General features: G+C 47.7%; 4 protein-coding genes and 4 long non-coding RNA genes across 13 annotated transcripts; 3 read left to right on the top strand and 5 right to left on the bottom strand.

Annotated features, from left to right (window-relative positions):
* Positions 1–21002: 21002 nt before the first annotated feature.
* Positions 21003–22055, bottom strand: LOC149992046 (leucine-rich repeat-containing protein 37B-like). The gene has a single exon (XM_090263633.1). The coding sequence runs from the start codon at positions 21982–21984 to the stop codon at positions 21049–21051; it is 936 nt and encodes a 311-aa protein (XP_090119759.1). The 5' UTR covers positions 21985–22055; the 3' UTR covers positions 21003–21048.
* Positions 22056–23653: 1598 nt separating this feature from the next.
* On the bottom strand, positions 23654–42754 carry FAM174B (family with sequence similarity 174 member B). The gene is made up of 3 exons (XM_090263701.1): positions 42405–42754; positions 32966–33097; positions 23654–24535 (listed from the first exon to the last, which is right to left on the bottom strand). Exons 1-3 carry the CDS (start codon positions 42737–42739, stop codon positions 24532–24534), a joined length of 471 nt encoding a protein of 156 aa, XP_090119827.1. The 5' UTR covers positions 42740–42754; the 3' UTR covers positions 23654–24531.
* A 72-nt stretch (positions 42755–42826) lies between these two features.
* On the top strand, positions 42827–49985 carry LOC149992044 (uncharacterized). Its single transcript, XR_016508455.1, has 3 exons — positions 42827–43092; positions 46079–46141; positions 49791–49985. It is a non-coding gene; the product is annotated as an uncharacterized LOC149992044 (long non-coding RNA).
* Positions 49986–51824: 1839 nt separating this feature from the next.
* Positions 51825–55645, bottom strand: LOC149992043 (uncharacterized). Its single transcript, XR_016508454.1, has 3 exons — positions 55464–55645; positions 54987–55047; positions 51825–52551 (listed from the first exon to the last, which is right to left on the bottom strand). It is a non-coding gene; the product is annotated as an uncharacterized LOC149992043 (long non-coding RNA).
* A 41523-nt stretch (positions 55646–97168) lies between these two features.
* LOC149992042 (uncharacterized) lies at positions 97169–113069 on the bottom strand. Its single transcript, XR_016508478.1, has 3 exons — positions 112965–113069; positions 104830–104922; positions 97169–97247 (listed from the first exon to the last, which is right to left on the bottom strand). It is a non-coding gene; the product is annotated as an uncharacterized LOC149992042 (long non-coding RNA).
* A 3349-nt stretch (positions 113070–116418) lies between these two features.
* Positions 116419–129991, top strand: LOC149992041 (uncharacterized). 3 transcript variants are annotated; one of them, XR_016508452.1, is made up of 5 exons: positions 116419–116916; positions 117474–117512; positions 119228–119296; positions 125052–125120; positions 129633–129991. It is a non-coding gene; the product is annotated as an uncharacterized LOC149992041 (long non-coding RNA). The 3 variants fall into 3 exon arrangements; XR_016508451.1 differs by lacking the exon at positions 117474–117512 and having other exon boundaries at positions 116427–116916; XR_016508453.1 differs by lacking the exons at positions 116419–116916; positions 117474–117512 and adding an exon at positions 117063–117251.
* Positions 129992–132204: 2213 nt separating this feature from the next.
* On the top strand, positions 132205–214550 carry CHD2 (chromodomain helicase DNA binding protein 2). 3 transcript variants are annotated; one of them, XM_090263770.1, is made up of 39 exons: positions 132205–132736; positions 133075–133205; positions 148465–148696; positions 152586–152672; positions 154325–154386; positions 159001–159108; positions 161147–161287; positions 162525–162658; positions 163540–163765; positions 164473–164573; positions 165488–165532; positions 165651–165829; positions 167574–167698; positions 169125–169341; positions 171128–171217; positions 172070–172260; positions 175958–176146; positions 177651–177813; positions 178357–178509; positions 180606–180677; positions 183505–183654; positions 184391–184539; positions 185576–185672; positions 186118–186210; positions 189194–189364; positions 190233–190408; positions 191543–191584; positions 192540–192679; positions 195180–195318; positions 195500–195650; positions 196782–196904; positions 198539–198667; positions 199501–199641; positions 201163–201297; positions 204700–204878; positions 206818–206917; positions 209011–209224; positions 211860–212106; positions 213749–214550. In XM_090263770.1, the coding sequence occupies exons 2-39, from the start codon at positions 133144–133146 to the stop codon at positions 214080–214082; spliced, it is 5487 nt and encodes a 1828-aa protein (XP_090119896.1). In that variant the 5' UTR covers positions 132205–132736; positions 133075–133143; the 3' UTR covers positions 214083–214550. The 3 variants fall into 3 exon arrangements, with proteins under 3 accessions (XP_090119896.1, XP_090119897.1, XP_090119898.1); XM_090263771.1 differs by lacking the exon at positions 159001–159108; XM_090263772.1 differs by lacking the exons at positions 132205–132736; positions 133075–133205 and adding an exon at positions 136794–136914.
* A 9812-nt stretch (positions 214551–224362) lies between these two features.
* RGMA (repulsive guidance molecule BMP co-receptor a) lies at positions 224363–251052 on the bottom strand. 2 transcript variants are annotated; one of them, XM_090263844.1, is made up of 4 exons: positions 250713–251052; positions 241056–241171; positions 229929–230446; positions 224363–225096 (listed from the first exon to the last, which is right to left on the bottom strand). In XM_090263844.1, the coding sequence occupies exons 1-4, from the start codon at positions 250724–250726 to the stop codon at positions 224377–224379; spliced, it is 1368 nt and encodes a 455-aa protein (XP_090119970.1). In that variant the 5' UTR covers positions 250727–251052; the 3' UTR covers positions 224363–224376. The 2 variants fall into 2 exon arrangements, with proteins under 2 accessions (XP_090119970.1, XP_090119969.1); XM_090263843.1 differs by lacking the exon at positions 250713–251052 and adding an exon at positions 241813–243326.
* Between the last annotated feature and the right edge of the window lie 34355 nt (positions 251053–285407).

Raw genomic sequence — 285407 nt, 5'->3', positions numbered from 1 at the left:
ATGCACTTGGCTTCCAATTTTGAACAAATCTGTTGCGGGTCTTGTGAGATAAAAGAGGACGAAGGAAAAGAGCGTGAACTGCTTGGTGGTCGGAAAGCTTCATGTCAGGGATCGACGGAGCACTAAGCTGCCCCACAACGTGAGACCTCAAGATGCACAGACAGGCCCCCCAGCTACCCCACAGACAGAATCAATACATGCACAGGACATCCACATTTTGCTTTAAAAAGGGATCCTTTGGAAATGCTTAACTTAGAGATTTTTAAAATTAGATATTTACCTCTTGTAATTCTTCCACATGTCTCTCCGAGTTCATACACCAACAGCTGAGAAACGTCTCCTAGAGCAGCTGACAGGCACCATGACTTCGACTTTGCAAAGTTTCAAAGGGGTGTATTTGGGGTAGCTTTTTGTAGGTTGGCTTGTTCTGGGAAAACGTTCCTGCCAGCCTGCACATGCTATCTGAATGCCGAGCGCTTTCAGCCTCGATGGCATTGTCAGCTTTCCCAGCAGATCGCAATCCTACTCCAGCTGTGCATCCTTCACGGCACCTACCCAGCGCCACAGCGGGGCCGCACTCCTGGGATTCATCAGGAACCACGTACAGCTGAGAAAATCACGGGGCCATCCTGAAATACAGGCCGCCGTGTTCCCTTAGCACTCCAGACAGCATTGTTGAAGCTTTTTAAACCCAGTCTTCATTTTGGTTAAGGCTTAAAATCACATGCTGTCCTTTAAGGTTATTTAAAATTTCAAAATAAATTCAACCCATAATTTGGAAATTGAGCCCTCGAGGCAAACAGGACAACATGCCAACTTGTACTCAAGCTCTACAATAGCTATATATCTGTTAGAAAGGAGACAAAATGTTTATCTGTAGACTATAATATGATTATGCAGCAAGATAATAATCAGAGCAACAATTGGGATATTCTTATTCTAAGACATTAAGGAAGTGGTAAGATACAAGATTAATATATGAAAATTTGCCAGATCAATACCTTTCCTATACTGCACCAATAAGCAGAAAACACAGGGGGGAATTTCATTCATAAGAGTACTGAAAAATTTTAGAAACAACACTAATGAGTAATGTCCAGACGTATACTAAAAACAAACTTTTTACAGAGATTAATAAAAAAGAAAAGTTAATGGAAAGACATAACATTGGATTGAAATAGTAGATAAATTAATGCTGTTAATCCTTGCCCAAGTTATTTTTAGGTGAAATGCAACCCTCATTAAATCCCAGAGAGAGTTTTTTCTTAATTTGATGAAAGATTCTATATTTCATCTAGAAAAGAAAAATGAGAATAGCTAAAAGCTGTTTAAAGAATATCAAGAAGGTGATTTTGTTAAGAGATAATTCAACTCTGTTATTGTTGATACAGTAATTAAAATAGCGTGGTGCCCATGCAAGACTCTGCAGACCAAAAAATGAAGTAGAACCAGACAGTCCTGAAATCTGTTGTACAGATTTTTAAAGCTTAAATCTGATAAAGAAATTGCCAGAAAGCAATGGCTGAATTCTCTAAAAGTGAAATTGGGAAATGAGCCTGCTTGAGATGGGGAAAAAATCAAACTTGATCCCTCCCTCATACTACACACCAAAATAAAACTCAGTATATTAACTGTAAAAAAAAAAAGATGACTCCAAAAATATCCAGGAAAATATTGGTGGATATTTAATGTCTCTATGAGTAAAAGCTTTGTGAGCATGAAGCAAATGAGGGATGGTAACAGAAGAGTGAGTTACTTAAAATCACCCTACATAAAATAGAAAGGGAAATGATAAATTGGTTAAAATATTGAAGGAAATGAATATAGCAAATACTTTTATGCATCAGTAAGAAAAGAAATCAGGATTAGAACTATTGTAACAATACAATCAATAAAATATACTTACAAAGAAAAAGAAAAGTAATCAGGGGTGATCAGAGAAGAAACACATGTCTATAACAAAGTTCATGAGAAATGGTTGATCTCAAGGTTCATCCATTAGAAAAAGGCAAATGAGCAAAATGAGACCATTTCGACTGCGTGTTTTATGCTCGTGGCTGGTCAGTTGAAGTGGGGTGGCCACAGGTCAGGGAGGGCTGCTGGGCCGCTCCGGTTTCCTTCAAGGGTCCTTGTCCCAGGGAAGCAATTGATTGGTAGCTCCAGCTGCCAGCCCCCACCCCATATCACACCAGCCCGTTCCTGCCTGTCTGGGAATTCCCCCTTCCAGGAATTTTGGGTGGGGGCTCTTATCCAATGCTTTCCTCTCTTGCCCTCACAAACGTCTGAAGCTTTCTCGGACACCAGAGTCACACAGGCAGTCTCAGACACTGCCACGGGGAGTGTGAATGCACACCTTTTTGGAAACTCTGAATAACTGAATTGTGACTCTCCCTCATTCAATAGGATGGTTATGGTCAGTATTTGGGAAGAAGCTTCACAGGTGAAATACTTGTGTTACAACCTGAACCGTGTAAACTGAGAACCTACATTGGCAACACTGTATCAATTTTATAAATCATCACCAAAAAAGGTGCCAAACCCACCAAGATAAACAAGGTGGCTATCTGTGGGGATGGAACTACAAATGATTTTTTCTTATACTCTTCTGCATTTTTCATGCCTTCTGTAAACAATAAAAACTATAATCAGAAGCCGTCACTTTAATAAACAAGATTCAAACCTAAGCCAAGATGAGAGGTAGTGACAGAACCGAGCCAAAGGTAACGCACAGAAACCTCCAGGATGGACTGGGGAAGGCAGAAGGGCCCCTGGCTGGGCCGCGTGGGAAGGGGGACATTCAATGACTGGAGTGGCCGTGGCCACAGGGAGGAAATGGACAGGAACGGGGCATGACCTCACCCACCCATGGGAAGGGAAGCTCGCGAAGGTCGTGTCGTAGGCACTACTGAGAGAGGTTCAAGGTAAAACAGCCTTCAAGAGTCTGAAGTGAAGCGTCTCCGAGGCTGACTGACCAGGCAGTGGAAACCACGGAAGGCCTTTTGGCACTGCCAGCCGAGTAACGCTGTTCTCTCTCCTCTGAATCCCCAGACTAAGCTGTTCACCCAGAGAAAGCACTCACACCCCTATGCCGCTAGAAGCCGGTTGGGTTCTAACGGCCGGGTGTGCTTCTACCTCACTCGATGGCACCCACCTGCAAGCCAGTGTTGGCAGACACAGGCCCTGGCGCGAAAGGAAACAGGATCACAGCACTGTCCCCAGGGTCCAGTCCAGGGAAGACGGGCTTCCTTTGCAGAAGGTTATTCCTTGGGATTGGTTTTGCTTCTCTTTTGCTTAACGAGTTTCAGTTGTGAAAGTGTTTGGGAAAGATGATGTTCGCATGGATTATGTGGTGGTCACGCATTTCAAAAATGCGACTCTGAACCGTCCATCCAGTTAGGGATGTGTTACATGTTGTTACTTTCTGGGAGGTGTACTACCCTATAAATATTTTTAAGAGGGGCGGCATGATAAACAGAGCACACAGAGGTGCACACCTGGATGTGACTCTTCGAGATTTCCTTCCAGAGCAAGCACCCCTCCCTCTGCCTCACATGCACAAGTGGGACAGGAACCCCTCTCTCCCAGTCAGGTCTCCCCACTGCAACCTAGGAGGACATCTCAGAGGAAGGTGGCTAAGGACATCTTCCCTCTTCCCATCTTTTTATAAATATTGGGCCTGAAGTGACCTCTTAAAGCTCAAAAGTGAGTAAACGGAGGGAAAAAAAGGGGGGGTGGGGAACAGAGAGTGCACTTCCAACCCCAAACTTGAAGACGTGGAGGAAGAACATAACTTGTGGAAATTACCTCAAGCAATGTTTCTTAGTCATGTTTTAGCCTGTCGCCTGGGAAAATTATGGCAACTGATCTTCTAAAGGTGCTTCCGGTTGGAAAAATCATAACAAAGCCGTTGTTCCCATCAGAATGCCTATGCTAAGAAAACCTCCTTTGAGGGTTAGGCCTCTCTCATTGCTCTTATGACCCCTGGGGAACCCACAAAGCCCTCCTCCCCTGAGGACTCACCGCTGTCCACTCTTCCTTTTTACTTCTGTATATTGTAGCAAAGCCCCAGCTATCACAAAGCTCCCATCCTGGAGGACCCCTCCTGCCCCAAACACTATTTTCTTCTCTCACAGGTCTTTTGACGCCACTGTGAATCTGCCCTGACGGAAAAATGGGCCCAGATGCACCCCCGAAGGCTGCCTGTTTCAATCTCCCACCCCCTGCAGGAACGGGGTGCTCAAGCCCAGGGGCAGGAGTGGGAGCAGGGCAACCTCACCTCCTTCCTTTCTTCCGACCTCAGCAGGTTCTCTTCTTCCAGTCTGTGCATCCAGAAGCCCACAGGGGACGCAGGGGTGAAGAAAAGCCCCACACATGTCATTTACACGTTCACTGCTGAACCCCTTTAAATTCCCAAAGGGCAGCTCCTCCCCCCCAGGCTCTCTTGGAAAGTTGCTTTCCAAGAAGTGATGTGGGCCAGAGGCTCGTGGTGGTCCCCCAGGCCCAGAAAGGCTGGGTGCAGGGACCCTAGCCCCTCAAGGATCAGAGGAAGCGTTCCCAGGAAGCAGATAAAAAGGCTCTGCTCCTCCTCTGGGGCCTCCCCACTACCCGTTCTAGGTTTCACTCTCACTCTGCATCACTCCAGGACCAGTAGGGATCCGCTGAGACACTCTAGGAGGGTCATTCAGGTATTTTTTTTTAACCAGGACCACAGTAAGAAATACATCGCAGGCGGGCACCCATTATACGCACTGGTGTTCTCACAAAGCAGTTACCCTGCTACGTGCCGTGCATTCTGATGTTTTCTATTATTATTTCAACCTTGTTCAAGACCCCCTGGGTTGTATCACCACTCACCGTTGGGTGCTCTCGGAGAATGGGCGGTATCCCTTGGGGCTCTGGACATCCCAGATCCCTCCTCTTAGGTTTTAGAGGGAAACCATCAAATTTGGATGAGCTGGTGACAGGCCTCCCTTCCTTCCGCCCCGCTGGGGCCAGGAGAAGCCCTGTCCAAGACGGGAGCTCCTGGTTTACATCCAAAGTGACAGGTGTGGCTTTGCTACAATATACAGGAGCGAAAGAGGGAAAAGCAACACAGAGCCAGAGCTGCGGGGGAAGGGGCCCAGACACTGGCAATTTTCCTGCTGGAAGTGGGACCACAGGAAAGGCACAGGATGAACGGCCTCAGCAGAGTCCATTCTATGGCTGTCATTCCAGAATCTCGTGTTTCTCCAACCCTCACCCCTGCATACTTCCTGTCACTTTTTAGGTTGAGGGGGGCAAAGGTCACAATCCCTGGGTGGAGGTAGAGAGCCAGTGTCTGTAGAAAAGAAAATTGGAAGAAAGGAAATTTTTGAGAAAAACCTGCTTTGAGATACATCCCATAACCAGATCCCAAGTCAATCTGCGCAGCAGCACCATGGGCACCTGTGTTCCTAAGCCTTTCCCAGGTGACATGTTCGCTCCCTCCCTTCTCTCTGCTGAAGCAGTGCTGTTTTCCCTGCGGGACCAGTGCTCGGGAACCCGAGGCTCTTGGACCCAGAGTCTCAGATAGAGTCCAGCTTGTCACCCACTTCCTAGATAGCTGGGTTTAGGAGCAGCTGGGACTCCATAACACTCCCATTTGAAGAGGGTGAGACTACAGTCATGGGACACCCTTTCACTCTGGAGACAAGAAAGAAATGATTCCGCATCCCTGCCCGGCCCTCTGCCCTCTCAGGGGCAAGAAGCACCATGAGAAAAGCCCCTGGGGGCACAAAGCAGGAAAGGTGGGAGACGTGGCCCAGCGTCTGCCCTCTGCCCTGCCTCCCTGGCTGCGGTCCATTCTCATCAGCCTGCCCTCCCCCATTGGTTGGGAAGCCGCTGTCCTCTCCACTGAGCTGGGAGTTTCACCCCTCAGAGCATCAGCTGCCTGGCACTGCCCACACAGCCCCAAGCCCCAGGACGCTGCCACTAGGACCTGACCCTGCTAGAGTCAAGTTCACTGTTGCTGAGTGAAATTGGGAGCCCTTTCTTTTTTTCTCTCCTCTGGCCAAGTCTCTTCTTCTGCTCCTAGTCACCAGGAACTAGCCCAGTAGACTTTATCAACCCCTGCCACCCAAGGGTTACATTCCCCTATGTCTCCAGCTCAGGTCACTGCGGTCTCCCAAGTCCTCCCACACCCGCCATCAGGCGCAAGCATTTACGGAATACTCACTACACTGCCCTGAATGACCCTCCTAGAGTGTCTCAGCGGATCCCTACTGGTCCTGGAGTGATGCAGAGTGAGAATATTCCACCCAAGGCACTTACAATGTCAACTCAGAAGACAATGTTGAAGAAACTTACGCCACAATCCAAGCCACATACAAGTGGCCAAGATAGGCATCCATGGAGCGAGAGTCGGGCCGGGTGACTGAGGAGGTCCATACAGGGCAGTGGACTGTGAGCTCAAGGAGAGTGGGAGGAAGACACGTGTCCAAGAACAACTGAAGACTCCGCTAGGTCAGAACTGCAGCATTTGTGTAAAAAAGTGAATGGGATGGTGGAGGGGGGTGAGGGGAGAAGAAACCTGAGCAAATGAGGTCAGTTGAGCTAAAGAAAAAGACTATTCACGAGGCAGGCTAACAGGATGCAAGAAAGCCTTCTAAAATCATGCCTGGGTTGATGTTGCTGCCTCTTCTCCAAGATCTCAAAAACTAGTTATCCTTCTGGTAACACAACCGCAGACAGCTGGAAGCAGCAGTTACAATTGAAGTCACTGCAGTTTCCAGGGGTCCTGTGGCATCCTCAGTGACATGGCACAGTGAGCCCTGGGTGACGGAGGCACGGGAAGGGCACACTCCCAGTCTCCCAGGGCCACGAAGAAGGGGTTCCCCCATGCGAGCAGCCTCTCTGGGTTTATTTTCTTCTTTGTGGCCATTTTCATTAAGTGACTAAGAATGTGTTTGAAGGAAGAGGACCTTCCTGTTTCCCTCCAATGGACTGACGCTTAGTATTCCTCCAGGCCCTAGATTAGGCAGTCAGCTTAGACACATAGTGGGGGCATGGAGCACTTTGAGCAGAGAGATTAGTGTTTGGACTGAGCTGGTGACTGGAAAAGCAGACGTCGAAGATCTCTTCCAAATCCAAAGTCTTGGATCTCTACTCCCACCCAATTCATCCCATGTTTTCAAGGTTGCTAGGTGCATGACTGACCACCTAGTTACGACCTGGTGACGCAGTCATGCTGGTTGCAGTTGTGTGCTTTCCCATGTGAGTGTACGGGATATGTGCCCCTTCCAGGTAGCCCGTAAAACCTCGGAGGTGTCCTCCTCCATGTTTCCCATGTTCCATGACCTGGAAGGGTGATGATAATAACCTTGGACGCCACTTAAAATATGGCAGAGCCGCTATCAGCCTGGGTCCCTGAGAAACCCATACAGCAGAACTACCTTCCCCAATTTCAACCACCTGGAACATCCGCTCTGGACTTTTAGGTGAAAAAGAAACTTCTGTTGTGTTGGAGCCTTATATTTTGGGTCTATTTATTATAGCAGTTTGGCCTGCCCTAACATAATCTCAAAGACTTGAGTTTTCCTTTATCAGTCAACTAAATGACTAGATACTCGATTACTCACAATTCTGGGTATTGACAACCTAGGGAAAGAGAAAACTAGGGGGTGACTTAAAGGAAGGGTTACACAGTCATGAACGTCCTCGAATTCCTTTGAGGGTGTCAACCTCAGTTCTTGTGTTCCTGCATTTGAATGTAAAGGCAGACTCAGAAATTGGTCCTAAGAAGGCATCTAATTGAGAATTGTTTTTCAATTGAGCAAACACCTCCTGAGAGTCTCACAGGTAGACCAGCTCCGGGAAAGGGACCTGGATACAAAACAGAGGAAGCAGCCTGCCCTTGTCCCAGGGAGTTTGCCATGTAATAGATAAGTATCAACAGTTTATTGTAGGGCTCTGCGCCTTCTTGCTGCTTGGCTCAGCTGCTTCTTGGCTCTGGGCACAGCTTGTGTGATTTGGACGGCAGCTGTTCACAGAACGCTGCTGAGCTCGGGGATCCAGGGGCCACCGCAGGGCCCCAGCATGCCCAGCCTCACCCTAGTCCCGACATCGTGGTAATTGGTGACCCCCTGGAAACAGTAGTATCTTTTATTGAGACCCAAGAAAGCAATCACATACAGCATGACCCAACAGGCTCTTGCCTGCCAGGCTCCTTCGGGCCCTGCGGAATACGGATCAACGGGAACGTGTGTGGAAAAGAAAACCCGGGGAGTTCTGGAAGGAGGAATGGCACTTTGTCTTTGGCCCAGAGCTCTTCCTAGAGGAGACCTGGGCCTTAGGAACAAAAGCGCCGCTGTCAGCGCAAGCACAGCACCACCCACCACCAGGAGGAACACAAGGGGAAGAGAAACACGTCCCCCTGGTGAGCTGCTCACGTGGCCTTGTGAACACTATGGGATGCTTTCAGGGCTCACATCTCAAATACACATAAAGCCCGTGTCGCCATGCTGCACGGCTGCAGAATCTGAGATATACTCTCTCCCTGGTCCCTATTAAAATACCCTGAAATGGGCCTCCCCCCGGGAAAACCCTCTAACTGCTTTATGCCCGTTGCCAGACAAGTGTGTCCCTTGAGATGCACCAACTGCCCTCTTATTTAGATGAAGGCATCCAGACTTGAGGAAGGCATGAAACTGCCCCTGCCTTACCCGTCTGCCCCTAATTCTGGGACACAGGAGCTTCACCAGACCTGAGGCGGCCCCTCCACTCTCCCCAGAAACTGTCTTCTGAGGGGGGAGAGGACGGTTCCTGGCCATGACCTCAACAGAGCCATGCTTCCTTGTCAATTTGAGGAGTCAGCTGCTGATGGGCTCACGGCTGCCTCAGCAGGACCAGGCTCAGGGGGACGCACCCTGGGAAAGGCATTCCAGACACAAGCACCCTGGCGGCCTTCTCCCTTCACTTCCCCGGAAGTTCTAACCATCACCTCCGTTACCTCCTCGGGAGGGGGGCGGGGGGGATCAGATGGGTAAATGGAAAGCCCTTTACTTCAAAGCACGCCATTAGTGGTTCACGTATACAAGGTTAGACCTACAGAGAGGCACATTCGCCTCCTACCAGGATGGGAGTTGGGAGAAGAGCGGTCATGACACCGTGTGGGCCTCGACGTGACCCCCCCTCTTAGAAGCAGCCAAGTTTACGGAAGAGACCAGAAATGGCTGGTGGGACTTGCTTGTCTGGGGAAAACAGTGAAGGGGATGTGTTTCACATTTGTGAACAGGGGCATCATGATTTCAAACAGAAGCCTGAGGCCAGAGGACAGTAAGAAGGCCCTTTCTGGAAGCTGGGAGGAAAACATGGGTGTACTTAGAACCGCGACCTGGAACACTGGTGATAAATTGATCCCGTGGGCTGCAGATGGTGTAGTGGCTGATGCCCCACCTGCACTGCAGCCTGGCCGACGACAGGCACATCTTCACAGAGCTCAGTCACTTGCAGATTTTAAGGAGTGCTAAATTGCAATCATGCAAATATGTTGTACATCCCATTTCTTAATCCACGTGACAGAAAGAAAATGCAAATGAATGCATCCGTAAGATACTGTGACTGGATCAAGTCTTTTCAATCACTGCAGTCCTTTGAAGATACATATCTAAAGGCCCACAGTGTCACTACCACAGGTCCTCACATTCAAGCTAAGTGAACTATAACTCCCTGCACTTACATCCGTATTGCCTGGGCAACATGCAATGTGCTGCCTCGGACCAGCTTGCAGCCCACCCTCTCATGCCCCACAGCCCTGTCCTCCTCCCCTGATGGAAGCCTGCTGGTGAAGACACTGAGCTCTGGTTTACATTGCCACTTGCCCTGCCTGCACGTATAAACCTAACTGAGGGACCTGCCCAGCCTCCATTCACCTGGGGCGGCGGGCAAAACAAGTCCTGGAGGGAACTACCCTTGTTCAGAAACAAGTAAGCCTTGGTGGAGGTAGAAGAAGTGGTGGGAGTAGGGGGGAAATGCCTACTCTGATGACCTAGAAGAGTGAAAGGTTCCTAAACATACCCTCATGCAGAAAAACTTCCCCAAAAGAATGTGAGACCTACGCAGGGAGGGCTTTTTCTGTCTGTTTTGTAGGCTGATGGGTCCCTAGGGCCCAAGATAGGACTTGGCATATAGTAGGTGCTCAGTGTTTGTGAAATGAATGAATGAATTCATTGATCAAGACTGGTTCCTTACAAATTGAAAGCCAATCTGTGAAATGATGAAGTTAAAGAGGGCCCATGACAGCCAAGCTGCCCAGGGCAGGTACTGAAAAGGGCCGCCGGCTCACTAACAAAGGGCATTTTTCTCCCTAGAGGCCACAGAGGACGAAAGGAGGCCTCAGGACCTCCACTCAGCGTGTGCAAACTCAGAAGCATGGTTCTATTTGGTATAAAAAAACCAATCAACTCCAAGGCCAAGGCAGTCATTAGAAAAAAGTGAAGGACTTCTGTCCCAGGGGCCATCAGCATGGCGTCCAAGCATATGTCCGTGGTATCTGCCCTTTCTCTCAGATCCTGAGGGCCTCTCTGCCAGTCCTGATTTTTTCCTTCTCCTGGGCTGTCTCCAGGACACACCTAAGCTGGGCTCAGTATGGAGATGGGACAAGGCGCATTCACAGGGGCACTTGGCGAGGCTCACGTGCTCACATGTGGGTTCCCAGAATGCAAACTCGTATGAACTCTAGAATATGTGCAGTTCAGCTTTGTGTCTGGGCGATTCCTTTCGTCCTCTGTGGCCTCTAGGGAGAAAAAGAGCTGTGGTTGTGTCTTCCGAGAACTTTTTCCCCTACGATCCCATTTTCAGGAATTTATTTAGCAAAAAAGAGAAGGCCCATCACCGGATGTCTGCAAAATGATGTTTTTCAAAGTCTTAATACTAATAGTGAAAACGTGGAAGCCACACGAACGTCCCGGGATAGAAGGGGTTAGACACAGGAGCGCGTGTTCCTCAGCAAGCCACCGGGCACTGCGCAATGTGGCAGGAGTCTCACGTTCACACCACGCCCACGAAGGATTCTGTACATTTGCGGGAAGTGTAGGGGTTTATGAAGGTGCTGTACTTTGCAGTGTGCACAGTATTTTGCTCAAAACAGAAAAAAAAAAAAAAAAAGAAGAATGTCTGGACTCAGCTCGTGTCCCAGGGTCTGTCTCCCTGGGCTCCTCCCCAGTCTCCTGAGCACCCACGCAGCTGTCATCTGGACCCTCTAGGTTTGGCACCCCCGTGACTTCTCTTTTCCTTCTTAAGAGATTTATAAAAAGAGAGACTTAATACAGTGCGTCCCAAGCCAAATAAGGGGTCACTGGCACAGAAACCCCTGAAACATGGCAGAAGCAGACCACAGATCCAAAGGCACAAGCCGACCCTAATGCCATAAACATATATGTAAATATAAAAAAAGAACTGGAATGAATTTGAAGAAATGTAAAGGTAATTTGATTTATACTTGAGCCCCTTCTTCTATAATATTGCCTGGGCTCGGAAAAAATTAAAAATAAAAAATTAATAAATAAATGAGCAAAGAAACAGAATGCCCTACCCACAGGCTTAGGTGAGAGTCCTCCAGAAATATGTCAGCTCCTGCTGTCTGCGGGGACTTGAGCCCTCCTCACTGGCCATCCAAGCTCTGCAGGCCTCTCCTGCAATTCTCTCTGTGCTCGTCTCTTAAGTTGGCCCCTTCCCCAAAGTCCCTTAGAAAAATACGGACTTGGCAGCTAGTGACTGAAGACATCAGGTCTGGAAGATCCCTTGGGTGGCCCATATATTGGACCCTCCAAACCTTCCTGGGAAGGCGGGCAGGTCTCTGATTTGAGACTGTACATCTGAGCAACTCCTGCCCCAAATGTCCAAATGTGCCTGCCTCTGCCCCCATCCCAGGGCCCAGTCAGCCCCCCTCTTCCCTCCCCATCCCACACACTCTGCTGGACTCCACTTCCCTAGGGTGGGCATCTCTGAAGCTGGTGAGAAGCCCCATGGTAAGGTGGGGGGCTGGGGGGGGGCGACAGAGTGAACCAAGGCTTCTGCTTCTAGAAATGGCCCACTGGGCCGTTGAAACCATCCCTGAAGACAATTTTTTTTGAAGGTAGGATGTTATAAAATGAACAATCTCCTTAAAGGAATCAAAGAGATAACGACATAGTGAGGAATTACTGGGTAGTTGTAGAGAAGAGAACCAAGAACAGTAAACACAGCTCTCAAAGCTGCTTTTGCCTTGAGAGCACTGGTGGACGCTGATGGATCTGCTTAGAAATTGAGCTAAGCTTCCAAAAGCCCCCCAAAGCTGGGGACCCTAACAAGCCCTCCTCCACCTCCTTCACACTAACCCTGAAGAGTTACGTACACTCTCAGAGTAAAGGTGAAGGAGGACTTAGCCAACTTAGGATATGTGCAGTTCAGCTTTGTGTCTGGGCGATTCCGGATCCTGCAACTGTGAACTTGGACCATGGTGATCCCAGCCTGGTATGGCCAGCAGGCATTTGTCAAAAGCAGAGAAAAGTCTTCTCTGGAACAAGATAACGTCATCTTAGGCCTCAAATTATTCCTGCAAAGAAAGAGCCACCCCTTACATCCTTTTTTACCAGGAACCCCTGGCAGGTTTCTCTCCCTAAAACATTTCATGGGAGTCACCTTTCAAGGGTGCTGAAACATCTGAGTCATGCGGCAGGAACAAGCTGACCCCCCTTAGGCTGTCATGAGCCCTCACTGTGCCCTTTTCTGGGATGAACCTGGACCCAGATGCAGGTTCTCTACGAAAGCAGCTGTGTCCCTGCTGGAGGCATCCTCTTGTTAAGTGAAATTAAAGATGCAATTTTTTTTAGAGCCATTAGAATGCATCACCCTCTTTCCCCACATCCTTCTTTGCAAGGACCCATGATGATCACTCAGCTGGCAGCCCTGGCCCGGAGAGGGAGTGTGACCCGAGAAACCGGCTCCCGCATGTAGCACAAAGGAACCATCGGCTGATGCTGGTCCGAAACCTCAGCGTCTCCTATGAAGCCTGGGGACCCCAAACAGCCTGTTCTGGGGCTCCCTCACTCCTTTTGCACCAGTGACGGGCTCCCTCTTCCTTCAGGAATACTGAGAGCCTCCTCTTTATCGCACTTCATTTTCCCCTTTCTGCCTCCTTTTGTACATCCCTTTTCGGGTGCCTCGGTCATCGGGCACTTATAGAGTGCTGGTCGACTCTTATTTTTCATTCCCCAAAACACTCCCAATGTCACCTCTTGGCAAGTCCTCACACTACGGGTCACTGTCACTGTCAAAAGTGATCACTTTCGACAAGGGCAAAAACCCCAGACTCGGCATGAAAAGAGTTAGCGGTCCAGGCCCGCCCTCCCGAGTGACCCTTGTATACTCTGAGGCACCGCAGGGAGGCTGGAGCAGTGGGTGCAGAAATGGGCATCCGGGGGACCTGCGGACAGTTGACAGAGTCTGGGAGACACAATGATGCAGTCCAGGAGCCTGGTCCGGAGCACGCCAAGGCTCAGGGAAGAGGGTGAACTAGCTGTGACAAGCAGGGGAATCTGAAAAAAAATTTTTTTTTAAATCTTTTTGGCTGGGGGAAGGGATGGAAAGGAGTAAGCAGAGTGAGGTAAGAGAGAGGGGGCAAAAAGAGGAGTGGGCAAGAGTGGGACGCTGGACACGGCTTTGGGGCCAGGGGGACACCCCAGCAGCGAGGAGGCAGAAACGGTGTTTGAAAGCAGGAATCTCTAAGGCACCCTTGGAAAAGTGTGTGTGTTTGTAGTACACAGCTTAGGCCTTCCCGGTATCTCCCCATGTTCTCCAGAAAGTCAAAAGACTGCCCCCAAATAGTCTTAGTGCTAGGTTTTTGCTCGGATTCCACCCAGGGTGACTTGATAAACAGAGCAGATGAGCAGAGGCACAACCAGGGGGACAAGATGACCCCACGGCCACGCCCCCAGGCCTCCAAAGAAACCACAGAGTGGAACGGCATCTGAACTCCCCTGACCTCAAACCTCCATCGGCTTGGCAGCCTCGAAGGCGGCCGCCACAATGAAGTGGAACCTGCAGTGCATCTTGCCTGGAAAGGGAGGGTGTGTGGCATCTTCAGAAACAATTGAGCAGACGAGCTAGATACAGACAAAAGGGCTGTGCAGGCACCTCATGGAGGAAGTGACAGGAGGAACCAGGGACCCGCTGCAGAGGGCCTCCTAGGCTAAGTTAAAGGGTCTGGACTTTTAATCTGTTGGCAATGGGGAGCCACTGAGGAGTTGCTGACCGAAGGAGCGCCGGGGTCAGAGCGTGCTGGAGACAGCCTCCCCTGGGGGTGGTGTTTGATAGGCCCGGCCGGGCAGCAGCAGGGCTCAGGAAACAGGAGACGTGCGGGGAGACTCTGAAGAGGCTCAAGCTCGCAGGAGGAGGACCTGGGCAGGCACAGGGGCTGTGGGTGGGAAGACTGAGACTCACCGTGGCTGGGGAAGTGACGAGAACAAGGGAGCAGCTGTTTGGAGAAAGGGAGGGGCGAGGAGGACAGACACTGAATCAAAGACGACGTGGGTGATGTTGGTGGTGCCTAAGAGAAGGTGAGGAAACCCGGAGGGCCCTGGAAAGAGGCAGGTGGGCCTGGGGCATGGTAGCTGGGAAATGGGCCACTGAGCTCATTTCAGGGAGAGAAGTGGGAGGACTTTTCGATTTTCGGGCCGCTTTTCTCAAGTGCAAGTTTCCTCTGTCTTCCTAAGGGTACAGAGGTGTCACATCATCTTGCCTTTCACTAAGCGCTACGTCTCGCTGGATGGAGACATGTGGCGCCCCCAAATGCCCGCTCGGCAGCCACTCACACAACCCTGGGTGCAGAACGTATACGGGAGCCTGAGCAAGGCCCCAGGCCCTCGGTGCCCTCCAAACACTCCTGTCCTCTCAGCCCCACTCCGAAGCCACGCAGTTGCCTGCCGACCCACTTACTTGTCCTCTTACACCATCTAGACCCATGCTTACAAAAAAGCCCTTTACCCGCTTGTCCCGGGAGCAAAGAGCTGAACTTCCCGAGGTTATTTAGAAGACCCCACCTTTGTGTTCATACCGTTGCACGGGTTTCCTGCTTTTTCATCGCTGCCAGTGCAGTAGGAGCTTGCAAATGCTGAAAGGTTCCAGGGTGCTCCCACTCTCTCATTCTCTCTCTGTATCTACATCTTTCAACAGCCCTATTGGGCCAGCTGGGCCCTTCCTTGACATCAGAACTATCTTCCTGGCATCCTCCGTCCCAGGGTGGTTCTCCTGGTCATAGGGGAGAAACTGTCACCCCACCCAAGGCCCCACTCCGCACTCTCCTCCAGGCACGAGTGATGTTCTCCTCCCGACCTTCTAGCCTCGGGTATCTGAGGTGGTCTGTGAGGTCCCCATACGTGACCCGCAGGCCAGGACATCCAAGAAGCATCATAGCCCTTGAGGACTGTGGCAGAAGTGGGGACGGGTCAGCAGTGATCATGGGACTGTGACCTAACCTCCAGGGCTAGGGTTCAGAAAGTCAAGGAGCGGTGATGAAGCAGGATATAGGAAAAAGCCAACTAAAGGTCCTGGTCTTTAAGATGGGGTCCCCTGGACTAGTAGCACTGTCCTCACCTGGGAGCTTGTTGGAAACGCAGAGTCTTAGGCCACAGGCCTCCTGAATCTACCTGGGCTTTTGTGGCAAGTTCTCATGCATCTTCACATGGCATGCGGCCTTGGGCTCAGTGGACCTCACAATGGGCCCCAAGCAGGCCTTCTGGGGGGACCAGTGGGCTGGCTGTTGGCATTCCAAGGCATGGGTGCTGCTTCCTCCCACCAGGCCCCGGCACCCCTCATAGAACACCCAACCTTGGCACCTTCTGTCCCAGCGCAGGAATGCTCTAACAGGCCCTCCAGACTGAGAAACACCAGTCAAAGCCCCTGTGGCAGAAGCTGGAGTTGGCCGAGGCCAAAAAGTGAGGGTCACCACTTGTCAGAAAGCTCCCTGTTCCTTCTTGGTGAAGTTCATGTCTTTCAGAATTGACTCAGTGACCTGAGTGCTTTGGTCACTGAGCTGACTGCTTTGGGAAATACGGGGCTCTCCTTTAGTAGAATCTGACTTTAATAGATGAGTCCAAATTCCTTCCCTGGCCCTCGTGTGGTGGTCACACCCTCTGCAGACGTGACGTGGATCAGGGGTGCCCCTGACACACCCCTCAGCATCCCCCCCTGATTAGGGCAGGAAAGCGCGAGAAGCAAGTGTAGAAGGAAGAACTGGAGGATTAGGAAGCCGGTGGCTCCCAGCTGAGGCTTGTCTGAGGGTCTGGGTGCAAATGGTCGGGTCTCAGAGGGAATCTACCCCCCTGCGGAGTAAAAAGCTGGAATTTCCATAAACTTTGTGGGCATGAGTTCTCAACCCTAGAATGAAGATACTGGGCTCCATGGTCCCCAAGGGCCCCTTCAGCTTGAACATGCACAAGGTAAATCCCACGTCACCCTACTTAGCAACACTCAGTCCTAGACTTCGTGTTGGACCTCTTCAGGCTTTAAACATAAAACTCTATATAGAGCTTAGTATATGGCAGAGATGGTGTCTCAAGTCAGTGCTGCTGGACACCTGGGTGGGCCTCTGAGAACAAACCAACCTGAATGTACGCTCTGGGGACAGGGCTCAGGGAGGCCAAGGGTTCTGAGGGCTCTCGGGGCTGTGATGCCTGCAGGGGCCAGGCGCAAGCTGGGTCCGGAAGGGGCGAGGAGCTCCAGGTCACTTTGCCCACTGAGGCCTCACTAGACAGGCTCCGCATGGGGCAGCTGCCTTTCGTGTGCTGCGCACAAGGACGAGCAGGTGGTCACTAAGCGGCCCTGCCAAGGAAGAGCCAGCCGAGGGTCAGAAGTGCACACAGGTGGGCTGTGGCGGCCGGGCCCAGCAGGGAGAGCAAGCTCCTTGGCCACGCAGAGAACGACGGATCACGGTGATCTGAGCTCTCCACCCAGGCAGGCTCATCTTTCTCCGGGTTTGAGAGAGAAATATTGAAAGGGGCGTAAGGGGGAGGAAAGAGGAGGCGTTAAGGACACTGATGACTATCTGGCCTCTTCTTGGGGGCCACTTCGGACCCTGGGGCCTCTCTCCTTGTCCTTCACCGTGGGACGTCTCATATCCATAGCTTTGGTCAATACAGGTTAAAGATAGGGCCACTCAGTGGGGCAATCCTACCAAATACAATTCTAAGGCTCTCTTTAAAAAAAATAAAAAAGTTTTTAAATATTATGGATGCTGGGAGATGCAAAACCAGGTTATGTAATCTAATTTTGTGAAGAAAAACACGGAAAAGGCAACCACACAAAGTAGGCAGAGAATTCTAGCGTGAGATCTGGAAAGTGAAGGGCATGGACCCCAGGAAGCACATCCCCTCTGCCTTGCCAATCCTTCTGCCCATCAAGAGACCACAGCCGGACAGGGGCCCTCTAGAGTGCGGGGTGCCAGTTAGGACATAGGACCTTCAGTGTCCTTGACCCAAAGTTGAGACACCTTGTGTCATCTTATGTCATCCTGCTCTCAGAAGGAAAAGCCCCTGCCTCCTCCCTTCAGGGGAAAGTGCTGAAGACGCAGGAGACTCTGGGTCCATGACCTGTTCCTCATAACCGGGTGACCCTGCATAGTGATGAAACCTTCCCAGTCCCGTTCTTTTAAGCACAAAATGAAGACAATCACCACCTGGTCACGTCGTTAGCTGAACTAAGAGGGTGTTAATGTGCTAGGCCCATGTGAAATTTGCTATCTTATGGGGAGCCCAGGAAGGCAATGCAGTTCTCAGTGGAAAAAGCCCTGGACCTGTGGAAATGATGGCAGAACTTCAAGCCAGTTCCAGCAAAGACACCTACCTGAAGGACTCTCCAAAGGACTGAGTAAGAAAGCAGATGCAAAAGCACCTGGCACACAGAAGAGACTCAAATGTTACCAGCGGTAGAAGTGACAGGGGTGACAATTTCCTGACACTGCGCCAGGCACGTGTGCCAGGCCCCCGGGGGGCAGCATTGCTACCAGTATCTAGGATGCACTTTGCTAGAGTAATCCCTCTGAGGATCACAGAAACCAAAAAGGTAAGCTTGCTCCCATATTACAGACGAGAAAAGTGAGGCCAAGCCCACAGCGCTCGTGAGCAGTGAGGCCAGGAGTCGCAGGGGCTCCGTCTGCATTCCGACTGCTCTTCCCGCCACACTCGGCAAACCGGAGGTAGCCCACGAAGAAGCCGAGCCCACCTCAGAGCACCCCCTGCAGGAGCAGCCAGCTAAATAGAGAAACCCGAGACGGGGGGCGGCCTGCTTCCGCCACAGACACACGAGGACGGCGGTCCCACCCCGGCCCGCTTTGGCCATCCGGAAACCCATCCCGGGAAGACAGAGCGTGCTCACCAGCCACGCAATCAAACCCGGAGACCGAGCACCGAACCTCAGCCCGTTCTGAGACACTCCCCAGGGCGCGCCCAGGTGTTCCGTGGAGCCGAGAACTCGGGCAGCGATGCTGGGAACGCTCATGACGACCACCTGGGGGGCTCGTGCCTACGTCGCTCCCAGCCACCGTGCAAACAAGCCCCGCTTTCGCACGCTGCGTGCTGTGTGTGCTCAGTTCTCACCAAGCGCTCGGGAATCGACCGACAAAAACCACCAGAAGTCTCAGGGCGGCGCCGCCAGGCCCAAAGCAGACGCGGGCTTCCAGCTGTCTCCCTACCCCCTGGGGGTCTCATTGGGGGGGCCCCCTTTTCCGCACTGGTTGGGCCGCAGCAGACACCTCCGGGCCGCCCCTGCCCCTCAAAGAATGGAGACATTTAATTACGTTTAGACATGACCTAACCCCGATGCCCTCAGGAGACCCAGGAACTGTCAGCGGGGAGAAAGGCAGGCCATACGGGGACGCGAATCCCTGACTCTGCCCCAGGAAGAGCTGTGCGGGGAGGGAGGGCGGCGGCGGCCGGCGCGGGAGAGCGTGGTAGCGATGCTGCCCGCCCCCCGGGGGTACCAAGTGGTAACCCTCTCTGCTGACGCTTTCCTCCCCTCCCCTCCTCTTCCCAGGCAACGTCTCGAGCTCTTGAAATGGCTGTGGTCGCTAAAACCTCACTAGCACGTCTGGGACAGATACACCACGTCCCCCGTATCCTGCTCTTCTTCTGGGTCATTTCCCCCCGATTCTGTTAAAATGGTATTCAAACAAAGGAGTCCCACCGAAGGGGGCAAGGCGGGGACACAGATCCCTTCTGGGGATAACGCGGCAATGTCTTTATAAGATGTCATTTGGCAACAACCTCCCCAATCTCTCCCCAGCCCCTCGCAGTGTGAGAAGAGCCATATAATACTTTATTGATAGAAAATGCAGAAGGGGTCAAGGTGACGGCCGTGTAAGAGGACGCTGCACCCGCCCCTCCCGTGCGCGACACGAAATAAACACACGCAGCCGTCGTTCCTGGGACACAACGGAGCCCTGAATAACCAGCTTCTGACGACGAACGAGAGGCAGAGACGGCACCGAGACGCCTGCGGGGCCCTCGGGCTCTGCGGGAACCCTCCGCGCCTGAGCGGGCGCTCACGTGCCCTCCGCTTGCCGCGGCGGCCGGACCCCCACCCCGGGGCTGGGCCTACCTGCCAGCTCGCCTCAGCGCCGTCCCAGCCACACTGCCCGGAGCCTTCGGCCTCGAACTGAGGGAGCACGAGTCACTGCAGGGCGTCAGCACAGCCGCTGGCTTCCCACCTAAGAGCGGCCCCTGCTGTCAGGCTCGTGCCCTGAGCGCCGAGAGCGAATGCTCGGCTCCGCGCGGTTTCCCACAACCACCCGCTCCTTCTGTCAGGTTCCTGCACCCGCACCCAAGTGCCGAGAGCGCATGCTCGGTTCCGCACGACTTCCCACAACCACCCGCTCCGGCACCTCCCCCCCAGGTACCGAGAGCGCATGCTCGGCTCCACCCAGCTTCCCATAACCACACGCGCCCCGTCAGACTTGTGCCACAGTTGCGGGGAGCACGTGCTCACTCAGGTCCACATGGCTTCCCAAGCCACCCGGAACATAGAGCCGCACAGGGGTCGCTTCTACACGGATCACTTCGTGTGCAGCAAACCAGTGCGTCTGCAGAGAGAAAACTGGGCTGCCGTGGGGGACCTTCCACAGTCATAGGGGCTGGTGATCTCCATGGTTTACATCCAGCAATAAAGTTCTTGGTCTACTTTTTAAAAAGAGGGCATATATAACGCAGCGAGGAAGCTTGCAGCCTAGAATAATTTATCAGACAAGCAAAACTAAAGGGCTTCATCATCACCATAAAACCAGCCGTCCAAGCAGAAAAGGAAAGGCCATAACCACACATAAGAAAACATGAGAAAAACTTCACAGATAAAGCGAGATTTTCAATAAATACAGCAAAGCAAATCACACATTTAAGAAACTACTATGAAGGTTAAAAGAAAACGTATCACACTCAACTCAAACTACATTAAGTAGCTAGGAGATCCACATCAGAAAGATCTAAAACAGGACACCAATAATACGAGGCATGTACAGAGGAGTAAAAATGTAGTCCTTAGAGAATACGCTGGAACTTACACATCAATGAGCTTAAAATAGACTGCTATAAAATATGACGCACATAAACCTCACGGTAACCACAAACCAAAAGCCTGCAACACAGAGAGAGAAAGGAACCTAAACAAAACACGATAAAGAGCAAAAACCACAAGAAAGGAGACCAGAGAAGAAAGGCACAGAGGACAGGTGTAAAGACCCAAGAAAAGACAGGGTGCCCCGGACAGCTGTAGAAGGCAGCGAACAGGAGGAGCTTCTCGGGAGAGCAAGGCAGACCCCACCCACGAGCCTGTCCGTAACCCCCAGGGACCTCATGGTAGAATGGAGGCCGGTGAGCTTTTCCTTCCCGAGGCTGCTCCCTGGCACACCAGCCCAGCCTGAACTCACCCCGTTCCCACTCTTAGAAAGCATAAGTCAAGCCAGGTGGGAGAGGCAGGAATAAGCCAGCAGTTTTTTTTTTTTTTTTGGTTTTTTTTTTTTTTAAGAGAAAAAAATTTATTGGTGACTGGTTCACTCTGGCAGGAATATCAGGTTTCACTTTCTATTGCAACTGAATCCAAGGCTGCAGAGCTGGAGGCTTCCTCCGTCTCCATGTTGTCTGAAAGCTCCTCCCCAGCAGAGGAACCCTTGGCATGCAGCTTCTGTGCCTCCTCTTTCTCAAAAGGGCCATATACATCCCTCAGCGGGCTCCAGAGATCACCCTCCTCCATCTTGCTTTCCGCCGATCGGGCCTTACGCAGCAGTCCTGAGAAAAAGCCCCGTGGCTTTCCTTCATTATTGTCCTCAGATGTTGTTCTCCAAGAAATCAAAATGAGACAGCAAATTAGAATATGTAATGTTACTACTACAGGAACAGGAATGGCCAAAAGGTGTTCCTTCTCGTAGCCATATCCTGGCACATTTTTGATGACCTCATGTGGCTCCTGCTCTTCCTCTTCACCCTGGGCTCCTCCCTTCTCAAGTTTCCATTCATTCATATTCCAATCTGCATTGGAGATGTTTGCTTTTTGTTGCTCAGTAAAAAACTCTTTCAACAGATCCAGAATGGCTGACAATTTCTTCTCCTTTTGGCCTGAGGAGGCCTTTCCCAGCTCAATTGTCAGCTCAGTGCTGGCGTTCTTATTTCGGTGTTGTAATGCTCTTATGATAGAGCCTTCTGCGTTTGTTAAATGTAGTTCATCACAAGCTGGGCGTGTCTGACAGTCAGCGGGGCAGTGCAATTTCACTCTCTGGCCGACGCGCTCAATGTTATCTCTGAATTTGCAGAGGCAGCAGGCCAGATCATGAGGGAGGACAAGTTTTTCCAAATTAATATTCATCATGAGGATGCTCTCAACTGTTGTAAGTGGCACATATGTTTTTCCCAGGTCTAGATGTTTTAATGCTGGCAATTTAAAAAGATAGGGATCGTCAAGACTTGTCAAAGGATTATCACTGAGGATTACTGTGTGTAAAAATTGCATTCCGTGCCAGGCCTTAAATGTTCCGGGGCTCAGTGACTCAATGGAATTGCCGCCAAGATTTATATATTCAACGAAAGGGAGTGCTTCAAATGTGTTCTTTTGAATAAAATTTATGTTATTTCCAGATAAATCTAAATACTTGAGGAATGAAAGACCTTCAAACAAATCTCTATGCAATTCTTTTAAGTTATTGTCACTGAGGATTAGTTTCTCAGTTGTATGGAAGGAGGTCCATGAATCCTTATCAAGGTGAGAAATATATTGCCTTCTAAATTTTGTGCTACTGCTTTAAGAATCCCTTGTAACTCATTATGTGCACGTTTTCCTTCAGGGGCAAACACAGTCCTCTCTCTGTCACGTATGCATAAGGAAATCTCAAAACCCAGAGGCCTTCTGGTGGGAGAATGATTTCTTGTTTTCCTGGGTAGAATACTGGATGTGGTGGTGGGCCTGGTTGTACCTGATAAAAGTCAGCTGCCTTGACATCAGAGGGCTCATCGCGAGGTGCTTGTCTCCTCCCGCAGGCACAGGCACCAGTGGGTCGAGCGCGGCCACCGTGACACAGCACAGGAGGGTTCCTTCCAGCCTCTGGTTTTCTCCCTAGGGCGCACTCGGAGGGCGAGCGTTGGCCGCAGCTCCGTCCTCCCGCTTCCGCTGCCGTTGGGGACCACCCCAGCAGTTTTTGACACAACTAGTTTTCTATTCTTTAGAGATACCCCAAGACTCTCCGAAAACAGTGAGGATTTAATATTTACTGATCAAAGAGGCAACTCCAAGAAAATGATTAGATGGGCCTAAGAATGTATATGTCTCCACTCTCCCACAAGGGCCATTTTATTTCTAAGTTTTTTCTTAAACTTCCAGGTCCAGGCACCTGCCACTGGGCCCCACCTCTCCCCCTCCAGCCTGTGCCCTCATCCCTGACCACCAAAAGGCACATTGCTGGCCTCCATCTCAAAAACATCCAAACCGATACACACATGGTTCACAGCAAAGGGTTTTTTTGTTGCTTTTTGTTGCTGTTGTTGTTTGTTTTATTTCAGAGCCTGTAGTGTTGAAGCTCCAGAAGGTGGAAGGTCACTCTCCGCTGCTTCTGCCAGGCCTGGCGATGAGCACATGGCGGCTGGAGCCGGTGTTTGTAAGGCAGAGGAACCCAACTTTCCTGCTGATCATTCCGACAGTTGTCGAAAAGGCAAGTGTGAGCTGCAGTTCCAGTTTAAAGGTTCAGAGGGCGCACAGCTGCTACGTGGTCAGTCCCATTTAGTCACCAGTCTGACCCACCAGGACACTGTGGAGGGGAGAGATAAAGTAGGCCCACCCTTTGGCAAACAAGACAGAGAAAAGGAAAGGAAAGTCAACAAAGGAAGTGAAACCAGGGAAGAGCAGGCATGCCATGTGCATTCCATGAAGCAAGCACTCTTCTCATAACTGTCTCCCCAAGGGTCCCCCTCTTTCCTGCAGAGGCCAACGTGCCATCTCTACAGGCCAGCACTGCAGAGCAGTGTGTCCAGGGGGCTTTGGGAACCAGGGGACCCTGTAGCTCTGGCAGCCCCTTCTCAGGAAACTGAAGAATCTGAAAAAGGGGTGAGCAGGGAAAGGCTAATTTTTTTTCATCCAAAGCAATGATGCAGACAATTAACAGGCAAACACACAAAGCCTGCAGAAAGCCAGAAAAGAAAAGATTTATTTAAAGTAGAAAACACCTTTCCATAGAGAACAGAGTCCCAGGGCCCCAAAGGCACTGCCAGTCTACGTTAGCAGAAGCACTGGCTCTGGGGAGACAGGGAAACGGGAGCCTCTGTCAATCTGAGAGGTCAACCCAAGTCCCTGCTTCCAGAAGCCACCTAACCCCTGACCCACCCTTGTGGTACCTCCTGAGTTCAGTCGGTTTCTAGTCCAGCCTGGCCGAGACCAACGTCAAGTACAGTCCCTGATAGTCAAAATTCTTTGTGAATTAGCTATGCCTAACTCTGATGAACCCTCTAAGAAAAGAAACGAAATGAAAAGAAGCCACAAATGTGTATACTTCTGCTATGGCCTGCCAGCCCTAAGCACTTTCACTGTGAACTTTCACACAGTCATTCCCAACGTAAGGCCAGAACTTGACCAAGCCCAAAAAACCACCAAAGGGTTAGACGTGTAGAATGTCACAGATCCAGGAAAGCAGGAAGTTAGAAGTCCTAAATACACAGATGAATATCCTGCAGGCTTTTGGCGGGGGAGGGTTCTTGATAATTTCTGATCTCTTTTACTTTAGTCAACAGTTGCATTCAAATTAATATTTTTTTAAGTCAACATATTCTACCCTTTGCCCTCTTGAGGAGGAAGAAGGGGTGACATTTTAAAGGGATGTCCAGAGGGTGGTGGAGGTGATTCTCCTGCGGTGATACTCTGAGCAGACGTTTGACACAAACAGACGTCCCGGAGTTTCATAAATAATGTTTGTTTTGGTTTCAACACCCCGAAGAAGATGGCTTCCAGATCTTTCACATTCAGGCTGCAGCTGATCAACTTTACACAGGATGTCAACATGCTGGCAAACAGGTTTTACCTAAAAGGAAAAGTAGAGTGAGTCAGTGCCTTCCTGCAGACCTCCATACACATTCTGACCCCTCCCTAACAGTCTCCATCCCATGGGCCACACTCCCCAACCACAGGACCTTTGAACATGCTGCTGTCTGGAAGGAGAGCTGCACTCCTCCAGGTAACTCCTTCCCTTCCCTCAGCTCCCAGCTCAGGATCCTTTCTTAGCTCCCTACACAGACCCCCTAACCCACAACCTCCTTTCCTTCTATTCCTCCATCCTAGCACTTCCACAGGTGTTTACACCAGGGTCCAGCACAAGTTTTATGTGCAAGTCCACAAAGTAAGTATTTTTTGCTCAACCCACTGCTGTGCGGCGAAAGCAGCCACAGACAGCACAAACATGTTTGGTTGTGACTGTGTTCCAATACAACATTAGTCTATGAACACAGAAATTTGAATTGCATGTAATTTTTACATGCAGTTTGCTGACTCCTCCTTTATGCAATTATCTGAGTCATGTCTGTCTCCTGCTTAGTCTGGAAGCTCCCTGCGGCAGACCCTTGTCTGACTTCACTTACCTTGAAAATCTATTCAAGACATCATCTAAAGGGACTTAGGAAAGGGAAAGGCTGAGAGGTCAGAGTCACCACCATCACCTACTGATGCGCCATCACGGGCATCAGATAGTCCCTCTGACTTCTTCCTGCGATACCCTCCCTCCTCCCTGCCCCCTAACCCATTCTGAGCTTGCTTCCTGGGCCTTCAAACCTTCCATAAGCTTCACCAACTATGAGAAGAGCTTCCTGCCCGGAGAGGCGCCGCTCCTGCCCGCAGCACCCTGTTCTTTCCTCCCGGTGGCGCTTAGCAGGCCATCCTGTAAGTGTCAGTGTCCCCGGTTGTCTCCCTGTCCAATAGCACAACCTCCCGGAGGGCAGGGCCAGGCTCACCCCTCCTGCACTTAGAGTGAATGGTAGGAGCAGGCTCATGAGCTGGACACAGGAGGAGGGTGACAAGCAGAGATGTCTAAGAGGACTCTCTCGGCCCCTTTCTTCCCCCTGGGACAGTCAAACTGCTAATGACATTCCCGCATCAGCGCTAAGGTCAACCAGAAAGGATGTCAAGGCTGCCCCTGCCCCTGCCCTCCCTGGGAACTCCGTGAGAAGTGAATGCGTATTTAGATGCCATGACTTACGCTTCTTCCTTTCAGATATCTGACTGTCCTGAACAACGACACTGGCTTATCACCATCCCAGGGAAGGAGAGGGACATGTCCCAGCCTGTTCTGCAAGAAGCCTGTCTGTCGGTGGACAGAGCCCTCCCCATGAAAGCATCTGCTGAGCGCCCTGGCAGCTGACCTCCTGCTGTAGCAAGCGAGGATGCGGCCGGAAGAGGGCACAGTGGCCACAGGAAAAAGGGGTGACAGAGAAGCCGAGGGAGGAAGCCAGGCCCCGTCTGTGAGCATGCCTGACATGGACAGACGTGAGGCCCACTGTGTGCCGTGGGGGCCCTCCACAGTCCTGCTGTTCTCACCCCAGGACACCAAACACGGAAAAAAGAAAACTAATAAATGTGGCCAGCTTCTACAAAAGCATTTCTAGTTAGGATTATTTGTGTTGTTTTCCTTTTTTCTCTCTTTTTTAAATAGGTTCTTGGGTAGCACTGCGTGTGCATAAGTCAGATTCACTTAGTAGTAAATTGTCGTTGCCACAAAAATTCCTGCTTCCAGAGGCTCACTCCTTACAGACGTAAAACTCAAATAGTTTTAACATGCACGATACCACAGCTGAGAACTGCGCCCCACATGCCAATATTGCTTTCCAAAAAAAGCAAAAATGCCTCATGAGATGCCCATTTTTAACGCACGAGCTCAGCATTCTGCAAGAAAGAGGCCAGGCAGAGCTTTATTCGAACTGTTTGGGGATAACCACTGGTGATGTTTCAGGCCCAGGTCGGAGGCTCCAGCACCTGCGGGGGAACCTACAGGTCCCCAGGTCCCCTCCATTTCCTTTCAGGCCTCAGAAGCTTACGATGGCCATCGCCCCTACACTGCCCACATGCTGATGCTCCAAAAAGCTTCGTTCTCCGTCCTCAGAAGATGAGGAGTTATGGGGTGGGCACAAGGGCCTTCGAGCCCAACCGCTCAAGAAGTCTCTGCACTAAGTGTGTTTAGCAATTGCCACCGGATTTCCTGGGGACCCAGAGCTCTGGGCCTCAGTCTAGGAATAAGCAAGTCGAGTCTGTTTTCTCCTGCTGCCAGTCTAGCCTGCAGGGTCCCCTTGCTGCAGACAGCCACCACATGCCCTTTGTTCCAAAGACAAGATGCCAGGCACGGCCTCCATGGTTGCAACAGAAATCTCATCGGTTTCTAATTAAATTCCCGCAGGAAGCTCTATCCCCAAGAGGGTGGGAGGCAGGCAATTCTAAAACAATTACCTGCACCCCCACAGGCCTCATTGTTTCCAAACCTAAGAGGGAAGGGCTTCCCGGTTGGGGTAGGCAGGGCTGGCAGGAGCAGTGTGTTCTCCCAGCACCATATCTTTGGGCAGCGTTTGTCACAGGTCCCGGTAGCACCTACTGGACAAAAGGGAGGAAGTGCCGCATCTGCTTTGCCTTAGGAGACGCCCAGAGGGTGTCACAGAAGTCACCTGTAATAAACCAGGGATGCAGAGAGGCCCAAAACATCAGCCTCAACTGCATGCGAGGCCAACCAAGCTCAAAACACATGCAACCAGGATTTAATCGCCTTTTGAGATATAAAACCATTTCAAAGTCCCAGGGTTCTCTATACTCGGTTTGGCCACCCTTTCCTCTCTTTTAATTAGCCTTTTTAAGTACAGAGTTGGAATCTTTTCCCCACAGGTCACCCCCGCCCCCACTTCTGGCCCCACGCATGAGAGGTCTTCTCTCATGGATTCTAACATCGCAGATGATGGAAGCCAGCCTCACCCTGCCCGCCTTCTCTCCATTTCCTGCCTGGCTGAGGCGTGCAGGATCTAAGTCACGAGATGTTATCAGAGCTACACACGTGTAATAATAGTAAAGGCCAGGTTACAGCCTGGCTGCTCTGGCGCCAGAAAGACATGATTTTCCTCTTTGTGTTCACTCATGAAATCACCCAAGGTCACGATCCAGCCACATCCGATTTAAATGTACTGTTTCCCAGAGGGAACCAAAAAGTTTAGTCGAGCTACATCTACATCTAAACAGGAAAGACAAATGATCACATGTAGTCAAAGAAGTCCTTAAAAACACAAAACATAAAATTATCCTTAAGATTCTTGTTCTTTTCAAACGTATTGACCTGAAAAGTTTGTGATATGCTGTTCAGGGGAAAAACGTTCCCAACAGCACATGTCGCGTGGTCCTATTTCTGTAAAAAAGAAAATTCCACATATGTACTTACACACACCCTAGTGGTTGTTATGAAGCAGTGAGATTAATTTTATTTCTTTTTCTTATCTGTATTTCTTTACCATGCACTACACCTGTAATTTAAAAAGCCTCTAAATGGTCTCTAAATGGCCAGTTGTTTTTGAGCCTGAGGACTACAGACAGCAGTCTTGGGTCTAGCGATTCACTGCAAGCTCACTCACATCCTTGTATTATTTCAGTTGTGAACAGAATAAACCTCTAACATGAGCTACCCGAAGTCCAGTTCTTCCCAACAAACGGGGAGGCAGGCTAGTGCCCACTGAAGATAAGGACAGCCTGTGGGAGGTAGCTGAAGTGAATCAAGTCACAGAATAAACACTTACTCCAGGAAAGAAGGCTGAAAATGAATGAGGTAAAGATTCAATAAAAGTTAGAAAAAAAGCAGGGAACACACCCAAAGAAAGCATAAGGAAGAGAAGCAGAAATCAACTGAAAATTATAATAGAGAGGATCAAAGAAACCGAAGTTTGTTCTCTGGACAGACGAATGAAAACTAAACTTCCAGCAAGCTGGACCAAGAAAAAGGAGAACAAACGTAACCAATATTAAGGATGAAAAGGGACGATGGCCACGCATGTTACGAAGATTAAAGAGATGACAGCAAAAGAATGGTGGGAACAACTTTAGGACATTACATTCGGAAACTTAGATGAAATGAGCAAAATTCCAAAAAAATACAACCCATCACAACTGATCCAAGAAAAAATAAAGACTAAATAGTCCTATAACTGTTCAGAGACTCGATCAATAGTTGTTTTAAATCTCGGCACAAAGCAAGCGTCAGGCTATCCCCAGCCAATTTTGGCAAGAGCTACTAAACATTCAGGAAACAAATAATTCTGATCTGATACAAACTATTTCAGAGAGAAGGAAAATAAGTCACACACCCCAACTTGTATTATGAGGCTAGTCAAACCCTTACCAAAGCCTGGACAAGGATATTAAAGGTAGGAAAACGACAAACCAATCTTAGTCACTAAGAGAAGCAAAGTCCTGAACAAAATATCAGCAAACTGAATATTGCTTTTATTTAGCAGACTGTAGACTCTAATAAAAATATAAATTGTGAAATATAAAAAATATCAGCAGACTTAAATACAGCAGTGTATAAAAAGATAACATGACCATGACCAAGCTTGTTTTATCTCAGGAATTCAAAGTTGTTTTAATGTTAACAAAATCAATGAATATAATTTCACCACCCAAATAGAGTAAAGGAAAAAGTACGATCTTTCCCATAGAGCCAGAAAAATCACTTAACAAAATTTGACATTAGTGAACTAAGAATAGAGGAAGACTTCCTGGTAGAAAAAGAAAGAAAAAAGAAGAAGAAGAAATGTTACAAAACCTTATAGCAAACACCATTCTTCTTGGTCAATATTAAAAGCATAACTATAAGATCAAGAACAAGAAAGGATGCCTATTATCATCACTTCAAATGAGTACAAGAAGAAGCTAAAAAAAAAGAGAGAGACAAAATGGACTGGGAGGGGGTTGCTACTAGTGTCAGATGATATATTTACACAGAAAACCCCCCAAAATCCCCACTGATACTACTAGAATTAATATGAATTTAGTGATTTGCTGGATTTTTTCAAACCAATATTTTACAAAACGAACTGCATTTTTATACATCATGAGCAAAAAGCGAAAATTGTTATTTTTAAAAGGATACCAGAGACAGGTTTCAGATCCTGTGATGATGGCTTCCCGAGAAACCTGTCTTTGAAGCTGTCCCCTAAGTGACAGCAGAGAAAAGCCGGCAGCCCTGGAAGCAGGAGCCCGGACATGAAGATCGATCCTACAGGACATGGGAGTTCATTAGGACAGATGATTTGGGGTCAAAGACTAATACATGTGGATTTGCTGGGTCCTGAGTCTCTGCCCAGAATGGAGAGGGAGGAGAGGATTCCTCTATCACAAATTACTGCGTGAGGGAGTGCCTGTTACAACGAAAACGCTCCAGAGCACGCTTTGAGACCTGGTTTCTTACCTGCCTTTACCCTTGCGACTAACCAGGGAGCAAAGTCGTTCTTTTAAAAACAGAAGTATTGTCTGTTACCTTAACACCCACCAAGTGGTTCAATTCGCTCATCTGCCTTTGGAAATGAAATCACTACGTCGAAGAAATACCTGCACCTCCATCTTCACTGCAGCATTATTTCCAATAGCCAAGACATGGAAACAACCTCAGTATCTATCAACAGATGAATGGATAAAGAAAAGGGATACAGATATAGTGCAATATTACTCAGCATAAAAAAGAAGGAAATCCTGCCATTTGCAAGAATGTGGATGAACCTTGAGGATATCATGCTAAGTGAAATAAGTCAGGCTGAAAAAAAACAAACACTGTATGATCTCACTTATATGTGGAATCTAAACCAACCAAATTCATAAAAAAAGAAATCAGATTTGTGGTTACCAGAGGTGGGGGTGTTGAGGATGAGGGGTCTAGGGGAGGTGGTCAAAAGTACAAACTTCCAGTTATGAAATAAGTACCGGGGTTATAATGTACAACACAATGACTATAGTTAACACTGTTGTATGGTGTGTTTTCAAGTCGTTAAGAGAATAGATCCTAAAAGTCCTCGTCACGAAGAAAAATAAAATTATAACTATATGAGGTGAGAGATGTTAACTTCCTGGGGTAATCATTTCACAATATATGTATGTGAAGTCTTTCTGTATACCTTAAACTGATATAGTAGTGCATGTCCGTTATACCTCAATAAAACTGAAAAAAATGAAAACTTTAAAAACTCAGTTGCCTTTGATGGTGAGTGTCATAGCCAGCAGCAATGTCAATCTGGCACTAACCGTGAGCCTGAAAGAGAAACTCACTCTCCTATTTGAAGAATTCAGGCAGTGGTGAGAAGTTTCTTCATCTGACTGTGGTTTTAATATGTACCTGATCTTCATTACGCCTGACACAGTCGTCTTTAGACAACAATGCTTGTATCCCTGTACTCAAGAAAGGGCCCCCTTTTCCAGCTTACACTCAAGAAGAGCCTACAGATAGAATTTCTGGACAGATGGTTATATTTCTGTGTTGAGGGCCTTTTCTTATTTTGTGAGATTTGAGGCCCAGTGTTTTGCAGCTCCCAAGGAGTTATTTCGGTCACCAAATACGGATAAAATTCTGTTCTGTGGCTCGGTACCCAAACAGCATGTTGATCCACTTAAGCCATTGAGGGCTCCCCTATTGTACAATAGCCCCGAGGCCTGTGGGGTGCAGCAAACCCTTTTTATTGTGAGTAATGATGAAGACAAAGTTTTCTTCACGTTATGTTTTATTTCTGTGCATTGAATGTGAGGCAGATGAAATCGCTTAGCAGTAAAATCAGTACAATCACTTTCGTATATGTATATTATTGTGCGGTATGGATAAATTAACTAACAGGATTCTTCTCAAAGGGTGCTGCTCTTCACCAGAAGTGTGAATTCTAGCTAATGATTTGTTCCCCAACTCTGCTATCTATAAGCAATCTGTCTTTTGTTTATATCTTCTAAGTGTGATTCATTAACAAATTAATTATAATATCAGTAATGCAGTATATGTAAATATGATAATACAACCATTTTTTAGACATGAGTATAAAAATGTTATTTTTAAATCATAAATGTATCAAAATATAAAATACATGAGAATATATCTAACAAAAATTTGTAAGAGATTTACGGAGGAACTTCTGAAAGTACTGAAGGACAGTTCTGAATATATCTAAAAAATGGCGAGTCATTTCACGTTCATGGATTGGCCAAATCAGCATAAAGAGGTCGAGTCTCCCTAAACTGATAGAAAGAGTCCATAGAGCTCTAATCGAAATCCCAAATATCGTTTTGCTGAATCGGACTACTGGCTTACATAGGAGGGCCAAGGGCTAAGAACAGCCAAGGCCGCGCTGGAGAGGGGAGGGTCAGGGAGGTACGGGAGGCTCCCCTTCGCAGGCGGGGAAAAGCTGTGCGTGATGGTCAATTCCATGTGTCAACTCAACTGGGTCACACGGTGCCCAGATATTTGGTCCAACATTACTCCGGTCAGGTCTCCGGGGTGAGATTAACAATTATACGGGTAGCCTGAGTGAAGCAGATTGCCCTCCCTGATGTTGATGGGCCTCATCTAATCCGTTGGAGGCCTGAATAGGATGAAAGGCTGAGCAAGGAGAATTGGCTCGACCTGACTGTTTTGAGGTGGGATATCGGTCTCTCTCATCCTGGGACTGGAACTTACACCTTCAGCTCTCCTGGTTCCCAGTCCTTCAGGCTTGAACCTTTAGAAATAAATCTCTTTGTATATAAAGATACAGGACTGCTGGTACTACTTCTCTGGCAAGCCTGGTAGGGAGAAACCTCAGGATTGGGTCTAGCCTGGATTTATGTCTCACCTTGGCCACTAATAACTGAGACCTTGAACAAGCGACATCCCCTCTCTGGACCCCTGAGCCCTCATCTCTACACTAGTTTCACCCCCAGCTATCACACTGAGAATCCCACACTTCTGAAGAACACCCCAAAAGGATCCAAGAACCACACTACACTCCTGAACTCAAAACATCATCCTGACCTTCCTACAGGCTACCTGGAGGGAACATACCTGGCTTTGGGGTTTACCGGTAAATTCCATTCTCACTCCCTGCTCTCAGGAATCAATGTAGGAGGCTGAGAGAGAAGTCTCCATTTGTGTGCACAAGTGTGTGGCAGATGGGGCTGCTCACACCAAGTCCCCCAGAGCAAGTGCACGACCGGCCCTCCCTGTCCTCCTGCAGAGCTGACTCTTCAGTGTCGGCATTTGGGAACAGCAGGGAATAACTGTTTCTCTATAAGGTTAGCCTGTTGGCTTTCTGGGTGCTGGGTGCTGCTGTAGGGATCAGAGCAGTTCCCCAAAAGCAACATATCCCCAGGTCAAACACTTGACTGGGGAACAAGAATACACACCCGGCCTTGGGCGGCTTTCAAAGGTGAACCATCCAACTGCCCCAAGCCTGGGAGCCCAGGAGGCAGCTGCTGTCCCCACCTGTACCTGTATTTGATGTCAAATACTGTGGAGTCCTCATCCTCGTCATCCTCTTCGTTCAGCGGGGCCATTTCTACGCGCTCGGCCGGGGTGGTGATGATGTCATACTTGCGGGTCTTCTTCAACCTCTTTCCTGACCTGGAGGAGAAGGGCATTGCTGAGAACACCACGGTCCCCACTGAGGCAAAGCCACACTGCTGTCCCTTGCCTGGGTCCCGGGAGACCTGGCAAATACCCCAGCTCCTGACTTCATAACCCTGGTGGTCCTCACCCACAGCACAGGGATGACTATTTCTGCCCTGAATACTGGAAAATCCAGTGCGAGAGCTCTTTGTCCTCAGCACACAGAAGCTCTGTGTGCTCACAAAACAAGGGAAACACAACTTCACTTTCAAAGCTTCCGAACAACATCAACTTGCTCGTCTTACCTACCTAGTATGACTTACCAACAGCACGCCATATTATATGTAAATGACACTTCCATAGGTCACCTGAGTTCTTTGGGTGGAGACTTGGGGGAACAGGAAGAAACCAGCTCTAAAGCCTGATGAACCCTAAGTGTCATCACAGAACAATTTGTCCTGCCTGCTTTCATCACTGCGTCACGGGGAATTGGGGGGAGGAGGGAGGGAGGGAGGGGAGAGATAGAGAGAGACGGTGTGGGACTGCTTGGATTTTGACCACGGGAGAAGCGCAGTGCCAATGCCAAGCCTGGTGGCAGGAGATAAGAGGGGCAGCACAGCCAGCCGCCTCCCCAGCGGCCCTGGGACAATGGCACTTTGGAAGCAGGCTTTGTGTAGGGGTATAAATGCTACCTTTATAAAAGCACCATTGGCCCCACATTCTCACCACCAAAGGTTCTTGATTTATCCCACCTCCCCGCAAAGGAGTAAAATAAATCTTTGCACCCTGCCCTAGATGACTTATAATCCCCGACCGATTCCATCTCCAGTACTGGATGGGGAACATTTAAGCCCAGAAATGACTCCAAATGTCACGGGCAACCCCAGACAAAGCCTCAAGGAAAGCCACCCATCCCCCGGGCCCTCAAGACTAGGGGCAAGGTCCCCATCTACACAGACCAGCACACCACACCTTTCTCAGGAAAACAGCCCATATCTGCGCCCGCATGATTCATGGCTGCTCGGGGGGGGCGGGGGGGGGGGCAGCTGGCCCCGCAAAGGAGCAGGACTGGCCCTTCTGCTGACCACGCCGGTGCCTGAGCCCCAACACACGAACCCAAAGCCTGGGAAGGCCCCTCGTGGATGCCCAGAGAGAGGCGGGCCAAGTTTCAAATCGCCTGTGAGGCCAGCTCTCCTTGATAACTACGAAGCTCCTCTCTTCTCCCCCAACTCCGGCCGGCCTGGGTTTCCTCCCACACACAACCTAAAGAAACCTACCTGCCGCGGGGTCGCCCAGAAATGAGGGCAGGCGCAGCACGAGCTGAAGCCACCACCGTAATGATAAACACCGTCTTGGGCATTTTCCACATTTTAGTAGTAAACCTCCCACACATCAGCACAGCTTTCCCGTTTTCTCAAACCTTCTAAAGCCCTCGGACTCTTCCCTGCTCTAGAAACAAAGAACCATACGTATAAAAGCGCCTCGGTGACAATACGAACATCTGTGCTTAGGGCTCCCTGGGAACAGGTTTTCCAAAAGGGACAAACATCCTGCGGCTCCTCCTCACAGGCTGTTCATGAGCATACCGGCCTGAGCACGAGGCAAAGGCCACACGGTCATCGGAGTCCCTCCAGGGGACAAGGGGGTGCGTCTTGTGGACAGAACCCTCGCCTCCCTCAGAGAAGCATGCAGCTTCAGGGAGAAGCACCTGGTTGCAGAAAGAGCCCAGGTGTAGAGTCAGACTTGGGTTCAAAACCCAGCAATTCTACGCACAGGCCTGTTTCCTGCGCTGTCCGGGGCCGTGGCGGGGGGACTGAGCAGAGCACCGGGCACACTGCTTCCTAAAGGAGGCGGCGGGGGAGACCGAGGAAACACACTGCGGCCCATGCTCAACAGCACGGCCCTGTGGTCGCAATTCTTCCTTCCTGGAACCAGGTCTCATTAAAGCTGGGGGCCTCAGCAAAGGGGTGGCGGGGCTGGATTTAAATGAACATCCACGCTGTCCTGCACAGGACCAGGCAAGACCAGGGACAGTCTACAAGAGACAAAGGAGCCTTCCTCTGGGGCCAAAATACACATTTCTAACAAGACAAAGGAGGAGCTCAAAATTCTTTTCCTCGGAAATGCAATCCTAAAGCCAGGGGGTTTGTTTATTCAGAGGCCCTCTCAACAGCTGGCCGGCAGCAGGTTCCCAGGGAACACTGGCAGGCCGCGTTTAGGCAAACACAGAGGCGGGGGGAGCGGGGCTCAGCTGACCAGCTTGGAGAGAGGCCTCCCTTCCTCGCCCTCCCCACCAAGAGAAACAAAACAAAACAAGCCCGTGAGGGCTGGCTTGTGATTGGGAGTTCAAGCTGGGGGTGCGGTGGTCAGGTCCATGGGCCCGCCCAGAGATCGGGGTTCAGATCTCAGCTCTGCAACTCCTTTGTCTCGGGGCCTGTGGGCAGGTCGCCCAGCCCCAACCTGTAACGGGGCTCCAGCCAAGCCTTAAGGAGTGCAGGTGTCTGAGAGCCTTCCAGGCGCACCCAGCAGCGTCACCACGCCTTCCCCAGGTCCTGGGGCTGCCCCCTCCCCACTGTGCTGGGGCCCCTCCGCCCAGCACCAGCACCCAGTCAAGTGAAAGGTCTCGAAACCCTACATCAAAGCGCAAGGGCCCCATCACCCCGTAAGCACAGAAAGCCAGTGAAGCGGGCCTGGTGTGACAAACATGAGACAGAACACGATGACGTCTGGCCATCTGGCAGCCAACCCTCTGTCCCTGAGTCCAGGAGCTGCAAAGGGTGGTGCTCACACAGCGCTGTCCCGTGGAACAGAGGCCCTGTGTTTCCAGATAGTCCCACTTGTCAAGAAAAGCAGGACACCTAGATTTCCATTAGAAGACTCCCAATTTTCAAGTGTTTTCATTGACCTCAGTTGTTGAAAAATAAAAAGCATTGTGCAGATCAAAACAACAAAAACTTATCTGTTGGCATCAGTTTGCAGCCTCTGACTAGTTTCCTGGCCATGGTGTATTTGATCACGAGTGCCAAGCATGAGTGACATTGAATAATTCAGCTAAAAACCATGAGCCCAGAGGTGGAATGATAGACAAGTTCGGCCAAGGTCTCCCATACATCTGTTCTCCAGCAGGTCAGTCATGATTGTAGGGTACCCACGGCTACCTACACAACCTGGCCGCGTCCCTCCCCTCAGGATTAACGAGGTGCTGCCTGTTAACTGACCCCAACAACGGCGCCAGGCACACAACAAGCAGCGTGTCTGGTGGGGCTGATGCTTCATACAGGATCACGCAACATGGGCCAGGCACTCCCGAAAAAATCAATCACCATTTCTAGGGCTCTTCTCCCTCACAGGACAGCATTTGGCCTCCAGCTGCTCCCCACCCTTGTTTCTCTTCCTCTCTCTCAACACCCGAGGGACAGACCCAACTCACATTCTCCTAAGACAAAGCAATCGCACCCTGGGTTTGCCCTATTTGAGGAACCACATGAAATATGGCAACACCAACGCCCCGAGACCTGTTCCTCCAGCTCTCAAGTGTGTTTGCAAAGGGCTGGGCCCACTTCGTTTTCATGTGAGGTGCCAGCTGAGGAAAGTGAGGCTACGAGCGAGGAAGGCAGCCCCTAGGGGCAGCTCCATGGGTTCAAGGGCAGTGGCCAGATGACCATGAAGGGCTCCTTGCTGCACCCAGGGGACCCAACACAGCCTGGAAACTCCGGTCTCACTGAGCTTTGGGACACACGTCGTAAGTGATCCTTCCAGCATCTACTTGTCCCTGCCACATGTCAGTTCTACTCCCACTTCTGGGGCAGTTACTTCTCGGCAGAAGCCTCCAAAATGTCCACCTCAAGCCCAGACGTCCAGCTGCATGACTGGCATTTCCATGAACAAATGTCACCTGTATGTCATTGTCTCACCTGCCTTCTATCCTGAATGGCCATTCTAACCCTCTCACCATGGACCCCGCTCCAGGCCCTTCTGGGCATCCCCACACGTTTCTCTTCCCCAAGTCAGCCCTCCAGCTCTCCCTGCTGGTGCTTCCAGCACCTTCCACAGGTCTCACCAGTCATCCTGTGTCAAAAGCCACCTTTTAATTATTTCACTCCCATATTCAAATGTCCCACCTGTTCCTCTCCCCGACCACACAGCCCTAAATCCTCCAGTTGGCATTCATGTCTTCCAAAATCCAGCTGCGACAGGTGAAGGGTGGGGAACCCTGGATCGGAAGCCAACTCCTGCCCTTCACCAGCGGCATGGCCTTGAGCAGGACACTTCATCCCTGCGCCTTAATTTACTCATCTGTAAAACGGGAGCTCCAGCAGTGCACCTGCCGTAAGAATGAGGAACCACCTAAACACGATACTTAGCAGGGAGACAGTACTAAGCATTTAGTACACAGCAGCAGCTAAATAAATAATAGGTGCTATTATTACTGACACCATCATGATTCTAAGTGATCATCTGCTCAAATCCTACCCACAGCAAAACCTGCTTGGCCCACTGGCTCCTGGAAGAACCGCTTCTTCGTCACACCCTCTCAAGTTCTGACCCTCCTCCTCCCTGCCTGCCTTCCGGGGCCATTCTGTACCCCCCAAAGCCCCTGGGCCCTTCCTCTGAGAGATTCCCTCTTTTGAACCGGATTGCTTCTTATCTGCCCAGCAACATCCAAGGCCATCACTCTCTCTCCCAAATTGAACTGGAAGCTCCCCGCCTTTGAGTGTTTCCTGTGGCAGGCCCTCCATTCACAGTAGGTCTCATTAAATACACTGGGAAGAAGTAGCCATTCAGCCACGTTTGCTCCTAGGTCCTTGGCTGGGTATTGGGGACACCCAGTTTGCCCAGTTCAAAACCCAGCCCACTACATCTGGAAGGCATAGCGCAATACTAGATGCAAATAGCATCCTCCTCCTCAAGACATAACAATAAAAAATGTCTTCACACACTGCCAACCGATCCCAAGGGGGAAAACCCTCCCCAGGTGAGAAAGAGCTGAGAGGCCTTGTACTTCCCATGAGACCTTTCTTTTTTTTTTTTTTTTTAACTTGGTAGAGAACTAAATCAAGGGCACACACTCTACCTCCTCCTTTAAAAAATATCTGGAGGATTTAACATACAATGTGATGACTACAGCTAATACTGCTACATGATATATTTAAATGTTGCTAGGTCACTGATTCGATTCCCAGTCAGGGCACATGCCCGGGTTGCAGGCCAGGTCCCCAGTTGGGGGTGTGCGAGAGGCAACTGATTGATGTATCTCTCACACATTGATGTCTCTTTCCCCTCTCTTTCTCCCTCTCTTCCCCTCTCTCTAAAAGTAAATAAATAAAATCTTTAAAAGTTTCTGAGAGTAAATCCCAAAAGTTTTCATTATAAAATTTTTTTTCTTTATCTGAGATGACAAATGTTAACTAAACTTACTCCACAATATATCTGTCAAATCATAATGCTTTACATCTTAAATTTATACAGTGCTGTGTCTCAATAAAACTGGGGAAAAAATTAACTAAAAATTTAAATTAAATTAAATTTGGATGAATATGTTTCACTTCTATAGCTTTTCCCCAAATTCAAACAACCAAAAATGACTCCCTGATGTCAAATGAACTCCACAGTCTCTCTCAAAGTCATAGATAAAAGGACCTGGCCTTCCAACCATGGCTCTGCCCAAAGCTCCAATTTATTAAAATAATACTGATATACTAATGAGCAATAACTAAAAACATTTCAGAATGGCAACATTCCCAAAATCCTAACAGAATTAAGCTTTTATATTTTCTCTTAACGTTCATTCTATTACAAATGTCAATACACAGATGATGGGAACTTTGGGGATTCCAGGCTAAGCAGGCAAGTTTTGGTTCCTTTCCAAAGACCTGGCTGAGTCAAATAACTAAGCTTCCACGCTTCCAGCATCTGCAGGGCACGGCGGCGAGCATCTCTGCCACTGATGTAGCACACGCGACAGCTGGGCGATGTCAGATCACCTAGAATTCTTCTTCCCCTCCATCCCACCAAAACAAACCTTCTTTCAGAGAAGAGGGTTTTAGGGAGCTTGTGAAATAAGAGGTGGCTGGGCATACGGCCAAACAGAGATCTGGGAGAAAGGCGGCCTGGGCAGGAGGGCGGAGAGACTCGCCAAGACGGGGAAAGGTTCCCCAAGAGGAAAGGTCAGTTGTGGTTTCAGGTGGTAGGTTCTGACTTGTCTCCGCCTGCTTTGTAAGACACCAGAGAGTAAGGTTCAGCCCCCCAAACCACAAAGGGCAAAGGGAGACCTAAGAGAGCACATGGGGCAAAGGTGCTGAGAACTGGCATGTGTGTGTTATCTCTATAGCCATGCTGCCCCAGCAGACGCTCCAACGGAAAAAACTGGGGCAATCAACTTTGTTTACCCCCTTCCAGCTCTCACGAGCATGTCAAGGACAGAGACAGCATCTAGTCACAGTGGACATTTTAAGAACCATCAGCAACATGAACTACTTAGAAGTTCGACATTCATTTGCCAAAATACCTTTATTAGATGCCAACCTGTGCCTGGAGCCACAGTAGGTGTTAGAGAGACACGGATGATTAAGGCCCAGCCCTGTTCTTGGGGGCCCTCAGCCTCCTATGGCAAAGAGACATGTTCAATAACACTACTGACTCCACGTAGAAAATTTAAAACCCCAGTGCACTATGGGAGCACTGGGCGGCCCTGGCAGCGGAGGCTTCTCACAAAAGACAAATGCAGGAGGACAAACAGCAAGGAGCTGGTAGTGGCAAGGGGAACTCCAGGCTGAGGGTCAGCGGGGGGCAGGACATGCAAGCCCAAGGCCGCAGGACACCTCTGGAGAGCCCCTGGAGGTCCAGGAGTGCTGGAGCAGCGGGCCAGGAATGGTCACTGCCTGCTAAGAAGCTGGGAGAGGGAGCAGGTAAGAAGGACGCCTAGCCAGTGCAGCAGGCCCTTGGGAACCTGATGGACTGAGCCTGCAGAGGACCACGGTCAGGGGGAAAGGTCCCAGTACAGACCACCGAGCAGCATGATGGGGTACTGGCACTGCTTCATCCACAGACTTGTAGAATCCTCTAGAATCAAACAGATGACTCATGCCACACCCTCAGATATAGCTTCCTCCTTTGCCAAGGAGCACATGGGGACTGTGTACCATCTGGGCTCTCCCCAGCTGTAAATGCTAGAAGTTCCTGTCTACATCAGCAGCTGTCCACCTGGAAACGCACCCCAACAAGACCACCTTCCCAGGAAAAGGAGGCAGATCACATCCATAACTGGCTTCTCTATGAAGTCAGAACCTTCTCTGCATCCAAGCCAACGAGGACCCCTCCCTGCCAGGCTTGAGTGCTGCTCAAACACGTGGCTCAGGGCCCTCACATCTGGTCACATGCTGCTTGCTTTTCTCCCCCACTCCTGGATAATAAAGAGCAGACTGGCAAAATAGTTCCAATACCTTCTTTAAAAATACACCGCCTTATAGGCTCGGTGGCCTATTTTAAGCTAGATGTTTCAAACCTGCAGGCTCCGAGTTGCTCTAGGCATCCACGTTCACTCCAACCGAACAATCAGGGAACCAGTAAAGGACAATGGAGTGTCCACGGAATGCCAAGCCAGTAAGGGGTATGGAGCCCCTGGGGTGGACTGGTCATCCCCGCCCTCTAGGGCTGTCTCTAAGTATGGGAGCTGGACGCTAAACCCAGCACGAGAAGGGCTGTATGGAAGATGAACAGGGCCAGGGCTGCCAGAGGCCAGAAAAGGAAGCCACGGCCTCACTCAGGCGCCCAGGAAAACTTACAAAGAGGCAGAAGCATGGGAGCTCGGCCTTGGTGGCTGCGCGCAGTTTTAGTTGGTGTAAAGCAGGAACGGCCCGACCCAGGAGCAGGAAAGCACAAGCCAGCACCATGGAGGGTAAGAAAAGGAACGAGTGACAGAGAGAAGGCTCTGAAGGACAGATGGCCGCAATGTGTGGCGCCGTCAGGTTATAAAGCCCCCGAATGCCATGCCCAGGTAATGGCTGCAGGGAGCCACTGAGGTTTGTAAGCAGAGAGGCATCGGCAGTGGGAAGGCCGGGATGAAGAGGGGGACAATTCAATTTCCACATGAAGGGGACCAGTGAAATGAGGAAAACATGGCTTAAGCTACGGCACGGGATGCAGGGGGCATGGGGGTGCACAGTTGCCCCTTCATCATTTTCTTAGGTCCACTGGCATTTAATCCTACAGGCCCACAAGAAAACACCTGGACTCAGTCACACCGCAACAACAGCAAGCCTACGGTTGATTCCCCATCCTGCCCTTCCAGGTCTGGTTTCTGCTCCTGCTGCTGAAAATGCTCTCACGGGGAGAGCAAGCCGCCGGCCCCCAACCTCCAACAGCTGATCAAACACCGGAGCACACTGGGTGCACTTGGAAGGGGAATGGGCAGTGCACAGTCTCACACACACACACACACACACACACACTCTCTCTCTCTCTCTCTCTCTCTCTCTCTCTCTCTCTAGCCGGACACATGGGGCTCATTTCCTACAAAGACAGGACTCCCCGGGCCTTAGGGGAAATGCCCCCCATGCATGCGCTGCAGCTCTCTCCACCTCACTACCCAGGGACCTGGGCATCCTTCCCGACCTCCCAGACACTTTCTCTCTGAACTTGAGCAACCCACAAAAGCTGCCCCAAGACCCGTTATGCCCATGAAATTTTCACTGGGCCAGCTCAGTCAGGCAGGAGCATAGTAGAATTGTCTCTGTGTCCCATTAACAGGAGGTACTGAGGCCACCAAGAGTCACCACCAAGCACCCAACATGCGTCCAGGGGACATCCCCATGTGCTAGACACTGCTGCTTCTGGCAGCAAAAGGGAGAAAAATTTAAAAAGTGAGGCTGGGGGTGACGGAGCCCCAGATGATGGAAGGGAGGGGTAGCAAGTGAGAAAGCCTACAGTCAGACGGACCTGCGTCCCAACTCTACTGCCACCTCTGCGTTTAGTTGGATAAACTACCTTGCCTTTGCGGAAAATATTTTCCTCATCTGTGAGGTGGGTATAAAAATAAATTCCGTGTAAGGTTATAAAAAATTCAAAGCGCTTTTGTGTTTGTTAGGCATTAACAGTGAATTCAAGGGGGACCAATGTTGATTTTCTATCTGTCTAGTTAAGAGGAGAAAATTCCCTGGGACGTTCCCAGGAAAACCTGGCGCGCGTGCCGCCGCGGGGCGACGGGAACGCGGTAGATGGAGCCCCGCAAGCCGCTCGGGTGGGTCAGAGCCCGCAGGCAGGGCATCTGTGCGCGGATGGGGTGCAGGGGGCCCGCGCGGGAAGGGGGGGCGGAAGGACCCACCTGAAGACGCGCAGGACCAGGCAGCCGATGAGGAAGGCGGTGAAGGCGCACGCCACGATCACGGCCGCCTTCAGGGTGGGCAGGTCGCGGAGCAGGCTGGAGAGGCGCGTCACCAGAGCGTCGCCGCTGCTGTTGGAGCTGCCGCCGCCGCCCGCCGCCGCCACCGCCTGCCCAGACCCGGTCCGGGTGGCGTTCGCAGGCCCCGAGGCGGGCGGCGGGCGCTCCGGCTGCGTTGCCGCTGCGGACGGGGCACGGCTGGTGCGGGCGGCGGGCGCGGCCAGGAGCACGAGCAGCAGCAGCAGCAGCGGCGGCGGCGGCGGTGGCGCCGCGCGCATCGTGCGGGCGGGCGGCGCGGAGCCGGACGGAGCGCGCGCGGCGGAGCCCGGACCCGGCACCCGCGCCGAGGCCTGCACCCGGGGCTCTTGCGGCCGAGGCGGCTGCGCGGTGCTTGGCAGGAAACTGCGGCGCCCGGAAGAGCCCGCGCCGCCGCCACAAACACGTTGCACCGAGTCATTCGACGGACCGCGGCCCCACGTGGGCGGGGCAGTTCATCGGGCCGGGTTGCGGGCTGCGCTCTGCTCCCCCGCAACCCCAACCCCCATGAAGAATAATGGCCAGGCTCCCTCTTGTGCAGGCTCTGTGCTGCGGAGTTTGTTCTATTTCATTTGGTCCTACAACCCTTTAGGAGGTAACTGTTTCTATTATTTTCATGTAATAGTTTATTTAGGATCCAGAGAGCCAGCTCATAGCAGCCCAGGTTGTGCCAGACTAAGAATCCAAGCCTCTGTGACCTGGAGGTAAACCCCCATTTTATTGATGGGGAAACAAATGTGCAGAGTGAAGTACATGGCGCCATGCCCTGTGCATTGCATATATTTCAATATCTCCCCAATTTCCCTCTTTCTGTCAAAAAGAACTTCCTATCTCATGGCTTCAATTATTCAGACATTTTGCACGTCCACTTATGAACTGGATTGGAACGTGCGTTTCTGCATTCATAACTTTGCTGTGGCCAGCAGTTGGGGGGACTAGTAATCAGTCTCCCTCCCGGGCTGAAGCTTCAGACCCCAGGGGGTAACTGCCTGGCTGCCTCTGATTTGCAAGCTAACTGATGCTTAAGTGAAGGTTCTAGTGTGAGGTCCAAAGACGGGATTTGACAGAGAGCCCAGAGTGCTTTCCTGGAGCACCAGAAATTATGTACACTGAGGGATTCCGGAGTCACCTTTCACCCTGGGGGTGGATTCTGACGGGAAACACCTCAGTGGTGGGTCAACAGGTAGCACTTACAACAAGAACTCAGAGACCTTCAACAGCTCACTCCTGGACCTCTTAGAGAAAGAGACAAAGAAAGTAGAATGTATTGGTTAGCTATTACTGCCTAACAAACTACCCTAAAACCTCACAGCTTAAAATAGCACACATGTAGTATCTGACAGTTGGTGTGGATCGGTTATCTGAGCACAGCTTAGCTGGGCCCTCTGCTTCAGGGTGTCTCACGTGGGTGCAGTCGAGGTGCCAGCAGGGGCTGGGGTCTCACCTGAAGACTAGTGTGGGGCAGGACCTGCTTCCAAGCCCAGTCAATGGTTGTTGGCCGGTCAGGTGTCCACAGGCCGTTGGACTGAGGGCCTCAGTTCCCCACTGACTGTTGGCCACCGGCCACCCTCTCAGTTCCTCACCATGTGGGTTTTTCTGACATGGCCACTTGCCTCATCAAAAGGCCCAAATCTAGAAGGCAAAAGAAAGAGTCTGCTAGCAAGACAGAAGCCATTATCTTATGAAACCCAATCACAGAAGAAGCATCCCAACACCTTTGCTATATATATTCTGTCAGAGACAAGTCACAGATCCTGTCCACACTCAAGGGAACGATTACACAAGGGTGTGACTTGTCAGGAAGAGGGGCTTCTTCAGGCCACCTAAGGAGATGGCTGCCACTGCATGCGCTACATTTTGATTTCCTGAAATGAACAATAATCAGGTTATCAGAAGCCATCACCCAGGACGTGTTACTTGAAATGCACATCCACTATTCCAGCATGCTCCAGTGGTGAGAAATTTGGACAGATCCCATGGGTCAAGTCTCTTCCAACTCAAAAATACCACTTCATGGCATGTCAAAAATGTTGCTTTAATACAGAGCCAGCAGTATCATGTCATCATGATATAACCTTGATCAGAAACTGGCATGTGGTAAAACAAAGAGCTACTGGGGTTTGGAGCCTCAGTCAAGATGAGAGGTTTGACCACTGAGTGGCCTTGGCCAAGGACTTAACTATCAAATTCAAGTTTGTTTGTTTGTTTGTTTGAATGTCTAAAATGAGGACAGTCATACCAAGTTCAAGAAGGTCGCAGCCATGAGCAGGGAGAAAATATTAGTGCCCTAACGCTTCTTTTGCTACAGTTCAAGGATCAGCATAGATCTGTGTGACTTGCATTGACTTAACAACACAAATGTAGAAAGCATAAAGGTTAGTTATTTTTATTAAAAATTTTATAATCTTGCCTTCTTCCTGATTATTTGCTGTGCATATCATCAATGACAAAGGACTTACTTACGAAATGCCCTAGAGTTCCTTACACATTTTGATTCAACCAACCATCCACATGGCATTTTTTTAACATGCAACATGGATGACAGGCAACAGAAACAGACTCTGGCTGATTTCAGAAAAACAGAGTTTTACTGGACACATGTTGGGTTGCTCTTAGAATCAACTATCGGACAGATCAGAAGTTCTAAAAGTGTGCTCTGTGGACTGCTGGGGTCTCTGAGACCCTTTCGGGAAACCTACAAAGTCAAAACCAATTCCATAATAACATAATAACACTAAGATGTGATTTGACATTTTCACTAACATATGCCCTGACAATGGCAAAGGCAATAGTGATGAAACCTGATGGTAGCCTACCATAAATCAGGACAAGCTATACTCATAGTAATTGTATTCTTCACGACCATGCAATAGGAAAAATAAAAGGCCATTTTCACTTTAGAATGTCATTGAACTATTCATGAAATTATTTAAATCTTGACCCTTGAGAACAGATCATTTGTACATTTTATGTGATGAAATGTTAAGTATGAATAAATCACTTCTGCTGCACAATGAAGCATGATAATTGTCTCAAGGAAAAGCACATGTGCAAACTCAACTTGTCACTTTTTTCAAAAATTAACAAGATGAGCCTGTCACTTCAAGGATAACGACTAACAGTGTTATAGCTGATGATAAAAATTCAAACTTTCAAGCAAAAAATTTGAATTTTTAGACAACTTGTCAATTCAGATGCTTTCTGTCAATACTTCAAGACTTTTGTGATGAGCATGGTGGGGATACTAAAAATGTGGGGTTTGGATATTGTATAATGAAATATGTCAGAATTTGGAAGGGCATAAATCAGCAAACCAATTTTTCCAAATGGCCAATGCACAGTGTTACAAAATCATGTATGAGTGAAAGATCCATTCGAAGTGCAAGGTAAACCAACGGATTTAGAGGGAACACAGTACAAAAGTTCATTGGTATGGTTCCAGATTTCACACTGCAACTAAATCTTTAAGGAACTACTGCTTTAAAGTTTTGGTGAGGCATCAAAGAACGCGCATACTATCTGAAAAGGCTCTTAAAATTCCCTCCCTTTTCTAAGTGCATATCTTTCTTCATATTCTTCAGCCAAAACAACAAATTGCCAGAGATTGAATGCAAAAGCAGATACGAGAATCCAGCTATCTTCTGGTAAGTGTGACATTAAAAAGATTTGTAAAAAATGTTAAACAATGCCACTCTTCTCATTTTCTGAGAAAATATCCTTTTAAATTATGTTACTGATGTTAACATGCTAATACATTTATTATTTTGTTTTTAAGTTATTTTAAAGTTATCTCCATTTAAAATTTTGGGTGCAGTAAATATCAATTCGGTAAAACAAACATAAACAAAAGCTCTTTGAGGTCCTTCTCCTTTCTTAAGACTGGAAATCAAAAAGAAACTGAAAAGTTCTTCAGACAAAAAATAAGTAGTTTGAAAAATGCTGAGTTTAGAGAATGAGGCTTGCAAAGAAAGGAGCAAATCAATTAGGACACTTTCTGCTCTGGGAAACAGAAAATCCAGCTTTAACTGACTTAAACAAAAGCAAATCTCTTCTCTCAAATAAAGGAAGTCCCAGATAGGGAGGCCGCAGGGTTGGTTCATTCAGGACCCTGGATCTCTCCATCTCTCTGCTCTGCTGTCCACAGCATTAGCTTCAGCCTTAGGAGGGTGGCCTCCTGGTCACGGGATTGCTGTAGTGGCAATCAGGGTGGCATGCCTTCTTGTTCACAAATAGCAGGGGAGAGAGAGAAAAAAAACCTTCCAACACGGAACGTAAGCCCACCTCTCACTCTGACTGGACCATCTTGAGTGACAGCCCACCAGGGGACTGTCATGCACTGATGTGACTGGACCTGCCGTGGAACTAGGGTGTGAGAAGCCCCCTGAAGAACATTAAAGGAGAGGAAAGGTTCTGTTACAGAGAGGAGGGGAAGACTCCCATGCCAATAGGCATGGAAAAGGTGGCTGTGTCTGGCTAGGCTTCTAGAACCAAAGCCAAAAGGAGGCCCAGGAAGCATTCTGTTAGGAAGCTATTAACCAACAGCACTGTCCATCAGATATTCTGCAGGCTCTGCCAGCACCAACGCCTCCTCTGTCACTGGACTGCCACTGCCATCGTCTGCGAAAGAGTCAACGTCTGAACTGCATCACTTAATCGCAATTCAGTCTCCAGCCGAGAAGAGAGGAAGAATTAAAGAGGGCAAAGTCAACCCAACCTAACTCAGGAGGGGGAGCAGCCCTCCAATGTGCCTCAGTCCGAGAGGCTCCCAGGACGCAGGACTGTCCTTCTGAAGACAAGGCTAGCCCCAGACAAACGAGGAAGTGTGTGTCACCTTACCCAACTTCTCCGTGCTCAGGTTTACGTAGCCTCAGGCTCTTGTCCCTCGTCAACCCATGTGCAGACCTCCTCACACCAGTTCCCCCACTGGTCCGCTTTCATAACAACTAAGGCTTACTGAGCATTCACTCAGTATCAGGTATTTTACATATTTGTTCCATTTAATCCTCCACACAGGCCTATGAAGAAAATGCAATTATCACTGTGAAGAAACTGAGACTTGGAGATGTTAAATAACTTGTATACAAATAGTTCCAGAAGACCAGCCCACACCAGTGTAGGAAGGGTCTCCCCACTCTGCTTTCTGAAGTCTGCCGGACAGAGACAGTGGGAAGGAGGAAGGGAGTTAAAAAGTTAGAAAAAAGAAAGCAGGGAGGGAGGATGAAAGAGGGAGGGATAAGAAAGAGTGGGCATGGCCCTGGCTGGTATGGCTCAGTGGATTGAGCTCCAGCCTGAGAACCAAAGGGTCGCTGGTTCGATTCCCAGTCAGGGCACAGGCCTGGGTTACAGGCCAGGTCCCCGGTTAGGGGCATGGGAGAGGCAACCACACATTGATGTTTCTCTCCCTCTCTCTCTCTCTCCCCTCCCCTCTCTCTAAAAATAAGTAAAACCTTTTTTAAAAAAAGAAGAGCAAGCGAGCATGAGTGGGAGAGGGGAGCCTTGGGCATCCTCTGAGAACATCCTGCATCTCAGCAGCAGCCCCTTCCAAAGGATGCAGCCCATCCTCAACCTGCTCCCACTCAGCTCTCCTGGGGAGCTGACAGGGCACCAGCTGCAGCTCATTTTACTCCCCACCAGAAATGAGGGCATTATCATATGAGATTCATGCCTATTTTTATAAATAATTCATCTTTCTTTGCACAGAAGTAAAACAGCCTGAAGCTAGAACATTTAAAAGGAACATCGGTGCCTGATTCATAAAATAATAATGTGCTGGTTTGCCAGGCAATTTGTGAAAGTCCCAAAGCTAAAATACATGGAGTTCTAGGTCTATTTTTAGCCTGGAAAAGGCTTCCCAATGTCTTTCTCAGTTCACACTTGATACAGGGCAGTGTTATGCTTTCTCTGAAACTGGGCTTTCCCAAATCAGTTACATTCAGACAGGGAACTCTAAAAGATTCCTTGGCAAATAAGCACATTTATAAGATCCAAGCCACCAGTACACAAATACTTTTCAACTCTACAAAAATAAATAATAAACAAAAGTAGAATGGAGTCTGATCAACCATGGCTGTGGGAAATGGGACCATAGGTTGTTAACATTTATGTGATTTTTCCCCAAACCTGACAGTGAGATTTCTTTTATAGAAGGAGAGCAATTCCAGAGCTGGAAAGGCTTAAAAACAGTTGTTAGATAAGATTTGGGCCTCGGTGTTAGATAAGATTTTGGCCTGTCCCCCCAATATTGTGCACTACTTGTTTTGAGATCTTTATTTCATCACCTGTGATGATTTTTAAGACGCTCTGATTGCTTTTGTCAGTTTATCTCCCAAAGTATGCACAGCAAACATAATGCTGGTTCCGTGTAACACAGGGGTGACTGCCGGTCTGGAGGGACTAAGGTTTCTTCCGGGACGCGGGACTTTCGGTGCTAAACCAGAAAGTCCCAGGAAAACCAGGACCCACTGGTCACCTTACCTCTGGGGAGCGGCTCTGGATAAGCAGGGCCAGGGGCGGGGCATAAAATAGTGACCGCACACTTTCACATATTTGGAGTATTGAACTATGTGAGTTTATTACCTCTTCAGAAAATGAGATTAAAAATATTCTGCCAATATCAGATGAGAAGACTCTTTACATCAGCAGATCTCTAAGAATGGCAAACAATAGTGTATTCAGCCTAAGCAAAAATAACATCATTACATTTAAGTTCTGCTTTACTATTTCATTTGTTTCTGAAATATATCTTCCAAAGGACTTGAGAATTATTCACCAAAATAACTAAAAATTTTGCCAAGTTCTTTAACACTCATTCTCACAACACCAGAAGGTAAATGGGACTCAGATTGTCCCAGATCGACGAGAAGGGAAGAGGAGACCTCAGATGTCACCCGACTTGCCCAGGGCTGGATGTGAGTGTGTGGTGGCCCCCTCTCTGCCGGACAGGCCTCTCCTGTGCTGGCCTCCTTCACAGCTGCTTAGTGCTGTCCAGCCATGGAAACGGCAGGCTGCTGCCAAAGAGAAATAGTTCTATCAAAGCTTCTCAAGTGTCCCCGAGGATAGCCCGCCAACAAGCAGGGATGACATAATATTGGCTGACGGAACCCTCCCAGCCAATCACACTGCAGCAAAATGTGCCACCCACAGAGCAACTTTAATGGTCCTTTAATAGGACACACAATCCTGAGGTGCATCATGGGATGAGGGCCCCAAACTCTGAGAGAGGGCTGGCGCATCTGCCAAGCTCCTTTTTTGTCTAACGCACATCAAAGTCACAGTCGTTCTTTTTCTTCTCAGAATGAAGGTCCTGAGAGGCAAAGACCAGATGGGCAGAACCGAGGGTGAGGACGGGGGCAGTCCACCCTCTGATGGCTGTTTGTAAAATAAATAGCAGTTGCGAGGCAGACCCCAGCCTGCCTGACGGAAACACGCCAGCTGTCATCTCCGAGTGTTGCCATGGGTGTCTGCATTTCCAGGAGTCGCCCCATGCCCAGACACTCTCCACGCCTGTCCTGCTGTGATGCCCACGACGCTGTCGCGGCCTCTCAGAGAAGGCCTGGGTGAGGTTTTGCATCTGCACAAGTTCATGTTTGACTCCCCAGGCAGGGCTTTCCGAAGGACTGAGGCGCAGACCTGCTAAGTTCTGAGGTGCCCCCAGGTGGCACCCTCTCGCCCTCCCCCAGTGTGAATGCCAAACCTTCCCCCCTCTGTGGAGACCCCGCTACCTCCACGTCACGCCCCAGCCTCTTTCCTTGCTCCCCTTCCATCTCAGGATGCCCCTCCCACTCAAGACCGTTTCCTGCACCTTACCCAGGGTGGTGTCTCTGCCCCCGCTAGGGCTTCGTCCCATAAATTGCCTCCACTTTCTCCTGTACCTTCAACCTCTGCTAGATACTTCCCATTCTGGTCTCTCGTCACTTTTTAAAAAAAAACCCTCAACTTTATGTGCCTCCCGCCTGGCCCCCAATATCTCTAGCTGTCCTTTCCAAGAATTTCTAGGCGCCTTCCTGCCTTGCAACTCTGCTCCCTGGAAGGACTGGATCTCTAACTCCCCAGGTTTTCCATCTTCCCCCGACCTCTGTCTCCCTCTCCATAGCTGCTCCCCTGCCTTTAGCGCAGTCTGCAGGGTTGCCACCTGAGACCTCTTCTCATTCTGCCCCCTCTCCCTAGGGCCTTGACCACGGCCCTGGCTTTAAATGACTTTCTCAGTTTGTCCCCCGACCATCCTAAGAGTGTCTGTCTCCAACATGTCTCCAAAACTGGGCTCTTGTCTTACCCCAAACCCGCTCTGCCTCCTGAGCTCCCTGGCTCTGCTGCCCCCCCCCCCCCACAGCAGCTGGCAGAGCCAGCAGGCCGGGGGTCAGAGCCCAAAGCCATCCACATTCATTCCCTTCTCTGGCTTCCCAACACACACACGGATGCAGACACCGATGTAATAGCCGTCAAGTCAGGGGTTCTGTCTGCTTTGTTCATCACTGCATCCTCGTCGGCCGGAAAGGCACCCGGCATAGTCAGTGCTCAATAAACGCTCTGATTGAATGAACAAATACGCAGTTCCTTAGTTTGTCAGGCAACACAGTGGTTAAGCATACATATTTAAAGTCAGAAGGCAAGAGTCTGAATTTTGGCCTTGCCGTTTTCTCTCTGTGTGAATTTTTTAACTGAATTAATTTAACCTAAGTCTGAATTTCCCCATCTGTAATATGGGCATAAAATAGCAGCCAACTCAGGAGTTCACACTGGTAGGATTAAATGGGAGAATACATGTAAAGAGCTCATCACAGTGCCTGGTACAGATCAAGTAATCAATAGGCATCAGATATTATTGATGTTGTCATCATTCTTCCCTGTCCTCAGGTCTCACCTGTATAACATCCGTCCCAACCGTTCCCTTAGGCTCTAGACTCCTCCCCTCAAGTAAATTCCCACCCTACTGTCCTACCCAGAGTTGCCTTTTCACCACAGCCCACATGCATTCCCCTGTGACAGCATGGCTGACCACCAGTCCCAGCTCCCCCAGAGCTGAAGAGTTGCCCAGAATGAGGGACTTCTACTGCTAAAACCAGAGAGTCCAGGGGGCACTGGGTCACCTAATGACATCGATCGCATTGTTGTGAAGTTAACTCTCTCTCTGGCAAGACTGGAGAGCAGAAATTTTGCCTTGCTCATGTTCACAATCCCTACGTCTAACCTAATGACAGGCACATATACGGTCCATTTTCAATAAATATTTGCTAAATGTGTTCATCGAGATAGCAATTAATTGAGGCAGCGAAAGAGCTAAAGGTCATGGTTCAAATCCTGTGCCCCTTCCTGCATGATCTTATTTGTTTGACCCTGACTTTCAGGCAAATTTCTTGGTCTCGCTGAGACTCTGTTTCCTCACTTGTAAAACGGAGATAATAATATCCACTTTATAGAGACACTGTGAAAAGTAAATGGGTGTAAAGTGGTTAACATAACAGCTGGCCTATAACAAGCTTTTAATAAATGTTAAATGTTACTGCTATTTATTATTTCAAGAGTTAGCACAGTGCATTCAGTAAGGATTGGTCCCTTCCCCCATGAAATAAATTAGTACATGTGGCCTTAAATATATAAGGCAGAAAAAGCTTCCCTTAAATCAGTGGTTGGCCACCTTGGTGACACATTAGAATCCCCCAGGGAGCTTTTACAAAGACTGATACCCAATCCCAGACCAATTAATTCAAACCTCCAGAGATGCCTCTGCATCAGCTCCGGAAAGGGCTCCCCTGGTGATTCTAATAGGCAACCAGGTTGAGAACCTTTGCCCTGGGGCACTGGGTTAGCAGCTCTTCAGCTCCTAATTGCTGCACTGGGTCTTTCCAAACAGTTATCCCTAATCTAGCTACTGTCAACACCAAGTGCTTCCCTTCGTCTCCCGGGCAACAGCGGGGGAATTCTCAGCCACCACAGGCGGGTACCTTCCTTCCTCACACAGGCTCCTGCTGCTCCCTTCCCTTCGGAATCTTCACGGCCTGATATTCTCTCAGAGATGTAAAGAGATGAAAAAGGGGTCACTTCATCCGTGTCTTCCCTAAGGGGACAGATGGTTCCATTTTAGAGCCAGTGTTTCTCAAACTGGGCTCCACAGACATTGTGAGGACCCAGCAGTTCTGCAGGAGAATTTTTTTATTTGTGTTTTCGATTTGCTGGTCATCTCAAATGTGACTATTCTGCATTTTCTGGTACCGTCTTTATAAGAGACCCACCGCCAGATCAGAGTGCCCAGTTTTGTGTTTTGTGACGTAAAGGCAGTGCACATACACATATTTTTGAAGCAGTCTGACTCAAGGGACCAAGGCGAGAAGCAAGGCAGGAGAAGCAAAACAGACACCAGATCACCAGCACGCAGCCACTAGAGCTAAATTAGCTGCTGAAATGGATGCAGTGTGCGGGTCCTGTCTTATTAACAGTTTGCAACAGTTCATCATTTCGTCAGCGGTGAATTGTAAGGCGCACTAACTATGTGAACATACAGATGATTTTTAGCCGCAAAGAACACACATAAGGTTTCATCTTTCTCATGTGAAGAAGTAGGCAGAGCTGGGTGACAGCTGGCACTGGTTCAGCAGCTTAAGGGTGTTGGGGACCGGGGTCTCTAGATGGGGATCATCCCAAGAAGGCCACTGCTGCTGTCTAGCTGTCACACTCAAATTCCTGGCCAGCAGGAGGAGGATGGGGCAAAAGGACTGCCTCACACTGAGTCGTCTAGCCCCGTGAAGCACATTCCCAGAAGCCCCGCAGTGTCTGCGTCTCCTCACGCCTCACCCTCCTCATCCTCTGCGTGGCTCTGCCCATCTAAGCTCTTCCTAAGCTTAGGCATGATGCTGCGTTGCTAAATTTAATGGACATTTTTCACTCCTCATCTCCCCTGACCTCTCACTCTCTCAGCAGAGTGGGAATTCTTTCTTAAAATACATTCTTCCTTTGGCCTCCATTTACAGGAAATACAGAAGTTAGAGAAACATGTTAACATCATAGGAATCCAACCAGCGAAATCTAAACTGTGGAAAACACCACGAAGAATGACCTGATCTTCAACAAAAAATGTTTTAGGAATGGAGAACAGACCCATAGTTATTTAAAAGAGATTCAGAAGACATATAAGCCAATCCCAGTGTATAAATCTTATTTAAATTTTGATACAAATAAAAAAGTTAAGACAATTTTGAAAATTTAAACACTAGCTGAATAGTTGATGATATTAAGTGATTATTTCTAAATTTTAGGAATGATAACAGAATATGATGATGTGTTTTAAACAGAGTACTAATATTTTAGAGGTGCATCCTAAGATATTTACTGGTGCAATAGGAGGATGCTGAGATCTACTCCAAAGTAATCTGTGAAGAGTGGGAATGGGTGGGGGGACAGAGGAAACTGCCCTTGCCTTTACACTAAAGGGATGGGTTCACTGGAGCTCATGAGACTATTCTATTTTTAAAATGCTCAAAATTTTGGCATACTAAAAAGTCTTAAAAATAATGGTGAGTGAAAAAAAGAATAAAAGAGGATATCTACCACAGCATTTATGTAAATTTAAAATATATAAACACATAAAAATACAAATAAGAGGACACACATCAAATATATCAGAGTGGTTGTTGTTAGGAAGATTGGGGAATGGACAAAGAGCATCAGATAACAGGGCATAAAAATCAGTGACACAAGAAGCAGGGCTATGAACTCAGTCCTCTGCCTGTGAGGTCAAAAAGAGAATTTCACACAGTTGGGAGAATTAAATGAGATGTGTCGGTACTAGTCCTGGCACAGCGCCTGGCACACCAGATTCTTTATAAATTTGACTTCCTTCCATTCCCTTTACTTCTCACCATTTCCCCGCCCTGCTAAGAAATAAAAGTGATCTGGTACGTTAATTCACTGTAAGACACTAGGAACCGACAACCTTACCTTACCTTCCTGTCTCCTCTGCAGAGGCTACTCAGAGAGGGCGATTCTTAAGAAGTGAATCTCTAATAAGTGAAATCCCTGAATTCTGGGAGCAATTTTTATTATTTCAGCACAGAGCCCTAAAGCGGAAAGGCCACCAGGGCGCACCGCAGGGCGATTGCTGGAGGGCTCGGGTCTGCCGGCCAGCCCGCAACTCTTCAGGGAGGCATTCTGAGTGCGTTTCCTTCTCCCTTCTTCTAACTAGAACACATCAACACCAAAAAGCATACCCCCTGCTAGCTCACCCCCAGAACCAGAGAGCTCCCCACTGCAGCTTGATCTTAGATGAGGATCAAAGTGAAATATTTATGTTCTGAGCTTTGCTCACCCACCTAGTTGGAAAGATTTCCATTTCATGCCCATCACCACCAGCAGAAGCCAACCTCTACCACTGCCCTCACCCGCCTCTATGGCTATACCCGCCACGTTCCTTCCAAGAAATACATGAGCTTTTAATTCAAAATCACGTTCTAGGTGACTGGTTCAGTGGGAAACATTCACAGGTTGCCAGTGACTCACCCAATAAACTTGACACCCAGCAATTGACTGGAGACAGTGGTGCGTGACAGCTGCTCAGTGGCTGAAGGTGACAAGAAGCAGAATTCAACATTGGTTTAGAATAGCTGCATGCTCCTGGTTCATCTCATAGGAGTGAAAAGCAATCAATTAGCAGTCTTCCTGACTGCAGCCTGGCTCTAACAGGTCAAAGTTAAGGTCAACTGTAAGCAGAGGAAAGGGCATTTCACCATCTGAATACAGAAAAACCCAACCAATCATGTACACGTCTCGATAGCATATTCTGCGTGTCCACCACCATGCTGAAGACATTGAAAGTCACTCTGAGACTTCTGCCTTCAAAATCTCAATAGTCTTGTGAGGAGTACAGAAAATTACACAGTACAACTAAGTAACCACATAACTATATGGCATTTGTCTCTGCCTGGAGAAACCCTCCCCTCCATTTTGGTAGGAATGCACTTAAATGCCAATACCCACAAAGAATCCTTCTGTTTGCTCAAGTCCAGAAATGGCAGGAAGAACCAGAAACTCGAGGCATATGGCTGGTTGGCCAGGCTGCATGGCAGGGGGCCGGGGGTGGCACATGGAGAGCACAGCACTCTCTGGACAGGTGACTGGTTTCCCCAGTGGTGTCTGCAATATGGTCCAGGATGTGGTTGGTGCCTTAAAAGAAAAAGAAAAGAGGCCATTGAGGGAATCTAAGATGTCACAGTCTGCGTGGATGCAGGGACGTAGCCAAAGAAGAGCTGTATTAAGAAGCATTAAGTTAGACTGAACATTTAAAAAGAAAGGAGACACATATTCCAGTATCAAAAATGAGAGAGGGACATAACTACAGAGCCTGCAGATACTAAAAAGGATACTTTATATGCAATAAGTAATTTTATGCCAAAAAATACAACTTAGGTGAAATGGCCAACTTCCTTGAAAGAAATGACTATCAAAACAACCACTTTGTAAGATGTATGTGTTTAATCGCTATGTTGTACACCTGAAACTAATCTAATATTGTAAGTTAACTACAATTAGAATATAAATTTTAAAAAATTACGAAGCTGCCGTGTTCCAAGGCTGTAGAACAAACCTGAAACATCAATTACAAACAGAGAAAATGCTAGTTTGCACGTCTACACACTTCCACTTCCTTGAGTTCTCAATAGCATTCAAGTCAGAGCATTCGTGAACCGACAAAGCCTCATCATTTAAAATCAAATAGCAAAGTTCTTTAACCAGGGTCTCGGCAGAGAGACTCAAACGGAAGCTTGCCTTCCTGGCTTAATGTGAACAGAGAAAGAGGGTTAAGGACACCGGTTGAGGGAGTGCAGTGGGGGAGACAAATCTGGAGGAGAATCTAAGAACATTAGAACCACACCCCACTGCTCCAAAAAGCTTAACCCAGAAAACCGCTGTGACGGCAGCTGGCTGCCGGCTCTTCTACAACAGACACGGACAACCCAGGCCCCCACAGGGGTCAGGCACCAGCTCAGGCACCAGGCAGCGAGAGGGGAAGCGGCTGGTGGGCCCTTGCAGCCTCGCGGCTCCGTCTGCTTCCGCAACAGTGCATACGCTCGGGATCCCCAGACCTTCTGGGTTGTTATCTGAAATCCCCCATTGGTGGCTCAAGTTTAAGAAAAAAAAAAATTCCGTGTGGGCCAAACAAAACACATCAGCAAGCCAGATACTGCCTGCCATCGACCAAGTTGGGGCCTTTCCTTTGTGGTTTGCTTGTAGAGGGTGGATGTGAAAAGGGGAGATGACAGGGAGGTGCGCTTGCTTGCTTGTTTGACTTTTTCCTGAGAGATCAAGCTCTGGACATTTTTATTTCTTTTTCATAAACTTTGGGGCATGGGGACTTCAAAACAGAGTTAATAGCCACCATCAGACATCCCGGCTCTTTCTCCATCCTGCCCCCAGGACCCAGCAGATAAGAAGCTAAACCCTAAGACTGGAAGAGGTTGGGTTTCTGCTCTCGCCTTCATGCTGCTGCCAACTCCCTGCCCCGTCTTCAGTTTTTGAAACGGTCTGGTGATTTTGTTTATGGCTGTTTCCATGCGGCTGAGCAACGACGGGTGGGGCGAGGAGGGGCAGACAGAGGTTTCACCTGACTGTGAAAAGATGTTATCCCATGTCAGGAAACGAGATGAAAGGCAAATAGGACTAGAGATCCCTGAAAAGAAAGCAGCTTCATTTCAGCCTCCAAGGCCAGGCAGCAGTGGGCCGAGCTCGCGTTGTCTCGAGTTTGCCTGTCACCGCCACCTGCTTGAGCCCCACTGAGCCAGCCCGAGGAGCTGCTTCAAACGGGCTCCGAGCACACGGCTGGGAATGTCGGGCCCTCATGAGCCCTCTCCCACCAGCACCCAGACCCCCGGCCGCACCCTGAAGCACGGTGCCTGCCATGCAGTCCCTGAGATGAAACCGCTCAGGAGAGCAAGGGCAGTAGGCGGCTGCCGCCTTCCCCGACCCGGCGGAGAGGAGTGAACGCTCAGAAGCTCAAGGGGCTAAGAGCAACAACAGGGAGACCACCAGCGTGCAGGCGGATGCTGAGAACATGTCCTCGAAGCCTCTCTCCCAGCGCACTTGGATCAGCTCCGCGAGATCCCCACGGAGCCAGCCCCACTTTCTAAGGAGCTGTGCCGAGCACTTCAGGCCCCAGTCGTCTGTCTCCTTTGCGGGTTCCCATCAAGGCCACTCAAGCCACAGTTTTCAGTAAGCTTGCAACGGAAGTGTCTCTCTTCGCACCAGCTCAAACAGAAAGTCGAGGGTTTCCGAGGCACCCCAATGCTCTCTGGGACGCCGGTGCCAGCTTCCTCTCCCCCAGGCCCACAGAGGGAGGCCGAATAGGCCTGTACCTGGAGGCGATGAGAGGGGCACGGCTCCACAGGAAAGGCCGGCAGGGAGTTAAGGGGTTTCTTTCAGGGACCTGGGGACTTCAGGACTTTGTGAACACTCCAAGTACTGAGAAAGGAAAGAACAAAAGATCCCGGCCTACAGCCTCTGCCCAGCCATGCAGGTGGGCCGACTGTCCTCTAAATTAGAAAGCCTCGAGCCCTGGCTGATATGGCTCCTGCCTGTGAACCAAAGGGTCGCTGGTTCGATTCCCAGTCAGGGCACATGCCTGAGTTGTGGGCCAGGTTCCCAGTCGGGGGTGTACAAGCGGCAACCACACACTGATGTTTCTCTTCCTTTCTCACTCCCATCCCCTCTCTCTAAAATCATAAGAAAGCCTCTGTTCCTGGAATGATCTCTAGAAAAAGAAGACAGGCCCTTCAGAGAATGAGCCACCTTAATGTTAATGTTCCTGGAAAGGAAAAATTCAAAGAGAAAACACGCACAGAAGTATCACTACTCTTCTAAAGGTCTTCCCAAATTCTGAAAGAATTGTAGAGATGAGTATTTATATCTCACACTTACTGAGTGTCAGGTGCTGTTCTAAGTCCTCTAGATGCACGAGATCTTTGTATCCCCAAAGCAATCCTACGTGGTAGGTGCTTCTACAGCTTTAACATGCTAATGAGAAGACTGGAGCACAGAGAGGTTAAGTGACTTGCCCATGGTCACACAGCCCATTAAGGGGAAGAGCTGGTATTTGAACCGAGACTATCTGAGTCTCTATGCACTACTGCCTCTTGCAATTTAATACTATAAGTAATTTTAAAAAGACATAAAGAGCATGTTGTAATGAACAAAGTACTCTTATTTTTTTAAATCGTTCCAAAAAATACTTTTGTTTGGCACCCACCAAACGCAGGCCCAACAGATACAGGGGTGAGCAAGTGACAGCCAGGACCTGGCCACACAGCCCTCCCCTCCAGCAGCAGCCAGACCGTGTCAACTGCTCCTAAAATCACATCTGTGAGGGCAGCGGTGCGGGCTATAAAACAAAGAGACACGGGGATCATCACTCTGCACAATAAATATTATTTTCCTCATTTTATATATAAAGAAACTGAGATTTCAAAGTAAAATGCAACCTAACAAAAAGAACACACAGAATTTCACATTTTATTTATTTTTGAGCAGCTACTGAATAGATCCACATTGTCTGACACTGAAAAAAGGCCAAGGGTGTATGGAAAAAAGTCTCCTCTGCACCCCTCAATCCCGGCCTCCCCGCTTCCCTCTCGGAGGCAATTGATGCTGGCCTCCCATTCTGGGGTCTCCTGTCACACACACGCGTGCACAAGTCATACAATACACACACATTTTCTTTCCCTACACACGCTCTCTGGGTGTTTTTCTCTAACAAAAAGATGCCCACTGAGCTTCCTCATTTCTCATGCCTATATTCAGGGCATGGATGTCTAACTGCTATTGTGGCCAGTCTCCTGCTGATGGTCATTCAGGCGATTTCCAAACGAGCACACACGATGCTGTAGGGACCCACTGAACAGACAAGCCACTTCATACATGTGCGCGTGTGTCTGCATGATAACCTCCCAGAAGTGGAATTACTGTGCATTTGTAATTCTGATAGATAACAACCATACGGGCCACCACTGAGATGTCCCCAGTTTGCACTCACCCAGCAGCGGTGGGCATGCCTGTTTCCCCAAACCCCGACACAGTGAATGCGCAGTGCTTGGAGAATGACCAGGGCCCTCCGTCCCTCACGCACTGTGGGCCAACTGCAGGCCTCTCACTCTCTGATTCCCGAGGGCCTCATGGGAAAAGTGCCCCCCACCACTGCGTTACTGAGACATCCAACACTCGGCCCTTTGGAGCCAAGGAGGGAGGCTCTAGAGCTCCCCCAGAGAGCAGCTCATAAGAGATCCCCAAGGCCCGCAGAGGGCCACCTGCACAGAACCAAGGGCTACACAGGCCCTCAAAGCAGACTCCAGTAAGATGGCTCAGGCTGTGCAGCCAGACAGACTGCTTACTATCTCCTGGGGAACCCCTAGAAGACCAGCTTCTAAAGCAGTGGTTCCCAACCTTCCCAATGCCGCGACCCTTTAATACAGCTCCTCATGCTGTGGTGACCCCCAACCATAAAATTATTTTCGTTGCTACTTCATAACTGTAATTTTGCTACTGCTATGAATCGTAATGTAAATATCCGATACGCAGGATGTATTTTCAAGGTTACAAATTGAATATAATTAAAGCAGTGATGAATCACAAAAACAATATGTAATTATATATGTGTTTTCCGATGGTCTTAGGCGACCCCTGTGAAAGGGTCGTTCTACCCCCAAAGGGGTCACGACCCACAGGTTGAAAACCACGGTTCTAAAGCATCAATGCAATCCTGCTCCCAGACTACATGCTGGTGGGCAGACGGAATGCGCAAGATCCACAGCAGCCAGTTTAGCATTCTAGCTCATTTCTGCAAGACATTTAAAGAAAACTAAATGTCACGGCCAGGGTGTGGTAGCACCTGAGGCAAATTAAGGGAGGACACAGAGCTTGGAACAGAATCTCAGTTGACAGCTGGCGGCTAGAGATGGGTTGGAAGTTTGTAAGATGAACTTTATACCAAGGCAGAGAGAAGAGAGGGAAAGGATAATGATAATGGTGTGGTGTGGTGGCTACTGTCCACGCCCTGCCCACACCCGGGGCCAGTGCTCTGGCTGACTGCAGAGAGGTCCGCACCCACCGGCTCTCCACCAACCGCTGACGGCCGCAGTATAAATGCCCCGGGCTCCCTCACCCCTTGGATGGGATAACTCTCTATCACAGTCCACGTTGCCCATGGGATCGAGCTCCAGCTGCCCAGGGTGGCAGCTGGCTTCATGGCACCCCTGGTTGCCTGCCTGCTCCTGCCTCATTTCCAGTGTGTCTCAAGAGCTGCTTTTGGAAGAACCTAAGAGTGAATAATTGGGCATTTCAGCGTGGCAGGCACTGAGCAAGAGGCTCGGTATACATTGCGCAGACGTGACAGAGCACCTGTCAAGAAAGGACTGCGCGTGCGTCCCGGGAAAGGCCAGGCCTCTGTGTATAAACAGAGGTCCATGATGACAAAGGGAAGAGTGATCCAACTCTGAGGCCAAGCCAGGTGGACAGAATGCGACAGCAGGTCTCTCTCGGGTCATGCATTCTCCGACAAGAAGACAAGCTCAGAAATGAAGGCCTGCTGTCTGGCGCTCTGTGCCCTTGAAGAGTACACACTCCCTGGGGAAATCATCTCCCCGAAGTGCATAGGGTTTAGTCCGCCCAACTTCTGCAAGTCTGCCCCTTGCTCCAGAGGTGGCCTGAATCCACCATCACAGATTAGGGGGAGAAAAAATTAAAAAGGCCTCTTCACCTCTTCCAGGAAAGGCAGAAGTGAACTCCAGTTAAGTTTGGGATCTTTAGCATCTCATTAATGACTCTCCTCTCTCACACACACACAGAAGGCACAGAAAACCACTGCCTAAGCCACGAGCTGTAATGGCCGCTGTCCTTCTAAGCAGGAGGAAAACAGGCCATGCTTTGTGGCTTCTTGCAACAAAAGCCCCATTCCTTAATGAGGTTTATTTAATTTAGGGCAGTAGAAAACTTTTGGGTTATTATTAGGCCACAAATTAAGGCTAGTGTTCATTTAATTGCCCCACTTAACAAAAGAAACTTGGCTTTTGTAAGTTAAAGAACTATTTTTAAGTGTTAGAGGCCCCTGGGTAACCTTGAGTAAGGTCTCAAACGTGCTCAAGTTTTGGTGCCCAGTCCGTAAACTTAACAGACTGGGGTGAACAATCCCAGAGGTTTTGTCTAGCTCTACCAATCTACATTTTATTTACCTCGCTCCCTTCCTTCCACAGAGGTTCCTTCCAAACCCACATTCCCAGGTAAATTAAGTGGAAAAAGCAAGATATAAAGCAGTGGGGGGAGGGGAAGGAGACACTCCCATCACTTGCCTCCTACACAGCACCCCATCCAGGGACCCGGCCCTCTATCCAGGCTTGTGCCCTGGCCGGGAATTGAACCAATGGCCTTTTGCTTTGTGAGATGACGCTCAACCAACTGAGCCATGCTGGCCCAGGCAGCAAATATTCTTTTAGTTTTAGAAACAAAGTGGGCATAAGAACATATCTCTAAATTTGTTTGTATATGCATCAGAGACTGTGAAGCGGGTATTCAGACCGTACTTACCTGCGAGAGGAGGTGACAGGTGCTGGGCAGTTGGGGTGACTTTTTGCTGCGTGTTTCTCTTTGGAGTGACTATATTACCTATTCAAATAATTCAACCAAGAGAAAATGAAACAAATTTAAAAATCCACATCTTAATTTTATCTGTTCTTTCTAACCCTCAGGGTCTTTGGATACTGTCGAGGACCATACATCTCCTGCCTACTCAGGACCCCATCCCCCCCCCCGCCCCGCGCCCCCTCCCCCCACCCTGCCAAGTTCTCCACAGAGGATCCCATCTATGGACTAAGAAGTTCCAAGAAGACAGCAAAATCTTCCCTCTGCTAGCCACGGGGGGGAAAAAAAGATAATCCCTTCTCTCAGTGAATGGGGTAAGGCACAGTGCATTATCCAAGGGCTTCTCCTGGCTAACACCAGTTGCCACCTTAGGAGGAAGTTCACAGTTACTGCAGAGGGCCAGTAAGGCTTTAAAACCCATATTCATGAAAATGTGATAGGAAAATTAATCTTTGAGTTTTATGGCCAACAAAATGTCTCTTTTATGGATGTTTCCGCGGTCTCTGCTGGGACCCTCTCGCACTCTTTCAGAGACTGTGTTGTAAGAGGCTATCCCTGTCCCCCTCCTAGGGCCTTTCTCCTGCCTGGAAGCACATGGGTCTCTGCTTCGGCTCTCTAGCGCCATCTCGTGCTATTTTGGAAACAGCCACACATTTTTAAAGAACATGGTTTTTGAAGTTTTACTGTAGAAGAATTTCTACAAAATTCTCTACTAATGTAATAATATTTAATTAATAACAATAATATTCTATAAGAAAAAGAAACTTAACCCATTGCTCTAGCAACGAGGAGTCTCGGCTTTTTCCTGAACATACCCAAAAATATTTCAAAAATAACCTTAAGTGTAGAAGTTGGTTTTATTCATCTTGCCTTTAGCATTGCCTTTGAGAGAGAAACTATCTGTGAGATAAAAGGGAAGATACTTTTTGTGTTTAAGGTTTTATCAGACCCAGAAAGAGGATCAGTGTAAGTGAAATATGTTATAGACCTGTTTTTATCTGCTGTCTTAACACCTAGCAAGTGGCCGTGACATACACAGATGGAAGCAGAATTGTCCTGTTAGTGTAAATGCGAATGTAGTCTAGTGACACCCCATGTTGCTAATGACGGAATCTATACCTACAGGCCAACAGGACTGCGAGGTGGGTTATGTTGCTAAAGCCAAAATTGTTCATCTCAAAGGGGAAAAAGAGGGACTACATTACACGTAAGTGTGAAGAGAAATCAATCCTTTGGCTAATCCAGTAAGTGCAGTATCAGGATTTTCAGCCCCAGACCCTTAGAAGTTGTCATCGAGCCTTTCATATTCCTGTGGAATCGCAAACAAACCTTCCCTCGCGCCACAGAGAAATGAAGAAATGGAAGATGCTCTTGGCGAGTTACACCTCAGGTCACGTGTGTCACTGAGAGGACTTTAAAATACCTGCTCTCCTCGCAGGAGGCCTTCAGGACTCAAACACCGGCACTGTTCTGGAAATCCAGTCCCTTTTTCTACTGACCTACTCCACATGGAGCCCAAGGGAGTTCAAACAAAACAGAGCCCAAGAGAGGAAAGGAAGCTGGGGCCTTCCACGTCTGCAGCCGACCTCTATGCCAGAGGATTAATTCATAAAAGCCAGTCCTTACAAATTGAAAGTCTCAGAAGGAAAACATAACACTTCTCTAGTGAGAAGCAAAGCAGGTGGAGGCCTCATTAAAATAAGTTTTTTTTTCTTTAAATATATACCACATTTCCCCAAAATACACATGGTGGCATTCATGAAATAAAGGAGTCAGGCTTGAGGTCAGAGAGCCCCGAGTTTGAAGCCTGCCTGGGCTGCCGCTTGCGTGATTCGTACGGTTTCATCAGCTGCTCTGGGCTCCCGCGTCCCCATCCTGACATCGAGGCTAGTGGTACCTATCTCAGGGGACTGCAGTGAGTACAGGTGATGCACCCCAGGACAGAGCCTGGCCCAGTCAGGTGTCCAGTCAATGGTGGTGCCTCTTCACGATGGTGACGACAACGACAGTCCTACTGTTAACACTCCTCCCAGACACAAACCTGCCCCTTCTTCTAACTGGCAGCCACATTCACTAGTAACAATAGCTGACACCCCATGAGCACTTACCATGTGCCAAGTATGTACAGTGAATCATTTTACTTAATTCCCAGGGTACCCAAAGGTAGCCATAGCTAATCCCCCCCTTCGTACGTAAGGAAACAGGTTCAGAGAGGCTGGGTAACGTACTAGTCAGGGAAGGTTAACTGCTATCACAGACAGCAGCAACGTCTCAGTGACCCAGCATGGTGAAGGCCCACCTGTCCACCACATCCCTGCTGACAGAGGACATCAGAGAAGGGACTCCCTCCGGCAGTCACGCGGGGACCCGGCAGTCACGCGGGGACCCAGGCTCCTTCCACACTGTGGCTCACCGCCTCCTGTGCTGGAGTCCACTGGGTCCTCTGCGGCTAAGCTGGCAGGTGAGGAGGACAGGGTGAGTCTATCCATGACTCTTGCCCCCTTCACCCCAAGGTGACATGTGGCACTTCCTTCTGCTCATACCCCAGTAGCTAAAACTAGTCTCTTGGCTCTGAGTGCAAGAGGCTGGGAAGTACTGGTGATCTCAGGAAGGAGGGGGTAACGGAGGTGGATATTGACAAGCAACAATACTTCTACCACAGTGAACTTGCCTGAGGTCACCTAGCCAGTGGGCATGGAGGTGAGATGTGAACCCAGGCAGTCTGCGTCCAGGCCCTGATTTAACTAGTCATCTGGAGAGGGACTCTGAAGATTTTAAAACAGAGCCACACAAAGTGTTCACCTTTCTCCCAGTCAAAAGGTGGGGTCAAGGTTGAATCTGGGCTCTGTTAATCCCGAACCAACAGACTACAGAAGAAATGACACTATGACCATATCCAGGCTCTTGAGTCACTAGCAGCTTGTCCTTCCTATTTCTTAAGATACTTACTTTGGAATCCAGCTCCCATGCTGTGAAGAAGCCCGAGCTAGTCTGCTCAGAGAGACCGCATGGCATAGCCATTGTTGGAGAGGTCCCAGGCATCATCCAGTATCACCCACCAGGCACAGGAGTGGAGATGCTTCCAGATGATTCCAGCCGCTGCCGTCAAGTCCTCCCCAACTTGTAGGCTTCCCAGCCGATGCCCAGACATCAAGGAGCAGAGACACTGTGACGACTATGCCCAGTCTGAATTTCTGATCCTCAGAATCTGTGAACAGAAGAAAACAGTTAGTTTATGCCATAAGTTTCAGGGTGGTTATGCAGCAGTAGCAAATAGAAAAGGAACTTTTTAAATAATTTCATGCCACTTACATCCTGTTACTTTGCGGGGGGGTGGGGGGTGTGCCTCCAAAGTCTCTTTATATCATTCTTTTTATTTTCTTTCTTGTGCTCTTTGATATTTTCCATTTTCCCACAATAAAAATATATAACTTTTACCATCAGGAAAAAACAAATTTTAAATGACTCACCCTCTGCTGGTCACTAAACCCCCCTGACTTCTGTATGACCTTGACCTCTGACTTTGCTAGAAAAAGGAGACTCTTCAGTCCATATGGTGAAGCCAGTGGCTCTGCAGATCCCAGAGGTTCTTGCCGCTTGTTCCAGAAAGGAGCAAGCCCAGGACACTGGCCACCACCCCTAACTGTCTTCTCTGAAGCACAGCCGGCTTCTGTACGAGGAGAGGACGAGCAGGAACCGGGATCTCTTACAAGGTTCCAGGGCTGGCTCAGCCCTAGGTGCACACAGAAGCATCGCTAGGAAGGGGGCTGAGCTTATAGGGAAACTGGGCCTTAGAGACAGCCTGTGCCTTTGGACTTCTGCTCATACAGTTCCCCCTACGTGCCACCCTTCCCGGGCACTGAAGTGTAATGTAGAAAGTTACATTTAAAATGAAGTTTTACTCAGAAAGAAAAAGGATTCACTTAAACCACACGAAACTGCCACCATTCAGTCATGTCCAATGTACAAAAAATAGCAATTTCACATGGTTCAAGCTAATCACAGGAAAGACATTTTTTGAGCCCTTACTACGTGCTGGGGACTATGCTAGACAAACATCATCCCATTTAATGCTCTGGACCTCCTCAGAAGGGAGTTTCCATGCCCGTTTCACAGAGGAGGAACGCACTGTAAGACGTTAGGGGGCACGATGAATGAGAACTTGAAGATCAGTCATCCAGCCACGAAACGGACAAATGTGGAGATGACCAAAGAGGTGGGGACAACAGCCTCCTCCCCTTACAGGCAAGGTGACCATCACCTTATTGGTGATGAGGATCAAGTGCACGGGGCAGTGTCACCAGGGAGTTCTCAACAGACCCCTGACTGTCCTGCCTCTCCCCGCATCAGTCAAGGATCAAGGGGGGCATTTCACTACCAGCCCCAGCACAGACACCAGAACTGCTCTCAGGATGCCTCCACCAGGGCCACCCTGCAGTGGGATCAAAGACCCATCGATTATAAGCAATAAATGCAGTGCTGCAAACGAGGTCCCAAGCCTGGCTGTTTGACGGCGAATGCATGAAACCTGGGCCTATAAACAGCGTCCTGCTGCATATTTTGTAACGAAATTACATAATGTTCGACTCCCCCACAGGTTAGTTATTCGGAGCTAGCCCAAGTACTGATATTTTTTTTTTATGAGGAAATACTGTCCCAATCCTAAAATCTGATGACATAAATGGACAAGCACCTTCTTAGGTTTCATGTGCTTACTCTCTACTAGTTTTTCAACCTTTATTTGTGAAGAATTAAAATAACTGTATTTCAAGTAAGAGGTTGATAATAGCAGTGTCCCAAGTTGAAAAAAAGTGTAACAGCGTAGCTTCTGTGGCTGAATGTGACGAGGCCAGAGACCAGCCTGTTCCAAGTCCTCCTTCCCTCCAGACTTCCTGGGATGCTCAGGGGATTCATTCTGGGGCCTCCATGGGACACAATGCTGTGTTCGAAATTAATCAGCATTTTCAAGATCCAACACTAGAGGGCACCAGGCTGAGCCTCCGCTGAACGCTAGATTCATTTTTCTATATGAACCCAGGATGACAGATTTCTGTTGTAAACTATATTTTTAAAGAGTCCATTTTCAGATCACAATGTTTAACTCTTTTGGAAATATAGGCCTCCAATACATTTTTTAAAGGTTTTATTTATTTATTTATTTTTAGAAAGTCAGGAGGGGGGGCAGGGGGTAGAAACATCACTGTGTGGTTGTCTCTTACGCGCCCCCAACTGGGGACCTGGCCCGCAACCCAGACACGTGCCCTGACCAGGAATCGAACCAGCAACCCCCTGGTTCCCAGGCCAGCACTCAATCTACTGAGAAACACCAGCCAGGGCTGCATTACATTTTTAATGTGTCCTGAAAAATTAAACAGTTTATGAACACCACACTTAAGTTAGATCAGGCTTCTGCAAAAACATCACACGAAAAAAAAGCTAAAAAAATATTTGACAAGAAGGCCATACATTTGGGCCTTAATGAGGACAAAGCATAAAGAAGCTTAGAAAACAATAAAAAAATAATAAAAATTAGATTACGTCTTTAAAAATAATGAAACCATCTCATTAAGGCTAAATTAATTTAAAGGTCATCAATGCATAATTTATGTAAGCTTATAAAACTGCATTACATAAATGATGATTAAACCAATATCCCCTTCTACCAATTAACTCTATGAACACTAGAGCACTGGTGTATTTTATGTGATACTAACAAGTTTAGAAGATACCATGTTGTTATGAAGCTAACTCTGATTAAAACTCAAACTTACTCTGGCTGGTGTGGCTCAGTGGATGAAGTGCTGGTCTGCAAACCAAAAGGTCACCAGTTCGATTCCCAGTCAGGGCACATACCTGGGTTGTGGGCCAGGACCCCAGTTGGGGGGCCTGTGAGAGGCAACCCATTGATGTATCTCACACATTGATGTTTCTCTCCCTTTTTCTCCGTCCCTTCGCCTCTAACAAATAAAGAAAATCTTTAACAAAGGTAACACCCCTCGCTGATAACCAGATCCTGCAAACGAACCCCAGACCAAGGGCAGGGGCCCCTCACTTTCTCCACACCCATTTCAGAGATGGAGGAACCAAGGCCCAGAGAAAATTCAATTCAATGCACTTCCATATGCTTTTTCCTTTCTTTCTTAGGCAGAGCTGGCATCTGAATGTAGACAGCCTGGCTCGAGAGCCCGTGCTCTTATCCATTATGCTATATTGTCAAACTTTAAGATAAATGACAAGTTGGAAGAAAAAATATTTGAAACTCATACCACAAAGTGCTACTCTTCCTACTATATTAAGAGCTGTCCCTAAGAGGAAGGCCAACAACCCAATAGAAAAAATAGGCAAAGCATATGAATAGCTAGTTCACTAAAATTAAATATGTACAAGAAAAATGCAGGTTTAACCTCACTGAGATACCATTTCTCACTTACCAGATTGGCAAAAACCCAAAAGTTTGACAAAAGACCCTTTGTGAGTCTGCAGGGAAACAGCCTCACATTCATTGTTGGGGGGATGCAAAGCAATATGAGATCTATGGATGGTGATTTAAAATGAGAAATCTATATAACCAGCAAGTCTACATCTAGAAATTATCCCGCACGTAACTCACACATGCAAAATGGCATTAATGTAAGGCTAGTCAATGCTACCTTTTTGACAGCAAAGTCCTGGAAACAACCTGAAAGGCCATCAATAGGAACTGGTTGAACACATTTGACACACCACATAATAAAATATGTTGCAGTTTAAAAAGATTAAGGAAGCACTTTATGGATGGATATAAGACAATATCAAGATACAGTGATACCTCATTTATTGCTGGTATTCCGTCCCAGACCCCCACCCCCGCGATAGGTGAAAATCCGCGAGGTAGGAACCTTACGTTTATTTTAGTATTTACTGTACAGTACCGCAACATCCCGCGATATAGCAAAAAATCCGCGATAAAGAAATATAATATTTTTAAAACTCCCACAATACAGTGAGGCTGTGATAAGCGAACCGCGATATAGAGAGTGACTGCTGTATAGTAAGGAAAAAAGCAAAGTGCATAACTGTGTATATTATTCTTTTGCCTGCGTTCTATATTCTTTTGTGTAAGAAAAAAGGAAAGATATATATCTTGGACAGGCATACAAAACACCTTTGGGGAAAAATAGGAAGTGAAAAAATGGGAGGAGGGAAGGGATAGGAAGGAGAATTTCCGCATAAATCTTTTGTATTTTTGAGGCTTGAACCACATATTTCTATTCCTTATTTTTTTAATTAACAAAGAATTTTTTAACAACCAGGAAAAAGGTCTTTTAGAAGAGGGGTCATTTTAGGACTCTCCGGCTTCAAGATGACAACTGTAACGAGACACACTTCACGAACCCATCAGGGCTAAGAAGACAAAAGGGATGTCAGAGCTCCCCGTGGGCACTGGGAGCTTCTTTCATGCAGACCCACTCACAGAGTTCCCGTTGCCTCTCCCCATTATGCTCCTGAGGCTCATTCAGAGCGAAGACTCAAGTGCCAGTGACATCTGGTAACATAGGTAACCGCGGGCAACGCGGCTTCTCACACGGTTGTCATAGCAACCGTGAGGCGCCTACGGTTGGGTTTTCATCCTGAAGTAATTATCAGGCCTTGTGATGGGCTCCTCCAAATCTGCAGTTATTTACAGCGCTGACCATTATGAATGGGCCTAAATCAGATGCAATTTCAACTGAACTGTTAAAGGGAGGCTGTGAATTGAGTCGGATTTACATATCCTTCCGTGAAGACTGGCAAACCTTTTGAGTTGTATGCCTGGTGAGTTCAGGGATGGGGTTACGCCTGCACGCAGCCATCAGAAGCCACCGGAGGGCCAAAGACCTGCCACGTTTCATCCCAAGACGGGCAGTCCCTTCTCCACCCGCCTATACACCGCTCCTGCAAGTGGTAGGAGCAGACCCAGACCCAGTGGTTTCTTGGTTTCAACCCAGGGGGTCCTCGAATAAGGCCATTTCATTCAACGTCATTTTGTTATATTGTTGATGAGATGCTGTAGGAACTCAACTCTTGTTTACATCAATTAGCCTCTGGGAAAAGTGATTTTGTCATCGTACACTATTTTGCTCAAAGCCGCAGAAACTACTGACAATGTTAAGTGAGGGCTTACACTCTATAATAAACAAAATTTTATGATTTCTCAGAACTTAGCATAACAGTCTTACACGATCAGCCCCACTTTACAGTGGAGAAACCTCAAGCCACCCAAAATCCCTCCACTGGAAAGTGACAGCACCAGGATTCATCACCCCGTCTCAGAGCCCCTTTCACTTCTACTACCTCACGCAAGGGCCATGGATGACATTTCCTCTGCATTTGGAAAGTCACACTGAGTTTCATGAAGTCCATGTAGCTTAGTGCCATGACATTAGGGCATCTCAGTGCCAAGACATCAGAAAGGACTCATAGAATCTGGGCTCGTATTAGGTGCATCTAGGCAGAATTCAAAGAAGCGGGGCTTTGCTCTGGATTACATGCCTGGACTTGAACAGCCTCTGAAAAGAACAGTGTATGAAATCCAGGTTTCATCCTTAAGTTAATTTGAGTGGGGCTTTTTCAGTCACTCTCTGAGGACTGCATAGATCTGATAACTATACTGCTGATAAGATTCAGTGATTTAAAAATCCCTCGGGTGGTCAAAGAATCTGACCCACGGTTAATCTTTATTGAGACTCAAGAGAATTAAGCAACCAAGTTTAACTTAATTTAGGTCTTCCTTACTTGTGCACTGACTCCCTTCTGGGCCAGGACAGGGAGAGATCACGCTGAGGGTCCGCACCGAGAATGGGCCCAGGGCTATAACAGCGTCGGCCGCCACTAGATGGCAATAACAGCGCTAAGTAATTGGTTATTAACACGGGCCCTTCTCAGAAATGAGCATTATTATCTGTTACTACGTATTTAGTCATTCATTCATTCAACAAATATTTATTCAGTGTCTGCTATGTGCCTTGGCACCACCGTTTGGATACAAAGAGCAACAAAGGAAGACACACAGTCCCTGTCCGTGGACCTTATGGTCTAGGTGATGAAATGGTCCAAGAATCGCACCAATGAAACGTATTTAGTGCTGTGAGAGTTAAGGGAGAATTCATCCCCTAGGGAGAGGGAAGCGTCCCTGAGAAAGAGGTGAGCACAGAATGAAGGGGTCAAGATCTGAGAAGTTGCAGGAGTTGGAAGGTGATGGGTGGGGAGGGGGAGCTCAGGCAAAGGCTCCCGGACAAGCGGGAAGGTTGCACATTCTCGCGTCTGGAGCCCAAGGAGGGACCGGTGGCTTCAGGAGCCTTCTTGTTCCTTTGGGGATTTGGGTCCAGACCCACAGGGCACTAGGAGGCCACTGAGGGTTTTTAACTCCTCCAGGGGAGAGAGCTGGTGGCTATAGAGTTGATTTGCAACTAATAAGGTCAGATTTGCATTTTGACAGGGTCCCCTGACTCTCCTCTGGGGGTTCCACTGATGGGAGCCGAATGGAGGCAGGGAGACTAGTTAGAGAACTGCCATTGGAGCCGGTGGAAGAAGAATGTGTCTGGGATCAGGGCAGGGGCGGTGGAGATGAGGGGACCGGACTGAGCTCCAGGGAAAAGTACCGGGACGCACTGGCTACAGGTGCGGCAGGCAAGAGGAGGGCGAGAGACGTCTCCCAAGTGTCTGCTGAGACAGCACAGCAGACGGAAGGGAAACTTAAGGGGGGGGGGGGGGGCTTTAAATGGTTATTGAGTTGCTGCGGAAGTCAAGAGTTCCCGTTTACACATGCTCACTTGGAAGGGTTCTGATATATCCAGGTGGGACTGTCCAGAAGGTAAAGGAACATTTGAGTCTATATTTAAAAACTGAACCACCCTGTGTGCTGTGGCTCAGTGGACTGAGCGCCGGCCTGCGAGCCAAGTGTCGCTGGTTCGATTCCCAGTCAGGGCACAGGCCTGGGTTGTATATCAGGATCCCAGTTGGGGGTGCGTGAGAGGCAACCACACACTAATGTTTCCCTCCCTCTCTTTCTCCTTTCCCCTCTCTGTAAAAATAAAATAAACAAACAAATTATTAAAAAAAAATAGAACCATGTCTGTCAGCTGGGCAGCGATGAGACCACCAGCCGGTGAAGGCAGGAGGAAGAAGCACGGCCACCAGGAGACGCCCGACAGATAGCCTGGGCTCCGGAACCCAGCCACGGATCCCCCCGAGACATGCTGAAGGAGGCATCGGGAGCCGGACGAGGGGCAGAGGTTAGAGCGAGAACGCGGAGAGATAGTAGGATGAGAAGCAGCCTGTGGTTAGGCTCCCTTCCCCCCGAGACTGCGTTCTTCCGTCGCTGCCTTTACCGGCGCCCTTACCTTCGGGGGCCGTTCCAACACCCGGGCCGCAGTGCCTGAGCGCCAGCACCCCGACTCCCGGGTCCGTTCTTGTTTCAAACAGTGAAGGCAAATTCGACCCATCCTTTTTTTTTTTTTTTTAATGGCGATAATAAGAGACACACAGACCTGGGTTCAAACCCTGGCTCCCTCCTTTATAAACTGAGCCCCTTGGGCATTAGTTACTCCTCTAAACCCTGGTTTCCCTGACTGGACAACAGGGTTGCTCTGCAACGCTCATATAAATACAGAAAAGTGATAGAAGCAAATGTGGCCGAACGTGAACAACTGGGGGAAGCTGAGCTAGGCAGGCCCCAGCACTCGCATCTGCAGCGAACCCCGTGATGCTGAGGGGCAGGGCCGTTCGAGAGCCTCGCGGCCGAGTGGGAAACCTGATGGCACTCGCGCACCTAATCCGGGCACCGGCTTCCTTGTAATAAACGCAACAACTTGCTGCGCAAAGGCTGTGGTGCAGGGGGGAGAAGTTCAACCACGGGCACGGGCCTTGGTCACGGCAGACACTCAGGAAATGCAACGTGACGCTGACGTGGGGGAAGGCGCGGGCGCGCCCTGGACCGCGTCCCACCCGGGAATGGCGGGGCAGCCACGTGCTCGGGGCAGGACGCCGAGGTGACGGGGTCCTGGCTCACGGACCTGACACACCGACCACCACGTACCAAGATCCCGCATGCAAGTGTGATGCGTTTACTGTTTAAAGTGCGCGTAAACATTAAGGTGACTCACACTGCACACACGAGAAAATGTCGGAGCGTCGGGCAGGGAGCCCCGCGCGGCGACGCCAGGGTTAAACAGCAGGGCGCTGCGCCGCAGCAGAGCGCAGACGTGCCGCAAGGCGGAACAGAAATGGCGGACGGGTGGGCGGGGCCGGAAACAGCCCGCCGCCAGGGGGCAGCCGCAGGTCTGCAGGCCGCGGCCGGCTGGAACTGGTCTGGCCGGAAGTTGGGGCGGGACCTGGGCTTCCGCAGCGGCGCGTCACGTGGCCAGCCGGGAAGTAAACAACAAGATGGCGGCTGCGGCGGCAAAGGGTGGGGTTCACTGGACGCCCTTGGGGCGCGGGTCCCTTAAAGGGTAGATATCCGAGAGCGAGGCCGAAAGATCTGAATAGTGCGTCCGACACACGTGTTCTGCTGCTCCTTTGCCCACTCTTGGAGGCTGCCCGGCCGCTCCAGGGCCAGGGAGCAGACAGCCGTACGTGCGGAACGGGCAGGTCCTAGACAACCCGACGGTCCCCGCGGTGCGTTGGCCAGGAGCCGCCGGCCTTTTTCTCGGTGCTAGTGTCTTTTGTCCCTACGTTTGCCGCTCCTTGTTAACCATAACCAGGGAGGCAGAAACGCCTTCCTCTGGGCGTTTTCTTGCTGACGGGTAGAGAGGAGCTGCTGCAGATAGTGCGGGGGAGGGGGGGGCGGCTAATAGGATTAGAATATAGTTTGTTCTCTTTTTGCAACAGTTTTATTTACTCTTCATTACCCTTGTTCAAACGGTTAGACCAGCCTCTGTTCAAATGGAAAAAAGCATCCCTGAATGATCTAGGCCTTTAAGTAGCTTCCTCGCCCTGCCCACGTGTTCTTGGGATTGATTTGACTTGTACCCAGGAGGTGCTCTGGGACAAAAGGCCTGACGAAGTCCCGAGTTCTGTCATTTTCTATCACCGCCTTGGTAGTTTTTTCAAAAAGTATAATGTAGCTGTTGGTGACACTGTGTTATGTAATGCAGAAAATAAAGGAAGCAAAGTCCCCTAGTGTGCATGGCATTTAGATCAAGTCCCAAAGCTCCCCCTTCAAAGGCCATGGACCTGGCCCTTCGGTCCCTGCCTGGACAACTGCCCTGGGTTAGTTTGCTGCATTCCTTCACTCCGTTTTATTTTACTGAGTTTGGGATGTAAAAGAGCCAGTGTGGGTAAAAATAGTACAAGCCACTCAGCTTGTGATGGTATATTTAGCATAAAGGAGACATCCGTCCTTGGTTTGTTTTATAAAATTGTCCCCTTAGAGTTAGGATTCAGATTTTCATTCTTATTTGTGAGTCTTCTCAAAAGCCCCTGAAATAATGTGACTTTCTCTTTGTAATAAAACTTGCTTCCTAAAGGTTTGCTGGTTTTAATTCATAAAAATTCCTGAATTTAATAATTGCTACCAATGACGGTATGCTACAGTGACAAAGCTCAGGAGAGACACTACGTTCTTTATGAAGGAGGCAGTCTCTATGGTTTCCTCAATCTGGGGGGGGATTTTAGCCCTTGTGCGCTGATAACATACTGCATTGCTACTCAGTGACATACCAGAAAGGGTATGTGATCGGGTCAAGGCTTTCATTTGAAGACTGAACTACGGATGTTTGATCCAAGCAGAGGTTTGAGAGAATCCCCCTTCCGCCGCTCCTTTTTGTATCCATGCCTTCGGAGGTCTCACTTTCAAGTCCATTTGGCAAAGAGAGGCTGGACTGTTTCAAACCCCTTCTTCCCTCAACCTGGGAAAAGAATTCCGTTTGCGTTCTCGCAATTCCTCAAAAGGAGCCTGCCTCATTTTGTCCTTATATTTTGCAATGATTATCCCCTTTTGTCTCCTTTTGCTCCCAGGATTCCCAGAGAGTCTTAGGCAACGTTCTCTGCAAATGCGCCTAAATGACAGAAACTCAAGAATTAGAGCGCATCCTCAGACCTTAAGTTGTTTGCCTCCAGAATTTCATTAACACTCCTTCCTGATAAAAGGAGGGAACGTATTTTAAATTTTGAAATATTTTATTTAGGAAATTTGATTTTTTTTTTAACTGTAATAACACTGAAAAAAGGAGCATGTACTCCAGTAATTCAGGTAGTTGTCCTTGCAGGCATATATTAAAGTATGTTTGGGGGAGATTATATTGCATATATAATTTGGTACATTTACTGACCTTTTAAAATATTGTTTTAGTTCATATTACATAAAGCAAGTTATTCTGAATCTAAAACATACAAAATCTGGAAAAATACAAAGAAAAAAGTCACCTGGAATGCCACTATCAGGAAATAACCAATATTAAGCAAATTGTTTGTATTTGTCTTAAAATAATTCTATACCTAGTTTTGCAACACACATTTTGTATTTAGACACAATTATATTTTCTTATGTCAAATAACAATCTTAATGATTTCTAGAGCCTGCATGATATTCTATCAGATGATTATTATATCAAAATTAACCATTAGTCATATTCCTACTGTTGGACACCAAATTTGTTTGCCACATTTTTGCTCTTATAAATAATGTTGGCATGAATACTTCTGTATGAAAAGCCTTCACATATTTATGTCAAGTAAGACTTACAATGAATCTCAACTTTTTAAGGTTCACTGATACATATCTGACTCCCCAAGTTGTTGGGTTAATGGTATCCCATCTGGAGTCTTCTAATTCCACCTGAGTTCAAATCTCATTTCTTCTATCTCATTTCCATCACCACTGAGATCCCCGTATACCCTCTTCCCCCTCCGCCCACCCCTCCTACCTTCACTCTTCTAAACTTATTCTTTTAAGTTATAAATAATATATATATACATATTTTAAAGACTTTATTTTTAGAGAGAGAGGGAGGGAGAAAGGGAGAGAAACATCCATTGGTTGCCTCTTGCACTCCTACTGGGGACCTGGCCCACAACCCAAGCATGTTCCCTTACTGGGGATCAATCCTGCGACCTTTAGATTCGCCCAATGAAGCCCAGCCCACTAAGCCACACCAGTCAGGGCTAAAGCATACAATCTTTGTTGTTTTTATACAGATGTGTGTCTAATAAGCACCTGACCTGGATGTCTAACTTCAATTAAAATATTTAAAAGGGATCCTTTCACTGTCAACCGATACAATACAGAAACCTCTTTTGAACTAGCTCATTTCTAGGTATAGATGTGATTCAAAAGAAAGTAATTGCTGGTTATCTTTCCAATGTCCAGCAAATACATACATTTTGTAATTCTCCAAAATTCCTTAATGTAAATGAATGTTGTTATTTATTTAGGCTAAAGACCTCTAAACATCATATATTAACATATTTTATTAGCTATTTTAAATCATTTTATTGTGAATGTGCTGCTGGATTCTTTCAGGAAACCATTGTATAGTCTGATCTAAAATTAAACTTTTTGCCACAATCCTTCCTTTGCTCTCTAAAAGTAATTTATAGAATATCAAGAGGGAAAGAGGAATAAAACAAATTCATGAATAATAGGAAAATATTAATCAGCAGCCACTATGCGATGGTCATAAAATCAGTTCAGAGAATGTGACCCTCTTTCCTGGGGTAGTATCAGTTCTGATTCCTCTGTCCCTATATTTTAAACAACTCTAGTTTCTCTTTAACTGAAGTCCTCTTATTATATTTTTAGAATAAGATGCGTTCCACTAGGATAGAGAACATAGTTTAAGAATAGTTATTCAAAAGGATTTGATGCATTAAAAGCTACCATTTTTGGCAATCATCATTATTCTCGACCAGTCTTCCTTTTGGAGACAATACCCAAGTGCAGAGGCCAGTTACTAACCAGTCTAATTCTGCAGATGCACAGCAATACACAACATAGGAAGATTTTTTTTTAGCTATGCTGTGCAGCTAAGATTAAAATCAGTTATTAGAGATTGATTCACTGTGACCTTTCAGAACAACTCTAGATTTTTCTGTTTGTTTTGTCATTCACATTTCAGAGCTGATACTCAAGACAGCAAATGATATTTTTAAAAATAGTTCTTTTAAGGGTCAATTGACCTTGAACAGTTTTTGGGAGTTACATAGCTCTTAGAAACCTGTCTCCTAGGAGCTGAATTGTAAAATCTGCTACCGATATAAATGAAGAAGGGGGTGAGGATGGGAGGAGGAGGAAGAAAAAATTTTTTCTCAGTACTTAAAAATTATTTAATCTTGAGAACATCCATATTCCACTCAGTACCTGCATGAAAGGAAAAGGTCTTGCAAGTTGTAGGCAGTCCCATCAGAGTCAGGACTCTCAGGGCCTCTGCCTCACTGCCTTCCAGTCTCCCCCAAATTTCCCTCTCTCCCCATGTCAAATAACCCCCAGGGTCTGCTGCTCATTCTTTCAAGACTCCATGGAGCAGAGGTTAAGAGCTGGGGCATAAGAGTCAGAAGAAGCCAGAGTCGGGTTCCAGTTCAGGTCATTTACAAACTGTGACCCAGGCAGGTTAACATCTCTGGGCCTCAGTTTCCTTCCTCCAACTTGGGTATATTTTTTTGTTATAAGGATAAAATAGACAGCATGTAGTACTTAGCAAAATGCCTGGCAAAAGTCAGCTCTCAGTTGATGGTAGTGATTATGAACCCCTCCACTTGCTCCACCCACCTTCCACCTGCACTTGGTTCCTCCTTCTCTTCTCTGGCCAGTTGCTTTCAAACAGGTGTCCAGCTCTCCAGCCTCACCTGAGCTGTTTGCTGTTCCTGGTACCACCTTCCCTTTAAACATGCTCTTTGCTCTCTTATCTGCCTGGGAAACTTCCTCATCCGAACAGCAACTCAAGCCTCACTATCATGACTATGAAAGTGTAAATTAATAGAAATCCTTTATGAAGGAGACGTTTCACAAAAACTATCAAGAATTAAACACAGCAACCTACTGATCTAGGAATTCTACTTCTAGGAATGTATCCTATCAATATCCTCACACGTGGGCAAAACTAGAATATATACAAAGATACTGTCTATAATAGCAAAATATTATAAAATCCTATAGGTCATATAAAGCACTAATGTAAAAAAGTTGATTTATCTCTACAGTGAAATATGATGGGACTATTAAAAACAAATGAGTAAGAAAAATAAATAATAAATTTAAAAAGTGATGGGGGGACTCAAAGGTTGGAAAACTTTAGTTTCAGGTAACAGCTAATAAGCTTGGTACTCAATGTATGTAAAAAGCTATTGTTTCAAGAACTGGAGGTATGACCCACCTTGACTCCAGGTAACCATGAGCAGTTCCATCTGTGTGCCTCAGGAGGCCTGCAAGCAAGCAGGATGGTATCTGAGCCATTGTGCTCCAGGGTGAGAGGACCACCGCCCAGGACACAGAAGAGAGAACGCTGCAGCTTTAACCTGATTAACTTTTTGCCTGAATTCCAAACCCCTTACCTAAACTTTTCTTCTCCCTATAAAAAGGGTCCATTTATAATGGAATTTAAGACGGTCTGTTAGGTTACAAACCCACAGATAGCCGACCATCTGAATAAAGCGCCCATAAAGATTGAATCCCTGTCTCTGTTTCTTGGGTCTGGTGGATGACAGGCAGCGCGAACACCGGCTTTTCTGGTTTCAAAACAAACGATTAGCTGTTTACATAGTGATTTCCAAAATATATTGTTAAATGAAAAAATCAAGACATGAAAAGATGAGTAGATGATGCCTTCATTTGTCTGAAAAGAAGAGAGAGGAGTGATACATTTGTATTATGTTAATGAAATGATGGTGGGTGCCTCTGAGGTCAGTCCAGGGTCTGGGTGAGAAAGTATTTCCTTTTCGCTGTATACTATTTTTGGAAAACGTCTAGCCATTTGCAAAAAAAAAAAAAAAGAAAAATTAAATTTCTTTAACAGAAAAAAAGACCCCACCTTTATTCCAAAATCTCTTCATTTGGGAAGCCTTGGCGGGCCCTCTCGCTCCTTTCCCAGGGAGCTCACCCCCTCAAACTCCCTGACCTACCCCAGCATTTACCTCTATTGTTTTACAGCTCTTGTCCCAGTGTATGGAGTGTTAACGACTGTCCACATAACTAGTTTCCCTAGAAAACTAAGAGCATCTAGAAGGTAGGATCAGTATTGTGTTCATTTTTATGTTCCAAGGATCCAGCACAAGATCCTACACACACACACACACACACACACACACACACACATACACTTTTTTTTTTTAAAGAAGGAATTGATAAGGTCTCTTATCACAGTCTCTATCACCACTGCCCTGATCCAATTCCGATTGCCCACAGGAGATTCTGAGCTTGGTAGACTCAGGTTTATAATCTGGCCCCACCCTATACTATCAGATAGTCTCATCAAATCCTCTTACAGCTCCTGCTACACCTGGCTTTTCAATGTTTTTGTAGTTGTTGGTTTGTCCTTGTTTGTTTGCTTTCTTAAAAAACCCACAGTGCCCTCATATTCCTTGCCTTTGCACATGCAGTTCCCTCTACTATTGTCCTTTCCGATTTCACCAGCTTAGTCTCCTTCATTAAAGGTCACTTCCTACTTGAAGCCTTCCTGTTTTTCCCCTGCCTTAGTCAGATAAACTTAACTTGATGTTCCCATTGCTCTCTGATCAAACTTGCAATCTATCATTTATTGCAATTATTATTTTACATGTTAGTCCACTTGATGAAAATAAGCACTTTTCACAGAAGGGGATTTTTACCTTGTTTATCTTACTCTTCCCAGAACTTATGCCTGGCACATAGAAGGCATTCGATAAATAATTGTTGCGTGAATGGATGAATGAACAGGTTAATAGTAAGTGCTCCTGATGTTTTGATGGACTGCACATAGTGGCCATCTATTACTTATTTGGGGCAACATACTTGTATGCTGGGTGTGTCACATTCATATCTCAGCCTGGCACCTTGAACCGGAAGCTTTTGGTGTGGTTTACTGCTGTCATGCAGATGGAAAAACCTAATTACATGTGCCCTCCATAAGGCCCTTAAAGTACGATTGTCATATTTAACAAATAAAAATATAGTTACATTTCTGATAATATTTTAGAGCAATTAAATAACTCAGTGTATTACTTATATGAAAAAATTATTCATTGTTTATCAGAAATTCTATTGTCTGAATGTCCTGTATTTTATCTGGCACCCCTACCTTGAAGGCTGAATTCTAAAACTCTGTCTTTCTGCACTGAGACCCAGGAATTCTTCTTGGAGAACTTAATGAACTATGGAATTTTATCATCTTTATTAAATAAATAAGCAACCCCAAATCTGCCAAGTCTGCTTACTCATATTTTTACACATATTTAAACACTTTGTTTTCTTCCAGAATTCTTTTTTATTATATTTTAACCACCAGAATTAGATATTAATTTACAATAACTTAGCCTCTTGGCCAATTAACAGTAGAACGGATCTCAGAGGGAAAATCCAGGTGACCCTTTCCATCTGAATTCTCTGTCCAGGGTGGGGCAAAAGTAGGTTTATAGTTGTTCATGTGGAAAAAATACGATAATTAATAAATAATAATACAAGAATAGACTGTTATGTATACAACTGTAAATCTGCTTTTTCCCCAAGCTGGATACAGTATTTTCTTTCCATCCCTTTTCTGCAGAGATTATCCCCAGGCACGGTAGGGCTCCTCGAGGCTCCTGAAACCCCGCAGAGCTATTTGGGCTGTAAAATGGAAGAAAGTGGGCAGCCACAGTTCCCAGGGCGGGCACCTGCATTGGCCTACCTCTGCAGCTATTATGGGTTATTACAGATTAGTCTTTCCACGACCAAGACTTTTAGAAGTTAGAAACATCATCTGATCTGAAAGATTTTCCTTTCTTAGCTCTGATAAATGATTTCGTAGGGCAGAAATGCAGGCACCAACCGCAGCTGCTCGTATTTTTGTTTCAAAAGCACAGTTCCCATGACATTAAATCAAGAGCTCCAAAGTGGATGACAACTCTACGCAGCATACCGTTTTGTTACTTGTAACTAGCTTTCTCTGTGGTTCTAGAAAGTAAAATAATATCACAAATGTCATCCCTTCTTTGGCATCTAAATTTGAAAATTACAGGCTGAACACTGTCCTAGGTGTCTAAATTCCTGTATAACATTTGCTTAGTTCTCAGGTATCACAGCTCTGCATTCTGAAAAACATGAAATGGGACATCAGAAATTATTAAGTGGCGATTGGAATGTGAGAGAATTTACGTTAGAGAAAAAAAGAGATGTTAAGAGAGGGTTGGCTTAAATATAGCTAGGAAGCGTGGTGAAAACGGCTCGGTCTGGGAGTGGAAAATCAGTTTGCCAGGACCATGGTAAGACTGGAGCCTCACCTCCGTATTTCGTGTCAATACATCCTGACACCGACGGGAATGTCTGCAGTCGGAGCCTGGGCACAGCAGGAGGGGGTGGCTGTGCCCAATTCCAGTGTACAAAAAACGAAGTGCCGCAGGGCAAACCATTAGAGGGGGAACGGGGAGGAGGAGGATCTTCTATCTTTTCAAATGGGCAGAAGAGATATTTAACGTGTTAAGAGCTTTATTTCCGGAAGACCGGTATATCTTTTACATCCAGCCGTTTGCAGGATGGCTTCTAGTAAATATTGCTAGGTAAGGGGAATAATTGCAGCGTGTAGAAGAGTATAGCCTAGATGTTTTGGTTGTAGAAACGAGAAGAATTATGTTATTTCTTCTTTCAGAAAAGTGAGAGAGCAATAAACTACTGCTTAACTTGCAAACCAGAAAAGCTTCTAACATGAAGAATTCTTTAACGACTAAGAAGCAAGAAAAAGCTCATATTCTACTGTATAAACTGATCTATAAGAGAAGACAAATCCGATGCAGCCTCTTAGACACATTTTTTTGATAATTTTTAGTATAATTTGTCAATTCATCTGTCAAAAATCAGTCTTCTTTGCTTCAGAGCCCAATCATTTAAAGTCTGTTGCATACTCAATGTGGCTTCATGAAGTCGTTTCTTTTGTCCCATTCCTGTGTGTTTAGAAGCTCTTTCTGCACCGTAGTCCGCATTTCAGGGTTTTAGTATTTTGTCTTCTTTTCTTATTAGGAAACCTGTTCATTCCGGCATACCCAATTACAGACTAGGCCTGCCTTGGGAACTGACTTCGAACCGAGTTTCATTTCCTCTCCTAAGTTGAAATGGAGACCCCCACGCCCCTTCCACAATTGTTTAATAAGGTGACCAGGGCAGGAGCTTCGGTCAGAAAATGCGCGGGCGCCTTTAAGAGCAACCCCTGTAATTTTCCATACCCACCCCTCTAGCTCCGCCCACATGGCTGGGGGCTGGCCTGGCGGAGTGCGGCTGCGCAGCAGGCTTGCGCATCTCGTTGCCTGGATACCACCTCCTCTTCCCCTGACGCAGGCGGCCCTTTTGTTTCCAAGATGGCTTCCGAGCCCTGTCTTTACACGCCGGGAACAAAGCAAAGCTAGCTGCACACCCCTGAGCTTAGCAGAAATCAAGAGTTGTATAGCTGACTTTTAGAGTATTAATGTCAATATTTATTTACTTTTCTAATCCTTTTAGTTTGTCTGGATGGGAGAAATATCAGGGAGTGTTTCAGGGTGTGTAAACTGTTGAGAGTGGGAAAGAGCTGACCAGCAAAGGGGGGCCCATGGAAGGGGAATAGAAAGTTGCAGAGGCAGGCGACTTGCACAACAGGACATAACGGAACTCGCAGTTAAGCAAAGATAACAGGATATGCTAAGATAGCAAGATGTGCTGCAAGCTAAGATTATCTCTGTGGTTCTAGAAAGTAAAATAATATCACAAATGTCATCCCTTCTTTGGCATCTAAATTTGAAAATTACAGGCTGAACACTGTCCTAGGTGTCTAAATTCCTGTATAACATTTGCTTAGTTCTCAGGTATCACAGCTCTGCATTCTGAAAAACATGAAATGGGACATCAGAAATTATTAAGTGGCGATTGGAATGTGAGAGAATTTACGTTAGAGAAAAAAAGAGATGTTAAGAGAGGGTTGGCTTAAATATAGCTAGGAAGCGTGGTGAAAACGGCTCGGTCTGGGAGTGGAAAATCAGTTTGCCAGGACCATGGTAAGACTGGAGCCTCACCTCCGTATTTCGTGTCAATACATCCTGACACCGACGGGAATGTCTGCAGTCGGAGCCTGGGCACAGCAGGAGGGGGTGGCTGTGCCCAATTCCAGTGTACAAAAAACGAAGTGCCGCAGGGCAAACCATTAGAGGGGGAACGGGGAGGAGGAGGATCTTCTATCTTTTCAAATGGGCAGAAGAGATATTTAACGTGTTAAGAGCTTTATTTCCGGAAGACCGGTATATCTTTTACATCCAGCCGTTTGCAGGATGGCTTCTAGTAAATATTGCTAGGTAAGGGGAATAATTGCAGCGTGTAGAAGAGTATAGCCTAGATGTTTTGGTTGTAGAAACGAGAAGAATTATGTTATTTCTTCTTTCAGAAAAGTGAGAGAGCAATAAACTACTGCTTAACTTGCAAACCAGAAAAGCTTCTAACATGAAGAATTCTTTAACGACTAAGAAGCAAGAAAAAGCTCATATTCTACTGTATAAACTGATCTATAAGAGAAGACAAATCCGATGCAGCCTCTTAGACACATTTTTTTGATAATTTTTAGTATAATTTGTCAATTCATCTGTCAAAAATCAGTCTTCTTTGCTTCAGAGCCCAATCATTTAAAGTCTGTTGCATACTCAATGTGGCTTCATGAAGTCGTTTCTTTTGTCCCATTCCTGTGTGTTTAGAAGCTCTTTCTGCACCGTAGTCCGCATTTCAGGGTTTTAGTATTTTGTCTTCTTTTCTTATTAGGAAACCTGTTCATTCCGGCATACCCAATTACAGACTAGGCCTGCCTTGGGAACTGACTTCGAACCGAGTTTCATTTCCTCTCCTAAGTTGAAATGGAGACCCCCACGCCCCTTCCACAATTGTTTAATAAGGTGACCAGGGCAGGAGCTTCGGTCAGAAAATGCGCGGGCGCCTTTAAGAGCAACCCCTGTAATTTTCCATACCCACCCCTCTAGCTCCGCCCACATGGCTGGGGGCTGGCCTGGCGGAGTGCGGCTGCGCAGCAGGCTTGCGCATCTCGTTGCCTGGATACCACCTCCTCTTCCCCTGACGCAGGCGGCCCTTTTGTTTCCAAGATGGCTTCCGAGCCCTGTCTTTACACGCCGGGAACAAAGCAAAGCTAGCTGCACACCCCTGAGCTTAGCAGAAATCAAGAGTTGTATAGCTGACTTTTAGAGTATTAATGTCAATATTTATTTACTTTTCTAATCCTTTTAGTTTGTCTGGATGGGAGAAATATCAGGGAGTGTTTCAGGGTGTGTAAACCATGGTCTCTTGGCTTTGCGTGGCAGGGCTTTTGGCTTCAAAGTTGATGATACATTCACCTCTTTTGATAAGAATTCTGTTTTTTCCTGTTAAAAATAGCTGAGGAAGAGGTCTTTCTAGAATTAAACTGGACTATTAGCCATGTAATTATGTCGAGCTCAATTAGGTAATAGCCTCTGGTAGTCTTCTCCCCTTAAGAAATACCTGTTGATTTTTCTATTTTTCTTTTTCTGTAAAGGTTGGTTTATGCCCAGATGAGTCTTATAGTACCCCTGTAATTAAACGATTGTGAATTCCTCCGAGCATAAAACCTATGTTTTATTCATCTTTGTATCCCAAAAGAGTTTCTGCCTATAAAAAATCTTCAAAAAAATGTCGCTGTATATTACAAATTAACTATTGAGGGTTTTACTCTGCCAAGCACAGTGCTGTGAGGCACATACCCCCACTCTACCTGCCATTTTACAGATGAAGAAACTGAGGCGCTGAGTGGTTAACTCAGTCCCAGGCTCACGGTGGGTAAATGGTGGCGCTGAGATTCGAACCACCGGGACTGGCCGGGCGGCCCGCGCTGAGCGGCCATTGTGCCAAAACCGCGTCTGTGGGTACTGCAGAGGACACGTGCTGACCTAATCGCAGCCCTTTCTGGGAGGGGTGCGACAGTCTCCCAGAAATAGGTTCCACTTTGTTATGAATATAGTTTTCACACTTGCATCAGTCCAGGCATTTATAGGCTGAAAAACTGAAACCGAGCCAAGCTTGGCGGCAGGTGTTAAGGAAATATAATTAAAAACAAAATCACCTGCCAACCCCCCAAAACTTCTCCACCAAAGTGGAAGAGGAAGAAAACCATTTTATTATTGAATCAGCATTAAACCAAAATATTATGTGCCACTGAGAGATGGCAAGGCCACTTCACCCTTACGCAGAGCCACACACACACACGCCCTGGTCATACCTGTTCTCACGGTAAACAGAAACGAACCCCTCGGGTAGGAGGACTTGGCAGCACCTTTTCTCACACACAGTTCTTCCTAAATTCACCTTGGTAATTGGTTGCTGGTATCTCTTAGCTAATTAGTTTGTCCGAAGGAAAAATAAACATTTTTATAACCTGAAACCAGGCACCTATCGAAGTTAGACTCCTGCTCTCCCACAGAAACTGGGAAATAGGGACGTTATCTCCCTTGGTGATTACATTTCAAAGAGATGGCTCCCAGCTCACTAAGAAAGATATCCCTGGCTTGTAAAGCTGGCAAGAGGCTTACTTAGCTTTTGAAAAGGTTTACATACTTCTCAAAAGGACAGAGAAAAAATTTACATCACAAACTCTCTAAAGTAAATGCTGAAAGACAGGGAGGGGGTGTGTCTCTTTCTCTTTTTGTACTGGGGAGTTTTGTTTATTTGTTTAGATTTGTATTTACCCTGACAAAGGATATAGAGACAACCCAGGCCACCACTTGCATTCAACTTTTCACATCACTGGCCCCCCCTTTCCAAGGCCGTACTAGCGAGCCAAAGAGCAGGAAGCCAAAAGTGTATTACCAAACGTGGAGGGTAAATTTTTCTACTCTGATTCAAATTCTTACTCCCTGGTTTCTTTGAAATTACATCTAATCCCTAACAGACACTGAGTGAATTTGCCTGCTGCACCGGACCGTGAGAACGTGTCTCAGAACTGCCTAACGCACGGCTGGCTTTGATGTTCGGTTGAGTTCAGTCTTCAATCTTCCTTCATCCCTCTTCATTGCACAGCCTTAGAGACGCCTGAGATGGAAGGCCTCTTCCCTCCCCTGATCTCCTGACTGTCAAACACCTACCTTAGCTACTTTGACAAAAGGCTTGGGCTGCTGGTGGCCACTGTGATTTAGCACGTACTGATATATTCAGCCTGGGCCACCTCCCTCTCGTTTCTGCTTGCTTGGCTCAACGAGCAAGACAGCTCCACTCTACTCTCCTTATGGACCCTCCCCTGACCCCCTCCACTAATCATTCACCTCATTCTGATTCGGTCTCTCCTGGGCTACCAGGGCACTCGGTCACTTCTCCTATTGGGACACACAAAGCTCGTCATTTTTAAAGTACTATTTCATAAATTTCTTGAGAGCAAAGATTCTTAAAAAACCTTTGCATTCCCAGCACCTTATAACAGGGTGCCTAGATGAGTAGATCTAAGATCTCAAACTGGTGATGAGTAGGCCTCATCCAGCTTACTAAACTGTTTTGTTTGGCTCCTGTAAATAATTTGTTTTAAAATTCAGCCTTGGCCAGCCAGCTCCATTACTTTGAGCATCGTCCTGACATGCCATGGTTGCAGGTTTGATTCCCGGGCAGGGCACATACAAGAAGCAGCCAATGAAAGCATAAATAAGTGGAACAGCAAACCAATGTCTCTGTCTCTTTGTCTCTATGTTTCTCTCTCTCTCATGAAAAAACATTTTTTAAATTCAGGTGACATTTTAAAATCTGGATTTACATAAAAGCCAGGGTCTTTGACTTCTCTTGAGTAAAATATGCCCCCAACCCTGGCCTATTTCCGCATGGCAGCAGGTGCCTGGTGCAGAGATGGACCACTCACATGGGACACAAGCTCTCCACTTTACTGCAGCCTCTGCCACTCCCTATTGTTCCCCACTGAGGATAAATGAGTTGTCATTTATATTGAGTGTACATTGATATCTGTGTTGGAGTAAATAGTTCTCAATACCAAAAGAAAGCAAGCAAGGTTAAAGCATTTTTCAAGAATAATGGGAGAGCCCATTTCTCAGTGGGAATGAAGAGTTGTCTCTGTGTTTTTTAGGCACATGAAATGTGTGTATTTCCATTTTTCTTAAATCCATGAGCTTTGCTTATTAGATTATCTTTCTGGCCACATGGCTATTTGAGTTTTTGATCCTTATGGTAGATATTCATAAGTTGTTTGAGGAAGGGAGGAAAGAAGAAAGGCAAGAAAAACAAGTTTAGCAAATGGTTAAGATTCCCAGCTCTCAAATCCAGCTACTTAAACAGACTTCCCAAATTATCACCTTTAAGCCAGTTCTTCAGTTTCACCCCATTTTCTAGATGTGGGTTGGATGTGCACATGATAATCAGATTCCTGTAATGATGATCTTATTAAAAACTAGTGAGATAAGTTCATATACTTGTATACTGACCTTGGTCCTTAATGACTCAGTAGGCATGGAAGACACACACAAAATCATTTCATTCAGATGGTTTTCTAGAGGATTATCTATAGCCTCTTATATATGATAGACAATGCTTGAATTATTTTGTGAAACTTATACACAAGAGGAAATCATCAGTCCTGTTGCTATCAATGCTTTCATAACAAAATGAGTGTCTACATAAATATGATCTCCCCCTGAAAACACCAGCAAGTATTGATGTGCATACAGAGTAGAAGGGTTCTGATGTTCTGTCTCACATAAAACTAACAAAGATAACAAAAGCATATTTAAGCCCTGACAGGTGTGGGTTAGTGGGTTGGGTATTGTTCCGCAAACCAAAAGGTCACTGGTTTTATTCCTGGTCAGGGTACATGCGTGGGTTGTGGGCCGGGACCCTGGCTGGGGGTATGCAAGAGGCAACCAATGGATGTTTCTCTCGTGCATTGATGTTTCTCTCCCTCTTTTCTCCCTCCCTGCCCCTCTCCCTCTAAAAAAATAAATAAAATCTTTATAAAAACATATTTAATATGTTACACAGTTTTTAATTCCAGAGATTTATTTAATACAACTTTTGTTCTCAAGGAAGGGTTTAAATTATTTCCTTCTAAAGTCTGATGGCTGAGAGCTATTCATACATTGTTTGAACAAGTGTCCTACCTGGTTTAGTGGAACAGAGAATCTTTCTAAACGTCTTGAGTGTTCACCTCCTCTGATGGCATTATTGAGTATGGAACGATACCACGGAGTCAAGGCACAGCGTTCCTTTCTGCTCCAGATATGCTGTGACAGCATGACATGTGACTCACATCATCTGTCCCCATCTCCTTGAGTGGGGTTTTAAAGTCATTAGATCTTGTTTTCCCTGGCTATATTAGTCCTTTCCAAAGTGTAGAACTGTCAGAGAAGTGATTGGGGTGGAATCAGTTAGAAAAAGCCTCACAGTTGATTCTGATCCTCCCTTCCATTAAGAACCAGCAGTTTTCCTTTCAGGCCCAGTGACACACAAGTGAAGGTATACAACAGGGTTACCAAGCGGAATGGTGTCAGAGAATTTTACATTTATTAATAAGCTCATGGTGGAAGAGGTCTATGCACTGAGAGAAAAGACTCTCAGCCATGCAAACTGCATTTCCTGTGGACTTGAGAAGAGCAGAATGAATCCACCAACCACCAGCAAGGCCCTAAAGCAGAGGTGAAGTCCTGAGACCTGTATTTTGATGAAAAGACTCAACAGGGACAAGGGGAAGGTGGCTGTTCTGATGAGAAAATGGAAAGACAGCGATCCCTCGCTTGTCGCAGGTATTACGTCCCAGACCACCACCACCACCCCCGCAATAAGTAAAAATCCGCGAAGTAGGAACCTTACGTTTATTTTAGTATTTACTGCACAGGACCGCAACATCCCGTGATATAGCAAAAACTCCGCGATAACTAAATATAATACACCTATTTAAAAAACTCCCGCGGTACAGTGAGGCCGTGATAAGTGAACCACGATATAGAGAGGGACTCCCGTAAGTCACTTCTTATTGGGGCGGCCTAGAAGCTGCCCTCAAACATACATTCTAGTCTCTGTTGGAAGACCCAAACCATACTGCACATAGCAGGGTCCTGCTTATTCTGCTTGTCCCCATCAGAGTGCTCCAAATACTTCAACAGCTCTGCCTGATGACGGTGTCGGGGGAAGGACAACAAAATCTTCAGTAGCTAAAGAAGCTCGCTGGCAAAGAGACTGTGTATGATGTAAAACGGACTCATTCAGAGCACGATGCATTTACTGGTGGTCAGATGGGAGAAACTGAATGTCTGACCGTTGCCATTTACCTAAGCATGCTGCAATATTTGTGTCCTGTCTACAAAAATGGAGAGGTAATCTTTGCAGGTTTTCAGTAGCATCAAAAAAACTAATGCACATATTTCGACATCCAACTTTAAGGATCCTAATGACCAAAGAAAGAGACTTAATCTGCTAAATTACAGCATAGGTTTGAAGGAAATGGACATGCCCTTTGTAATTTTGATTCTTTCTGATTCATAATCCACATGAACTTCCATCCACGGGACAGAGCCAGCCCATACATCTCATGAAACCAGCCAAACCCAGACCAATCTCCTATTCCTGAAGAAACTTAAAGGCCATGTGAATGGACTCATATTAATGAAAATAGAGGCATTATGCCATTTTATTAAGCACCCTATTTAACCTCCATACCCTGAGCATATTTCCTCTTCTCTTCTTTCAGTATCAAGAGCCCTCGTCTTTATTCCAAGTCACAGTGACTTGAAATCTATTCAGGGCTGTCACTTAATTTGATGAGAAGAACACTCTGCTGTCTGCTACCCTCCTCCATGATTCGAGTGAGAACCTCGGTCCTGAATCTACACAGGCCTTTTCCCCTTTCCTTTCTATATTTATTTTTCCACATCTTTCTTTTTCAATATTTCCCTTTAAACACCTGTAAATGTAGGTAAATAGAAGGAGGAGGCCAAAGAAACTTGAGTTGAAAATGTGTTGTATGAGACACATGTGCAGGCAGAAAAATTTGTTGCCTGGCTCTCAAGCTTTTGGACTGAGATCTATTTATGAAAAGCAAAGGATCCCACACCAAGCAAATCTCCCAGTCCCACTTCCAAGGAGTGAGCACTCACTAAGATCAAGGAAGGGCCCCAGACAGAAAAACTGAAGACGGGGCATGATTATTAATATGCTACTTGAGGAATAGGAGTGTGGAAGACATACACAAACTGCAATGCGTACACGTCCTACATTTACTATGGGAAGCCATCTGCTAACATTTCCATTTCTACCAATTTTGTGAGTCATATAAAATCTAGGATTGCATCCAGTCCGACCACGGATTTAAGCAGGTTAGAGGTTTCAACGAAGTTTGCTTCATTCTATAGGGCAGGCACACAAGCTATAAGTAAAAGGAGCCCTGGCTTTAGGCCTCTTTCTGTTTGTAGACAGTAAATTTAAACCCTTTGTCCCCGTAGACCATCTCCAAGCAGTAACCTTGGCTACGGTTGCCCCATAAGATTTCCAGTTCTATATTCAGTTTTCGAGAAGTGGTTACGTTGAAAGGGAAAAAACAATTTTACTTTGCCTCCATTACTGACACCGAGAAGCACTCCTCAGAGTGTTCGCAGGGGAAACAATGAGTCATTCATGCTGTCAGCCCAGGTGGTGCATGAATTCCAGGCAGAGGCTGCGGAGTTAACCCCTGAAGGCCGCCTCCTCTCTGAGCGGAGGCTCCCTGCAGCCTCTGGGGGAAGCCGGGCAGCAGCAGCGCAGGCCAGCGCTGGGGAGGAAGGTGAAATCCTGTAACCAAGGCAGTGCCTCGGCAGGGCCAGGCCCTAGGGGCCTCGGCGCTGTTTGTCACCAAGCGATTGGCTCCAGGAGAGGGGTGGAGAAGTGAAAACACGCTGCCCAGGATATATTTAGTTGAAGTGCAGCTGGGGAAGTGCTTAAACAAGGGAGCTTTTGTCCTCAGGCTGAAGTGTTTTTCCTAACTCCACAAGGGTGGAAACCCTAGGCCACGTTTGGATTTCCCCCCACTCTATTTTCTCCTGTTGGGGAAATTTAGAATTTTCTAGCACTTGTTCTATAAGAAGAAACTGAGCAACTCCGAGGCAGAGTTGTCACAAAAATTTAAAGCACATGTCCTTGCTGGAAGACGCACTTAAGACAGTCAGATCATTTCTTAACACATTGCATTCTTATAATTAATTTTCTGTCAGTTCATGCTGAAAATCGGGTATTTTCAAACAGTTTTAGTTGGACACATTCATGGAGTTAAAAACATAATTAAGTTTTATATGCCGACAGAACCCTGTTTCACTTGAGTTGATTCACATTTTCCAGTAATGAAAGATTTACTTCTGCTCTGCTGGGCACAGCTTCTTCGCAACAGATTACCGATGAGCCATGTAATGGTTCCTGCTCACATCCTCCTTGGGAAACTGCAGAGAATGGCCACCCTGCTCCAAGGCCTCCCAGCTGCTATGTAAATGCTGTATATCAGGGGCACGGTGTCTATTATTAAGAAGTATCACAGGAAATATTTTACATAAAATTCCCATTTGAAGGTATGAACCAAGAGCAAAAACTCCATGGCTTTGGGACTATGAGAAGACCAAGCTATGTTAGTTGGGGTCTCTAGAGAAACCAGTAGGATGGATGGAGGAATGGATGGATGGGTGGGTGGATAAATAGATTTATTTTAAGGAGTTTGCTCATGTGATTATGAAGGCTGTCAAGCCCAAAATCTGCCAAGTGAAATGACAGACTGTGCATGAATTCTGAAGGTTGCATGTGGCAGAATTCCCTCCTGCTCAGGGACGGTAGTCTTTGTACTATTTAGCTCTTCAACTGACTGGATGAGGCCCATACATACTATGGAGGGCAATCCACTTTACTCAGAGATCAATGATTTAAATGTTAATCTCATCCAAAAATACCCTCCCAGAACCTTCAGTGTAATGCTTGACCACAGAGCAAGGCGACACAGAAAATTAGCCATCACACAGGCTAACAAACCCGTTTTGGAAAACTCACTTGCTGAATGACAAGGTTGCTTATCAAGCTGAAGCTGTTGTGAGGGAATGAAAATGGATCTGATCCCTGCTTTCAGGGATCTCTCTCTCTCTCTCCCTACCTCTTCCTCCCCTTTCTCCCTCTGCTCTCTCGGAAGGCTTGCCCTGGGAACCCAGGCACAGTATTGTAAGGAAGCCGGGGCCACACGGAGAAGCCAGGTGCGAGGATTCCAGACAACAGCCCCCAGCCAACACCAAGATCATCTATTAGACATGTGAGCGAACCCCTCAGGAGCTCTCGTCCCCAAATTCAGTCTTCCAGCTGCGTTCAGATGAGGTGGAGCAAAATGTGCCATCTCAATTTCTGACCCATAGAAACCATGAGAGGTTAACAAATAAAGATTAATGCCACTAAATTTGGGGGTGATTTGTTCCGCGGTAATAGATAACTTGCATGGTAAGGTTCTAGTTAACTTTATAAGAAATGACCAAACTATTTTCCGAGGTGACCTAACCCTTCTGCACTCTGACCAGCAGTGCATGAGGGTTCCAGACGCCCCACCTTTACTAACACCTGATATCTATCATCAAGTCTTTCAAATGTTAGCCTTTCATGTGGGCGTGGAGTTGTTTCTCATTGTGGTGTTGATCTGCATTTTCCCGATGACACCACACCCACTTTTGATCAGAAATATTACTACCAAACTTAGAAAACAACCTTACTTACTGCCCCTGACATTTGAGAGCTTATGCTGACATTTCCCATTTGTTTTGAAAATAACTGCTACCAAAACGAATCTGTCTAGTTATAATTATCCACACTGGGAGTTCTCGCGTCAGCTTGCAAGCCCTGGAAGAGTGAGGAATAAAAGCTGTCTATCTGCAGATGCGGGATCCTACTACACCACCACCTATTACTAATTGGGATTACTATTACCGTTTACTGAGAAACACTAGGTGCCAGGTATCTTACACATAGAAGCTCACTTATCACAGCACCACTACAAGGTACACATTATTATCCTCAACCCAGTCCCAAAGAAGAGGAGGTTTCAAGAGCTGAAGAAACTTGGCTATGGTCACACAGCTGAATTTGAACTCAATATCATTTTATTTGATTCCAAACAGATTTTTGCTCACTTCTTTCTAATGCCATACCAGAACACAAGAGAACATTTCGGTCTAAAGTAAGCAGTGGAAAACATTGTAGAATGGGAGTTAGAAGACTCTGTCACTAATCAATAGTCTCCTCTTGGGCAACTCCCTCTCTGGGCCACAGTTCCTCATTATTAAAAAGAAAAAGTGGGGTGAAGACCTTACTCAGCTCAAATATTGATATATATAAGGCATTATTCTAAGAATTTTACATGTGTTAGCTTATTTATAGTTCATAAAAGCCCTATGACATAGGTATTATTATTATGCCCATGACAGAAATTAAATACTTTTCCCAGACTCACAGAACTACTAAATGATATAGCTATGATTTAAACCCAGGCAGTCTGACTCATGAATCCATGATCTTATGACACTAGGCAACATTTATTGAAAGTCTAATTTTTGGAATGACCTTATGACATCACTAGGAGCAGACTTCTCTCCCTATTCCCACCCTCCCTCCTACTTTTTCAATAAGAAAAAAACTAAGGCTTAGAGAATTTATCACATCCCAAGTCCCACAGCTAGTCAAAGGTGGAGCCAGGATGGGAAGCCCAGGCAACTTGTCATCAAAACCTAGGGTCAACTATCCCCATTGTCAAGAGTCCTGGGGAGTATGAAATCACAGCTTGCTAACCCCCCGAGAATCCCCCGAGAATCCTGCAAAAGCCCCCTCTGAAAACACCCACAACTGGCCTGACACTGGTCACACTTTCCACTCCAAACTCCAACCTGGCTGCATTTCCCCTGTTCTTTTCCTCCCCTCTTACTGCACCAGGTGCCTGGGAATCAGAAATTAGGGCCGTGAATGCCCCAGGGAACCCGCTCTGGGGCCCTGGTGGTGTGGCTTGCAGAACAGACACTGCAGAAGGCTGGTGGGATCTCCCCAGTGGGTCCTCAGTATCTGATATAAGCCATTCCCCAGCCCTCCAGGCCCAATGTTGAATTAATTACCTGGGACTCACAAGTCAGATAGAAAAGGGAGCTTGGGCAGCCTGCATACTGAGGTTCCGATGCTGTTGCTTTGAGAGTCTGGTTTCGTCTCTACTTTCTCTAGCTATAATTAAATTTTTAATAGAAATTACACACATGATAACAAGCCAAATAATACAGAAAGCATATTTTATCTAGTGATTGTGATTTTTCATCCCGCCCCTGCCCTGTCTCCATCCCCTGAGATGATCTCTTCCTTGTCCATCCAGCTAAAGATATTCCTGCATATATAACCGTAGAGGTGCATATTTTTAATGACACAAATGGGCACAGGCCACCCACACTGGTTTTATATTTCTTTTCATTCCTAATTAACAGTGTAGCCGGAACCTCCTCCTCGTCCAGGCCTAGCGCACGCTCTCGCTCTTGAAAGGGGCCGCGCGCTTCTGTCGCCGTCATTTATGTGACCAGTGCCCTGCGATGACCGGCAGCTCGGACAGGCCAGCACCCCGGCCCCGCGTGTTTTTGCTGCAGGGCTGTGTGGGCCCCTCTGGGATGTCTCACGCGCCCGGCGTGGGGCGGGCGGGCATGGCGCTTAGGGCAGGCGTCGCTTTTTGGGCCAGCAAGGCGAGCATCCCCGCCCGGTGTCCTCCCCAGGGCTGCGGTCAGAAGACAGCGCAGACGGCCTCGCGGAGGAACAGCTCGGGAGGAGCCTCCGGGCCGCAGCTGACGTCTGGGAGCAGCAGCAGCGACAGGAACACACCTCGAGCCTTTCCAAAGACGCCTGCGCGCCACTGTCGCCTCTGCCCGCGGGCCTGCAGTCCCCGGGGCTGAACGGGATCTGGGACTCATGCCGCCGGTGGCAGTGCTTGTAATTTAGGGCGACGTGGGCTCGCAGATCAGGAGCGGACGGGGGACGGGGTTCTCCAAGGTTTCCCACCTCTGGCCGCTTCTCTTGTGAAAAGACCTGGGCAACTTACTTTTCAGCTCAGTTCCCATATCCTCTGCCTTGAAATCAAAGCTCTCGGGGAAGCTAGGGGTTCCCCCGCGGGAAAGCCCACGGTTGCCTGTCTGCCTCTGCCCGGCTTGGTCTGAAAATGCCTCACCTGACTGGCAGCCCTGGCTGAGCCCCCCCAAAAGAGATGCCAACACTGAGACCCCAACCCCCAAATGCGCTCTGCCAGGATGAACAAGAAACCTTTTCTTTTATACTGAGTGCACTGTCCCAGGCTGCCTCCTAACAAAACTTAGTTGAAAGTAACAAATATCAAGCCATTGGTTCTCCCCCTGACATTTTATTGTGAAAACTCCCAAACACACAGAAAAGCTGAAAGAATTATGCATTGAACACTCCTCTATGTACCACTTAGATTCTACAATTAGCGTTTTCCTAGATTTCCTTGCCTTATCATATATTCTTTCATCTCTCCAAGCCACTCATGGCTGAGGCTTTTTCAAAGCCTGGCTTAAATATTCAATTCATTTGCTTTTAAAACTTCAGAACGTGGAAACTTAGCGCCTTCTTTAATGAACACAGAATAATTTAGGTCCATTCCAAATTAGGCGCCTGAGGAGGGGAGAGAGAAAGTTAGGGAACAATGAAGAGGGAGAATGTGGCTGCAGGAAGGCAGAGAGAAGAGGAGAGAGACAAGAGGGGGACAAGGGGGCGGTAAGGACAGGGAAAGAGTCTCAGGTTGGGTTTGCAAATGAGGCGGGTCAGGTTTGGTACCCAGGTGTCAGCTGCTGTGTGGTTGGGGACGCTGCTGGGACCCAGTCCCGCTCCTAGCGCTGAGCATCGCTTGTGGACCTCGCCCTGTCACTGTCAAGACAGCCACATGTAATCACCGCAGGACAGCGGAGCTTCCTGTCTGGGGAGGCCCAGCCCCACAGGCAGTCGGAGAGATACCAGCTTTGAACCGCCTCCCCGCCCCCATCCGCACTCCTGGCACACGAGACCGTGCGTGGTTGTGTGACTTCTCTGAGCCACTGTGTTCTCAGCCCTGAGTGGGTATATTGAGAACATACGCCTCCCGGGGCTGTCGGGCAGGTAAGCCGAGATGCATGCATAGGTGCAGTAATGAGTGGGATGTACTAAAGGCCAGCTGTCTGCCAGGCAGTGGGCCAGAGTCTGCATACTGTACCTCATTCCATCTCCATACCACGGCCTTAGGGAGGTGGACGTTATTACTGGCCTGATTCTGGAGATGTGGAAACTGAAACTCGGAATGGGGAGGTGACTTCTCCAGGCGGCCCAGCTGGTCGTGGTGGAGCCCGGCCCCCCGGATGCAGAGCCCACATGTCAGGATGCCCTCTGCACCAGACCTGGTACCAACCCTATAAAACGTGGCTACACGGGCCTGCTGCAGAGGGTTCCTGCAACGTCAACGTGAGACAACCCATGTGTGAGTGCTAGTACCCACCAGGGCCTTGAGAAGGTTTGCTGAATGACTGACCGAATGCTGATGAGCCCATCAAAGAATTGTCATATTCCTTGGCTGCGTATTCTAATCATTAGCCCAACAGAGGCGTCCCTCTGGCAGAAACTTTATGAGAAGTCTCAGTAAGCCTGAACCATAGAACACATGTCAGGTCTAACTAACAAACCACAAGGGACTCATTTGTGTTCTGGCCTCAGTTTTGTAGAGCAACATTGACCCTATCATGATTTTTCGCCTGTGATCAAACAACAGGGCAGCAGATCATAAATGTCAGGGTCTAGGGTAAGCCCTTCCTTCTCCTGCCTCCTCCATCCTGGCATAGACTGCGCCGGTGTGCCAGGGGCAACCCAGTACCCAGTCTACCCTAGAGAACCGAGCTGGGTGCCTCTGGACGCTCCTTACCTTTGATGAGGTCTCACCATGGACTGGTAGCAATGGCTTTGTGTGGTTGTTTCTCACCTTTTGGGACAGACTTCCCTTTCAAAACCTGTAAAAAAAAAAAAATAGCCCTATGAATTTATCCCTAACTGCAATAAAGAAGATACATAGGAGAGGTCATATACGGAAAAAGACTTTGAAACTTTCTTGAAAATGTAGGTACAAATGCAAGAGTTTAAAAATCAGTTCAGCCCTGGCTGGTGTGGCTCAGTGGGCTGAGCACTGGCCTGCAAACTTAAGGGACGTGGGTTCAATCCTCAGTCAGGGCCCATGCCTGGGTTGTGGGCCAGGTCTCCAGTTGGGGGCGTATGAGAGGCAGCCACACTTGGATGTTGCTCTCCCTCTTTTTCTTTCTCCCTCCCTGCTCCTCTAAAAATAACTAAATAAAAATTTTAAAAAAGCAGTTTAATTGCCAGAAGACCAAAGCAACCGAGTGTCACTGATGGATGAAAGGTTAACCAAATGTGGTCTGCACATGCAATGGAATATTATTCAGCCTATAAAAGGAAGGAGAGTTTGACACATGCTACAACATAGAGGAACCTTATGCTGAGTGAACCGAGCCAAGGGCAAGGACAAGTACCAAATGGTTGCACTTAATGGGAGTTGCCTTGAGTAGTCAAATTCAGCCCAATGGGGAGTTATTGTTTAAGGGATAGAGTTTCTGCAGTGAGAGATGATCTGGAGGAGGATGGTGGTAATGGTTGAGCCAAACTGCACATTCAAAACTGGTTAAGAATGGTAAGTTTTCTTTTGTGTATTTTACCACAGTTAAATATAATTAGTTTAAAAAAATCAGCTCTTTGCTCTATGATGATGGTTTGGTCTCGTTTTCACCTTAGCCAGTTAAGAGGACAATATTTTTCACTTTTAATAAGATCCAAGGATGGGAGCCAGGAAAGAGGCAGGCCACGACAAGGACAAAGTGCAGGGCTTGGAGCCGGAAGTTAGGGTGCTTAGACGCAGCTACGCTTTAAAGGTGATTTCCACGGAACCCCTGACTGGTCTTCCCTGAAGTGAGAAGACACAGCTGTTTTGGGGACCCAGTGAATGATGCCTCCCAGAGGATTCTATTAGGGCCGAAGAGACTTTGGAATGACAGGTGGAACCTGGGAGAGCTGGGGACTATGGTCCTGTCCTCTGCGAAACCAAGGACGCTTGCATTGGAAACTGTGTCCTTCCTGGCTCCTTCTAGTTCTAACTACTGCCAACACCAACAAAGAAGTAACTCGGCCCCTAACCTGTGCTTTTAGACAAGATCACATCAAGCCACTTCATCAGCTCTAAGGGACAGGTGATGTTTTGAGTCAGGGAAAGTTCCAAGTAGAGTGTTTATAATTCATCTCTGCAGTTGTAAACACACTGTGTTACCTTTTCTTTGTGATAGCAGCTAGTCCTTACAATATAATTTTTTAAAAAATCACAGAACACTATGCCTGTTTTCAGCTTTTCATTTCCAGGATAAACTAATCTTTTTTTAAAAAGGCCTATTCTTTAGCATGTCATTATGACTGGTTGTAAATTCCATTCTGATGTATTCAGGATTGATGTAAAGGAGTTTAAAGCTTTTCCATGCCCTTCGTTACCTCTTTCCCAAAGGTGAAATTTAACTCAATGTTACAGCGACAATTCTGAACGTAATGTCCCACACGCTGATTTCCCTTTACAAATTATACTGACTGACCGAACCATAGCCCGCAGATGTCCCCTCGGCTGACTTGAACATTCTCGTGTGCACCATGGAAAGGAGGGGCAATTACTGTGGTCCGGCTCTAGTCCAGCTCTATTGCTTCGTAGCTGCGTGGACCTGCACCCCCTTCATCAGGAAAATGGGGATAGAATGCCTCTTTGGGGTTGTAGAGAGGAGGACTGGAGATGACCTCTATAAGTGTTAACTTCCACCTCGTTCCTTTTCCTAGGCTCATTCTTCTTTTATTCTCTGTGAAATGAGAATTTCTTTATCTTTCGTCTTTTTCCGTTTCCTTTTCTCTTTCTCCTATTTTCTTCCTCTCAGAGAAGGAAAACTCTGACTCCAAAAAACCTCCGCTGCCTTGCGGCATACCTCTTCAGGGGAAAGGCTAAGGGAGTAAACCCCGACAGAAAATCCGGAGCCGGAGTCCCTAAGGCGGTTTGACGTTGTAGTCAACACCGGCAACTCCTGCGGCGCACCTGAAGCCAAGCTGTATTGACTCCGTCTTTCCCTTGGACCCTTCAGCTGAGAAGAGAGGGGGGGTCTGCTGCATGGGCAACAGCAGACCCTCCATATCACCCTGCCCAGGCTCTGTAGCTTCAGCTTCACTGGAGAGGACACTCCAGCGTCATCGCAAGATGTCGATTCAACACGGGAGGAGACAGATACCGTGTCACTCCCGAGTCGGACTGCACAGCCATTCTCGGCGGTGCAGATAGACTCTTAAGAAGCTACACCATCGTCTCTCGAGATGGACGGCTGCCTCCATTTTCTTTCTCTTTCCTCCTTTCTTGTTCTTTTGTCTTCCTCTTACTGAAGGAAACACTGCCTAGGCCACAACAAATACAGCACTCTGTCCCCCCTCCCTCAATGACAAGGCATACCCTCTAGACCTTACTGGGCCACCCTTTCTGGTTGCTGCCTCAGGCTAGCAATTGGCAATTGGTCATCTGTCCGTTATTGTACTGAGACCTCAGTCTATATTTTCTAGTTTAATAAAATCTCCACTTTCCCACCAGGTAGCCAAACTGCATTCCAGCAGGCCTGTGGGTTTCCTTTCATTACGGAATTTTGCAGCAAAATCCCCTAGAACCACCTGGGAGAACTCTGCTCACTGAATTGGTTCTTTTCACTCTCTGGGTAAAATAGACCTTATTTACACCTCTGTCTCCAAGCCTGGGCTTTCTCATGGAGGGGCCTTTTCTGTTCGCCATTTTACCAACAGGACTTCATTCAACGTCAGACCAATTCCACCTAGGAACTGCAGAAATGGAAACAGATCCTCTGTTCAATAGTGCCTTCCTTCTCTTCCTCAAGCATGTCCCTGCTTTGTATCGAACAGTGTTTGTACCTTCTGGAATAGCCCTCAACTGTCTGGTGTTATGCAATGCAGAGAATGCACTGTCTCATAATAGGAAGTTGCAGGCAGAGCAAAAAGGAACTAAAAACAAAAGCTGCCTTTTCAGGAACTTCATTTAGGGAAATACACTTCCTTGGGTAGTTTGCCAGCTAATTTATTCAGCCGCAATGAAAGTAAATGGGTATGGCCATGGTGTGTGTGTGTGTGTGTGTGTGTGAAGTCAGCGAAGGGAATCAATATACTAAATTGGGTCCCAGTTTCAACTGATGTTGTCATTCATTTATGAAGCTGTAGAAAAGGGATAAATTCACCGGTGAACCCAGCTTATCACCACGACAACTTTGTTCCTTGTTTCTCATGTAGAGAATAAAGAAGAAATAAAACTGTGTTTGATGACAAAGGAATTGCTTGCTGTAGATTACAGACGCCTAACATATAAAAAAACAAACCTAGCCTCTTACAAAGGCATAATCCCTATATTAAAATTTTTATTTTTTTATAATAATTAAAACCTTCAGATTGTCTCTATATTGTTTCCTTACTTGTTATTGAGGTCTTTAAGTCAACTTAACTATTAAGATTACAGGTTGATACCTAGGAATTAAAAGGGAATTTTGCATTTCTCTACATAGAATTTCACTAAAGAACGTCATCGATTATCTTGTTTTCCCCACTGCAGAGTAGCAAACTATGATATAAAATATAAGTGATATGCTTTAAAATATACAAGTCAACATTAAACCAATACTCAGAGTCAATTGATTTTAACTTCCACTCACAGGGCATTTGAGCACCGAATTACATTATTTTCTATTCAAGCACTTTTGAATGCCTATTATGTGTCAAAATTGTGCTAAACACTATGGGCGAATACAAAGAAATATAAAACAGTCTCTTTCCTTGAAGAGCTTTTCACATTCAGGAAGATGAGATACCCATGAAATCACTTGAAAACAACTCAAGACGTGTCTATGAAAAATAGATACACACTGTACTATTAAAACGCTAACAAAATCCATGTTCATGTTTAAAAAGTCAAGATGGTACAAAAGAGTACAATGAAAAGTAATTCTCCCTTCTACCCCTCACCACGTTATCTGTTATGAGTTCCTTGTATAGTCTTCCAGTCATATCATAAACGCATATCACATATACGCTTATGAATGATCATATACAGTCTTCCCTCACTTATCGCGGGTATTACATTCTAGACCCCCCCGCGATAGGTGAAAATCTGTAAAGTAGGAACCTTACATTTATTTTAGTACTTATATATATTTTAAGGCTTTATAAACCCTTCCCACACACTTATAAACCGTTCCCAGTCCCTTATTAACCTTTCCCACTCCCTTATTAACCTTTTCCACACCTCTATAAACACTAATTAAGTTCTTAAACATATTCTACACTCTTAAACCTACGTCACTTTAACAACATACGTATACAGTACCGCAAAATTCCACGATATAGCAAAAAATCTGCGATATATAATTAAATATAATTTTTAAAAAAATCCCGCGATACAGTGAGGCCACGATAAGTGAACCACGATGTAGGGAGGGATGACTGTACATCTATTTATTTATACAAATTCTACCCACACTCCCATATTTTAAAAGAAGATTCATCTAGAATAACTAGTCATTATTTAGCAGTCTCAGGAAATGATCCCATAGTAGGGACTCAATAATAGTTGAATAAATGAATGAACCAGTCCACTTTGGTAAGAAATGTCAATTTCGTGCTATTTTAAATAATGGTGAGTGAAACATTTTGGTTTTCAACCCTTGCTTAGGCAGATTCCCAGAGGAGGAAATTACTAAGTCAAGACTTTTAGGTATTGCCAAATTACTTTCCAATAAGCTACGTATTCCCATCAGTACCACCATAAGGGTCGTTTCATTTTTTTCTACCTTTGCTAGAAAAGTGCAATCTCAGTTGTTCCTTCAGTTTGTACTTCTTTGAATCGCATTGTACTTTTTTCCAAATGTCCGCAGTTATTCATATAACCTGTTTTGGAGAATTGTTGGGAGAATCCTTGGCACATTTATCTATTGGGATTTTCTTACTGAATGTTATGACCTCTTTAAAGATTAAGACTATTAGTTCTGTTCTGTCTTACTAATAAATAGTTCCCTTCCTCTAGTGTTTGCCTTCTGATTTTGATTTAATTAGCTTATTTTTGGCCTAGAAGACGTACATTTTTTATCTGCACAGTTCTCCCCTTGAGTCATCCATAATTCATTCCACTGCCTTTGAGGCTAGAATAACCTACTTATTGCATCTTTCCAAGAACTGAGTAGAAGCAGAAGTCCACCTTCTGCTTTTAGCCTGTTTACGGGGAAATTTCCCAAGCATGTGTTTGTGGAAATAGGCTGAGAATTCATCCCATTTTTGGATCTGAGGTACGTAGATTTACCAAATCTTCATACATCTTCTTGGAAGGACTTTGTCTTATTGGCAAACTTCCAAGTAGGAAGCAAGTTATCTGGAGTTGTCAAATGCCATTTTCTCTCTTTCTCTCTTTCCCTGCTACCCGGAGTGGACAATCACTAAATATTTGGTTTTGAGCCTCTCATTTCATCTCAAATCCTTTATTCACACAACTCATTAAGAATGAGTTCGATCATATCAGTCAGGTTTCTTCAGAAAAACAGGACCAATAGGATACATTCTCTCCCTCCTTCCCTCTCTCTCTCTTTCTCTCTCTCCTCTCAATTCCTTCTTTTCTTGGAAACTTCAATTTTTGCCCTTAAGAGCTTCCACTGACTTGTTGAGGCATTATTGAGAATAATCTTCTTTACTGAAAGTCAGCTGATTGTAAATGTTTATCACATCAACAACATACCTTCACAGCGACATCTAGACTAGTGTTTGACCAAACAAATGGCTACCATAACCCAGCTAAGTTGACACATGAAATTGACTTCACATTGATCTTCTCATGGGGTTGAATTTCTTTCCTATATCACATATCCAGGGAGGCACGTCACCTTCTTTTTATTTAAAGGTCCCTCTCAACCCATGTTCCCATGACCTGAGAGCTTGTCTATGAGTCTGCAGTCTACGTAAAGTTTTATTAAATATAGTATAAGATTTTCATAGTTTTTGTGTGAGCACAACATTGCCAGCATGTTCTAATGGCTGGTTCACTGGATACAGAAATCAACTGCTCCAAAAGTTAGACTGCAGTGAATTCCATTCTAGGAATTAGGAATATTTTATGTATAGCTTTGACAACATGGTGATTGGAGAGTTTCAGATCTGATAAGGGAAACTGTTGAGTGCACAGTTAAATACCCACTGTCTGCGTGTAATATGTAGGCCTGGGCTGAAATATAAGCTCTGTCCCTTTCTAGTCCTGGGAAAGTAAGGCAGGGCCTGGGAAAGGTAGGATGGAGGTGTTAGTTGGCCAGGGTGCCACTAAATCAGAGGAAGATGATGCAGCCAGATGTTGAGAACCTACAACGGCCACTGTTGCTCCTGTCCTGGGAGGAAGAGAAGAGGGAGTGACGCCATCCTGGCAAAGGGGATGGAACCACGTGGGGAGCTGCTGCTGAGCTGGTCATGAAGCAAAGCTCAAGTGCAAGGACTGCAGCGAGTGAGCACAAAGGTCTTTCCACCAGTGGCACCGATGGGAAAGTAAGGGGATAGTTCTGCTTCCAGGTGCTTGTCTGAACCGAAAAAGTAAAGCTGGACCTCTTTCCCTCTCAGCCTGTTCGGTAAGACAAGCCAATCCTTGGTCTCTTGGAGACCCACAGTCTTGGGAGCAAGAACAGTCACAATCACCCTTCCTAAGAGATGAAGACTCCAAGGTCCAGAGAAGGTAGATCTCTTACACAATGTCACATAGTTATTTGCTAAGATAAATGTCACGTGGGTTATGGCTTGAACTTTGTCCCTCCCTAAATTCATATGTTGAAATTCTAACCACAGTACCTCCGAATGTGGCCTTATTTGGAAACAGGGCTGCACAGATGTAATTAGTCAAAATGAGGCCATATCAGAGTAGGGTGGGCCTTCTAACTCAATATGATGGGTGTCCTTATAAAATGGGGAAACTTAGACATGCAGGGTGAACGCCATTTGAAGATGATGGCAGAGAGCAGGGTGATGCTTCTATAAGCCCAGAGACACCAAAGATTGCCAGCAACCACCACGAGTTAGGAGAGAAGCATGGGACAGACCCTTCCTCAGAATCCTTACAAGGAACCAGCCCTGCCAAAACCTTGACCTCAAACTTCTAACCCTCAGAATTACGAAAGAATAAATTTGTGTGGGTGAGTCCCCTGCCTATATGGTAGTTACCTTGTTACAGAAGCCTTGGGGGACTAACACAACGTGGAAGCATGTATCATATTTTTGTTTGTTTGTTTTTAATGAAGAAAAAAGTCTTGGAAATTGGTTCAACTTCTCATTTTGATTTTTTTGGCTTAGCAAGTACAGAAACAGACATTCTTGTAATTCAACAAAAATCATGGCCTGGAAACTCAGACATTAAAGATACACTTGTAAAGCAACCAGCGGGTTTCTCGGTGAGATCATTTGAAGATGCCCATTATGTTCTCGTTACCGACTCACCAAGGGAAGGTGTTTAGAATGCCCACAGCAACCGCGAGGGTCTCTCACTCAGAATCACAATCTAGGATTGGTCAGGAGTTTTGGAGACCTTTGCTGAAAGGGAAGCAGAAATCCAGCATTCAGTTTCTCCACATTTCACCCTCTGACAAAACTACAATAAGCTGGAGAGGTTCATTTTAATTAGGTTAAAAAAATAAAAAAATAAAAAAACACCAGGAATTTAACAGATTGAAAGAATTTTTGTCTTGCCATGTGTTCAGCAGTAGAAGGTGCCCAAGAAGACCTTTTTTTCTAGATCTCTGCATAGACATTTGAAAATGTCTTGTCACTCCACAGAATAATACCACAAACAGCTAAATGAAAGGAAGGGTTTCTTGGTGAAATCTAATGATGGAAAATTTGGAGTATCAAAGTAAAGATTGAAGTCCTGTTTTGGACCTGTTTTGTTTGTTTGTTGTTTTGCTTTTGAAATAGCAAATGGTCAATCATAAGTAGTTAGTCACAAGTATACAAGTGATTCCCATTCAAGGCTACTTTAGATACAAAACAAAATCTGCCAAAAGAAAAACGTGCCTGGGGTGAAGTCTGGAGAAACCAGGCACAGGCCTGCAAGTGTCCTCTCCAAGTACAGCCACACAGAACACATGTAGTTCCCCCCACAATGACTTGTGACATGTGTGAGATCTTGTCTACCACGGAAACTCATTATCAACTCCGCACCCAGGATTTTTACTGGGGGTCAGTCCCATAAGCTCCCCTATGCCTACTATGCACCCAAACTCCAGACTCCCAGAAGGAAAGCGTGAACTATATTTTTGTCCAGATAGTTTAGGCACAGTGAGCCATTGTTAGAAGTTCTGGGAATGGTTGGGACCCTCCTGAAATCTAAGTTCCCAGATGCTAGCCAAGGGTTAACCCTGCAAGCAGGCCTTTCTAAGGACTGCCCGTTGCCTCAGCCTTGTTCTGTGGACTCTCTGCTGCACACGCCCTCAAGCATTTATATACAGAATTGGAAGGAAATTACAAGACCTACAGCAACCCATTCTGTTTTTCTTTTCTGTACCTATTTGCTTTGCTAAGAATTCGGAGTGAGACCAATGTGAGTCCTTGTGACTGTCATTACTAGCTCAGAGTGCAAAGGGGCCAATGCTTGACCTTTCCAGATGCCCCTCCAAAGGGACTGTGTCATAGAGAGAAATCACTGCTACCCTGGCTTGGTTCCGTTTTGACCCCTCTCTCTTGTGCTGACTTGGCTCCATCTCTCTCAAGCCTGAACGTCAGAAACATCACCTTGGTTCCACCTACCACCTTTCTTCTTCCCTCCCTTCTCTCCAATAATAATAATAATAATAATAATAGCCCTTTCATAGCACTTAAGACATATCAAGTCCTGTTCTAAGGGTTTTTATATATTTACTCACGAACGCTCAGGGCAACTCAATAAGGTAGCTATTGTGACCTTCCATTTAAACAAGACAGGAGGTTAAGCAAACTTCTCAAGGTCACGCAGCCAGTAAGTCACACAGCCTCCATTCAGAACCCTGCATTCTGGCTCCGTGCTCTCAACTCCTCGGTGATCCTGCTTCTCAGGTGACAGACCCTGAGCTGTACACAGTCACGCTGCCATGGCCCAGCCCTGGGCTAACAGCCCCTACCAGGCCCAGGGAACAGCAGGAACACTAGAGTCACAGCCAGGAATCTGCTAACTAGAACTTCACTCCCAGGCGTTTCCCAGCCTCCTGACCAGCCATAAGTAATGTTCTCAATGACGACCAAATGCACCACAAAATCCGGAAGTGCTTCGTGAGCCCTTAAAAAGTGGTGACAGCACAGCACAGTACTACGAATGTACTGATTGTCATTGAACTGTACATTTAAAAATGGGTGAGGCAGTAAATTTTATTATGTGTACTCTGTCACAACTTTTAAAAAGCAAATACAATTTCACGCAAAGTGTTGCTGGTATACATGTATTTCAGTGTGTCACAGATATACCTGCCTTATCACCTAAGAAACCTTTGGGGGGAAGGGTTCTATTCTCATTTTCTTGACCCTTCATGCTTATCCTGGAAAAATGATCTATCTGTAGAGTCCAGGTACCACTTGAAGTGCGATCACGAAGGCCAGGTCACCCTTTGTATGATTCTGGCTTACAGACAGCCTCAATGCTCACAAAATAGCGCCATGGATGTTCAATTGCCCATCACACGTGGGAGCCAGTTTCTCCTGACTTTGAGCCTTTGGAGTGAGCCTAGGTTCTCCCCAGTCATGAAAGCGTCTTCCCCTTGCAGAGCCTGAGGGATCCACTTCCATCCTCAGCCCTGTGGTAAATCTCTCCAGTTGGTACGTACCCTTTTGACTTTCAGGAGTGGGAGCTTCTTCTAAAGCTTCTTTTTTTCTTATGCCGAGAGGCTGCTGATTCACAGCACCACAGTTTCAGTCCTTCTGGGAATCCGCTCAACTCCTTCCTCCTCGGGTATTTAAAATACTACCCTCTGCTCTCAGCCACCAACACCACACAGGTCCTTCTTATCTCCAGGGTTCTCTTCTGCTTCCTCTTTGGAGGGAAATTCAGCTGTAGATCATGTTCGTGACTACCACACTCACGGTCTGTATCTGTAATATAGCCAACTAAACCTTTAAACGAACAGAACATGAGACTTCCTCAATTGTTCTATAATGATACAGAAGAGAAAGAAGGGTTAAGGGGCTTCTCTAAGTAGCTTTCTTTCCTAAGCTTTATTTTTATATAATAGTGGGGTAGAAAGGTAACTGTGCTAAAGGAAATCCCTTTCCCATTATCATCAGTTTAAACAGAAAGACTGAACCGGAGACTTCTGGCGAAGAACAGGTTAACACTGCAGCCCTGTCACATTTCCCGACTGCAGTAAAACCTTGCCTGCTGAGTTTAATTCTAATCCAACCTTGCAGCTTTTTCTTCTAACCTTCAGGCTTCTGCTCACCTCTAGAGTCTTCGCCCTGAGCATCGATCTTTCTTGTAGCGCTGCCCGTACTTCCTGGGCTTTACTTATCTCCCCACTTCTAAGCACACTGGAAAATATTAGCTCTTAGAATCCCGCCTTTCTCTTTTTCCCCATACCTTTATACTGTGTCCAAAGGAGGAGCTAGCCAATGAAATCGACTTTACCCTTCAATGTGTTCTTGTCACACGTAATACTTTCTGACCTCCAGGCCTGAGGTTGCACGTGCTGGAAACCAATTTCCCTATGTGATCAGTGGTATTAATTTTTAAATGCATGCACTGCGCTCAGTATGAAGTATTGCTTGTCTCCCATAGCTTCTAAGCAAAGCAGATCATGTATTATATAGTTTGCTGGTTCTATCTACCTGTCTGAGGCTAGCTTTCCATTGCTGCTGCTTCTTTTTATTCGCGTATGAATAGCTGCTATATCGACATATAACTTTTAAAAGTATGACTTTTCAAAAGCAGGGCGTTGGGGGATGGATAACTAATCACCCTGCTATTCCCTACAGAGCATCTATCTGCCTCTGCTCATGCAGCTCCTCACAGCTCAGGGTAAGTCCTTTTCTCCAAGAAACTCTTGCAGGCAATTCTCACCCAGTCTGATCTTTTCCATTTCTGGACTTCACAGAGTCATTACTATTTAGCCCCTGATAGGATCCTTGTCCATATTCTGGTTTTTATCGGTCACATTCATTTCATAAACACCAATCCTGCCACCTGACTTAGCAACAGATCCTCAAAGACGAGGTGGTTAGTACCTATCTGTGTTGTATTCTCCGTGATCCTGCATAGCAGGGGGCTGCCTCGATGGCCAAGACAGGAATGCAGCAAGCGCTGAGGGGCCCTGAGACATCAAGGATGAAAGGACAGAACACCCCCTTGAAGTGTCCAAAGTCTAACGGGGAGGATAAACAAGAGAACCTAATCTTCAGTTGTAGGCTACATGAACCTGCTCTGGTTAGAACTCAGAAAAGGGCAGGCTTTTGGGCCAGATTCCAGAAAGAAAAGAACCCGGAGGCTTGGGGAGTTTGTGGAACATTATTTCTCCAACAATCCGGACACAGCTCTTCTCAATTTTCTGCTCAAGATTCAACTGAGAGGGAGTTCCATTCCCACTAGGGCAGAGCAAGTGCCTAACACACAGCAACTGCAAATGATACACAAAATGCAAAAGCAACTATGCCATGTCCCTGGACAGTGAACTAAAGGAGGCCAATTTTGAAGGACAGTCAAAATTTTGAGTAAGAAACTGACTCAAGGTGAGTTTCTTTTTTGGGGGGAGGAGGGTTCTGCCCGAGTAAAGGCTGTAGTCATTGTGTGGCCTAGGATGGCTTCAAGTCTAGCAGAATGGCTGCCATCTTTTTGGTCTAGGCAAGCAGGGGACATATGTCCCAGGGCCGCTATGGCCATCAGGAAATGAAAGCGGAATCTCAGAGCAGAGAGAACCTGAGACGGTGAGCCATATTTTTGTCCGTAGGGAAGGTTCGGAACCTGGCTGGGATCAGATACCAGGCAACGGTCAAGTGCAGGTTGGATTCCAAAGCTGATGCCAAGGCCCGTGGGCTTTGCTTGGGACTGTTCTGCCCCTACCCAGTCTCTTCCTAGTGTTTACAACTATTAAGGAGAAAAGACATGTACAGGCATCGTCCTACTGCACACTAAGGGCTCAAGTTAAATACCAAGGAGTTCTCAGGATAGAGATACTTCTGGCTGGCCGGTTAGGGGCAATTGCATAACATGCCAGCCTTCCAGACTCTCTCAAGAGTGCCAGGGGCAAGATCTATTTTTGACCACCAACATGCAGGGTGTGTCCTACTTTTAAAGAACTCTATCAAATAGAAACCTATATTTATATTAAAACTACATTAAGTTGTGATGAGTTACTTTGGCTAAATCATGTTGAAGCTCAGTCCATATCAAGTTATCCTAATCTGTTCAATGGAATTCGATTTACAGTTGGTGGGGATTTTGATGGTCTGTTGGGTAGTTTTAATACAGTACCAACCAGCTGTTATTTGAGCATCTACAGCTATGCAGTGATAAACAAAGTCTAAGTCAAAGCCTCTACTTCCAGTAAAGCCTCGTGGAGTCTAGTTAGGGACATGTGACCTGTATACCAACAGACAAATATTAACTCTGATAAGAGCCAACTGAATACTGAATAGCACAGCCATTAAGTCATAGAAATTCCGAGGAGGGAAAGCAATCACTTTAAAAGAGAGCAAACAGCAGTTTGCATGAGCTGGTTCTGCAGAATGGTCTCCTACTTGAAGATGTGGGCAGGTACTAAGAGCTACAAGAGGTGAGGAGTCCGTGTGAGAAAAACAGGAAATAGATGGTCATATTTTTAGAGGGGCAGGTGTCCTGAAAACATGGCTTTGGAAGGACTGAATCAGTCTGTCTGATACTGAACATGCCCTGATCCTGCAAACTTTGAGCCAACAGATGAAATACAAACACTCTATATTCATTTTAGTAGTGTGTTTCCTATAAGAAAACCTGGAATGTCTTTGGAAGTACACTTGGGAAACTACATACATTAACTGCTTTCAGAGTGAGCTTTGGGGTGGATGTCAGAGGCTTTTCACTGTATACCCTTTGAATTTTGAATGAAGTGTTAACTATTTAAAGAAACCTTTTATAAACCAAAGGATAAAATGTATGTGTGCTGAGAAAAATCAGTGAAACAGGAACAAATGTTTTCAGAGCACGACCACTGTCCCAGGATGCTGCATCACAAAATACGTGAACAAGAAAATTGATGCGATTGTTTTTCCAAATAATTTTATTTATTGTTAAGAGAGAGGGGAAGGGAGGGAGATGGAGAGGGAGACAAACACTGTTGTGTGAGAGACTGGTTGCCTCTCATTATACTCCCAGTCGGGGACCCAGCCCGCAAACCCAGGCATGTGCCCTGACTGGGAATCGAACCGGTTCACAGCCTGCTGCTCAGTCCACTAAGCCACACCAACCAGGGCAAATTCATGAAATTTTTAAAGGAACATGCTTATCAGACAGAATTGACACGTTAGGCTGCACATATTTAGTATGCAATCTGATAAGTTTTGAAATGCTAATTTATATGTGAAACCGTAGCACAATAAAGATAATGGACATAGTCATTACTTTTGAAAGGTTCCTCATGCCCTTTGAAATCACTGCCTCCCAACTCTCTCCACCCTCTTTCCCATTCTCAGACAACCAAATAATTCGTCCTTTTTTCTATTAGTTTGCATCTTCTAGAATTTAATTTTTGAATTATTTTTATAATTTTTTTACATTTTATTTATTCTTAGAGAGAGGGAAAGGGAGGGAGAAAGAGAGGGAAAGAAACATCATTAGGATGCCTTTTGCACACCCCCAGCTGAGGACCTGGCCTGCAACCCAGGCACGTGCCCTGACTGGGAATCGAACTGGCGACCTTTCGGTTTGCAGGCTGGCACTCTATCTCTACTGAGCCCCATCAGCCAGTGTAGAATTTTATACAAATGGAATCATATTGTCTGTCTTCTTTCACTCAAGCAAAATTATTTCTGAGATTCATTCATGTTGCATGTAGCAAGAGCTGTTCATTATAAATTGTTGAACAGTATTCCATTTTATAAATATACCACTTGGGTACATACCGAAGGGCAGAGTCATAGCGTAAGTATGTTTAACTGTACAAGAAACCACCAAACTTTTCCAAAGTTGCCTTACCATTTTGCATTTTCACCAACAAACTATGAATGAGATTTCCAGTTGTTCCATTCCCTCACCACCTAGCAGGTTTTTCTTAAATTCTCAACTTTCTATGTGTGTAGCGATACCTCACTATGGTTTTACTTAGTCCCCAATGACTAATAATATTGAGCATCTTTTCATGTGCTTATTTTCCATCTGTATATCTTCCTTGGTGAACTGTCTCTGAAATGTTTGCCCATTAAAAAAATTGGGTTGTTTATTTATTGTTATTGAATGTTAAAGAGTTCATTACATATTCTGGATACAAGTCCTGTGTCAGATGTGTGATTTGCAAATATTTTCTCCCAATCTGTGGCTTGTTTTCCCATTTTTAAAAACAGTTTCAAAGAGGAGACTTTTTAATATTTATGAAGTAAAGATCTTATTTTTTTCCCTTCTTCTAGGGCTCATGATCTCTTCCCTCTGGTACTCTGTCCTGGTAACTCTAGCCACCTTGCCTCCTCTGGATTCCCAGCTCCATCTCCTCAACTCAGGGAGATTGCTAGACTTTGCCCAAGTTACCCACCCCCGGAACTGAAGCCTGGAAACATAATCCAGGAAGTAAGCTTGCCTCATTTGTTTTCTGTACTCAAGAATCATGGTCCTTTGTTACCTGCCATTTCATGTCTTAAAGAAAAAAAAATCCTTGTTTCTTGTATTTGGTCTGTTTTTACTTTGTTTCATGTGGATGTGTACATCTTGGCTGGGAAAGCATAAGTTCCCTTATACTCCCTTCTGAAATTTCATAGTTTCTGAGTAAAAGAGAAACAGCATTTGCAATGAAAGATGTGCTAGTGGAAAACAGTCTGGCTTCAAGATGGAAATTAGAGTTCAGATGCTAAGTACGACATGAGATAAGATGCATGCCTACCTTGAAGTACTTGCATGGCTTGCGGGGGAGGGGGGGTGTCTGTGAACCTCCAAAACTATATGAAGGCTGTATATGTGGAATGTGCATTTTTCTGAGAGGCCTAAAGATTACGTTGGAACTCAAAGGCTTGGCCAATGCAAAAATAATTATTCATCAGTACTCTAAGAAAATCAAATTTCAAATTATGTAGGGACTTAAGTTAACATTTCTTTTTGAGCTTATGACTTAAAAAAAAAAAAGAACGTCTATGTTTAGTGCAGTTTGGGAGTGGAGCAAAATTAGTTGCATGCATACCATCTGCCATCTTCTCTTGGAACTCACATGCAGATATACACACACATAGCGACTTCCTTTGTGCCCTTTCTGTTTCAATTTAAAGGCCACCTCCTCAGAGAGGCCTTCCCTGACTACTCAACTGAAATTAGGCTCCCAACGTCATAACACTTACCACTACCTGGAATTTTCCGATGTGTGGACTCCCACCCCATTAGAATGTAAGTTCCATGAGAACAGGTTCCCCAGTCCATGCAGTATCTCCAGTTTCTAGAATAGTACCTGGTAAAGAGAAGAAGCTCCATAACTGTGCCTGGAGATCGTAACTTGAGTATCAAATGGGCTTCAATCCTGTGTGCGATGTGCCCTGGGAAAAAGAAAGAAAGATTGCCACCATGAAGGAGCAGGGTGTATCCAGAAATAAGACAGTCTGTGTGTAAGTCAAGCGGAGTATGAGCAGCAAGAGAAGCTGCAAAGAGCAGCAGAGCTGCAGGAAGCTGTAAAGGCCTATATTTGAAAACTGTGTCTCTGACATGAGTCAAGGTCATCCTGGATTTTCACTGAGCCTCTATAATGAGCTGGGCTGACTCTCTAAGGGAGACACCCTGGCCAAAGGTGGACAGAACGGACTGGAAACAGGAGAGAAGCAGACCCGCTGACATCTCTGCCTCTTCTTTAATCACTAGCGGAGGAGAGGCGGGCAGAAACGGGGGAGCAGACCTGGGGAACTGCAGGGAAGCACAGAGCATGGTGGAAAGCCCTGTTCTGCAGTATTGGAGGCCACGTGACATGGCGAACGGAAGCTGCTCCCCCATTTTATGCACCAGGAATCCTTTTCATCAACCAGGGACATTTCAGGGGCTGGTTATACTCCTGGAGGTACTGAGTGTTGTGGGACCTTTATTTCGTGAAGAAAAAAAAAGTTAAAGGTATTTATTGTGCAGTCAGCTTTCAGTTCATGAGTTTAGTTTTCTTTTCTTTCATTAAAATAGGTAATGTATTCACATAGTTCAAAATTCAAAGTCACAAAGGGGCATAGAGTGAAGAGTGCTCTTAGACTCACTGCTATTCCCCACCTCCCTCTCAGGTCTCCTTGGAGATGAGCAGCGTAAACAGATCCTTCCAGAAATATTCTCTTGGACGCAATGAAATGGGACAAGAAGTACTCATAGCCCATGCAGAGGCCTGGCCTCTAAAGTGAGTGAGCCAAGGCTAAGGGTTCTGCTCCTCATTTTCGCCGGCAAAGAAACAGCAGAAATAGGAGCCAGATCCCCTCTGGGTTCACTGGCAGATCACCTGACACGGAAAGGAGCTGTGGAGGCATCGGATGTGGTCTGCCAAGTGTCAGGTGCTCTTAATCCGGGACAAAGCCAGTCTGGCTTTAAAGAGCGATGGCTGAAGACACAGAAAAGATTTGGCCAAAGAAGTCACGACTGTCATGTGTGATGGAGAATCAAGTTTCCATGTGGCAGATGAGGGCCTTCTCTGAAGAGGTCCATGTGCGGTGTGTAAGCTTGGGAAAAGCAAGCGGATGCATGGAAGCCGCCCAGGGCGCATGCTTACTCAGGGGGCATCGCCCCACAGCTGAACTGCGGGTGTTCACAAGCCAAGGAGAAACAGGACAGCTAGATGGTTCCCGGGTGGCAACAGGACGGGGCCAAGGTCTGGGAATTCAGTTAGAAAGGACCCGACACTTCCCCCTGGAGGGAGGCCCGATTCTGAAGGTAGAGGACTTCAGTGAAGTAGGGGGGGCGGGGAGGAGCTGGCAAACCAGGCCGCTCCCCCCAACAGAAGACCCAAGTGAACCTCTTTTGCAAGGGGCCAGTCTTCAGAAAAGAAACCCGGAGGCGCAGAAAGGCATGGGTTTGGGGCCTGACCACCCGGGCTCCGCGGTTCCAATACTGCCTCGCCACGCGAACCTGGGCAAATCAAACTCCTCGTGTGCCAGCTTCTTAATAGAGATAATACATGGAGGTCATCATCGTGTGTCACTGGCGTGTTTGAGTGACCGACCGAGTTACTCTACAGAGAGGGCTTCGAACAGCGCCCGGAACACCGCTGAGGCGAAGCTTTTCAGCTCTTACTACTTTTTAACAAATGCCCCCTGAGGCCTGCGTTGCCGGCCCTGAAGGAACCTGGTGACGAACCTGGAAACGCAGAGTCATCGATGGATGCCTGGTAGTTGGCAGTAAGAAGGGACAACGGGAGGGCACGACGGCGCAGCAACAAACGCGCCAGGAAGATGGAGGGAAAGAGGGTCCCGGGTGGAACGCTCCCCCGGAGCAAACAGCCTCCTCGGCGGGCCTACCTGTCCAAGGCTGGACGGCGCCCGGAACTTCGGCGGAGAAAGTCCCCCTCCCGTGCAGGCAGCGTTCTTCCAGCCCACGGAAGGGTGCGGGTTGTCCTGCCAAGGGCCGCGGCCAGGCCCCGCAGAAGGGACCTCCGGGCTGCAAGGCCGGGGACTCGGGGTCCCGTCCTAGCTGTGCCCTAAGTAGCTGGCGCCGCGTGGAGCCAAGCCGATCAACAGCTGTCATTTCAACTAGTTCCTGGGGCTGCAAGTAATTCCACATCCTTTCATCGTACCCCGGGGACAGGGTCTCAAGAGAACCGAAGAAGGCTCTCACCTAGCCTGAAGACCCCTCTCCTCAAAAAAAGTTAAAACTAGGGGTATCTGGGGTTCCTTTCCTTTTCTCCGGGTCCCTTGCCAAAAAAAAGCGCGATTTCTTAAAATGCTGGCCATGGGAGAGAGCCACTTCTTCCCCTTTTGCCACTCAACTCAGGACAATTTAGTTTTTCAGTTATTCGTGTTCTTCTGCCTCGAGATCGAAGTCGGAAGACGCAACGAAAAAAGGGGGATTTGCTTCAAGGAGACGAACTTTGCTTTGCCCGATTCTCCGCGAGAAGACCGGGTGGACTGTGAGAGTCCGGGTTCCAAGCACCCGTTTCATAACCCCGGCCGGGGCTACGAGCTCCTGATTCATCCGGGGCTCAGGGCACCAGGACAGACCAGCAGGCCGCCTCGGACGCACGGGCGACAGGGCGCTCACAAAGCGTCAAATGCGAGCACCTCCAGGCCGATTCTGGGCTCAGCGCATGCGCTGGCTGTGAAGCCACCGGCTCTGGCTCTTGCCTCTGCGGGAGGGCCTGGTTGCTTAGGAGAAGAATGTGGAGTCCTGCAGCTGAGGAGAGATGGCTGCTTGCCCCAGGACTACGAACCTACGTCCTGTGAGCTCATCAGCCTGTCAGTCATTTTCCTTCAAAAAAAAAAAAAAAAGGCAAAAACCTGAATTCAGAAGCACAGAATTCCGAGCTTTGTCCAGAGGCGAAGCCTTAGCTCCAGGGCACTGGACTAGTAATCCGGGCCTGGATACCACGTCAGGAACCCCCTCAGACGGCCCTGAGGGGTCCGCGCGGCGGGGCGCTAAGTAACGGCTTCAAACCAAACCTTTAATCACCAGCCAATCGCGGACCTGGACCCCTCAAGAGAACTAGAAACCCCTACGGAAAGTGAATGACACTAAGGCAAGCCTATCGACGCGGAGGAAGATGAAGGGGTGGGGTCAGAACTAACCAATAGCATCGGAGCAGCTGTTGGGAGGAAGGGAGAGCCCAGCGAGCGTACGTGAGGCCGCTCCGGGGAAGGCGTGGCAGGAAGCGTGCAGAGCCAATGGCCGCGGTGGGCGGGCGGCGGCGCGCGTGCGCGCTGGGACCTGGGGCTGCAGGCGGGAGGCGAGTGTGTGGAGGAGGGGATCGGGCAGAAACGCCGCGGAGCTCCTGCCGCCGCCGCAGCCGCCGCCGCAGCGAAGAGGCCATGTTGTGTGGTGTGTGGGGCGGGGGGGAGGAGGAGGAGGGAGTATAGCCGAGAGAGGAGACGGGAGAGAGACACCACACACACACGGCACAAGATGGCCGGAGAGGCAGCAGCACCCCGAGCTGTCAGGCGTTCCGATGCGGCCGCGGGGCCCGCGGGCTGGCGTGGGGCTGCGCCCGGGCGACCCGCAGGTTCGCGGCGGCGAAGCGGCCGCGGTTGAGATGCGATCGGCCGCGTGCCGGGGTCGGATCTCACGGCAGAGGCGCCCGGAGCGGCCGGGCCCGCGACGCCGAAAGCGCCGCTGCGGCATCGTCCGCAGAGGCTGCCCGGTGCCCCGGCGGCTCGAGCCGGTGCGGGCGAGAGGCCCCGCGCGGGAATCGTGTGCGGGCGACCTCCAAGTGCCGGCTGCCGCGCTCCGACCCGGTGAGTGGCTCCCCGGCCCCTTTTATTGTCCTTTGTCCTTGGGAGGAAAAGCAAAATGTCCTTGAACACGCGAGCAGGAGGGGGTGGCGGGTTGGGCCTCTCCGCCCGCTTCTCTGGAAGCCTCGTCGGCGTCGTAGTCTGGCTGCCCGGGCGGGAAGCACCGGGGCGCCGCGGGGCCCGGGGCCGGGTGGCGCGGGGACCCCGATCAGGACCCTGCGGTGGGCAGCGGGGCGGCCTCGCGGTTGGGACTGGCCCCGCCGGGGACGGGGTGGCGGCGGGTGACTGCAGGCGGGAGCCCGAAGGGGACCGCGAGCGCAGAGCCCCTTTCTGCCCTGGTGAGTGGTTTTGATATTTAGGGTTAAAAACAACAACAAAAAAAATCCCTTTCAGGTTTTCCAACGGGGGAGCTTTTTAATCTCTTTCCGGTAAGGTGGGAATTCATCTTGATGGTCGAACTTGAAAGAACAATGGCACCCTGGCTACGTTTAAAGAAAAATAAAACTTGTGTGTTTTTTTTTTTTTTTTCTTTTGGGTGTTGGCTCTTAACTCTTTCAAAGCTGATTTTGAAAACGGCTGCAGTGTTAACAAATGATCAGGTACTTGCTGCTTATTAAAACCTTGATGACGTTACGGTTGTCTTTTAAAATGCAAGTTGGAGGAGGGCGTCTCGTATTTCAAAAATTAGGAAGACAAGTTTACTCTAATGTCAAGGCCGTTTAATGGGAATAGATTTTAATGACGGTGCTGGATGATGACGTTTGCTTAATGCAGTTTATTCTGCCGAGTTTATTTGACATTCTGATGTTTGAGGAATGTTTTGATACTTTTGGAAAGGTCATAAGGAGCCGTTATCTGTAAGTTAGCATACCTGACTGCTAGAACGTACTTGGGTCAGTGCCTAGACTTCTAAAAGTTTGAAGTTCATGATTTTATTATTTTGAAGGAATCATCTATGTTATCGCAAGCCACGGTCGACAAAACTTTTCCAGGGGGCATATTTTGATACCGCATCTCTTTGTGAAGTTACTTTCTCGCAGTGTAAATTTTAAAGTAGGGTTGCTCTCGGTAATGGACGAAGAAGAGGAGCCATATTTGTTGCATTTGTTGCATGCACGAAAATCTAGATATTCTTCAAACGGAACAGTATTTTAGTAACGTATATCGGTTTCAAACATTTCGCATTATCCTCTGCCTACGAATTTGCAAAATGGTTTGAGAGGGAATTGAAGTTCCGTGGTGTGACCAAACCACAAATGCAAAAAAACCTTTGTGCATTTTAGAATATATTTGTCTTCATTTTGCGGTAGGTCTTGTGTGTTGTAAAGGTGCAGATTTCCGTAAAAATAGTGTTGGACAGAGTTACCCAGTACAATACGTAGAAGATCAAAGATACTGCTGTAATCGCCCGTATTTCTGAGGGTATTTTTGACAGGATAAGTGTTTTTTTTTTTTTTTTCCGAATGGCATCCATGTAGTGCTACATTACATCAGTTGCGCATATCTTGATTTTACAGACACTGTTGTTTAAGGTGTCTGTTTTGTTTTTTCAAATGAACACTTTTGAAATTTTTCAATACGGAAAGTGGTTTAAAATGAGTATTCTGAATCTGGTATTTCAGAATATTTTTGAATAGTGAAATGCAAAATAATTGCTGGCAGTTTAACCTCATAAGATCTTTTTACATGAGTAATGGGGGAAGGGAGAGACCGAAAATGGTCAAGACCCTGGTTTGAAACTGAATAAATGTCGTAGATCCTGCGTGTTATAGACGTGCCTAAAAGACAAAGCTAATATCCCATTTGGTGAGATCAAATAACTTGGAGTTTAAAAATTTAAAGTAACCAGTGGCCATTTTAACTTCACTAATTTCTCCTGGAAGAGTTAATTTTCAATTGCTCATAATTTTAAAAGGTATTTCTAGATGGAGAGAGAAGTGTTAAGATTGCAGTCTTTAACAAATGGTAAACTTTTCCTTTGTTTTTTGGTGTTGCCTCACATCAAGCAAATAAAAACAAAATCATTATCTTAAATCTGTCCAAAGATGTAAATCTTTTGTATTTTTTTAAAAAATTCAATGCCTTAATCGCTAGTGTTAGTCCATGCAAGCAAAAGATAAGGAAAACAAAGACTGATAGATGTTAAGATAAGAAATAACTGCAACCTAAAATGTACAGGTAGTGTGTGGATGAGCTGTTTTTTAAATTTACCCATAGGTCGTGTCTGTGGAATATTGTTTCATCACACTGAAACTTAGGCCAAGAAATGTTTAAAAATCAAAGCATTGATATCATCTTCCCTTTTTTTTTAAAGGTAACTTACAAGATTAAAATTAAATTTGGTTGATGATGGTTCTGAACAAATACAGCTCTTTTATTTGAGGTAAGACTGGGTAAATTTTTATTACTTTGACATAAAAAGAAAGCTTATTAGGTTTTGTGTTTGTTCTTTGATAACATATTTCCAGTAAGTGACTATAAATATGAGTAAATATCTGAAATAATTTTATAAGCCTTTAAACCTTTTCATTGAATGGAAAGTATACATGCCTTTTGAATAGTTAAATACTAAAGGTCCATTAATGCCTTTGTTTAATTTTGGGAACAAGAAAAGACTGATTGTATTTTGAGGAAAACTGAACCAAAGATACACTTTTTGTTTTTAGCTCTCTATACTGTGCAGTTTTAATCTTCTAAACATGTAAGTAAATAAAATGTACTGGAAAATTTGAGCTAGTTACTATTACTAATAGATTTTAGGGAAGGACAGCTTTTGTGAGCATAGATTTTAGTTTTTCTTTTATATAATAAAAAGTTTTAAGACACTTGTCCTTACTTCCTATTGGTTGTTGCATCAATAAATTGTTTAGAATATTTTTTTCCCCAAAAGATAAACCATTTTCGAGACTGAGACCATGGAGTTTTATCTGAGGATAAAAGAAATCTTGGCAAAGTCTGTATTTTATATAGCAAGTAAGTAAATGTTTTTGTCTAACATCTGAAATTTAATAGCTACCACCATTTGAGTAGGAAAATATCTGTAAAGTTCGTCAGTGAAACATAAACTGTAGACTGTTTCTTTATCTCAGATAAGAGATGAGAGCCCATCAAATTCTATTTCCTTACATCAAAGCATTTTTGTATAACTATTGAAACAGTTGAAACGTGAAATTTCTATCAGAACAGTAAGACATTAAGTACTTCCCAATATAATGATACAATGGTACTTTAGGATTGTGGTTAAATCAGTAGTTGAGTCATCAAAATTATGTCTTTACAGTGTGAAGTGTATATTCTTTTTGAATACACTGATCGTGTTTTAGAAATGACCTAGAATGTTGCATTTGCAGATCTTAGGATTCTTAGAAGAATTGTATTTCAAACACTAAAGACTTTCATATTCTGGTTTCTTTCTACTTAATGGATTTTAAATAGTCATTTTACCTGTTTTTATGAGTTAGTTTTCAAACAGATACAAGAATGAATTATTTTACAGGAAACTAGAATAACTCATCAAAAAAGACCTCCATACCATAGTAATTATTTTTATATCATGAAAGGAAGAAGTAATATTCAATATGCATAGAATAATTTTACATCTTAAAACTAGATATGTGAGTGAAAAAAATATGTCCACTGATAATTTACAGAAAATATTATTTAATTACAAGTTAAAAGTGAATGTGAAAATTAATGTCAAGCTGATATTAGTAGAGATTTACCAGAGCAAATATATAATGTAATAATTTTGGAGAATTTTAAGAGTAGCCAAATAACCATTAATTAATATAAGGGCAAGTTTACCTCTGTCCTTGAAATTTATGTGGAAAATCTTTTATCTGTTGATATGTGTTTATTCCATTGATTCAAATAGGTCAGGGCAGTATGTATATATTTTTTAAAGATTTACTTATTTTTAGAGGGAGGGGAAAGGAGGGAGACAGAGGGAGAGAAACATCATTGTGTGAAAGGTTGGCTGCCTCTCACACGCCCCCAATCGGGAACCTGGCCGACAACCCAGGCATGTGCCCTGACTGGGAATCGAACCAGGAACCCTTCGGTTCACAGGCTGGTGCTCAATCCACTGAGGCACACCAGCCAGGGCAAGGGTAATATTTTTATTGTTTCCTTTCTGTCATTTGCAGTTTGATCAAATTTGTGTTTCTAGTGTGGAAAAGAAAACGGAATGTTAGCCCTTTAACTGTAGTGTTTTAAAGATGTACCATGCAAAAAACTCGTAACAGCTTTTATTGCAAGCTTCTTTAACACTTGTCAACATCAGGGTTTCCTCTGTGCAAAATGATTGGGCATTAGATTGTTATTCAGATGTGGTTGGGCCCTTGTGAAAATTGAGAATTGGGCCTCTTAAGACACAACCATGTGAAATGTAACGTTAAGTTTAAGTATAAATGGCAATAAATTCATAATGGGCTATCAAAAGGTATAATTTAACCCATAAAATAAAAAATGAACAGTTGAAGATTAGAAATGTTAAATGAATATTTTTATCATTCTTTAGTATCAGTAATTGTAGTAGCAAAACCTGAATGAAATAGTAACTTCTAAATTAATCCCCAATCCAGTGGAATACAACTTTCTTTTTATTACCAGCGTAGTAAAGGATTATAATAGATCACATTCTGAAAAGGTCTTCATGTACTTCAACCTTCGTGATAGTGCTTATTTTTAAAATTACTATATTTAACAAGAAAAGTAAGTAATACAGTTTACTACTATTTTCTGCTTAGAGGATCAAAATTGTAAATGCTTATTAAATATTGACTTTTAATTGAGCATTTTGAAGTAATTCTTGAATCATAAAAAAAATTGGTGATTAGGTTGCATTGCATTTGTTATTAAGGTAATAACTTTAAAAATTACTTGAAGTTCCACTGAAATGAAAGGAGCCATGATCATAGTTAATCACAAGGTTTTTGTGAACCATGACGTGACACCTAGTGGGTAGATTCCGTCAAATGGGTAATTTTGAATATAAAATTTTCTTTAAGTTTAGTTTACTGTTACACTTTCTTGATTATTAAAACACTGCAACTGGACAGCCAATTAATATACTTTTTCTCCTTTCAGATTTGATTCTTTGTTGAGAGGCAAAAGGGGGAAAAGATAATTTGAGGACATCTCTGTCTTTTGCATTAATGTGTGATAGAGTAGAAAATGTATCAGCGATCAAGAGACCCAGCTGCTAATGTAAATTAGCCCTGTAATTTTGACATTTTATTCACTGTACACCTCAGTCTCTTAGTATAGAGTGTTTGGAGTTTCTAATCTCTTAAGATAATTTACAGCTCTTAAATTTTGTGATTAAAAATAATAGTAAGGAACGTCCAATTTTCTTTAAAAAATGGGGGAATGGTTTTTGTAATTTTTGCATTGCAGATCGGGTTCTACTGTGGTGAAACTATTTGATTAACATGAGACCCGGGCAGTAGTGGACCCGACCTTGTTAATTTTAGGTGTTCCCAAATGTTAATAGATAGTACAAATGTAGACATACTGGGAAACAGATCTTAAAACAGCAGTAAAGGTGTGAAATTGTCTTTAGACAGTTAAGATTTAGAATGCTGTGATAAAAGCATTATTTGGAGTTTTAAAAATAGTTATTTCATTAAATATATTTAAATTTTAGTGTATCTCATGAAACATTTGCTGCTCACCGTTGTGATTATAAATGAGGATTTATAGGTTACAGGCCTGACATAATTAATTTCCTTTAAGAACTCTCTGTACTTCAAAGATAGATGCCTTTGTTTTACCCACTACCTTCCCTTTCCAGATCGGGTCACTTAATTCATACTTTTAGTTTTCACACTGGCTGTTATTTGTGAGTGTAATTAATTATTACAATTTAAATCCAAGGATATTATAAACTTTATAAACTCTGACTTGATCTTTTTCAATATAGCACTTAAGTCACGCTTTTCCTACAGCAATTTGATAGTTTTGGTTTAAACATTGTGTAAAGCTAGATATTTTTATGTTCTGAAAAGCGGTGCTTTGCTTTTGAATCTAAAACATTTATTTGAAATGGAATATTTCCCAAAGAATTTTATCCTTAATGTATACTACATAATAATCATAATCATTTTAATTTGGATTGTCATGCTACATATTTTGCTTAACTTTAATGGTTTTTAAGTTGTAGCGAAGTTTTCTAATGAAAATGGAAATTTTAAAAAACTTCATGGTGTTCTCAGATTTTATTCTTAATTTAAGTATTAAAAATTGTTTTAAGGATTTTAAGAGGTGAGAAAATCAAATAGTATAGGAAAAGCACAAATGGGCTAATGATGATAATACAAGACTTGACTAAAACCATCTTTGCCTTTTATGATAAAAGGCCCAGCAATCAAAATGATTACTGACGTGTTGCCTACAATTTCATGTTAAATGAGAATCTATAGTACTGCAAAGCAGTGAGGATAGGTAGGAATATGAGCATGATCATCAACTTTTGTAGTCTGTTTAAACTGGTCTTGGTCTCTTCCTCCCTTCAGAAGAAGGCAGACTATTACTTGGTCAGTTTTGGGGAAGGAGCCAGTCAGGTAAATTAAATTGGTGTGAGTAATTTTTGTGGTATCGCAAAGTGAGATCCAGGTTTTTTGGAGGAGGATGAACCCAGAGGTACATACTTGTATTTGGAGGTGCTTTTTAAAAGCACATTATAAGACCCGCGTGACATTTTTTTTCACCAATATTCCCTAAATCAATCCCATTTGTCTTGTAGGGGTTATATCAGTTTATTTTACTTGGTTGATCTAAGATTTGTCCGGAAAATCCTCTTCCTTGTAAAGTCTAATTACATTGGAAGCTTAAAAATAAATAATGCTGTGTTTCTTGTAAATTGCTCTGTTACCTGTTGGGGGGATATTTTAGCACCTTACTCTAAGAGGCAATTTTGAAGCAGATTTTTGCTTTTGATTAGTGAAGTCAACTAAAGGGATTTAGATGTTGATTTGGTAAGAAAATCAGGAACTTGCTTTATATTCAAATATAATAAATTTAAGTTTTTGAAAATTTAAACGCTTAGCATAGAAAGGCATTGATTGGGTAGCTTAGTTTTAACTTAAATACTAAACTGTTGTCTTTCTAAAACTTCTTAAATTGCTATACTTTAATACTGAATGTTTATTTATTTATTTTAAAGATTTTATTTATTTCTAGAGAGAGGGGAAGGGAGGAGAGAAACATCGATATGAGAGCGAAACACCAGTCGGTTGTCTCTCACACATCCCTAACCAAGGGACCTGGCCCACAACCCAGGCATGTGCCCTGACTGGGAATCGAACTGGCGACCTTGTGGTTCACAGGTTGCGCTCAACCCACTGAGCCATACCAACTAGCGCCAATACTGGTCTTTTAAACCACTTTTTTGGGTAGCTCTATATATGGTGATTATTATCATACTTAAGAGCAGAAGTGACTGAAAAAAGTATATACCTATATTTAGAGGTATTTGAGGTATGGGAAACAAATCTTCCGTGTTTAGATTGAGGTATTTCAGTCTTAACTACTGAAAATTGTGAAATTGAGAATATCATATTTTTTTTGTCAAGTACATATTTTAGAAGAGGTTAGTGTTTGAGGTGAGTAGGTCAGTACAATTAATGAAAATAGTTTGAAATTTTGCCTCAGGATTCCTTTCTAACACAGTTTGTCTTAGAATAGTCTACATGATAATGTGAAATAATAAGATACAGAAAGTGAGAAACATGGCCTTGCAGGTAGGTCATGGAAATTTTCTTTTAGAAGTTTTATAGGTAGATGGAAGATAGAATAATTTTGTACTCTTAAGGAGTGTTGTTGGCCCTGCTAAACATCTAGATCTCAACTCTTGCTGCCCATTGGATCTACCCAGGGAGGCCAAACTTTTCCTTCTCTTGGAGTTCTTGGGGACCGAAACGTGTTTTTGTAGTAACTTCCTCTACGGGTGAGCCTCCTGTACAGCCAAATTTAGGATCCTTTGGGGTAGAACTTCTTATCTATATTGTTCATAAATACATATATGTCTTGGTTTCCTGGCAAGTGATCCTTATGTTTCTGAATAAATCATAGCATATTAATAATTTATTTTTGTTTTTTTCCTACACGTAAAATTATATTCTTTTTGTTTTCTGCAGAAATGTGAATCCCGAGGCTGAATCTCTAAAGAGCCTGTACAACAGAATAAATGTTGGTGGAAGCCTTTAGTAAGTTTTATTCAATTTATATGTTTAATCTGTTTTTAGTTTTAAATATGACTTTTGGAAATTTTGAGTAACTGAGTCAGAATTGTAAAAATATAGAGGGATTTAGTGAAGCTCAAAGCAACACAAAAATATAGAACCAACGTGGTTAGATGTGTGTGAAGTTTATTATTTAAATTTTGCTTATTCTAACCTATTATTTTCTACTTCACTTAAACTGAGGCAAAAGGTTCAGTGCGGCACGACGCAGATTTGAACATTTTCCAACATCACCTTAGATGTGAGTGTTGGCAAACTCCCCCATATTTTTATAAATAAAGCTTTATTGGCACACAGTTATGCTCGTTTATACATTGTCTGTGTCTGCTTTCCCGCTACAGCTGCGGAGTTGAGAATAGTTGTAGCTAATGGCCACAAACCCTAAAATACTATTTTCTTATCCTGTGCGGAAAGCTTGCCTGCCCTTGTTCTAGAACCTTCTCTATTGTCAGCTTACGTAGAACTTGGACATGTTGGGGTTCTATTTTGAACTTCCCTTTAAACTTGAAAGCCCAACAGATTTCTTCTCACAGTGGAGTTAATGCTTTGGTATTAGAAGGCTTGGTTACAATTACTGTGGAATAGTTTTTTAACTTCCATCCTGAGAAATAATAGGAAAAGAGTTAGTGGTAAGGCTGTAGAAAGGAATTTGGATGAATTCTCAGAAGGAGTTATTTATTATTGACAGAAAATTTTAGATATGATGACTATATACTAATTCCTTACATATACTTATTTTTGAATCACATTTGGGAATCTGGAGTCTAGAGGATAATTTTGGCTTCTAATTACTACTTCAGCTTCAATAAGTAGCTATTTATGGGGGATGATGAGGGCAGAAATGAAAACTTTCCTAATGCAGTGCATTTATTGACCTCATCTTAACATATTTTAAAGTGAATAATTGCCTGACAAATAGTGGATTCTCAATAAATACTTGATTTATCATATATACTTTCCATTAAACATTATCAACTACTGTTTTGGGTCTAACAAAAAATAAAGTGAAATTCATTATTGAAACATAAGTTTGAATGCTTTAAATATTAATTTTTCAGTGTGCCTGAAAGCTAAAACGTCAACTCAATAAAAATTAAAACTGACCAGAAATTACAACTTTTAATCTCTTAAGCAGGTGTGGTCAAGTTTTAAACTGATAGGGGCAATGGGGAAGATTTGATTTAATAAGATGACTCCGTTATCATAAGTAATGAACAGTTGCCTGGTCTATGCCAAATCATTCTGTAGTTTGTTTTTATGCCCACTATTTTTATTTTTTTAATTTAGAAAACATATTTATTGATTTTAGAGAGAGAAGAGAGCAAGAGAGGGAGGGAGGGAGATAGAACATGCATTTGATGTTCCACTTACTTATGCATTCATTGGTTGATTCTTATATGTCCCCTGCCTGGAGGTCCAACCTGCAACCTTGGGGTGTTGGGACCATGCTCTGACCAACTGAGCTACCTGGCCACGACTATGCCTATTTTATTAGGACCCAAACTTTTTAATATACTGTAATCTATAGAGAATTTGAGCTCTATTTCGAGTAATACAAAAGATTTGAGTTTTCTATTAAATGTTTTTAAATTAAACAACATTACAAGGAGTATTGAAATCAATCCATAAGCACCAAGAACCTTAATTACATGACGGGAAGGATCCGTTTCTGCTCTGGATTGTAATTTTGTACCCATCTGTCCCTTTGGTTTTGCAATAAGTGTTCCAGTTTTAAGATGATATAATAAGTTGCGGCATTATTAGAGCCCCCTGTTTTAAAATTAAGAGTCATTAATTTACTTCTTTGTTTTTGTATTTCTGTCCCAGCCCACTTTTTTTCTTCTTTTGCTACTAAAAGTAGGGGGTTTGTTGGGAAGTAGAGGTAAGGAGATTGCTTCTTTTGGGGAGCACCTCCTAAACCCAGTCTAGTAACAAACCACTTGCTTGCATTTCAGCTAACTTTTATTTTACAATATCTCTGTTTTTGGAACAGGTTAACTGAATTAGAATATAAAGGGCAGATCTCCTTAATTTTATGTTACTTTTTGGATGTATCATATTTGGGAATTTTAAGAGGTCGCAGTTAATGCTTGCTTTCTTAGCATAATAGCCTTTACCTTTGCCTGTGGGATTTACCTTAGAACCAGCAATTTCTCATAAAAAGAAAGCATAGACTAGTGAACATCGTAGTGGGAAAAGTCTTAATTTCCCATATGAGTTTGAAGCATAGTTTGTATGGGAAATACACGAAAGATCGGGGTCTGTGTGTTGAAGGTGTTGTAGATCAAACCATCGTCTCTTCAGTATTTCTGCAGCAATTCCCAAATTCCTGGTGAGACATTGTGTAGCAGGGCTTTGACAGCTAAACCTTACTTACTTGAGATAGTAAGGTAGTCTGTAGGCTCCAAGTCCTGTGGTCATTGTGGTGTATCAGTAACAGCTGACACTGAGGTCTTCCCATATGCCACGTAATAAAAACGCTGTACATGTACTATCTCATTTAAGCCTCCCTACTGCCACATGAGGTAGGTACTGCTTCTCCTATTCCACAGATGAAGGACCGGATTTTGTTAAGAATTATTTCTAGGCTCACAGAACTCATCATGCCTGCTTTTTACCTTTTTAGCATAACGTTGCTTATTAGCAATTTTAGGTTTTTTAAGAATTTGGAATTCCAGGAAAATGAATGGCTTACTCCTAAATTTCTCACTCTTCTTTCAGGTGCTTTAATGATTGAGCACTTTTACTTATTAACGAGATTCTCACTTTTGGCTTTTGATTGGCTTTATAGGAATGTTTATTGAGCGTAGGTGTTAATGTTAGAGAATGTATGCTTTTCCTTCAGCATTCTTTTGTTTTCATCCACCCCCTTTTTTACTGCCTTACATATATGACGATATATGTTCATAGCATGACCTAATCTATTTTTATCACTCAAGCTAGTGATTTTGAGTAATTTGGTATGGTGTTACTGTCAGTAGGATTTTTCATTTTTTAATTACTTTTAAATAATGGGTTTTAAAAGGAAATTCGTATAAAGTTCTAGATACATTTGACCTCTTGTTCTGTGGCAGAAGAATGCAGAGCATTGATTTATCATTTCATGTCTTAAGTTGCATGAATTGGACCTATAACCATTGAAATGATTGTAACTTGATATCAGTGCTTTAGTTTTATTGTTTATCATAATAGTATTTATATCCCCAACTACATTTACAGTTTGATTTTGCATCAAAACAATAGAGATTTGGGGAAAATTACTGTATAATTAACTATACAAGAGGAATGATGGTATTTCTATTTTTACATTTCCAATAGAAGCGTGTATCCCTTAATTTAAAGGAATGGCCAATGGAAGATATTTTGCTGATATGAGGGACAAATGAGTTGTTTAGTTCTCCTTTTAGGCTGGAGAGAAATTGGCAAAATACATTAAGGAGAAATATATTTTGTTTATTACTGATGTCGTGACACTCATTTCCAGTCATTTTTTAATGCTAAGTAGATTTTTATTGTATATAGTAGACAACAAATCCAAATTACAGTTTAGGATAGATATAAGGTATTAACTACCTAATGAGCAAAAATGCCTTAATATATTCAATAAGCTATTAGTCAAGACATCCAGGCTTTATCTGTATAAATGTAGAGAGCTGCAAAATTGATAGATAAGACCCGGGCCAAAACTTATTTTTGCAATTATGTTGTTCCTGATGAAGCAGGATAATGTATTTAATGGTAAAATCTCCTGGCTTCCCACTTATCCTATTTGGTAATTTGTCATTGGGAGTGTTTTATTTGTGTTTATTTAGAAATCTGGTAGGATTTTATGGCAAATACCAAGTAAGCCAAGCTGATACTCTGCCTTTTTTAATCTTTTTTTTTTTTTTTTTTTTCCCTAGTGGGTCCATATTTCATGCATTCCCAGATAGGCAGCTAAAGATTTTGGCATCTTTATTGTCTATTTGCATTACCTAGGCAAAATTAATTAACATCTGTTACACTGGAAAATCCACTGCTTTGGTTTTTTTATCCCTTAAGATTCTTGTACATAATTAGTTTTATTTGAAGAAGGTTGGAAAGTTTTCTGCATTAAGATTTAAAATTCACAGTGCTGCTGTAATTTAGCTTTCCAGGATTTTTGAATTTGAATTTTTGTCTTCTCACAGACAGTATAACAATATCACATTTAACTAGTAAAATTTTATCTTTTTACTGCTGTTTTTTTCATATGGTTACCTATGTATCTGTGATTGTAAAAGAACTTTTGTTAGTGTGCAGTCTTTGATGATCTCATTGTCAAGTTGGGTGTGTAGCATGTACAACTTTTAAGACAGTTTCATGGTTTAAAGCTGTTACAAAATTAAAGTTTGTGTATGGTAAGAGTATCCTCAAGGTGGGTGGATGTTCTCTGTTTGAAGGAATAAGATTATTGGTATTCCAACAGCATTTTTTTCTTTTAATGTTTTCATCAAGCACCCAGTCAGCTTGAAGAGTTTCAGATGGACCCCTGAGAAATCAAGATGGCAGTCCACTGTGGGGAGTAGAGGAGACCCGATTAATGCACGAGTGCTGTGATGATACTCAACCAAGACAGGGTTCTTTTAATATGGATTGAAGGAAATGAATGAAGGAAATAGGTTTCTTACCCAACACAAATGGACAGTGGATTTGACTTTCGAAGGACTTTTTGTATCATTAAAGCAAGTCTCTTTGCCACTTGGAAATGAAAGATGGCACGCTTTTGTATGCCTGGAATTTTTTTCAGTTTGATTTGTATGAATATTACCTTGTGGAATGTTAACTTTAATAAAATTTCTAACACTTTAAAATTTCTCAGTTTGGGCTTTTTTTTTTTTTTTTTTGAGCAGACAATTCATTAAATTAAATGTTCAGTTACCGCCGTCAATAACTGGCCTTTACAGTTGCCCATCAGTAAAGTGTGTTGAATAAAGCTGGTAAAATGGCAATGGTGTACTGGAAGATATTTTATTTGGGTGATTAAGATTTTTCTCCTTAAAGTTGTGAAAATTTATGCTTTTAGAGATGGTCGTTTGGTCGAAATGCTGTTTTATGGTCTCTTAAACGTCTTGCAAAAAACTTAACCAACCAATGGGTAATAATCGAATCTTTAACTTGCCACATGATTTTAATGAACTTTTAAAACAAAATGCATTTTGCCTCAGCCTTCAGGATGAGCGATACAGCATTTTTCTCAGTTATTTTGTGTTGCCAAAAAGATCCGTTTTACCTGTACTCCTTAATATTGTTAATAAACCGTCTTGGAATAGAATATTCATCTGAATATTTGAATTAAACTGATGACTCCTTTTGACTTCAGTTAACATTAGGGGAAGAAGCGTTGGGTGTATTAGGGAACTGTCCTTCAGATATTCATCAAAGGCCTTAAAGTTTGGGTGGCAATATTGTCTATAATATACATTATGTAAATATAAAATAGGACTGTTCTGCATTTTCTTATTGTGTACCTTTAGGAATTTAAAATAAATGAAATCACATCATGCCACAGGTTACTTATATTTTATTTCCAGGCGAATACCGGCATTGTATTTATTGATAATCTACTGAAATCAGTTCATAAAAGTGTGGCAGACTTGGTTTTGGTAGACCAAATGAATTGTTGATAATATTTTCCTATTATACAGGAATAGTTCAGCTCATATTTTTGGGGGGGGGGAGGGTGAGAAATAGTTAATTATATTGTGAATTGTGGTAACGTCCATTATCAGAACAAGTGGAGCGTGTGTTCTCATTGGGTTGAAGTGGCTGGTTTGCATATATAAAAAGTGGAATTTTGGGTTTTGATTTTGGTACAAAAAGTTTCTTTTGTGGAACGTATTGAAACTGGGTTTTGATTATGGATTTTGCATTTACCTAGATGCAACTTGTTGCTTTTTGTTGGGTATAATCAGAAAATGGATATCCTCAGTTCTGGAAGATTATCATGTTGAACAGGGGAATGTTTGATTCTTTTTTGGATGTGTGACTTTTCTTGGGTGCTTTCTGGGAGAAAAAGTGTTGAATAATTTGCTTTATGGCATTAGTATTACTTTTGTTTCCATAGATGTTAGTGTTTTGATATCTAGGAGAATTTGCCTCGTGTTACTTTGATAACTGCTGTCAGATGTGACATTAAACATTGTCTAAACGTGTACATCCATAGAAATTGGTTTGAAATACAAGGGAAGAGTTGGGGATATTTGTGTTGTGTTGGTTTTGGAGGCGGAGTGTCTTGGATTTGTCACTTGAAGATGACTGTGGTAGTTCCATATTCTTGAGTTTAATAACTCTGTTTTGACTGAATCAATGTTGGAAGTAAAATATATTTTGATTATTAGATTATTTGGGGGAGTAAAGTTTGCAAGGTTATATAACGGGTTAAAGAATTTTGTGAAAGTACAAAGAAAAATGGAGATTCTAGAATCAAAATTCGTTGTGTTAATTTTTGCTCTAATGCAAGTGAACACTAGGGAGGCGCTATTGAGTTGTACCCCTTTCTTCCAGTTGGGATGGAAAATTCCCCCTAAAACTTTGTCTTTAGATAATTTTCAGGCTTCATAAAGAAGGCAAAACTGGAACTGAACTTATGAAATTGAAATTCTACTTTTATTTAGAAACCATTTTACCCAGGGGGGTTATTAATTTTTTTGAAGATTAGTACTAAAAAATAGCTTAAAATTCTCTTAAGAATTATCCTCTCTTCAAAATGGCTTTATAAAACACCACTTCCTGTCCAGAGAGGAAGTTATTTTAGCTCAAGGACTGAAATATTTAGCAGATCTTTAGACAAAAGGAACAAATTACATTTCTCTCTGGCTTAAAAAGGGTGCTTGAGCCAGAGGGGGTTAAGAAACCCTCCCCCCTCCCGCTAATGGACTGGTCTGGAGGGGCAGAGAGGTGTGGGGGTGGGGGGTCCTCAGCCTCCCTGGGATGAAAGATTTTTTTTTTTTTTTTTTTTTTTTTTTTTTTTTTGGTGGAGATGAAGGGGTGGGTCTATGGTACATCACCTGAGTTGTGGGGTAAATGTAGAGAGTGTCAATCAAAGGCAGAGCTCTCAGAGCTGGGAAGGAGGCTCTCTAGATGGCGGCTGTGCCTTAGAGCGGGCGCGCTCTGCTCCCTGCCTTCGCCTCACTTTACGCAACTTTCCCTAACTTTCGGGCAGCCTCAGGGGGCCCCCGCGGCCCCCTGCCTCTCCGAGTGACTCAGTGGGGTCGATTCGGACCTTTTTGAGGGAGAAAAGCAGCTTTTAGGAGCTTTCTTTTCGTGCCTTGTTGGAAAGAAGCAGCCGTACTGAGAGCCCAGGTCGTTGTTTTTTCCAGCTTAGAAGCCATGGCGCACCTCCATTTTTGTGCGCTCTCCTAGGGAGGTTTTTTCCCTTCGTGCCCGCGTTAGGATTAATCGTGGCTTTATTTTTTTTGACCAGTTAACACATTTGAGGATTGTTTTATTTATTTTTCGTCTTTGAGCGGAGAATTTTGCTGTTATTTTTAATTATTTGCGAGCTGATATTTTTCTACTACTAGATAGGACTCTTGCTTTGGACCTACTACATGGATCAGGTAAGTTCATGATCATTAGTGATAATTTTAAAGATTGCTATGTTAAAGTTTGCTTTGTTTTTTGTAAATAAGAGAAATTCCCGTATGACGCAATAAGATACAGAGATTGTTATTTGCATCCAGTGTGTGACTTGGAGAAACTTTCCTTATTGCTAGAGATGGTTGCCCCTGTTCAGCTTGTCCCCCCACTTTTTGGTAAAGGTAAAAATAGCAATATTTTGTTTTTTGGTGCTTACCGCTGTTGTATTCTAACTATCGTTACGTGGTCAGGACTTTGTTCCTGATAATGAAGCATCGACAAGAAGCTGGGACCTTACCTTTCTTTCAACTTTTGACAGTAAATACCTGGGCACAGGACTTCAAAGCAGACAGATTCCCCCTCCCCTTTAATATTTAAGAATTAAAAGATGATGAGAAATAAGGACAAAAGCCAAGAGGAGGACAGTTCACCACACAGCAATGCATCGAGGTATGAGCTTATCAACTTTCTTCCTTTTTTCTTTTTTTGGGGGGGAAACCTCAGCTTACATTGTTTACCTGGACAGACGAGGATAGCTGTCGGTGTTATTTTAAGTATTTTACTAATTTGGATTCGTTTTTTAAAGCGTGACCTTGAGACTGCTAATATGCCACACCCTAATTTTTGGTAGCAATTTATGAAAGTTGAGTTGACTTAAGGCCTCTTCCAGCAGTCTAAAGGTAAGGTACCTTTATCCAAGGGGGCCTTTTTTGCAAACTACGTTTTTTCTGTCAATAAATTTCAGGTTTTAGGTTTTTGTGCTCTGGAAAAATGACCTTGTCGGTTTAGCCATTGCTGCATTGCACCATTTTACATGCAAGGCAGATTTTTTTTCTTTGAAGAAACTAGGATTCCCAAACTTGTAACTGAAGGCCATAGAGAAGCCTTGTGGTAGTAAATTATAGTAAATAGACATTTGAGAAAGTTATATGAATGAAAAAATGGACATTTTAAAAGGAAACAGCGAAACGAACCCTTTGACTGATGCCTTTCAGTTTATATTTTTATTGGCTTCTACAATTCTTTTGGTACCTTTGACATTTTAAGAAATTTTGACACGATTTTTCAACCTTTAGTCACTGGTTACAGTTCCTGCATTTATGAAATTAAATCCGTGACCCCAGAAGTCCTGGGGTAGTTAGTATACTTCTGCCTTGTGTTTGCTGCTGTGATTAAAATTGGGTCTTTTACATTTAAAATACTTTTGAGGTTTACATTTGTGTGCTTATATTCAGACAGTGTTTTCTGGCTGGTAGACGAAGTGAGGTATATTATCCTGGCACTTTAGTTGTGGGTGCTCTACATTTATTGATTTATTTCGACAGTGTCTTGGAATGGTTTTATCTTCTGAAGCTTACGAATGTACCGTTCGAACCATGATTTGGAGAATTATTATTAGTGACTAAGGAATAAAGCCTCCGAGATGTTTGGTGTATGATCTGTATATTAATCTTTAAAGGTATACAAATGCTGTTCTTGATTGTGTCCTTAGAAATGGGCATGGTATGAATTTTAAACCATGTAGTTAACAAGAATGTCATTCTTTGATTTTTTTTCCCCCCCACTTTTGCTTTTTTTCTTTTACAATTTGATGTAAGTAGCAGAATTTACTATTAGGTTAGTGCTTCGAAAGGTTTTGACATGGGTTTATTATACAGGTTGGGTTTTATCTGTTTCATTAGACTTCAGATATTTGACCCTTTCTTTCAAAAATACCTTCCCACATTCTTTTGCAAATAGAGTTGTCACAGAGTTCGGTGCTTGTCTTTTGAACTCCAGTGCCTCCCTGGGTTGGATTTAGGACAGAAAACTTCTCTATTCCTAATCCTCCACGGATCTTTCTGAAAAGTAATAGTGATTTGAAGAAACAGGAAGCCCCACAGGTATTTGACAAATCACTAAACACACAAGTACCCAAAACTGTTAATCCCTTGAGTACGTTTTGCATGGTCTCACATGAGTTTTGGTTTTCTTAGGCAAGGTTTGTGGTTAAGGTTGATCAAATTGTTTTCTAATTAAAAACAAACAAACAACCAAGCAGTGTTGCTCTTCTAATAACTTCCTTCACCTGGGAAACGACATTGACGTTGTCATGTATTTACTTGCTGTCTGTGGTGGTCACAACGTAACAAGAAGCATTAATTACACTGTTACTTCTAAATGTATTTTGCTGAGTATATTTTGACTCCTGTACCTGATGAATGTCCCGAGAATATTTGCAAGCTCGTTGAAGAGAATTTAGTCATAAATTTACCCGAATGATGGTTACCTAAATCAAATACCTTAACACATGTACATAACTATGACATCACTTCCTTTTAAACTTGTAAAGCCTAAAGGATTATTACTGGTGCTGGATTGTAGTAGATTGTTACTTTTATTTTTAGTGAGCTAAAAAATAAAAGGAGGCTGTCTCTTAACTAGCACTTGGTTCTTTAATCCATCAGTTTCTCGGTGAGGAACCTGTTTCTAGGTCACAAAGTCCACAACCAAAGTCACTTTTACACGAGAGGAAGGGAGAAGTTTGCAGGTCAAGTTTGGCCTGAATGACTCCAGGAGTTGCAGGGACCGAGTGCCAGTTTCCTCTTTTTTGGAAACAACGAAGTATTTCCCCGCGATTCTGCACATCAGCCCTGTATTGTTTCGAAGTGACTATTTTTAAGTATAATGGCACATTTTGTATGGCACGATTTTCGAAGTTACAAGTTTACCTTCAGAAGTAACAATTTAAACAAATGAGATCCCTGGAAAGTCACTAAATATGGAGAACAAAGTTTCAGCCGTGGGCCCGGACAGACGTGTATGCCACACGCTGATCTAAGTGACTTTCATTCTGGGGGGACCTCAGTGCTGTCAGATAATGGAAGCAGGGGGGCAGGGGCTCAGATGTGCACACAAAGAGTTCGGCGTTCTCGGACGTCCCCGCCTTTGCCCTTTGGCTTAAGAACTGAAACCATTTATTAAATTGACCTCCACACTGCCTACCTCTGAACCAGTGGCATGTTGGTAACTGGGGTGCGGTGACAATCAGCTTTCTAGCAGGTAGTCTGCAACCCTGGGGGTGTTTAGAAATGGTAAATGCAGTTGCTTTTGTGCACTGTAAAAGTCAGTTGTTTTTTTAAGTGGCAGCCATTTTATGACACGGATAATTCTACGGATAGGGAGTTTTCCCAAGACGGAAAATAAAGCGAATTGAAACTTGAAATACCGAAACCGCTCCTTCTCCCACCTTCCCTTCTTTGGTTCTCTGGTGCTAAAGGAAAGGGCATCTCGGGACTTCCCACCGGCAGAAGCCCTGCGAGCCCCTGGCATCTTGGTGCAGGTCCAGCTCAGTTACAAAATGGCTGTTCCTTTGTGCCGCAGCGCTGACAGACATACTGCATTGCACTGTGTACTCGCCAAACAGCAGGAAGTTGCCGTGCCGAGTTCAAAGGCCGGCCGGCGCCGGCGCCGCGCGCTGATTGGCTGAGCGCACGCTTGGTAACAGCAAGTCAACAGTGTCGGCTCCGCCTCGTGACGTCAGGCGCCGCGCCGCCGGCGCGCGAGTGAACGCGGTGACGTTGAGCTGCGCGCGCAGCCCAGGTGCTTCCTCCTCCCCGCCCCGCGAGCTGCTGCCGGGAGGAGTGAGGGAAGGACGGGGCTCTTCGGGGCTTTCCGGGCCGGCGTGGGAGGGGGGCGGGTCACTGCCCTGAACGCTCTTGCTGCCGGCGGTTCTTTCCACTCTTCCAGGCCGCCTACAGCCCGCAGCGCTTATTTTTTTTGGCCCTGGCCTGGGAGTGGTTTTCCCGTTTTAGAAATACCTTGTAGTTTTGGAGAAAGTCAAAGGCGCCCGTCGGAAGCCTTCAGACCGGGAAAGTGCCAGTGTTGACACTTCCCGCTTTCCTGGTAGCTCAGCGGGCCTTTTTTTTTTTTTTTTAATTTTTTTTTTTTTTTTTTTTACCTGTTCATTGGGACCAGTGAGATTAATTCTGTTACCATTGACGAAAACTGTGCCACTGTCAGGATCCGTTTTTACTTCAATGGAGACGTTTTAGCAGGTGTTGAGGCAGTTTGCATACATGGCCCGCACTCCAAGGGACGATTGTTTGCGTTTGCCCTCGTGCGCTTTTACTTGGTGCCATACGTTTTCTGAATTGGCATTTGATGGAGAAAAGCTCAGGTCAGTATGTACATAGTGGTTTATTTTTAAGATGATTAACGGAATAGTGAAGTAGAAAGTATCTGAGAAGTCTTTCACTTCAACTTGAATAACTAAAAATATTAGGTTAGCGTGAAAGAATGGAACACAGCCTTAGGCGTCCGTGACAATGCAAACCTGTTGGGAAAACCACTCAGACCTTTAACAGCGATAAAGGAAAGTTACTCCCAAACCTCAGCTGTCGGTAGGAACACTTGGGAAAATGTTGCGGAACGTCTCAGAATCTCCATTCTGGAAATTTTAATTTCCCGATACACTTGTGGAAATACCACGGCGATGGTCGTGGCTTGCCTTGTTTGGAGACCCTTGCAAGGATTTTTGTTTAAAAAAAAAAAAAATCAAGAGTTGACCCATGATGACATTGGACAGGCACTGTTAACGAACTGAAGCAGGAGGCAGGACTGTGTTAATGTCACGTTTGTAAGTCGCTGGAGGACTTTCAGCAGCGGCAGGAGGGGAGTTTCACGTAGGTGGCCAAAGGGCAGACGTTTTTTGAGTAAAATAAATCTTCCTTCAAAAAGAGATACGGCCCTTCTGAATATAGGTTTATAAAAGGTGAAACTTATTATAGTTGGTCCTGTAGGTTCTCGTAGTTTGGTACTGGAGGAACAATTCTTTGGATGCTTGATGGAAACCTTAGCTGAAACTGGGTTTTCATTTTGTCTTACGGACTTGCTCATCGGAAGTCCTGGAAGCGGTTTTTTAAAAAATGTGTCAGATGTAACACATTTAACATCGTTAGAGACAAATAATGTAGAACACGATCCTGACTGGTGTTTATTTGTAGAGAGAGGGGAAGGGAGGGAGATATGGGTGCGCGAGGCACGGGCCCCAAGCAGGGGCTGGGCCCTGGATCGAACCCGTGACCTTGAGCTTCGAGGGCCGACGCCCACCCCGCTGAGCCACACCCCCGTCAGGGCCTTTCCAACTTTCTGAAGTGCGTGTAAAGCAGCAAGAACGAAGTATTTTTTGTTTTGTTTCATTTTGTTGTTTTGTTTATTGAGATTGAATTGTTTTATTAACATTTTCGTATTTGGTACGTTCTTTTTTGCATTCCCTTAAGTTTCTATAAAGGTGGGATAGAATTCAGTGTCCTTGAAGTCGTGTTCCAGGATCTAAACCATTCTGCTGAAGATGCTTTAAGTCCAAAATAGGGATCATTACTATGAGTTAAACTACACCTGATCATGTAGCAATTTATCCATGAACTGTTCGCATGCCACCTGAGCCAGTTACCCTTTTAAATAATCAGAGTTATTAGGTGAGGTCTGTTCATTGAGGCTTCTCTGTTTTCTTGTGTGTCCACAATGGCAAAGTGTTGATCTCTCTCTCTCTTTCTCTCCCTCGGACTCTTGCTTTGAAAACGAGTTTTCAATTGATCTTTGGCTCTTTGGAATAACGTTTTTTGGAAAGATTAAGTCATCGCAGGAAGGGGGATGGGCAAAACTATTTGATCAGCTTTTACCAGGTATTGCTTGAGAGGTGAACCTGGAAGTTTAGGAACATTAGACCTGACGGTATCAGAAACTCACAATTTAACAATTAGGAATCCCCTTATATTTGTGATCCATCTGGAGCTGAGATTTCCAAACTCCAGTCGTTGCTCCCACAAAATGTGGCACAGTACTCTTGTTCCTGATATACAGATTGTGTGATGACTCTGTGGCCCCTAGTAAATATTTTCTTTCTTAAAGATCTTTTTCTTTCTTTCTGAAAACCTTAGAATTCATTGGGTTTCTTGAAGGGAAGAGGGGTGGCTTTAGCAAAGAAACAGTGTTGCTTTTTTTGTTGCTACTTCATCTCTTCGTTTTATTAAGTAGCCACAGGCCATCTAGGTGAGTTAACAGTTTTTTCTGTTTTTTCTTTTTTTAAAAAATTTTTCATCACCCAAGTTATTTGTACACGAATAAAAGTAACTAGGTTGGCTCACTTCTGCTTAGCATTTCTTATAGCTGAGCAATTTCCACCTGCATGCAACCTGACTGATCACTGAAGTCAGATTTATACCTCAGCAAAACTGACTCCTCAGATGCCAGGATTGGAATACATTGTTGAAATCTGTGTCTTTTAGGACCTCTCTCCCTATTCTGTCTAAAACTGACTTGAAAAAAAGCTCCTTTACTGGCTACGTTTGAGTGCAGTGTATGGGCTGGGTGACAGGGCATGACTTGATGAAATCAATCAGGGAGGAACGAGGTGTGTGGAAGCCACGCTCCCATTGCCAGACAGGTGCAATTTAGCATTTTATTGTTGACATGGTTGGTTAAGGGTCACCTCTGTTCATATTTCATTTGACATCTTCTGGACTTTATTTCATATTGAAAAATACTTAAATTCCCTTTCCCGGAGAGCCCCCTAAGCCCCTGGTCTTCAGGGGTGAATGGTGTAGGAGACACCCCACTAAGGATAGTCCTGATTTTATGCTCGGGGCTCAGTTCTAGGGAGTCGTTTGGTCATTTGTGATGTGTGTGTTCCCTTGGTGTCTGGCAAGAGCTGTGTACTCATAGGCGCCAGTGCAGTGGGTACCTTAGTACCGAAAACATTTCCCCCAATTGAGGCCAGTGAAGTCTTGCAATTTGCTGCTTTTTAAAATGTGGTTGATCATCTGCAGTATGTTAGGAAGATTGAATATCATGCCTCTGAAGTGCTTAACAGAGGGCCTAGCACATTGTACGTGCACCATAAATGAACGCTGTTAGTAATGTTAATTTATTCCTAATACGTCGTCAATTTATTCCTAATACGTCATCTTCCATTCTTACCCTTTTGCACTTTCTGAGCTCCTTTTATAAGAGCCAGGTTGTTCCTGAGGGCCTTGGGGGGTGTCCTGGTTTCCCACAAGGGTCTGGTTAATCAGACCAGTTAGCAGAGAGGTTAAGATGATTTTAGGGAGGGAACTTCCCTTTTAGTTAATGGAAACTTTCCCTGTGTTTTGCTCTCAGTCCTCTCCTGGAATTTTTCTCTGGGAAACACCAGCCTTTAAGGGAGTCTGTGATTCTTTCTGGGCTCTGAGCAAGCCACCCGTTGGCAGTCACCCTGCGCAAATGCCCTTTTTCCTGCTCCGGAGCTAGGAATTATTGCCCTGGCTTACCCTCTGCCTCATTTTCCCTCCCAGGCTGTATGAGGGTGAATAGTGAACACCAACTGCAGGGCTATTAGGGTATACCTGTAACAGCAATGATATTTACAAGGAAGGTTTCCCTTGGCTGTAGCTTGCTTTTCTTGATGGGTCTTCACCTCAACACTGTATATTTGATTTATCGTAATGTCTGAAGTCCAGGTGATTCTATTAGAACTGTATAGTTTCAATATCTGTGTGTTTCACTTTCCTCTACTTCCTTTCCTTTCCTTTTTCTTCCCTTCCCATCCCTTCCCTTCCCTTTCCCTTTCCTGTTAATGAGTCACTTGTGTTTAAAAAAAAAAAATAAGAAAAACAGGCCCCAAACGTTGTCCCTTGTGTGAAAGCCCCACACAGCAAACCAAGACCTAATACCTAACCTGATGACACTCCCAGCCTTCCCCAGGAATGTGACTTTTAACCAGCCAAACTGGAACTTTGTGGTCAGCATTACGAGGCAATCAGCTCATAAGGCCCCTTGGTGCCCCTCCGGAGGGGAGACCTTGTCTTGAAGCCATGGGCTCCCTACTAATACTTCCCTTTTACGGCCCTCTTTCTGCCTTTAAAAACCTTCCATTTGTACAGTCCTTTGAAGCTCCTCCCGACTTGCTAGCTGGGGTGCTGCCCGGTTCCTGAATTATTCAGTAAAGCCAGTTACATCTTTAAATTGTACTTGGTTGAATTTTTAGTTAACAATTGAGTTCTTTTTTTTTTTTCCTTTTTTTCTTTTTCTTTTTCTTTTGGTTTTTTGTTTTTGTTTTAATATCAGATCTTAGAGCTTCTAGAAATACCAGTGGCCAGCTCAACCCCTGGGACTGAGTTAACTTAAAAAGCTCTCCCATGTGTTTCGGATTTGCATGTGTTTCCATACGTTTGCATGTGTTTTCCATGTGTCTCAAATATCTGATGGAGCCCTTCCTGTCTTTACATTGTAGTTTTCTAATCCTCGGTCTTTCCCCGGCTTGTTGTCTGATGTTCTCAGTTCCCTTTCTGGGCAGTTTTAACAGCAGCTTGAGTTGGGAGGTCAACGGGGGTTGGGTTGTGTGCTTCGTGGAAGAGGAAGTCTCTGCGTCATGTTTTGCCAGATCCAGCTGTCACACGCCTTGAAATTGTGTCTGCTGATGGGATTTTTTTTTCACCTCAAGTGGCTTTAAATTCTAGTGCTATCTCTTCCTTTTTAGATACCTCCAAGAGGTTGGATTCCAGAATTAGCTTTGAATTCAGTTACAGCCCATTCAGAACTCCCTTACCCTCTGGCCATTAAAGGTCATTGTAAAACCAGGGCTATCTCGGTGGACTCTATGCTGTGGAGCAGTTAGAGGTGGTGTTTGCCATTGTTGGTGGACTGTGAAATGCAACCAGCACTAAAAAGAAGACGTGAGAAACAGAATATGAAAATGAACCTCAGGGTTTTGCAATTTTTAAAAAAATTGATTTGAGTGCGAGAGAGAAACAAACATCCATCCCTTGGTCCACCCCATTCATGCACTTTTGGGGTCACTCCTGTGTGTGACCCAACCTGGGATCACACCTGCAGCCCTGGTGTCCTGGGACGTCGCTCCAAACAATGGAGCTCCCCGGCCAGGGCTCTTGGGTTATGTCTTAAGTCCAACAGTGCCCGTAAAGCCAGTAATCCTTTATTTTGGAGGGCCGGTAGCACTCGGTGAACAGTGCATAGAAAAATAACAGCAGATTTACGTTTTATTGAGTGCTACATTCAGGCACGTTTTAAGGGATTTTTAATGTAGATTTTATTTAATGTGGGAGTTAGTGTAGCAGGCTTGCTTAGCAACCTCTGTAGAGGTGACCAGCTCTCCAAATTAACAGTTGAGCTTCTGCCTTTGTAGGTCTATAGGTGGTCCTCTGCCTCCAACCACCACCCCCCCCCTTCTGGATGCCTTGAGGCTGTTCCCTTGACAGCCGACTTTTGTATGCATCACAAGAATTAGGAACTGCTTCTCAAATTTGTTTATATGGATTGTGCTTGTATTCATGCATCTCAATTAAATATCAAACCAACAGACAAAATGAGTGAGAGGTGTTTCGAAGAAAGACTAAATCGATTCCTTTGGAAAGATTCGATAATAGCTTGGGACTTAGGTTCTTAGTCCTTTGTACGTGTTCAGTGGAGCAGTTGTCACAGGGCGGTGAGGTAGGATTGCCCTTACTGTTTTGTAGATGGGAAAACCGAGGCACACGGTAGGCTGAAATGGAAGAATGGGAGCCAAACCCTGGCAGTTTGGTTCCACGTACACATCTGGTCAAATTAGATGGGTTAAGAAGACACTGCGTGGGAGATGGGGGAACATAAAAGCCTAGAATAATTCTGCACTCTGCTTTCTTCCAAGAAACCAGAGACTCAGAATCGCCACCTTGCAGGTGACTGATGCCAGAAAACAGTGCCGCTCCACGGGCCCTCATTTCCCATCAGAAGAGTCGCAGTAAAAAGTAGCTGCTGAAGTGTCCCTGTGGTAGTTTGAGCAACAGCACGGAAGTGGTTTGAGGTCAGGTGGGTGGGCGGCGGGAGGTGGCGTCCTAGCGACCTCGAAGAAACTTTGTCCTTGTACAACCCGACTTAGTTTGCAAATAGACTTTGCATCAGAATCCCTTAAGAAGAAACCAGCCCACACCTGATTAGATTTTAGGACCTTTAGTTCCATGACCGAGGTTGTCAGTGGGCTGCAAAGCTAGGGTTGGGATTAGGTGTGTCTTCTAGGGAAATAGTTCTTGAATGTGTAAGTGTCTGTCTCTTCAGGCAGTTAGAATTAAATAAAAGAACACTTCAGCAGCAGCGATCTTCAGCTAGGGACATCCCCTGCCCACCCCGTGACTTCGGTGGTGTATGGAGGTATTTTTGGTTGGGCTCGGGGGCAACTGGCATCTAGCGACTTGAGGTCAGGGATGCTGCTGAACATCCTTCCACGCGCGGCCCCAGAACAAAGGACGATCTAGTCTAGCTCATCAGTAATGCCGCACTTGAGGAACTGGTCTGAAATGTTCAGCAAATTGCTTAATGCAGGCAATGCTGGTCGTTAACCAAGAAAGTTATGAGCCCTTGCCTTTCCTGTTTGTCTCCTGTGGCCTGACCCAGGGACCCACTTCCTGGGACACTGTGCATAATTTACCTTTGAGGCTAGCAGTCACGCCTTTGAACCTCCTTTGAACTTTGGAGTTGCTGTGTTATAAACATCTAAAAATTATAGCATAGAGGTTAGTAAGAAGAGACAGGACTCAGTGGGCCGAAAGGAACTCCTGGTCCAACTAGTCCCTCTCTTCTCAGGGTTCCAATTAGATGGGAACACATCCCTTGAGATTGTGGGTTCGAGGGGGATTCCCCTCAGAATGCCTTTAAACTGCTTGTGGGCTGCAAAGGTAGAGCTGTACAGAAAGTTCACCTTGACCTTGATGTAATCCTTAGTGCGTGGCCTGGCCCGGATTGGGTGGGCTGTGCCTTATCCACACGTCTTGTTATCAAGTCACGTTTCCCTGATGATATGTATGCGCGAGTGCCATTTGTTCCTGCGCATGATGAAGAGGTGTCTTCTGTCTGGTACCCGTTGGGAATTTTAGGAACCTACTTATTAAAGGTGACACCCCTCCACTCCTGCTTTACCTCTGGATTTCTCAATCTAAGAGGCACTAATGGGACTTGGCCTTTATTCCCTGGAACTGTAAGCAGTGTTTTTGTTACACATATGCCTTTTTCTGGAAAGAGGGTCCATAATGTTCCCAGTGTTAGAGTAACTTCCAGAAGAACTGTCGAATTCTAGGTACGTCTGCTCCTGAATACTGATTGGCTCTGCAGTGTTAGAGAAAACTTTTTTGAGAAATTCAGAAAAGTGTAAAGAATACAATTAAAGTTTCAAGAAAGCTAGAGGTATATAGTTTACCCCTTCTCCCTAGTCACTTTCGTGAACTTGGCATAAAAAAACATTAAAACATACATGATTTCCATAATATACTTTGTGTTTAAAAAAATACAGTTTTGAAATTGTCATGTTGATAGAGATCTAATTCATCCCCTAGTTTTTTATATTCTCATACATGGACATTTATTTTCTGTTTTTGATCTTAGGAGCAGAGCTCTGGACAATTTTACACATCCCGCCTGCAGCACAAGTTTGATAATTTGTCTAGGTTATATACCCACAGGTTCAGTTGCATGATTCATATGGGTATTTTGAGGTTTACCGAACAATGTCAAGATGCTTTCCAAAATTCTACTGATTACTTTTTCAATAATAGTATATGAATGTTATTTTCCGTACTTCCTCATCATTAGTATATTCAGACTTGAAAGATTTCTGCAAAGCAAATGGGTGTAAAATAATTGTAATATACACATCCGAAATTACCAGTGAGGTTTAACAAACCATTCATAAATTTATTGGCCATTTCAGTTCTTTTTCTGGAGTTGCATGTCCATTTCCTTTGCTCAGTTCTCTATTATTTCTTCCTATGACATGTAGTTCTTCATATGTTTTATGTATAAATTTTTTGTTGTGTATGTATTACATTGAAATTTCTTTTCTCTGTTCCCTGTCGTTTAACCTTGTTTATAACGTATGTGGCTTAGTCTTCAGAATTACAGGCCTTGAGCCAAAGGTGGAGGAGGTCTTAAGGATCTTTGACATAGACGTGATCAGAAGGAATGTTCTGCATCAGCCTTGGGCAGCTTCATGACCATGTGTTTGAACTGAAGAGTGTATGGGGTAGCAGTGCCACTTAAGAGGTTCCAGTTGCGGTGGGGATGATGACATCGTCGACACACACTTGGGCTAAGTCTCTTCTGCAAAATGAGGATAATATGTCTTATTCGTTGGAAGGGTTAAAAAAGAATTTTTACACTTGTCTGCTCCGTAAGTGCTCCGAAAATAGTAGCTGCTCTGTCATTGATAGAGCTTCACCTGGAAATCCGTTTTGTGGAATCCCAGGGTAGATTGCTCTGTGTGTTTACCGGATTTTGCTTTCACCACCGCCACCAGCAGCAGCAAGAACAAAAACTCGCTCTGCCCAGCAGTTCAGCCATTTTGTTAAGTTTAGGAAAATAAACACGAAGTGCTGAGATGGCAGCGCTTGGGCAGAGAACCCGCAGGCTTGCTCGTCGCGGTGAAGGCTGCTGTGCTGCCCTCTCGTGGCCCTTTGGGGAATGGCGATTAACACGTCAAAAACGGAACAATAGCTATTAATGCTGCTCGATTTCAAAGTCCGTTTGTGAGAAACAATCATTCCTTTTTGCCAGCTTCAAAAAGGATTTTGAAGAGATACCGCATTCTTTTTTCTGTTGGAGTCTTAAGAGCTCAGTTTTGACTTCAGTCCCTTTTTATTTACCTTTGCGCTATATTTCCCTTGCATTGATTGTTCGATAAAAATTATGAAACTTGTTTCCAATTTAGATGGTGAGTAATTTTCAGAGACTGACTTTTCTGTTTTCTAAATTTTATTTTTCAATTACAGTTTATGTTCAGTATTATTTTGTACTAGTTTCAGGTTCAGATACTTATTTTTCATGGTGATTCTGTATGTATGGTGGATAATTCCCGAAAATCCCATTTTTAACTGCCTTGTAACTAACTATTCATACCGTTGGAAATCAGGTAACTTCACTACCCTCTTGTTTAGGTAAAAGCTTAGTTAAAGGATTTCTCATCAGCTAACTTGATTTGACCCTATTTGTCAGAGTCCTGTGGATTTTTCACATCTGCTACACTGAATCAGCATTGCAGACTACAATTTAGCATTTCTACTATTTGGTATTATAATTGGGCATTAATAGCAAATCTGTAAAATATTTCAAGAAATATCCTGTCCTTTGAGGGAACAATTAGACAAATCAGTGCCTTAAATGTAGAGATTTTTTTTTTTTTTTTTTAAATATTTCCTGCTTCAGGATATGTGAAGAATTGAGAGCCTTTGGAGCGTGGGGGTTGAAGCCCTGATTGAAATCAGGCTGCCTGTTTTCAGCTCCCAAGGGTAATAACTGCAGTGGCTGGGATGCTGGGACAGACAGTATGGTGGGAGTAGCTAATGGGCACCGAGCTTAGGCTTGGGGAGCGCGGAGGCTGTTCCCCCAGAGGAGGCAATACCTGAGACTTCAAGAATCAGAGGTGCCCGTGCCGGGGTTCAGGGTGCGCACGGCCAGTGGTGCTCAGTGTGGCGGGAGCAGCTGGGACGACAGAAGGCGTGCTTAAGTGATGAGTAACGCCCCTTGCAAGCAGACTGCCCTTTCCTAACCCCTTACTCACAAGGGCATTTCTGGAGCTGCCTCTGCACCTTTCTGTGAGTCCATGGTGGGGGCCCCACTGAAGTTCCAGCCAGCGCTGATGCATTGACAGGTGTTGGCTGGGCAGAACATTGAGGTGGGGGGGCGGAGCTTGGGTGTGAAACTCTAAAATTCCTTCTGTTTGGGTAAGGCGTTGGCATTTATAGCTGTCATTTCATGCTCATGACCCTATACGTAATGTCCCAGAGGATGGCACAGGCCTGAGATGAGCTAGGACTGAGTCCCAAGCTGTGGACGCCGGAGACTTCAATTTCTTACCAGGCTACCCAGCCTTCTTCCTCTTTCTTCTCTCTTCGTGGTGACAACCACGGCAGTGGTCACGCGTGGAGAGGGAGTGGCTTGTCAGCTCTGACTGGAGGATCAGGGAGTCAGTTCAGTAAGCGTGACGAGGTCCTGACAGTGCTGAGTCACTGTTACGGGGATGCCTGGCTGGCTTGCGACCTGGCACGACAGGGAGAAGGTTTATTTTCTGAGTCTCTAAGGTTTTGTGCCCCTCTTGTAAAACTGAATATGCTCTTGAGAGCCAGACTTGATGTGGAATTCCTGCCCTCCCCCCAGCCTGCACACTTTCGAGTTAACGTGATTAGCCGAGTTACTTAAAACATCAGTTTTTCCTTCCTTCGTGTAGGAATAACAACGCCTTGCAGGGTTGTTCTGGGGAATAAGCAAAATAATATATATAAAGTGCTTAGAGGAAATGCAGGGCACAATTAACAGATGGGTCCTCACTTCTCCCTTCCCCAAGGTAGGGACACCCCCTGACCCCCATTTATCATAATTGCCCCCACACTGGCTCACATAGGACTTTTGTGTCAGTCCTAGTTAACCTCCCTTCTAGAACTTTGGGCTTCCACGCCTTGTGGCTTACCTCCTCGTCATTAAACTCTAGGGTCCTTCTGTGACGTTATTACTCTGGGTTCTGCCTCACCTTCTCTCTGAAGTGAAAAGACAAGAGTGTATTTTAATTTTTCTTAAAGATTTTGTTAATTTTTAGAGAGAGGAGGAGGGAAAGAGGAAGATGTGCCCTGAGCGGGGATCCAACCGGCGACCCTTCAGTTTGCAGGAGGACGCCCCTCATACTGAGCCACACCAGTCAGGGCGGGAAGGGTAGTTTTTAAGTGGCACAGCTGAGGGAGCTGTCCACTTCCACCTCTCTGTCGCATCTGTCCCCTTTAGGTCCTTTCTCTCTGAAGCGTCTTTCAGCATGTCCCTGACTTGCTGTCTCACGTTAGGAGACCAGGGAGGGGGTTTTGCCTTCTAGGCCCCTGGGTTGATCACCTTCGTCCTGTTTGGGGCTTCTGCCCTCACGTGCTGAAGCTGCCTCCCTGAGGGGTGTCGGGAAGGAGGATGAGCAGGCATGTGTGGTAGCCAGTAGCGGCCCTCGTTGGGTTAGGCCTTTTCCTTAGACGGTTCTTCTCGTTGATTTTGTTCTGTTAGGTCTTCCAGGTCTGGGGCTCAGGGCAGGGAATTCCCAGGCGGGGCCTCTGGTTTGGGGTTAATGTGTATGTTTTTACGGAGCCGCCCAGAGGAGGCTGACTAGCACCTATTGTTGGGGACGCTGATTGGAAAATTACAGCCAGATTGCGGTCTTACTTCTCGGGTAACCCTGCCTTGGTTTAGTTGTGTTCTCTGTTGGGTCTCGTTTGTTTTGTTTTTTGTCTTTAGAAGGGAGGATACTAAACAAATAAACTTAGTGGATTCAGACCAGTGGAACCTGGTGTCAGACCCTACCTGTGTCACCTGGGAGAGCTACTTAAGTACTCCTGAGATTCTGATTTTTTTTTTTTTTTTTTATCTGAATGACAGAGAAAATAATATTCCCCTTCTGAGTTTTTGTAAGAGAGTTAATCTGTATACATTAGCCAGTACATGACATCGTATAGGCACTCAGGAAATGGTAGCTAATAGGGATGTTCAGAATAATAGGAATGATGTTATTTGCAATATAAGATTATAAAAGTAAGTTTAGAAATTTTGATCTTGTATTATAAAATTAGTATCCACTGTTGTTTTACTACTAGGAATTTTTTTTTTTTTTTTTAACATTTATATGGCAGCAGTTCTTAAATCTTTTGAAAACAAAAAAAATATTTTTTCTCCCCAAATCAAGTCATTCCGCATCTGAAGAAGCTTCAGGCTCAGACTCAGGCAGCCAGTCGGAGAGCGAGCCGGGCAGCGAGCCGGGCAGCGGACATGGCAGCGAGTCAAACAGCAGCTCGGAGTCCTCGGAGAGCCCTTCGGAGTCGGAGAGCGAATCGGCGGGGTCCAAGTCCCAGCCCGCCCTCCCCGAAGCCAAAGAGAAGCCGGCCTCCAAGAAGGAACGAATAGCGGACGTGAAGAAGGTATCCCCTTTGCTGTACCGTACACCACGTGGGCTGCCAGCTGGGACCAGCTAGCAAGCCCTTTATTTCCCAAGGGGAGCTCGTTAGGTATCTTGATAAAGAAAACTCCAAGCACCTTTCCTAATAACAGGCTCTCTGGGTAGAAATGGGGACTGCGTTCTGCTCTGTTAGTCAATTATCAACTATAAAGGAAATAATTCTATAAACGATGAAATTATAGAGCAAAGGATACATTTCTGTAGTTTTGGTTTTTAACATTTTTAAAGGGTGGTTAGATTTTTATTTATTTTTTTAATATAAGATACCGAAACATACCAGAGAATCACTGACAGATGCCTGTGAAGTGCAGTTGTAAACTATGTGACCGGTAATCACACTCCAAGAATAAGCATAGTTCCTGTTTTCTGAAGACTGGAAGAGACATACTTCTCACAGAGAAAAGGTTATCTGCGCCCAGGCAGTGTAGATAGTATTCTTCCCTTAGCGGAAAAGAGTCTTCAAGCAAAGAATGTAATAAAAAGGCATAAATTGAGTCTCAAAACATTTTCTGTTTTGTGCCCATACTTCAGGATGCATTTCTTTTGGGGAAGACTTAATGACTTGGTCTCTAAGTTAATCATAAGAATGCAGCTGATCTTTTAAAACACCATTTTGAGAGGATTTGGTATTTTCAGTGATTCACATAAGAAAATTGCTTGTAGAAATGGAAAAATAAAGCACCTTAATAAAAATAAAAGCATTCTGCTAAAGCAGTTTTTATTCTTCTAAGATACAAGTTGGTATTTGTGCATCAGATTTTCATGGCACTACAAATGACTCTAAATTACCTGCAAGTTCTACAGACTAGATTAAAAACCCTAAAGTTAAGAAAACAAAATAGAAGTGCTTTGAACTTGAGCAGAATCGGGATTAGCTACGTTGCTTCAGTTCCGTTCCCAGCGTAACCATTGCCTGATGGTAAGTGACCCCGAGGAGACGGTGGGAGGTTGGGGACTGCTGGTGGCAGTGTTGGGGACAGGCAGGTGAAAGTCGACCTTGCTAATTAACTCCTCATCAGAGAAGTGGCCTTCAGACCCTCAAGGGCTGTACCTTGTTGCCCGCTCATGTGGAGGGTGGACCTTCCCTGGGAGATAATTCAAGCGGTGACTTCACGCAAACAGACGCTGCGTGTGAGCGTGCCGCTGAGCGGACTTGCTCTGGGTCGTTAAACTCAGGAACTCACCTCGCAGACTTGGCGCGGGAGGCCACGCTTGGCCACCTGCAGAGCGTGAAGCCTCCGTCTGGTGCCCTGGGCATATCCAGGCGAGGTGCCCGCTCCCGGGGACCAGAGGACATGTTTGAATGCAGTACCAGGGACAAAACTGAGTCTGGATGTAAATTTCTCCTGCGCAATGCTTGATTAGTAGAGATGAAAGGAAGTGTGTATGTGTTTAAACCTTTACTGAACTGGTGTTGACTTTCCCATTCTTAATGATATAAGACCTTATATATTTCACTTCATTTATAAAGGTAAAGGGGAACTAAGAAAGAAGGGAAATCATTACTAAGACTGAAATTCAAGATAGAAGTACAGCTTCAGGCAGAAATATTAAAATGTACTTTCTAAAGAATTAATAAAGTTAATACTTGAATGGCCATACCAGCTACTTAGAAAGATTGGATAGTGACTTTAATGGTTACTATTCTAAAAGAAGAGTTTCTAAAGAAGGTTCTTTGTTTTCTGTATACAGTCTTCCCTCACTCATCGTGGGTTATTACGTTCTAGACCCCCCGTGGTAGGTGAAAATCCGCAAAGTAGGAACCTTACATTTATTTTAGTATTTATATATATTTTAAGGCTTTATAAACCCTCCCATACACTTATAAACCGTTCCCAGTCCCTCATTAACCTTTCCCACTCCCTTATTAACCTTTCCCACACTTTTATAAACACTACTGATGTTCTTAAACATATTCTACACTCTTAAACCTATGTAACTAACAACATACGTATACAGTACCGCAAAATCCCACGATAGAGCAAAAAATATGCAATAAATAATTAAATATTTTTTAAAAATCCTGTGGTACAGTGAGGCTGTGATAAGTGAACCATGATATAAAGAGGGACTGCTATACACATTCCTTTCACATGGTAGCTTTTTCATTGAAGGGTTGAATTAGATTTAGATATCCTTTGCCCTCAAAATGACCAGGATGATTTTGGGGCGTATGCATTGCAATATATACAGTAATCAAGTCTCACAATTGAGCCTGCATGCCTGATATTTTTAATTGACAAGACTAGTTGATGTAGTAACATTAAGTAATTCAGCCACCACCCCCGTTAATAAAAGCTTCGCAAATACCTGTGTTGAATGATCTCACAGAAAGGGGCGTGGGGGGATAGGGGCTGGCAGGCGGGGCCAGAGGAAAGCGGTTTGTCCCCTTCCTCTCTCCGCCATGTTTGTTCAGAGCTCGGCACTCGCTGCCCCTTTGGCCTGGATTTCCCACCATCGGGTTTTCCCAGACTCCGCCGGGTTGGCCGTTCTGTCTTCTGACCTCCAGATGGTTCTAAGGCCATCCTGTGGTCTTCACCGTCACAAACAGAAGACGCTGGATTGCGTGATCAGATCAGATTCTAGTTCTAAAATGCCTGTTCCTGGAACATCTCGCTTGTTTCTATGGAGACCTTGTTTTTCTATAGCTTACTCGGCAATTTTTTTTTTCTTTCAGTCACTTGATAATATCTTCCCTTGGATAGATGACATTGTTTTTTTCTGGGTTCTCTTTCATCAAGTTTGTCTTTTGGGTCCACTTCACACACGTTTCCCGAGTCTCAGATGGTGGCGTTCTTCTCTTGCCTCCCTTTTAAAATCCTTTCATGACGTAAGCTGTCACCCATGTTTTAACGACAAACCCCCATTTGTAGTCTTGCTGTGTCAGGCGTGTCTATTCCGTGCTCAGTTCCGGTTAAACATCTTCGGGTCAGTGTTCTACAATGCGTTCGAACTCATTCTGTCTGCAGGTGATCGATTCTATTAAACGCACAAAATATACCTCTAATAGTTGTTGGACGGAGAGTGGGATTGGTGACCAGAGCTCTGATCATTCGAGGTTGAGAAAGGAGGGGCCTTTGAATATTTTTTCCATACATTTGGTGGCTTGAGTCTTTTTTATAAGATGGGGCTAAAAGACATTGTGAACATTCTTTTCCCTTCAACTAAACCCTCCTTTTTAAACTTTATTTTTTGATCACTAGGGAGGCTTGTTACTAAGATTAATTCTTAAAGGCGAAAGGCTACTTCCTGCTGAGAGAAGAGAAGTAGGTGTTCTGGAGGAAGGCTGGCAGTGACTCTCATTCTTAGAATTTCTAACTAAGTGTTAGAAATGCCTACCTTGTATGCATCTGGCATCTTTCCTGTCCTCAGGAATTTAAAGAAATGTACTACAAATGCCCCAATTCTTATTTCGTGAGACTTGGCGGGGCCCTGCTTGTTTTCAGATTTTTCTCAGACTGGTCAGTATGCAGTCAAAGCTGAAATGGAAAACAGTAGGGACTTAAAAGTCATCAGGAAGTACTCTGTCTTTAGTGGAAGCAAGTGTTCTCTTGCCATTTTATTCAGTTCTCGTTTATGTATATTTTAATGATGGGTAAGCAGTGCACCATATAGTTTAATAGCCATTAGTGACGGGGAGGCATTGTTAAACGTTAATTAAGTGTTCTAGGATAATATTGACTTATTCTTTTAAAGATGGCAGTTTATTGTCTCATAAACAAAACAACCCTCTTTGATATTGTTACTTAAATGCCCTTAAATTAAAATACATGTTCCAGTAATGAAAATAGTAAATGGGGCGGGGGGAGTCAAGAAAAACAAAATTCATGCTTGGTCTGTTAATTTTACAGATGTGGGAAGAATATCCTGATGTTTATGGGGTTAGGCGGTCGAACCGAAGCAGACAAGAACCATCACGATTTAATATTAAGGAGGAGGTAAGAGAAAGAAGCATTTGAAGGGGATATATTGAAACTGCTTAACTCCTCCTTTCCGACTCTGGTATGTATCACCGTTAACAAGACTCAACCTCAGAGTGGGAGTTAAGCGATCTAATGAGAGCTTACTCAACCAGAGGACAGCAAGAAAAGCCACGTGTATCTTTTAAAACAAGAAACTAGAAAGCACGTGTCACAGTGAAGGTTTCAGTACAGCTTTAAGAGTATTATACAGAACCGGCCTCAAATTTTTGTTCCTTTTCTTCTTTGTGTGTCTTGGCGAAATTGATCGTAACAAGATGTTTCCTTTTTAAAATCTTAATTTCTAAATCTCCTAGATTTGTGTTCACTAAGTAACTTGCCTGGTAAACAAACATAACAATAGAAGTAGTTTCAGGTTTACTTCTGAGAAAGGGAAGAGTTTGCTTGGCCAAAGTAATGTGTTTTATGTAATTTCTTTAATTTAGCTTACCAGCTCATTTTTTAGTGTGCAGTATAAAATGTTTCACACATATTTACTCTCTGGACTAATTATGAGAGGTTGGTGATTTTTAAAATTAGTATCACGTACTGGGTTCTGTTGTTTTTATAGAATCAGACTTTTATTTCAGATGGCGTGATACTTCTGTGGATCGTTCCCTCTATGTTAGCTTTATGGATGACATTCTGAAGAGATGCTTTTTTGTCTCTCAGTAAACTGTCCCCTCTCTTTGCTATTCTTTCAACTATGTAACATCCTTCTGCTGAAAGCTAAATATTCATAGCCAAAGGTTAGTGAGTTGGGATGGGTTTTTACTTTAAAAATCGGATTGCCCGGAATACCCGCATTGCATTTATGGCATTTTATTTTGAGCGACCTGAGCTGGTTTACCTTAGCTTTCGTTTTCTGTAGAGTCTAGGACTAGGTTCCAGAGCCAGGCTGGCTGCAGCCAACCACATGGTTGAGTCAACCTTTCTCTCTTTTGTACATCAATTGATACATTCTCTGTAGGGCACAAGACAAAGAGCAATAGGGAGAGTTGGCCGTTTTGTGTAATTTTGGAGAAAGAAAGCCATTCCAAGATGCCTCCTGACATATTAAGTTTTCCTTGGCCACGCGGTGTTCACAGAGCGCTGCAGCTTCACGACTGAACATGCCCTTCGATGCGCCTGCAGTCACCACAGCTAATGGCCCACTAAATGTGGCATTTTCGCAGGACATCCTAGATCTGCAGTTCCCCAGCATGGTCACCACTAGGCATGTGACTCTTACATTTTACATTAATTAAAAATGAGTGAAGTGGAGAACCCCATTCCTTAGTCACACTAGCCACATTGCAGGGTCTTACGAGGCACAGTGGCTGTTGGCTATGATATTTGATACGGAGGCGCGGGTCCAGAACGTCGCCATCGTTTCTGGAAATTTCGCTATATTGCGTTCTTGTAGGAGTCAAGCGGAGAGAAATATTTCCCAGCATTAGTAGTGGCACAGAAATTAATTTTCAAAGCAAAAGGAGAGTGGGCACCGCCAAATAAATGCTTCCGTTTCCTTCTGTCTAAAAGCTCATGTTGAATGATGTTGTACTGAGCGGATTGTGGGACCAGGGGTAGTGTTGACCCTAAGAACTATGAATTAAAGTCTGTAATCGTTTTTCCCTCCTCACACACCGAAGGCAAGTAGCGGGTCTGAGAGTGGGAGCCCCAAAAGAAGAGGCCAGAGGCAGCTGAGAAAACAGTAAGTCTTTTCTGGGGGGAACCACTTGACCTAGTAGTTTGTAACATGTCAGCGTTTCTGGGAGTGCTTCGCGTGCCCTCACTGTACCCCGGGTCCCAGAGTCCACTTCTGTGTCTCGTGCCCTAGGGTCACTGTCCAGCGTGACCTGCTGTGGCAGCAGCATTCAGAGCCCAGGATTCCCAGTTTTCCGCATGTCAGTCAGTCTCCCGCACGTGCTTGGGCTCCTTTCTGATGGCAAAGCCGAACTTACTCCATCTGGTTGGCCCAGTGAGCCCGATTGTTTATTTTTTCTTCAAAACGTGCCCGGATGCCAGATACATAGGTATTTGGTGTTCTCTCCCAGTCAAACAAGGAACTGTTTTTCATTTCCGTTGGTTTTTTTGTGTGTGTTGGCATGGCAAAATTATATTCATTGGACATCCGTTTTAGTGTGAAATTTCACATTGTTTCCATGTGACTTTAATATTACAGTTCATAAACCAGAACATTTTAATTCTTGGGCTTAATGTGAAATTCCTTTATAACAGATTATAATTCATTATTTTCAAATATTTTAATAATTCTACTTATGGTGAAAATGTATTTGATTTTCTTTTTTTTTTTTTTTTTTTTTTTTTTTGATAAATAATTTTTAAAAATCTCCTGGAGTGAGTATGGATCCCTTCAGAAGTCTGGATTCTACAGCCCACCTCCTAAGAAAAAGGAGTGGTAGGATTTCAAAAAGAGAGAGAGACTTTGCACATAGATTTAGGGGTTTTTTTTTTGTAAAGCTAGAGAGGTTCTCATAGCCTCTAGTAAGAGCCCCAGTTATATAGTCTCTGTTCTGAAATGTTAGTAAAATATTAGTCATCTTCAGTATTTGGCCTAAGGCAAAGTGATTTGGGTTTTTAAAGTCCGTATCCTTATTTCCAAAGCAGAGTAATGCTTATTCTGCTGACCTAAGTTACTAGAAAGTGCACAGAGTGTTTAATATAGACCTGCTCAGAGCGCATACAGTTTTCATTTGCATTCTAAACATGTAGTTAGAGTTGGGAATAACTGGTCACACGTGCACTTTGTGGTATCTTAGAAGGCTTTTTTTTTGTTCTCCGTCAGTCGTGTGGCCTGCTTAGGAGATTCTGTCCTCGCTTTTGGGGCTCAGTGGCCTTTGGGGGCCTTGCGGAGTCCCGGACTGTGCCTTCTGCTGGGCTCTCAGCTGGGGTCCCGATGGGGCTGTGCTTGGAAACCTCAACTGCCTGTCTTAACGGACGGCCTCACCCAGGCGTGCAGAGCCCGCACTTTTTCAGCCATTGGACAGGTTCCCCGTCTTCCTCTTTGACCGGCTCCTCTGCCCTTTCCCTCCTGTTAATCGTCAGAGCTCTCCAAGTTGGCGACTTTCACAGGCCCTCAGCAACCTTTCTTTCCCCAGAGGGGAACCTCTTAGTTCTCCTGTGTCAGGGTGTGTGTCCTCTGTCCTGTTTCCTCCTGGCCTGAGGCTGTTCCCTAGGAGCTCACCGGGAACTCGCTTCCTGTCCTGCTCTGGGTGGCTGGGCTGGGGGGAGCCCCTCTCCTGCGTGGGGCTAATTAGTGAGCTTACTTGGAGGGGGTCCTAGAGCTGCTAAGACTCAAGCTGTCCGGGGCAGTGCTCGGCACCCTCTGTGATTTGAGCTGTGGGACCAAACCCTGTGTGCGGGCACGAGGATATCAGATTTGAGAGAGAGACACTCAAGAGGGAGGATGAGGAGTTTTGAAATACCAGCACCGGGAAATGCTATTTTGAAACCCTGCAGATTGTACCGCAGATTTTAAAGATTTTTAGAAGGAACTTTCCTTTTTTTTTTTTAACTTCTTTTTTTCGGGGTGGGGGGTAAATTTCAAACTTCCAAGAATTGTAAGAATAAAAGCACGAAGAATACCTGTGTACCTGACCCACCTTCACCATTGCTGACCATCTTTGCGCCATTTCCTTTACGGCTGTGGCCGTTGGTTTTCTAGATACACATAGTATTTTTTTCTGAACACATACATTGATGCTTCGTGGCATTTTACCCTTCAATGCCTCAGCGTGTATTTCCTACGAAGTAAGGCTATTTCCTTTCCTAAGCGCAGGACAGCCGTAACATAAACAGATTGAACACTGCTGAAGGACTTCCTTGCATTTCATGTTCCCACTTCTGACCATTGACATAATTTCAAACATATTTCTCCCTCCACTACAAGATCCAGTCTAGGATTAGTTATTATCAGTCAGGTTTTTTAAACCTAGAGCGTTTTCAGAGGCTTTCATTGCTCTCTGTGTACGACATTGACACTTTCAGAGAACACGGCCTTACAAGGGACTGACTCCCCACAGCCATCATGTGAATTAGCATTTTAAAAGCTTCAAGTTACACAGCATAATGCTCTTCTGCAGGGTGGGGAAGCAGTGTTGTAACTATAACGGATCGCTCCACGTCACACCCAGAGTGACCTAATGTTGCTGACCCTTACTTTTCTCCCCGTTTTTGAAAATGAAAACAAAACAAAAAAAATATAGTCCATGTCAGAGACATATGTATACAAAATCAGTTAGGCCTCCAGATGTGCAGGTGCTCCCCGAGTGTATCAGCCTGGCGGCCGCTTTTCTTGCTGCTTTGGTTTTCAGGAGCGTGAGTCGCAGGGCCGGGGTTTGACTTGTGGCCAGACCACTTGTGTTCACGGGGCTTTAGTGTCCTTCTCTAGCAGGAGGCCTTCGGGCCAGTTGACTTGTTAAGTTTTTGTACCTTCCCGTATGGGGAGATTATAAGTCTAAGTCCTCCTGGTTGTCCCCACGTCTATAAATCGGTACTGCAACAGGAAAACCCGAGCCGTGGCCTCCAGTCTCGGGGTTCACTGCCCTTCTGGCCTGCTGCCGTGTAGAAGTGGGCCCTCCCTGAGGCTCTCAGCACCTGGTGGGGTTTGTATAAATCACAGCTACTGCTTGATGAGAATTTTTCTCATCTGATCCACACTCTGAGGTCTTAACTGTTCATGTTCTTCCAAGAGTGTTTCCCGTGAACCCCTTCTCTGCAGTTGACCTGTGTGAGCCCTGCTGCAAGGCCAGCTGTCTGGACTTGGTCCTAGGGAGGCTGTGGCTTTGTGTGCCAGTCTCCTGGCTGCCGGAGACCTCTTCCTGTCCTCCTCACTGGCCATCGCTTCTACTTCTTGAACTTTTTAGCAGATACACATTGTCTAGGCTCTGGGGAAAGAGAGTAAGATAGGTGCCCAGAGTATGGTTAGGGATGAGGAGGTCTTTGTTTTAGAGAGACTGAAGGAGTAGGCCTTAGTGTCTTAGCTCAGGTACTTCCGACAGGACCCTACCTGTCTGACTCATAGACTTGACTGGGCTCATTCTCTGCCAATTGCTTCCCATGACAAGGGAGTATCTATTTGCCTGCCTTTGAGCTGAACTCTGGTACAAAGATGAACAAAAATGGCCCTGCCCACAGGGACTCGGCTACTCTTAGGGAAATGGATGTGAAACAGTGTCACCAGACCCTAAGTAATGGACGTAAAGTGCCCCATTGCCTTTTCCTAGAAGGTGTGAGAAAAATTTTTTTCCTCTAAAATCTATACAAATTCAGGTGTAGGGTGCTTCCATTATTACTTTGACCTGTTCTCCTATGAAGACTATCAGTTTGACTCTGCAATTCTGCAAAAGTTGTCTGTAGCATAACCATTTTCTGTACAAAGACCAAGAAGCACAGTGGTAATTGTTTTATTTGCAGACAGACACCAGATACTTGCCTTTTTATATTTTGATTTTTTTAACACTTCATGGCCAGTAGCTATTATATGTTCCTTCTTCCCTATAGGTGAGAAACTAGCTAAGCCCCTCTGCTACCTTATTGGGTTTTCAGGTAGACTTCAAACATGGGGGAGTAAGACAGGCTTCAGGGTGTGGCTCTGTCATGCCTTCTAAGATCTCAAGGAGCAAAGGGACACCTTCCATATCTAGTAATTACTAAAAACTACATCTTTGACTGACTGAACAGATAATTTAGTAGATAGTAGGTCTAGCACTGAAAAATAATTTTAGGGACTGTTTCCTCAAATGTATTCTAATGATGTTAAAATATCTAGTCTGAGAGTTTTCTCAAGCCCTTAATTGGTATCATCATCATCTGTGAATTTGTTAAAATTAAAAGTGTAGGTCTCACATATTACCTGCTGAAATAAAAAAAACTGGCTGTGACCCAGAAATCTGTTCTTATAAGCCCTTTAAATGGCTCTGATCGATGCTAAAATTGGAGGACCACTGATTAAGTATGTATTATAGCTTCAATCTCGTCAATGATAGTGGTCAAATCAAAATAGGAGATTTAGTGTCATTTTCCCCCCAGAAGATACAGTTTAAAAAATACATCCTTAGTTTCCATTTTCATTCATTTTGTTATAAGCAATAAAATAGGAGTAACTATTACATAGTCCAGGAAATAACACAACCAAAATTTAAATGGAGCAAGAAGAAATCTCTTCAGCATAATAGCCAAAATATACATGTTCTGCTTTTTTTGATAATTAGGTCAAAATTGGTGGTGTCAGGTTCGTCAAGCTAAACAACTTGGAGGAATAATTTTAGGAAAAAAAAATCATTCTGCTTTGCTTTGATCACAGAGAAAAATGGAAACGGGAGCCTTCAGAAGATGAACAGGAACAAGGCACCAGTGCAGAGAGTGAACCAGAGCAAAAAACAGTGAAGGCCAGGAGGCCTGTCCCCAGAAGGTGCAGTGTTTGCTTGAACGTCTCTGCTTCTGGTGGCACTGAACCTGTGTCAGGTTGAGATGCTGCAGGGCTAGGCAGGGAGCCTTCACGGGGGGGCCACGGTGTGTTCTGACCCCGGGGCCTGCATGTCTGCGGCTCACTTCCTGCCAGCCTGCGTCGTTGGCAGGTGGACTGGATGAGGGGGCTGCTGGTATCGATTGTGGGTGGCCGTTTGCATGGTACGTAGCTCACAGCGGCTCTTATTCTTCCTTCCTCTGCGGCGGATTCAGTATCAGGGGAGAATGTATCTTCTATTCATTCATAAGAGCTCCCTGCGTATTTGACTACTGTACACGTTCTTTCCGAGGGAACGAATTCTTAAGTTTAAAACATTAATGGTCTGGTTGAAAGCATATTTCACGGTTTGTTACCTTGTTCCTACCATCTCTATACCATTACACAGAGAATCTCTGTGCAGTAAGGAAAGTATAGGCCAGGGGCCAGGATGTTGGTGGTTTTCGATCAGACAGATGGCAACAGAAGGTACTGGTGTCGGGGGAGAAAGATGTCGGGGGTGGGGGCAGTTAGGGAGGCCCCAGGAGAACTGACTACCTTGGAGTGTGGTTTTGGGTGGGGTTGGGCCGGATCCCAGTCACCCCCTCGTTTTGTACGGCCTGCCAGCTAAGCATGGCTTTTGTAGAGGACCATTGATAGTTTCATGATGAGAAACACTCAATTTGAATCCCAATGAAATGAAATATACTGTCTTTTCACAAAGAAGGCTATTCTCATTAGAAGATCTGTATCACAAAAAATACAGACTCAGTGATTACTATTTTGTTTAGAATTTTGTCACTAAAATATGTGCAAATTGATTCTCTCTCACTACATAAGTACCTGTGCGGTGGCCTCAGTTCTGTCTTTTGTCTGGGAAAACCAAAAATATTTGCCTCCTGGAAAATGTTTGCCTACCCCTGGCTTGGGGTGTTGTTCCTGTGTCCCCACCGGGAAATTCATCACCAGAATTCTGCCTCCTTTTGTCTGAGTTTAAGCTTTCAGGCCTGGGATGCCTCTTCCTTTCCGTTCTGTTTTCTAGATTTTACCCATTACTGGTTGAACCCTTGACCTCAAATCCTCTGTGTAGCTTCGGTTTGGTAGGTCCGAGAGAAACAGAGGTGCAATTGGGAGTTTTTGTCTCCCGTTTCTCCTTTCACCTTGTCACCGCTGCGAGAGTGGTAATCTGGGGACTTGCTTGTGTGAGCTCCTGCATTGCGGTCCTCAGTCCTGGCTGTGCATGGGCGTCACCGGAGGGTCATGTCCTCGGTCTGTTCCATTGGTCTGTGGTAGGGCAGTCTCTCAGGTGGTCTTGCAGGCACATTTCATGCACAGGCAAGAAAAATACATGCGTAGTTATTTCTTGTCCTTTCTCCCTTTATTCTGACTGTACATCCCATCCCCCTTGTGTATTTTTCTTTCATTATCTTGGAAATCTTTCTAAATCAATATATGGAAAGCTCCCTTTTTCTTTCTTTTTTTATGGCTTTTCACAGTATCCTGTTTATTGAACTAGTTCCTAGTTGGTGAACACTTAAAGAGTTTTTGTAATCTTTCGTTATTGCAAATAATACTCCAGGGAATACTTCAATATGGCTGTACTGGTGTGTGGTCTGTAGGATCAATTCCCAGAAGTAAAACTGTTCTAGGAGAAAGTTTGAGAGATTTCCAAATTGCCCACGAAAGAGATGCCATCAGTTCCATACGATGTGTGTATTTATATGTCAGGTGGCCCTGAGGGAAGTGGAGAACCATTGCCTGGGAACCCATGGTGTCTCCTATGAAGGGGTGAAGACTATTATCACAAGAATCTCTTCCATGTTGAAAATGCAGATTTCTAGTGAGTTAGGATCTCAGAGAATGGGGCCCAGGAGTACACATTTCTCACGTTGCCCTGGTTCTTCCTTCGTATGTACCCCTGCTCTGGGAGATACAGTTGTACAGATTTGAAGTAAACAAGTGATCGGGTAAAAATGGCCTTTTTTCTTTCCTCTTCTCATTTTAGAACAGTGCCCAAACCCCGTGTTAAAAAGCAACCTAAAGCTCAGCGTGGAAAGAAAAAAAAACAAGAGTCCTCTGATGACGACGATGAAGACGACGAAGCTCCCAAAAGGCAGACCCGCCGCAGAGCTGCTAAAAACGTTAGGTAGGTGACGCCCCGGAAGTTTTCGGTGAGTGTGAGGGTGGTAGCGGGGTGCGTTTGAACTTGGCGTGAAGCCCAAGGCTGTGCATCTGTGAGGCAAAAATAAGGACCGGCGTCTGCAGAGGTATTTGGAAATTTGGTCTGTGTTCCTGCAAAAGAATGATGTTGGCCGGTGGGAATGTGGAAAGCGTAGCAATAGCTCATTTCAAGCCTTCATCCCTATGAACAGAAAGCTGCTTCAAGTTCATGTCCTGTCGAGGTAGCTAGGTGATGTGAGCTTCATCCTCTTTTTTTAGGAAAGATATTTGGGTTGTATGCTGGCTTCTGAATTGCTCTTTGGATCAGAATTCTTCTGCAGTTCAGCTTATATATTGATATATAATAATTTTGTCGAGATTACTTGTAGAATATGAAGCATTAACAGAAAATGAAATAAAGGAATAGATTCATGCACACAGTATCTTACTTTACATGAATCAAAGGGCATTTAATTTTTTTTAAAGAGGGTGTACAGTTTTTCTGGTCTACTTAGCGGTTTTGAAACTGAGTCCTGGGGATACTAGTAACTTTGCTGATGCATTCAATTAATAATCCCAAAGCCAGGAGGAGGCTTTGAGTTTGCTGATGTGGAGCTTTTTCCTTCTACAGCTGTACCTTCCTGCACAGGACTGTGTTTTCCTCCGTATGACTCCCAGACCACCTGTTGTTAGCCTGTGGTGCAGGGTTACATTTGAATGTGTTATTACTGGGAAGGGTGTTTGTTTGAGGTCTCAGCTGTTGGAAAACACTTCCATTTCATATTCTTGTTATTGGGAGACAAAACACAGAGTTTAAAACATTTAACCTTAGAAATATTGCTTGTCTTTTGCCTAACAGCAGTGGTTTTGTTTTTCTTCTTTAAAAATTTGTTACACTTTCTGTGTAGTTGTTCCCTTATTATATATAATGATCTCACTAAGAAAAGAACACGTACGCATGTCCTTGAAGTTTTTTATATCTCACACAAATCACTGTAAATTACTCGTTTTTATTTTGAAACATGAGTTAGCCTTCCTGTATATACCTGTGAACCTGCATGAATACGTAAATAGGAAAACAGTGAGCTCTGAGCCTGCTTTCTCTGTGGTCGATCTGTAGAACGTGGCACGATAGGGCTCCTTACCCTAATGACGTGACGTGTGGCAGTGTTAAATTCTGCAGAGAGCGCTTCCCACTTAACCTGGCCGTGTACCCCCCGCAGTTACAAAGAAGACGACGACTTTGAGACCGACTCGGACGATCTAATTGAAATGACTGGCGAAGGAGTGGATGACCAGCAGGATAACAGCGAAACCATCGAAAAGGTCTTAGATTCCAGGCTGGGGAAGAAAGGAGGTGTGTGCCTTTGGGAAGCAAAGTACTTCTTAGCTCTGCTCTGTGAGGCCCGGATGTTACGTGGTTCAGCTCTGAAAGGATGCCCTTCAGTCCATGCCCATATTTGATGTGAAATGGGGACGATTTTCTGACCCCCGTCTTCATATTTCAGAGCTGACACCAGAGGGATATATTTAATGTTTTTGAGATTTAAAAATTAAGCTAGTAAAGATGTGTTACTGTCTTCAGAAGCAGTGATGTTGGAAAGTTGCTTGCTCGTTGACATTAGGCCAATATGCCTTTACTTGCTTCCAGATCTTCTTGTGAAGCATGAGGCTGATGCATATTTGGACGATAGTGAAGATTTTTAATAATCAAGTTGTGTTATCTCATACCTTAGTTTCTTTAAAGTAATCTCAAAATGGGAAATCCCAAGGTAATACCTAAATTCATATTTCTCTGCCTTTTTTTTTCCATCCAGCCTCACTTGAGGTTAAGAGAGTTAACAGAGAACTTGGGGTGGATGGGTAATTGATGGAGACATATTTATTTTCTTACCCTATTTTTAATATTCCTGGAGTTGCCAGATTTGCTTCCTGAGTTAGTAGGGACCCAATGAAACGATATTGCTGTTCCATTTTGGACATGGGTTTTTTTCCCCCCACCAGCAAATTGGAATCCATTTTAATGAAACTTGGGTTTGCATTTTAAAAATGTTTGAAATTATTGACCTTGTTTATCTTAATATCTCTGGACTTCTGCTTCTTTCAAGTTAGAGGATTTTGATGCTTCATCCAGAAAGACACTCTTGAAACAATTGCACACTTAGAGAATGTTTCAGTTTCCGGTGCCTGGTCTCGCAGACGTTTTAAGGGTTTGTTAAAAACTTCATCCTTTTGCAGCCACTGGAGCGTCTACTACTGTGTACGCGATGGAAGCTAATGGAGACCCAAGCGGTGACTTTGACCCGGAAAAGGACGAAGGCGAAGTCCAGTACCTCATCAAGTGGAAGGGTTGGTCTTACATCCACAGCACGTGGGAGAGTGAAGAGTCCTTACAGCAGCAGAAAGTGAAGGGCCTCAAAAAGCTGGAGAACTTCAAGAAGAAAGAGGACGAAATCAAGCAATGGTACATTTTCCGTCATGGATTAAAGAAACGCAGCCTGAGGGACAGGAAGGTTCAATATACCTGGTCATCGTCCCTGTCAGCGTAATGTGATCAGGCTATTTTGGGTTGGGAATAGAGACACGAGTTCTAATTTCTGTTTTATTACTATGCAAAATAATGCTATTTCACTAAGTCATGTATTTTCTCTCTTAAGTCAAAAATAAATATATTTTTAAAACAGGAGTAGCTTGTAAAGCATAGAAACTTAAAATTCTCAGAAGTACAGTCATATCTTACGTTCAGGTGGCTACTGTTGCCCTCTTAAAGAGCTTTGGTGCTAAGAAGAACTAGTTTTCAAAAAAACACATTTAATCACTTCTGAAGCTCACATATTAAAAAAGGCATGTTACTGTTTAAATCTGGAAGACAGTGGTTGTTAGTGTTTCAGTCTGTTTAGATACATGAACTTAGCCTGTGAAATTACATGAACAATTATTTTTAGGTTTCTTTGTAAATAGTCCACATCAGAGGGGGGTGTCTAAGGTGTTCAGTGGTTTCTTAAAGTGTGTGTTTCTCGTAAAATCTCTGGCCTCATTAGCAGATTACTAAAGGGGCAGATGGAAGTGGAGACAAGATTCCTTTTCCACCCCTGCCTTGGCTTTGATAAATATGTACATGTCCCCCCAAATTTAATGCGTATGTACTTGTTCTGTCTGTCTTCTGTCCAGGTTGGGCAAAGTTTCTCCTGAAGATGTGGAATATTTCAATTGCCAACAAGAGCTAGCCTCAGAGTTGAACAAGCAGTATCAGATAGTAGAAAGAGTAATAGGTAAGAACATGGAAACATTTAGCAGTGTTGGAGCTCCATGAATAACGGGAGTAATGTGAAATAATTAGAGGTTTACTTTTTGAGAACAGACAGATGCCTAGATTTACTTTGAAAGGCAAGCTAACAAGATTTGCTGAGAAATTTGGAGGTGGGGGAATGACAGAAAGAGGTGTCAGGATGATTCCAAGATTTTTGACCTGAGCAAACAGGAGACTAGAGGTACCATTTACTGAATTGGAAAGGCCGAGGGAAGAGCTGGTGTTTGGAGTAGAAAACAAGCCTAGTTTGATCAATTTCTTCATCATCTAAATGGGGAGAGGACTGTGAAGGCCTGAGCCTTAGAACTCTTAGTCTGGGCTGGACATTTAGATTTGGGAATTCATCGGTGTATAGATAGTCTTTGAAGCCTAAGCTTTAGTGAGATCATCAGAAATAGTTTACCTGGTGAGAGCAGAAGTCTGAGAGCATTCTGGCTTTTGGAAGTCAGAAAGAAACCAGCAAAGGACAGCCACTGAGCTAGGAGGAGAGCCGAGAGCGGTGGACTGGAAAAGTGAGAGATTGACGTGGCCCGGGAAGGAAGGAGGAAAGGCCGCGGGTCCGTCCGGTCAGGCTGGGGCGTGAGGCTTAAACCCGGCAGTAGGTGTGGCACTGGGGAAACCAGTCCGCGGTGAGGTGGGGGTGCTGGGGCGGCTTCCAGAGAGAACGAGGGCGTCATTGGCTGAATATAGCTGCCCGCGGGCTTTTGGTTGTAAAGAAGAACAGAGAAATGGAGAAATAGCTCGACAGGGCCATGAGGACAGGACGGGTTTTCTTCTTTTTAAGATGTGAGATAGTATATTTGTATTCTTACACATGGAACTTAAAGTGTCGCTCCTTGGTTACAGTGGTAACTTTTCTCTCTTCCATTTGCTTAGCTATGAAGACAAGCAAATCGACACTGGGTCAAACAGACTTTCCGGGTAAGCAAGAGATCTTGTTTATAAATGTTTAGCATTTACGAGCAGCTCGTGTTTTTTAGTCACTCCCCTCCTGCAATAGACAGTGGCTGACCTGTGCATTTTTTTACGTGAAATATAGCTCACAGTCGGAAGCCGGCACCTTCAAATGAACCAGAATACCTATGCAAGTGGATGGGGCTGCCCTATTCGGAGTGCAGCTGGGAAGACGAGGCCTTGATAGGGAAGAAGTTCCAGAGCTGCATCGGCAGCTTCCACAGTCGGAACAACTCCAAAACCATTCCGACCAGAGAGTGCAAGGTGAGGTATTGGCTGGCTTGGGTTTTTTAGGGGAAAGCTGTATTGATCCACCAAAGGCTGGTCACACAGATGTTGGGAGATAAGATAGTAAGAGAGGAAATGGTAATGCCCATTTTGGAAATTGCAGAGGAAGAATTAATCTGGACACCAAAGAAAAACAAAGGAGAGGATGCGCTGTATTACGGCTTTGCTGACTTCCTTAATCTTACAATTTATAAAATTAGATATATTGTGGAGAAGACTTGAAAGAAGTTAAGTTCTTTAAAGAGAAGTACAGTGATCTCTCACTTATCACGGGTATTACATTCTGGACTCCCCCGCGATAGGTGAAAATCCACAAAGTAGGAACCTTACATTTATTTTAGTATTTACCAGACAGTACCGCAGAATCCCACAATATAGTGAAAAAGCTGCGATAAATAATTAAATATAATACTTTACAAAACCCCGCGATACAGTGAGGCCGCAATAAGTGAACCGCGATATAGAGAGGGACCACCGTAATGGGAAGGGGGGCATCTCAGTTTAAAGTTAGACAATAGATATATTACCTTTTTAGTGGCGAGGTTAGTTATACATCCTTTTCCTTTGTTGGAATTCCTTCTGTGTGTTAAAGTGGTGTCCATGGGTCTTCAGTAAGAAAAGTATGCATAAGACATGGGCCCTGTCTCTGAGAAGTTCACGTTCAAGTTCATGGCACCAGTGTGTACATGAGGGTCAATGCATATGATAAAAATTACATGGTCAGAGAAGTTCAGAGGTAGAAGTCCCTAAGCTCCAGTAATCATTGAAGGGCTTTCACGGAGGAAGTTGTGGGACTTGAACTGCTCTGGTCCTTGGAGAACGAAGGGATCAGTGCTGGGTGGGTGGACGGAGGGGGGCCCTGGCAGTGTCCTCTCATGAAAGATACCAAGAGAAAGATGTTCTCACGGTGCTGCGGGAGGAATACCAGACCCCAAGGTCGGAAGGGAGGGAGGTGATGTTGACCACTGCTTTTAGGTCAAAGCGCGCATGTCTTGAATACCTTGGCTTTCTCCTGCGCGCATTGGTGCACCTACCCCCTACTGTGTGGAGCAGCAGAGTGGGGAGCATAAGTTATTTAAAGCACTTCATTTCATGGCAGCGTGGAGGAAACTCCAGAGCAAGCAGTTACTAAATTAAGCCCGAATATCCCTCCGGGAAGGTATCCTAGAAGTCCACGGAGGAGGGTTAGCGTGAGGACAAGGGAAGAGGCTGTGGCCGAGTAACTTTGCAAGGCACTTCTGCATGGATTTCTTCTGTAGATTCACAATAGACACAAGCATGCTAGACTTTGAAAAAGTCACGAGTAAAGAAATTGATGCAACTTTTAACCCATTGTTTCTCAAACTGAATAAGCTATAGAACCCACATTTTGTGCACACCATAGAGACATGGCTTTCCTAGACTGCTTTTCTTCACACCTTTGCAGGTGAAAACAGCACCTTCCACTCATTGCCACACAGCAGGGACGACATAAAATAAGTGCCATTGAGTGACGCTCACAAACTTCAGCAAAGGAGCGAGTTCGCCAGGACAGATTTAGGGAGGCGACCTGGTTTTGGGCGTAGGGACTGCGATGGAAGGAGTTGGGATGTGTTGGTGATTCAGCTGTGAAATGTGAATTTTTTTATGCCGAGCCCATGAATCATGGCTTAGCGTTTTAGCGTAGGAACCAGAAAAAAGTGTTTTCGAGCCCCAGGCTTTGTTCATTTTTGTTTTTCAGGCCCTGAAGCAGAGACCACGCTTTGTGGCTTTAAAGAAACAGCCGGCATATTTAGGAGGCGAGAATCTGGAGCTCCGTGATTACCAGCTGGAAGGTCTCAACTGGCTTGCTCATTCCTGGTGCAAGTAGGTAGAAAAGGGTGTTTGAAATTGTCTTTACTGTTTTTGGCTTCTTTATTTTTAGATGTGAAGAATTGCTTCTTTCTACTGTGTATTGTAGAAATTAAAAAACAACTGTGATTTGAGGGAAGTACCTTCTGGGAGTTGTTTGATATATGTGTAATACTGTTTTAATCTGAAGTCAGGAGTGCAGTCAGCCTTTCAAACCCATAGATGCAAACAATTTTAAACTGAAAATATTCTGGGGGAAACTGATTTTTAGGGAGGGGAAATAAATATTGGTGAAAATGAACTGTTTCCTCCCAGTAGGTTGGAAAAGTGAGAGAAATATGAGGGATATGTACTCATGAACACCCTATATCTGAACAGTACATAAAATACGTGTATCTGAGATTTATAGAGGAACAGCCTCTTTCTCCTCCTCCTTCCTATGGTATATTCTGCTTTGTACTTTTGTGTGCTTTTTCCCTAAATTAAAAATTGAACCTCAGTGAATTAAGTGTCTCGTTTATCTAATCAGTAAGTCTTTAACTTGTCTATCACTTCCAGTGCCCTCTGATTCACTGATGAAGTATGTACTTTATGTGTGTGGCCCAATATATGCCTGATTTCCTGCTGAGTGGGCTATTTTCTATTTCCTGACCACAGTTTTCCTAAGTCTGGCCACTTTGTCACTTTTTTTTCTTAAGTCTGCACGGTCCTCTTCCTATGGGATCCTGTTGAAATCCGGCCCATCTGCTAAAGTCCTGCTTTTCAAAGTGTGGTCCCAGCAATACACTGCATCAGAATGTGCAGAAGTGCTATTGAAAATGCAGATTCCTGAGCCCTTTCCCAGATACCCTGGCTCAGTAGGGGCAGGTGGGATTCAGAAACCACAGCCTGCCCTTGCTGTAGACTGCGGTGTATTTAAAACAAGCTGTACGCACAGCAGCGTGTAGATCTGGGGAGCAGTGTATATAGCACTGAACAGCCGGGGGGCATGCAGTGGACTGGGTGGGCAGTTGGAGCAGACGCACCTCTCAGGCTGGAGGGCTCCCTGACCACGGGGCTAGCCAGTCTGCCCCAGCTTTCAGTATTGGAAGCCAAGGTCATGTGCTTGTGTACATCGGCCCTCACTGTTACAAGGACGAATGATAAGACCGAAATGCAAGATCAGGAGCAGAGTCTGAATAGGCTCTCGCGGTAATGCAAATCTTGGCCACGCTTAGATCACCTGTTATTCTGCTATTTTTAGCTTCCACTTTCTTATGTAGACTTATTGCAGGTGAGAGGAAATACAACTGAGGCTCATAACGAAATGTCTTACGAGGTGACATGGTGGGGCATTGGTGTCCTTGCTCTTTGTGCACATACTGTGTGTGTGTGTGTGTGTGTGTGTGTGTGTGTGTGTGTGTGTCTGTGAACTAATGGCTTTTTTTCTTCCTCCCTGCAGAAGTAACAGTGTGATCCTTGCTGATGAAATGGGCCTGGGAAAGACCATCCAGACCATATCATTCCTCTCCTACCTGTTCCACCAGCACCAGCTGTATGGCCCCTTCCTCATTGTCGTCCCTTTGTCCACCCTCACCTCCTGGCAGAGGGAGTTTGAGATCTGGGCACCAGAGGTGAACGTCGTGGTTTACATTGGCGACCTGATGAGCAGAAATACGGTGTGTAAGCAGGAAGGATCGGGGTAGAATCGGTGTTATCAGTGTACATCGGAAACTGCTCTCTAGCTGTCATATAGTTTTTAGTAAATTATGATTCTGATGCTATGCTCTGCCCCCGATATTGGGAAATATATGTATCCCAAAAACGCAACTCAGATGTTCTTTAAACCGTGCTTACTATATTTAAATAAAATGCATGCAGGGGGATTGCTGATATTGCAATATTAAACTTTTCTTCTCTCTGTCCTCTGTACTTCTAAGCCTACTTAGAAGAATTATAGGAAGGAGGTAATACCTTGTAGAATGTTAATACTGTTTTTGCTATCTGTAATTGAAAACAATTTAAGCTTACAAAAGAATAATTAAAATAGTGAGAGTGCATAATTTATAAGAAAGGAGTAAGGGGACAGGACAATGAGCCATTCCCATGTGGCAGAAGGGAGATTTGCCTGTTATCAGACTTAAGCATCAGAAACTTATAACACTGGACCATACGTTTATCTTTGTTTAGCAAATCTTCTCTGGATAGTGACTGACCTTTTAAAAAAGCACCTAGTATGTGTCAGGCCCTGTGCTTGGTGCTTTATGTATGTTGCCTGTAGTCCTCATGACAGTCTTCGGAGTAAACCGTATTCTTTCCAACCCACTGATGGAGATACCGGCTCAGAGGGTTTAACGCTTGTCCCAGGCCGCCTGGGACGTGGGGATGGAACAGAGACATGTCTTTGCTCTTGCGCCCCTGATGTTAGAGTAAACCGTTTCTGGGGGGATTGCTTATAAACATGAGCAAATCATCAGGAATCCAGAACCCTTTGAGAGCGATGTTAGAGTCTTATATTATCAAACGAATTCAAATTTATTTTTATTAGATATTTTCATTGTCTGACCTAAACCCTGATGGATTTCATTGCCCTGATTTTGAGTTTCTAAGCACAGAATGTTAGCTTTGCTAATCCACTTTTTTAACCATTATGAGAGAGAAACAAATTCCTAGATTATGCAAAATTGCTTTAAGCACTTTATTTAATAATGAAGACAAGGAGAAATGAAAAACTGTGGCACCAGGGACGTTTTCTTCGGGGTCTTCATACCGCTTTCTGTCTTGGCTTTTTTCCTTCCCACTTGGTGGCGACCAGCTGCCTGTGCTCCCTTGTCCTTTGGTTCGTCTTCTCACTTAAAAACCAAACCGCAGGAGCTCTGTCACAGGCCGCTGTGCCGGCTCCGGTGCCCAGTCACTCCTCCTCTGTGTGAGTGTGGCAACTTTTACGGCCCTTCCCGCCGGCGTTATTTTCATTCATGTTAATCTACGTTTTCATTCATTAAGCCTCCCTTTCCTGTTCCTTGGGGCCCATACCTTTGTGCCCTGTGATTAATGAAACTTCTGAGGGAGCTCGTGGTTGGCATAAGTTTTACGTGCCAATAAAAGTATGGTTGTGCCCAGAGAACAATCAGATTATATTTTTTAAAGAAAATTCTCATTTCGGGGGTTAATTGCTGGTGAAATGCATTTTTGGGGGATCAGTTGGGTTGGGGCTGGGTGAGGAATGGTGAAGGAAAATGGCAATATATTTGAATTCTGGCAGTAAAATTTTTGCTGCTCAGGGATCTTTTACTTCTAACCAACTGCTTTATACTTTGAGGTCATCGTAGAATGTATCAGATATTTTATTAAATTGCAATCACATTTTTAATTGGACCTATTTCTGTTGCATCTGTCATGAGACTTGCTGGTGATAGAGAAAAGTAAGAGGAGAGATTGTGTCTTAATGATCATTTTCTTTTACAGATACGAGAATATGAATGGATTCATTCTCAGACCAAAAGGCTCAAGTTCAATGCACTTATAACAACGTATGAGATCCTCTTAAAAGATAAGGTGTGTAAATCGTAGCTAAAAGGCGAAATTTGGTAGTGTGACTTATCCAAATGGTGGGGGTTTGTACCTCCCACTTGGCTGTGTTATTTTTCTTTATTTCTTTAAAAAAGCAAACCGGTGAACAAAAAAATTCACGAAGAATGTCAAGGTTGTCAATAAAAACCCCTACCGTTCAAGGGGGCCTGAGGTCACCTAGGCCAATGGAATTGAGCAGGATGAAGGGGTATTAAGGCCCATAACTTCCCTGAGAGTCTAGTCACTCGTTGGAAATGGCCTGAGAGCCATCGTGTCCTTGGCAAGGCTTCTCCAGAGCACACGGTGGGGACGGTCTCTGTGAGGAGGACAGAAAAACTAAGCTCTTCCAATTCGCTCCTTTCTGCAGTTACTAAGAAATGTATGTGGCAGGTGGTCCCTTTGGTGACAAATCAGGGTAAAGGTCAGTTTGGTGACTTGACGTTTCTGTGCTCTTCACGGTTGGGCTGGAGAACAGGGAGAGAAGAACCATAATTAAGGGGAGACTGCAAAGTCACTTTTTCGTTTTTGTGTGTTTTTTGTTTCTTTTTTTTTCCCAGCATACCAATTTTTGTATTCTTCCTCATGGCCACGCAACAGTCCCTGACACGGGAGAGTCCCTGTACCTTTTCGAGGAGGATGTCCCTTTTTGCATAGACACATAAACCTGGCAACCGATAGAATAAACAGAAGAGTCCTCGTATATTTTAAGTCCGTGAAGAATAAATGTTTCTGTGTATACCTTTGTGACGGTATTTGTACAGAGATGATTAACACGTGAAAGTACTTTTGGGTTCCCTTCTGACCTGGTGGCTCGTTCTGTTTTGTTTTTTACTTTAGACTGTGCTGGGCAGTATTAACTGGGCCTTTCTGGGAGTGGACGAAGCCCATCGGTTGAAGAATGATGACTCTTTATTGTATAAAACTCTGATTGATTTCAAGTCCAACCATAGGCTCCTGATTACGGGGACCCCTCTTCAGAATTCCCTCAAGGAGCTCTGGTCCTTGCTGCACTTTATTATGCCGGAGAAGTAAGCTCCTTCCTGTGTATTTCAAAACCTGCTAGAACGTCAGAAATGCCAATGCTTTTGAATTTTTTTTAGAAGGCCTTAGGGAAAATGGATTGCATGTTTCTGGGAAAGCAAAGCGTTTAACTGAGGCAGGAACAAATGTGTTAAAATGTGTTAAATGAGAGAAGGCACAGAAATCAGCCTGTTAGGGAGGGAAGATTGCCTACGAAGCATCTGAATCAGTTACTGCTTTGGGGAAATAATTAGTAAGTAGGAAACATCAGAACTTCTCACTGTCGTTATAAGGTACCGAGTAAAATGGACGGACATGAAGTCTACAAGGTACATATCTGACAAGTATTAAAAATACCTGAAATCCAAACCTTTGCCAAAAGAAGGATCAGCTGAGGGTCTTATTCCAGTCCGTAACTTGTTAAAGATTTTTACGGGAGAGACGGTGTGCAGATTTCATAAAAGTTAACATTATCCAGTGGTGTTTGACGGTAACTTTAAATGAAAGAAATCTAAACTGGTTGCCCTCGGTTGAAGGACCCTGCTCAGTCTGGCGCCTTGACGGTAGATACTCTGCCTCATCTTGGACCTCGTTCTGCCCGCCTACTCCGGCCATCTGTTCATTCCTTTACCATACCATTGCCATTGCCATTCCTTTGGTCTGGAATGTTCTTTCTCCTTCCTGTCTTCGCATGGCCAGTCACTTCTTAATATTTTTGCCTCAGTTCATGTGACCGCCTCCTTTTAGAGGTCACCTCAGACCACCTAAGCTAAAGTAGCTTAGCTTATCATCCCTAACCCTGTTGTATTTTCTAAATGGCGCCTCTTTATTTATTTACTTATTTATTTATTTCACTGATTCCCTCATTCATCAATCTCATTGTCATTAAGTTAGAAGTTCAAATGTAACAGGGATCTTTTTTACTTTACTGATAGTCCACATTGCCTAGCCTAGCACCTGCCACATAGTCCAACAGTTCAGTTAAGAGCTGTCCAATTGACAGGTCAGTGCTCCTGTCTTTTTTAAAATCCAGGAGAGATGTGAGTGCCTACTGGGTGTCAGAAACTGATCAAGGCATTTTGGGTAGCCTAGTGACCAACACGGACATTTTTGAGATGAAGTTTACACACCATAAAGCATACCCTTGGAAGTATACAATTCAACATTTTTTAGTAAATTTGCAGAGTTGTGCACCCATCACCATAATTTAGTTTTAGAGTGTTTTCTTTTTCACCCCCCAAAGTTCCCCTAATCTCTGCTTTTATCGCGAGTCTTAGGCCTTCACTAATCAGCTTTCCTCTCTATAGTGATTTACCTTTTCTAGAAATGCCCCATAAATGGGATCCAGAGAAGTAGGCTTCTGCTTTTGGCTCCTCTCATTTCGCATAGTATTTTTGAATTCCGCGTTTGTCATCATTTATCAGGGACTGTTCTCTTACTGTGGACTAATATTCCATTGTGTGCCTATTCATTTAACGGCCCCTTTGGATTGCTGTTGTGTTCTGGTGTGGACATAGATTTTATTTATCTTGGTTAGATGCTTAGCAGTGCAATTGCTGGGTTGCTAGGAAAGTATATAGTTCTTAAGAAACTATCAGGCTATTGTCAAAAGAGACTGGCATTGTATAGTCTCATCAGAAATGCTTCAATTTGCTAGTTCCTCTGGACCGTCACCAGTCCTGTCCTTGGTGTGTTGTCAGTCTTTTGGGTCCCAGCCCTCCTGGTAGGTATGCAGTGGTGTCTCGTCATGGTTTTGACTTGCATTTCTATAATGCCGAATAATGTGAAACATCTTTTTATGGGTTCATTAACCATTTGTCTATCTCCGGTAAAATGTCTTCTCAACTCTTCTGCCCATTTAAAAGTTGGATTGTCTGTCTTCTGTGTTAAACTGTTTATTAACTTACTTATTTTTAGTAACCTAGATGCACATGCTTTGTTAGTGTGTGACTTGCAAATATTTGTCCCAGTTTGTGGCTTGTCATTTCATTCTCTTAATGTTGCCTTTTGCAGAGCAGACCTTTTTAAATTCGATGAAGTACACTTTATCATTTTTAAAGTGGATTTGTTTTAATGTCATAAGACGTCTAACCTGAGGTTACAAAGACTTCCTTTTTTATTTTCTTCTAGAAGTTTTACGTCTGTTTCATTTTGAGTTACTTTTTTGGTTATAGTGTTAAGTGCGAGGCCCTAACTTCATCCTTTTTTGCAAAGGGTTTTTGGAAATTGTTCCAGTACTGTTTCTTGAAAAGAATATTCTTTCTTCACTAAATTGCCACGGCACTTCTGTTGACAGTTAGCTGAGACCGTACATGTAATGGTCTCTTTCTGGATTCTCGGTTCTGTTCCGTGAATACATATTTGTGGGCCTTAGGTTCTTTTGATGACTAATTGAGTTCCTAAAGGTCTGTTCAGGTTTTCTGTTTCTTGATTTCGTTCTGTTAAAATGTGTCTTTCTAAGAATTTGTCCACTTCCTCTAGCTTGCCCCATTTATTGGCATAAAGTTACAGTGTTTCCTCATGATCCTTTTAATTTTTGAAGGATCAGTAGTGATCTAAATAATTTTTTCATTATGGTGATGTGTGTCTTGTCTCTTCCTCTTGGTCATTTTGGTAAAGGTTTAATAACTCGGGGGACGTTTCTAAGGCTGTCGACCCCCTCGAAGTAGCTGACGCAGAGGCTGGCCATGTGTAGTGAGTCCGGAAGTGGCCGCGGGCTCAGTTGAGGCCATTGTGCCTGGTGGCTGTGCTGGCATTGCTGCCTCTGACTTTATCTTACCAAAGAGCATATGCTTTGAGCCTCACATATCCCTGGGTAGTGTTGAGTCACTAGTGTGTCGTTCTGGGACCTGACTGGCCTCCGCCGAGCTGGCCGCCTGGTGTCAGAGGACAGCGCGTGGGCAGTGACTCAGCTGCCAGGGGTGGCCTCGGTTACCAGCGCCCTCTCGCCTCCTGAGCTGGGCTGCACACAAAACCAGACACGAGACTAGGTTGGTTCTTCCACGTGGCTGTTCTAGTGGCAAGACAAAGCACAGTTTTCTAGTCCTCATAAAATAAAGTTCCTCCTTTTATTTTTATTTTTGAAGAAACTTTGATTATAATGTCCCATTCTAGATTTTTGCCACAACCAAAGATGGGTGCAGTAAAAAAAATACGAGAAACTTTTATCTAGAGTTGAGGCAGAACACTAATAGGAAATTTATATCACTCGTATTGTTGTTCTTGTCTGAGGGCTGTAGTCTGGTTTATTGTTGTTAAAACCCATTCCCTTTTTAATCTATGAACAGGGAAGGTTATTGATGGAAATTATCTAACTTATACCTTGGAACAGTGACAGCTCTAATACTGCCACTAATTCTTTTACCTCTAAATTTATTTTCCCTAGAAATCGAAGCTCTATTAAAAGATAGTTATGATTTTTTTTCTGCATAATATTTCCCACGATACACTGAAATACTTTGTGAACACTGCATGCAGTCTCAACATTAGAAAACTGCTGTCCAGTGTAGACTGATAAAATCAATTCATTTATTCATTTAGTTTCCCCCTCTTATATTCAAGGGCTAGAGACTGGTAAAATTTATCTTTCCTTATAGGAAAGAGTTTTTTTTTTTTTTTTAATGACTTAGTTCCTTTGAAAAGAAATATTTGGAAAAATGCCTTTTTCTTCTGTGTAACTAAGTAACACTGCTGTTTGATCTCCAGGTTTGAGTTCTGGGAAGATTTCGAAGAAGACCATGGGAAAGGGAGAGAGAATGGCTACCAGAGTCTTCATAAGGTGCTAGAGCCTTTCCTTCTCCGGAGAGTCAAGAAAGACGTGGAGAAATCCCTTCCCGCCAAAGTGGAGCAGATTCTCAGGGTGGAGATGTCGGCCCTTCAGAAGCAGTATTACAAGTAAGTTACGGGCGTTGCGTCGGTGCTGGGGACGTGACGGTGGGTGGGCTGTTCTCTAGCCCGGTCTGTGCTGCTTCGCAGGGGAGACGGACGAGAGACACTCGAGAGTGTTGTTTAAACTGGGGCACATGCCGGGGCTGTGGGAGCTCACCAGGGGACGTGGGGCGGGGGTGTGGGGGTCGGGTGAGGACGCCCCAGACACTCAGGGAGCTCGTGGCCCTGGGGTAGGTTCTGCTGTGTGGAAGGCAGGATGGCGGCTCTGGGCCTGAGCAGCACCTGACGTGCGTGTCACGTGTGGCCTTCAGTTTCGGTAATTAAAATTTGGATCTGGAATAATTGGAACTAATTGTATTGCCGTAAAAATCACAGCCTTTTAGCTAGAGGTTGGATAATCTTAATATTCCCTGCTTGTTCTTAACATGCAACTGGATAAGAACAAGATTTTAATTTTCGAAAATTACTCCGACCTGTTGACCTAACACTCCCTTGAGTTAAAAAAGTTTTTTATTTGGGGACTCTCACATACGATGTACAGAAATAGGATAGAATGGAGTCGTGTGCCCATAATCCAGCTTCAACAGTTGTTGACTTGTGACCAGCCTTAGTTCATCCAAATCTTTTTCTGTATCCTCAGTTCTACCCTTACATCATTTGAAACATATTCCAGGTACATATCATAAGTGTTTTTCTATATCTAAAAGATAGGGATTCTTTTAATAAGAGTTAAGCAAAAAAAAAATAGGACCCCTAAAAAAAAATTTAAGAAAATCACCCCACACTCAGGTGGTTGCTGTGGGGTGGGTGAGACTGTTCAAAAGGTACGGCCTTCCTCTTATAAAACAAATAGGTATGGGAATGTCATGTACAGCATCATGACTACAGTTAATAAGAGAGCAGATTTAAAGAGTCTTCACAAGGAAAAAAAATTTGTAACTATATGGTGACAGATGTTAACTAGACTTATTCTGGTGAGCATTCCACAGTGTATCCAAATATCAAATCATAACCTGTACACTTGAAATTAATGTATGTCCGTTATACCTCAATGAAAAAAAAGAGTTAAGCATAATATTAGTACTGTTAGTATGCCCCCAAAATCAATACTTCCTTAACATTTTTGTGATGTCCAGTGAGTGGTGACATCCCTTTGGTAGCCATACATAGGTGTCCACGCACGCCTGCTCACACACACACACTGTTCGTTTGCACCGGGACCTAAGTAAGCTCCGCACGCTGTGATCGGTTGGCATGCCCCTTAAGTTTATTTTAGCCCATTTTTCCACTGTCCTTGTAAATTCTTCGAGCGAAGACACTGAGTGTGTTGTCTAGACTTTCCCCACAGCCTTGGTTTTGCTGATTGCAGCTCTGTGGCATCATTGGCTGTTTGACCCCGGGCACTTCGTTTCCTGCGCAGCCACAGATGAGTGTAGGGGGTTGATGAGACGCATGCTCCATGTCGGTATTTCTAGAACCTAACAGTGTCACCATCCTCTGTCACGTGCAGGTGGATCCTGACCAGGAACTACAAGGCCCTTGCCAAAGGCACCAGAGGGAGCACCTCCGGCTTCCTGAATATTGTGATGGAGCTGAAAAAGTGCTGCAACCACTGCTACCTGATCAAACCGCCCGAGGAGAACGAAAGGGAGAACGGGCTGGAGGTGCTCACGGTGCGTGCTGGCCTCGCTCGCGTTGCTTTCCCAGACACGGGTCAGTTTCTTTGGTCGCTTTTTAGCAAAGTGGCTAAAGCATCAGAAGCGGCCTTCAAAGCAGGTGTGAGCAGCTAACGTAACCAGGAAAAATCGGAAAGTAGTGTGTAACGTCCTCAAGAACAGGTAGGGAGGGCCCTGGCTGCTGTGGCTCTGTGGATTGAGCGTCGGCCTGCGAGCCAAGTGTCGCTGGTTCGATTCCCAGTCGGGGCACATGACTAGGTTGCACGTCAGGTCCCCAGTTGGGGTTGTGAGTGAGAGGCAACCACACAGTGATGTTTCTCTCCCTCTCTTTCTCCTGTACCCTCTCTAAAAATAAAGTAAACAAATAAGTAAATTATTAAAAAAAAAAAAAGAACAGGGAATGAGCGTTTCAGGAATTGCTTGTCAGCCGGCTCACAGAAGGCTTCGGAAAGCTTAGATGTGACTTTAAGAATATGAACTCGTAGAGATTCGGGGCAGACCGTAATGTTTTGACCATTGGAACGTGTTTTCAATCTTCAGTCCCTGATCCGGAGCAGCGGGAAGCTGATTCTGTTAGACAAACTGTTGACGAGACTTCGAGAAAGGGGGAACAGGGTCCTCATCTTCTCCCAGATGGTGAGAATGTTGGATATCCTGGCCGAGTACCTGACTATTAAGCACTATCCTTTCCAGGTAAGGATGCTCAGTGACGGGACTCCCGCCTTCCCTCCCTCTGGGTCCTATACTGCCGTGGCTGAATTATCCTACCGTAGGGAACAAGAGTTGCCTTGCTTGAAACAAACTGAGATGAAGGTTCCAGGAGGGTCTTAATTTTTACTTCCATGCCTTTAGGGCCGACCCTCTAATGAAAACAGTCAGGTGGAGATCATGTTTTCTTTTCAGGGGCTGAGAGCGTGGGGATTAGAGAAAGGAAAACGGGGCAAGAGAAACATCTGTTAGGTGGTGGCTCGCATCTTCAAGTCTGGTTACGAGAAACTGAAGTCCTAGAGGGAAAACGAGGGGTGACAGTGTTGTCCTTCCTCCCTCTGCAAAGGAGGCCGTGGGGCTGGGAACTCCGTAGAGCAGTGGGCTTGACACTCGCTGGTCCCTGAAGCAAGTGGGGACAGCCCCCTTTTCCTGCGCAGCTTTGTTAACACGGCTTTTCATCTTCATTCAGTAACCTGTTATGAGATAAGAAAAAATACGTGGAAAAAAGAGTTTCTTCAGCATGATAATATTTTTCTGGGTGTAAGGCTATGGGAAACTTATTTCTGATCTATTTATAGACATGTCTGCAACTTACCTTGACTATTGGCATAATATTTTTATAGCGCTTTGATTTGTAAGATTTATTTAAATTATTCTCTTTAACTTTGAATGGATGGACTGTTGTACCATCTCATGTAATTATGCTAGTACTGAAGAAACTTGGGGGCAGTAATTCTCTACTCAGAAGGCCAAGCTTTAAAACGAACAGACTGTCTTTCAAAATACCCTGGAAGACCTTGCTACATCCCTGATACCTTGTGTGGTCCTTTAGGAGCTGTCTGTATAAACTATATAGAATATAGTTTAGTCCTGTGGTTATTATCAAAATATAGGACACTGTTATGCATTGGCTCCCTGTGAGCTTTCAGGTCTAGTAATCATTTGATAGCAAGTCAGATAGTGTATTAGTTTTCTCTCCAGGGAATAAGTAGGCTGGAGTCCATTCATCTTTATCATGCCTCCTATATAATGTCTCCTATCAATGGGAACACTGAATGTAGGCATTTGGGTTTTCTGATTTCAAATACAGGCAGTGAGCCTGCCATCTCTCCTTATCTGTCGGCTAAGGCTCTTCATCAGAAAGAAGGAAGGGGTCCCCATGTGGGATCCTGCTTGTGTGTGAGTGGCTCTGGGGCTGGCGGGCAGGGCTGCGGGCTGGGGAGAGGTCGCTCCCAGCCAGTCACTGGTCACGGCAGGCTGGCCGGCATCATCTCCCGGGTCGGCGGTGCCTTCTGTAAAATGGGGTATCTTGTTTATCTCCAGCGGTGATTGTGAGGGGAAGAAATATGACAGTGACTTTAAAAGGTGAGGAGGACTTGATATGTCCAACTTACAGGTAATCTTGTGGTTTTAGGACTGTGGTTTCTTTGGGATGACGTTTTAGGTGTACTCAGAGCTGACACCTGCCCTGATAAAACCATTGTATGTGCTAGTAAGTTCCAGCTGCTCTCCCGAAGATGCATTTGGCTGCTGCAAGTTTTGGAAATGCTGGGATATAGGATCACCTTAATTTTTAACATTTTCAATGTTGTGGCAAAATGCTTTCCAAACGAAAGGATGAAAATGACGTTTCGGATTGTGCAGCACCTACTAAGGGGCACCTTTTAGCTATAGCTGCATTAGCTAAGCAGTGCTGTTTTCCTGCAGGAGCTGATTATTAGGTGAACAGGCGTGGTAGTTCCTCACCCCTTAAGTACCCACAGATGGGGGAGCAGACAAAGCCTCGAAGCGCGGCTGGGGTTGCCTTCTTTCCCTTATAGGTCTTGGCAGCCATCCTGATCCGCAGACAAACCCAGATAGCCCTTTGATTCAGAAGCCGTTGACCTTGGCTTTGTAACGGGAGAACTTAGGACAAGTAGGGCCTGGTGCCTCACTCAGCACAGCCCCAGACGGCACAGGGCCAAGGCACACCGGTTATTTTTACCCAGCGGGTGCCGCGCGGATAAAGGCTGCAGGTCTGCCCTTCTATTCTGAGTGTGGCCGATCTTCCTGCCTTATGGTTTCCTTGTTTATTTTTACAGCGTCTGGACGGTTCCATCAAGGGAGAAATCCGAAAACAGGCCCTGGACCACTTCAACGCAGACGGTTCTGAGGTACACCACGCGTGGCGTTGCTGTCGGGGCGGCTTGGGCTCCGTGTCCAGGGCAGGCCTTCCGGGCTTGCTCTGTTCTGTTTCAGGAATAGTTCACAGTGCAGTTCTGTCATGAGAGGGAGAGGAGGAATCACTAAAGTAAAAGATGCCCCTTAATTTTGTGCTCGCTCCAGGAAAGCGAACGCGTGCTTGTGGATCGTCCCTGGTGCGGACGAGTGACAGTCGTTCTAATACCGGCTGGGTTTTCTCCGGTGACTGGCAGATACCAAGTTTCTGGGCTCGGGAGAGCAGCCGGGCCAGGGTGGGGGAGGGCTGGCCAGTAGACTGATTCTAACATATATATTAACACGGTGCGTGCCGGGGTAGTTAAATGCCTTTTAATCCTCTGTCCCGGCAGGTTTTTAAGATTTAAATACGGTTATATGGCTAATATTAATGAAATGACTTCACAAAATTAACAATTAAGCTACTGCTATCCTTAACTAATAAAAAAAAAAAGCAAATGAAAAATTACTAGTGAATGTCTAAATAGCCTTATTTGTTTAAAATTACACGATCAAATGACGAGAATTCTTGCCATCTGAACGCAACGTGTTAATATCTGGAGGTTCCAATCTGCACCTTTCTGGTGCCTTAGAGTCCTGAAAAGTACATTTGCCGTGTCTCACATTGGTTGGGCCCTGGTACGTAACGGTCTTGCCTGGGCTAACAGCAGTATTTCCTGTAGCGTCCAGCCTGAATGTGGCGTCGTAGAGTGCTTTTAAGACACACAGAAGAGCCACACCAGGAACAGTTACACACCCTGGCAATGCTGTAGTTGTGCACGTCAGACTCTTCAGTACTGCGGGGTTGGAGGGAGGTGGGGGGGGTGGGGAGAGCTTCAGTGTCTGTGGGGGAAAGGAGGCTGCGGAGAGACCCACAGCCGACCCAGAAGTGCTCGGGAGAGAGCGCCGGGGCTTTGGGGGTCTGGGTCACTGTTTGCGTACATAGAATAGACTTGGCTTCCTGCTTTCCGAAGAGCTTTGCACCTCTTCATGGCTATCTCTTCTTCCAGAATGGCACGCCTTCTTCCTCCCCAGTGGCATCTAGTCCTGGTTAAACTGTGGGTTGCTGACTTCTCCAGCCTACAATTTTAATTTTAGTGCCTAAGGAGCTTTGGGCTCGAAGCTCTTCAGAACCAAGGCTCCGAATAGTCAGGAGAAGAGGAGCTGACTTGCTAAACACATTGCTAACCATCTAACTCCCACTCCTCCTTTCTCTCCTCCCTGTTTTCTTAGCTGTAAAATTGTAATTCCAATACCTACTTCATAACACTGCTGTGAGGGGGACATGAGATCATTAACCCGCCGCACTGAGCACGTTGCCTGGCCCCGGGGAGGCGCCCAATAAATGTTAGCTATTCTGTTAGTCAGCATTTGGTGAAATTGGTTTTGTGTTCCCTGCTCTAAATTTAAAAACCACTATGAGTCGGATGTTTTATCTTGGTCTTTTCTCAGAAAAAAGCTAAAATTCCTTTTTTAATCTCAAATCAATCCCCCGCCCCACAGCTACATATAGAGTACAAGTTCTCTATCATTGTCTACAAGTTTGAGTCTTTTTAACTTAATTAAAAAAGAATTAAGTACTTAGTCATGGGGGGAAAATATTCTATGCACATTCAGGAAATATAAAAGATGGCAAAGAATAGTCAAAAAATTGTATAAAACTCCCATCCCAGAGACAGCTCGCTATTTATTCCTCCCATTTGGTGTATTCCCATTCAATAGTGAGTGAGACCATTTATTTCTTTATATGTTTATCTGTTTGGGACCATGTTGTCGCCTTTCATTCAAAATTATGCTCTGAGCATTTTTCCCTTGTCATTAAAGATTTTTAAAAAATTAAATTTCTAATATTTTCTCACGCCTGTACCCACCGGTAGATATTTCTCTCTCACATCAGTGTTTCTCCCCCTCTTTCTCCCTCCCTTTCCTTCTCTCTAAAAATAACAACTTAAAATAAAAAAGAAAAAACCAAAAAACTCAGAGCTCTCCGTTTTTGAGTGGCACTTCTGTGCGAGGAAGGTGTCGGCCTTCGGGCATACCTGACCAGACGCTCTGACAGTAGAAGTCCCGTTCTCCAGCTCCTAGAGCGTGCCCTTGCCCCGTGCCCGTGTTCCGGGTGCCGCGATGTGGCCAGGGGTGCCGTGCCCGCCCCGTCTCCCTTGTCTTTGGCGTGAACACCGGCGTGCACCAGTGCCATGGGGCTCCCCCACACCAGGCGCTCCGGCCTCCCCCGCTCTGGCTTCTCTGGGCGTGTTCTGTGGAGGCGGTGGCTGCCCTGCTCCCCCCCAGTTCCATCACATGGACTCCGAGCGTGGTGCTTCCGTTTCCTCACCAGCCTAACAGATGGACGGACACTTACAGAGTACGGTGTCCTCGTTCATCCTCACTGCCATACATGGCACAGACCCCACCCCCCGCCCCCCCCCGCCCCCTCCCCCCCCGAAAATTAGGCTCTAGGCCACGTGGTAATTACGTTTGTCTGGTCTTTGTTATTACTTGTGTGATAGTTGTAGGCAGGTGGCAGCACACATTCCTTTGCTGCTGCTGCCTTATCAGGTTCTCCTGGGCTCCTTAGTTCACTGTCCTGACTCTCTTACCGCTAAACTGAATGCAAGTTCACCCTGCCATCAAGTCCCTAACACTCTTGTCGCCTCCATAAAGTGTGCCCGTCATATCTCACTTTTCTTCACGCCTGCAGGGGTGTCTAGGTGTGAGGGCTTATTGGACTGTGAAAGTGTGCCTGGGAAGGCCACTGCATAAAGTAGTGTGTTGCCTTGTGTACAGGACTTCTGCTTCCTGCTCTCGACCAGGGCCGGGGGCCTGGGCATCAACCTGGCCTCAGCGGACACAGTCGTGATCTTTGACTCTGACTGGAACCCCCAGAACGACTTGCAGGCACAGGCCCGAGCCCACAGAATCGGTCAGAAGAAGCAGGTCAGTGGGGAGAGGCTTCTGGGTGTGGCTTGGGGGAGGGGAGTTACTCAGGCCGTTCAGGGTGTTTGTCAAATGCTTTTCTCCTGTTCGGCTTCATTTCCCAAGTGGAGATGTCTGTTTGTTAATTAGTGCAGAGAAGTGTCTTTGGGGCCAAGATGAGCCTGTCAAGGAAGACTTCTCTTCTACTATTAAAGAGTACGTCACCAGTGCCTTACCAGTTTACTCAAAGATGTGTGATGGATTGACCGAGAACGGGAAATTTCCCTCTCTTTTAATAAGGAAAAGTTGCTAAACATTCTATTTAACGTTGTTCAGGGTGGTATATTATACACGACCAATCCTAGCTCTGAGGTTTATCGGGAAAAATACAAGCATATTTTCTTTGTGTATGGATTTCAAAGTTGGCTTTAGTATTGGGTAACTCAGGAGTTTCATACTGGGCCGGAGGTCCAGTTTTGGTGAAATGGATTATTTCGCAAGATTTTTATTATGAGAACAAGGCTATAATAATTTCTTAAAGACTGTCTTCTTTAAAAATGTAACCTGCTGCAGATTGTAAAAATACTGCATCTCCTTGAGCTGCCTGCTTGGATAAATGGCTTACAGTCATTTTGTGATCCTAGAGAACAGATCTATTTTTTTTTTTTTTAAATTTCCCCTCCTGCTTTTAGACGGGGGTAATAACTTCATTTTTTCGAGTGATCGGGCATAAAGCTAACGTTTCTTCTTCCTCCAGGTAAATATTTACCGCTTGGTTACAAAGGGGACCGTGGAGGAAGAGATCATAGAGCGGGCCAAAAAGAAGATGGTGTTGGACCATCTTGTGATTCAGCGCATGGACACCACTGGCCGGACGGTCCTGGAGAACAACTCGGGGCGGTCCAAGTGAGTTCCGGAGGGAGGGAGAGGCCGCAGGGTCCAGCCGATTCTGCGTCAGCGTTTGGTGTCGCTCATGCTTCTGCTACGGTTTTGTACAACAGACATTAGGTCTTTCATTCCCTGGAAAAGGCCAAATAAGAAGACAGCATTTTCATTTTATTTTGTTTTTCCTATTTCTTCTTCTTCGTTGTCTTTTTCTTCTTCCTCTTCCTCTTCTTCTTCTTCCTTCCCCCACCGCCCTACTTCTTCCTTCTTCTTCAAAACGCTTTGCGTGTGTGTGCTCGTGGTCTCTCTCTTTCCTGTCCCTCCCTTGCCATGTGGGATTGGCTGTAGATGTGACGTAGGGCCCGGCAGCAGCAGTAGCTTTCATCCCGGCACAGTGTTGCCTTGAACTTTTTACCGGATTGACTGGCAGCTGTTTTCTTACTATTGGTAAAAAATGTTTGTGTGGCCATTATTATTTTTCATATTGAAACAAAAGGAAAAAGGTAGCTAAATTCTCGTGGTCTTTATTTGGAAGCGCAACTATTTCTCTTGAAGCACTTACATGTTGACTACATCGTTAAGTGTGTCCTGTGGCGGTGTCGTAGCTTTGTTACAGGTGAAATCAAGTGAGCTTTTCCTAAATAGGATATTTTCAGGTAATTTTCCATTATAGAGCAACCTAGTTGGAGTAGCTTGGTTCTCTTATTTTGGACCAGAGGCGGGGAGGTTGAAAATTCTTGGCAAATGGTGACTTTCTGGGGCAAAGGACAGAGGGGGAACTTACTTCCATGTTGCTGTGATTACCTGTCTCATTTAACCATGTAACAGATGAGCCAACAGAAAAATAATTGATTTCCTAGTTTTTTGCTAGGTTGGATTTACCACCACAGTCTCATCCTGTGTATAAAAATGAAATATTTGAGGATCATTTTTCTTATGGCAAAATGGGTATTTTCACCAGTAATTTAACCTCTGAATGAACGATAGCTATGTAATAGAATTCCACAGAGGTTATTTAACGTTCCTAAGAGATTACAACTACATTTTACTTTTACAGTTCAAATCCTTTTAATAAAGAAGAGCTGACGGCTATTTTGAAATTTGGAGCAGAGGATCTTTTCAAAGAACTTGAAGGGGAGGAGTCAGAGCCTCAGGTAATTCACAATGAGGAAGAAAATGTTTTTGACAAGCATCATTTGTGAGAGAGGATTTTTTGGAAGCAGATTTCAGAGTCCATGTCATAGATTTCTATGAAGAAGCAGCAATTATAGCTGTAGGTTTTTTGTTTTTGATTTTTCTAGTAAAGTTCAAAGCTCTTAACTTACTAAATAGAATAGGAAAAAATGAGAAATGCGCTTGAAGATTCTCTTGGGCCTTTTTTTGTTTTCCAGTTTTATTTCTTCTAATTTCTGACGTTTCACCTTATTGTATAAGTAATAGCCTGAAACATTAGATGTAAATGCTGTAAAGCAGAGCCAGTAAAAGGAAGGTAAAAATGCAACATCAGAAAAGAGAGGTGATTTATTTCCCCCAGCCATTCCCATCCATGCCGGCCACTGCTGCCTTGTTACCATGGCCGTGTTGCTGTTCCTCTCCTAGGAAATGGATATAGATGAAATTTTACGCTTGGCTGAAACCAGAGAGAACGAAGTGTCAACCAGCGCAACAGACGAGCTGCTGTCACAATTTAAGGTATGCAAGTCATTGCGGGAGAGAGTCCTTAGCATTGAGTCATTCCCCGGTAATAGCTAATGGCTGTAGTGCTCTCTGGTGCAGGGCGCTCTGCTTTCCCCTGCCCGTAGACGGACGCATGTCCTTAGCATATTCTCTGGCGTTCTGAGTATGTTCTAAGTGTAGCATCCGCAGTCCTCCCTGTGCGGGTAACCACCGAAGGAGCCCGTCCTGCCCGGAGTCGGTGGGTGAAGAGGGCTGAGGGTACGATGTCCGGGGGGTCGGTGCTGACCCCCAGACGGTGTGGAGCTCTGGCGGGTGTGGAGGGCGGGGGGAGAGACGGCAGCAGAAGCAGATGACAAAGACGTCAAACACAGAAGGTAGAAGGTGGCAGGACGCTCTCGCTGACTTGGTGGGATTTTTTGTTACGGGTGGTGACACGGTGGTCAGTGGTATCTGATATAACAGAATTAAATAAGATCAGGACTAAATGCAGATGCTGGGCACCAGCAGTGAGTTATTAAGACACTAGGGAGGAGCAGAGGGAAGGTAATTGCTGTGATAAAAGCCTCAAGCCAGGCAAGGTGTTTTAAAAGGATGTTGCCGTGTTCCTAGGTTGAGGAAGGGACTTGAGAATAGGGGACACCGAAGGCTCTAAGGACAGAAGGCGGGTTTGATGGCGCATTACCCCAGAGGGGACTGGAGGGATGGAATTGAGAAGCAGTGATGGAGGGGTTGGCCCGGGAAAGAAAAACGGAAGCACACTGTAGCGAGAGACGTGGGAGTTCCCGCTGATGATCTTACGCACCAGTGAAATACGTGAGGCGTTTGCTGAGAAGTGGGAAAGATTTGGGACGGCCATGGGTGGGGCCAGGCGTTAGGGGGAGAAACCTGATAGGGAGCAGAGCTGAATATAGAAAATAGGGCTTCACACTGGAGCCAGTCCGCAGGCTCGTATGACTTTCTCGAGCCATCCTTGGGGTCAGAGAAATTGGATCAGTGGGCGATCCCAGGGGGAGAGAGCAGCTGGGGAGGCGGAGGAGAGCCCAAGGGGCAAAGGGCTCCCGTTTTGAAGGAGAACATGGCTGAAAGGGTTGACCCTGGGTGAGTTCCATGCAGGTTGGGGCCGCAGGGTGCATGGTGGAGAAGCGCAGTAGACCCGTTAGGATCGAGGGAGAAGGGGCGCAGTGCGGGGAGGGGAGACGTGTGGAATGAGGTCAAGGTTGGCTGCAGGTAGACTTGCCTCGTGGAAGAACAGGGAAGGGGTGGAGTGGATCCAAGAGCTCTAGTTTCAGCGCTCATGTGTCCCCGGATGGAGGTGAGTTACTGATGTGTCAGCGGATCCCCCTTCCGTGAGTACAGAAGATTACAGAAGTAATCTTCATGGTGTGCTCTCAGAATCTTATATGAGGATTTAGGTATAAAAATTTCTACGTACTGCAGATGGATCAGAAGTCACGTGACTAGTGACTCTTGCCTTTCCTAGGCCCTTTTGGCAACTACGTTTCAGCTCCTGGTCAGGGGGTTTGATTAAAGGAGGAATCTGCTTACTCTGCTTTTTCCGGAGTGCCTCACTGAGTCAGTTCGTTTTGCCCAATGATCTTTTTAATTTTTTCTTTTTTTGGGGGGGGGGGTTACTCTATTTTAACATGTTGGAAACACAGCAGACATTTTTTGAGATAATTTAAGATCTCAATTTTCTTAAGTAATAATAACCAATACTTGTGTAGCAGCTTCTATACTTCAAGCGCTGTTTTTTAAATGCCTCATTTACTATATTAACTCCTGCAATAGTAGATGCATTATCTTCATTTACAGATGAGGAAACTAAGGCACAGAGGGGCTGAGATGTCCCAAGGTCACACATACGTGGAGTTGGGATTACATCCGAGGCAGATGGTCTGGCCCTTACCCACTATGCTACCCTCGGAAAAGTTCAGTTTCCAATTGCACGAACCACTCACATATGTGTATGCAATATTAATATTTATAGCAATTGATCCTGTTTTCATCAGGCTGTTTTAAGAGTCAGATCTAAAGTAATTATAAACAGTGTTTAATTTATGAGATCGGTCAGATGCTTCCTTTTAAAAATAAAAGAGAAATGTTAAATTTTTTCTCTCAGAAGTTCCACCTCTTGTTGTGGAATTTATAAAAAATCTGTTTGTGAAGATCACGACATCCGTGTTGGAAGTTAGAGTTAATTTTGGCCGAAAGACATAAAGTTCTGACTTCATCGTCAGCTCCAAGTGACTGAAGAATGGAAACCCAAAAGCCCTGAGTACCAGGCTTTGAGACAGTCGTGAAGGCCAGGTGGGAAGGAGGGGAGAGAATGCAGACCTAGGGCTAGGGCTGGCCAGAGTCTGAGTCTGCAATGCATTTTGAGCATATGGATTATTACATAACTTTAGCTGCTATGCTATTAATAAAAAAGAAGGAACTAGTTGGCTAGATGTTAGCTAGTGCTTTGAGTCATTGTTTCAAATGAGTCCCATTCAGTAGGAATTTATAATTTATAGAACTGGAAGTTAATAATAGATTAGTGTTAGGTGTGCAGTATTTTGTCATCTGACTGAATCTAAAATTTTTAGTTAGCATCATATTAGAAAATGTGTTTGATTTAACAAATACTTCTTTTGTAATTGAATTTATTGGGGTGACATTACTTAATAAAACTATATAGGTTTCAGGTGTATAATTCTATAATACGTAATCTGTATTAACAACAGATTCAGTGAAAGAGTTTCAGTGAAACTCTTAGAAGAATTTATATCTGTTTCCCTACTTTTTTAGTAAAATTTCTGATGAACTTAAAGATTTGGCAAGTTGATTTCTGGGGGGATAAGGACGAGATTAGTAGAAAATTGAGTTTTTGATTATGTAGTATCACCGGACTCCCCTTATTATTCATAGTGACTTGCTTAGGTTAAAAACGCTGTGAGTTGATGTTTCAGTAGGTGGCATTTGGGAAACTGCGAAATGTCAGCTGACTGTCTGTGTTTAGGTGGCCAACTTTGCAACCATGGAAGATGAGGAAGAGCTGGAAGAGCGTCCTCACAGGGACTGGGATGAGATCATCCCTGAGGAGCAAAGGAAGAGAGTCGAGGAGGAGGAGCGGCAGAAGGAGCTGGAAGAAATTTATATGTTGCCTCGAATTCGGAGTTCCACTAAAAAGGTGACCAAGTGAGATGCATTGCTGCCCAGACCTGGTGGGTTCCGGGGCAGAGTCTTGGGCAGCCTCGCTGGGAATGGGGGACAGTGCCTGGGGCTCAGGAGCAGCACCCCGGGAGGCATTTCATTTCTCTGCACGTTGGGTTTTTGTGCAACGATTGAACAGGGATCACAGTTGGACAGACCTGGCATCTTGTCTTTGAGATGAGAACCAGTAATCCTAACAATTTGTTTCTAACTGACAAACCTCTTTCTGCCTTTAGTGTTCTTGTCACTTGGCATAAATAGTGACAAGAGATTAGAGAACTGGACTTCACAGCTCATGAGGTGCCCCCAGAGGCCCTATCAGATTTGATTTTTACAGCAGCGTCACAGTGGGCGGTTACTACCCAGTTTGCTGGGGATAACAGACCCGAGTTTGTCCAGGGTCTCAGTAAATCAGTGGTAGCTGATAGCAGCCATCGTTTACCGGGTACTCACTGTGTGCCAGGCATAAGCTGGTGCATTTACACTTTATCGATTCGTTTAATCTCTATGAAGACCCTGATCGTAGCTGCTGTTATCCCCATTTTACAAATAGCAAGTGAAGGCAGGAAGTAACTTGTCCAAGGAAGTCAGCATAAACCTACAATCCAAGTACCTTCATTCCGGTTCACTTCTTGGGGTACAGAATTGACACTTCTCTGGAAGTGTGACTGCCCCAGGCGCGTCTTCCTTCGTTGCATGACGTCTGCCTCCTTATTCTACCCAGAGAAAAATAGACTTGTCTCATGTGATGGGAAGTTTGAGTCCCAGAGCGTTACGCGGGGCTGGTTGGAGTCCTTGGCCCTCTTGGGCTGGGCATGTGCTACAGTGTGACTTTGCCGTTCCAGGCTCAGACAAACGACAGCGACTCTGACACCGAGTCCAAGAGGCAGGCGCAGAGGTCCTCTGCCTCCGAGAGTGAGACCGATGACTCCGACGATGACAAGAAGCCGAAGCGCAGGGGGCGCCCCCGCAGCGTGCGCAAGGACCTCGTCGAGGGCTTCACGGACGCAGAGATCCGCAGGTTGGTGGAGGCCCCGCTCTCCCTTGGCCTCGTCAGGGAGGGCATGTCGTCGGCCTGGGGCCGATAGACCCCGGACCCGCTGCGGAGGGCGGGAGAGACTGAGCCACGCGCCCTTGCAGAGATGCTGCTCCATCTCGTATTATTTCAGCTGCACAGCATCCCTGTGTATGTCAAGGAGAGGTGCAGGGAAGAGGAGTAACCCCCAGGGCCACCTCACATGTCATACTTTCCTGATCCTTTTATCCACGCTGTCCCTTTCTTACTGCTTCTTTTCCATGGTCACATTCATTCCCACCTTCTTCACTCGCCACGCCCTCTGTTTCCAGTGTTTTCCCCATAATATCTCTCCTCATCCTGCTACCTCACCAAGTCATTTTAGTGATGGGTGCGTCATGCCACAGCGAGGCCCTTGATGAATTGTAACCTCTTGCTTTGTATTGACAGTGCTTGTCCGCGGTAGGGGGGAACCGGGTGGCAGACAGACAGGCAGACATCTTGGGTTAGGTAGGGTGGGGACTTGGAGGAGGCCAGGCTGTGATTTTTGTTTGGAGGTAAGGTTGGGCAGGACTCAGCACAGTTTCCGAAATAGTTTTGCCTAAGAAGTTTTAAGAACTATTATTTATTTTACTTTGTCTTATTCTCAAAAATAGTTGAGGCAGTCCTAAAAATCTCATAGTTGTATTATTGACCAGAAAAGAATGAAAAATATCACAGTAGCAAGTTGAAAATAATAGTAGTGGACTGAATAGACCAGGTAACTACTTGGGGACTTTTATCTCCAGACTTGTGGTGATTGAATTATGTACGGTGTGCCCTTGACCTTCTAAAGTGAGTGACACCAGTAGCGCTGAGTCCCTGGTCTCAGTTATGTCCTTAAGCATTTCACGCTCAGCCACGAGAGTCAAGGTGATTTTTTGTTTGCATAGACAGCCAGCCCTCAGTACTTTCCATTGGCCGTTTGCAGAGGCATTCAGCCGCCCTCCGTTCAGTGCCTGCGGCAGGACTGGGCCCGGCGTGTTTTTGACCCAAATTCATAGGGCTCACTCATATTTAAGAGGATATGCGCGCATTAATAGAGGTGAAGTCTCTTCCTTGTTTCCTTAACGCGTTGCGTTTTGTGGCTTGTCTCCTCAGGTTCATCAAGGCGTATAAGAAGTTTGGGCTCCCTCTTGAACGGTAAGCTCCGTAGAAGTTCTTTATCTGCCTCTCTTTTACTTTTATTATATGTGACAGGGGTTTTTTTTGGGGGGGGGGGATGCTCTTTCCATTTAAGGTCTGGCACCTCTGACAGCCTGATTTGTAGACATGAATGTGTTCACACGCTCCATATGACCTGGAGAGCAAAAACACTGTAGGAGTACAGCGATTCGTCACTTACCGCGGGTATTGCGTTCTAAAACACCGCCCCCCGTGATCAGTGAAAATCCGCAAAGTAGGAACCTTACATTTATTTTAGTATTTATATATATTTTACGGCTTTACAAACCCTTCCCACGCACTTATAAACCATTCCCAGTCCCTCATTAACCTTTCCCACGCCCTTATTAACCTTTTCCACACTTTTATAAAAACACTACTGATGTCCTTAAACATATTCTACACTCTTAAACTTACATAACTTTACCAACATACATATACAGTACCGCAAAATCCCATGATATAGTGAAAAACCCGCGATAAATAATTAAATAGAATATTTTTAAAATCCCCGCGATACAGCGAGGCCGTGGTAAGTGAGCCGTGACACAGAGCGGGACCGCCGTAACTGAGCCTTGCTTCTGGGAGCGTTGTGATGAATGACCCCGGGCTGGGGAAGGAAAGGGGCACAGAGCAGCAGCCTGGTGCCACAGTTCCCAGGCCCTGACCCGCTGCCGTGATCAGATGGCCCACTGCGTCCCAGGTGGCCGAGGCCCTGCCTTGTGCGTTGGGCTAGTCCGAGGCACGGTTCTTTCTGATGGCAAGTGAGTCCCCTGGCCCTCAGTCGGCGTGGCAGGCTTCTCGTCGGCGAAGGAACGCAGAGAAGTGTGTCCTTGCAGGAGCATGCTGCGACGAGACCTGGTGGGATTTCGGGGGGGGCAGCAGGATGGTGGGCGCAGGGCCTTGAAGTGTCCCCATGTCGGTGTGTCCCCAGGCTGGAGTGCATAGCACGTGACGCGGAGCTGGTCGACAAGTCCGTGGCGGACCTGAAGCGCCTGGGGGAGCTGGTTCACAACAGCTGCGTGTCGGCCATGCAGGAGTACGAGGGGCAGCTCCGGGAGAACGCCGGCGAGGGTGAGTCCGCGCGCCCCGGCCCCGGGGGTAGGGGGTGCCGCGGGGCGCTGCTGCTGCTGCTGCTGCTCCGGGGCTTTCCTTAGAGAGCGTCCCTGCCCCTCTGAGGCGTGTGTGCCCCCCTGCCTTCCTGGGGGCTCCGCCCTGTGCGGTTTCTGAGGGTGATTTGCAGAAGGAGCAGAGCGAGGACCAGGACGCGGGGTTTCTCTGTATGTGGTTACGGGTGGTTCACACTGGTTCGGGCTGAAGACCTGAGCGGGGAGAGCTGAGCACACACGTCCGTATGTCAGCTGTAAACGGGGACTCACCACAGGTCTCAGTAATAGTGTGGCTACACATGCACATATGATTTCATTGTCGTGACAAATTTAAAGGGTTTGCAGAATCAGTTGGAGTAAAATACGGGGTTAATTTTGTACACATTTGTTACACTGAGATTTTCGTAGCGCTAGCATTTACTGTCATTGGATTGGACCTGTGGTTGGTCCTTGCTCACACGGGGAAGTGCTCCCGCCTGGCCGCCTACAGCAGGTGCGGGGGCTGTGACTGGAGCGCTCCGGCGCGCTGAGGTTCAAGGGCACCTTCACGGCTGAGCCCCAGACAGAGAGCAGGGTGCTGCCGTTCCAGGTCACTGGACTGTGCTTTGTTTATGCCCATTCCCCCCTCCGTTTGTCACCTTTCGCGGATCCTCAGGGGCCTTTTCACCTGTGGCTAGTGTTCTGGCCCCGGGGGCAGCCAGGTTTCCTGCAATCTTGGCTCCGCCACCTCTTAGCTGCAGGACCTGAGACTCGTGGTGGCCTCTCGTGGTCCCATTGGGAAAATGGCATAAAAGCACCTAGCTCCGAGAGCTGGATGAGTACTTGAGTAATCCCATACATGTTGTAAAGCTTCTTTAGTCTCTGGCCTGCGGTGTATTTGTGCTTTGGGATATTCTTTTCAGGGATGTTATTGAAGTAAGAAAAGTTAAAAATATCTTAAATGTAGTAAAATAATTTTTTTATTTTTTTTGGTAAAGGAAACTTCAGTACCTTGAGTGGTTTGGACTATGATCCAAATATGTGCTTTCATAGCACCAAGCATGCATTCAGAAGTAACCCTAAAGTTCACCCTGTTTTTCTCTGCTCCCAGAATTTACAAAGGCATTCACTGTAATTCCCTCCCCTTGTACCTGAGTGATTTCATTTACTTTTATGTGTCTGATACACTTGGAGTTTTTCCTGGTATATCCAGTTTTATTTTATTTTTTCTTTTCAATACATGTCTGCTGTATTCATTAGAAATGGTTCATCATTTCTCCGCTTTCTGATTTTTTTTTTAAGAGGCTCCTAGATTGTATGGACACATGATTTTAGGGTCCTGTTAATGGACATGTAGCTTTCTGTCCGTTGCGTGGCGGCGGCGTGCGAAATAACCCTGTTGTGTGGAGCACGGGATGAGAACATCTGTTTTCTCTTAGCCTCATCAACATAATATTGTCCAAGTTGTTTCTTTTTCCCAAATTGATAGGGTAAAAATGGCATGTGTATATATTTAATTTGCATTTCTTTTTATCGCAAGTGAGGTTGAGTATTTTTCATATGCTCAGGAACCACTTGAATTTCCTTTTTTTGCAAATTGCGTCTCTATCCCTTGTCTATTTTTTAATTTTTGTCCAGGGAACTGAGGCCCAGCGAGGCTAATACCTGAAAGGGAAAGGGAGAGGGGAAGGGAGAGTTTGTGCAGATTTGGGAATGAACTCCAGATTCCTGATTTCCCGAGAGGGTCTTGCCCATTTTGCCACCTTCTTGTCCCAGCTCCCTTCAGTATTTTGGGAGTAGCATTTGCAAGGGAAAAATCTAGTGGGTCACAGAACAAGCCCTAAGTACCTGTCTGTAATTGTAGTGCCGTGCCATGGACTTGCATGGTTTTAAACACTGAGGTCTGTCCTCACGCTCTGAGCCGTTCCTCCCTCACTGGCAAGAGTCGTTCCCGTGGCTTTCACCGTGGACTCTGGTTAGAGCGCTGGGTTTTATTTCCCTTCTAGGATGATTTTAATTTGAAACAAAGGTTAGTGGTAACCTTTCCGTGGCATCTTTAATTCCTTTCGAATGTGTTAGATATTAGCTCGATCTCGTACTTTTTCAGTAGAGATCATCTTTAAAACACTTAAAAAAACAAAACAAAACCAAACCTCTAAATAGAATAGTTAGAAAAACCAAAGAAAAATCTTAAGCACTAATTCCTTCAGCCTCTTCTGTTAATTTTATTAATTTTAGAAGTGAAGTATAAAACAAATAGGATTAAAATACAATTATAAACACTAGTCATAAAAACATTCTAAATCTTGAAAAGACTGAATTGTTTCAAGGTTCTTTTACAAACATGAATTGAGATAATTTTTTGGCCTGTAGGTCATGCGTTTGATTAACAATAAGCCCGATAGACTGAGGGGAGACACGCTCAGGGTTTGATACGTGTTCTCTGCAAATTCTTGTTTAACTAACGTGAAATTGGTCTTCTTTAGGGAAAGGCCCAGGGAAAAAAAGAGGTCCCACCATCAAGATATCTGGGGTCCAGGTGAATGTGAAGTCCATTCTCCAACACGAAGAAGAGTTTGAGATGCTGCATAAATCTATCCCTGTGGACCCGGAAGAAAAAAAAAAGTGAGTGTGTTACGTGCCCGGGTGTGAGCGGCCGCGCGCTAAGAAAAGAGACCGGAAGCCACGGAGTGTTTCCACTGTCGCTTCTGTCGCACGCCGGCCCGCTGTGTCCGTTTCCCTCCATGTGTGCTTCCGAATCAGAGAGGCCCTCCTCTGATGCCCCCCTCTTCTCGGGATCCTGCAGGTACTGCCTGACCTGCCGGGTCAAAGCCGCGCATTTCGACGTGGAGTGGGGCGTGGAGGACGACTCGCGCCTGCTGCTGGGCATTTATGAGCATGGCTACGGGAACTGGGAGCTGATCAAGACGGACCCAGAGCTGCAGCTGACGGACAAAGTGAGTAGCTCTGTGACGCCAGAGGCTCCCAGGTGACCCGTCGCATACCGCTTCTAAGTGACGTGTTCTTGACTGTTTTCTGTGGGGGGCGGGGATCAGCTCGGAAATTAGGACAACAGCACATTCCTGGGATTTCTTTATCCTTGGGAACGTGACCATCTTAGTGGATGGTGTGACACTGGGTCCTAGCGAAGGTGACAGTCAGGTAACATTTTGGGGCAGTTGCAGGAGAAATCTTCAAATTCTCATTTTTATTATAGGTCAGTCCCATTGCAGCAAATACCAGGGTACGATTACTAACAGTAAAAGCATCCCTTGGCCTTCGATGCTGGCCCTTTGCTGGCAACTGTATTTGAAACAGCCGTTTTTCTGTTCTCTGCACAAAGAAAGAATGAACCACCTTGGTGTTTTTTGCAATGGAACCAAACGTTGGCCGTACTTCTCCCACAAAACCGAGCCTCCCACCCTATCCGTTGCAAAGCGGGCTACCAGGTAGCAAGGCCGTGCTCAGAGCTGTAAGCAGGGAAAGCCAACTGGCTTAAAATTGAGCAGGCTGCGCTCCACGTTGCGCTCCTGGCAGGGCTTTTCCTGGCACGTCAAACAATGCTCATCCCACGTGCGATGTCCGAAAGAGGGTGGCAGCACCCTGCCATAAGCGCTGAGACCAAATCCGTTCTGGCCTGAGAGGTCCCACTGTGGGAGCAGGGACAGATCCTGTCCCGGCATAGCTCAGTGCTCTCCGGCAATGCTCTAAGAAGCATTTTCAATCTAAAACGAAGCTTTAACCTAGCTCCAGGGATTCCCTGCTCCTGGAAGGAGGAAATCACGACGGCTGGGATGCTCTAGCAGATGAAGCCAACAAGCCCCTCCTACCTGAGTTGTTCTACCCTGTTAACAGCACAGGTAGGAGCCAGTGGGAGAGCTGGATTTCTCCATCCCATTTTGTAAAACGAGAACGGCTCACGAGGGGTTTTCAGTGACTGGGAGCCATGGACATGAGTTAGGAGTTGAGGCTGAGTCTGTGTTTTGGGGGGCTGGGGAGGGCGAGGACTGCTCAGGACCGCTCTTCCTCCTGATCCACTAACCGGGCTGTGGGTGGTGGCGGGTGCTTCTCTTCCTTTCCTGTTGAAGATTCTGCCTGTGGAGACAGATAAAAAGCCTCAGGGGAAGCAGCTGCAGACCCGAGCGGACTACTTGCTGAAGCTGCTCAGGAAGAGCCTGGAGAAGAAGGGGGCCGTGTCTGGCGGGGAAGAGGTGAGTGCGGCCGCCCGCTGGCGCCCTTCGGTGCCCCGAGGCTCCGCACTGGCGGACGGGGAGCAGACGTGCCCCTGCGGCCACCTAGCCTGGTGGCTTCTCGTAGTCGGGCGCTGCTTTGCCCTTTGAGTACTGATGGTTGGCTGGTAATGAAAAGAGTGTTCATTTATTAAGTGAGCCAGACATCTCGGTAACTTTCTTACAACATTGTCTCAGAATGGCCTTCGTGGCTCTCAATGTCCCTTGGCCCAGACGCACTGGTGCTGCTTCTTTATGCTGCTCCCAGAGTTTTGGAACGTCATCCCAGTAACTGAATACCACTGGGTTTGCCTGTTGCCTCTGGGCTCCTGGCAGGACTGGGTCAGGGATAAACGGATAGCGGGAATCCATAGTTAATGAGAAGCAAGACTTCAGTTCTGGTCGCCTGACTTGCTCAGTGACAGATACCAGGCGAGTCGCTAATGAACTCATCTGAGCTGCATCTCATTTCATTTTCCCAACTTTTCATTTCAACTCAGCCCAAGAAACGTGGCTGTGACGGTCAGGGCGTGGGAATTACGCCTGGTCCTCGCAGCTCGTGTGTGTGTGTTTCTGACGTGTCCTTAGATCTGTGCTGTTGGTGTTAATATCCCTGCATGATAAACAAAAGTTTTAGGGGGCAAAGTTACCCCAATTCCATACCTTGTTTTTTTTCTTTCACGTAATAGTATCATGTAAGTAGTGTCATTCTCCAGATGACATGTTGAGGATATACTGTAACTAGGCTGTAGAGAGACAGACATGACTGTTTATGCTCACATTATATTTGAGTAGATAAACACCTTTTCCTTATTTTTAGGTGTAGCATGCTTCTGGTTTTTTATTTTTGTTTTTTAATAAGATTTTATTTATTTTTAGAGAGAGAGGAAGGGAGGGAGAGAAACATCAATGTGTGGTTGCCTCTTGCACACCCCTAACCGGGGACCTGGCCCACAACCCAGGCCTGTGCCCTGACTGGGAATCAAACCGGCGACCCTTTGGTTCACAGCCCAGTGCTCAGTCCCCCGAGCCACACCAGCCAGGACTTGGTGGGGTTCTTTTTGTTTTTTTGTTTTAATTTATTTATTTGTTTATTTTTTAGAGAGAGGGGAAAGGAGAAAGAGAGGGAGAGAAACATCACTGTGTGGTTGCCTCTCACTTGTGCCCCAACTGGGGACCTGACGTGCAACCCAGGCATGTGCCCATACAGGGGATCGAACCCGCGACCCTTGGCTCGCAGGCCGACGCTCCATCCACTGAGCCATGCCAGCCAGGGCTTGGTGATTTTTGTTGTTGTTTTTTAACGTGTCACTGTTATTGTCTTATATGTTATCTTTACCTGTAACTTTGTGCATAAGGTGGTTTTCCTTCATTCGAATTATGTATTTAGGGTGAATTCCAAACAATGGAGTCAGCAGGTCTGAGGATGTGGGTGTTCTGTGTGGGGAGGGGTGTGTGTGAGGCCTGCACCGCCCGCCCCAGGGGAGCTGGTGGTGCTCCTGGGAGTTTCCCTGTTGGATACATGGCTGCTGCTGTCTCAGAGTCGTCGTGTTCTTTGGCGGTGCTTTCAGTGGGTCCGGTTTGCCATTTAATCATCATTTTCTCTCCCTTTCCAGGCCAAATTAAAGAAGCGGAAGCCTCGAGTGAAGAAGGAAAACAAAGCTCCCAGGCTGAAGGATGAGCAGGGGATTGACTTTTCCTCTCCCAGACACTCAGATAACCCGTCAGAGGAAGGGGAAGTAAAGGTACGGGGCCGTATTCCAGCTGCAGGTTCTTTTTGAAGCTGCACTTACTCTGTCAGTTGGTCTAAAGCCACTGAAAACACATTTGGTTTACCTGCAGGTAAAATAGAACATACGTGTCTTTGCTTTCCCTGAGAGGAATGTAGTTGTTCATTTAAGTCAGCAGTGGCACATTCACAGATAACGGAAGTGAATGAAGGGAGCCAAAGACGTTTCAATGCTGCACAGCAATGACACTCAGCCTCATTGTTGGGGCCGACAGACAGGAGTGGTGGGAACACAGCCAGGGAGCTCACAGACAGGGACGGATGCTATGCAGTTCAGTTGGTTGTTGGGCCAAACAAAGCTTATCTGGGGGTCAGGCCAGGCCAGGGCCTACCAGTTTGTAGCCTCCGGTCTAAGCAAAATGGCAGGGAAACAGTGACCTTCGGTGGGTTACGCTTCAAGTATCATTGTACTTGGAGATCAACTCCCAGAGGATCAGCAGTGGGTCCAGGAATAGCATGGATCTGAGTTGTGCAAACACGGATTCAGATCCTACAGTCGCACTGGTTACCAGTCGGCAGCTGTCTGCTCTCTGACCCTCAGTTTTTCTGTCTGTGAAACGGGAGTGATAATGCCTGCGTTGAAGGCTTGCTGTGTGAAAGAGAATATGTAAGCGAAGCCGCTACTGGCTTAACGGGTCCTTACCAGAGTTTAGCGTTGGGTACGTGCTGTAAGGTTGTCTGCTTGGAAACACGCTTCCAGGTGTAGATGCAGGGGCGAGCCTTCCCCAGAGAGGACGTGAGTCCGGATAAAGTCTGTGGCCATGGCTCATAGCCCTGTTTGTCTTCTAGGACGATGGCTTAGAAAAAAGCCCGATGAAAAAGAAGCAGAAGAAGAAAGAGAACAAGGAGAACAAGGAGAAGCAGATGAGCTCTAGGAAGGACAGAGATGGGGACAAGGAGAGGAAGAGATCGAAAGATAAGAAGGAGAAGGTATCTGTCGTTCTGCTTCCTGAGATACCTGCAGCCTCCGGCGGTCCCTGCTGGGAGTCAGGAATAGCGCGGGGGCTGAGGGCCCTGGAATAACGGCCGCCTTGTGGGTACATCGCGAGGGAAGCAGGGGGCCGTCAGTGAGGCCTGCACCTCTCCCTGCAGAGACGGAGCATGGACGCTTGGGTGGCTCTTCCTTAGAGAAGGCCTTTACTTGCAAGTTTTTTACACGTTTCAGAGGGGGTGTTGGGGTGAGCTAGGACAGGTGAGAGAAATCGCATTTGCAGGTAACTGCTTGAGGTATGTGCTCAGATTCATGATAGATGAGTACAATCCACAGACGAATTTGAGTATTTTAAAGGGTTTAGGATTCAAACCAAATACACCATCAAGAGTTACACTTTTGGAATAGAATTGGGTGAAAATCCTTGCTCTTGTAGAACTTTCCTTTTGGGGGTTTTATGAAGTTCATTCCAAGCCATGGGATTCTGGTACAGTGGTACATGAAGTTATTTTGCAATTAGTCCCTAATCATCATTAAAACATACAAATAACTGCTCTGACTCTACCATGTAATCATAACTAGTAGATTTCCAGCTGGGTACCTCTGGAACTTTGGTCTTATGCATATAAGAACAAATACAAAATAAATATCATACCAGATTGTTTGAGAAGAAGCCTTTTCTCCTCACTTAGCAATATATCACCAACAACTTGCCAAGTTAAAGTCTTTTTTTTTTTTTTTTTAATAGATAGGGAAGGTTCTCTGTATGGTTCTAACAGCCTGGAAGCAGTTTACATTTCCCTGATTGAAATTGCTTCCAAATTTCTAATGTTATAAACCACCCTGTGACAGATATCTTTATGTTTATGCTTCCACAGAGGTCCTTTTTTTAAAAAAGTTGAAGTATTTCAAAAATAAAATAATAAAGAATGATTTAACAAATATCCATGTATCCACTACCCAGATATGATAGCTTCTTTTATTACATATTGTATAATCAGAAGGCATAATACTTTTTATGTTTTTAAATATTCATACATGTAGCCATTTTTTATATATATTTATATTTCCGCATTTCTACAACCTTTTATGGAGAAATGAGATCTATCCGTTTGGATTTATGCAGAGTTCAGTCATTTAGAATACTTCTGTTAATAAAATATAAGCTGTCATTAAAAGTTGCTACGTGATACTGTACCAGATCTCTGCCAATTTACACTCATAATCTCTTGATGGCATTTTTGTGCATTTTATGGATGAGGGAACAGAAGGCAGAATAGCCTTGATGAATCTAAAGTTAAAATTGGGGCGTTAAGAGACAGAAATGGGAATGATGTATGATTAAGCTAGTAATCCTGTAGGTTTGGCTTTGTGGATGTCCCAGAGGACTTTATTTTACCTTATTATAAACGGAGGCCATCGCATTTACCCGCTGTAGTGATGTGACGTCGGCAGGAAGTCCGAACTGCAAGGCAAGATTGCACAAGTGACAATGACTCCTTGTAACTCTTTTTTAAAAGCCTAAAGGTGGTGATGCCAAATCTTCGAGTAAATCAAAGCGATCTCAGGGTCCTGTCCATATTACAGCAGGAAGTGAACCTGTCCCCATTGGCGAGGATGAGGAGGATGATCTGGACCAGGAGACGTTCAGCATAGTAAGTGCTGACACTGAGGGACGCTCGCCCCTGCAGCCCCAGGGCTCACTGCGGCCCTGCTTTTTCTAAGTCCGGCCACACAGCGTCATGCAGGCTAAGCCTCAGGACATTACCTTGGAAACACGTGGCTTCTAAGACCCAAAGACCTGAGCTCTGGGAACAGATGCTAGGAAGAGCCCTTCATACTGGACTTCCAGTGAGAAAGAATTTTAGGGAATGAAGGTTATGTCTTGTGCTTCTGGTCTGAAAGGGCTGCAGGGCCCCTGAGTAGCATCTGGGAAACAGAAGTGTTCCCGGAAGCAACACTGACTGAGTCCTGTCTGTGTGCAGCCCCCGGAATTGCCATGGGGAAGACAGCACTGTGTCTATTGCAGACTGCATTCGCGAGGGGGGACAGTCAGGTCACTGCACAGATCGTGTCTGTGCTGCTGTGACGGGCCGGGGGGGGAGCAAGACCAGATCCCACGCAGGCCCTGTGGGAAGGGTCTGACCCAGTCAGGCCGTCGGGAAGGCACATGTAGGGAGGGAATGTGTCCGAATTACTCTGAAGGAAGAGGAGAAGGTGACAGGAGAGGAGAGGAGGGAACCCCGCGCCTAGGCAAGGCAGCAGCACGTACAAAGGCCATGCGGCAGGGCCCAGCATGGCGCCTTGGGGCGGTTACAGAGGCCGCTGTGGCCAGCGTAGTGAGAGGAAGGGGACAGCGTGACATGGGACACGGCCGGGGTCCCAGTGAGTTAGCAAGAGCAGCGGTCGGACCTCAGACACGGCCCAGGATGTGGTCTGTCTCCCCGCCCACAGGCGGTGACGGGAGGGTGTGCGTGGCTCAGGCCTGGCGTGGCGGGGAGCAAGTCAGCGGTCCCGAGGGCTCCAGGGCCTTCCTGGGTCTGCATGTGCATATTGGATTGTGCTGCGTGCAGCGGTTCCCTTCCCCACCTCCCTGGGGGTCCCTTCCTTGCCCTGTGTTTTCACAAATTATGGTTCGCTTGAACAGTTAATTCTGTCTCAAAGAGAAAGTGGCCTTCTTCCAAATCTCAAAACACTCCTGCTCTGTGGCAGTAGAGGATAGGATTTTGACCTCATCCTTGTCAGGTAGTCTTTCTCCTGAGCGCTTTCTCTGTGTTCCCCAAAACCTTGTGTGTGTGTGTGTGTGTGTGTTCTTTGTACTTCACTTTTCTTAATTCTCTTTATTCTTCAGCCTGTGAACTCACTGAGGTCAAGTTCTGTGTCTTTCTTTACATGTAGAAGCTAGTAGAATATCAATAAATGAATAAGATCATACTATTTTTTAAAATGCTTTGACATATTGGCTCATTTACTCATTTTTATATTATGAAATCTTTAAAAATACAGAAAAATTATAGGAGTGTAGTTGACATTGATATAGTGCCATGGAACTCAGTCAAAAATGCATTTTTTTTTAAAACTCAAGAATATAAAGTGGAAGCCTGTGCTGTTCTTCACCCAAAACTTCATGCTTTTCTATTGTTACCTCCCCAGAAGTGACCACGATTCTAAATTCAGTTATCATTCTCATGGGTGACTTCAGAGTTTCACTACTTGGGTCTCTAAAGACAAGAGTAATAGTTCCCTTTAACGGCCAGGCATCGTTTGTGTGCTGGGTGTGTGTTTTCTCCACCATAATTCTGTGACATAGGTAATTGCCTTAATGTTACATATTAAAAAAATATGGCTAAGAGAGGTAAGGAGCTTGTCGTATGTCCCAGGCAGTTTGGCAGGAGTCTGGGTTACGGGAATTCCCGCAAAGCAGGGGACTGTTGGAGGCCTTGCGTCGTTCTGATGCGCCCTGACCATGTCAGGAGCCTTATTAATTCGTGGCAGCATGTCCTCAGTGGCTGACGACCATGTCCTAAGGTCCGAGAAACTTGGGTGATAATTTCCTCCTAAGTTCTTAGTTTTATCTTTCTGGAACTCCTTGTTTTTTGATAGTAGACTCTGGAAGTAGTCCCTATTTTTCTATTTCTTGATTTCTGCTTTTTAAGCTTTCCTTCCTGGGGGATCCCCTCAACTTTGTCTCCCATTATTTCTTTAGAGGTTTTTATTTCTCTCATCATGTTTTATTGCCAACATTCCCTTCCCCGTGGTTCTCTGTATGTTTTCATATTTCTCTCTGTTTTCCCTCATTAATGTTAGATACTTTTTCAGGGGGCTCGGTAATCCTCAGTTGCTTCTTCCTCAGTTAATTTGTTTTCTGTTATTCATGCTGGACCCCTCCTCAGATGGCTCGGTTGTCCATGCTCGTCTGCTCATGTGTACGAGCGGGGTCTAACTCTGATCAGGGGTGCTGAACTCGTGGGCGGGGCTTGGGGGACTGAGCGTCTTCGCTGTGGGGTGGTCTGGCTGGGCTGCTGCCCAGGGAAACTTAAGAGTAGATAGGCAGCTCCGTTCGGTTCTTAACTATTGGGTGGTCGCTTTTATGGAGAAAAGTCTCCCGGTCTCCTGACTGGAAGGTGAAGACCTGGCACCCTTTCCTTCTGGAACCTGAGGGGCATAAGAGTGGACCGTGGCTCATCTGGGATGCACGTGTTCGTAGCATGTGTTCCCATGATTCTGTTCGCAGTGAGCCTCAGCCCTGTTTGCAGGGCCCAGGTCAGCGGCCTTTCTTTAATCTTGAGAGAGAATGAACTGCCCTGTCCTTTGCTGGGTGCTGTTGGAGACCTGGGTGTCTCTCATGAGTCTGAGTCTCGGGTACTCGTAGGTAGTAAGCAGCCTTGGGAAACTCGTCTTCAGTTTCAGCTCTCACTCTTACTTCTAGGGACACAGCTTTGGGGGGATTTTGCGATGCACCTCAGGCGGTCCTCAGCTCCCTTCAGTCATTCCCCTTGTGCCAATATTCTGTGGCCGTTTTCTCTCTCATTCTTTTCTTTGTGGGCCTACCTCTTTTTAAAGATAACCCCTTTACTGTAGTTCTAGCAGGGCTGGGGAGGGAAAAGATTCTTGTGTTCAGGTCACGTCTTTCTCTGGAAGCCCCCCCTCCCCAAGTCCCCTACGAGCCTGAAGAACTTGTACATAGTTTATCCCGCACTCTGAGCTCGTTTGCGACGGGCGGTGTTCAGGCTCGGTCTGTAATTCTGCTTCTCATTTGACCTTCGTGAAGGCCCAGCGGGATTAGCAGGCCCCCTGGGCAACGGAGCAGCATTGTCAGGGGCCAAGGAAGGTGTCCAAGGCCGTTGCTCTAAGCCGGGGTGGTGGGCCCACACCTCAGGTGGTCCTGACTCTGACACTGGCATCTGTTCCACCCGCAGAGCCCCTCCCCTCGGTGGTTACCGGGCACCAGGGTGGGCTGGGCTGTGCGCTCTGTGGGGATCGCGGGCACAGGAAGCGGAGGGGGGACCGTCCCCGCGGCCCGTGCTTTACGTCTCCGCCCTTGTGGCCTGTTGCAGTGTAAGGAGAGGATGCGGCCCGTGAAGAAGGCGCTGAAGCAGCTGGACAAGCCCGACAAGGGGCTGAACGTGCAGGAGCAGCTGGAGCACACCCGGAGCTGCCTGCTGAAGATCGGGGACCGGATCGCCGAGTGCCTGAAAGCCTACTCCGAGCAGGAGCACATCAAGCTGTGGAGGAGGTAATGTGACTGGGCCTCCGGGTGCCGCTTTGGTTTGACCGACAGCCACGCCGGGGGGTGGGGTGGGGGGTGGGGTGGGGGCGGGAGATCTGCTTTTGTCTTGTGCTGGGTGACACGCCCGCGCCATGAAACATTTTCCCCCTGTGAAAGGCATCTTCAGCAGCGTACCCGCAGGGTGTCAGTTACACTATCCTGAAATTGGCCATTCCACCGAGACCAGTCTTTTTTTAAATGGGTTGGTGATGTCATTAATTTACAAGAAAGAAAGAGACTGGATTTGCTGGCCTGTTCTCTGAATAAAGACTCGGTTTTTAAATGCAGGCATTTAAAATCATCGAATTTTACGACTTCAGCCATCTGAAGTTGATATTCAGATATGATAACTAATTGGGTCAGCTTTCAGCTAACACAGGAGGGGAACCCGGTTAAAGTCACCAGACTGACAATCAGATAAGTCTGGCAGTAATTTAGATTAATTCAGTTCATGCAGAACTTTAATTGGTAAAGCATCATGACTTACATATATTCATTTATATATTCACTTTTGATATTTTAAGATATTTTAAGAAAACACAACAGATTTCTCGGAGACAGTTGTAACACTAATCTCCACGATCCAGTTACTTTGACCTCCTATACTTCCTGGTTAATGTAATTATTATCTTTGTGTAGTGTGCCCAGTATCAGTGGATTGGTCTTGGAGTGAAATGGTTTTAATAAAACCTTCTATTCTGATGCTCTCCATCGCAGGCTTCACACTCAAAAATCACTTTTAAGTATTAAAATGTCATTTTTTCCTTCGCACTGTTACCAGTTCTTTCTTTTAATCGGACTCAATCCCTGTTGGAAGGTAGCAGAAGGCCCTCTCAGTCCAGAGATCCATAGGTCGGGCTTCCTGCTGGGCGCCAGGGCCTGGCCTGTCTGTGTGTAAACGCACCAGGCTCTGTGGCCCTCGCGGGCAGTAGTTGATAGGAAGGTTCTTGCTCCCTCCTGAGAAATCATTCGTCGTGAAGCAGTAAGTGCAAGACCAAGTGTAGTGGGAGTTCCTCATAGGAGATCGCATGTGCAGAAGAGGAGTCAGGAGGGACGTCTGAGAGGCAGGCAAGTGCACTCGGGCTGGTCCTAGAAGAGGGGAGTGGCCGTGGCTGAAGAGCGTTCTCAGGCTTCAGCAAGGGCCCAGCGTGGGCCTGTGAGGGGACTGGGAGGATTTTTAGGTGTTAAAGGTAGTTTGTTAAGATGCCTGAATTAAGTCCTTAGAAAGGAAGGGAAACGGCTCTCCGCGTGGTGCAGCGGGCGTATAGGTTAGGGAGCCATAACCCTGTGTCCTGTGAGTAGCCAGGCGGGGCGCGAGGACGTGGGACTTCCCAGCTCACCGAGTGCCTGCGCCTCGTCCCCGACCCTCGTTTGGCCAGTCACTCCCCTGCCCCCAGGAAGGCCGCGTGCTGGGCTGAAGGCAGTGCAGTTGGAGGGGAGGAGTCCCTCCAGAGTTTTAAGGAAGAGACAAGAGGCCTTGTTGACCTCTGGAAGGAAAGAAGGGGCAGCCACGCAGAGATGCCCGGCTGTATGTGGGTCCCAACCTGGGAGGTGGTGGTCCTGGTGGGCCGCGTGGCAGAGGCCAGAAGGGCGGAAGGCGGAGGCAGACTCGGACTGGAGTCCCGGTCCCAGTGTGACCAACAGAGACTGGAGCTCTGAGACGGAACCCTGGTCTCCAGACCTGTCTCGGTCAGCTGCCGTTGACAGTAGCATGCCAGGGTGGGTGACGGAGGCAGGGACCCGAGAGGATGCGTCTCTCTGTGACGTGATTTCTGTGCCTGGGTGCTCTCATTGCACAGCACAATTCAACAGCTTGCCATCAGTCAAAAGAGAAAAAAGTTATTTTTTACATTCTATAATTCTATAATTTACCAGAGCTGGATTTTTTTTTTTTTTTTTTTTTAAGGAACCTGTGGATTTTTGTTTCCAAGTTTACAGAATTTGATGCTCGAAAATTGCATAAGTTATACAAGATGGCTCATAAGAAAAGATCTCAAGAAGAGGAGGTAAAATACAAATTTAATCTTAATTCATTCAAAGAGATAAAGACCCGTTCCACAGGAAAATTCCTTAATTACTGTTTCCCATGGGGAGACGATTATAGAATCATGGGATGTTGGTGTCGGAGGGGTCGCTGGGTCTCTCCCTTACTGTGCTGATGGAGGAGCAGGCCCAGGAGGGGTGCAGGAGCCCACCACGGCCCCCCTGCCTTGTCCTGCGCACCCTTTCTTCGTATTAGCTGTGCAGATCCTCAGCGTGAGCCACGGGTAACCTCGCAAGACCCGATTGGAAAATAGGCAGTCCATTGATTGGCTGTTTCACACAGGGCTGAGGTCTGCATAAAGGACTGTTACCCTCTGTTCTTCTGTCCCGGAATAATTTATTCACCAGCCCTTTCCTTTCATGTGCACATGTCTGTTGTCGCTTACAAATGTGGCTCCTGATAGGTGACAGGATTGTGGGCACAAAATACTTCTTCTTTTCTGGGCCCGGTGAACTTGGTGTGTTTCTGTACTGAGGGTCCCAGCTGTTCACACAAAGGAGCAAACGGGAGTGGGAGCCCAGAAGTTGCCTCCCCTTTGGTGGGAGTGGGCTGGGGTGGGGTGGGCACAGCCGTGACTGGGCAGACAGGGCCGTTTGCAGACCTGCTGGCGTGGCCGGCGGGCCCGGCCCGGAGTCGCCGTCAGGGCCTGTCTGGTAGCGCTTACTGCCTGCTCTAGGAACACAGCAGCTCTGTGAGGGCAGAGGCTTCGCGTCTCCTGTCCTCTGCTGTATCCTCAGCACCTGCAGCAATGCCAGGACAGGGCAGGTGCTCAGAAGTACGTGTTGCAAGAACGTGTCCTCTGCCCAGCGCTGTGTAGCGCTGCAGAGCAGGACCCCGAAGCAAGTCATAGTTTTATTTGCGTGGAAAAATACAATACAGCAGTAAATACAGCAGTGACAGAATAACACTGCTGAATGTCACTGTAAGTTTTCAACATTATAAGAAGTCTTTGAATGAATAGTCGGGAGAGGCCCCAGGAAGGAATGGAACAGTTGGGATGAGTGTGGAGATTGGACGCGTCACGTAAAGGGCTTCAGTTGTGTAGGTGTCGGAAGTTAGTGGGAGCTGAGTAACAAAAGCAGTGACACCGCTAGTGGGGTGTATTTACAAAGGGGACGATTCAGTTAAGACTTAGCCAAGACTAAAACACAGAGTTGTGCTTCTAAGAACCTAGTTTACCCCTGGCTGCTGTGGCTCAGTGGATGGAGCGTCAGCCTGTGAATTGAAAGGTCGCCGGTTCGATTCCCAGTCAGGGCACATGCCTGGGTTGTGGGCCAGGTCCCCAGTTGGGGGTGTTTGAGAGGCAACCACACATGGATGTTTCTCTCCCTCTCTTTCTCTCTCCCATCCCCTCTCTCTAAAATAAATGAGATCTTCCAAAAAAAAAAAAAAAAGGAAAACAAATTAAAAAGAACTTAGTTTAAGGAGATAATTAAGGATTTAAATATGTTTGTAGTGGAAATAACTTGAATATTCAACAGTAAGAACTCGATTAAATAAATCATGATATGTCCATATGGACAGTATTGTTCAACCTTAAATATAATATTATAAAAATAAGTGTCCACATGAGATTTTCACAAAATAATACCAAATAATATTTTTGTTTAATATACATACACATATTTAAAAAACGACACCAAATGGCTTAGAAAGACATGGACCAAATTGGACTAGTCGGAGCTGTCTTGTTTTAGTTAGCCTCATGATAAAGTTGGTAGTCCTGGCTGGACACGGAAGCGCAATCTCTGAGAACTCTGACAGCCTTGGGCACCTGTTTGGGGGCCCATGGGGTGGCATCTGGCAGTTCATGCGTGTGTTCACACAGGTGCGCATCAGTGGAGTGGGCCTGGGAGGGCACGGCCGCGGGTGGAACTCTTGAGTGTCCGCACTGTGGGAACCCAGTGGTATTGCTGGGCTCGTCTGGGAAAGCAGGTAGTGAACGGCAGGTCAGGAGCCAGGAGGGAACTGTTGGGAGGTGTGATGATCTTTGTATCGTTCTTGGGGATTCAGCCTGGGATCTCGAGAGTCTCTGGTTTCCTTTCCCTCTCCTAGGAGCAGAAGAAGAAGGATGATGTGATGGGCGGTAAGAAGCCATTTCGGCTGGAGGCCTCGGGGTCAGGCCGGGACTCCGTGATGTCTCAGTCCCACGCCCCGCACAGCCTTCACCCTCAGAAGCCTCACCTGCCTGCCCCCCACGGCCCACAGGTGCACGGACACCCAAGAGATAACTACAGTCACCCCAACAAGAGGCACTTCAGTCATGCAGGTAGGTCAGGAGGGGACCCGTTACAAGAGGCAATGGAAGAAGAATCATTTTATTTTCCAGAGACAGCCGCTGGGCCTTTGCGCTGTATTCCCAGCCATCACTTTATTGTCCTCTTTTTCAGAATGAAATAAAACATGAAATAAAAATAGGCCCTTTTAATTTAAGGAAGAACAAAGTCCCCATAAACAAAAGGCAAAATGATAGGCTGAGGGAAACAATTTACTTTATACATCATAATTAACGATTAAAGTGGTTAGTATTGAAAGACTGTTATTACTGAAGGAGCCTTTGTAAATTATTAACAAAAGGATAATCAAAGAGAAAAATGGCATGATTTCAACTTTTTTTTTCAGTATTCAGTAGCGAAAGATACTAATGCGTCCGTGGTAACACATTCCTGGTTACATATACATCGAGAATGTTCTCTAGTGTGCATGAGTGCTGACGGCTCAGTAAGTTCTGACAATTGTGTGATAAGTAACGTGAAGCTTAGGTTTAAAAAGTAAAGCTGGTAAACTGGGTCTTTGTTACTTGCTTGAAAAAGAACATTAAAAAAAAAAAAAAAAACTAGGCAAAAGTTAGGACTGGGAACTCCTACCGAAGAGGAAATGCAAAGGGCCAGTGTGGTGGGGTGGCCCCCGGCCTGGACAGAGCCCGAGCCCCAGGTCGCCGCTCTCCCCAGTGGCTGCTGAGCCAGCCCTTCCCCATGGGAGGTTGTCTGCGCTTCGGATTCTCCCTCCTTCTAGTCCTGATTGCTTTGGCTGTTCTTCGATGTCTTTAAACAGGTTCTTTTCTGTTTATCTGACCTTTCTTAATGTTCTTAGCTGCATGTAATTTCTGCTGCAAGCTGCTCTAAACTCCTTGGAAGCAGAAGTCTGATGTCTTCTCATATTAAAAGTCAGAATAGTTTCAAATTAGTGGATCACCATTTTACTGAGGGGGCGGGGGGTAATGACTCTACAGGGTGGCTGGGAAATCCTCCTGTGTGCTCATATCTGGTCAGATTAGTCGTACCGGCTTTTTCCTGGGATTAGGCTGGTTTTGTGTTATTCATGTGATGTCGCATATTTTATATTCTGACCCTTTGAAAGAACTCTTGTTAAGCTAACTGTAGTCTCTTATTTCAGCCCTGGACTCCTCATCCAGCTCCTTAATAGCTCAGTGCTTCCGACCAGCGACCTGCCTCAGGGAGGGGTCAGGAAGGAAGAACAGCGCTGTGCGATCTCTCTGGAAATCGCTGCGACTTGGCTCGGGTTGGCAGCACCTGCTGTAAAGCACAGGCAGGGATGCCCTGTTTGAAATCGGACTTTCCGTTTGGTTTGAAACCGTCTTCGAGGGCCCCTTTCACATTGTGGAGCTGTCTCCTGTTGGTGGTGTTTGTTCATTCTTAGGTAGATGCGTCAAAACGTTTTACTCCTCAGCCCTCTGGCCTGATCCTCCCGGGATCAGCAGTGAACTCAAGCCCCTGGCTGACTGCGCATCGTTCTAACGGCATAAGTTGCTAAGCTGCATAGTTTCCTCGGTGTTATTCTTTGGCTCTATAGGAAAATGCTAGAAGACCAGCAGAATGAGTGGAGACGTTTATTAGGTGGCATGTCGGTGGTGTTAACATCAGTGGAGACAGCAGATTAGATCCCCCACGAGGCCACACAGTTCCCTCTGGTTAAGTCTCTGGCCAGCTTCCCGAGGCTGCTATCACCAGCTGCCACACACTGGCGGCTTAAAACAACAGAAGTTCATTCTTCCGCAGCCTGGGGGCCAGAATCTGAACTGCAGGTGCCAGCAGGCTGGTTCCTTCTGGAGCAACTGTGGGAGGATCTGCTCCCCGCCTCCGTCCGGGCGCGCGGTGGCTGCCAGGCCCTGGGCGCCCCCTGACTGGGCGCCGTGTCCCCCTGGTCTCTGCTCAGTCCCCGTGTGGTTCTCCTCCGGCGTCCCCTGGTCTCGGGTCTCCCTCTGCCCTTCCCTCAAAGGCCCTAAGTCCACAGGTTCTGAGTGGACATCCCCTATACCCTCCATGGCTGGACTTTCCTCTGTTTTCACTACCTTTTTGGATTCAAATAAGCATGACTCTTCTCTGCAGGGGAAAAGGGAGGCCAAAAAAGCTACAACAAATTTTACTTCGGCTTTATGTTTCAGGGTTAAGTGCTGACCCAGTTCCAAGGTTGGAGGGCTCCCTGATACAGGAGGGGGTCCTTGTGTGTGCGTGTGTGAGAGAGACCAGGCACAGCTTCTGGTACAAGCAGGTAAAGAAGCTTGAGATGTATAAACGGAGTTTTATTACCTTGCAGCTGTGAATTTCTGTAGTACTGTTTTCAGAATTAATGTTCGGTTTTCGAGTGACATCTCATTTTAGTGGTGTGCCCCAGATTGGAAGGTAAGCAGGTAGAAAATAAAAATCAGTAGTTACTAAGATTTCAGAAGGAGAAAGGCAGTGAATTTTCTTTTGCCTTAAAATTTGGGGGAAAGAATGGTAGGACTCGTTACTGGTATGTTACCAGCAGCAAAAAGGCCAGAAAGGAGGAGATCTAATGTCTGTTTATAACACGTGTCAGCCTTTCAGTTTAAACTTTGGTGGAAGTGAAATGAAATTCAGCCATTCCTTCCAGTCATGAGACCCTTGTCCCTGTTCCTGCAGATCGAGGAGACTGGCAGAGGGACAGGAAGTTCACCTACGGCGGTGGCAGCAACAACCCGCCGTGGGGCAGTGACAGGCACCATCAGTATGAGCAGCACTGGTACAAGGACCACCACTACGGGGACCGGCGACACATGGACAGCCACCGTTCTGGGAGCTATCGGCCCAATAACCTGTCCAGAAAGAGGCCCTATGACCAGTACAGCAGCGACCGAGACCACCGGGGACACAGAGATTATTACGACAGGTACGCAGGGGGCCCTGGGACTCCAGGAGCTGGCCCGCGCCAGCAGCTTTACTGTTACAGGGAGACGGGCGGCGTGTGCATCCGTCCATGTGCGGTTTCCTCTCACATGCCCCCAACCGGGGACCTGGCCCGTAAACCAGGCATGTGCCCTGACTGGGAATTGAACCAGTGACTCTCTGGTTCGCAGGCCAGCGCTCAATCCACTGAGCCATAGCAGCCAGGGCCACAGAACTCTCTTTTGCATCCACCCTGCAGATTCTGGCTGCCTTGGTTCTATTTCCGCCCGACTGTCACATCTGGTGGGCTCCCCTGGCCTCCCCTCCCCTGTGCTGAGGCCGGGACGCGCTCTGGCCGCGCTGAGCGGGGTGCCCACCAGGCCTGTCTCGTTAGCTTCCCGTCTCTCAGAAATGACTATCCTCCGTCGCCTTACATCTGACGTGTCTTGCAACCCTTTGTTGCGTGCATCTTGTCTCTTCTTGGTGGTTTCAGGCAGGAGGGTAAGCCTAGTCCCCGTTCCTCTGCCTTGACTGGAACCTGAAGTCATCAGCCATCTCTTTATCTTTCTCTTTTCATTGAGGAGACAGTCACGGAGCATACACTAACTATTTTAAGATGAACAGCTCAGTGACATGTAGTACATTCACAGTGCTGGACAACCCTCACATCTGTCAAGTTGAAAACCCTGTGCCCATTAAGCCGCCACTCATTCTGCATCCCCCAGCTCCTGGCAGTGACTGGTGTGTGTGCTGTTTCTGTGGAGTTCCTTACTCTGGGTGTTTTGCATTAAAAAGTTGGCCTTCGGGTACTGCCTTTTTTGAATACTTAGCAAAATTGTTTTTTAAAAGATTCATCAGCATTGTAGCATCCATCAGACTGCCTTTCTTTTTATGGCTGAGTAATATTCCATTGTACATACAGTTTGCATTTTCTGTAGCAGTTCATCCATTGCATCTGAGCCGTCCGTGCCTTCGGCTGTTGTGAATGGGGCTCCTGCGACCCTGGCGGTGGAATCGTTAGTCATTTGGTCCTTCTCTGTCGGACTTTTTAGGAACCACCTAACTTATTGCCACAGAGGCTGGGCCATTTTCCATTCTTCCCAGCAACGTAGGAGAGCTGCAGTTTCTCCACATCTTTGCCAATACTAATTTCCTGTGTTTTTTTTTCCTTCCCTTTTTTAAAAAAATAGAGCCACCCTAGTGAGTGTGAAGAGGTATCGCATAACCTTCACCTGTTGAATGAACTTTGAGGTTGATTGTGGCTTTTGCTGTTGCTAATAAGTTAGGGAATAACTTCTGCAGCTCTTTCTCCGGGGCTGGGTCAAAGGAACGTGAATGTGTGTGTGGATCTTGCCAGGCTACCTGCAGGGAGCGTGAGTGTCTGAAGGCATCAGTGACTCAAGAGTCGCCTTGTTTCGCTGCAGCCTTGATGAGGCCATGTCATTGCTAAGGATGTGTTTTGCCACTAAGTACAAAATAGCCCTTTGTAGATTACTTTTGTTTTGCGTTGGTTTTGATACCTAGTCATGTCAACACTTGCTGTGAGTCCTTTGGAAGCGTCCTTGAATTTGAGTGCACGAGAGTGAGGAACGGGGCGGGGGGACCCGGCCGGGGCCTGTCTGCTCACCCATGCGTCTCTGTTTCAGGCACCACCACGACTCCAAGCGGAGGCGATCGGACGAGTTTAGGCCTCAGAACTACCACCAGCAGGACTTCCGGCGGGTGTCCGATCACCGCCCCCCGATGGGCTACCATGGCCAGGGGCCCTCAGACCATTACCGCCCTTTCCACACAGACAAACTGGGGGACTACAAGCAGCCCCTGCCCCCGCTGCACCCCGCGGTCTCAGACCCTCGCTCGCCCCCTTCCCAGAAATCTCCGCACGACTCCAAGTCGCCCCTGGATCACCGGTCTCCTTTGGAGAGGTCGTTAGAACAGAAAAACAACCCCGATTATAACTGGAATGTTCGGAAAACATAAAGCACAGCTCGGAAACGGGAGAGCAAGAGTCACTAAGCACCCGGATGTTTTTGGTCTGATCCAACAGGAGCCAGTGACCTAGACCAGTAAGTGGAGTTTCTGGACACGCTGCTGCCATCAGCTCGTCGGCAGAGGGGCGTTTCCGGGAGTGGGGGGCTTTGGCTTGGCCACGACCCCTGCACTCTGGTGCCCCATCCCCTTCCAGCCTGGCTCTGGCGTCCCACTTCAATGGGTGCTAGGAGGAAGAGGTGACTTTTGTGTGCCAGCTTCCCAGGCTGTGTGTCCCCAGTGAAGGAAGAAGGGATCTTGGTCATGAATGTTTTATTGGCAGGGTTGCCGTGCGCGGGCCCTAGGCATGGCGGTCAGGGACGGAATGTGTGCATGAAGGCTCCCAGGACCTGCTGGACAGTGGGCAGTGCGTGATGGTTCACGAGGGCGTGACGATGCTGCTGACGGGGAGCGGGGCATGGGGACGAGTGGGGGGGGGGTCTCACGTTATAGGACTTGAAGTGGGGAGCAGGTACACTCCTCAGATGTGTTGTTGGGGAAAGCGATGGCCCTGAGCCTCATTATGGGACACCTGCATAGCAGGGGGTCGGGGGGACAGAGAGGAACAACTCCACAATGGCCCCCTCCCTACAAACACTAATTTTTCCCACACCGTCGATACATTTCAAAGATGTGGTCCTTCCGAGCGAGCCTCCTGGGCCGGGGAGAGTTGGGTCCGTGCGGCTGACTTTTGGGTGCTGCTGAGTCAGAGAAGTCAGTGTGGGTCTGACTAGGATGGGTGGGTGGGGGGGCTGGAAATTGGAATCCCTGGTGGGTTTCTGATGTCTGTGATGAGTAGTAAAACGCCAGGGCCTGGCGAGGAGGGGATGCAGAGGCAGGCCTGCTGACCTGCGTGGCCACGCTGGCAGGCACCGGGTTGGGGGGAGGGTGCTTGTGGTGAGCAGGATCCCCAGGTGGGGGTGGGAGTGCCAGCGTGTCGGGCGAGCTTTCAGGGTCGTGCTAGGCCCGCCTTTGCCAGCTGCATTTTAGTCCCCTTTGCGCATCTTCAAGAACTAGATGGCGCAGAGGCCCACCTGGTGGACAGGAGCAGAGTTCCGTCGTTACTGTGGTGAGCAGGCCTCCGCTGTTCTCATTAGAACTGAACTCGGTTTCTTTTAGAGTGAGATCGACTAAGGTATAGGCCCAAGGGAAGTTTCCCACGATGGGAAGCACCCAAAGACAAGGTGACTGGGTGGCAAACAGTGAGTCAGGCCTGGGAGGCAAGGTGGGAGCGTCCACTGAGCAGGCTCCTTCCATTCACTGACCCTGGGACCTTCAATTCATTCATTTTAAACAGAGCTGGCCAGTATTGTTAGCGTATCCAGACGCCTTTCTGGATGGAGACAGAATAACGGACTTGAACATACAGTGTTCCTGTACGTGCCCAGGCTCGGAGCTGCTGAAAACCCTTCCTCTGGGCACACACGGCATTAGACCCCCCGAACTGACCATAAAATTGTTATCACTTACTTGCTGGTATCCTGGGCAGCACCATCGATGCCTTTACTAACAAACCCCCGGGCTGCATCCCCCCAGGGCTGCAGATGTGGCTTTGGTGGCCGGAGCTTCTGCTGCACAGAGCAGCCCAAGGTCGGCCAGTGCGGAGCCCCAGAGAGTCTGGGTCCTCACAGTTCGTGCGGGGAGTTCAGTGGGCCCACCCCCTCCTTAGTGGCCTCCTCCTGTCCTTGGGGTTTTCACCCTCCACGTGCACCATGCATCCCCTGAGGCAGAGCCCAAGGGACGGTGTGGGAGGCCCTGGCTGCTATGGTCATCCCCTGGGGACGTGCTGTGACGGCTCGGTGCGAGGAGGTCAGAAACCCAGTCCTGCTGTGGCCACCTACGGTCAGCTTCTTGCTGACAGTACTAACACTACCCCATGTTTGAGTTGCCCCATGTTGGCTTGCCGGGTCCTTGAGCAATTGGGGGTGAGGCAGGCAGGGGATGAGCCCCAGCACCTTGCCCCGTGGGAAGTCAGGCCGCGTCCTCCCAGAGGCATGGCGTGTCCTTTTCCTACAAGAGGAGAGGCCAGGAGGAGTAATCGGAGGCCCTGCATTTCAGTCCTCATCAAGGTTCTCTGTTGTTGGCAGGAGATGTGAGTTACTCCCAACGGTGTCTCATCACGAGGAAAAAGGAACTTCCTTTTGTTTGCATTCATGACTTCGAGTGCCATATAATATAGCAAAAGGCAATATCAGCCAGATCAGTGTTAAATTGATTATAAAATTGCAGTATCCCCATAACAGCATCTACTGTAGATGTTGAAGTATGTTTGAGGATTGTGCTGGAGAAGGGAGTCATTTCCTTGGGGACCTAAGTCCGTGTGAATACTGTATGCTTAGGTCACACACTGAAATTTGCACAGGTGGACGTTCTCTCGTTTGTGGATGGGGGAAGCTGCCCCGGGAGTCTGTGAGGATGGCCTTCCACGGAGCCTCGCTTTGAAAGATTTCATAATTGGGTAGAAATAGCAGGATCGAGGAAGAGGGGAATTAGCCGCACCCAAAACCCAGATATAAACAAGGATTGACACGGCCCATTGTCACCCTGGAAATGAACACGTGACCCCCAGACTCAGCAGGGCTGTCTTTCAGAGATGGCTGGAAACGGCCAGGCTCCCCATGGAGCCCCATCTGAGGACCCTGGGCTCCCTCTCCTCCTAGTCATTCATTCCCTGCGCCCTTCACGGGAAACCAGAACACTTCTCCCATCGTGCTGCAGACATTCGAGTCTGGTGTCTGAATGCTGCGTCAGGACGTGCGGTGCAAACCCAGTTCAGTCACCAGTCCACACGGACACTGAAATCCTACAGACCAAAATGCACTCGTCGGCAGAGCGGGGCCCAGGGCCCGCCCCAGGGGTCTCCTGGCTTGTCTGGGGGCTGCTGTGCTGGGCGAGGAGAGCCAGGCCAAAGGTCCAGGCTGCTTTAGTCCGTCTGCGCCCCCCTTGTATGGGGACAGATTGTTTTTCTTTATTGTAAAATTGTGGACTTTTAAAACCTGTTGACTAAACAGTAATTAATTTATATTTGTGAAAAATGCCACTGTCCTAGTGATTTCTGATGTAAATAATGTTGTTTATATAGTATGTATTAAATTTTCCTACATTGTAAAACTGCTGTACTTTCGATTCTTGTATATTAAGAAGTGTTACTAAGGATTTTTAGAACTGGGCGACCACGTTGCGTTGCATCGGTGTGAGCTGCGACCGGACGCACCTCTTCTTGCTTCCCTTGGTCTCTGGGTCACTCAGGCTCTTTGATGGGTTGTGAGATGCAGCCTTTTAAAGTTGGGTGGTCTTTTCCCTCCACAGCCCCGCTCAACACCACAGGTGTCCGCGGTTTTCCCTGAGTAGCCGTTGCCGAGCCAAACAGTCCCCTGGGGCTGCTCTGGTCTGTGGCCCAGGTCGCCGCACTCGGGGAGATGGCGGCAGAGCTGCAGGTGCTCCGGGAGGTACCTTGGAAGACCTGTGCCCGTCCACATCGGGGTCCTGCAGCCCCCTCCCGCCATAGGAAATAAAAACACCGTGTCTGTCAGCCTGCGGCCTTGCGGGTAATTTAAAAGTTGGGTCATATACTCTTGAAGGGGAGAAAAAAAGCACTTTATAATGGAAACACTGACAGAAACGTTAACTTGAGCAGTTTGGCACAGGGCAGGCCCGGCTCCAGCGAGGCCCAGACAGAGGAAGGTGGCACGGGTTGCGGCCGGGGGGGCCGTCTGCCCAGCAGCTGGGGGCCTGCCAGGCCCAAGGGGCTTTTCTGATACTTGAGTGACTGTGAAACCAAATGAATCTTTGTGAAGCTCTGCATTCTGGGTCTGAGCTGGCTGCAGGGGCCTCGCTCAATCAGCCTGGCCGGTGCGCGGAGGCTGGGGGGAGCAGGGCGGGGGGGCTGGGGTTTTCACTGCACGTGGTTCTTTCAGTCAGAGACGGAAAGAAGAGCGGAGGAGTCCTGCGGATAAACCGAGTCGTCGTGGGGTGCGCAGCTCCGCTGGAACGGCCTTGGGAAACTTTCAGAACAAGTGCCGCAATAATCAGCTTACATTACGATTTATAATGGCCGCAGAGCTGCTCAGCCGACTCCTGCCAAAACGCCTGCCTTTTACTGGAAGCAGCAGGCCCAGGCCCCCCTCCCTCCTGCCTGGTGGGGCCTCGCACGTCTGTCATCAAGGCAAGTCCTCAATTAGTGCCAACATAAAGGTCACTTAGAAACACCAGGCGCTGCCGTGTGCCAGACCAGTCTGGGCTTCGGACGCCGACCTGTGGTGCTTAAAGGAGCAGCGCCGGGTTTGTGCTCCCTTGGCCCTGGATGACCAGCCTTCATCCTGTAGGGTCCTGGGCAGCTGGTGGACCCTCCTCCAGGCTGGACACCAGGATTTCCTGCACAGCTCTGTGGCCGTGGGGCCTGGCATGGTGTGGGCCCAGGGACAAGTCCGGGATCTGTGGGCTTCTCCCCTCGAAGACAGAATAATAACTACTCAGGGCCAGCTGTCTGTGAAGGGTTTGCACATAGGATTGCGCTCTTTCTTTCCTGACCGAAGAGGGATCGATTATTAACAAAGCTCAGCTCTTGACAGCCACGGCCACAGGCACTGAGGTGACCTTCAGGAGGCAGAAGGGTCAGAAGGGACTGGGCAGGAAAGCCCCATGTGGTCCTTCCCTGTGTGTGGTTAGGCCGGTGGCCTTGTCATCCTTTTGCAAACAAAGGAGGCGGCTTCTAGTGTTAAGTGGGAGAGCAAAGGAAAAGGTTTCTCAACCCCAAGGGCTACCCGGAGAGTGACGTGCTCCTCAGTCCGGGCCTGAGGTGGGGTGGGGTTGAGGAGGGCAGGTTTGGGAATCGGGGACGGGCCGTGGTGGCCTGGAAGGCCGGCCTGCTCAGCGTCGTGCCCCAGAGCCAGAGCCACCATCGGAGCTGCCACTCAAGGCCGACTGGCTGAGGGACCCAGGAAGAGGCTTGCTCTAGGGGGGCACTGAACCCCAGGAGGAGGGCCCCTCCTGAACCTCCAGAGAGCTCACAGGATGGGGGAGGTGCAGCTGGGCCCCGTTACAGCAGAGGAAGTTTGTCCCTTGCCCAAGATCTTCAGTCTCTCCTGTGGGCCGGGCCCTGTTCTAGGAACTGGGGGCGCACGCAGAACCAGGAGGAGCCCCTCCCCCATCTTCTTAGCTGAGGGCTGTGGACACAGACCCAAGAGGAGCAAACAAGAGGGCATGATGTCAGGTGAGCAAAGTGCCGTGGAAAAGGGATCCAGGAGATGGAGGGAGGGACCCAGAGAGGGCCTGGTCGGTGAGGGAGGGGCGCAGACGGGGGTCAGAACCTGCGGGCCTCTTGTCCCTCTGGAGCTCTGGTCAGAGAGGCCCTCGCCAGGCTGGGACGGGGCGAGGTCACCGAGGTGACACGTGGTGGGATCGGTGCCCACCATTGTCAGAGGACAGTGGGGACATCCTGACGCTGGCTGAAGATCCCCCAGCTGGGCCCTGTGTGGCTGTGCTTCCAGAACGGTCCGGCAGAGGGTAGCAGATGCCCACAAACGGCCGGCCTGGCCACCAGCGCTTCCCCCCAACCCAGGGGAGGGCTCAGCCCTCATTCCTTAGCGCTCAGCGGCCGCTCCCCTTGGCTGCAGAGCCTGCAAACGAAGCTTGTCCCTGCGGAAAGCGGGGCACGGAGGGAAGGGCAGAGGGAGCTGGGTTCTGTGCCTCCCGGGGCTGAAGGGCAGCCCCTGCCCTTCCATCCCCTCCAGGCAGGGATGCCGCTCCTCCTGGGCCCAGCCGCTCCTGCCTCCCACTCGAGTGGCCGTGGGAGGGACGGACCATCCTGAGCAGCCTCAGCTCCGTGAGCCAGAGCTGCCCCTGGGCTGCCGTCCCCCCCCCCCCCCCCAGCTGCCTGCTTAGCCCCGTGCGCCGTCACAATTCCATCCAGACTTCCTTTCCTCTGCTGTCCGGCTCCCAGTCCCGACTGACCCCTGGGACCACAGAGGCCATCAGAGCCCCCGGAACAACTCTGGCGCCCCCATTGGCACAGCCGTCTCCCCAGCAGACAGGGGCGCCCTCTCATGGTCACTTCCTGCATCTGTCTTCCCGAGCGTCCCTGCAGCGGGGCCGCCACCTCAGTCCCTTCTCCAGTTCTCTCGCCCCCCAAACCCTGTCTGCTCCCCTTCCTCTGAAACCCAAAGCCCACCGTCTCCCATGTCACCCCCAGCGCAGTCACCACCACCCCACTTCTGACTGGCTCTTTCTCTTCTGACGTCCTGCCCTCCGCTTTCGCAGCAGCTGGGCCAAGTGCGTAAAACCCACGTCAGGAGCATCCCTCCCTCGCCCGGATCTCACTGAGTGGCTTCTTACGGAAACTGGAAGAAAACGCTAAGTTGTGCGCCAGCGGGGAGACCTGCTGGGCTCTGGCCTCTCTGTGGCATCACCGAGGACCCTGGCGCGTCCACTTACTGCCATCGCGTTCTGCTGTCGCTCCGCTCTGCCAGGTCCTTGGAACGCACCCTTTTCTCTGTGTAGGATGCTCCCCCGAGATCTTTGCATGTCTGGCTCCCCAAATTCATGCAGGTGAGTTGGTGAGAGGTCCTGACCCCTGACCCCACCAGAGATGAGGGCTTCTCCCACCCTCCCCCCAGTCCAGGGTGCCTCTCTCTCAGAACCTCTGACTCGCTTGCCTTTCCTGGCCACTATGGGCTACTTGATGGTATGACCATTTGCTGGTTGACTTATCTTCACCAAGAGAATGTCAGGTAGCCTGCGTGGGTCTCTGCTGTGTCCCCCCACTCCCAGCACACCGTAAACGCTGTCGCTTGAATACATGCGCACACACAAGTGGGGAGGGAGAGCACCGCCATATTTCATGGCCTCTGCCCTGCGCCAGCGCCCAGGTGCCAGGCAGTTTATGAGCGTTAGCTCATTGGATTTCTAGAATGACCTTGGGAGGGAGGTACTCATAATTCCATCTTACAAATAAGGAATCTAAGGCTCAAAAAAAAAAAAAAAAAAAAAAAAATCCCAGGCAGACCACACAGCTAGCAACGGGCAGGACCAGTTTGGATGCCAAGTCTGCCTGCCGCCTAAGACCACCCTTGCTCCACGCCGCTCCCTGCCGTCTCTCAGGGGAGACCGAGTCCTGCCCCGCGTTCTGCTGATTCTCTTCATCCCAGAGTTTGCCCCCTTTCTTAGAAACGACCCTCTTTCGTTTTTAATAGCTCTCTCTCTCCTGTCTTCTGCTAAATTCTGGCTCACCAACCAAGAGGCAAGATTCCTGCCACACACCAGGGAGAGGGGGAGAGAGAGGGGCTGCCCCTCCATCTGCAAATGCGCTTACCACGGGCTGACGGGCGGCAAGTGAGCTGGCACGGGAGACCTGCTGCCACCCAGCCCGCGGGGTGAGACACGGCGGCTGCTTGGGAACCATTTAGCTAAAGACTCTGTGTTCCATAGTCACATGACACGCAAATTTCCATGTTCAGAAGGGCAACTGGTAGCAAGGTACTTGGGAAAGGATTCCAGCTTAAATGGAGGGTCCTGAATGAATTCCAAACCAAGAATATTTCTGGCAAGGAACAGCATTTTCATCTGATAGTGAACAAGGTTTTTTTTAAAAAAAAAAAAAAATCCTGTGCGCCCTGGTTTCTCAATGATCTGTTCTGTGCTGGCCAAGTGCCCACACTCTGCCACCTCGGCGGTGCCTCCTGTGAATTACTTCATCCCAGTTACTACTGGGGGAGAAGGCCCCTTGGTACTGACAGTTTGGGTGACCGGGTAAGACGCGAGGGCATGCTCCAGCCTTGTACTGTCCCTTTCAAAGCCCAGATTCCCAAGTTCTCTCTGGAAGTGCAGGAGTTGTGTTCTAGAAAGTTGTCCCTACTTTTAACCTTTCTCTTCAGGTTGGGACTGGTGTACATGCTCACTCTGGACTCCTCCCCTTGCTAGCCTTTCTGTGCGCATCCCTCCAGGCTTCTAGGTTCTGGGCGGCCCTCTCCCCTCTCCCCCCACTAATGTTTCACTCAACCCCTCTTGCTTTGGAAGAACACCAACACAGTATGTGCACTGTATGCCAAGCCTTGGCCTAAGTACTGTACAAGAATTAACTCCACCTCCAACAGCCCTATGTGATAGGCACTCCTCATTTTTCAGAGGTGGGAATGGAGACTCAGAGAGGTTAAGTGACTTGCCCAAGGTCACAGCTAGAAAAGTGAAGGTGCCAGAATGTAACCTGGCTTAACTCTGCTCCTACCCTGCCTCACGGCATTTAGTGCTAAGAGCAGGAACAGACCTAGTTGGCCCTGCCCCTTGCTAAGGAATCCCTGGCAAGTCAATTCACATTGAGTCTCCATTTCTTTGTCTGTAAAATGGGCATGGCTTTCTTGCTGGATCTCACGGAGTAGTTTTACAGCATGAAATGTCATTGAGTAGTTTTACAGGATGAAATGTTGACGGCCAGCGGTGAACCTGACCCTGAGTAAGCCTTGGTCCTTCTCGCACTGATGTGGAGCCCCCCCCACCCCCCCACTGCTTTGGGGCCGTTGCTCTTCCACTAGGCTGACCGCTCAGATGGAGTCATCCTGGGTCTCAGGCCAGTACATGCAACCTCGCCCCCAAGGGCATCTCACGTCCTTCTGCAACATGCTGTCTGTATGTCCTTGAAACTCTGTTCCACCTCCACCAGAGCCAGGGGACTGGGACCCCTCCAGCCCCGAAGACAGCTCACTGTAAGGATAGAAGGTAACCTTAGCAAAGCAGGGGCTTTGGTGGTTAAGTTCCGGCATCCTCTGCACACACACTTACAGCACGTGTGTGCGCGCACACACACACACCAGCTGCCTCCCCGAGCACACGCTGTCGGGACGCGCACCACCAAAGCCAACTCTCCACCCCTCAAAGGAACCAGTCTGCTCTGAAAACAAACTCCAACACGTCGTCCAAAGGAAAATAACAAAACAAAACCCCAAACTTTACTTGCGTTTAGCCGTTAATAAATAATTTACAGTATGTACACGCGGTGACACGCCACACAGGTCGCAGAGACACAAGGACGCAGTGAGGGGTCCCCACTTCCAAGCAGAACGCGAGCAAACGCAACCAAAATAAAGTGCTTCACTTCTTCCTTCCAACGTAGGGGCTGTCTAAAACCCAGCGGGGGCTCGCCCCTCCCACCCACCCGCCCCGGTCTGGCAGGGAGGGGACCTCTTGGAGGGGGAGGCCAGTGTATGAGAGGTCCCTGGGGAACAGCAGAGGGGCTGAGTGGATGCCGGTGGGCAGGCGGGGACAGTGAGAGGCTGCGGGGCTTCTGGGAGGGGGGCCCTCAGGGGCCTGGCAGCACCTCTGGGAGCAGGACGCAGCCTGGTGTTGGTCCCTGGGGTTCTCTGGCAGCAGCAGAGACGGGACTGGTCCGGGGCTCCTTGGATGGGCAGCTTGGATTCCCAGGGGAAGGTGTCTCCTGGCTGTGTGGCCCCAGGGGGGTACCCTGCTGAGGGTGCTCCTCTCCCCAGAGGCAGCCCTGGTGGACAGGGTGGGAGGCAAGGCTCTGGGGCACGGCTGGGGAGAGCGCAGAGGATCAGGGCAGGCCAGCTGGCCCTATCCGCCGGTCTCCTGCCCACGCCCTGTGGCCCAAACCCCCTGCCCAGGGGCCCTTGCCATCTGCTGGAGAGGAAGGAACAGAAATCAAAGGCCAGTCCTCTGTGTAGACATTTAGAAACTCACCTGGACTTCCTAAGCACAATGGGGACCGGGGACAGTGGGACAAGGGCCAGAGGAGGGTATCTGAGCCCGCAAGTGGCGTCGCCCACGCACGCGCACTGTCCCCAGCTGGGGGCTCTGGAGGCAGGGGTCCCGGTGCCCTGAGGCCCCAGGGGGAAGGAGGCCCTGCCCGGGGGTCCAGCCTTGAGGGTCCGGCCGGCGTGTGCGAGTGTGCTCGTGTAAGTGTGCGCGTACGCGTGCGGCCGTTCAGTGCACTGCAAGGGGGCGGAGGCGCAGGCTCTGACCTTTCCCGGGGTCTCCAGCGGGGCGGGGGCTCCAGCCCGGGGGGCTCGGTTTTGCACATTCACACGGCAGGGCGGGCGGAGGGGGCAGCCCTGCCCCTCACACAGTTCTACTGTCACGGACGTCACAGCACCAGTCGGTCCCCACACCGTGTCCAGGGCCCTTGGGAGGGGGAGGGGGAGGGGCCGCCCCGTGTCCCCAGCCCCGGCCAGCGGCCAGCCCGAGGCAGCTCTGAGGTAACTGTCCCACAGGTCACCGCACAGCACCCTCGCTCTCTGTCCTACGCAGCCAGGGCCTGCAGGAACGCGGGGAGCAGGGTGAGGAGCAGGAGGCTGCCCAGGAGGAGCTGCGGGGCGGTAGGAGGTTTCGCCGCGGCCGCCAGGCTGGGCGGCTCCCCCGTCCTCTCGTACAGGTGCAGCTTGTCCTTGTTGGAGTGGAGCATCTTGACGTCCTCCAAGGCGTAGTAGGCAGCCAGCGTGAAGTTCACGTCCCCCGTGGTGAGCAGGTCGAAGACGCAGGCCTGGTAGTAGAGGTCCTCCACGGGCAGCCTCTCCTTGCACTTGGCCACGGCCGTCTCATACGGGAAGGTGTCCGGGGCCGCGGGGGCGGGGCTGGCGGCCAGGGGCCTATGGGCGCCCGGGCCCTCGTGCGCGTGGAAGGCCTGGAAGTCGATCTGCTGGTTGAGGGGGCAGCCCCGCAGGCAGAGGTAGAGGCCCTGGCTGTCCCGGTCCTCCACCGCATTGACCACCTCCTCCGGCATGCGCACCGCGAAAGTCAGGTAGCGGCCCACCTGGCGAACCACGATGGTGGTGCCGATGTACTTGGCCTGGATCTCCACGTGCTGGCCCGACACCTTCTCTGTGATCTTCAGGCTGTTGGCTCCATGTTTGTCTCCACCGTTCTTGGAGCCATCGGCAAAGGCGGCCGGGAGCTCGTCCATCTCGGCCTGGTACACCTTCTGGTCCACGCACTCCTGGAAGTTTTTGAAGATGATGGTGAGCTGCAGGGAAGCAGGCAGAGTGGGGTTAGATGGTGCTGACAACTGGGGGTGGGGGTGGGGGGCGGAAGGCCCCGCCCCATGCCCCAGGAAGCCCCAGACCACTCCTTCCCCATTTTGGTCCCAATGCCACCTACACTATTAGGCACTTAATATGTTTCTTTAAAACAACTTGTTTTCATTAAAAAAAAAAGATTTAGAATGGGAACTTTAGATCACTACCCTAAATAGAAAACCTGCTCACTTACTATACGGAAAGGTGAACCATAAAAATCAAAGCACTGTTAATTAAAAATAAAAAGTCATTATTCACTGGAATAGGCTGAATAATGGGCCCCCAAGATAAGGGCCTTCCTCCCTGTAACCTCTGAAGGTGACCGGGTAGGGCAAATAGCGTTGCAGAGGGCATTAGATTCAGGACTCCGAGATGCAGAAGTTACCCTGGATGGCCTGGGTGGGCCCTATCACACGTATCCTAGTAAAATGGCAACAGAAGAGATTGGACCATAGAAAACGTTATGCTTCCATAGAGGCTCAAGTGATGTGGCCACAAGCCGAGGGATGCTGGCAGCCACCAGTGGCTGGAAGAGACCTCGAACGAATTGTCCCCTGGAGCCTCCAGAAGGACCCGCCCTGCAGAAGGACCGGCCCTGCTGAGAGCTTGCTCTCAGCCCTGTAAGACTTGTACCGGACTTCCCGCCTCCAGACCGTGAGAGAACAAAGGTCTGTCTGTCTGAGCCACTGGGTCTGTGGTACTTGTTACAGCAGCGACAGGAAGCTAACAGGGCCCACAACGGCCTCACACCCTCTCTCACGCTGCAGCAGGCCTCCGGCATGTGCCGGAAAAGGGCTGCAAGCCGCGGTCTGACTGTAACAGCAGGTGGCCTTGGAGACACTGATGCTCCCAGAAAGAATGAGGGAGGGGCAACACTCACGCAGGCAGGCAGAGGGAGGGGTGGAAGGTGCAGACTGGCAAACAGAAGATGGGGTCTCCAGGCTGAACGTGAAACCCTGGCCAGGGCCGAGGCAGGGAGACCCGTTCCCACTAGGGCTGCAGCCGGGGGCAGGGCTGTGCTGAGCCCCTGACTGGCTGTGTGAGTCACTGTCCTCTCAAACACCAAGGACACAGGCACACTCCGGCTCAGAGAGGTAAAGCAACTTGCCCAAGGACACACAGCCTCAGCCTCTTGGTTTCCAGCCCACAGCGTGGGAGGCCTGGGAGGAGGATGGGAGACCAAGAGCCCAGGGAGTGAGTGTGACCCCCAACACACCCCTCACCCCAGCAGAGACGTCTGCCTCCTCTTTCCTCTATAATCCTAAATAGAAGGATTGTATGGCTGGAGACAAGCAAAACTGGGAGAGAAACAGCCACAGCCTCTCCCGTTCCTGTGCCCAGGGACAGCTGGGGCCTCCCAGGCCACTGCCCTCTGGCCCAAGGGCTCCTGGAATCCCGCTGCCTACACGGGGCGCGAGGACAAGCGGGCGCCCTGTGGGGTGCTGTGGGAAGTCCATTGCAGGTGGTCGCAGCCTCTCCATCCTGCTTCGAGCCCTCTGCATCGAACCGTATGAAACTGCCGCTACTCTAGCATCCCTGGCCTAGAAAAATGGCGACTTCATATGGTTCTACCTCCTGCTGCTTCCTTCTCTCCATCCAAGGCTCCTGCCCTGATGAGGAGGCCGCCTGCAGGGGGCCGGGAGGTGGGCCAGCCAGGGTGGTCTGGGCAGTGGGTGGTCCTGTCACTGGAGGAGGGGGCAGGGGATGAGGGACCTGGTGTCCCAGACTGGTGTAGAGGCCACACAGACTGTGTGTGTGTGTGTGTGTGTGTGTGTGTGTGTGTGTGTGTGTGTGTGTGTGTGTGTGTGTGTGTGTGTGTGTGTGTGTGTGTGTGTGTGTGTGTGTGTTGGGGGGAGGGGCTGCTTTCCAAGACACTGTGTGTGTGTGTGTGTGTGTGTGTGTGTTGGGGGGAGGGGCTGCTTTCCAAGTGCCATCCGTCCCCCTGGAACAGGAAAGGCTGGTTTTGCTCTAACTGCCATCTCTCGTGGAGACAGTCTCCTGGAAGGCTGACAGGCGGCTTGACTCTTCTTGGCACCAGTGCCAGGGACTCAACCACAAGTAACAGCATGAAGGGGGCCTGTCGAAAGCCAGGCGGCTCGCTGCCAACAGGGCCACGGGCGGGGCCGCCGCTCCTGTCTTTGCTGCCCCCTTCCCTGCCCAGGGGGGCCGGGCCCTCCCCACCCTGCTGGGCACGGGGCAGAGCCCAGGCTTCCTCAGCAGCTGTCCCTGGAGCACCAACAAGATGCCGGGCCCGGGGCTGGGGGCCTGCATCTGCACAGGGTACTTAACAGTCCAAGGCCCCCAGGCCAAGCAGATGAACTATGCAGCGGCACGAGAGTGGTAAGTGCGATGCGGGACCGGTGCAGGGGATGGGAGACAAGAGGCCAGAGCACCTCTGCTCCCTCACCTGAAAAATGGGGCGCACAGCTGGAAGGAGACAGGCGTGAAAGCGCTCTCACGGGGGCAGGAACTTGGCTACAAAGTCAGACCGGGTCTGGATCATCCTCAAGAGCAGAAGGATGGACTGGGCTGGAGATTTATCCTGGGAGATGAGCAAGGGCCCCTGGGCGAGGCACCACACGGAGGGCTGGAGGAGAGAGAGGTCAGGGGAGCGGAGGGCTCCTGCCAGGGTTGAAAAAGCCCTGAGCGCCATCAGCTTGGAGATAACAGCCCCTGTCATCTCTTCCTGCCCCGGAGGGTCCAGGCTGCAGGTGTACCCTGCCCAGCTCGGCTGCTGCCACTCCTGTCCTCATGGGCAGGCTCAGTGGGCTTCCCCAGTGCTCGGGGTGGAGCCCTCAGCATCCTCAGCCCTGGCACCTTCCGCTGGTCTCTGTTCTCCATGATTAGCCTGGAAGCTGTGGGAGGGAGGCCACCGCCAGCCCAGAGGTGTTCAATAGATGTTTGCTGATCGATGGATGGACCAGTACACGCGCCCCAGCGACGGGGGCCTCGGAGAACAGGCAGGGGCAGGCCACGGGTGCTGGCAACCGGCCATGATGCCACGCCTCTCACCCGGGCACCGTAAGGGTCCGGTCTGCACTGACTGACACCTGAGAGCGGCGTGGCCCAGGCGCTGAGCTCTCAGCCGGCTGCAAAACCAAGGGGGCTGAGTGGGGCCAGCTCTGCTCCGCGGCCCCGTATCCTTCTGGAGACTGGGGTGCAGGGGCAGGTCTGCAGCTGCGGTGCCCAGCAGGGAGCCAGCACCAGAGCGGGCACCGGAAAACGCAGCCACGTGAACGAACGGAGCCTGAGAGTGAATGGCGAATCCATCTGGCTTGTGGAGAGCACCACCGGGCTCAGCGCCCTGGCGTGTGTCAACGTACCCGGGGTTCTAAGCCCAGGCACACTGCCCTGGTCTGCAGGCTCCAGTCGCATGGGGCTGAATGGCTCCTGCTCCACCGTGTCACCCCCCCCCCCCCCACCGCCCCGTCACTGCCTGGTCACTAATCACAATTCCTCCCTTGGCTCTGTTACCACCCTGGGTTAGGAGGGGCAGGTCCCTTCCCACGTGCCCCTGCCAGGATGGGACATGGAGGCGGGATCCCCATCCAGAGTGTGTCTGCGGCTGGATCTGGAAGCTGCAGCACCAGGGCCCCAGGATTCATTTGTCTTGGATCTAGGGTGGGAGGTGGGTAGGTGAAGGGGCCCCCTCAGTCTGTGGAGGGCTGGGAGCGGGGCAGGGCAGATCGCGCGCAGGCCACAATCCTGCCACCACTAGGCTTCCAGGCCTGGCGCTAAGGGCCTGTGAGCACACCCATGAAGCGCAGACCTGCTCATTTCCTACCCAGCAGCTGGCCTCAGAAAGAGACCCTCTGCAGGCACGCAAGGGCCACCGGCACAGAGGGAAGCAGCAGGGATTTTCCTGGCTGCCAGGTCGCCTCCCTGTCGTCTGGGGCACTGAGGGATGGGAAGGAACAGAAACGCCCTGCGGTCCGGCCCAGCGCCGTTGCAACATGCTGTTCCTAGGAAGACAGACTCACTGCCAGCCTGGAAACCCCAGCCCTGAGGAGGCAGAGGGGCCCCGGAGCCTGGACTTGGAGAGGCCACCAGCCGACTTCTGGCCGAGCCTGAATGTGAGGTCACGGGAAACCCTCCGGGAGTGAGTACAGGAGATAAAGCTGGGGTGGACAGGGCTGTCCCACTATCTGGGCCACAGGCATGCACACCTGTGCATACATACACATGCTTGTGCACACACGCACACAACAGCAACCAGGATTCCTCAAATATTTACCCTTCCCGTGTACAGTGCATTTGTATGCTGCCTTTCACGCATGCCAGGTTATATATATGATTGTTTCTGATACCCCATACCCAACCCCTGCCCCCCAAAAGCTGATTTCACAAATTCATAGCGCTGGTGTGCAGCCGTTTGAGAAACACCACCCTCTACGCCACATTAAAAATCTTATTCCTTTCTAAGTAATCTGTTCATTTGGTGACAAAAAGAACGTGGGTGGACCCTGGCTGGTGTGGCTCAGTGGATTGACCACCAGCCTGCGAACCAAAGTGTCGCCGGTTTGATTCCCAGTCAGGGCACGTGCCTGGGATGTGGGCCAGGTCCCCAGATGGGGGCCCATGAGAGGCAACCACACAGTGATGTTTCTCTCCCTCTCGTTCTCTCTCCCCTCCTCTCTCTCTAAAAATGAATAAATAAAATCTAAAAAAAAAAACAAGGAACGCGGGTGGGTGCAGGAGGCACCTGGGTAGGTAGAAGGCTGAGCCTGGGCGCTGGGCGGCGGGAACCTGCAGGGCCGCCGAGGCCTCGGTCCCCCCTTACCTTGCTGGTGGCCGTGGCGGCCGAGCCGGGCAGCACAGGCGTGTTGGTGACTTGGACGTTCAGGTAATTGTTGTCGATGAGCGGCCAGGCGCCCTGCACCTTGCAGGTCTGGAAGCGGTCTGTGAACGTCCTGAGGTGCGGGTCCCCGAAGAGGCCGCAGTGCGTGTAGTTGGGCGCGGCCGAGTGCCGGTGGAAACTCTTCTCATAGTGGCAGACCTCGGGGCTGTCCGAGCGCTCCTGGCTGTCCCCCGGCGGAGGCGGCGGCGTGCGCGGGCGCGGCGGGGCCGTGGGGCCGTCCTTGGAGCAGTTGTGCTGCGCCATGAGGTCCTCGATGCCATGCACCGCCGAGTGGTAGGCCAGGTCGCCGCGGCAGGTGCGCGCCGTGCGCCGCGTGCACAGCGCGTAGGTGCGCAGGGCGGCGCAGAACTCGGGGGCGTCGTCCGAGGCCGGGGGGTGGCCGCCCGCCGTGGCGCTCCAGAACTCAGAGTTGCACTTGAGGATCTTGCACGCGGAGGTGGCTGTGGAGAAAGGAGGGGTCACAACGTCAGGTGGGCGCACGCCCACGGACGCCCAATCTCAGGCGGCAGCGCCCGAATTTCCCACGTACACACAGTTGATGGCAAAAGGAAAAACAAAAACCCGAAGGTCATAGTGACGCGCAGGGTCTCGGTCGTCCAGATTCTTCCGCGCAGCCCCGAACAACCCCACGTGACTAGGCACGCATTTCCACAAGCAGTGAGGGCTGGTGGCAGCCCCTCCCACAGCTCCCAGCCTGTGGGGAGCAGTGGTCAGCGTTTCGGGGCCGCGGGACTGCAGGAGCGGGCCTTTGACATCTGTTAACGACACATAACATAGCCATCCCCCAAGAATTTGACAAAAGCGGCAAAAATTTGACAGGGAATTAAGCCCCACTGTTCAATGTGTGTTCCAAGCTGTGCCGCTGTGTGACCTTGTGCAAATGACTTAACTTCTCTGTGCCTCATTATACTCATCGAGAAAATGGGTGGCAGTATCTATCGTGTGGAGTTGCTAAAGGTGATAGAGGACTTAGAAAGGCACCACCAGCATCTAGCTGAAGCTCGGGGAGTGCTGGCTAGTGTGATTACTGTATCCACCCTCGTCACAGAGGGCCTGGTCCGGCTCACCGCACCACCTTAGCTCCATCTCTCTCTATCCCCCTCAGGAGAGCACGCGAGGAAGCAACTGAGAGTGACACCTTTGGATTTGCATCAATGCAAGGTTAAAAAAAAAGAAAAGAAAAAACAAGGTCCCTCACCAGCTCTGAGACCTTGAATGATTGCTACAAACGACCACGCCTGGGAACCATGGCTTTAACACATCTTATTTCCTGGGTGTCCCCAGCTGCTCACAACCTTCAGCCCTTGCACATCTTCCTAGCAGTTGAAGAGGAAGCCCAAGCACCATTCTAGATGGAGAAACTGCAGGCCACTGAGAGTGTGGGATTGATGGCTCCTGTTCCTCTCTGTCACCTCTCCAGGCACTGACACAGCTCCTCAGGGCCCATCTGCCTAAAGTGGACATTCCCTGTGGCCTTCTGGAAGGGTGTTAGGGAAGCCAGGGCTAGATGGTCCCCGTGGTGGTGAGATGAGGGGCCTGCTGACCCCCAGGGAGTCATCCTGCCGCCCCATGTCCACCCCATTTAATCACGGCCAAAGCCTCCCGGGTCAGGGACCGGAATGTAACCTGGCCCAGCATCAAAAGGAAGAGCTCTCCGCTGCGGCATCAGCTGCCAAAGAGACCCCGGGGGCACTGATTTTTATGGTCAGTATCTTTAATAAAAAAGCATGAGACCCGAATTCCAGGCAGTAAACCTTGGCTTTTTCGGACGTGAGTGCCCATGAAGCAAGCAAAGTCTGAGAGCTGGAAACAGATCTAATTGGGACTGGTGCAAGCAGGAAGAGGAAACCTGCTTTGCAGAGGGAGCCACCCTGGTGCTTTCGGCGTGACAGAAGGCAGACAGCTGTCTCATTCCTGCGTGGCTCCTGCAGACAGCAAAGCAGCCCCTTCTGGCCCTTCGGTCACCTCTCAATGGATCCGAGACAGCCAGTAAGGTCAGAGCCAGGGAATTAAAAACACTGACTGGAAGTAAGACGTTCTCCTGAGGCCCCAGTTCTATCTCGGCCACGGTGTCCTCTGGCAGGGACGGCTCCCCGGGCTTCTGCTAACTCATACCACGGCCGCGCCCCAGAGGCCCAGGAAAACGCAAAGGCCCCGCACAGCAGCTTAGGCTTCTTTGAAGGTTCATGTTTTGTTCTGACCTGGGGCCTCCTGAGAGAGCACGATCAGAGTTAGCTACGGGGGACGAACAGGAGAGTCCAGAGGCTGCAAAGACAGTGGCCGGCCTGGGGAAAGGGTGGAGCTCAGGAAAGGCCTGTGCCCGGTCTCCCAGACTTACTGGGGGTAGTCTCAACCCCGAGCAACCCTCAGACCTATTCACTCCCGACTTGCGCAGTGAGGGCCAGAGCCCCCTGCCGCTCTGTGCAATTGCCTTTATCAAGAGCCCTATGGATCCCTTTGGACCCACCTCTTCCTTGCCTTAAGATGTGCCACGGAGTTTTTTAAAACCTGGGGCTAGAGGGACGCAGGAGGCTCTGGTTTCTACCTCCAGCCAGCCCCCAAGGCAGGAAATCTCCCTGTAGCATCGCCTGGCGGACGTCCAGCTTCCACTGCCCTGCTGAACGCTGCTGAGGCAGCGCCGGTCCGTCCTGCTCTGGGATGCTCCAGCTGTGGACCCCTGCCTGCCTCCTGGGGACTTTCCCAGGGACTCGGTCCTTCTTGTAGAGCCACGTAGAAAAGGCTCGAATGCTGCCACCCTGTTGATCGAAGATGGTCCCTTAGCTTCCCTGTGTCACCTTCTGCGTCACCCTCTCTGGCCGCTCTGTGGACCTGGCTGAATTGTGTCATCCAGGATACCCCAGCTTGAGTATCACCTCCTGCCCTCGAGTTCCCTGGGGGCAGGGGGCCCTCATTTCTGTCTTGGAACCCTTGGCTCCCACACTCCTCCCTCAATGGCACCCTACCTATGGACCATTTCCCATCGAGCGGGCGGAGGTGGGCTCCACACTAACCCCCTCGTGGCCGGAGACACAGCAGAGAGAGAAAGCACAGCCACACCGCATTCCTGGCCTCACTATTGTCCTTTATGGCAGCCCAGCAGCTCTGAGAAACAGGGAGGCAGGAAGCTTGGGGTACCAGCTGCACCATCCCAGGCAGGATGAAAATATTTACCCTCCAGAGTGCACCAGAACGGCCTTAGCCGCTTTCAGAGACCTCCTTTGAACTGTTAATCAAGCCCCATCTTTGAGAATAATAGCCTGATTATTACCGCCTTGTTTGCATGACAAAGCAGCCCAATAAAACTTATTTGGCCGCACGCAGAGGGGGTGCGAGGAACCGGCCCTGAGAAAGGAGTCTTAGGAATGCGGTGAGCCGCTCCACAGCCTGAACCCAGGAATAGAGACAATGCAATTTGCCACCAAGAAAAGCCCAATAGACCAATAAATTACCCGCGTGCAAGGGGATTAGATCAGGTTTCAGATGCCGGGCAGGAGGGGTGGGGTGAACCGGGAAACAGAAAAACCTGCCTCTTCTTAAAGGCGTAAAGCTCGGTTGGAACACAAGCCCCATGGCCAGGCTGGTGGCGTGCCCCTCCATGGCCCTGGCATGGTAACGCGCACAACTTGCTGGAAGTTCTGGACGCAGCTCTGTGCCTGGCACTATGCTTCACGCTGCTCCTGGAACAAGCCCCAGGGAGCTCCTGTGCTCAGGTAGAGTGAGCCATGGAAACTTCCAGAAGGCAGAGCAAACAAGTCTCATCTGAGACCTAAAGCGCTACAAAGGTGGAAGAATGGAGGCTGGAGACCGTATCAGGGAAGGAACATTTCAATCGTGTCTGGAAGGGGAGTGGGATTTGCCGGGTGACGCCCAGACAAGGTCCCAGAAACAGCAGGGCCCCCCTGCACAGCTGAGGCTAGCCAGGGGCTAAGTGCTGGCTGGTGAGCATGGAGCCAGGGGTCTGGGACCAGACACAAGAGCCTGTGCCCGTTAGGAAGAGACTGTCCCCAGCTTCACCATGCTCTCCTCAGTCGTGTGGAGCTGGGACCCTGCCAGGCTCCCTGTCCCTTCCACCACAAGGGGGCACGAGATGGAGGCGGGAAGGCTGAAGGCGCACACCTGTCCCCAGGCTGAGACCAGCCAAGCAGGGGACCCTCTTCAGCGACCTGTCGCCCCCAGCCCCAGGGGTGGAAGCCACTTCCTGCAACCTTGGGTGCCTCTGTGGTCCCCGCGCGGTTTTGCACTCCCTCCACGCGCATTCACCATGCCCGCTGGTAGGAGCCCTCTGTGAACCTATCCAGTGTGGTTTCTGTTCACCAGCCTGAGGGCGTCAGCCTAGATCCATCTGACCAGGGGGCTCCCGGAAAATTTTCAGTAAGTACATGCACCATCAGGACACTGTGTTGGGACGCCGTGTAACTTACAAGGCGATACCTCCAACTGGGATAGGAGCAGGCAGAGGTTGAAAGAGAATGCGCTGCACAGCCTCTGGAAAGGCCACGCGGAAGCCTGAGTCCTCCATGTCCCCTGTCCTCACCGGCCGCCCACCCTGCGCAGCATGGACGCTGAGGCTCCTCCCTCAGGCACAAGCCTTGGCGCAGGGCCGGTCGTGAAGGAGGTGAGAAAGGAGCAGCGGCCAGGAGGGCTGACTGCCTCACCTGGTGAGACCCAGCAGCAAGCAGCTGGAGCGACAGGGCCATCCTCCGCCCTCTCCTGCCCCTCAGTGTTGAGTCTAGAAGGAGGCAGCAAACTGATCTGGGGCCAGGATTTGGTGAACTCTGGCCTGGGCAGTATTCTGGAGTCTCCTTGCTTGCTAGATGCCTAAGGCTGCCTGTCTGTCACCTCCTGTAGGAATTTCACCCCATCTTTCCGGCATAAACATGCAGGTGTTTGGCATCAGACGCCGAAAGGAACACACCCAGGTGACAGGCTGGATTTTTCGCCAGGCACGGCAGACACCAACTTCCTTAACCTGCAAGCAGGCAGAATCGATCACCTTTCTGAAACGCATTCCTCCCCAGTCCAGACGAAGACCGGACCAGGGAACCGACCTAGCCCGTGACTCCAATGTGTCTCCGACCCGTTGAAGGCACTGGGAATTTTACTGGCTTACAGGAGAAAGAGCACGGTAAGAGGAATTTTCCCAGAGAATGTCAAGTGAGCTGGGACAGGGCGGGGGGCGGGGTGGGGAGCCAGGGGTTCGCTCCCTGCCAAGTGTGGGCAGAGGTGGCTGAGGCAGTAGGCACTGCCCCCCGGTCACACCCAGCCAGGGCTGCTCTGCCCAGCCTCCACACATGCCAAGTTGTTGCAAGAAAGCATACTGAGTGCCAAGGAAGAGGGCACACCTCAGCTTGCAAACGGGACACCCTCCCCAGCTCCCCCTGGGGCCACACAGAGCCAGATCCACGGCAAACAGAACAGCCAGTCAAGCCGCCGCGGGCTTCTCTGGGTAGGAGGGCCCCGTGGTGGGCCGAGGCCCAGCAGGGGATTCCATGTCCACACCGTCCTGGCTTAGGCCTAAGCTCATGGGGTCCCACAAGGAGGCTGGGTATGAGCAAAGAAAGACATCCCTCTTCACAGATAATTGAAGCTTGCAGGTGAGCAAGGCAGTCTTTCTGCTTTGAGGCCAGGCATATAACCCTGTCTCCCGAGTCTGGGGCAAGCTCTAGAGATGCTAATTTTCCATCCTGGCTCTGCCTCCAGCAACCAACCCTGGCTCATCTGCTTGGCCACTCCAGGTCAACATGCATTTGAAGTGGCTTTTCTCCCTCACCGCTACCCGCAGGCAGCCCTTCCTCCTCCACCTTCCTCCCGCAGTGGGAGGGCAGAGGCAGGCCAGCTGGGCACGTGCCCAGGGCGCGCGCATACACACACACACACACACACACACACACACACACACACGAGGGCAAGCCTGTGATCACGGGACATTCCGTAGCGGGGGGAGCAATAATGGGCTCCTTTGCAGGGACTTGGGCGCAGAGGGACGGATGACTTTTAACAGGCGTCTGGGTATTCCGACTGCTCGGGGGAAATGGTGCATGAAATGAATAAATAAGCAAAGCCCCAAAGACATAATCTGACTCAGGAAAATCTGCAGTGACCGCCCTTGCCAGCTGGTTTTCCCAGCCTCTGGCTGGGGGGCATCTTCTCCGGAATGCTAAGCCAGGGATGGAAAGGGGGCAGAGAGGAGCCTCGGGCGGAGGCAAGAAGGCTAAACCCATGGAAAATGTGCTCATTCCTCCTTCCGCTACCACCTATCTCCAAAGTCTGTTTCTTATTTTCCCCCCACCTTAAGGCCATATGTGCTCACAGCACCGAGTCTAACATGCGCAAAGCAAGTTCAAGGAGTGTCTTTATGCAAAATCAGCTGCAGGGAAAAGGGCAGGGGTCTGCATTCTTTCTACCTCTGGCTCTGCTGCTGACAAGCTGGGTACCATCAGGCAGCCTCTCAGGCCCTCTGTTCCTCCTTCTGTATTTGTGGGAAAGATGATGCTCATGAGGAAGGCGTGATGAGCTGACGCGGTCACGTGTGCCTTTAGCAGAGTGCCTGGTGCACTGTGGCCACTGAGTAAATGGAAGAGCTTTAAAAATTAAAAAGTATTGTTCTCCTTCAAATGGCCATACTTGGAAGAGAGAACAATATGGAGATACTAAGTCTCAAAGGACGTTCCTGAACGTGCATTAGCGAGAGCTGTCTGCGAGAGAGTGGGATATGGCTTGTTTACATTTTTGTATCATTGTCAGCCTGTGGGTTTAAAAATTAGTGTTGTTTTGTATACCCAGAAAACATTACTTTGGAAAAAGATGGCAATTTATTTGGCAGCTTGGGGGGGGGGCAGGGGCACAGGGAAGCAGGGCAAGGAGAACCGGCAGGAAAGGGCGGAGGAAGGACAGCCAGCCCCAGGCGAGTGGCCGCCATGGTTCTGAGCAGCTGGGGGCTCTAACAGACACAGGCCAGTACTTGTCCAGGGGGCAGGAGGGGAAGAGTCTTGGGCGAACAACCCAGGACACAGAGAACTTTCTAAGACATGGGGCTTTCAGTTTTAAAACTAGAAAAAGCCCAGGTAAATTCAAGGTGAGTTGGTCACCCTAGAAGAAACAGTGTCTTCAACTGTAGTCAGGTTGAATTTGGCCACGGAGTGGAACAGTATGGTTCCTCACCATTCGACCAGCCTGAAGTTGGGGTCCTCTGCCCGCTTCTGTTGGACGGGGGGGCTTGCCCTTTTCACCAAAGAAAAGATTTTTAGCAGGGACCAATCCCCCCCTCAACATGCCCACCCTCTCACCTTTTGGGGGTCCTGGGACCTTCTCCCCATCTCATGGAATGTTCATGGACCCCCCCCCCCTTTGAGGTTTGGGGTGATTGCTAGCAATTTCTTCAGCCTCACAGAGAGGTTTCCCAGAAGAGCAGACGGACGTCTGGTTATTCCCCTATTTGTCCTGAGGACCTAAGGGGCCAGCTGTCTGTAGGATTTTACCTCCCACTCTCCCTGCAGACCCTCGGGGGTGTCACACACCAGCCTGCTAGCTGGCACTGCTGCCACTGGGCTCTCGCAACGGGACATTACTTCATTCTCCCGCTTTGGGACACCAAGTCCTCCCGGGAGGGCAATAACGTGGTCGGCAGGTTGACTTGCCTGCACATTTCTGAAGAACAGGCCCGAGAGACATATTCTCGTCTCTGTAATGACGCAGATGTGCCTGCACGCTACGTACAGAGGGTCTCAGTATCCCCATGCCTCAGGTCCGCAGAGGGCTAACATTTTAAAACCAGCTGTAGTGTCAAAGGACAGGGGGGAAAATGAAGACGAAAGAAAGGCTGCAGGGCAGTAATTCTCAGAGCGGGTGGCCTCACACTTGGGTTCGTCAGAACGCCCTGGAGGGCCTGCAATAAAGCACAGACTGCAGGGTCCCACCCTGGAGATCTGCTGTGGCAGGTCTGGGGTGGGCCCAGAACTTGGATTTCTAACAAGTGCCCCGGGCAGACAGACGGGGCTCTTCTAGGGACCACGCTTTGAGAACCAGCAGGCCCGAGCACAGCGTCCATATGTAGTCACAGGAAGCGCGCCAACATGTCAACAACATGTGCCCGGGGTGGGTTTCTCTTAGAAATCTTTTTGAAGAAGTCCCCATGGTTTCAATGTTGTCAGCGTATCTATTCGTTGTATTTTGAAGAGGGTACTTACTCTTCAGGGAGGGCTGTTCTAAGAAGCCTTTCCTGCCCGCCCACCCCACCCCCAGTTACATGTGGCTCCTCTCTCCATCCACGGAAGACACAGCACTGGCCAGGCAGACACGCTCACAGCCCGTGGGACACCGCACAGTCCCCGTCCCTTTCCCTGACGGCAGATGCCAGCCTTGCGCAGAGGGCCCCCAATGTCCCTGGAGTCAGGAACACAGTAGGTGTGCCGTCAACGGAACGAGCCCACGTCAGCACTCTTGAAGGACACAAACCCTCTCAGTCTAGCAGAAATTAAGGCATCTTTCTCCACATAACTCCGTCCAATTTAATTTGCCCTCCCCGGGGTGTTCTCCTGGCGGCCATTCAAGCGGACTGAGCGTCGAACAAACCTAGGCTTTCACGCGGCTGCTGAAGCCACAGTCCACCTGTTTTCAGCAGGCGAGGCCAGGGCGCAAGGCCTCCCAGCACGTGCCTGTGCATCGCCTTTGCCTGCCTGAGGTTTCTTTTTTCTCCTAACGCCCACCCTGCTCTCTCCCAGACCCACAGGTTCTCCGACTGAACCCCAAGGTAGCCCCTCCGCCCATACATCAAAGAATATCACAGTCCATCTCTTTGTGGGGGCAACGACCCATTTCGTCTCTGCCGTAAGAACCTGTCTTTTGACCCAGGTTTCTGGAGCACGCAACTTTTCGGAGCCCCTGGTGGATCGCGTGGAAGGATCTTGAGAGCTCAGCTTTCAGTAAGGTGGGCAATTTTGACTAAATGCAGCTGTTAAGGCCTCAAATTAGAAGAAACATGAGCCAGTTGGCATGACAGTACTGCAGTTATCTGTTCTATCTGCCAGGTTTGAGTTACCCGCCTTGAAGCCAAAAAGAAATGGGCTTCTTGGAAAGAAAAGTCATGGAATTTGGGTTGTGAATTACATAACCCACCAGCGTTCCCCAGACGATGGGGGATACTCTCTCAAGTTTTAAAGGTGGAGAAACGAAATAAAGACACCAACAAAAACACCACCCGGTAGCCTTTGCAGCCCCTCCTGCCCCCGAGTCCTCTGTCAAGCCCTTCCCTCCCTCTCTCCCTGAGACGCTAACTGGCGCTGCCACTTTAAGAGCAGGAAGGTGCTGTTTTAAGGGCCGCTAAGCCCCCTTCTCCATTTCAGCTTGGAGCCGAGATCACATCCCCCACAGCAGCCAAGGGACAAAAGCCATTTATCAACCCATCTGATAAAAGTTCCAATGGGCTGGATCTGTATCTAGACCAAACTGAGATGCACACACATTGCAAACTCCCGCTCTCCAGGAGGGGAACTTCCTTTTAAAGACGAGGGTCATTTTTAATTTTATTTTTTCAGTTCTTGGGAGAGAACCAAACCAGCCTTTCAGCCAGACCTCTCACTAGGTGGAGAAACTGCCTTAAAAGGGAGGGGGTGGGGGGGTAGCATACCCTGCTGCTGGACCCCCTGTGGAGGTTTTAATATTCCCAGGCGGTGGAGGACACAGGAGGTCCAAGGGCTCTTTGGGGCACTGACACCTCCCCACTCCCCTGGTCCTTGGCCTGGGCCTCCTGGAAGAAACCCAGGGCTGGGAGCAGCTTAGGGGTCTCCGGGGCGCCCTTGGGGATGCAGCTGCTGAGTGTGATCCGGGTGCACTGGGGCACTGAGGCAGGGGCTGGGGCGGAAGGGAAACTGATCTCTGGCCCCTTAACTGCCTGCAAGGTCCGCCTGCGGGGAGCCGGGGAGCCGCAACTTGCAGCCTGGATGGCCCAGTTCTGCCAGTTTCCTGAAACCCAGTTAGTTGGCTGAGGAGCAAACAAAGCCACCCCATCCCAGCCGAACTCAAGTCCTTTCTTGCAAAGCTCCGTGGTGCATGGGGTTGGGGGCACTGCGCATCCGCCTTGCGCTGCCGAGCGAAACAAACTTGCACTTTTGCAAGACGCCTCGGAGCCCCGCAACACAATGGCACCGGCCTGGAGATTGCGCCTGGCAACGGGGGCCCTCTGGCCCGTGACACTGGGTTTATTTGTATTTTTAGCAAGAGAAAAATGGGTATAAAGGGTTTAACTGGCGTTTCCCAGCTGTGAGTAGCATATGGCAAAAATGAAATAAAGTTTTATGAAACATTATAAAGAAAACAGAGCAGGGATTTAAGTTTCGTGCCTCCCCCCTTCCCCCCCACCAAAGGAAAAAAAAAAAGTCAAGAAACTGGAGCGTTTGGGAACGAACAAATGCTTCTCTGTGGAGTTGGCCTCCCTTCCCCCAACAAAAACAAGAGGTCCAGGCTCGGAGGAATTTGAAAGCAGCGATCTGCCAAAAACATTGTGAAAAACTATGGGGGATTCATTGGAAACAGATGGGCTTTTTCAGCTTTAATTCTGAAATTCTCTCCCTTTCTGACACAATAAAAACAAACAAGGGGCGACGCGGGATGTTATCAAACAGGAACAGGGGCTGGTTTGAGCCCAGTCCTTGGGCTCCCCGCGTGGGGCCGGGCCGGGGTCCCACAGGAGGGGGCGTCGGAGACCTTGGCTAGGACCTCAGGGGCGGCTCCGGGTTCACCCCTGGGCACCCGGCCGGTGAGGAGCCCGGCAAAGCGCCCCCGGTCCCGAGACCGTGCCACCTCCTCCAGAGCCCCGAAGGTACGCATCCCTGGTCCCCCCCCCCCCCCACTTCCTCGGAAGAAAGGAGGTACCTCCGGCCCAAGTGACCTCCCCGTCCGGCCCCTTTTCAATGCGGCCTGAGTAGGGCCCCCCCCCCCCCCCGGGTCCCCACGGCATCCATCACGCCTTTGCGGGGCTGGGGAGAAACAAAGAGCCGTGGAAATGGGAGGCGGGGTCGCCCAGGGGGTGGCGCGCCCGAGGCAATGCCTTACCTGCGGGGAAGCTGCAGAGAAGGAAGGCGAGGGTCGTCCAGAATCCCAGGGCTGATCGTGCTGCCCCTCTCCCCATACCCATCCATCCAGCTCGGCCTGTGACCACTAGCCTCTCCCTAGAAGAAGAGTTTAGAAGAAAAGCAGAAAATCAATCACGCTGCGGAGAAAGGGCAGCCTCGCTCCGCCGGCGGGAGCAGCGAGCCGGGCGGCTCGGTCCCCCTCGGCCGCGGGCGCCCGGCGCGCCCCCTCCCCGCGCGCCCCGCCCCCGCCATCCATCACCCGGTCCCCTCCAATGTCTGCGCGGCCGAGCCGCCCCCGCGGCCCGGCTGCCCGCCTCCCGGCGCTCCGGTTTCAGCGCCCGCCCGCGAGGGGTGGGGAAGCTGGGAGCGGATCGAGACGGTCCGGCTGCAGCCCGGACCCCAGGACGCAGGGCGCGCCGAGGCTCCCCGCGCAGGAAGGGCCCATTCCCCCGGCCCGCCAGGCCCAGCAGAGCGCAAGGGCGGCGGCGCGCCCCCGATCTTCCCCAGAAACATCCCATCCAAGTACAAACTGCGCTCGGAGACAAACCCCAAGTCCCTTTTCCAACTAGACTGTCGTCCCAAAGCTGCTCGTTTCTCTCACTCAGACGTGCCCCCCCTGTGTAAGAGGCTTCCAATCCGCTTCTCTGTTGTCCGGGGTTAGGCGGGATGGCCTGTCGGACCTCAGCCAGGAGCGCACCTCGAGGCCCGCCCGCCCGCCGATGTCCAGGGCCACCCACCCTGCCTGGGCTCGGCTGCCTCCAGCATCCCCTCCAAGCTGCGTCCCGGAGACTTGCCCTGGCTGCGCTCCCGAGCGGAGGGCCCTCGAGCCTGTCGGAGGCAGGACCTCTGCCGCCCCCGAGGAGGGGTGGGAGTGGTTACATAGGTCCCTGCCGGGCTCAGGACCCTGGCACCAAGGCAGCTCTTGGGAGGGCATCAGGGTGATGACTTCCCTTCCCTTAGTCGCTGCTGCTTCTAGGAGAAAAGCGTCTCCTCCCCAAGGTTCCCCCCTAGGCCCCACAGCTCCTCTGCTGCTGCTCTTGGGACATTTAAGAGACTGGCAGCTTCCCCTGAGAAACATCTTCTGGATGGAATACAAATAAGCCAGAGCAAGTGTTTTTAGTCAAACCAATTCCTCCTTTGGCCCCCTCACCTCGCTTCCAAGCCTACTCATCTGGTTCTTTGGAAAAGAATTCCGAGTTTTTATCCAACTTTGATGTTTCTCTTAAGCACTATCACAGTCCTCACTTGCTGGAGGCCACACAGGCTGCAGGGCTCTCTTCCTGCCAGGAGGGGTGTCTGCTCTGGAGGAGCCAACTTTGGGCCAAGGGAAGAAAGCCCTAAGTCTGTGAAGACACGGGGCAGAGCAGCAACCCTTCTGCATCTGGCTTCTCCCAAACAGGTAAGAAAGGGAAAGGGCCCCACGGCCCCAGCCAGCTGTGCCACAGGACAGAAGGAAGCTGTTGTTCCCTTGGGTCCAAAGGCTATGCCAGCACCTGCTCACCTGCCCTTACAGTTGGGGTTCCACCGTATTTCCCTCTCATGTTTAGGTCTCTGTCTGATTATCACACCCCTAAACTGAGTTTCATCTGAAGCCCCGGTTTGCAAAGTGCTATAGGTTTGCCCACCAAAATCCAGGTCTCAAACGAGCATTCCTCTCCAGGTCGGCCCATCCTTGGGCCAGACCCAATGGTGTATTATTCTTCAGGGCCGCGGGGCAGGCCTGGCACACTGAGGCAGGTGCAGAGGCATCTTCCAGGCCCACCAGTTAACACCGTGGGCTGGAGTCTGCCTTTCACAAGTTAAGGGAAAGCCCCCTGCTAATGAGCGAGACCCACTGGTATTCCCACCAGTAAACACACTGCCACCCCTGCGGCCGCATCTCCAGGCTGCGGACATGGCAGAGAGGCTGTGTGACTTCCAAAGACCTGAAAGCAGCCCCTTCCAGCCCTGCCCTGGCCCAAGGGTGGACCTCTGACAGCAAGACTTCTGGTCTCTACACCCCAGCGTCTTCATCTGTAAGGGGCAGACTGATAATCCAATTTGGGAGGAGCCCCTGTCACGGGAGCTCCCCGGTGTTCCTGTGAGGGGATTCGCTGGCTGTCCTTTGGGAAGGAGAAACAATTCCCATGGCAGAAGCAAGTAATTTGGGAAAGGCAATGCAAGGGCTTTTTCCTCATGAGGAAAACTGTGCGAGGCCGAATCTGGACATCACAGAAGTGGAGACTTGTCTTTTGCACAGCCTAGATTTTATCAAGAGAAATCCAGCCGCGTTCGTGCAGTACAGGGTTGCGCTGACCCGGAGGAACCTGGCTCTGCTGGCCAAGCCGACCAGCCTGTTGACAACTCCCGAACTCTTTGCAAGAATAAGACATTCTTGACACGTGTTCTGGACCTCAGCATTTCATTTGCCAAAGAAACTCGTGTAACTCAAAGTTCCGTTGACTACGGACAAACAGCTCCTGTCATAGTCTGACCACTTACGCTCTGTCCCCTAGGTTACAGCCTGGGCCTCGTGGTGCGGACCTTTGGAACACTGGGTCCTGCATGGCCTTTAGCAAACAAATATTTTGCAAAGACTTCCCCAGGATTCCTTGTGTAGCTGTAAACAGAATGGACAGAGTCTGTGTTCTTGTGATTTTGGATTATGTTCTCCTAAATGCATTAACTGAGGCTGGCCCCTGCAAAAGCTTAATATGCATTTTCCTGCAAACGCCTAAGCTTGTCCTGCTGTTAATCACCATTTGTTTGCCTTCTCTCTGCAGAGCCTCCATTTCAACCACAGGCCTGAGACCAGCTGAGCGTTCTCTCCTTCAGATGAAATATGAACATTTAAGCTAAGTCTGGGAGCATGAGTGATCTCTGGGGATCCCCACTGTTTATAATTATTCATCCAGAAAAGTACCTGTTTATCCTTCTTTTTTTTTTTTTTTTTTGGTTTCCTGTCTCTCAGGACAATTCCCATCCGTGGTGATTTCCCCCACACTCTGGAACAACTTACTATCATAAATGACCCTGGGGATGGATCTTTGTCAGAAGGAATTTGGGAAGTCTAAACATAATTCATCTTTGGGTTTCTCCCTGGTCTCCAGGCCCGCTTCTACCTCCTTAAAGAATGCTCACAGATCGGTCTGGTGTCATGGTCTTTTTCCAGAAAGTGTGTTGTGCTTTGTCCAGTTCACTGGGACTTTTAAAAGTGTTTGGTGATAGTACTTTTTAGTATATATTCCACCAAAGTGACTATTAAAAATGACCCTTCCGACATGGGTGAGCTCCCTGTGTGGGCTACGGGCCCAGTGTGTCCGCCCTTGGGCACAGGGCTGGTGTGGAGGGACAGATGCTCACTTTGGCCACTAGGTATCACTCCCACCTTTCATTACCACTGGTCCCTTCCCTCCAGATGGTCCCAGGATAGACAGACAGAAGTACATATAAAATCAATCAATCCATCAAGCTAGCTAGCTCCCTAGTTTCACCAAAAATTATTAGCAACCTCCTGCCTGCTCCCGCCCCAGTGGGTATTTCCTACTTTATTTTCTTTCTCAGCTAAACAATCCTATGAACCCTTCCATCATGGCAGGAGCTAAGCACTCAGAGAAGAACAGTTCACCAGCCAAAGGGGAAGCACAGACAGAATTATAGAAAAAAGTAGTCAGTATGAGGGATGTCAAATGCCTTTCAACAGTTACATCCTCTCTAGGACTTCAATTCCCATTTAAAAGACATGGATTCTATCCCTTCTCATTTGGAAGCCAGAAAACTCATACTCATCCCAAATGCCACGGCAGGAGGGAGGTAACCTGCCAGACGTCAGCCAGCTGACTTGGTAGTGAGGTCTCGGTGACTTTCGGCTGTCATACCACCTCTAACGAGCTCACCGTCTCCTTCCCAGGCACGGGAATGTTTGGTTTTCTCTCTGCTTCTGTCAGCCCTACGCGATTCATGTGCTCACCCTCTTGCTCTGAACGGAAGCGAGGACTGGGCTGGAGCCCTCCTGGTGACCTGAAATAGTTTCTGGGGCTGCATTTAAGCTTCCCCTTCCCTTCTATCTTTTCACACCTATCCTCCTTGACCTTGGAGTTTCTCAGCAAACTCCTGGAGCAGCCACATTTTTCTCTTTTGATACTTCTCCCATCTCTCCCTACCAGGATAGTAAACTCGTGTTTAACTTGAGCTTCATACACAAACATCTCCTCTGACTTCCCTCTTGAGCCTCTTGTCTGGGACTCCGGAGCGCCTCTATCATCTGGTGTACAAGCTTGCAAATCCTTCTGCCTCCAAAGCCATGCACGAAAGCAATAGCATTTTGAATTAATTGTCAGAGTTGAGATTGAGACTTCTAGACATGGCAGTAGATATATATAGAGAGATGTGGGCTATGGGGTGAATTTACCCCCAGCTCTGTGACCCCCTGGGTGTCCTGTCCTATCTCCAGACCCTCAGATTCTCAATCTTCAGAATTGTTGCCTGGGTGCCTGCAGTGGGGGGAGAGGAGGATGCTTCTAGCTCAAGAGACCCCACATGTCTAGGGATCCAGTGAACTGGTATTGGCTGTTTAACTAACTGGCCTTGCCCACATCTGACTCTGAGGAGCTTCATCTGTAATATTTCTGAATTCGCCAAGTGAACATGTTGCTGAACAAGTGGGAAATATTATTTGAGGAGTGACATTTTGTGCTTCAGTGTCAGCATGGATTCTTCAGTAACAATCCCCAGCAATACTTCTATATCTCTGAAACCACATCTTAAAAAATATTTAGCAACCTTTGTTCTAAAGCAGCTTTTGGGTACCCATATCAAGATGCACTAGGCTCCTGTCATGGAGAACAGATAATCTATTGTTTACCTCTCCCCATTCCAGTAAGTTCTTGGGAGAAGAACCAGCTCAGAACCATTTACGCACCAGAAGGCAAGTGTTTGAACGGCAGTGCGTCTCTGTGTCTTTCTCAACCAGCAGAAGGCTGGAGTATTGGGATTAATGAACCATTTGGTGCCAAGCACAAATACCACAGACACATAGCAATAGGAACAGACAACCAAGTTATGTATCAAGTTCAAAGTTGTTTAGACTGGCTTATGCAAAGTTGAAGTAAAGAAGATCCCCAGCTGATGGAAGTGGGGGGCAGGGGGAAAGAATGCCAATCCAGAAAGAACAAATGTGTCAGATTTATGTGACTTTTCCTTCTTATCTCCATGGTTTTCGCTTTAAAATTTGTCGGGGGCTGAGGGGGTTGCTTCGCTTTTACATTGAGAGACAGTATAGCATGCTGGCTGACAACGTGCGGCCTGAACAGAGACTCTGGGCCTGAAAAACAGGGACATCCTTGGGCCCATCAGAGGGCTCCTGTATGGTTTAAATGAGTTAATATAATAATAGACCACTTTGTGCAGAATAGAGAAAGTGCTGATGAGTAGCTGCCAATATTAGTTTTATATCATGGATAAGAGCCCTTGTTTGCATTATAAGAGGGTGTCTACCAGGGGGGAAATAAGCCGAATTCCTCAAGGACGCCTAGATAAACCTGACTTCTGGTGGGCTCTAAGTGCATGAGCAGTTACACTCAAGTTCTGGTGAGCTCCTGATATGAGAAAACGTCTCCCACCTAACTGTAGAGTCATCTCAACTATGTGATGGGCACACACATCCCCATTTCATAAATGAGGGAACCGAGACTCAGGGACGTTAAGTGACTTTTCCAAAGTCACCAAGAGTATAAATGGCGGGGAGAAGCTCAAAAGCAGGCCTTGTGAGGCCCAAGTTCAGTGGTTTTCCCGCCAACGCACAGCTGCCTCCCCTCTTCACCTAGGGCTTCGCTGGTGTTCTTGTTAATTCAAATAATATGCCTTGTCTGTATAATGATGGCTCATGCCTTAGAAGTGGGAATGGGTTTAGAGCTATACCATTGTCCAGAAATAAACAAAAACAAATTTTAAGATAAGTTTCCCTGGATAGTCTCCCTCATCCCTCTGAAAAGTTAGTAAGTTAAAATAGTGATAGAATTCTTTTTCTTTCTTTTAGATATTAAGTAGTATATTCCGGTCAAGTTTTCATATAGCACCTACCTGGACTCAGCAGACTCTGAATGACAGGTAAGTCCGACGCAACAAGACATTTAGGCAAACCTATCTACAGCATCACTTCCTTGCTGTTCCTTTAGACTACAAGCTATTCAGAGCACGCCTCAAATTCAAAGCTAGATGGGCTTCTAGCCCTAGGGGTTGGTTATTGAGCCTGAAACCCATCTCGGCTTGGCTTTGCCCTCACTAACACTTGGCCCAGGCTCAGAGGGGCCATCTACTCCCTGTCACGTCCAAAGTCAGACTGCCAACAGAATCCATATACTCACAAAGAAATCAGGCGCTTGGAGTGCAGGGATACCCTTTCTCAAGATGCTCTCAACAGAGAACCACGAAAGCAACATAAAACCCTCGCAGCATGGAAAGGACTGGCATCTGGGGTTTTCTTACCATATGACCTTGAGATACCCAAGATACAAAACCAGGTGCACTTCAGGATAGTAAGGGAAGCATTTTGAAATCAGTATGCTGAAATCTAAGTATCAGACTATTCTAGCTGCGCTGACCAACGTAAAACAATATTAACTCCCATGAATCGCCTGTTTTAGGGCAAAATGACCTGCCAAACTTAGCAGTGAGGGATGCTGAGCAGCGCTGGACTTGAGAACATGCCATCAGGAACCTCACAATGTCTGCAGGTGAGCCTTACCTTGTAGGCAGACTCGGGTGAGGCAGTCCTTGGTTTTTTCCACTGCCCTGTTCATTGCTCTGTAGCTAAGGAAGGGAGGTCAGCCCTGAGGTGCCATTCGGTCAAAATAAGAAAAAAGAAGTGCCTGTCATTGGAATAGGATTGGATCCCAGACAGGTGGGAAAACCTGGACCTCCCTTCATCAGGTTAAACTTATGTTCAGTTTGTTGAATGAATACACAATGACGTTGTTTGAAGAGTGAAGCCATCTCCTTAAGAGCCACAGAAATGCCAGACGCTTATAAGTTATTTGAACTTCCCTTTGGGATTATAAGTCAAGTTCTAGAACAAAGATCTTTAAGGAGTGGTCCCTTTTCATTTCCCAGACATCACGGATTCCAATGAGCCTGCGCGGGTTTCTGAGAATACACTGGTTTAGGCTCAGCTTCACTTGGGAATATCCCTGCCCTTTCTCTGGATGGCGGACTTCTGGAGAGACTGGTGCTCATACCTCCTAAGGCGTGACCACATTCGGGGACCACACACGGTAAAAGCAAGTGCTTGAGTTCAGTTCATTTGGCAATCAGGCTGCGGGGAAGATGGCTCTTGGATTCCACAGACCCAGAGCTGTGCTCCTTCCCCTCTCTGGAATTAGTGTCTACTTCCGTGAAATGGAAGTAGCAGGACATGCAGGAACTCTGGGAGTGTCACTCAAAAAGCACCCTGTCCCATTGTTAGGGATGCTCAGTACCTCTTCACTTTATTTTGCGTTTCCTCCTCTAATAATTTCTGTGTTTGACCCCACACTGAGCCATCCTCAAGGGTATTAACTAGGAGCTTCTCACGCCTCCCTTTCATATCATTACACACACTTGGGGGGGGGCAGTGAGTTGTGCCTTGAGGAGGCTTGGAAGGACAGAAAGGAGACAGAGGTTTCTCAGCAAAAAATCAGAGAAGCCCTCCTTGAAAATCTGGCAGGTTACTGCAAGACCCTTTTTGGGTCACAAATCTGGTGACTAAATAAGTACCTGAAGTTGAAAAAGAGTCTGAGCTGGCTTGGGGGGTGAGGAATAGGAGACAAGCCATCTACCATTCTCCTAAGCACCCGTCTGTCAGCTGGGAAGGAACGCGAGGAGCAGGGCTAGTGAGAAAGGAGGCTGGAACCTCCCCCTTACCACCACGGAAGCTCAGAGGATCCCACGGGGCAGGGTCTTCCCCACAAGCAGAACATGACGCTAACCTACAAGGACCGAACGTCCCTTTCTGAACAGAGAGAACTCAGCTCACTGCTAACGCCACCCGGCCTGGAAGGTGGCGCCAACACTCAGCCACAGAGAACCCACCCAGAGCCTCCCTCTGCTCTGCTAGTCACCGAGCAAAATCTGTTCCCGTTGTTCATTGGAGACCATGCCCCTTATAAAGGGGGACTTGCCTGTCACCTGCTGTGGTGGTGGAACAGTGGGAAACCTCTTCTTTGTAGATGAAAAAATATCATTTTTGTTACACCACGCACTTCCTATAGATTGGTAAGAGACCCTTCCCAAGTTCTCCTTCAGTTGCCCTTCAGAGCCCGGCTAATTTTGGTTCCAGATATCACGGCTCAAGATTCACCTGAAAAATCACTTGTCTGTGATGCACTGGAAAAGAGCGAGGTTTGTGCATAGGTTTTCTAGATTTCTGCCACAGGCGCCTGAAGGACAGGCACCCTCTTACCATCAGGTAATGTTTTATATTTCTGCTGGAGGATCCTAAAGCCAGGCAGAGAAGGCGAAGAATCTCCTTGGGGTGACAGCGCAACCGCGCTACTCAGCATGACCTGCCATTCCGTCCCTCCAGGTCGGACTCTCTGGCTCAGCGAGACTGTAATACACAGGCAATTAGTCTTCCTCGAAGTCTAGTTCCTGCCTCTCCACCTGGCGCAGGAGACACCTATTGTAGAGAACACCTCACTCTGCAGCCCGAAAAGGAACTCACAGCTCACCATTTCCTCTAGATGGCGCGATTTCCCCTAATTCGTCAGCAAGACACCCTATTTATAAAATAAATAAAATCCAACGCCTTCAGATACCACACTACATAATAGCAGCTCGATGGCCCCCATTAAATTCTCAATTTGGGGGAATTGATTCTACCTCCGAGCAAGTCCAATGCAATTACATTAACAGGATGCAATCAAGAATTGCATCCCAGCGTCTCCACCTGGCCCTACCCCCGCTAAATACACCTGTCCCCTCGGACCCAGCTGGTTCCCTGGGACGAGCCAAGGCGAGAGCTGGGCGGGTAGTCACCGCCGTGCCTGGCCTGCAGGCCCCCACCACCTGCTTAGGGACGCCAGGGCCACTTGGGACTCCTGTCCCTTAGAGCTCCAGCCGAGTCTCGCGTTCTCCAGCGCACCTGCCCTCCCAGGCAAAGGATCCCTGGGACTCGAGCCCTGACCGAGCGCTGCGCGGACGCCCCCGGGCGCAGGCGCTTGTCCTGCGGCTCCGCAGCTGGTTTAGAAAGCCCGGCGCGGGGCAGGAGGAGGGAGCCGGGCGAGCCGGGCCAGTTGGCGGTTCTCGGCGGGACAGCCAGCGGACGGCTCCGTCCCAGGCTGCCGGGAGGAGCGGGTCAAGCACAAGAAAGGGAGCTCCCAGCCTGCACACAGTGGAGACCTTCGCCAGGACTGTCCAACCACGCGCGCTGCCGGCAGCCGGGGGAGAGCCTTGCAGGAAAAAAAAAAGGGGGGGGGGCAAATACCAAACCACCAAAACTTTACTTCTGCCAAGAGCTAAAGCTATCGAGGCGCAGCGAAGCTCCAAATCTGGGCAAGATGGGAGCAAGAAGGGACGTGGGGTTAGGGAGGACTCACCCAACCAGGGCAGTGACCCCGGCAAGTGTCAGAGGGGGGCAAGGGGGGTCGGAGTCGGATCCACCCCGCCCCGGGCCCGCGCTTACCTTGGCGGCTGCATGAGCCCCTGCGGCCCGCGGGGGTGGTGTGGCAGGGCTGCAGGCGAAGACGGGGTGCCGGGGAGCCGCTCGTGGGCCCCGGGGCAAGGAGGGAGGGGCTCGGCAGGCGTTGGCTCCCGCCGCCCCGGCCGGATCAGCAGCGGCCCGGAGAGCGCCGCCTGCTCCCGGGCTGCATGCCTGCGAGCGCCTGGAGGAGCCGGCCCGGCAGCGAGGAGTAGCTATTGCGCCCCCAGCCCCGCGGCTCGGGCGGCGCAGCCCGCGTCCGGGAGACAACTGCAGAGTCGGGTGGCTCGGGCCGCCCCCTCCTTCGCCTGGCCCCCGCCCGCCGCTGCCTCTGCCGCCGCGGAGCACGGCGTCGCTAGGTTCGTTTGCGCGCGCGAAGGGGAGGGGGCAGGCCGGCGCCCCGGGCGCGGGCGGGGGGCGAGCGCGGGCGGGGGAGTAGGTGGGGGTTTGAGTTCGGATTACCCCGCCCCCGTCGCGGTCGCACCCTCCGGCATCAGCCCCCGCGGGGTGGCTGGGTCGGGGGACGGTGCGCCGGTAGGAAAGTCAGGATGTCGCTAAATGCACGGGCTAGGGGCGTGGGCCGGCGCGGCGATCCCCGAGACGCCCCCAACTCCCCAAATCTCCCGCTGGGATGCCTTGGAGAGCACGTCCTCCACCCTCAATTCCACGCTGGGAAAGGGGGAGTCACTGTGAAGTCGGCGGGAGACAGGCTGAGAAGCGCTGCCGCTCTGCCAAGACGCACCTTTGTTCTGTTGACATATTATGTCTGTTTACGAATCTTATTTTGAAAAATGCATGCATTGTATGAAATGTGTAACACACGAATCCGTTCTTGCGCACGGCTTCACACAACCGAGGCGTAACTAGAGTAGAAAGGAGACCACATCACGTCCCCTCCCCACTGCAGCCGCTCCCCAGAGGTAACCTCGGGTTAGGGTGTGCTCCGCTGCGGTTCTTTCCAGTCCTTGCTCTGCACTTTGGCACGCACACGCACAGATTGCAAGCGGATTCTCACGGGCTTTTCAAAAGAATGCTTAACCATGCAGCGCATGCATGCACACACTGGCGAGAACCCCACCACGCCACCTCGGCAGTGCTAAATCCCCAGACGCTTTCACAGGCCAAAGAAAGACCCCCAGCGGGAAAACAGCCAAGAGCCACCCAAACGCCGCTTGCAAATGTGAAACCCCAGCTGGGGCGTGAAGTCAGCTTCAACACAGCTCACTCCCAAATCAGCATCACGTCGCACGGGTAGAGAGATTTACCAGTACTTTTCAGGCAGTCTCATGACCTTCCAGTTGTTACACAAAGCAAACTGTCTTGGATTTTGATATGATGGGAATTCACTGGATGTGCAAAATGAAAAGGCTTCATCTGCATTAAATAAGGCACGATCGTTATCGATGCTTGTGGTCTCGAGGGGTGTGGGTTTAACACAACAGCCTGCGTCTTATTGGCCAAGGGTATTGAGAGAATCTATAGCTGGGATAAAAGTAAAATCATGGGATTTAGCAGGAAGAGCCTAAGTATTGGGATGGCTGGTTTCCGTAATTAGTTCTGACCTTGGTTAAGACATTGGGCAAACTGAGACACTGCTGGGCCTCAGGTTCCTCGGGTGAGTGTGTGTGACAGTCCCGATTGGTGGTGAATAACTGATTTCTTTTCTGATGCACCTTTCAGCTCAGCCCCACTATCTCCTCTTTGGGGAATAGGTCTCCTAACACCCCACGCTCTTCCTTCCTAACACCGATCTCACGTTGCAATTATGCACTCACGAGCGTAACCCTTCCGTAAGTGTGGGCCTCTTGCACTAGACTGTGAGCAGCCAGGTGGGCAGGACCACTGCCTGGGTTCATCACTGCCTCCCCAGTCCTTAAAACAGTGCCTGCTGACACATAACAGGCATGCGACCAGAATTCTGGAATGACTATCACACAGATAATAGATTTCTTACTGCTTTTCCAACTTGCTTGGCATTTCTAAAATATCTGTAAGTGAAAACATCTCGTTTTAAAATGAAGCCTTTGGAAAGTGCCCAGGAGGGCTTCCCCCTCTTGGGGGGACAAACAGTCCACGGTCTAGATGAAAACAGACAATTCTCAGCCCCATCACAGGCTGCACCAGCGGCAGGCAGGCCAGCAGCTATTTACCTTGATGAGCATAAGCTCCTGTGGAGAAGACAATGAATATTAATGCTGCTCATTAAGTACTTGATTAAGTTGGAACCAGGCATAGGAGTTGCAATACACAGATGAGCACTCAGAGTTAAAAGAGGCCAGGGAGTGTGTTTAGGGTGCAAATTAACAAATGGACGTGCTTTTTCCTGACAATCAAGGAACATCCCTAATAGAAAGCGTCAGGGAATGCATGTCCTCTTTACTGCAAAGGGCTTGAATTCCTTAAAAATATGAACAGGAAATAAGCTACCCTGGATTCAAGAGTTAAAAAAGTAAGGTCATTAAGAAACCAGTGGTGGGGGTAGGGGGGTGGATGTCTAATGCATACAATGCTAATATCTCTGTTAGCCTTTCTATTGTCCAATGTGCACTGTTGCCGAGGGAGAGGGGAACATCTGGCCTCGCATTTGTAGGGAAAAACAGGAGGAGAGCTGGGGTTTCCACCCCTTCCTGGTCATTCTTTTCTTTTCTCTTTTTGTGAGGGACCCCTCTCCACACCCTCTGGCCCGCAGAGAAGGGCGCTGTGTTGGTGGGGCCTGGTGGGGCTGGAGCAGGCTGAAGGAGGTGCCATACATATCCGGCACAGGGAGAGCTGGGACCACGGAGGCAGGATTGGTTTGGCTTTTGTTTTGTTATCATTTCCTGAGCACCAGCCCTGCCAGGACATTCTGTAAACATCATAGATGTTTCCTCAACCCTCACGAACTCTATATGAGGTGGTGCCTATTCCCGTTTTCATGGGAACTGAGGTTCCATGTGTTAAGTGAGTCGATGACCAAGTAGCAGAGTCGGGACTCAAATCCACATGCACCTGAGTCCCAAACCAGTGCACTTTCCACCAATCATATGGCCTGTTTTCCTGACCATCCTTTCCCCACCTCTCCTGCGGGGACCTAGGCCGGAAACACCTACACCTGCCACTTTCTGCAGCGCTGGCCAAGCCAGTGGAGTAAGAATGGAGTGCTGTCACCTCTGACCACGTGTGCGCAATGTCCTCAGAGCAAGCTCTAGCTGGCGGGTTGTTTTCTTAGTGAGCTTTGGAGGGTTTTGTCAGTCTGTGAACTGTGGGGCAGGTTAGAGAGACACTGGGTTCCTTTAAGTGGTCAAGTGAGCTTCCCAGGAAGTGACTGAGGGACACCTGTTTCTGAAGCTCTTACCTTGGTATTCAAACTTGGACATCTTGGTAAGGAGCTCACTGGCTGATGTCCATTCTCATTTATTAACTATGGTGCCCCCTTCCACTCACCATGCTCCCCAAGTAACCCCCAATACCTTTGAAAACTAAAATGATTCATTAACATACAAAGGCCAGATCCCATCATCCCTAGAAGCAGGCCTCTGGAATAAACCCAATTCAATTACCATTTTTTCTTTCTTTCCTTTTCTAGGTTGGGTTAATTTGAGTGTGTGACCTGGTTTTCAAGAGTGGCTGGGGCACAGGGCTTTATGGGATAAGCCCTTCAGTAAATTTTTCTCTCTGGTCTTGAATTTATTTTACATAAAACAGTGGTCTCCAGACTGAGATCTTGTGTAGTTCTAAGATCCTATGATTTAGCAGAGATAAAATATATATATAATTTGATTATTCACCAGAGCGAAGCTCAATAACTCCAATTCTCTTGACAATTTTTTGGATTGTTTTCTCTTGACTCTGATTCCTCAAATATTTTCTGTAAGCAAACAGGATATAAATAGTAACAGCATCCCCACTCTAGATGTTGGGATTATAAATTCATAGTCACTTATTATTAACAGTTGTCAATCTGTAACATCCTTATTTTTTCTCCGTTGGTAATATTCATAGTATCTTGAATTCTTATAAATCTCTGAATTTGAGAGGTGTGTACTTGTGATGGTTAAATTTCATTTGTCAATTTGGTTAGGTTACGGTGCCTGGTTTGGTCAAATATTTGTCTAGATGCTGCTGTGAAGGTATGTTTTAGATATGATTAACATTTAAAATCAGCTGACTTTCAGGAAAGTAGATCATCTTTCATCATGTGGTGGGTCACTTCTCATCAGCTGAAGGCCTTAAGAGCAAAGACTGAGGCTTTTGAAGACGGAATTTGGCCTCGACATTAAAACACAGAAACCCTGTCTGACTTGCCAGCCTGTAGTCCCGCTCAGCAATTTTTTTCTTTGTCAGTCTCCACAATCATGTGAGCCAATTTCTTAAAATAAATCTCTTGCTCTATACCAGTTTTCCTTCTCTGGAGAACCCTGACTAAAACAGCATTCAGACAGGTCCACTCAGGACATATGAGAAGTACGCATTCATTCGTTCCCTCCTTCCTCTAGTCAGTAATAATTTATTGAGATAAACATGTGTATAGCCCTGCGGAGGGCACTGGCTTGTAAAATATCTAAGTGCGATGGGTACATATTGTGGTTCCCTGTAAATGCCCCATAGAATCTCATGAAGCAACCAGGTAGTAAGCACTGAAGGAGCTCGGAGACACACAGGAGCTCTGGTTAGACAGTGGCCCCTTTTCTGAGAACTTCAGAATCTTAAACGAAATGGCTAGAGGATGAGAAGTTTAGCAGAGTGTGCCAAAAAAAAAAAAACGAGAACCTTCTTTTTCTCCTGACCACCAATCTTCGAGCGACTGTCATTTAAAATACTTATTAATCTGTGAAATGTATGGATGGGGCAAAATGACCTTGGGGCTGCTCTGGAGCTGGACGGTGGGGAAGGAGGCGGGAGCAAGCAGAATGAGGGGGAGAAGACACCCACAGCCAGGTCAGAAGGATCTGGTTTTAAACCTTGGCTCTGGTGTTTGCTGAGCGACCGTGGGCAAATCACACGCTTCCCTCTTTGTGAAGTGGAAGGATCTTCCCCTGAAGGGTTGATGAGGACTCAATAAGCGAAATCATATAAAATACCAAGAACAGACTCCTGAATTGATCAGAGGGAGTGCAGCGAAGGGTCTCCTTTCCTCTCCTCTGCATCTCTGCATTCAAGACAGTAAGAAGCTGACCTATTGTCTTAAAGCCGAACACAAGCCATACTCACCGTTTCCAAGCTGTGGAGGACACCCTTCCAGAAATGGAGGAACAGCTCCCACGGACACACCCTGCAGCGGCCCCCGTGTGGTGCAGACCTTTTCTCTCCTTTCGCTTATGTCCCATGGCATTGATGTCACCCTGTGTCACCCAGGAGAGCTGCCACGGACTCAGGGCAGTCAGAGCAGCACAGTCCATGAGTCAAAGAGCAAGGTCTCTGGGGTCAGAAAAGAGCTTGAATCCTGGTGCCCGAGTTGTCTCGGTCTCAGTGTCACTATTGTTAAAAAGAAAGAAAGAAAGAAAAAAAAATCAGACGTCGTTCAGACTGCCGGAGCTGACATTTACAAAATGAAAGCTGGTTTTACTTTCCTCATCAGGGATTACCAAGGAACTCATCTGATTGCAAAGGAACTAAAAAGAGGACTCTCTAGGATTAGCAGAGTTTGTTCAGGCACTTAGTTTCTTGTTCCCCAAACTTGGTCTGGCTTTAGAATTAGGGGGCTTCTTGTTAAATGTGCAGCTTCCCAGCACTTACTCCAGAGCTAGTGAAATAAAATCTCACAAGGTAAGACTTAGGGATATGTTGTGTTTTTTTTTTTAAACTACGTAGTTTGAACAGATACGTGTACACCCATGTTCATAGCAGCACTATTGACAATAGCCAAAAGGTGAAAGTCACCCAAGCATTCACAAATGGATGGATAAGCCAATTGTGGTATATACACAGAATGGAATATTATTCAGCCTTGAAAAGGGAGAAGATTCGGGCACACGGTACAACATAGATGGACTTTGAGGTCATTATGTTCAGTGAAATAAGCCAGTCACAAAAGGACCCATACTGTATGATTCCTCTTATAGGAGTTACCTAGACCTGTCAAATCCATAGAGACAGAAAGTAGGGTGGCGGCTGTCACGGGATGGGGGAGGGGAGAATGGGGCCTTAGTGTTTAATGGGAAAAGACTTTCAGTTTACAGGAAGAAAAAGTTCTAGAGATCGATGATGGTGATGGTTGCCCAAAAGTGTGACTGCATTTAATGCCACTGAACTGTACACCTTAAAATGATTAAAACGGTACATTTTACACTTATGTGTATTTTACCGCATGCAAAAAAATCTCCACACGCTTTTCCATCACAGAGAGTCTGGGAACTTAAAATTGAGACTATTTCACCATTCCAAATGCTTCTTTTCCATTCTTTTACCTGTAGCTTATCCTGCACCCTTTTCCACCTTCTCAAGGGATATGGCAAGAACTGGGAAGGACCCAACATACCCTGAAGGACTGGGAGGCAGAAGGGTTCAGCTAGAAGAGCAGGTGGAGGGACTTCCTCCCAACCACAAGACCCCTTCTTCCTGCCCACCCCTCCTCTGCACCTGTCAGGGTCACCTCGGAGTGTAAGGACAGTTGCGCTCTGGGGGAAGAGACCCCATCCATAGTGATGCGACCCAGCCTTCTCTCCATCAGAGTTGCCACCTCTGACATCAAGCTGCCAGGACAACCAGCCCTCCAGGGCCTCTTATTCTCCCCTCCTTGGAGGGTTAGAGGAAACTGGAGCCTGTCGCCTTCCTCCTGGGAGACCAAGGACGGTGGCCCAGGAGTTCAAAGGTCAGGAAGGAATAAAGGGCAGGGTCTCAGGGACCTGGGGCTGTCCTACTGCCATCTGCTGCCGCCTGGGGTCAGAGCCACACTTTCCCCGCAGGCTTCTCCTTTCTCCCAACTAGAAACGTTGCCTTTGAATTAAGATAGTCGTTAAATACTTCTAAATAATTAATCATGCTTTTGAATTGGTGCTCTTGGCCTGCTTATGCTTTTCTGGTTGCTTTTGCTCATCTTTTTCTCTTTTTAACTCACAAGTGGTATTCATAATTTATGAGCACCTCCATGGCCCTATACGCCCACACACACACACACACACACACAGGGACAGGCGGCCCCTCCTTCGCTCTTCAAGTCAAAATCAATACCAGGCAAGTCAGAGCTTCCAATATCAGCCTGTGTCTTCCCTGCTCTCTTTGGAAACGGAATGAGGGCCAAATCTACGTGTAGAGGTTTGGCCTGAATCAAGCTCAAGTGCTTTTGATTCCGTTCAACAACTCTTGACAGGCGCACTGGGTCCCAGCAGAGTTTAAATAAAGCAGTAAGACGTTCTGTGACAAAGACCACGGAGCGGGGAGGGATGAGGAAATGGAAAACGGAATGCGACTTTTGATTCAGGCGAGACTTCCAAAAGAGGGGACACGAGGCAGAGGTGGTGGGGCAGAAGGCCCTGACATATTTAGAGTCCTTCTTAGAAAAGGAGCCCACCGAGGGGAAATGGGAAGCAAAGCAAGGGCTAGAGCGGCCGTGGGGGCGGGGGGTCACTGGCGAGTGTTTCAGGCAGGCAGATAAAGGGCATCCTGGAGAAAATAAGGGTCATCGCATGTCCAACATGCTCCCTTTTGCAAAACGTCTGAGCGGGGCCGTGATCAGTGCGATTGTTCTGAGAAGCGAGCGCCACGGGGATGAGGGACGGGGGAGGTGGGAGACTCCCTTTTCCTGAGTGCGTTTCAGTCTTAAAAATGCCTGCCGTTGGCATGTATTACTTTTTAAGGAAAAAAACAAAACAAAACAGGAAACGTAAATACATGGGTACACAAAGTGGGGGTAGATTTCAAGAGGCTTCTTTGAGGTTAATGAAAAAAATCAGAAACGCAGAGACTGATGGAGGGCTTTTTTCCTGCTTCGTAAATACTTTTTTTTTTTTTTTTTTTACATCGCTGTGTGGTTGCCTCTCACTCACACCCCCAACTGGGGACCTGGCCTGCAACCTAGTCATGAGCCCTGACTGGGAATGGAACCGGCGACCCTTGCTCGCAGGCCGACGCTCCATCCACTGCGCCACAGCAGCCAGGGCCAGTGTGTTTTCTATACGTACCTTCCCCGCCAAGGAAGCGTGTCTGGCTAAGCTTCGCCTTTCCCGCGTGGCCCGCTGCCCCGCTTTCGCCCTTCGAGGCCGTGAAGACGGGAAATAAGGGCTCCGCGCACACGAGCGCGGGAACACCTGGGCAGCCGCTCTCATAAAACCCGGACGCGCAGACGTGCCGCCGGGCGGGAAACGTGGGCAGCGTGGGCAGCGTGCGCAGCGTGCGCCGCGGCGCGAGGGAGCGTGAGGACGCCCGTGCGAGGCGCCGCAGCGTGCAATATGGCGCCCTCGGCAGCGCGGCCTGCTTGCCTCGGGACGTTTTAAGTGACTGCTTCCCGACCGCAGCCGACAGCCGGCGAGCGACAGTGCGGAGAAGCGGGGCGCCCCTGTGCCGACGCCCTGACCGTTGTTTGTGGTCTCGCGGGGGCCGCCCTGGGAGCTGTGGGACATTGAACGGCGCCGGGCGCTGCCCACCTGAGCCCGAGCCCGAGCAGCGTCGCCCAGGCGTCACCAACTTTGTTGTTTTCTCCGGCTCCGGTGCACCGGCCATCATGCTTTTTGAGGGCCGGTGCACAAAGATTATTAAGAATGTCACACAGTGAACGGGAGCGGACTCAACAGGTGCAAGGCCGGGACCCTCCTACCTGAGGTAGGTACCCCGTTCCGCCGCGCAACTTACACGCCCGCGAAACAGACCCTGGCCTCCAGACGTCGCCGGATGTGAGACCCCCTGGTTTGTTTACTGGCATCTGTGTAGCTCTGCATGGGCCCATGCTCAGAGTCAGAGAGCCCCCCACCGCCCCATTTTCTAAAGACTAAAATTGCGTGAAGTCTTAAAAAAAGGCCACAGCAGGGAAATCAAGGGCCGCCGTCTGCTTTTGTAAACGGCGTTTAGGGGCGCACACCTGGGCGTGCATTCGTTTACTATTGTCTGCGGGGTTGAGAAGCTGCGGCGGAGACGAGAGGGCATGGCCTGCAGAGCCTAAGACACGTGCTGGCGTCTTCCAGAAAAAGGGAGCTGTCCCTGCCGGGGGCGACCGCGTTTCCAGCCTCAGGTAGAATGAGCTGGAAAGCCTTGGGTGTGTAGTTAGGGTTTTTTCTTGGAAGGCAGCAGGCAACTGCCCTGCCTTGTTTAAGCAGGGGAGAATTTATAGACAGAAGGTCAGGGTTCTCGGCATCAGTGGGGGGCTTCGTTAACGCACCGAGTGTGAGTGGGGTGCCCAAGACATAACGCATTGGCTTCTGTCTTTTGGGGTTCAGCTTCTGAGCTGAATTGCTAGTCACCGTGCATGCGAGAGAAAATGACCAGGATGGAAGCTATTTGAGTATTAAAAAGAATTGTAGGCTCCACAAAGGTAGAGTCCAGATTAGTTTTTTGGTTTTTTTAAAAATCCTAACAGGTTCCTCTCATTGCTAATATTCTTTTGCATTTGTTACTCTTTAACTTCATAAAAAAAAAAAAATCCCATTTTTTGGGGGAGGAGTGTTTGGTAAAAGCAGTTGAAAGGAAGGCCGTCTGATGGAAATTCAAGTAGTTTTGCATGAGTAATAATAATTATGATGATGATAGGTTTCCTGCCTAAGCCTTCTGAGTAGGTAGTATTTGCGAATTAAACACGCTATAAAATATTCAGCCCCTTGCCACATCTCGGCTGCTTTGCATAATCCCCCTGCACGAGCTCCTCCCTAATTAATTATTAAATTCCCATCTGTAGAGTGTGCACAGGATAATGACATTCCAGCAAGCCCCAAGAAAAGCCAAGCCTCGTCTTTTGAAGAAGGCTCCTGGTTTTTCCAGCCTTGGGTCCTTCTAGCCAAGGGTCCTCTCCCGTGCATCTCCCCCAAGGATTCACGGAAGGTTTGACCAGGGACAGACGCTGGTCCGACCTTCTGGAACCCAGGATTCCACGGTTCTGGTCTCGACCCCATACCAGCCCCCAGCTCAGCCACTGAGGAACCGCCATATGGCTTTATAAGGAAGTTCTCAATCCCATCCTAGGCTCGCCTTATGGACGGCCCCTGAGGTTCATTGTTATTCCCTTATTACTTCATTTTTGGGCGCATTTTTTTCCGTGTAGCAAAAGATCCGTTTTTCTCCAGCCATTCAGCAAGGCATTCTGTGAAAGGCACTGTACCCTCCCTGCATCTCTGAAAAACAGACTCGGAGCACATGCGGAAGGGTGGGTGGGCCTCTGGGGTGAAGAGGCAAAGTCACTGTGGCAGGTGATACGGATGACTGGGTACAGGGGGAGCTGAGGACTCAGGTGTCATTTGGGGTCCCCCAAAGTGGACTCACTGACCTGTAAACTGAGGTTTCTGAGACATTTCAATGTGGTCCCCTCAGGCTGTTCTTGTTGGGAGCAGTGTCTCTGGGTAGAGTTTTTGTATTTAAAAACCAGCACTCACTAGCCAATGTTGTCTTCAGATACACGGAAGAGAATTATTCATAAAATGGCTCCTGTTTGAGGTTTCTTGGGGTCATGTCAGTGCATCTCAAAGTCGCCTGTCTACACAAATCACCTGGTGGTTTGTTAACATGCAGATTCTGATTCGGGAAGCCTGCGATCCCACATTCCTGGGAAACTCCCAGATGTGGCCGATGCTGCTGATCCGTGGACCACACATGGAGTAATGAGAGGCTGGGAGACAAGAGCAAACTTGTAAATAGGGAAGAAATCAGACTTACAAATGAAGGGGACGATCCAACATGGTAAGCTCGTGTGTACCTTTTTTATTTATTTTTTTTAGCTTTTTAATTAAAGGTGCGATTAGCAGGGATTAGGGCAAAGCCAGGGTTAAACTTTTTCCTTATGCTTATTATAATCATTTTTTTCATTTCAGCTAAGCCTGTGTTAAAATTTAGGAGTGGATTTATAATTGAGTCTATTGTAATTGGGAATCTGCTTTTTTACCAAGTGGATGTAGCTTTTAGGGTGTTTTATGATCTCTGTGACCTCTTTCTCCATCTGGACAATTGGGATTATAATAGGGCCCGTGAAGGTTGTACAGCTGATATCATTGGGAATGGACCCTGGAATTGCTTTGGTTTGGGTTCACATCCCCACTTTGCTCCTTGAGTGTTTTTTACCTTCTCTGGGCCTTGTTCTCCTCATCCGTGGTATAAGATGAGACGAGGGCCTGTCTTAGAGGACTGTTGGGGGGATTCAGTGAGGCCTGGTGCATGGCAGGAACGGAAGAGGTACATCAGCCTGTGGAAAGTCACCCTTTCAGCTCCTCTTAACATGAAAATACCTGCAAAGGGGCAGGGAGGAGAGGGCGGGTCGAAGGTGCGGAGACCACTGTTCTTCTATTTCACCTTTGTGAAATGTTTGCTATTGTACAAATATCATGTGAAGCTCCATGGGACATTTGAACAGCAACCTGAAAGGGATCATATATGAAAGTAGTTGAAAGTCTGATGGAAACAAAATAAAGGCCAAATGAGATATAAATTTAAAAAAAAAATGGTCTCCTTCTGGGAAGCTGACTGATCTGAAAGGCCTATTGGTTAATCAGCATCATGAGGTTCCTCTGCTGTGGATTGTGAGGATAAAGGTATTATGGAGAAGCAAAAAGTTAAGTCAGAGTGGCAGCCTTATTGCGAAGGCCACCGTTTCCGCGTTTCAGTCCTCAGAAATGCCAGTTCTCCGAGAGAGGTCGCAATCAAAGCAGTGCAGGCCGTCCAACTAGGAAAGGTGATGCCCCACCCCGTTTTCCACGTGGCAAGACGGTGCCATGTCAGTGGGCAGGGGCATAGGAGCCGAGATAGATTGATTTGCATGGGTTGGTCACTGTCCCGGGAGCGGGCCTGCACCAGAGTTTGCAGACTGGTGGCCTCCATGTAGGCCATGTTCAGCTTGCCAGCGTATTCATTTGGCCCTAAGTATTTTCTTGAAGCTTTGGATTAGCTGCCAACATTATAAATATTGTAGATTTTGTGTTAACTACCAAAATAACATTAGTCATTCTAGGCCTGTGTTCCTGTGTGGTAGCAACCTGATGGCTCTGAATAAAAGATGGGCCTGTGAGGTGGACCTCACAGGTGGGTCAGAGGCCCCACCCAGGCTGCTTCAGCCATTCACAGTCCCTGCTTGGCCTCTGTAGGCATTTTAATTGGTGACTGTGTTGCATTTTTGGCACCTCTGACTATGATTGATCATCCAACCTTATGTTTGAGGGCAGGGCAGCTATGTTCTGGCTTTTTACCCTTTCAGCGTCTTTATTCCTTTAAAGCCTTGTTACCAGTAGTCCCTGAGCAGTGAAAGTGACACCAGACTCGAAATCGGAAGATCTGGGTGTAGGTCTAGGTGTTGACAGTCTTTCTAAGCCCCAGCTCCTTTATTTATAAAATGGCAACTCATCATCAGCACAATGAAATGGGAAGTAAGTCAGAGGTCTTTTTGAACTCAAAAGGGTGGTAGAGATATAGGGCATCACAGGAAGGGAGGATGGAAATGTTATGCCTCCAGGCTGGCGAGGGAGATAGAATTGATATAGACCATGATATAAAATCATGTATTCTACAGAGATGTTTGGGAGGCCGATGCTTGATTCAGTCTCAAGGTGAGGGGCAATCAGACAGGCTTCATGGAGGAGGGGACCAGCTGAGTCAGCGTGACTAGGTAATCTAATGCCTCTAGTAAGTAAAATGCACAGGCTTCCTGGGAGGGTGTGTTAGGGAGTGATTCTAGAGCCATAGATTGCTCACCAGCTGTGGGGAAAGAAGACTCTGGCCAGCCGTCTGGACACCCCTCAAGTGTCTTGGTGGAAGCTGATCAGTGAAGCTGGCTTGGGAAGTCCAAGCTGACAGATACACATGTTCCCCACCAAACCTCCTTAGTTGTTAGTGAGAGAGGGAGATGAACACTTGGGAAAGAGGACCTTTATGAGAATCTTTGGGTAATTGGTTAATGTGTGAGAGTCAAAACAGTTAAAAACAGGATTTTGGCCCTTTCCCTCTGGAGCCATCACTGTGCATTGACGACTGGAGAAAATAATGTAATCTGATTGTTCCATTGGGTCATTTCTGGGAATACGAAGACATTTTTCCAATACTGGAAGCTTGTGCACTGGGGGGAGAGTATCTCAATGCTTCGTCCTGCACCCTTCCTTGACGTCCCTTCCCTGGCCCACTGCTCTGTCCACAGCAGACACCAGCTCCCCCTGCAATTCGACCTATTGAGATGCAATCTGGTATTTTCCCCCTTAGAACTGTATTAGGGCTGAAGGTGCATTTGGCTGCTCAAGAAAACCCCAGCCTGCCTCTCCTCTCGGCATTGCATTTGGCAAATGTCTTCTGCTGAAGGAATGCTGAGAATTTCCCTTTTCATCATGTCAGATCATCTGGCCTGGGCTGGTCCTTCCCCAAGAGCCCTGTGGACGCAGCTGGGGCAGGGTGGGGCCCAGGCGAATTGCTGAGCTGGGAGCTCTAGCCTTCCCTTGGCTTGAAGGCCACGGTGGAGCAGGGCTGACCAAGGCCAGTGTGTCCCGTGGGGTACGGGGAGTCTGACGCGTGAGTGGAAAGAGGTCTGTGTCTCTCATCTATGCTGAAATCCTGAGATTAGGGCCTGGGGACTCCCCCATGGCACCTGACTACTTGACTGGAGGGTCTCTTAGGTAAAAGTGTCATTTCTGCAGGGCTGGATCCAGGTTTCGGGTGGCCAGAAGTTCATATGATTTTTGGGGGTCCTCTTTGAGAAAACAAAATTCTAAATACAGAAATAAGTACCGGACCTCAGGAGGGGTCCTTGCAAAAGAGGGGTCTTGGTACCTCAGCTACATTCATTGTTATGGTGAATCTGCCATTTCAGATTCTGTTCCAACAGGGATGAAATGCAGACATGAAAGCCAGGAAAACACTTGGGGTCGGGCTTTGGTTATTAATTTATGAACCTGCCATCACTGAGCCCCTAGACAGGGGAGCCTTGACAAGTGGGAGAGGGTGACTGTGAGGCCTGGAGGGCGTGGCACCTGGAGGTGCCCCTGTGGGAGGTAGCACACACCCTGGGGAAATTTGAGGGGGGGGCGCGGGATCCGTCCAAAGTCAGCAGACAAGGTCCACCAGAGTGCCAAGTGAGGACTGGCAGGGCGTGATTCAGAGGTTCAGTTTCAGTTATTTAGGAGGGAGAGCGAGCATTTCAGAGTCTCACAGGTCTGGATCTAAACATAGGCTGCACTGCCTCTGTTTTGCCCCAGTGGCTAGATCATTTCTTCAGCTGCAGCTCCTGACTTCTGGAAGCGGTTTCCCGCCCTGAGTCTGCCTCTTCCTGGCTCTGAGCCTCACGTTTCCTCATCTGCAGGACTCAGATGGTGCACATTTCTGAAAAGTTGTGATGGTCAAAGTCACCGTTAGAGTGAACGTTTTATTACTATAATTTTAGACATAATTCTTCAGAAGTGAGATTGCATAGACACTAATTAGTAAGTATGTACTATTTACATGTTTGATCTAATAGACATAGAAGAACCCCATAAACAGGGACAGGGTACAGGTTTCAGGCCCACATGGAACATTCCTTAAACTGACCACATTCTAGGCCATAGAAAGTCTCAAGTCCTAACCATATAGATCATGCAGACGTCATTCCTTGCAACTGCCCAGCATTCATGGGATAAGCCCCGCTACATTGCTGAGCTCCGTTATTATTCTGTATGCACAATATCCACAGTTCATGAAAAGTTAACATCAAATGAAAACGTTACCCAGCACAACCTAAGTGTAATGTGATACCAACTATGTAACATTTAAAATACAGTATTATCACTTTTCTATGGATAGATACTTAGATTAGTCAAAGCGTGAACCGGGGAAGGAAGGACTTGCCCAACTAGGGGCGAGTGTTTCAGAAGTTACTTAAATTATGTCAGAAATGTTGCATTTAAAAATAAAAAGGTCTGAAATAAATGTTGCAAGTCTGTGTTAAATCTAGTCTGCGTTTCCTTAGAGGAGTGTCCCATCCCTTCCTTCATATTCCTTAATGCTGGAGATTATTAGAATTTTTTTTAAAAAAGGGTGCAGTGTTCAGACATTAGTGGTGTTCAGCAAATGTTAAGCTTTGTCTGGAGAGGGTTCCTGATAGAGCATTCAGTGAGCTGATGTGGGCAGAATTTCACCAGGCAGGTGCGCAGGACGGGCTTACATCCTCCTTCCCTGGCTGCGTGCTCCGGCCCGGCCTGTTAGCTGTGAGGTGACCACAGGACAAGGCTGTCTTGGGGGACTGGGATGGCAGCAGCACAGCCTACTCCCCCTGGTCTGCTCCCCCATGATCTGGGAGGCTCCATGGGTACTGGAACCATCAGAGAGGCAGCCCAGAGGTGGGGGAGGCATCCCAGCTGCCTGGCGGGTCAGGGAGTGATGGACATGCCTCGCTGCCCCATTTCTCCATTTTCTTGCTGTATTACTCATTAATACCCACCCTGATCTCCCCTTAGGCGGTGGCCTTTCTTACCTTTTTAGTATAATTAACAAACCTATTATACAGTAAAAAGATGGCTTGGTCGCCATGGTGATTTGCATGTTCTGTCTCAAGATGCTTTCTGAGGAGCCTATCTTAATCTCCATCAGCCCTACCACAGCTAGTCTCTGCCATATCTCATTACAGGGAAAGTTGCCTTAAGAAAATGTTGTATTTCCTAATGCTTCGTTCAGTGGGGTAAAAACCCCGATGTATAGCCTGGTGACTAGTTAGCGATATCGTACTGTCTACCTGAAATTTGCAGAGAATAGATCTGCGTGTTCTCGAAACTCACACACGCACACACACAGAGCGGTAACGGTGCAAGGTGAAGGATGTGTTAACTGATGTTATTGTGGTAATCTTTTCACAATACATTCGTATATCAAATCATCACATTGTGCACTTCAAGTTTATACAGTTTTATTCATCAGTTGTATTTCCATAAGGCTGAGGAAAAAAATGCATTTTGGAGACAGAGGTTTCTTGGGTTCAAATTCATTAATTTGCCTGCAAAGCAGGTTATAATTTAGAGTAACTTGTTTCTAATCACAAGTTGTATTATTATCAGCAGATAGTAAGCACTCAGCATTCATGCTGAAAGAAGCTTCAAGACGCTTGGGACGTGTGTGTGTGCACACGCGTGTGTGGCCACTCCATGGATTTGTGCATCGAAACCTTGAAGACTACGCTCGGAGACCTGTAAGAAACGCTCGTGGGATTTTGGTGTCTTCAGGTGCAGACTTTGCAGATGGGCAAGCGCCGAGAAATACCAGGTTGGTTGAAGCAAACCATTCTGAGTCCGACCCAGGGGGAGACACGCAGTGTGGACGACCTCCTAATGAGCACAGACTTGCGCCACACGGCTGTGCCCAGTACTCTTGCAGTAACTTCAGAGGATTTGTTACGGGGTGGCTTGACCGATGCAGTCAATAAGCAAGAAGCCAGAATCCAACCTAAACTGCAGGAGGGCCCAGCCGGTCTTCCAGGGGCAGAGCAGCTCCTCTGTCTGACGTCTTTCTGCCCCTGGAACGTCTCCAGAACAGACTAAGGAAATGCCTGCTGAAGAGCCCTCTGCGATCTGAAGTGCATTTGGCAGGTTCCCTTTGCTCTTGTGGCTCAGAGGGCGGTCCGCAGAATGGCTTTGGTTTCAGCAGCAGCAGCATCGGGCCCTGATTAGAAATAAAAACTCTGTGAGCCCCACCCCAGACCTACGGAGTCAGAAACTCCGAGATGGGCCCAGTAAGCTGCGTTCTAACAAGCCCTCTGGGTAATTCTGGTGCACATGCAAGTTTGTGAACCACAGGCTCGGGCAAGACCGAGTGTTAAGATCGTGAGCGAGAGCAAGCAGAGTCCAGTGCTACTATCGACCAGGCCTCCTTCATTGTGGTCCATGAGGATTAGGAGTTGCATGTTACGTCTTCTCCATCCTCACACCCAGCTCCCCGCCCCGTGTTCCTTCTAGCATCTTCTCCGCCTCAGCCCCATCCCTCTGGCTCTGCCCCACAGCCTCTCCAAGCAGAGCGCTCACTTCACACCCTACGGGGAGAGTTCTGTTTTCACACGTATCGCAGCTGCCAGCGCTGACATTTATTATAAAGCATATATTTCATTTTATCACATCCGCCAAACAACCAGTATGACATTCCTTCCAACCCCCAAACGAATCTAGGAATAGAATGAGTTTAGCAAGTAGTGTTTGAGGGTGACATTTCTTGATTCGTCTGCTCTCTTGTGACAGAGGAGTGGCTCTTACTTTGATAATTGAATTAATAGTCAGCATTTCCTCTGCCAGCATTTAGAACTAATCAGTGTTTATAACCATCTCTCCCCCGTACAGCAAGCACAAGAGCCCTGGTGCAATTTAAAAAGTTCTCTCTCTCTCTGTATATATGTATATATATAGATGCGAGATGCAATTCCCATATGATACAGTTTACCCCCTTAAAGTATGCAGTTCAGTGATGTTTTGTATATTCCCAAAGTAGTGATTTTGTGTAGTCACCATGGATATTAGTACATTTTCATCAGTCCCCCAAAACAAGCCCTGAACCCTTTCGCCATCACCCCCAATCCCTCCTTCCCCCATAGCCGAGGTCACTGTGAATCTACTTTTAGTCTATGGATTCATCTATTCTAGACATTTCAGTTATTTCCTGTAAATGGACTTCCATGGGGTGGGGTCTTCTGTAACTGGCTTAGCGGGTGTCCATGCATGTTGTAGCATGAATCCGTATTTCATTCGTTCTTCTGGCCTCATCTGTCACTCCTTACGTTGGAGTTCAGTTCTAGACTATGGATGTTTATTTTTCAATAACTAGCAATAGTTATTGACCATCAGGTGCAGTCACTTTAGCTTCTCCCCTTCCCCTCCCCTTCTCTTTCCTCCCCCCCCCATCCCCCGTGATGGGAACCAGATTCTTACACTGGGTGGGTGTTGAGCGGTTTGAGTCTTACCGCCAGGCTCTGAGCTTAAGGAACAAGGATTTATCAAGCAATTTTCTTAAATCCTCCTCCCTTAGACGCTGCCGTGGCCTGGCCCACAACACACAGTGGTTGGTGGCTCTCAGCTGCCTCCATCCCAAAGAGAGGAGAGGTCGCCCATCATTGGAACCAGGTAGGTCTACAGCTTCCACCACAGGCAGGGGTTGAGAAGGATATGGCCTCCTCCTAAGCAAATCAGCGTTTCATTCAATGAATTGACCTTGGGAGACATCCGCCATACCTTGCACGGGTGTTCCTCACTCATGGCTGGCTTCTCTCGCTTTATGGGAGACTTGCCTGAGGCAGGGACCATTTCAGCACTTGTGACCGTTGCCCCAAGCCCAAAGGGCTGGCTCCGAGCTGTGAAACACTGAAGAGACAACAGCCACAGCATGAAGTCAGATTTGTCCATGTCACAAATGGGGACTCTAATGGTGAAACAGGTGCAGTGCCAAGTCTGAGGCCACAGGGCCCCTTGACAGCCCCAGGGGAAGGGGCAGCCTGTGTGGTGGGTGCCTTGCCCCCCAGTGCTGAGCTGTCTTCTGAGCTGGGGCCCCTGGGGTCCGAGGGCCACGTCATGGTATTTTTTCAGGCTGAGGATTACTTCCAGGCTGTAGATTACTTTCAGGCGGCAGATTAATTTCCCGGTGAAAAGACCCTCTGGGAATGGAGCCACTCTTCACAGTAGGGAGCCGCTCACACTTCTGCCTGGGAGGAGAGGAGCAGGCATTAAACCATAAAATGTTCCTGGCTAAAGAAACTGAAGAAATAAGGCCCCTGCGGCCGGCATTCCTTCCCCTCCTCGGTGACTGGAGAAAATACATGGGGGACAGAAGGAGTTTTCTGGGGGAACACTGGGCTTGCAGGGCATGGGGGAGGGGCTTGCACCACTTTCTCTCCCCCTTAAAGGGTAGGGGTCCCTGCTGCAAACTTTTGGGGGACCTTCCTTTAGCACATCAATCTGAATCACCCCATGGGTTCTCGTCCATGGGGTCTGGACCCCAACACCGGTTACTTTCTTAGGTCCGTATGTGGGCCATCCTAGGAAAAAGGGCCGTGGTTGAGGAGGCAGAAACGCTTCTTTTGCTCCTTAGGCAGATGGGCTTTTCTGAGTGCTGCTTAGGTGCTGGGATTCAGCGGGGGTCCATTCCAGAGCCCACTTTTTTAATAAGAGAGACTGACCTGGAAGAGAAGGACTGCAAGGCGTCGGACGAGTACAGATTTCGAGGGATAAGCAAGACGGTTGAATGAGCTGCACCGAGGGTAGGAAAAGGGGTCAGGCAGGGCAGCCCTGTAGTGGGCTTTCTGGGGAACAGGCAGCCTGAACAAGGCTGGAGGTAGGGGCATCTGGGGGAACCGCAGGGAGATCTCTCTGGCTGGAGCCTTGGGTTTGGGAGCAGAAAGCACCCAGAGGTCAGTGCTGGGCAGATCAGGCTTGGGTCCACGTTTTAGAGACACTCCCTCTGACTCCAGAGTGAAAAGCAGATTGGAGGGGAAACGAGGGATCAATTCTAAGAGGAGCGAGAGGTGGACGTCTCAAGCATTTAATGTCAACAGGCTTTGGCGGTGGCAGTTGGTTATGGAGGAGTTGAGAAAATTTTCATAGATACGACTTGAGGATGTGGGCGGTTCAGTAGTCTTGAGAAGATGCGGTTCTGCAGTCCGATTTGGGGGGAGGATACTGCGTTCAGTTCTGTACGTATTGAGATCGAGGTGTCTGCAGGTCCTCTGAGGATGCCCTGAAGGTGGGGAGCTCCCGTCTGGGGCTCAAAGACATTGTCACGTCAGAAGTAGGTCCAGACCTGGGGAGCATCAGCCTCTGAGCAGAAATTGATTCTGCAGGGTCGAGACTGCGCGGGGAGATGATGGAGACTGTGCTTCATTAGCCAGCAGCGCTTGCGTTTAAAATTTCTCCTGCCCGCTGTCCTGAAGACACAGACAGGCAGCTGACACCCTTGTTACCCGGTGGGACACTGCTGACTCTGGGTCAGCCCTGGACCTGCGTGCGGCCTTGTTGTGATGCTCTGGGGCCCCTGTGTCTCGGTCAAGGGAAGGAGGTTCAAGTTCAGTGTATCATGTATCACAGAGGGTGTTTGGGAGGTGAATGCATATGTAATAAATATTGGGCCAGTGAAAACTGGGTTATTTGAAACAAAGAAAATCTGTTGGCCTGTGACGTGAAGGCGAGCTCTTCTTTCTTTCCCAAGGTGGGAACTGCCCTTGTTCTGTCTGGAGGGGGAGAGAAGGCAAGTTGTGAACCACTCAGAAGGAGGCATTGATGAGCTATTGATATCTGAAACCCAAGGAGCCAGCAGCATGTCAGCAATCAATAGCTTTTCTCACCAGCTTAAATGGCCCCCTCAGCTCTGCCTCAGAAACTTTTATTAGGTAATGACAGGGGTAGCCTCCAAACAGGGCTGTGCACCAGGCGCTGAAAAGAAACACTTCTAAAGACTGTTGGTGTTTGCTTTTGAGTGGAGTGTTTCCCTTTCAGTCATCAAAGGAAAATAATCCTGGGTTCGGGGCTAGAAGAGGTGGCCTTGTTCATGGCAAGGGGATCCTGGGCAGAAGAAGGCTTCAGCGACCTTTGACAATGGCCCTTTGGGGATGAAAGAGGACGTCCGAATGGGGACTGGCCCAGGAGGCTGGGTGCTGGGGAGAGGGAGCGCTAAAGCTGCCTGGGTGAGGACCGCCAGGTGCCTGCCCCACACCCTACATTCCGCTTAGACCTCATGGAGGCTCCTTTCTTTCCAGCTTGTACTTTCTCTGGATTGTCCCGTCCACTTCTTACCTCTGATGCCTCTAGGATCGTCTCCCAGCCCAGGCCTCTGCCTCCAGGTATACCACCTGGATTTTTTCAGCCCCATCTGATTTCCGCCTGCTTGTCCGAGGCACCCAGGCACATCATTCCTACCTCATGGAGAGGGATCAAAATCAGTGATTCCAAAATGCTATGACACACACACACACACTAAAGGAAGAGATTGTTTTCCCGTCTAATGGCCAGGAAGGCTTCCTGGTAGAGGAAACACTGTGGCTTAAGGGGGGACAGGGTTTGGGTAGTGAAGACGGGCTATGCGGTGGGACAGCAGAAGTTGGAGCCACTAGCTGTCAAAGCCAGGGTGGCTCCTCTGCTGTGGTCCATGGAGTTGCCATGGCAACTGGGCTAGAAGCCTTGGCATGACCTTGCCCCGTCCTCCTCCTTCCCCTGCAGTCCTGGCTCCTCACTGAGGCTGGTTGAGTCTCCTGACATGCTCCTCCCCAGTTAGTCCCCTTTCTCCCTCTTTGCAGCCACTTCTGCACGAGAGCCCGGGTCGGGGTTGGCGGGGTGGGAGGTAAGGCAGCATTACTCCCATTTTCAGATGAAGAAACTGGGGCTGAAAGGAGTCAGTATCAGCGTTGTCCCCTCTGCTTTGAAGGTGCCTTTCAATTATTCCGAGGCAGGGGAGAGAAGAGGGTGGGGCCATCTGAGTTCCGCCCAGTTTCTGGGACTCGGTGAGACAAGCTCTCAGGGCTGAGGGAGCGCAGGGAGCCCCAGAGCTCAGCTGCTTGGAAACGGGGCCTGTGTGCAGAAGGGAATGAGCATGCTCTTCAGAGCCAGCTGCAGACCGAACCTTTCAAAGGGTCCCGAAGGTCCATGAAGGGCGGTTTTATTTCTCGGGGCGGCCCTAGGTGTGTTTTCACCCAGCGGGCCCCAGGGGGGAGACGGGAGCAAACTTTTTTTTTTGTCCTGACTGTTTGTGGGATCGAGAATATTTTTAGCAGGTTTGAAAGCTTTGGAGGCAAATCGCATTGCTCAATGCCCCGCTCAGAGCAGGCAGTCAATAACCCTTTGTTGCGTGTTGCTGACATGCTGCTCCTTCGCACAAATGCTCCCTTGGCGAGGGTGCGCGTTAGGGGATTCGGTGAAGATAGCAGCCAGCCTGACCGTCGAAAGTAATCTTTATGATGCCATAAAAAGGAGTGTGGACAATGGCTAGGATGTCATCCATGCGCATCGTAAATATTCCTCTTAAGTTCCCTCGCCCACCGGGAAAGCACATCACATGCACTTTCAGAACCAGCGGCCTTGTTTCAACTTTGTGTAAGATGCCAGCTTTCTCTGGGAACTGATTGGGTTGGCAGTTAACCAAAGCGCACAATCATCACATGAACCCGATTGATTTGTGGGGCCTACAGTGTCCCAGCCCCAGTCCCGTTGGTTTCAGAACACTGCTGCATGGACTGCAAAGGGGGAGCCCCTCTGGGGTGGTGTGGCTGCCTCAGTCAGTCAGCCAGAGCTTGCTGGGCGCCCACAGTGCGCCAGGCACGGCAGAAGGGGAGCTGAGTTGAGAAGACAGGGATCCTACCCCCGGGGCCTCCCAGCCTAGAGAGAGGCAGACAGTGACAAGAAGTGTCATCAGGCCGGCCGCGAGAGATGTGGCCAGGTTGCCAGGAGAGGACGGGGAGGGAGCAGAAAACTGGGGGTTGCGTGGACAAGTAGACGTTCAGGAAAACCGAGGGGATTCTTCAGGGGTGAGGCAGAAAGCAGGGCAAGGGGCCTCAGGCCCGAGCAGAGGCGTGGACTTGGTGGAGGACTGGGAGCGTCGGGGCTGCGGACGGGCTGAGGCTGCCCAGGTCTCCAGAGGCTAGAGCGGGTTTCTGCGCCTGTCAGGGAGCCTCCACGGCTCCTTACTTCACCGGAAAACCTAGTTGTAACTCTGATTTGGAGACTCTGGTGGTTCGATTCTTCGTAATGCTGTACAGGATATTTTCATTACGCCGGAGAGTTGGAGCTGCTGCAAACACACGGAGGGAATGCGCCCAGTGCGCCAGGTGTTCTAGCAAAGTCAGGCTCCGTCGTTGCTAACCAGACCGCCGTTCCTATGGCGTTGTGAAGTTTTATCTCTCCCCCTGCCCCCTGAAGCTGCCTCGAGAATGATCTCACTGTTCCGTCGTAAAGAACAGAGTGGGGAAAACTGGGCCACTTCTCACATCCTTGGCAGTGGCGTGTGACCCCTGCGGAGGGTCCTCCTCAGGGACGTTGAGGAGACAGTGCTTGGGGGTGGGTGGCATTCTTGTGCGTGAGTTCGCACAGCTCCGCAGGATGGATCGGTGAGACCTGCGAGGGCCCAGCCCGTGTGGCGGGGGTTAGCACGAGGCAGCTAGCTCCGGGCTGGGAGCCCTGGAACTGGGGCATGGGCCAGGCTACTGAGGCTGTTCAGGAGCTGATAAGGCAGCTTGATGGAGAACCTGGACACACACACGTGAGCCACGCTGGGCTGCCCAGTGGAAAGAGGTTATCCTCACATAGAACTGAAGTCTGTCTCCCCGAGGTTGGAAATCATGAACTTGTTCTGGAACCTGCGCGATCCCAGCATAAGCCTATCCTTTCTTCAAGCATTAGTACCTGGAACGTACGTTTTCTTTATGGAGTTCATGGTTACAAAGGGCTCCCCTTTAGATATGTGATGGCAAGTGCACCCCAAATCCTGACCCATCGCAGCCTCCTTTAAATACTCCTTAAATGGCAGACTTTGCCTTTCCACACAATCCACAGCGTCAGTTTCAGTCGTAATAATTTATGTTTATAAAAGTATTATCTGCTTGTTGTAGACAATTAAAAAAAAATACAATTATAGGAGAAAAACACAGGCCGTTCCTCGGGTGCTTATTTCAGTCACACGCCCTCCATGCTGCCTCCCGGGCTAGACCTGCAGGCACGCCGGCCCTGCACGCGCGGGGCCCCCTGAGGTACCAGCGTTCAGCCCGGTTGGACGCCGCAGTCCCCGGCTCAACTCCTGTCCTGCTCCTTGCCCTCTTCCACACGGGCTCAAGCTGGGCTCTCCCTCCCGCCTGCCCTCCCTCCCTCTGCCGTACATGGGGATGGGCTCACCCCCCCACCCCCTGCCGGCTGCTGTTGCCTCCCTTCCTAACTGGCCATCTGTGCTCCCTGTGTGGTGGGCACAGGGATGGTGGTCATCTCGTGGGGCACAGCGAGGAGGTATTTGGGGGACTGTGGAGCTTCCGGCGGCACTGTTCCCAGATGTAGGAGATAAAGTTCTTTTTGCTGCTTAGGTCAGTGCTCCTACAAACAGGTCTGTCCTCTTGCTGGGGGCGGCGGGGGTAAGTCAGGGGGTGTTCCCTGTTCAGCGGGCTTCCTTCTTGTGTGAGGCACCAGCCCTTGTGTGAGGCACCAGCCCCCCCCCCCCGCTTGTGCCACTCACCCCTCAGGAAGTGCGTGTGTCCTCGCTGTGGCAGATGGCAGGAGCGGGTGCAGTCTACCATGTCACCCCAGAAGCTGTCGTTTTCTTCTGCTGTGCTCCCGAATTCAATGTGCTGATATTTAATTAGGATTTAAATTTGTACTTTTCTTTATTATGAAATTAATTTATTCACTTTCGTACCATATCCCTTTTTAGGTTTTGTTCTTAATGCTCTGCTAGATTTATCAAATAAATTGGATTGGATTGCATCTTTTTCTGCACTTTGGAACAGTTTACATAATGTGAGAATTATCTGTTCCATGAGCATTTGAAAGAACATGCTGTGACGACAGTCTGACCCCAAAGCCTTTTTGGGAGGAGGCGGTTCTTTGAAACTGGTTTGCTTTCTTCCATGACTGTCGGTCCTTGCATTTCTTTTACTTCTTCTTGAGACAAACTTACTAATTTGTTTTTTCAACTATATTAGTCTTAAGGTTGTACCACCATAATATTTCACAGTGAAAAAAAAAACAAAAAAACCCCCTCTACATCTGTTCTTTTGTATCACTAGGCTACAGTTCCCAGCAATTCAAACATGAAGCTAGGTGTCACTGTGAAGGTATTCCGGAGATGATTAAAGTCTGCAGTTTACTTTAAATAAGGAACAGAATCCTTGATTATCTGGGTGGACCTGGTGTGATCAGTTGAAAGGCCGTCAGTAAGACCAGAGCTGAGGCTTCCGTGAGGTAGAAGAAATCCCACCTGTGATGGTAGCTTCAACCTGCAAGGTCAGCCTGACGCTCCGAAGGCCTGTCCTGGGCAGCCCCCACCTTCGCATTAGCCAGTTCCTCACGGGAAACTTCTCTCACCTTTAACTGAAACAGACAGTGCTCAGTCCTTCCTTCTCCTGTCGTAAAGAACTTCTGTACACTCAGTGCTGGCCCAGCCCTCAAAATCAATTTCATATCCTATTGCAGAGTCGTAAGTTAGAGTCTAAAAAACTGCACAATGATCGTGGAATCCACTCCCCTCCTCGGGAGGTCTGGGTATTAGAAAAAACTACCTTTCTGGAGGGATTCATAAAGGAAAATGCACCCAGACTGTACGGAATGGTTCTGCCCACATAACAGGAGCAAGGCTCTGCACAGCAGCCTCTGGGGACATGTGGATGCCGCCCCCAGGGGAGAGGGGTGTTGCCGAGCCAGTAGCCCCGGGGTCACCTGAGAGACGGAGAGGTAGGTGCGCTGGCGGGCGCGTCTGGAGCCCACGGCCCAGAGGGATCAGGCTGTTCCTTCTCGGGAACAGAGAACAAGCCAAGAAAACCCTTGGCAGGAACCCAGGTGGACACAGCCTCACGGAGCCATGGGCATGGCTTTGGCAGTGGGAACAGTGCGGCTTTTGGTGGCAGGCTTCCCGTAGGGACAGTCACGCAAAAGGACCTCACCTGCTGGTACACTAAATCAACTGCACACACCCAGAATGGTGGATGATGGTCCTAAGAACAGAAACAGGAAAAGAAGTCTGAGGGTTTTAGCTTAGCATGGGCTCCATCTGAGTAATTGTGTTTTGAAAGAAAAAAGAACTTCTAGGAGACAGATTATTTCTTCTCCTTCTGCAGTCTGCTGCAGGTCAGCTTTCCTGAGTTGTGTGTATAAAGGAGCGTGTTATTCATGATTCCCAAGCTGAAAATACATGTAAGGAATGAATATATGACATTACGAATAAACCGAGAAGTCCGAAGTTGTTAACGTACCTAATAGGAGATAGTCAAGGGTGGGAGCTTCTTTAAATTGTGTGCCTTCCTTAGGGAGCTTAACTCCATAGAGCCTCCCACAGGAGGCACAGAGAGATTACTTACCCTCCGATTGTCAACAACTTTCGGCCCAGTCAGCATTCTTAGCGCGTATGCCCCAACCCTCTGCGCCACCACCGAAGAGAAAGAACAGTTCTGCCATGCACTGGACGAAGCGTTATCCAAGATTCCCAGAAGTAACGCTCTTTATCTCCTTGGAGACTTCAACGCAAGAGTAGGAGCCGACCACATGGCCTGGCCCACCTGCCTTGGAAACTTTGGGAGAGGAAAGATCAATGAGAATGGTCAGCGACTGCTTGAGCTTTTGTGTCACCACGGCCTGTGCGGGACAAACACATTCTTCAAGTGCAAAGAGATCCACCAGGTGTCATGGAGGCACCCCCGCTCCCGTCATTGGCACCAGCTTGACCTCGTCATCACCAGAAGAACGGATATTGGCAGCACCCTCCTCACCCGCAGCTACCACAGTGCAGACTGCGACACGGACCATGCCCTCGTGGTAAGCAAGGTGCGCATAATGCCGAAGAGGTTGCACCACTCCAAGATGAAGGGTCGCCCACGCATCAACACCAGTTGTGCCAGCAACCCAGTTAAGACCCAGCAATTCATCAACAAGATGGAAGATGCACTCGGCGAGGGAGTGGCGGCAGATGACATTATCGAATCCAATTGGCCACGTCTCCGCGACGCCATATACAACTCCGCCATTATTGCTTACGGGAAGAAAGAGCGGAAGAACGCTGACTGGTACGAGGCTCACTGGGAAGAAATGGAACCCGTGATCGAGGCTAAGAGGAAGGCCCTACTGGCTTACAAGGTCACGCCCACTCCCAGTACACTTCAAGCTCTACGGGCTGCCAGGAACAAAGTCCAGAAGACCGCCCGCCACTGTGCCAACACCTATTGGCTAAACCTGTGCAGAAGCATTCAGGAAGCCGCCGATATAGGCAACGCACGAGGAATGTATGAGGGTATCAAGAAGGCAACAGGCCCAATCCCCTCCAAGATCGCCCCCCTTAAGTCCAAGACAGGTGAGGTCATCACTGACCAGGAACAGCAAATGCGGCGGTGGACTGAGCACTACCTCAAGCTATACGCAACGAAGAACACCGTAACAGACACTGCTCTTAACGCCATCCCAGACCTACCAGTCATGGAGGAGCTAGACACCCCACCTACTGCGGCAGAGCTCGGCAAAGCCATCGACCGCCTCGCTTGCGGGAAAGCACCAGGAAGCGACGGAATCCCTCCAGAAATCCTAAAGAGCGGGAAACCAGTCCTGCTACAGCCGCTCCACCGTCTACTCTGTCTCTGCTGGAAGGAGGGTTACATCCCCCAGGATATGAGAGACGCCAACATTATCACCATGTACAAGAACAAAGGAGACCGCAGCGACTGCAACAACTACCGGGGCATCTCTCTCCTCAGCGTCGTCGGCAAAGTATTCGCCCGGGTCGCTCTTGCCCGCCTGCAGACCCTTGCTTCCCGCGTCTACCCAGAGTCCCAGTGTGGCTTCAGAGCTGGCCGCTCAACAGTGGACATGATCTTCTCCCTACGCCAGCTGCAGGAGAAGTGTCACGAGCAGCATAAACCACTCTACCTCGCCTTTATTGACCTCACGAAGGCGTTTGATCTGGTCAGTCGAAGCGGACTCTTCAACTTGCTACGGAAGATTGACTGTCCACCACATCTGCTTGCTGTGGTCATGTCCTTTCACGACAACATGCACAGCATGGTGTCCTACAACGGCGCAACCTCTGAGGCCTTCCCAGTCAGCAGCGGAGTAAAGCAGGGCTGCGTCCTCGCGCCTACGCTGTTCGGAATCTTCTTCTCCATGCTCCTCCAATACGCCTTTAAGGACTGCAGCGAGGGTGTCTTCATTCACACCAGATCCGATGGCAAGCTCTACAACCTGGCCCGTCTACGAGCCAAGACCAAAGTCAAAGAGGTGCTCATCCGTGAGATGCTCTTCGCCGACGACGCAGCTTTGACATCACACTCCGAAGAGGGACTCCAGCAGCTAGTCACTTGCCTTTCCCACGCATGCAAGGAGTTCGGACTAGCCATCAGCCTGACGAAGACGAATGTTATGGCTCAAGGCACGGGGACTCCCCCATGCATCACCATCGACGGGTACACCCTGGAGGTTGTCAACGACTTCACTTACCTCGGGTCCACCATCTCGAGCTATCTGTCAGTCGACTTGGAGGTCAACCGGAGAATCGCCAGGGCAGCCACAGTTATGGCCAGACTGAACCGGCGAGCGTGGAACAATTCCAGCCTCACTGAGAAAACCAGACTGCGCATCTACCAAGCCTGCGTACTCAGCACTCTCCTCTATGGCAGCGAGACGTGGACCACCTACGCAAGGCACGAAAGGAAACTCAACAGCTTCCACATGAGGTGCCTGCGACGCGTCCTGCATGTCGCCTGGCAGGATAAGGTCCCCAACACCGAGGTGCTGAAGCGAGCCAATATGAGCAGTTTGCATGCAGTTCTTAGCGAGAGACGCCTCAGGTGGCTTGGCCATGTCAAAAGAATGGATGCAGGCCGTATCCCCAAAGACCTCCTCTACGGCGAGCTAGCAGAAGGCAAGAGGATGATAGGGCGCCCAAAACTGCGGTTCAAAGACATCTGCAAAAAGGACATGACACAATGCTCCATCAATCTCAACACATGGGAAGTTCAAGCAGACGACCGCCTAGCCTGGAGGCTCGCGGTCAGGCAAGGTACGTCACGCGCGGAGGCTGCGCGCAACGAGGAGGCGGTCCAGAAAAGATCGAGGCGGAAGCAGCGTCAGCAGCAGCAACAACAGCCATCTGCCTTCACCTGTACCAAGTGCGGCAGGGATTGTCACTCCCGAATCGGACTGCACAGCCATTCTCGGCGGTGCAGATAGACTCTCAGGAAGCTACGCCATCGTCTCTCGAGACGGACGGCTGCCGACGACGACCTTAGGGAGCAATTCATTCGTTCTACAAGCGTTGGCGAGCCAGGCAGCGTATGAGGCGCTGGGGCCGTGAAGCGGCCCAGGGGAGGCGGGTAGGGAAACGGAATCACAGCACCGTGAAGCGAGAGGTCCGAGGAGTGAGGCTCGTGCTGTGGTGCAGAGGCCGGCCAGGCCGGAGGGAGAGGGTAGGAGATGGTGAGCACCTTCCGCGCACCAGGCACTGTAGCAGGCACTGGGCATTCACTAGCAAGCAGGACAGAGAGGGAGCTTAGGATCCATGTGGGGAGACGGACGTTTATCATTCAGCCCAGCAAACAGAAACTGCCCTTGCCAGGGGCACCCCTGGCCGCAATATCATGCTTCATGGTTAGCGTGTGCCCCTGTGCCAAGTTCAGGTGTCCTGTGGAGTTCCCGTTCTGCAGGCACCTACGAGTGAGTGCTGCCTGGCCACTGACCTGCATCGGATATTATATGAAGAAGTGAGATTCCCCAGGTAATGTCAGTGGGTCAGAAGAACCCCTCAGGTTCTCTTTGACAGCCAGTCAGTGGAGTTGGTGTGAACGTTCTGTTTGGCTTTGGAAGCACACCACAGATATTTTCCTTCTTTGTCCCTCCCAAGAGCTTTCTTGGCCCATTGCATCTGAAGCCTTGTTAGATTTCACTGCTCAAACCCCTGCCCTCCCCCGCTGTCCTATTTATAGCTTTCAGCTGTTGGCGGGTCTGCCCCGCAGGCCTTTGGGGAGACACAGGGAGATCAGGATGCCGTGAGCGGTCTGAGAACTCGGGCTGGGGTGATGCAGGCACTCAGGCCAGCCCTTGCTCTCAGAATTGATGGCGACCCCTTGGATTTCAAGAGCTGGGGGTCTGTGCTGCACCACAGCGCTGTGTTTGTAGCGCAGGGGGCGGGGAAGGCGCGTTCCACTCAGGCCGGAGTTGGCTCAAACCGGCTTTGTGACTCACACATCAGTCAATAACTTTCTAGCAAAAATTAGAAATAGCGGTTTCAGTTACAAGTTGCCTTGGCGAAAGTAACTTACACGCACACAAACACACACACACACACACACACTCACACACGGAGTGAGCTATTTGGGACATAATTTACATAAGGGTTTTGGGCAGAGGGGGTTTTCTGGACAGAAGATACAACTGATGCTGAGCAATGCGCCAGAGGGTAGCGGACGTGGAGGCTGATGGATGCACTGGGCTGGCTAAGGTTTCAGTCATCCACGCTGGCCCACCCTGAGAAGTGTAAATAATTCCAGCTTGACCTCCACATTGTTCCCAGGCCTTCTGAAAGCTACGCTTCCCCAAGGCTTTTCCTTCTCCTTGTCAAGGCCTGAAATAAGCCCCATCTGAGAAACTGCCTCCCAAAGTCTGACTTTCCTCCTCGGAAAAGCTGCTGGTGAAGTCCTTCCCTCTAATGACTTTATTTGCTGTTTGGTCCAGCAGTTCAGTTTGGCTCCTGATTCTCTTCGGCCCACGAGTGCAAAGATCCTGCTGCGTCTTTGTCATCCCCGTGTTGCCTGCCCTTCCTTCTTTTCCCTGCTCCTGGGACTTAGGCCGATTCCATTTTTTTTTTTTTTTTTACTTCATGGAGGTTCAGATTAAAAAATGTGTTTCTGATGCTTAGGATCTTGGCCCGGGATGAGCCCGCAGGGAGGCCCTCCTCTCCTAAATTTGTCTCCGGCTTTAGCATGTCAAAGCTGGTTTCAGTCAAAGTCAGCAGATCCCAGACCTTCAGTCTGGGGGTGCAGTGGGGGGGGTGTTGACTCATTTGCCTGCTGGGCTCGTGTGCAGAGCAGTCCAGGCCACGGAGGGACCCAGGCACAGTGCCTGGAGTCGAAGTGTAGTATCCAGCAGCCACGACAAAGTGTCTCTGTGAACGGGAAGGGGAGAAGTGATAAAGTTTTGTCAGCGATCTTGTTGAGCCCCTGATGTGAACAAGACAAGCCTTTGTCGCTCCCTCTCCAGTGCTCTTTGTTCACATCGCGCGTTACGTTTTCAGCCATGAGTCGGGTCCTTGTTTCTCTGCTGGCTTCTTTGCCTCAGAGGGCAGGGTCTGGGTTTTAGGTCAGGTCCCCGTCTTCGGGCTGATGAGCGAGGCACTGTTGGCGTTGGCACGTGGTTGTTGAATGAATGAGTGTACGATGGTTGATTTCATTCCCTCGACCAGGCTAAGAGATGCCTAGATAGCTCGTAAGTCATCATTGCTGGGTATGTCAGTCAGGGTGTTTCCCAAAAAGACTAACGTTAGAATCGGTAGGCTGAGCAAAGAAGATCGCTCTCACCCACGCCGGTGGGCGTTATCCAATCATTGAGCGTCTGATTACAGAGAACCAAAAGGTGGAGAAAGCGTGAATTTGCTCTCTCTGGGCTATCCGTCTTCTCCTGCCCATAGACATTGGCATTCCTGGTTTTCTGGCCTGACTTGGACCGGGACTTATACCACTGACCCCCGAGTCTTCCACCTTTGAACTCTGACTGAATTACCCCACTGGCTGGCCTGGTTCTCCAGCTTACAGACAGCAGCGCATGGGACTTCTCAGCCTCTATAATGATGTGAGCCAATTCCTATAAAATCTATGTGTCCTTGTATTTATCCACCTGTGTATCTGTTCATCCACCCATCCACCTAGCTCTCTTTTTTTAAAAAAAAATAACAGCTTTATTGAAATATAATTTTCATAAATTTATCATGCAGGTATCCTTTTTATATCATAACATTTTCCCCTATAATGTGTGCAGTCCGGTAATTTTTATTATATTAACATTCTTGGCTTTAAAAAACAAACGGGTTCAATTTAATTCTGGAAATAGAAGCATTCAGTTTAAGAAAGATTTTTTTAAAAGTGTGGTAAAATATACATAACACTTACCATTTCAGCCAGTTTTAAGTGCACACAGGGAAGATTTTAAGTCTTGTTATGCACCCCAAAGCGTGCAGGCAGGCTGAGGACAGCGTCTGAGTTGGAAGACCAGCCTTCACATTTTTAATGCTTGGCAGGCAGATACGTGTTCCAAGTGCACATGACTAGTCGCAGCCTGGGCCACATGCACCTCTGCCCATGAGCCCAGCGACGCCCCAACTGGCCTACACCCTGGTTGACCGCTAGGTGCATCTTATCTGATCTCATGCTTGGGTGTTGTGACAACTTCAGATTGCAGCACAGGGTTCTAAGGGCTCACTCTCAGTTTGTGGACCCAGTAAGAACAGGTCTCTGACCCACCCACACTGGTCCACGAATCATACCTTAAGCAATCCTGAGCTAGAGGAAACTTCTAGACAGTCAGTGCCCTTATAGTTTTCTTCTTAGTTCTCTTTGTGACACACAGATTCTTTTCTCCCAGCCGAGTCCCAAGTGCTTGTGTTACCTCCCGGGCTCAGCTGCGGCTTCTGAGTTTCCCAGCAAAGCCACGTTGCCCTTGGAAGGCAAGTCCTGAATCCTGCTGACAGGTGGCTTAGGGCTGGGGCTGGCGTGTCGCCGTGAGCCTGCTCCCTGTCGGCAGGGCCGGGTCCTCCTGCACGGCCACATGTGACCTCCGCTCCAGTGTCCTGGTCTCTGCGGATGCTTAGGACTTCTCATACACTCAGCAGTCTGGGGACCGGGGGTGTAGCAGAGCGGGGAGCGCCCAGGCTCTCAGGCAGTTGTTAGAGAGAGGGCAGGAGCTAGGTGAGGGTAGTTCCCACGTACAAAATCGTAATACTAGCCGAGCTCTGGGAAACCTTCATTGAGATGTAGCAGTCAAACCACACGGTTGTTAACCAACCATAACTATGTCTTAAATAATCAGTTCAGCTGGTCTCTATTTAACATAATAGCTGCCTATTAAACCTAAATTAAGTTCAGAGTGAAATATCTCTAGGACACAAAAACCCCAAAACAACTGCCAAACCCAGAATGAAACCTCTAGCTGGAATGAGCTAGGAACGTGTCTGCCTGGTCTGGGTAAAGTAGGAGTTCCGTCCCACTGCCCGGCTCTCTGTGCTTCAAAAATGCATTTCCCAGGGCTGGGGTGGGGTGGGGGATAGGCCTTGCCATACAGCTCCGTCCTGATGACGTCTCTTAACTGTTGTAGTTTCACAGACCTTCTCAGATATGCTAGAAATATAGAAATGCTCCAAGACGGCACTTCTCTGTGGCCTCGAATATGCCAGAAGGATGGTTAGTTCCGTGCCTGCCCATCCCTCTTCCTTGCTACAGACAAGTGCTTATCCATGCTGGAGCCACAGCAAGAGACTGCCAGACACCCGGTCTGCTTCCAAATCATTGTCTACAGTCTGCTCTTCATTCATTCATTCATTCATTCATCATTCATTCATTCATTCATTCATCCACTTGAAAAATACGTACTCTGCACCTATGATGTGCTAAGCACTCAAATAGTAACACCGTGGAAGCAAACAGACACCTCTGGTGGGAGCGGCAGCTATTGCTCGACGTGCTCTTGCTAAGAAGCAATGAAACCCCTGGCTCTTTGGATCCTTTCACCCCTGACCTCTTAGCTCCAGGAAGAAAAGGTCTTGTTTCTCTCTGTTCTCATTTCCTACATCTGCCTCCTTCCTCCCTGGAGTCCAGTTTGCCTGCTTAGGCGTGTTTCCCAGGGTCCCTTCTAAGGGTCACCTGCTTAGAAAGTACCCGGGGTGGTAGCTAAAAATGCGCATTCCTGGGCCTCTCCCAGCTCTGTCGGAGGAGGTTGGCAAAGTCAAGTATCATTCCCAGTTTAGGACAAATAGTGAATTTCATCTCTTTCCTCCAGGGAGAGTTTCATTCAATATGGCAGGGTACCATTCTTGGGGGCTGGCTTGGACCACTGAGGCAGGATGGCTCAGGCCAATTGTTCCAAGTTTGGTTTTCTTTTATGGGGTGGGGTTGGAGCTCTTGCTCTGATTATGTGTCAGAAAACTCTTCCTAAGAGGGTAGGCATTGCTGTTTCATGGCGATGACCAGGCTGCTAAGGATAGGAGCAGGAAATTGCCAGTGTCCCTGTTATAATCAATTCTACTTTCACACTTTAATAGCAAATTCATTGGCTTTATATAATAGACTGGACCCATGTTTTTTTCTGTTCATCCATTTACTCAGTTGTCTGGGAAGATTGGTTCTGGGGATTAATCTTTGCTTTATTGAGATGACAATGTAATCCATTATGAGGAATTTTCCATCTTCACGCGTGTGCTGGGGGTGGCATGAGGGGAAGCCGTGTGCCGATGGAGGGCCGACCCAGCCCACCTTTGTAATGAGGGGCGTTGCTCTGGCTCATTGATGCTCCTGGGGAACATTCTGGAAGTTTGTGGAGACATTTTTGATTGTCACAGTGGTGGGACAGGGTTGTACTGGCATTTGGTGGTTCCCACCGAACCAGGGAGCGAAGGCATCTGTGACCTGGGGTCACCTCCCCCCACCTTTTCTCTCCTTGAAACATGTTGTTTTTAGTTACCTGGGGTTTGAGCCCAAGTCTGTTTTACACGCAAAATCAAACTATTGTTTTTTGGTTTTAGTACACACTCAATTTTCTGGAAAGGCCAGTGGTACATAAATGGAGGGTCTGCTGCTTGGGCAACAGCAGACCCTCCATATCACCCTGCTCAGGCTCTGTAGCTTCAGCGTCATCGCAAGATGTCGATTCAACACGGGAGGAGACAGATACCGTGTCACTCCCGAGTCGGACTGCACAGCCATTCTCGGTGGTGCAGATAGACACT

The sequence above is a fragment of the Furipterus horrens genome, unplaced genomic scaffold (assembly GCF_987537825.1).
Source record: "Furipterus horrens unplaced genomic scaffold, mFurHor1.1.pri manual_scaffold_16, whole genome shotgun sequence".
NCBI lineage: Eukaryota > Metazoa > Chordata > Mammalia > Chiroptera > Furipteridae > Furipterus > Furipterus horrens.
This window is presented reverse-complemented; position numbering and strand designations above follow the sequence as displayed.

Bases quoted from the DNA above. Each gene is read 5' to 3' on its own strand.
- LOC149992046 (XM_090263633.1), bottom strand. From the start codon at position 21,984: ATGCAATTTTTACACACAGTAATCCTCAGTGATAATCCTTTGACAAGT.
- FAM174B (XM_090263701.1), bottom strand. From the start codon at position 42,739: ATGCGCGCGGCGCCACCGCCGCCGCCGCCGCTGCTGCTGCTGCTGCTC. The intron at 33,098-42,404 runs GTGGGTCCTTCC...CTTCTCCTCCAG, and splicing joins CTGGTCCTGCGCGTCTTCAG to GTCAGGAAAGAGGTTGAAGA.
- CHD2 (XM_090263772.1), top strand. From the start codon at position 136,814: ATGGCCCGCACTCCAAGGGACGATTGTTTGCGTTTGCCCTCGTGCGCT. The intron at 152,673-154,324 runs GTAAGAGAAAGA...CACACACCGAAG, and splicing joins GATTTAATATTAAGGAGGAG to GCAAGTAGCGGGTCTGAGAG. The intron at 190,409-191,542 runs GTTGGTGGAGGC...TTGTCTCCTCAG, and splicing joins ACGGACGCAGAGATCCGCAG to GTTCATCAAGGCGTATAAGA.
- RGMA (XM_090263843.1), bottom strand. From the start codon at position 242,153: ATGTTTCTCAGGGGAAGCTGCCAGTCTCTTAAATGTCCCAAGAGCAGC. The intron at 241,172-241,812 runs GTGGGTGGCCCT...CTCTTCTTCTAG, and splicing joins GGCAGCCGAGCCCAGGCAGG to GGAGAGGCTAGTGGTCACAG. The intron at 230,447-241,055 runs GTAAGGCATTGC...CTTTCTCCACAG, and splicing joins TCTCTGCAGCTTCCCCGCAG to CCACCTCCGCGTGCAAGATC.